This window comes from Cydia splendana, chromosome 5 (genome assembly GCF_910591565.1).
Source record: "Cydia splendana chromosome 5, ilCydSple1.2, whole genome shotgun sequence".
In the NCBI taxonomy this organism is placed as follows: Eukaryota; Metazoa; Arthropoda; class Insecta; order Lepidoptera; family Tortricidae; genus Cydia; species Cydia splendana.
In genome coordinates this window covers 13,005,123-13,293,480 of record NC_085964.1, presented here as the reverse complement: position 1 = coordinate 13,293,480, position 288,358 = coordinate 13,005,123, and the positions used below count along the sequence as shown (strand labels likewise).

General features: G+C 37.4%; 19 protein-coding genes across 24 annotated transcripts; 12 read left to right on the top strand and 7 right to left on the bottom strand.

The window, feature by feature from the left end:
• Positions 1 to 43,233: 43,233 nt before the first annotated feature.
• On the top strand, positions 43,234 to 54,724 carry LOC134790805 (protein big brother-like). The gene is made up of 3 exons (XM_063761762.1): positions 43,234 to 43,557; positions 47,118 to 47,297; positions 53,422 to 54,724. The coding sequence occupies exons 1-3, from the start codon at positions 43,384 to 43,386 to the stop codon at positions 53,773 to 53,775; spliced, it is 708 nt and encodes a 235-aa protein (XP_063617832.1). The 5' UTR covers positions 43,234 to 43,383; the 3' UTR covers positions 53,776 to 54,724.
• A 25,397-nt stretch (positions 54,725 to 80,121) lies between these two features.
• On the top strand, positions 80,122 to 81,679 carry LOC134790738 (AKT-interacting protein). Its single transcript, XM_063761654.1, has 5 exons — positions 80,122 to 80,295; positions 80,445 to 80,509; positions 80,597 to 80,697; positions 80,784 to 80,971; positions 81,058 to 81,679. The coding sequence occupies exons 1-5, from the start codon at positions 80,210 to 80,212 to the stop codon at positions 81,308 to 81,310; spliced, it is 693 nt and encodes a 230-aa protein (XP_063617724.1). The 5' UTR covers positions 80,122 to 80,209; the 3' UTR covers positions 81,311 to 81,679.
• LOC134790739 (UPF0598 protein CG30010) lies at positions 81,447 to 82,449 on the bottom strand. Its single transcript, XM_063761655.1, has 2 exons — positions 82,272 to 82,449; positions 81,447 to 82,184 (listed from the first exon to the last, which is right to left on the bottom strand). Exons 1-2 carry the CDS (start codon positions 82,425 to 82,427, stop codon positions 81,672 to 81,674), a joined length of 669 nt encoding a protein of 222 aa, XP_063617725.1. The 5' UTR covers positions 82,428 to 82,449; the 3' UTR covers positions 81,447 to 81,671.
• Positions 82,450 to 82,823: 374 nt separating this feature from the next.
• On the top strand, positions 82,824 to 90,099 carry LOC134791120 (uncharacterized). 2 transcript variants are annotated; one of them, XM_063762147.1, is made up of 6 exons: positions 82,824 to 83,344; positions 83,777 to 83,860; positions 84,777 to 84,848; positions 84,956 to 85,105; positions 86,086 to 86,229; positions 89,546 to 90,099. In XM_063762147.1, exons 1-6 carry the CDS (start codon positions 83,062 to 83,064, stop codon positions 90,025 to 90,027), a joined length of 1,215 nt encoding a protein of 404 aa, XP_063618217.1. In that variant the 5' UTR covers positions 82,824 to 83,061; the 3' UTR covers positions 90,028 to 90,099. The 2 variants fall into 2 exon arrangements, with proteins under 2 accessions (XP_063618217.1, XP_063618216.1); XM_063762146.1 differs by having other exon boundaries at positions 86,083 to 86,229.
• Positions 90,100 to 92,282: 2,183 nt separating this feature from the next.
• LOC134791119 (uncharacterized) lies at positions 92,283 to 95,144 on the top strand. Its single transcript, XM_063762145.1, has 3 exons — positions 92,283 to 92,494; positions 93,187 to 93,253; positions 93,944 to 95,144. The coding sequence occupies exons 1-3, from the start codon at positions 92,294 to 92,296 to the stop codon at positions 95,074 to 95,076; spliced, it is 1,401 nt and encodes a 466-aa protein (XP_063618215.1). The 5' UTR covers positions 92,283 to 92,293; the 3' UTR covers positions 95,077 to 95,144.
• A 1,218-nt stretch (positions 95,145 to 96,362) lies between these two features.
• LOC134790737 (katanin p80 WD40 repeat-containing subunit B1) lies at positions 96,363 to 107,819 on the top strand. Its single transcript, XM_063761653.1, has 16 exons — positions 96,363 to 96,597; positions 96,679 to 96,809; positions 96,888 to 97,221; positions 97,680 to 97,878; positions 98,148 to 98,298; positions 98,750 to 98,924; positions 99,601 to 99,732; positions 99,879 to 99,935; positions 100,624 to 100,791; positions 101,671 to 101,817; positions 102,400 to 102,505; positions 102,596 to 102,722; positions 103,259 to 103,387; positions 103,851 to 103,963; positions 104,049 to 104,123; positions 104,522 to 107,819. Exons 1-16 carry the CDS (start codon positions 96,567 to 96,569, stop codon positions 104,775 to 104,777), a joined length of 2,331 nt encoding a protein of 776 aa, XP_063617723.1. The 5' UTR covers positions 96,363 to 96,566; the 3' UTR covers positions 104,778 to 107,819.
• Positions 107,820 to 108,134: 315 nt separating this feature from the next.
• Positions 108,135 to 108,641, bottom strand: LOC134790391 (M-phase phosphoprotein 6). Its single transcript, XM_063761159.1, has one exon. It carries the CDS (start codon positions 108,639 to 108,641, stop codon positions 108,135 to 108,137), a length of 507 nt encoding a protein of 168 aa, XP_063617229.1.
• A 2,948-nt stretch (positions 108,642 to 111,589) lies between these two features.
• On the top strand, positions 111,590 to 118,225 carry LOC134790736 (nucleolar protein 10). 2 transcript variants are annotated; one of them, XM_063761652.1, is made up of 10 exons: positions 111,590 to 111,718; positions 111,822 to 112,082; positions 112,341 to 112,481; positions 113,261 to 113,469; positions 113,737 to 113,965; positions 114,554 to 114,680; positions 115,226 to 115,394; positions 115,588 to 115,822; positions 116,168 to 116,296; positions 117,771 to 118,225. In XM_063761652.1, exons 1-10 carry the CDS (start codon positions 111,653 to 111,655, stop codon positions 118,188 to 118,190), a joined length of 1,986 nt encoding a protein of 661 aa, XP_063617722.1. In that variant the 5' UTR covers positions 111,590 to 111,652; the 3' UTR covers positions 118,191 to 118,225. The 2 variants fall into 2 exon arrangements, with proteins under 2 accessions (XP_063617722.1, XP_063617721.1); XM_063761651.1 differs by having other exon boundaries at positions 117,768 to 118,225.
• Positions 118,226 to 118,821: 596 nt separating this feature from the next.
• LOC134790726 (uncharacterized) lies at positions 118,822 to 128,885 on the top strand. 2 transcript variants are annotated; one of them, XM_063761638.1, is made up of 9 exons: positions 118,822 to 118,984; positions 119,162 to 119,262; positions 119,586 to 119,660; positions 119,884 to 120,047; positions 121,362 to 121,563; positions 122,129 to 122,304; positions 122,856 to 123,036; positions 125,575 to 125,790; positions 127,492 to 128,885. In XM_063761638.1, exons 1-9 carry the CDS (start codon positions 118,921 to 118,923, stop codon positions 127,729 to 127,731), a joined length of 1,419 nt encoding a protein of 472 aa, XP_063617708.1. In that variant the 5' UTR covers positions 118,822 to 118,920; the 3' UTR covers positions 127,732 to 128,885. The 2 variants fall into 2 exon arrangements, with proteins under 2 accessions (XP_063617708.1, XP_063617709.1); XM_063761639.1 differs by lacking the exons at positions 118,822 to 118,984; positions 119,162 to 119,262 and adding an exon at positions 119,345 to 119,448.
• Positions 128,886 to 129,069: 184 nt separating this feature from the next.
• On the bottom strand, positions 129,070 to 148,144 carry LOC134790719 (sodium leak channel NALCN). 2 transcript variants are annotated; one of them, XM_063761628.1, is made up of 35 exons: positions 147,825 to 148,144; positions 147,528 to 147,713; positions 146,435 to 146,658; positions 145,605 to 145,733; positions 144,988 to 145,133; positions 144,611 to 144,719; positions 144,081 to 144,280; positions 143,617 to 143,777; positions 143,335 to 143,502; positions 142,801 to 142,992; positions 142,525 to 142,662; positions 142,019 to 142,225; positions 141,216 to 141,451; positions 140,815 to 140,937; positions 140,436 to 140,624; positions 140,102 to 140,281; positions 139,641 to 139,761; positions 139,431 to 139,562; positions 138,764 to 138,931; positions 138,244 to 138,311; positions 138,016 to 138,156; positions 137,691 to 137,811; positions 137,185 to 137,318; positions 136,769 to 136,934; positions 136,348 to 136,542; positions 135,236 to 135,453; positions 134,271 to 134,494; positions 133,690 to 133,826; positions 133,442 to 133,578; positions 132,334 to 132,493; positions 131,919 to 132,020; positions 131,503 to 131,563; positions 131,338 to 131,431; positions 131,103 to 131,185; positions 129,070 to 129,339 (listed from the first exon to the last, which is right to left on the bottom strand). In XM_063761628.1, the coding sequence occupies exons 1-35, from the start codon at positions 147,924 to 147,926 to the stop codon at positions 129,200 to 129,202; spliced, it is 5,292 nt and encodes a 1,763-aa protein (XP_063617698.1). In that variant the 5' UTR covers positions 147,927 to 148,144; the 3' UTR covers positions 129,070 to 129,199. The 2 variants fall into 2 exon arrangements, with proteins under 2 accessions (XP_063617698.1, XP_063617697.1); XM_063761627.1 differs by having other exon boundaries at positions 129,071 to 129,339; positions 131,503 to 131,566.
• Positions 148,145 to 157,629: 9,485 nt separating this feature from the next.
• On the top strand, positions 157,630 to 175,228 carry LOC134790722 (WD repeat-containing protein 35). Its single transcript, XM_063761631.1, has 22 exons — positions 157,630 to 157,947; positions 158,481 to 158,592; positions 158,842 to 158,981; positions 159,365 to 159,467; positions 159,584 to 159,744; positions 160,321 to 160,468; positions 160,915 to 161,045; positions 161,411 to 161,614; positions 161,985 to 162,099; positions 162,233 to 162,346; positions 162,791 to 163,013; positions 163,400 to 163,625; positions 164,370 to 164,539; positions 165,041 to 165,256; positions 166,250 to 166,393; positions 167,241 to 167,364; positions 167,648 to 167,773; positions 167,857 to 167,950; positions 169,323 to 169,498; positions 172,141 to 172,227; positions 172,743 to 172,852; positions 173,286 to 175,228. Exons 1-22 carry the CDS (start codon positions 157,924 to 157,926, stop codon positions 173,452 to 173,454), a joined length of 3,117 nt encoding a protein of 1,038 aa, XP_063617701.1. The 5' UTR covers positions 157,630 to 157,923; the 3' UTR covers positions 173,455 to 175,228.
• LOC134790732 (thioredoxin reductase-like selenoprotein T homolog CG3887) lies at positions 175,043 to 178,094 on the bottom strand. Its single transcript, XM_063761646.1, has 3 exons — positions 177,791 to 178,094; positions 177,579 to 177,708; positions 175,043 to 176,260 (listed from the first exon to the last, which is right to left on the bottom strand). Exons 1-3 carry the CDS (start codon positions 177,949 to 177,951, stop codon positions 175,943 to 175,945), a joined length of 609 nt encoding a protein of 202 aa, XP_063617716.1. The 5' UTR covers positions 177,952 to 178,094; the 3' UTR covers positions 175,043 to 175,942.
• Positions 178,095 to 179,684: 1,590 nt separating this feature from the next.
• LOC134790731 (PITH domain-containing protein GA19395) lies at positions 179,685 to 192,269 on the top strand. The gene is made up of 4 exons (XM_063761645.1): positions 179,685 to 179,963; positions 180,333 to 180,454; positions 183,062 to 183,166; positions 191,771 to 192,269. Exons 1-4 carry the CDS (start codon positions 179,778 to 179,780, stop codon positions 191,979 to 191,981), a joined length of 624 nt encoding a protein of 207 aa, XP_063617715.1. The 5' UTR covers positions 179,685 to 179,777; the 3' UTR covers positions 191,982 to 192,269.
• A 24-nt stretch (positions 192,270 to 192,293) lies between these two features.
• Positions 192,294 to 228,140, bottom strand: LOC134790721 (collagen alpha-1(IV) chain-like). Its single transcript, XM_063761630.1, has 15 exons — positions 227,965 to 228,140; positions 205,033 to 205,224; positions 204,763 to 204,807; positions 204,337 to 204,621; positions 203,853 to 204,107; positions 200,902 to 201,685; positions 199,355 to 199,615; positions 199,007 to 199,232; positions 198,745 to 198,860; positions 197,842 to 198,242; positions 195,111 to 197,181; positions 194,854 to 195,031; positions 194,276 to 194,390; positions 193,804 to 194,024; positions 192,294 to 193,379 (listed from the first exon to the last, which is right to left on the bottom strand). The coding sequence occupies exons 1-15, from the start codon at positions 228,049 to 228,051 to the stop codon at positions 193,181 to 193,183; spliced, it is 5,436 nt and encodes a 1,811-aa protein (XP_063617700.1). The 5' UTR covers positions 228,052 to 228,140; the 3' UTR covers positions 192,294 to 193,180.
• Positions 228,141 to 228,148: 8 nt separating this feature from the next.
• On the top strand, positions 228,149 to 246,371 carry LOC134790720 (collagen alpha-1(IV) chain). The gene is made up of 12 exons (XM_063761629.1): positions 228,149 to 228,261; positions 228,437 to 228,473; positions 233,953 to 234,324; positions 235,109 to 235,351; positions 236,006 to 236,227; positions 236,433 to 236,738; positions 236,925 to 237,395; positions 238,587 to 238,970; positions 239,901 to 240,357; positions 241,175 to 242,692; positions 243,069 to 244,300; positions 244,646 to 246,371. Exons 1-12 carry the CDS (start codon positions 228,242 to 228,244, stop codon positions 244,907 to 244,909), a joined length of 5,526 nt encoding a protein of 1,841 aa, XP_063617699.1. The 5' UTR covers positions 228,149 to 228,241; the 3' UTR covers positions 244,910 to 246,371.
• Positions 246,372 to 249,122: 2,751 nt separating this feature from the next.
• On the top strand, positions 249,123 to 253,805 carry LOC134790730 (transmembrane protein 164). The gene is made up of 6 exons (XM_063761644.1): positions 249,123 to 249,430; positions 249,794 to 249,976; positions 250,896 to 251,012; positions 251,202 to 251,280; positions 251,416 to 251,516; positions 251,927 to 253,805. Exons 1-6 carry the CDS (start codon positions 249,296 to 249,298, stop codon positions 252,158 to 252,160), a joined length of 849 nt encoding a protein of 282 aa, XP_063617714.1. The 5' UTR covers positions 249,123 to 249,295; the 3' UTR covers positions 252,161 to 253,805.
• Positions 253,806 to 260,271: 6,466 nt separating this feature from the next.
• On the bottom strand, positions 260,272 to 262,704 carry LOC134791118 (F-box/SPRY domain-containing protein 1). The gene is made up of 4 exons (XM_063762144.1): positions 262,244 to 262,704; positions 261,665 to 261,938; positions 261,410 to 261,500; positions 260,272 to 261,180 (listed from the first exon to the last, which is right to left on the bottom strand). Exons 1-4 carry the CDS (start codon positions 262,591 to 262,593, stop codon positions 261,086 to 261,088), a joined length of 810 nt encoding a protein of 269 aa, XP_063618214.1. The 5' UTR covers positions 262,594 to 262,704; the 3' UTR covers positions 260,272 to 261,085.
• An 859-nt stretch (positions 262,705 to 263,563) lies between these two features.
• LOC134790718 (integrator complex subunit 10) lies at positions 263,564 to 265,459 on the top strand. The gene has a single exon (XM_063761626.1). It carries the CDS (start codon positions 263,612 to 263,614, stop codon positions 265,367 to 265,369), a length of 1,758 nt encoding a protein of 585 aa, XP_063617696.1. The 5' UTR covers positions 263,564 to 263,611; the 3' UTR covers positions 265,370 to 265,459.
• On the bottom strand, positions 265,081 to 272,923 carry LOC134790717 (transcription initiation factor TFIID subunit 5). 2 transcript variants are annotated; one of them, XM_063761622.1, is made up of 12 exons: positions 272,775 to 272,923; positions 272,510 to 272,695; positions 271,463 to 271,665; positions 270,946 to 271,145; positions 270,437 to 270,638; positions 269,952 to 270,141; positions 269,734 to 269,809; positions 268,904 to 269,041; positions 268,431 to 268,624; positions 267,293 to 267,406; positions 266,440 to 266,638; positions 265,081 to 265,678 (listed from the first exon to the last, which is right to left on the bottom strand). In XM_063761622.1, exons 1-12 carry the CDS (start codon positions 272,835 to 272,837, stop codon positions 265,470 to 265,472), a joined length of 1,974 nt encoding a protein of 657 aa, XP_063617692.1. In that variant the 5' UTR covers positions 272,838 to 272,923; the 3' UTR covers positions 265,081 to 265,469. The 2 variants fall into 2 exon arrangements, with proteins under 2 accessions (XP_063617692.1, XP_063617693.1); XM_063761623.1 differs by lacking the exon at positions 266,440 to 266,638 and having other exon boundaries at positions 265,481 to 265,678.
• Between the last annotated feature and the right edge of the window lie 15,435 nt (positions 272,924 to 288,358).

The following is a 288,358-nucleotide window of genomic DNA, read 5'->3' as shown; positions in this document are numbered from 1 at the left end:
TAGTTATAGGTAAACCAGAACTTTGGGAGTATTGTCAAGAGGGCGCTCGTTTTGAATTTTATATAGCAACAATTTGTATAGTGGGGACAATGGAAATTGGCAGATGATTTTTGTTTTATTCCGACAACTTTAATAAGTGCGAAGTTTGATGTTTGGATATTTCTTCGGTTTTTACGCTATAAAATTCGTGAATTTTACGACGTATGACACATAAATCAAAATCATCCAAATCTATTTTCATTTTTTGTTTTCTTTTTTTTAGGTTTGGTCGTTTAATTTCGCCCTTACGCCCTTCGCTAGCAATCCGTGATGCCGATGCATGCGATACACCTAATACACAAATCAAATTATCACAAGACATCAACCAAATCGTGACGACCTGACTATAGTGACATTTGTCCATAAGTTTGAAACTTACCCGTCAATTCAGGTGCTAATTTCGTTATGTTTTCTAATGGAAGAAATTTCTCTCCCGCACGTTTTTTCCTAATAAATAACTATATACACTATTTACAACTTTTTTCTCTGTAAAATCTAAAACTTTCGGCATGATTATTGCAGTCTAATAATAATTCACACGAAACTAGACAAAGCAATGTTTACATTGTCAATATTGACAACTATCATAGAGGGTAGATGTTGTCTATTATTAAAATTGTTGCCATTGCTAGAAATTAGTACCAACAAATTTCCGTAACATGGCGCACCCTCAATAGATCCTGGTTCACCTATACCACCAACTCGGTTTGGTGGTACCTACTGGGAATTTTTATTCCCAGTAGTTACCACTGGTAAAAGGTTGGAATTTCTTTTCTACAAACCGAGCTTCGAAGGAGAAATGCTACAGTTGATGGAAAAAAGGCTGATTTGATGCAAAGATAATCACTTAATATATGTGAGGTTATCTTGTGTATTTTACCGTTTATTAAAATGTTGGAAGGCTCACGTGCAGTTTTTCCTCTTATATTACAAGTTTTCGATTGAAAACTAAGCTTTGGTGTATACCTGGATCACCTGCATGTACAAGAAGGTGTTTCATATACGCCCGCCCATCAGATAGGTACACAAAGTCATGATGCGTATGGAATACAGCATGTGTGGCCAAGCCATTATGCCCTAAATTATGTACTACTTCGTTAAAACTTAGCTTACCTGTGTATTTACTCTTTCCAAAATATTTATCTTCCTTAAAATGCAGCCTACACAAACGGTCTTTGTCATTTGCCTTAGTTTTTGGTACTCAAAGCTTTTTCTCACCGATTTATGCATATCGGGTCCTTGGGAAAAAAGGGAGATCCTATAGGTATATTTCCACAATTTGTCGCACACTATTGCAGTATTGTGAAGAAAAAAAAACATACAACCGAATTGATAACCTCCTCCTTTGGGATTTGGAAGTCGGTTAAAAAAGGAGAATGTTTACAATTTATTGGAAACAATGTATGTGATTTGACAGTGACAGCAACTCCACTATGGAGGCGCCACCTGGCGTGATAAAATGTCAGTTATGCCTCCTCATTCTATCTGTAGTGGAAAAGTAGGATATACGATTCAAAACTTGTCAAAAATCAATGAAAACCTTTTTATTTTTGACATCTGTGAGACATCATCTCAACGTAAGTGTTACTCTGAAACCACGTCAGTAGTTAGAAAACGTTATTTAGATATTAGATAGATTTATGAATAAAATTTGAACTGAATGTTTTCTTTTTTTTTAAAGCCCTCTAAGACCTCCATGGACTCATTTACTTATGACTTTTTTCAGTTAGCATTATTAAGTTAAGTTCAAGCTGCGAAGAAACCATATTTTCAATATAGAAATTATTATTCTTTATAAATGTGGTCGGACTGCAAAAACTGCCTGGCTAAGGTGAGGCCGACCAAGACATACGTCAACAGGCTTATTTTAGCTATTATAATCCGTTTGTTTCATTCTATTTTTCGATGAGGTAAATTGTAGCTCTCACGTGGTACCACAAAATTGGTCGGACACAGGAACCTGCCAACACAGGATTTGGCCAACCACTTTTTTTTTACTGTCCTCAAAGGCAGCTATTGTACCATACAAGTTTCATACGATTTTTCGATAAAAAAATTTTGATGATTTTTGTATAAATTTGGTCGGACTGCAAAAACTGCCAGGTTAAGGTGAGGCCGACCAAGACATACGTCAACAGGCTTATTTTAGCTATTATAATCCGTTTGTTTCATTCTATTTTTCGATGAGGTAAATTGTAGCTCTCACGTGGTACCACAAAATTGGTCGGACACAGGAACCTGCCAACACAGGATTTGGCCAACCACTTTTTTTTTACTGTCCTCAAAAGCAGCTATCGTACCATACAAGTTTCATACGATTTTTCGATAAAAATTTTTTGATGTTTTTTTTTTATAAATTTGGTCGGACTGCAAAAACTGCCAGGTTAAGGTGAAGCCGACCAAGACATACGTCAACAGGCTTATTTTAGCTATTATAATCCGTTTGTTTCATTCTATTTTTCGATGAGGTAAAATTGTAGCTCTCACGTGGTACCACAAAATTGGTAGGACACAGGAACCTGCCAACACAGGATTTGGCCGACCACTTTTTTTTTACTGTCCTCAAAGGCAGCCATCGTACCATACCAGTTTCATACGATTTTTCGATAAAAAATTTTTGATGATTTTTTTATAAATTTGGTCGGACTGCAAAAACTGCCAGGTTAAGGTGAGGCCGACCAAGACATACGTCAATAGGCTTATTTTAGCTATTATAATCCGTTTGTTTCATTCTATTTTTCGATGAGGTAAATTGTAGCTCTCACGTGACCCAATAAATCTGGTCGGACTGCAAAAACTGCCAGGCTAAGGTGAGGCCGACCACTTTTTTTTTACTGTCCTCAAGGTCAGGTATACTACCATACAAGTTTCATTCTATTTTTCGATGAGGTTTTTTTTGATGAATTTTTGTCCAACGTTTTTGCCATTTGTACAAAATCTGCCAGGTTAAGCCTAGGCCGACCAAGTGCGTTGGAAGCTACTAAATGTCAGGTACCTCTACAGGGTAGGTATATTCTATTTTTTGATGAGGTTTGTTTCATGCAGCCGGCCACCGGACTATATTATAAGGAAAATAACGTTAATATTTACACGCTCTTGATAAAAGTTAATTAGGACGAGCTACATCGCCTACGTTGTTCGGAACTTCAACTAATAACAACATTAGATATAATAAGTTACTCGAAAATGCCACGAATCGGCTTTACCTACTGAGAATGACAATAATGAGATCTGTAATTTCAGCATTTATTGATTTGAGCGTGACGGTTACTATTATTACCTACCTAATACTAACGGTAACCGGCGATAAATATTGCAAATTGGTCTTTGAAAAGATACTATCGGCTGTTTATTTACGACGATATTTGAACACCGGCGACCGTTCACCAATTAACATATTTATGAAGTGTAGTTCCATATCAAATTATTAAGTACTGCACTTTATAAGTTTACATTAAATATAACATCTTATGAGTCTGATGACAAACGTCACATCACATATCACATACACATATTAGGTAGTGTGCGACAAAGCTCTACGCTCTACTTACTAAGCTGAAGTTAGCCGAGTATCTTTTCAAAGACCAATTAATTCAATATTTTGGTACTGTATTTTATATATACCTATTATATTATTAGGCAAATATGAACCCCAAATAACATATTGTTTTTGTATTTTCTTTTCGGAAATTTGTAGAACTATGACATGGCAAGGAGGCTTGAATCCGCTAAAACGGTTAAAACTCAAAATCATTAATAATGAGCGCATATTACCATCTATCATCAATATCATCATTAGGTACTGACATAGAGATCTAAGCTCTTGAGCCTTATTATACTGATTATGTGCTTATTTTGACGCTTAAAGAACTTCAAATGTTTACGAATTGCCTAAAAAATCTTTAGTACCAACTGGTCCGAGATCTGATACGCTGTGTAGTGTAGTTATTTAGTTGGATAGTTTGCGGTTTCCCGTTGCGGCCGCGGCTGCATCGACCTCCATTCCGGACGCTCGGACGTGCAGGCTTTATGTCTTTAAATAAATGCTTTTATGTACTTACCTACCTACGCTACGCATCTTGCGAACATGGGTTCAGTAACTTTAGTAGAAAATTTTACTTTATATAAAAAAATTGATACAACTAATAAATACTTAAATGTCTGTAATGAAGGATTAATTGCCTATGGTTGAACTGTTGTGTCGACACACCACTATCTTGTAGGTAAGTACTTAGGTACTACACTGATCTAAAGATGCCTTAGTTGGAGACTCAGACTACACACTGACATAATTTTGCTTATTCCCAGGTCTTATGTTTTCTACAAAATTACAAATTTAATTTTAAGTAAGTAATCGATTAATTGAGGTGGAAAATTAAGATTACAGTCAGACATTATAGTTCAGTGTTCCTTAACCCTTTACCAGGCCCCTAAGAACTAGCGTGTCTTCATACGTACTGTATATACTGTTACAACCGTATTGAACGCCTTGTAAAAAATGTATTTACGAAAGTCGGAGATGTTCCTTTAAACCAGAAATAAAAATGTGGGTTGCGATTATCCCATGGCCTGTCTAAGTAATTAACTATCATACTCGATTTTGTCTTATTATATTCTTGATCAGGCGAAGGGATATATTCTTCCCACATCTTATATCGGTTATCATACTCAAGGTTTAACTCCAAATCTACTACGAAACATTATATCAATCACTGAATCGCTCTAGGTTGAACACAAAAACAATTTTATTACTTACGTGAGTTTTTATGACATGACAAGACAATTTACCGGGCCATGGGAAGAATAGCTCCCGCACAGTTAAACTCTAATAAGGCCATGGGATAATGTCAACCCACATCCTAATTCTGGTCATACACAATAATGCATGAATATTTAGCAATGTTTACGATTACATTACCTTTCAACACTCAAAATCTACAAAATACCAAAAAATTGTTCGACTTATGTACTTCTGTTTCATAGAAATTAAGGAAAGTGTTCGAATTTCTCCGTAGTTTACTCAAATTACAGTTCAAGTGAATTTAATCGGCTGCCAAAGATATATTACGCGATTTAGAAGCGTGTTGTGAATGAAGATCATAAAATACTATTTTCAGGGATTGACAAAATATTTTGTAGGAGGTTTGGAGTTAAAACCTGACTACGGTAACCGATATAAGATGTGGGAGGAATATATCCCTTTGCCTGGTAAAGGGTTAAAAGTGTTAATTTAATGTCGATGCCACGTAAGGTACCTACACAACACACAACACTGAATACTTAATACCTACTTACCTGCCTACACCTACCTTATTCAATACATAACGATACAACGGCCAAGCGCGAGTCTGACTCGCGTTCCAAGGGTTCCGTACATTACCCAATTTTTAACAACGTATTTTTTATAAGTATACTTGGTCAAGCAGATCTTGTCAGTGGAAAAGGGCGGCAAATTTGAATGGTCAGTTTTTATAACTAAAATATATATATATTTGAGATTCTCGAAATGAGCTCTTTCATTTGATATGTAATGTAACACGATATACCTACTTACCTAGTTTAAAAACCATTATTTTTTAATTTTCTCATTAACCCCCCAAAAGTGGCCTCCATGTTTAAGATTCATTTGTTTACGTAAGATGTCCGTCTTTGGATTTACATATGTGTACCAAATTTCAATTTATTTGGTCCAGTATTTTTGGAGAAAATGGGCTGTGACAGACGGACAGGCAGACAGACAGACGCACGAGTGATCCTATAAGGGTTCCGTTTTTTCCTTTTGAAAATTGAAAAACTCAAACGAAGGGGCATAGCTATGGTCAATATACCTACAATAAATTGTGTAGAAATATTTTCCATATAGTAATACCTATCCAGAAACGAATATGGGGATTACGTCTGTATGGAGAAACGGTCGTGCACTATCCTCTTAAGCGTTTCTAATAGTTTTTCTTAAAACACAAAATGAACACAGCATCGCATCAATGATCGGCCTGTAACCCGAGCGGCTAGGCTCCCGGTGTCACATGCGTAGAGCGACATGACGTGGATGGATGCGTCGGACGAGCCGGACCACACGGTGTGCGACGCTGCGTTGGCGCTTAGACAACCACCGACTAGTTCTATTAGTTCCACATTAGTAAAAATCGTGTACAACTTTATGGGACGCAGCACGGACCGGGCGGCAGAAATCGTAGATACATAACGCAGAAATTAGAACGTTTACGTTTCATATATGGCCCGATTCAACTTGAAACTGCACAGAGAAAACCATAATGTTGATCGATTGTTTAATATTTGCTATGCCTAATATGGAGTATATCCACAACGATATCGACATGGCTAATAACATACCCATGTCTTGGCCATGACATGCCACAACGCTGTCATGATTCTCGTTACGAAAATGTTACTTATTTCGATACATATATCTGCTGTGTTCATAGTTTATCGTCATATCGAAAAGAAATAATGAGAAGATATCACAAATATGGCCATGGTCACCGTTTCATTACTCGTACTTACCGCTTAATCTTTTTTCCCGTCATTGAGGTCGAGATTCTAATGAGTTTTTTGATTTACAGCTGAATGGGTCCGCGAAGGAAATGTCCGCGTGTCGGAGCCTAACCGCGAAATTACGACGCGCGACCGATCGCCGACGACGGCTACAAAACCACAACATTTTCTTCGTTGCGGTGCCCGCATAATAAGAAATTTGAATGCATCGTGCTTAGGTATGTACCCGTAACCTAAGCATTTTTTTTAAAGCTAAACGATCAATCAATTATTGTGGTAGCCAAACGAGAAGACGCTCTTGAAATAATTGTTTTCAACGGTGGAGAGAAAAAATTAAGCGATTTTTTAGACCGGGCCGTGCCCAGACAACGAAGCGCCGGGAGCGCCGGCCCGGCCCCGGCTAGGTCTAGCGTGAGTCATCCTGTAAATACCCGTTTAGATCAAAAATTTCCTGCAGAAATGGAACTTGCTCTTATCATCTGCGATCCCTAACGCCGACATGATGACTATCTTAGCCTAGAGACTATCGTCGTGTGCTAAAGCCTATAATATCTTTCCTTTAGTTTACACGATACTAAGATAAATTAAATAGGTATTTATGCAAATTATTGTCAGTTCGTATAATATAAAATTGAATGAACTCCGTAAAATTCCGTAATTCATGTACCTAACATATTCAGTCAGGTCAGTAGGACGCTGGAATGGTCGCTGTGATAACACATTTTCCAAATTTTCGTCCTATGAGTACTACCCAAACTTGTTTTTAAATTAATAGCTAGGTACTACCTATATGAACATATTTAAAAAAAACTCATAAACATATATTTTTATAAATTTGTAGCTACGATGTGATGGGGCTTAAAAGTTGAAGGGATATTTGTATTGACAGCGACAATGGCCCGTCACGACGTGTCACCCTGCTTTGTATGGATATTATTTAAATGACAAGCAACGCGACACTCGCAACTCGACGTGAAAGGCATATTTTCGACAATTCAATGGACGACTCTTCAAATCTCAACATGTAGCATCTCATTACCGCTGGGGTCGCAAAAATTAAATTAAAAAGTTTCCAAACCCATTTGTTTGCACTTGAAAATACTTATTGAAGTCGGGGGGTGAGATCATATTGTTGGCAGGGGTCTTAATATCAATTAACTAATATATAGGAATGGCGGAATTAAAATTTAAAATCATCATCGCTAAAAAAGTAGATACACCACTTATTGACCCTTTAAAATGAAAGATGCACTTAGGTACCTATCTATATAAACGATGCCTCAATAAAAGATAAAATGTACTACATACATATTTTTATCTTCTTTGTAAAATATCTAATAATGTGTTTAATACTCGCTTTTGTAGGTACATTAACGAATTTAAATTTTAAACAAACAATAATATTCAATTGGTACGCAACGCATCTTTGATCGTTTAAATGGAGAGCTGAGCGGCATTAGGCCGAGGCGCGTGCCGAGACATAATCAGGAGATCTCATAAATAAATTGTGAGCTTTATGTAGAAAAACAAAAGGGGGTTAAGTTATTAGGACGGAGCAGGGCGCGCGTGCCTGCGCGGGTGGCGCGCCCTGACACTTAATAAATTGCTTTCGGAGACAGATGATGCTCTGAAAGAATGTTGTTTTAAAATCTTCACATTTTGCTACCAATGTGAAATCATCTGTCACATTTGGGACCTAACAGCTTAATTGCTTTCGAAAGGAAACATTATAAAAAAACGAATTTCTGATGTATCCATAATTTCATAATTATTAACACATTTAGTGCACACTTATTAACATGTGGTAAAATATAGGTATACAAAAAGTATATTTGCAAGTGTATATGTAAGTAGTAGTAGAACACGATGCCATTAAAAATTATCCGCACAACGACGAAACACGAAACAGCTTAGACATGTCAGATAATTTGATATGATTGTAATATCATAATTACCTACTACTTATAGGTATTTCAAATAGATGTTGTGAAAACTGAGTAGGTAGGTATATGAGGTACCTATGTTTCAAATTAGCTAGCTACGAATTTATTGCTAATTGGGTGTCTCTCTCGCGTTATTCAGCTTTAACCGATCCCCATCAAGCAGAGCAGTCGTACTTTTATAAGTGGCTATTTAAAACACAATGATATATTATAATAGCGACGACAAGAGCCAACTGCTCCAGTTGTTCCCGGAATTTACGAGCGCCCGAACACGGCAAATACATTTGTTAATAGACACATTAGGCGGCAGTTAACTCTGCGCCGGCGCAGCTCCGTTTAATTGCCGACATTATTTCACCGTTCTTACCCAAAAAGCACATGTGTAGTATGTTATCCGACGAACTTACAACTTTCTATGTTATGAGGGCAGTTGGGTCGAGGCTGTCGCTTGATTGTTACGCGGTGCTCTCGATATCAGCTTTAGGCAATTGATTGTTGTACCTAATTGCCGTGCTAATAAAGGTATTTGGTACCTAATTAAGTAAAAAAATCAGTTTACTCGAAAACTGAAAATAAAATTTACGAAATTCATGAGTAGGTAATTAATCTGTTGTAGGTTGCTTTATTGGCTTTATTCCCAATAAATACCAATTCATCGTTGTCATAAAGGAGGAATCAATATCCTCGTTGCCAAATATGGCAATGTTGGACAACTCATACATCCTTAGACAAGGATAATACTCTTGTGATTTGCATACAAACGGCGTGATGAGTAAGATTGACGAGTCATTAAATGAAACCGCGTCCTTTAACCCCGATTCTTGAGCAGGAACAATGGCAGTGGCAGCCACGAGTGTCAACAAACAGCAGTCTCGTCCCGATTAATTTGCTAACTTTCTATTGGCAAACTTTTGAAAAGAGTAAATGGTATGAAAAGTAATACAAACAATGGTTGTGCAATTAGCATAATGGCAACGTGGGCTGGTATTGTTTTAGCGCATTGTGCGATGCGTATGCGCTAACGAGCATCAAGTGGCGCGTGCGCCGGGACGCCCCTTTGTTTCCGGATCTCCGCTCCATGTCACCATTATTTTGTCCAACATAATGCGTAGTCACGATATTATCTTAATAATTCATTAGTGCATTTAGGACTCAGTTTTATACCCTATTAAAAAAGGGAAATAGAATCCGGTTCCACAGAGAATGAAAATCCCTTCAAATCATTCAATGACTTTTCCATCTATACTATAATTAATTATCATAATGGAAATGTTTTCGTCTCAATTAGTTAAATTGACAAAGAAGGTACCTATGTAATTTAGTTAACTAGGTAGGTAACAACACAAGCCTTCTTGAGCTTACTGTGGGACTTAGTCAATCTGTGTAAGAATGTCCTATAATATTTTATTTTTTATTTTTTTAATAACATACATCTAATTGGCCTTAGCTTATATAACACACCTATCGTAAATGTATGAGTTAACTATTTTTGTCGATTTTTCTTCAAAATTAAATGTATTGAAATATCTTCATTATACTAAGCTTATTCAGGAATGTTGTCTCATTGTGTTGATTTCAAGTAGCTCAATAAAACTGATCAACCGTCAAAAAGGCTAATACGCTTGTAGCTTGCGATTGTCGACGTCGCAATGTCTGCTGAGCTCAATAAGTGCAGCCACGGTAGATTGCACTCGATTGAGAGCGAGATAACAATGTTGCAATGAATTTTGTCCATTCAGTCTTCAGTTTTACAAAGGGAGGTTTAACTGGATGAGAATGGTGTAGGGTATTGGAGAGGCAAGCGCCTGGGACCACCGGCGGAGGCGGTGCTTTGCCGCGCGGCGGAGCGTGCGGGCGCGCTGCCAGTTCGCTGCCTCTCAAACATTCTCACTGGATAGCGCCTTCTGTGCCAATCTTACAACGAGAGCTGTTGCAATAAAAACAGGCCAGTTATAACAAATCGTTGTCTACTTGTTAGTTTTAGATCTGTAAACGCTGGCCTAGGTTTGGTACATGTACTGTGTTAAGACTTCTAATTTCTCAAATTTGTGTTTGTAGGAATATGATTATTAACGTGCTTGTTTTATATGATTAACAGTCTATTCGTAACATATTTTTTTATATTCGCTGGAAGTATCTTATTGCCTTATTGGGTTATAGGGTTAGCTTGACTTATAGAATTTCAATAGTTTCACGCATGATATTAACAATTAAACCAGATCTGCTAGCGTATTAGAACGTTACAATGATTATAATGCTACAAGCAAAGGTAGCAAGGCAGCCGTATTGTCAAGCGCCCATTCATGCCACTGCTATTGAATACCAATCAATACTCGTCTGAGCATCTCTTATTCACGCATACTTTAACATGCAACAAACAGCACTGCAACTCGCGCATCGCACCTCGCTGGACCACTAACATTTACCTTTAAAAATAAACCTTAACTATTGAGACATAAGATTTAAATTCTGTTCAAAATGCAAGCAGTTCAGAGGCGGCATATCATAACACACTTATCTAATGTTATTCTTACTTAATCTTTTGTACACGTTAAATTTTTTTTGTTACTTTTATTGTAATGTTTGTGTGTCTATGTTTAGTAATTCGATAAAAGAAAATCCATCTCCGAATACAGTCACAAAGAGCTCTTTCAGAGTGTAATCGAGATTCAGCTAGAAAAAATGTTTCCTTTATTTACCTTAATCTTATTTCTTTGCTGTTTTGTTACATTTATAGTATCCTTAATTTAAAAAGTAGGTTTAGATTACTTTTTTATTCATGTTATTCACGTTTTACATAAGTACATAAAATAAACAATTAACTTGGTATGTATGTAGGTATGAACAGAATAATCTCTAGGTATTATAATACGTAGAGTTAAAAGCAGAGCTAACTACTGAGCCCGTGCAAAGAAACAATACCATCACATCTTGTTTTTGGAAAAGGGAACTTAATTAATAAACAAACATTAATCATGTTTAACTTAATGAATCGAGGACAACAAAATAATCCTAACCGTTACTTCTTCTTCTTATATGAAATCTTAAAAAACCGGTCAAGTGCGAGTCGGACTCGCGTTCCAAGGGTTCCGTACATTATTAAATTTTTAGCAATGTATTTTTTGATGTGGAACGTGAATGAAATGTCTTTAAAAACCCGGGTCTGATCAAAAACTAAATAATTAAGTCCGACTCACGCTTGACTGCACATTTCTAATAGGTTTTCCTGTCATCTATAGGTAAAGAACTATTTTCTGTATTTTTTTCAAAATTTTAGACCCAGTAGTTCCGGAGATAAAGGGGGGGAATGGTCGGACAGACAGACAGACAGACGTACGAGTGAACCTATAAGGGTTCCGTTTTTTCCTTTTGAGGTACGGAACCCTAAAAACTAGTCCTCACTTACATTACGATGCTACTAACTTTTATTTCATACAAAAATACTATTTACATTTGTGGGCAATATAAAACGTGACGATCCGCGCGGGGGCTTCTTCGCCGCGGCGGCGCCGCCTCCTCACGTCCGCGGGAGATGGACCAGCTTCTGTTATTTGCCAGCAGACCCACCAAATTACCCCTAATAACAATCCACGGTAAATTACTCCGCTGACTACTTTTGTTTCTCAATCAACCATTTATTATTGCTTGAACCACGCTTGAACTTATTGTTGTATATCGAGCCGAGTTACGGACTGTTGTCTTTATCGCTTTGTTGAATCGAAGGCGAACTAAAATAAGTATGATCTCTATCGACCCATAGTTTATATTATACTAATAATAAAACAGTCAAAACACGACAACGGGAATAACAGTTCTGGATTTATACAGCGTGGAAAGATAAGTCGGGCCCTGGAGGGAAACTACCTTAAATCCTTAAGTTGGCTCATTTTACTTAAAGGAGACATTCCTTTATTTTTAAAAAGAAACAAAACTGCATTTAAAGATTTTTCTTTTTTATAAATAGCTATTTATGAATGATGACATTCGTTACGATAGGTCTGTCGGCTTGCCTTATTGCAATTAAAGAAATGGATCGTTAGTTATACCGGAAATATATTTTTAACCGTGTTTTTGTTATGAACACATGACGTAAACGAGTTGAAGGGATAATTAAAGATCGCTTAACCCTGCCCGTGCGCGGGCCGTCCGTCCGGGGCGCAGCATATTGTGTGCGAACACCCGCGCAGAGCCTTGATGCAATGTTGCCAGGTGGTGTGGAAGAAACGTGAAAACAGCATATTAAAACATAAATTTCAAAATATAAAATATTATATTTTAAAACAACCAATTATAAATAACTATAATAAACTATAATAATTATAATAAACTTCCAAACCATATTACTGAATTATCTATTAATAAATTTAAGAATTATGTAAAGCGTAAACTTATTTCTAAAGCTTATTATACCACACAAGACTACATGAATGATATTACAACGTGGGATTAATTGTTATTCGAAATGATTATTTATTTATTAGGTATATTTGATTATTGATGAGGAAATGGATATTCCGATGTAATACTATCTGCTTCTTTTGTTACTTATGCTTTTTTTGACATTTAGATTTTATTCTAGAAATTCTAGACTAGTATTTTTTTATACAATCTTTTTAATGTTTGACGATCCTTTTGTGAAATTCTTAGTGTTAAATTTGATATGTATAATAATCCAATTTTATTATGGAATAATATTAACATCAATAAATTGCTCTGATAATTAGATTAAGATTAATTACGATTCATAAGAGCTTGTTGCTAGGCCTACATGAATAAAGTATATTTTTGATTTTGATTTTTGATTGATTTTGAATTTAAATTACCTATCTCTGAAAACACCAAATTAAATGCTTTACAAATATTAGCTGCAATAATAATAAAGCACCTTTGAATGTGCCCGCTTTGCTCCCCACTGTGCTCCAACAATTTTTATACATACATATATGAAAACTATATCACAACCTCATTTAAGTGTTATACAACATGATAATAGTGATGGTCTACTTTAAATCGGCAGACAGACAAAAGGATTACTTCCGTATTTATACTTAGTATTAGTAGGGATAGATATTTTTTGTCCTTATATTAAATTAGACAAGCGCCGCAGACCAAATTCACATTCAAGCGCATGCTGCGCAAGCATTTCCTTCACAAACTTTCTTCTTCGTCAACTTAATGATTCACACTAGGTGTATAAATGTGTACTTATAGTATATATGTAGGTCTATTTGTATTAAGTATATGTGTAAGTTTATCAAGATAGTTTATATTCATATATAGTCTTGTTTACAAATTCAGTTACTTTAAAGACACTGCACCTACTTAATCTTTCTGGTTTGACCCATTGGTTGACTGGTAGAGAATGCCTTAAGGTATTAAGTCCGCCATTTGTACCTTCATGTATTGTCAATAAAGATTAAAATAAATAATAAATAAATAAAAAAAATCCTCTTTATAAATACTAAGTTAATTGTTTTTTTTTAATCACAAATCAAATAACATTTGTTATTTGTTTTATTGATTCAAAAAGTGGACCGCACGGGTCGGTCTGAAATCGGCGAATGCATCTATTAGTAAAATCACAGACTACATGTATAATTTTCGGAGTAAAATGCGGAAAGGTGTTACTCGTAGCTAGCAACACAAGAGCTCCTGATGTGTGCGTGGGCTCCTCATACACTTGCCGCGCACTATATCATCGCATCGGTCACGCGCGCCTCGCTCCAATTTTATCCCTCCATAAATGGTGCAACGACAGGAAGGGTTGGATTTTAATTACGATATTTTTCTATTATTTCCTTCGCTGTCTTAGTTTCGGAGCAAGGGTCGTGAGATGAAATAAATTCCGTTTTTTATGAGGTCACGGTTAACCCTCTTGATAACGTTTATCGCACATCTGGTGGAAATGAGACTATTGTTGTTTATGCTTTAATAGGTATTTTTTTTCATTGATTAGATCGATTATAAGTCATAGAACGGAGTCATGCTGGTAGTCGATAGATTCTGTCTAAATTTAGATAAAACACAGAGTACGTTGCATATAAGTGGTCAATGATTTTTAATATTGCTTGTTCTTTATTTTTATTGATATGCACTGCACTAAAAAAGAGTACGTAAACGAACGTACCTAAGCTGTATGCAGCTGCAAATTTTAAAGGGAAATGATAAAGTTTTCGGAATAATTTAGCATCTGCATGCGATTGGTATTTAAACTTCTATGGCGGCCTTAAATCTTAGCCGATGGATTTTTGTATTTACTAAAATAGAGGTGTTTTTCAAGGGTCTACAGTAGGCGATTCTAAGCGGTTCTTCAAAAAAGGAGCGTAGTTTTTTAAAGAGTCAGCAACGAGCATGTAACCTTCTGGATTGGCAAGCGGCTACGGTAACCGCCTACCATCAAGCGAGCTGTATGATTGCTACCGACTTAATACATATAAAAAAAAACTAATGAAATAGAACTGTCTATTGTAGGTATCAGTCACCAACTATTTCACGGCGCTGACGATGTGACATGATGGATGCCACCCAAGTACACGACACGGTGTCGTGCTCTGTCGTGCGCGAAACACGCATGCGCGCCCGATTGCGCTCGAACACCGCGAACATCACTATATATATCGATCACCTCTGACAATCTACGCACCATAAAAAATACATTGAAAGGGTTAAATTGTAACTGTCATAAAGTTTTGTTATTTTAATTGAAGCTTTTATACAAGTCAACTAAAGGAGGTGCTAAATTAGTTTCAGTATTTGTACTCAACGAACTGGAATGTTAACGGTTTTATTTTTATTTTTGGTACTTTTTTCAAAAGTTCACAAATTCATTTAAATGCACGTTTTCTTATTTATCGACAATTTAAAAACAGCTTATAATGAAATGTCCAGGCTATTTTGTTAAAATTTAATATGCAACGGCTGAAAAATTTGCAAATTGGAGCATTCACAATTTTATACATATATCCACGGTCTATGGCAGGTAGGTACAATTATTTAACTTGAGTAGATTGGTATTCTTATTTTCACTCTGATTTAAAATATAGATCTACTCAGTGTTGGAATTGGCACAAGTGAGTAGTAAAAATAGTTTTCTCCCTTTTATATCAAAGTTTTTTACTTACTTGATTCCTGTTGAATTTATAACTTTAAACTAAAATTAAATATGTTGTTAAAATTGAAAACACATGGTTTTATGTGAGTTTTGGATTCAGTATAAATTGCTCGAGCATTATGCAAACACTGCTCGATGGATCGAAAGGATTGTCGCCGTCGCGTATGAATAATCATAATTCGTTTGTCGCGGATTTGTGTACTTAAGCGATTAAAGTTATTTGAATACGGCTTTAAGCGTATAGGTGCAGGAGTGGGAGCTCTGTACGCAAATACAGATGTTCACACTTAGGGATCACGCACAAATCACGCATATTGATCGCGATATTAAAATAAAGGGCGCGATTGAGCTCAAGAGTTGAGATTTGAAATTTTTCTGTACCGTTAGGTTCACGACGGTTATTATAATAGGTATGTGACCCTAAATACAGCGCTAGCTTGATAATTGATATCGATATCATGTCACCATTATGGCCCGTGATCAATCACGCGCCACGTGTTGTTAGTCGGACGTTTTTTATCCAAAAAATGCTTTTTTGCACAAAAAAGCTTCAAGTTTTAACAAAAGGCCATCGCGATAAAAATAGGTACACAGTAGATAAACAAATATTGGAGCGGGGGCGTAGCGGAGCGTGAAACTGGAGGACAAAGGCATTAGCCAGGATTAGGACGGGCATTAATGTTATTTGATTACTTAGACACATATCCGAGATGGGAATGTATGGATCTCACAAAGAAGAGATCCTTTTCAGCTAAGAGGATTTGAGTGTGCGAGAGAGCGCTACTTGTAAATAAACATGTAGATAAAAAGTCTCTAATAACTTCGTTTTTTTTCTCAATTTACCTTAGCTATAAGCTCGTTACTTGTACGTATAACAACAACAGTAAATAAATTTAGTTATTTACATATATTATACCGAGTGTCGTTGCCGTTGGGTAAATGCTGACAACGAACAGCAGATTTTAAAAATCCCTTCAGTCGAAATAAAACTTTATTTACAAAATTTATTTAAATAAAGCATTTTCACATACTACAAGCTTTGAATTTATTTGATTAAAATGATTAATTATGTAATGTAAAGAATGACATACAGGCCTATTCGGATTTCGAGATAATCACAAGATCTTGAGACGATTTAGAGATCAACCAGATCTACATTAGATATCGACTAGATGTGACTTGGATATCTAAGTCATAACTTGTCGAAATCGTTCAAGAGAACCTCCAGAATCGCGGAAACGTCAAATTTGACATATCTATCTTACAAATATCTTTTCACATCAGCAGCTCGAACAAGGGTACTTTGCTTCTTAAAAACAGTGAGCAAAATGCGATTTTGCTCACTGAGTCATTTTGTCTCACTCAGTGAGCAAAATGCGATTTTGCTCACTGAGTGAGACAAAATGACATTCAAGTGACCTTTATAGTCAAATGTCATTTCAACATGCGGGGTCTAATACAAGTTCGATATACTTGGGTTCTATTATCTCTGTCCCTCTAGGTATGTTCTCACTGCTTAGGGTGAAAATTTTTGTGTACTACACGAGATCAAAGTTATTTACATCTCGTGCGCTTTAGAATCCCTTACTACGCTCAAGATTCTAAATTAGATCTATTATAGAATCTTTCGCTTGCACGGGACTCAAAATAAGCACTCGAAGAAATATCAAACTTTGATCTCTTGTTGTACAAATAACTATTAAATTATCCGTATCGTAACTTGTTGAAGTCTAGTAGAAATCTAATTCATTTTCCGAATCGAGCCGATACTCGTAAGTTCCTTATACATATACGCTACGCGCCACGCTACGGCCCTTCTGTAGGCAGCTCTACGGCACGCCTGCGCGGGACGCGTGCCAAGCCGATCGATATCGCCCGTCTACGCCACCTAACTAGACTGCGACTATATAATATGCGAGTACCTATAAGAAGGTACATAACACATACATGCATACATATCATCACATCTATTTATTTCCCGGAGGATAGATAGAAAATAACGGAATTCCACTTGCTGCGCTTCTGGCATACCCACGTGTTTCACTTTCTTCAATTTCATATTACATACCTACTTAATCCGTCCTTTCCTTATACTTGCTCGTCGGATACTCTTGAGCTGGTTTTTCTTTATAATTTCCCTGATTGAACGAACCCGAACGGAGAAATTTCATCAACGACAGACGTTAATTATTGTAGAATCACTGGATATTTTTCTACTAAAATATTTAAATTAGTGGCTCTGTGAGCTGTAGATCTGATGAGGATATCTTTAAACCGAATAAATGTATGGCTCAACCATTTTGAAAAATATCCAATCACTAAATCGACAAAAAAATCTATCTAATCACCGAACCTGCCCACAAGTACTTCTAAAACAAAAGAAGATGTAGCTGTGATCACAATGCTTCACAGTACTAAGTTGGCAAGTAACCGCAGCTTACATTTCGGATTAAGTTGTATTCACACGTACCGTACAACAATAAAAAGGATATTCAACTAAATCGGTGAAATATGGAGCGATAAGGCTCTGACATTAATCATCAAACGCGCGTGAAATCAAATTACCGTTTACCAGTCCCAGCGCAGGGAAAGGGTTGCCTCTAGGCGAGACCAATGCAACCCTTGCAATGGCTATATCTTTCTCTTTTCCTCAAATACGGCAATTGAATTGTTAAAACAGGACAGCGACTTCCGATTTCATGAACGTTCACCGCAAATCAAGAATTGTGCAAATCGAAAATGCAAACAAATTGAGTCACGGAATTGGTTTTGTGTAGGCGATAAAACAAGTTATTATTTCTAATGAAAATGTCACGCCGATATTCCCCCGGTTTCGAAAATCAATATGATCGTGATTTTCCCAGGGGATCAGAAATATATATTACTACTATTACCCGTAAATAAAAAGTAAAGTAAATGATCTAATTATTTATTTTTAAACCGATATCAAAAAGAAGGAGATTCACGATTCGTCGGATGCCTTGTATTTTGTAGGCATTTTCCCCGATTTCTCTAAGGTGAGGTGACTGGACCGATTAGAACTTTCTTTATTTGATTGAAAAGATTCAGAGTTGGTTCCATTGTCGTCAGGTCAGGATCTGAAAATGGGAACCTGGAGAACTTAGGCATCTAAAAGGGAGGGCGATTTGGGTAACTTCTGTATTTGCTCCCGGATAGCAGCATTTTCTAAAGATAATAACCTGATGATGAAAGCCATAATTGACTTTAAGTATTTTGTGACGTCGGTTCGTTTATTTTTTGAAGATTATAACTATAACTTGACATACTTCTAAACGAACTTCTTGTAAAGAATTTTAGATTAAATTACGCATTTAGGAAATGAGATTCCTCGGGGCCATTCAAAATATTTAATCTCTTATGGATTGACGGCGTAATAGCGTACGCTTTGAGAGCACAAAAGTATTCCGAAAACGGTGCATTCCCGTCAAACATTAATCCCGCGATTGACTTTTGTAAAGGGCTCGGTTTTTAATTAGGGCGAATGGGCCTGCAGTTTAGTGGAGGCGGACGTGCTCGGACAATGCTCGTGATTGACACAAATTACCTCTAATCGACAACTCCGCACACACGCACAAATCTGTAAATTCTATTCCATTGTTGACGCCTTTGTGCAATTTACGGCGCTTAATATACACTCGGGAGAAACAGTATGCTTTTTGTATAAAAAATTCCAAGCAATGTGACCCGACGTCTTTGCTCCCGTCCTCTTTGAGTTTGACCCGTCCTCTAGTCATTATCTTACATTTTTAAGTCAGTTCGAAAACTGTTTGTACTTTTAACAGCTTGATGATTGGCCCTGCAAAGACGGGCGTGAAAGGGCTAACAGTTGAAATTTTGTGCTCGATTTAAAATTTAATTTAATTGTATTTTAATCCCAACGATAAACGTCAATCAAGACTCTACGATACATGTATCAGTAGAGCTGAAAGCCCGTTGCGCCCCCGACGCCATTCAAAACGGATTTGTAGCAAGGGGTGAAATTAAAATGTCAAAATAGTAGCGACGCAGCGCGAGGTATTTGTCTCCGGCATTATCAGAGGGCATTGTGCGTCGCTGCCTCTATTCTATTACGAAAAACGATACCGTTTAAGCCGTTCTTTCAACTTTTTGAACATTTAAAAAACGGCTACTTACCTGCATGTTTATATTGTATTTTATTTGATTTTTAACAATGAGATATTGCCCTTGTAATGTCCGTAATAAGGAACTTCCTGTCGATAGTTAAAATCTTCTCACATGCTGAAATCAGCTTCACATTTTTTCTGTTTTATAGAAAATTATGGCGTAGGAAAGATGTGTTCTTAATTTATTATAACTGGTAGCGGTTACAACGGTGGCACCTACAGCTCAGTCTCAATCGCAAACATGTACCTATATTACTTTTTGGTATTTGATAACTAGCAGAAGAGTGCACCGAACATTCCTTGAATTTCATTCTATTATTGTATTCTCTTTGAATTCATTTATTTGTATGGCTATTGAAATCGGGGCTGCGAGGGTTCGGAGGGCAAATAAATAATTACACGCATTCTGCAGATACTTGCCCTCTGGCGGGGCGCAGGCGTTCACCCCGACATTGTACCTACACTAATAGTAGCTATTCCCCATTAATAACTAAACGCCAATTAGCTATTTTTTCACTTACATATTTGTATGCTTATTTTATTATACACACTTGTTAACGTAAAATGCTACTTAGTGAACATCAGACAAAATGTCCCAAATATGATCTAAATTTGTCAAGCAGCCTAAGTACTTATTTATATGCGCACAGGTTTCATAATGCCATGTTTTTAAATATATTTACTGGCTCTAATAACTAACCCACTAAGCTTTCTATTTAGGATATAGAACTCTGCAACTTTGGGAACAAATAAAATTATATTATCATATATTTCGATTTGTATTTGTGTCAGTTTATAATATAGAACTCTTTTGACTTTTCCTTCTAGATATGTTGTGTTCCCAAAACATCTTACATCTCCCAATCTTTGTCAAAGGTGTCCAGGACTACCTCAATGTTTTTAGAACCACCAAGTGGCATGCGTCAGACGGATAAGCCCACTTCGTTTGATATACTTATAGTAACACCAAATATGGTAGATTGGTAGCCAAATAATTACTCGTATATTTCTTACGTTACGTACTTAGGTATATTTTCGCGGCTTTTGATATTCATTCATAGGTACATTCATTCAAACCTGTAGGTAAATTATTCATACACTCATATTAGTGTTTCTAGACAAATAAGTAAGGTAGACACAAAATTATTCCAACAAAAAAAATTTTTCTGCGAAAAATCATAGAGCATAGGATAATAAACGCTTTTGTGCTTCGTGACGTTTTTTAGTGTGTCAATTAGAGTTATGTATGCTGACGGCCCAGCGTGAGCTGACGGCGCGCAGCGGGGGCGCAGCCCCGGCCGCCGGGGGCCCGCGGGTCGGCCCGCGACGACAAATCGCACGTGTTAGGTGAATAACGACGGATCACCCTGCAGAACCCTCGTCACATGTGACTGTCCTATAAAATGTTCAAAATTGCATTTTTATACCAAAAATAGAAATAACGAGAATGCTAATATATGTGCTCCTATTTTAGTGATCGATTTGACATACTTACTTGTTAAAAAGCACATTTTATTTTATGACTTAGGTACTACGGGTTACGACAAAAAATGTAGTTTATTTGAATTCCAGGAATCATTGGTGAATGTTTCGCCTGTCTTATCTGTATTGTTATCCTTTGTGAGTATACCTCAGGTCCAATCTACTGCACTAGTAGGTAATGCCATTTTCACCGGGTAAATACAGTTTAAATGAGAACTCCTTAAAATCCATCACTGTTTTGTGTTCCATTTCGTTTGTTTTTCAAACTCTTTTATTTAATTATTATGTAGCAATAATAATTATTTCTAAGCAATTTTTATTACACTTTAACAAAGGTGTACCTACCTATAGAATAGTTTTTGCGTACAGTCTTCTATGGGCTAAAAAGCAATTATGATTTCGCAGTGGCTACTATGGCGCAGAGCGACCTGCTGAGCTGCCCTATAATTACGGCGCGAACGACATTTCCAAACCCATTGAAAACGATAACACGGAAGCTGCGTCGAAAACTTAAAAAACTAAGTAAGCATTGTTACAGTAATGCATTTGGGAGTAAATATTGAGTGTGCACAATACGGGCCGCGACAACCCTTGAATGAGGTCCGCGGGGTGCCATTAGGCTGGGCCAAAGAGTTGCCGATGCCGGGACCCGCGCTGCGAGCGGACTTTGTAAATCTAATTAAAATATCAATATGGTCACCGTAGTTCGCGTCGACAATATGATTTCACGCCTCACGCCCTTCGAATATTGTTGCATGTTAATTTTTTATAAATTATGACTGTTGGGTGACAAAATACTTTTTTCGATAGTTATGTTTTTCGTTAGTCTTATAATGCTTTTCTAAAACCGATTTTTTTTAAGTTAAGCCACAAAACAGTGATTTCTTAATCTTGTTTAACTACTTTATAATCTACCAAGTGGTGTTAAACGCAGTAACCTATGTCAAATATTTCATAGGAAATTACATAGATAAACGGCAAAACGTGAGGTTGGTAGTACGACTGGCCCTTAGTAGGTATGTTATCCTAGTAGATTTTGGCCAATTACAAAATACAATTAAAACATACAATAAAAATTCAACGACAAACGTATCATGTTAATAAATAAAATTCTGTGGAAGTGGAACTCGACCAGCTAGTACCTACTTAATTATTTTCATTTTGAGTAAAACTAGTTACACATAGAATTAAGTAATACCTTAGTACCGTAGTCATCGATTATCATTTATTATTGAGTGAATATAACTATTGAAAAAGCGTGGTTTCTCCGAAAGAGCATCGATTATTCGCCCTTCACGACATATCCAGAAGCACAATAAAGTCAACGAGTCATAGATCTGTCACATTCCGGCGAGTGGCGTGAAAGGCTCGATCTGTCGACGATCTGTGCAATAGTAGCTACCCTTATTTTTTCTCACTTGGCATAAAGGACCCAGGTAGCAATACAAACAGTAATAAAAACGTGACATATCAATCGATTTTTTGCCAATGTCGCAAATTCGCACAAATCAAACATTGAAGTGTTATAAATGTTGGATAACAATGATTTCGAAGTCGCGCGGCGGGGAGCGGCGCAGACGCATTGTGATTCGGGATCATTAGTTAGCGAATGTCAGTCGAGATGTATAGATTCTTTTCGACTTTTCGCCTAACCTATTCGTTACAAGAAGGTAGCTACGTAAACATCTTATGCTGTGATTTATAGTTCCTTTTAACACTCATCGCTGTTTGTATTTCACCTGCATCTGTTTGCTTTAGTTCACAGAAATATTTAGGGGTAAATGGGCTTATTATGATATGTTTTATTTTTTAAGCAAAATGTACCCATATCAGTCGTACCTATAATTTTTTTTAATTAAGAGAATAATATTACTAATATTAAAAACGACTAACTATTTATCATACGTGCTAAAGGACAACTGTTACTATGCACGGCTGGCGCAATATTTCATCGCAGCATTCTCGCAAAAAGGGTTCCCTTTTTTGTTTTCTATGACAATTGTCACCCTTTTACTTGTCATTCAATTAAATAATGTCTGGTCATTTGGGGCGGGCGGGAACCTAGAGCAAGTTGCATGGGGCGCGTGAGCCGGTCTCGGGTCGTATTTAGGGTTCCGTACCCAAAGGGTAAAAACGGGACCCTATTACTAAGACTCAACTGTGCGTCTGTCTGTCCGTCCGTCTGTCTGTGGCCAGGCTGTAACTCATGAACCGTGTTAGCTAGGCAGTTGAAGTTTTCACAGATGATGTATTTCTGTTGCCGCTATAACAACAAATATTAAAAACATAACAAAATAAATATCTAAGTGGGGCTCCCATACAACAAACGTGATTTTTTGTCGTTTTTTGCGTAATGGTACGGAACCCTTCATGCGCGAGTTCGACTCGCACTTGGCCGGTTTTTTACGACGCTCACTTACTCGGCGTATTATAAGAGAACCAGTGTAAGTTGCAGCATTGATATGCAGTTGTTACGATTGTCGAGATCAAATTATATTAGGAACAAGCACGCGGACGGGACGGGTGAAAAGTGTTTTACGAATATGTAAATTGGTCCGTTGCAATCATCATGCCTACGCCATCGCTGTTCGTAGTGAAAGACTAGAAGCTGCATTCAGATTGTACAAATTGTTACTAGTGGCTCTGTGAGTGGTAGACCTCGCGAGCATAGCTTATTGGGACCGTGCACGATGACAGCGCCACATAGCGGTTTGATCAATCAACAATACGAAGTTTAAGTGAAAAAAAAAATACAAAAGTTATGTCTTACTGGGGATCGAACCCAGACTTTCTGTGTGCAAACAAAAAAAGAGAATGTTTGCAAAATACGCCATGATAGTTCTTAGCTAAGCTGACGAAATTCGGCTACTCATTCTCGAGTAATAAGTAAATATCTAAATACCGTCTAAACCAGCAATACAATTTTTCTGCATTTTATGTAAATAAGTCTCAAAAAGAAAATACTCTTATGATATCGATACGACTATTTGCTTAAGCGCGAGGTATCACGACTCCTCCATTTTTGAAAATTTCTAAAAACGGGATCGACAAAAATTCTTTATTTACTCATAGAATCTGGTCACAAAATTTCACGAGAATCAGTTGAGAATTGTGTCCTGTAGAGGAGAACATCCGGACATACAAAAGCAAAATGCCCGAGTCAAAACGTAGACCTTCGCTACGCTTCGGTCAATTAATTTGATATTTATATGATATTACTTATATAAGTCTCTACCAATAAAAAGCGTAGGTAAGCGTTAGACTCATATCAACAATTGGCGAGAGGTCGCAGAGGACCGAGAAAAGTGGCGCTGTCTTGTGTCGGAGGCCAAGTCTCATTTTGGGTCGCTGAGCCAACGGAGTACCTAAGTGAGTGAGTAATTTAGACTCATGTTAGACCAGAGAATATTTAATATCAATATCAAATCAAAAACCGTTTTTTTTTTAAATCTGAATGCTGCTCTAGTTCCACAGTGGAACATGTAACTGGGTAAGCAAAGGAATTCTAAACTAGAGGAACTAAAACTAGAGGACTACCTAGTAAAGTCACTTTACTAGGTAGTCCTCTAGTTTCATTTGACGTGGCATATAAATAAAGAATTCCTTTGCTTACCCAGTTACATGTTTTCGGATTTGTCAAATATTTCCTATAGTAGGTAATGATTTAATATTTAACTAATGCCAGCGTAGTATAGAAGAGTCAGACCAAGATAACTCTGCAACGATTTCTATAGCACAGAAGTGCAACTGTTATTTTAAACTTAAAAATTAATAACTTAACTAGCAAAAAGCAGAGCTTTGTAAGGGCTCGCGGAGTTTCTCTACCTAAACGTACCGGACCGCGACTTTGATCCAATCCAAGGCTTGTTTCATGTTCGATCGAGTGGGTACGTAATAAGTCCGTTAGGAACGCAACTATAAGTGAGAGCAAGAAAGAAATATACTAAACGGACCCCGGTTGCTGTCCGGTACGCCTGTCTGTTACAGCTTTTACTTTGTCCATTAAAAACGTGTCCAGACGACACAATCAAATTGCCAATATCATACACACGTAATATACAATTCCATACTTTTATTCACGCTTTTATTTACTTCACACACACAAACACACACACACAGTTCCACTAGGTACAGCCAGGGTTCAGCATCAGCTCTATCTTGGGTACTGCTCTTCTAAGTGCTAATTAAGACGTGTAAGATGACCAAAACAGCGTGTGCCTATGTTGCACCAAACCTGAGTTCCACTAGGTACAGCTAGGGTTCAGCATCAGCTCTATCTTGGGTACTAATCTCCTAAGTGCTCATCAAGACGAATCAGATGACCAAAACAGCGTGTGCCTATGTTGCACCAAACCTGAGTTCCATTAGGTACAGCCAGGGTTCAGCATCAGCTCTATCTTGGGTACTAATCTCCTAAGTGCTCATCAAGACGAATCAGATGACCAAAACAGCGTGTGCCTATGTTGCACCAAACCTGAGTTCCAACAAGCACAGCCAGGGTTCAGCATCAGCTTTATCTTGGGTACTACTCTCCTAAGTGCTCATCGAGACGAGTCGGATGACCAAAACAGCGTGTGCCTATGTTGCAATAAACCTAAGTTCCACTAGGTACTGCCAGGGTTCAGCATCAGCTCTATCTTGGGTACTGCTCTCCCAAGTGCTCATCATGACGAGTCGGATGTCCAACACAGCGTGTGTCTATGTTGCATCAAACCTGAGTTCCACTAGGTACCGCCAAGGTTCAGCATTAGCTCTAACTTGGGTACTGCTCTTCCAAGTGCTCAGAAAGACGTGTCGATTGACTAAGACAGCGTGTGCCTGTGTTGCACCAAACCTGAGTTCCACTAGGTACAGCCAAGGTTCAGCATCAGCTCTATCTTGGTTACTACTTTCCTAAGTACTCATCAAGACTGGCATGACCAAAACAGCGTGTGCTGTTGTATAAAATCCGAGCTCCACTAGGTACTGTCAGGGTTCAGCATCAGCTATCTTGGGTACTGGTCTACCCAGTGAGCACATGACGAGTCGGATATCCGAAACAGCGTGTGCCTATATATGTTGCACCAAACCCGAGCTCCACTAGGTACTGCCAGGTTTCAGTATCAGCTCTATCTTGGGTACTATTCTCCTAAGTGCTCATCAAGATGAGTCGGATGACCAATGTGCCTTTGTTGCACCAAACCTGAGTTCCACTAGGAACTGCCAGGGTTCTGGGTCATTTTGTTGAACTGCACACCGACGTTGCAATTGGCGTGCAGTCGGCGTGCAGTTCCCATACAAGTTGCAGTCGTGTATCGGCCCTAAGTCACTGAACTGAAGTTTGTATTAATATGATCTTTATTTATAATTTTAACAGTTCCAAGCAATAGTAACACTAAAGGCGCCATTCATTAAGTAGGTACGTAAAACAATTTTTGCCAGATATGACCCCCTCCCACCCCTATGTAAGAAATAATAAGAATATGCTGACCTCTTCCCCCTCCCGTCCCCTATATTACCATATATTACGTAAGAATCTAAAGGAAAAAATGAGTAGGTACACGATTGGTTTGTGTTAGTGTTTATTTTTCAAAAAAATATTTTTTTAATACAGTTGCTCACAAAGTGCTACTTTACGTAGCTGTTTAGCGTGCGGAAAGTTGGTTATGTCGAACTAGTGCTTTTTACTTTTCCAATTTTTTTAAATTTATACTTGTTCCAATTCACGACTACTTATTGATGAGTGTTAATATTAGTTTCCTTTAAACGTCGTAATCAGCATAAAAACCTACTGTTAATGTAAGAATATGAAAAATATACATATTTCATATTTTAATACTTACCTCTTCATCATTATAACACGTTTATTTTTTAATATTGAATATTGAAAATTCCGTTCTTAATAAGGTGTCTGAATGGAACGGAATAGCTGCCAAACGCCCATAGATATAATATACTTAAAGACGACGTCTAAGCGAGCTGTCACTGTTACCACTTTTGTTTAGTGTACGATTAACAATGTTTTACTTATTTTTTCGCAACTGTATTAAAAAACGTCGTTCGATACACGTGCGGAAATGTCATTCTTCACTCGTCCCGAGTCTTCCCACTCGCCTGCGGCTCGTGGCAAGATATCTCGGTACTCGTGAAGTAATGACATACCTTCCGCACTAGCATCGAAATGTACTATTATTAATGTTTATTTGTACATACGTTTGTACAGGGCAAAGGTACTTGAGCTCGTTTAAATTAACTCTGCACCGTGTTTGATAGCATAGAGTGTGGAAGTATTATTATTATTTTAAACGTCATAATTTCATAGAAATTAAAAAAAATCGCATATTTATGATCTTACTTACGTAAGATCTATGAAAACCCCCTCCCTCTCCCTAGTAAGAAAAAATGGAAAAAATAAGATATGTTCGATCCGATTGATTGTTCTAGTAAGTATTCACAGAAACTTAATTACTAAATTGGGAATCAAACCAAGCGAAGCCAGGTAGGTCTGAATCCAAAATTTTAACCCACTTTTGTATTCATCGTTGTTAATGGCGTAAGCGCCATCGACATTATTGAAATTGAAAACACCACATAGGTATCGTTGTCTGAGTATTACCCACAACATAAGCCTTCTTGAGCTTTTCTGGGGCTTAGTCAATTTGTATAACAATGTCCAATATTTATTTATTTACTACTAACGCCATCGGTTAGAGCAGTTAGAGCAATAAATAATTGACATTAGCACGAATGTTAATTCATTATTTTGCCAACAGATGGCGCTAGTAGTAATACAAAGTGTTATTACATTATTTTATTTTTTTTAATTCATAAAATGATATTTTTATGTTTGATAACACATCTAGACATGAATTTAAATTACTATGTTAAATCTCAAACCTAACACTGCAGTAGTTTTTCCGTAAAGTGTACCACAAGAATGCATAGTTTGTCGAATAGTGATAGGGCTCGCTTCGCTCGCCCTAATAAAAAATCGCTGCAGAGTTATCTTGGCTTGACTCTATTACGCTGTCGAGATCGAGATCGTCAAGCCATAAAATTTGTACGGAGCAGACGTTCTGCACTGTATTTTGCACCCTATACGCTGTGTCGTGTTCGCGCCTCCCTCGGCCCTCGGCGCAAAGTGCGCGTCAGCCTGCGCACATTAATCATCGCCATTATTAAACTTGTTAATGTGTTTATTTGAAGATAACGCTTTATAAACGGTGCCGTCCGCTCCTAACAAAATAAGCTTTCTGTAATGACGTGTAAGCGACACAGCGAGCTGGAGAGTGCATTGTAAAAAGCATTGATTAATGGTTGTTCTTTTTATTATCGATTAAAACGGCTTAAAGTTTGTAAAAATTGTGCTTCTCTCTTAAACTTGATTAATGATTTTTATAGTTTGTACATTTCTGTATAGATTATAGATGTACGAGACCTAATTACCTAGAAAACAATTTTCTTTTTCGAAATCGGTTGCATTTTCAGATGGTTCTCAAATCCACTATAACTTATGTCAGCTAAATACAAATTACATTTACAATATATGTACCTACATTAAAAAAATATATATAAAGAAATTTTTGGGCCTTCAAATTACATAATGGCAAATATAGATTTAAAAAAATAAAAAAAACTATTTAAATATTTCTGAATATCGATTATTGTTGCTACTGGAGTTGTTTGTCGTTTGGCTCTACTCGTCCGACTGCATTAAAACTACCGGCCGCTCTGTGTTCTTGCTCTCCCCTTGGCGAACGAAGGTAGCTTCATTGAACCGTATTTATGTAGTTATTATTCAATTAATAAGCAAAACAAATTTTGGCACCTAATCCAAACCTTTGGTAACCATTTTCTAAGAGCCAGAGAGGATAATCTAGCTAACCTTCTAATTCAGGAATATTGTTATATTTTATAAAGATACATAAATAAATATATTGTCCCGCTCTAAAAAGCTCTACTTTATACGATCGATTTAAATTATAAGGCCACCCGTCCGTAATCTCCGTATCGTCAGAGATGACGTAACGCATTCGGTGACCGGCGGCGCCGGAGCCTTGCACATCTCAAATTTATAAGGTAGCAAGTTGCTAGTTGCTACTAGCAACGATATTTTACTCACATACATTTGCGCCCTTTTTCAATTAGACCATAGCGCGGTGACGGTGACTATCGAGGTATTTCCGATGTAGCGCAATCATGACCTATACAGTAAAGTGATACAACCTACGCACGCTCTATGGCTTTGCCAGACAGTTTAGACAACCGGAGAGCGTCCGTGTTTGCGACCCAACTGCCTACTTCTGGGAATCACGCGTAAAAACCGTTGCGTAGATTGCGACCATAGTTTTCCTTGTTTGATAATATTTGTATTTGTACATTTGGTTTTGGTTTGTGTCATTGCTTGAATTTAAGTAAGGATACAAGCAGTGTTGGTACGGTTGCAAGTTACGTAAAAAAATGTGTGCGAATAAAACCAAGCTAGAAATAAACTAATTGTAAGTAATTGCATGGCATAGGTATAACAGGATTCGCATAGCTATTCAACGATATTTTCGTATTTGTTATATTATAATATCATCTTTATTAGTGCCCTGGAGCCAGCCAGAGACAAAAATCGAAGTACAGGCACTCTAGAAATAAAACTTTCAAATACCGATCTTCTCGGTATGTTCTCTGGCGGGTCTCTAACTCTCTATTGTTTCCCGAATAGTTTTAAGTCATAATGTATTGTTTGTCCGGATTTTCGTTAGTCATAATTGGTTTTTCTCAGAAACGCGTAACTTTTCAGGATTGCCATAAAACACTAACCCAACCTAACCTAACCTATCTATAGAATAACCTTACGAAAATCCTGAAAAGTTGACAGTTTCAGTTTTATGACTAACGATAATATGACAAACAATACATTATGACTTAAAACTTTATGACAACAATTATGAAACAATAATGAAAAAAACAAAAACAAACAACTTTATGAAACAAAGGGACCCCTTCTCTCTGGCCCATGGCCCATCTTGACTACGGCCGATTCGAACTTTAAGATACGTCAATAATTTGCTAAAGATACGATATGCATCGGATATGTCAGTGTCGTTTCTTCAAACAAAAACGTTACTTTTGACACTTACATATCCGATCCATGTCGTCGTATGTTTAGCTATTTTTTACGTACTTATCTTAAAGTTGGAATCAGGCCGTATAAGATAACAATTTGGTTCGTAGGTATAAAAACACAGTTCCATTGAACATGACTTTGACCTTCATAAGCTGAGAAATTCCAAGTGTATTTCCCCGATATTGTATTAGACAGGTAATTCCGTGCGCCGGGACTATGACTATGATCACGATGTATGTCTAGGTGGTAATTGTGTTTTTCACATCGATGTTTACTTACATCTTGTTGCGAATTTTTATGCGTGCCAATCAATTCTTATTAAGTGAAGTCGATTACTGGGCACAGTCCACTATCGATGACTAAGTTGTGTTAAAATGTAAATACCGAATTTTAAATCTACAACCTACCTGTGTAGTTCAAATTTTAAATATCTACTCATTACGGAATATTGACATTGAAAATTCGATTTTTAAACATGCAGATACGTCTGCGAGCGATATTCCAAATTTTATATTAAAGGAAAAAAAGGAAAAAATTACGCTTCCGGCAGGACATTGTTACTGGTGAATTCTCAATGCAACTTGAGACTCCGGTGCCGTTAAAAGATGTAATCGTCTTTCGGTAGATATCGCTATACGCCACCCCAAAAAGGCGTGTATACATAAGGGAAGGAATGGAAAGATTCGCAAGGTTCTGGTAGGCTTCCGTAGCTCAATTGGCAGAGCTAAAGGGGCCCACTGATTAACAGTCCGCCGGACGGTATCGGCCTGTCAGTTGTTCGGAACTGTCAAAATTTTGTTCTAACTGACAGGCCGATACCGTCCGGCGGACTGTTAATCAGTGGGCCCCTTAACGCACGGATTGCGGAGGTTGCGGGTCCTGCCGAAAGCTTTATTTTTTCCATTTTTTCCTTTAGTATAAAATTGAAAATTCGGTTTAAATTTGTATTTATATACTATTATGCGAGAATACGGTAAATATCCAATAAGGTTTGATTTTAACATATGGTAGTTATGTATGGTGGGACAGAACACAAATCTACCAATTTACTATAGAAGCGTCCTGAAATATGCAAAAATAAAATAAAAACTGACAAAGAAGCCTTAGGATCTGCAACCTGCCCTTTATCTTTAAATTTACGAGAACCGGCGTGTCCACTTGAACACGAGTAGGTAGATATACTTATGTAGTACCTACATACCTATACATTATACAGTATAAATAATTAAAAAAACATATTTTTTCCTAATAGCCTGATGTTTTCCATTGTTATACAAATTATTGACTTAAGCATTAGCGAAGGGCTCCGTTTTAACTCGGGTATTTTGCTTTCGTATGTCCGGATGCATGTTCTCCTCTACAGGTCGCAATTCTTAACTTATTCTCGTGAAATTGACCAGATTCTATCTGCCCGATTCGAACTTTAAGATACGGTCATCAATTAATAGATCTTGAAACTATATGGATTAGATGTGTCAGTGTCAAAAGTGACGTTTTTGTTTGTAGAACGTCATGGCTCCTTTACACGATGGGCCAACGCCGGCCACTCCGAGGGACGCAGCCATGCGGTAGAATGAGATAGCAATATCACTTGCTCCCTCTAACGCATAAATGCGGACGTTGGCCCATCGTGTAGAGGTGCCATCACATTTGACACTGACCTATCTAATCCATATCGTTTCTAGATCTATTAATTGACGCATCTTAAAGTTCGAATCGGGCCGTATGATTAAATATAATTTTTTGTCGATTCTGTTTTTTTTTTCATAATACGGAAATTGGCATAAAGGACTTAAGCGCCAATAGCGTCTATGGCTCTTCAGACCATTGGGAGTTTGCTGTGATAGGTAACGACTTAACGAACTAAGTATTTTTCACTTTAACATTTTCTGAGCATAACGCGAGGTCTACAGCTCACAGAGCCACTAGTAATATTAATGTACTATGGCATCCTGCATTGGTTTTCCGCGTGGTTGTCTGTGCGTCATGCGCGTGCATTGTAAACTTGATGACGCGAATTTACGCAGTCTTAATAAGGCACAATGGAAACCGGTCCTAAGGCAGCTCCCATATCCATCAAGGAATCATCTGTGATGGTCTGCGTCACTATAGTCAGTTTCGGTTTCGAACTGGTTTTGATACGACCTTCACGTCGTTATCCGTATTATATCGTCTTGGTGATTGGCGCGCATCTCAAGCACGACATTCACTTAATTTCGCATGCCCCAATCAGCATGTGCACAGCGCGTAAGCATTGCAATTCAGCGAGGTAATGCTGCCAGCGTCTACGGCACCTTGCCGAGGGGCGATTTTTAGGGTTCCGTACCCAAAGGGTAAAACGGGACCCTGTTACTAAGACTCCGCTGTCCGTCCGTCCGTCCGTCCGTCTGTCCGTCCGTCCGTCCGTCTGTCACCAGGCTGTATCTCACGAACCGTGATAGCTAGACAGTTTAAATTTTCACAGATGATGTATTTCTGTTGCCGCTATAACAACAAATACTAAAAACAGAATAAAATAAAGATTTAAGTGGGGCTCCCATACAACAAACGTGATTTTTGACCGAAGTTAAGCAACTTCGGGCGGGGTCAGTACTTGGATGGGTGACCGTTTTTTTTTTGCCGTTTTTTGCATTATGGTACGGAACCCTTCGTGCGCGATTCCGACTCGCACTTGCCCGGTTTTTATACAACATTTATATTTATTTAATGAATAAAGGGGTCTTTTAAAAATAGAATTACATAAGGTTAAAAAAAAAATCAGCGTGTGCGACCTTGATCGAGGTCGTATCAAAATAAGATCAAAACCATAACAAGTTGTTAAATCTGAATTGGGCTCTAATACGCGTCTTTGGCGGATGATCATGAAATTAAATGTTAATACTTACACGTAATTGGTTTAGAACTTTCAGGAGGCAAATAATTTTTATTATTTACAAGCGACCCGTCCCGGCTTCGCACCGATTAACAAATTACACACTTAAACCTTCCTCAAGAATCACTCTACTGATAGGTGAAAACCGCATGAAAATCCGTTCAGTAGTTTTTGTGTTTATCGCGAACAAACATACAAACACACAAATAGACAGACGCGGCGGGGGACTTTGTTTTATAACGTATAGTGATGATTACCTACAGTATTTATAAAAATTAATGTCGATCAAGTTAATTTTATTTATTGTATGATTATATTGATTATACGTTGGTCCGAGAGTTTTCCAAATTAAGGGCTCAGTTTGACGAAGCGAGAACTCGCATGCGAGTTTCGTTACATTGCGGTTTTTGATCGGTCGGTTGAATTGGACGTACCTAATAGTAATTAAATTAACCAACAGTCCGCAATGTAACTAAAATCGCATGCGAGTTCGCGCGCCGTCTAAATCAGCCCTTAGTGACTATAAGACGAAATAATATATATCGCCGCGAAAATATTTTATTCTGCTTGAGGTAATAGGTACTTAATAGCACTTTCAGCTATAGAGTGTGTAAATTCACTACAGGTGAATATTTAATCGGTGCTTAGCATAGGACCTAAGAAGAATATTGAGATACATTTTGCTTAGAAATAGAAAGAAAGCTTTTAAAATTAATTGTAAACGCTTGTTGACAGCTACTATAAAAAGCTCGTATCTTGTAATATCATGTCATGTTACGTCTCGTAATGTTTGCAGTACATTGCTGCTCGGACAATTTAAAAAAAATAACTAGGGGTCATAATTAAGAGTAACGTAAATATGCATGCAAGTTCTTGCTAGTATACGCCTCGCTTAAGAAGTTTATTTAGTATAAAGTGGTAGGGAGTCCTAATAGAACTCCATTCCCATCGGCTTGCCTTGAGTTTCGCACTTTATTAACTAGCTCTTGAAGAAAAAAATACATAGCCTGAAGTAGAATACAAATATTTATATACAAATTAGCTCCAGCTTGAAACACTGGCGATGTCGCCTTTTTAATAATATTTAAATAGATAGCTAAGAGCCACTTGTACAGTCAACAACAGAGCTATGAATACAGGCAAAGTGACAAAAATATGTATACACGACCTTAATGTACAGGCAATAAAGTACTGTATACATATTTTTGACACTTTGCCTGTATTCATAGCTCTGTTGTTGACTGTACCATTCCACTAACCCGGGGTTAACCGGTTAAACCTGGAGTTACCATGGTTACCAGTACAATTTGACACTGGGTTAACAGTTTAACCGCTTAACCCTGGGTTAGTGGCATGGTGCAAGTCGGCCTAAAAATTATTTAGTCAGTAGGTACTATTTATCTGTTTTTATTGGGTATGTTTTGACCTGCATTTTAAACTTTTCTTTTCTTAACGATAACTTGTTCTCTTATACAAAAGAGTAGCACAAAAACACAATGGTTTAATTACAGTAGAACTGGCCTAATGGTCCGTTATTGCAGTTAGAATGTTTACAGTTTCTCCAAATTTTAACAAAGCTAATTTTGTTGCATTTTATTGCCTCGGAATGGGATCAGCAACCATTAGTGTTGTTTTTGCTACGCCTTTTATGAGGGTGTCGCTGGAAGGCCACGCGGGCGTGGGCCGGCGAAGACAAAGGGGCCGGAATCACTCGCATAAACAATGTTTGACGGCTTCTTTGCCGGTTTATGATTACGACCCGGCGGATCTCTTTGGCATCTGCCGGTGCATTAGAAAACTTACCAACGAACGAAATACGAATTAGATTATGTCACAGAAAAATTTAAATGTCTCTGCTTACCGTAGGTACGAAGAAGTTGTTATGTTATGGTCAGCTATGGACTGGGTGAAGGCTTGGCCACATGAAACCGATTTGTAAATATACTAATAGTTTTAGTCACAAATCTCAGCTATTTTCAACTAGAAAATCGCTGCTTTGTCTTTTTAAATATTAATCCTAGCGGAAAATTTTCTACGTGTTTCTTGTAGAAAATTTTATGTTTATTATTTATGTATAAGATTTTTTTTGCTATGAGTCATACTTTTCAAATTATTAACGAATAAATAAAAACAAGGAAACTAAGAATTTATTATAATTAACTTTCCCTCTTTATTATCTTTTTAAATATTGATCCCTGCGAAAACTGTACTGAATCTTTATGGTACAAAATTTTGTGTAAATTATTATCGTTTAACAACATTTTTTGATATTGGCCACCGTTCATGAGTTATTTACGAAAAACTAAGAAACGGACCTTAGAAGTGATTATAATTAAATTTCTGCGTTAATATCTCTTTGAATATTGATCCTAGCGAAAAATTGTACTGAATCTTTCTTGTAAGCAATTGTATGCAGATTACGTATGTGATAGATAGAACATTTTTTGCTATGCGCCACCGTTTAAGAGTGATTTAAGAAAAACTAAAAAAAGGGACCTTTGATGTCAAATATCTCACTTCCGGTCAAGGTTTCGATCGAGTAACCGGCAAATTCGGATTCAGCGGGGTTTAATTAGGTTAAAAAACCCGGTTGCCAAAAAGTAATATTATTATGCTTTGCCAGTCGAAATCGATTGTATGAAAAATATGACCAGTCTACTCAGCTATAAGTAATATTGGAGAAAATCGATAAAGCATTAATTAAACGGTGATTTACTGCTGCCCATTTTTATACAGTTCGTTTGGTCTATCTATTACCCAATCTAAATTTTGTCTTTGGGATATAAAAAAACACAATTTAGATGGATATTATTGCCATTATTAGTGTGATGTCATGAATACACTGACCTAATACAGCAATTTGTGTGCTAATAATATTAGTTTAAGACCTAATAAGACCCTTTGTGAAATGGGCCTGCCATGGGAAAACAATTTTTATTTTATGGAGTGTTTGAAAATAGGTACCTACTTATACTAACTAGCATTCGTTTATTATGGAAAGACTAATAAAAAATTTAAAGTAAATAATTTAACAATATCTGTAGAACACAGTTCCGGCACTATAAAAACTAATTGTTAAAAGGGTGACAGAAAAATAAAAGAACTTAACAAATGACTGGACTGCCCATGCCCAAACCGTGCCTCACATTAAAATACATGTTAATACAAACACGTTGTAACCCTTTCTCGGTGAATGGTTTTTTATTGTCTTTATATGTAGGGGTCAATGCATAGTTTTTGCTTTGCAACGAACAACTATGAAAAGGTTTATTAATCAATTAATTAAATGTGTTTCGGTCATTGTCATAGAGCAAATATGGAAATGAACCGGTACGTAACAATGTTTTGATTTATTGGCCGACATAAAAGGGTTTGCTCAAGGTGAGAACTTGGACTACATTTGTTCTTCTTTTTTTACATTGGAACAAAGCAAATGGCGTTCTTGATTCAAGAACAATGAATCTTCTTTTACGAACGGCAAAAGGGCTAATAAGGAAGACTAGGCACTGTTACAATTATAAGTCAGTACTTACTACTTTTACATAATGTAACATGTCTTAAAAAATGGTACCTATATTTTTTAGTCTAGCTAGGTAATAGGACGATCTAAAAGCGTTTATAAAAGCAAATAAAAAAAATTGTTATGAGTTACCTCGGATTCATAATGAATGATATAAACCTACCGTAATAAACTGAAAATATCTGATATTACCATTACATTTACGAGTAATTAGTAGGTACTTATCTTATCATATTGGGCTCGTGTAGGAAGTGGTTAGTACACTTATCATTGACTGTTTTGATTTTGCGTGAGAAACATATTTAATTAGTGTGCCTTAAATTTCAAGCCCTAGTTTTTTACGATAGTTATCACTTTTTATATTACGCTAATTAAAGCTACTAATACTCTAAGGCTAGTAGATTACGGTTTAAAATGGAAATAACTGAGGAGACGATGACGTGGAACGGCATTTTTTTCTACAGAATAAATTACACTATAACACTATTTTAAGGTTATTTATCCCCAAAATAATACCTAACAGTACCTAAGTATTCTTTTCTCATTACTTATCACAATTTTTATCAGTTTCGCCAGTGGTGGGCGTGTGAGCAGATTCTGTGGGAAAATCAGAGCTGTTATTATCTATGGGAACAAAAATATTGTATAAAATTATCTACATACTTAAATAACTTCCTTCTTTGTTATTAATAAGAGTGATTAGGTCCCATCTTTAAAGTTATGTGCGCGTGTTTGTATGTTTTTAAGATCCCTCTTAAAGCTTTAAAAGGAGGCTAAAAATTGAAAATTTTATATTGAATTGTTACACGTGTACTTACCTATACAGAGGTAAATGCTAAGGGTAAGTGTAAACTCTAACCAAAAACTTTAAAAGCAAGCTCGATAGAAAAAAAACAAAAACTGCTGTAATGTTTATTTATTTTCAATTGTATAATTGTATAAACCTGCACACCACAGCAATATAGTTTTTTCACGCCACTGTTCGGAAATGTGGCAATAGATGGTCTAAAACCAAGCTGCAAAGTAGGCAATAGCTGTAGCACCTGAACCACCACTACTACAATGTTTCATTGTTATCATCATCTGTCATTGGTGACGGTTCGCTACAGCAATGAGTATCATTTAAAACATAAAAATCCATAAAAGGTCTTTTTTGGCGCAACTTTTTCCTTAAAAATAAAATAAGGTTATTTATAGGACCAATTTCTTGTATGAAAAAAAAAGACATGTCAAAACCATTCAGTTCATTTTTTTTAACAATTATCCATTCAGTTCACGCTTAAGGCGTTTTTTACTTTTGTAGCTGTTTGTGGTTTTTTTAGCAAAAACGCTTCTAAGTTTAGAGTCGGTTTGAAGCAAATAAAAGAAAAACGCCTCTTAAAAGTGATAAAAAAAGTAAAAAAGGCGGGATTTGAAAATACTTACTGAATTGGATAGTGTAAATTGTGTTTGACTAAAAAATACAAGAAACGCGTATATCTACGCTCGCTATAAAAATGAGTTCTTCTAGTGAAGAAAATGATATTCTTACACTGACGCCTACCGAAATTCAAGAGACAGCACAGGCAGTGGCTAGTAATTTGCTACCTGAGAAATCGCGGGCAAGTACTTATAGTTATGCAAATGTTTTCTTATTTCCTCGCAGTAGTCGTGAAAAGCACAATGTAATGCCTCGGCCGGAAACGCTAAAGATGGACTCGTATTATTTGAGGGCCTCCACTAACGTGTCGGCCCTCAAACGACTCGTCCATCTTTTAGCGGTTTTCCATCCTCTCCTACAATGTACTATAATATAAAATAGGTAGTGATAGGAAAGGAAAGAATTCTAAAGAGAAGAGAGTGCTTTCATAGTTATTAAGGTAAACTGTTAAAAAAGAACTTGAATTTTTACAGCGAAAAAAAAGATTTATGAAGTAAAATGTACAAAATACGAGTATACCGTTAATCCCTAATCACCAAACTTTACAAACGAAAGATACGGAACCTAAATATGACAGGAAATCATATCCTAATATTTAGTTTGTTTTTTTAGCAAGACGCATTTCTGAATTTAGTTTGCTATTTAACCACCTTTTTGTGAGTTGATCAATACTTGAAAATATCGAAATCGGTTCACATGATAAATAATTATCCCTGAAACCTACTTTAGGTCGCACAAACTAAATAGTTAGCAGATTTTCCAATTGCAATTGCCTATAAATGTCGCTGTAGGTACACAATATAAGTAAGTACATATATATATACTTGGACAAAAAATTTTCGTGTTTTGTAAGTTTAGATATTTGTATGTTTGTTCGCAACTCTCAGTGCGGGTGCGGTTAAACGAACTCGTACTTGACCGGGTTTTTCATCACATGATATTTTTACTAAATATTTAAAAATAAAATTATTTCGTATACCTAATTTTACCTTGCTACAGAAAATATATTTTTTGTATGAGATCTTATAAATAAAAGCTTATTTAATAGAAAATAAGAAAACAAATTAAAATGCAAACCACAACTTTACTGAAATTGAGACCAGCTGAATATGGGAACCTACTAATGTCTCAGAATAATTATTTCTTATTTCGAAGTTCGTGATTTTGAAACAATTGTAGCACTTATGAGCCAAGCCCCGAGATGCGACGCGTGGCGCGCCGTTGGCGGTAAAACCCTCACTCATTGCGCCAGGAATGTCGAGATCAAACACCATACAGCTCGGACACGTGCACGCTGCAAAGAGGAGTGTCGAAAGAATTTCAATATCAAACTAAATATTAGACTGGTTATTAAATAGCTAAAGTGAATATAATAGTTAGGCATATCGCTTAAAAAACGATATTTACTATGTATGCCTTTAAAAACTCAAGTCGTTGTTAATCTTTTCTTTTGAATTTCATTTCAAAGTCAGAAGCTGATTCTGCTACTGGCTGTAGGTATGGTAGGTAGGTACTACTGGGGCGGGATTCGTATTTTTTTTTATCTTTAAGTGTGTTTTTATTGGTGCCGTTTTATTATAATTATGTAAGTATAACGTAATAAATGTACTTTCTTTGGCACTGTCACAACATTTGCCACCATAAAACCCTAATTTCTTACAATAGAGGTGATGATGAAAGATGATGATACATAAGGAGTCAACTATTAGACAACCTGGCAAGTACCTACTAGAACGTTTGCTTTAATGTCTAAATTACCTACATATATTGCAGAAACAAACAACTACGTCGTTTGTCGTTATTATGAAAACACGCGGTATATACATACTTATCCTAAAATGTTCCATTCTTTTTGTAACTGACGTAAGCGTTTAATAGCTTCCTTAAGTATAAAATGTAACAACAATGCCAACACTTTAAGTTAACGTTATCTTGATCACCATGAGCCATGATACTTTAGCAACACTCGATACGTTTAAGAGCCCTCTCTTTTGTTAAAAAGACGAAGGATGTGTCGGGCCCTGTGATTATCCAAACGTTCAGCTTCTATCTAAATGTTTAAAACGATATTATCTGCTTGGTGATTGATGTTGCCAGAGGCAATATTGTCCGCTTTACCCATTTACGATTATGTAGAACATTTTACCATACAATCTTAAATTTTAAAACACTGTTTTTGACAAATTTTCTGACAGATGTAGGTACCACATAATAAAATTTGACTATCAATACACACTAAGCACCTAAAAATATTTTTAATCGGAGTTCCATGTAATTCAAATAGCATAAAAGTGGGTTCTTGTAAAGTTTTGCGATTACCCCTAAGTTTATTATTAAACTTGATAGAAAACGCCATCACCCTATTAATTATATAAGTCAAATTAGTTCATATAATTAGTCAAATCGGGATAGATTATATGTAAAGTATTACTAAATAATCCAATTATATGGCATTCATTATATTATTAATTAAGGGCACTAAACAGTCTTGATACTAAGATAAGAAGAGAATAAGATGATGATTTTCTTAAAACAAGGAATTTGTACTAATGAATCCCATATGCGGAATCCTCTATTGTGAAAACGCGTTTTCAGTAAGTATTTAAAATTAGTTTTCCGAAACACCTCGGTGCAAACTACATTAGTACATTACTACAGAGGCCGGGACGAAAGGGGTTGCCGGCCGAAGACATATAGACGGCCGAGCGAAGCGAGGCCGAATAGGTCTGAGCGCGGGCAACCCCATTTCCCGCAGAGGTATGTATAGTGGTTTTCTCAAACATGCAATGAAATAAATAAAATAAAAAATCCACGAAACCCAAGTTTTATTTATAGAAAAAACTAAAAGTAAACTACAGCCAAAATATAACCAACACGTACCTATATCATTATCACGCGTATGTTTTACACGAGTCGTGTATTTTTACTACCCGTATATTTTCATGTATCTTTGATTTTTTCGCCTTGTATCCGTCTGACTGTCGTTTTCGTCACATAGTTTACATAGTCTTTCATGTTGATATCATGTTTCACATACATCGTTGCTTTATGCATGGAGTAAATAAGTATAATTTCCACAGTGTTGACGAATTTGTAGTTACATTCATTTAAAATATGCCACAAAACTGTTTCTAATAAACTGTAAGCCATTTTTCTTAGTTTCTCAAATAATAAAATTGCCATAAGCAACCATATACAATACTTCGTCTTTGGATTGGCGGTAGAGGCAGCAAGTTATTAAAATCAATTCTGCTTACGCTGCCAATTCCAACACCTACGATTACAATTAATATTAATTTCATTATTTCGTCGAAACTCATATTAAAGTCAAAAAATCAACAACGCACCATAAATCCAATAAAACAGAATGAATATTTTTCAACTTTACCTCCATAACAATTTAAAAAATATAACTACGCGTGTTTGAGTAGACCTTTTTACCGCTAACGTTTAGATGAAATATTTTAAATGTTTTTATTTGTGTAGTTAAATTTATAATTTAAAATTATAGAATGTATTATTTATTAAGTTCATGTTGATTTTATACAAATAAAACTGCAAATTATAGCAAACATTGTTTTTTGTTTTTTTTTATAGGCGTAGTGGCAGAGTGTCATTACGAACCATAAAGCAAATACTGCCTCTAGTTTTTTTTAATGGATGAATGCCACGATGCTGTGTCACAAATATATGTGTGAAATGAAAATTAAAAAAGAGGACTTTGCCGGCCTAGGCCTGCAAGATGTGTATGAAATTCCATTAACGACCTTTTGTCCTAGCCGCACCTGAAACGTCATACTTCGCAGCCTATTATAAGGAACATAACATCAATATGTCATTGCATGTTTGAGAAAATTCGAGTTATGAACTCTTATAGAAATAATTGTTCCAAATTCAAAGCGCAGAATTGGCTTGGGTCTTACGAGGCTATAACATAACAGGGATTTTAATCAAAACAATTTTTAAGGACCCTAGTTGAAACTAGTTTTTACTGCTTATAGTTCGTTTTTTTTAGCATCAGAAAGAACTTGCAAGAAGGTAAGCGATCTTGACATGTCTTTTAATTGAAAAACGCTTTTTAAAAATCAAAAACTATTACTTATGAAAGCAAAAGAATATAAATTATCGTATTAGATTCATAATTGTTACATATTTGCCGTAACTTATTTTTAAAATGTGTTTTTCAATTAAAAGACACACCAAGATTGTTTACCTTATTTCTAATGCTAAAAAAAACGAACTATAGTCGAGCAAAATATGTATGTATGTATTCTAAATGTGAAAGCTTGAGCGTTGCAAGGATTTCTAGGCTCGTGAGGCAAACAAAGCTGTCGAGTGCTCACCACAGCACAGCGAGGAAAATACCAGTAGGTAAAATAAAACACATGTATTTCAAATCGAACTGAAATTAATGCTATTAAATATTAACATTCAAAATTACCACTTAAAAATCCAACCTGAAGGCCGGTAAAATTAATATTTGAAAACTTCTTTTACCTACCTATTTAATTCGACATTTTCGAACTTTACCAACGAGTAGTTCGATTTCGGTTGATAAAATTTTATAATAATAATTCCAGTGTCATGGTCGTTCAGTTCGAAGTCGGGCCCCATGTGCAAATCCACGTAGCTCATATGTGCGTCCCTTTATGCGTTACAGTTGGTTACAGTGTACGAGTACCTATACCTACAATTAGGCATTCAACGAATACAACTGTCGAGTTTAGCGATACGATAATATCACATTTCATACGTGCTATCGGATCCTGAGATCCAGCTCCCCTTTCATAAAACTCGTACATAACAACATTTATTTTGTTACAAAGGAACAAAAGCTATGATATAAATACATAAAACACTCGAAACGTCGAAAGAGGATAATACCATCATTATACATTCATGTGCCTTGTCGTTTACAGTATTTATTTTGAAACATGTCGAGGGGGGAAAACCCTCTTTTCGCTCGAAAGCTCCCGAAAGCGCGCGTAGAGGCGTCGGGCGGCGCTTCTGGGCCTGCTCATTGGGCCCCGGCCTCCCCTCCAGGCGGCGACTCCGCCCTGGTGCGGGCCGAGCAATGCGCGCAACGAGCGTTCATTCATTCCACAGTCACGCGCTGAACCGCCGACTCGTACTACATTTTGACGTTTCTTAGTATAACTTGAATCATCGTTTGTTGAGTCAGTGCAGTGTAGCAGGAAAGTGATGGTAGGCTGGGTGCCCGTGTGATCGATTGGTGTTATGCACGCCATGAGCGACCCTTCGGCCCTGGCTGGCATGTTACCCTTTGACTCTATTGGACTTTACGAACAGCCGAAACCCAGATTCATCTTCAAGATGCCGCGAGTGGTTCCCGATCAGAAGGCGAAATTCGAATCCGATGATCTCTTTAAAAGGCTGAGCAGAGAGACCGAGGTATCTATGTTATTTAATATTCAGATGTGTATTTAAAATTTTGACCATTAAAAAAACTGCGAGTAGGTACTCACACATGTTCGATATTTACTTATAGAATGAATAATTTATTACCAGTTAATTTGGTACCATTAATATAATTCGTTGTAGACAGGCTTATTATAATTTGTAATCAAATATCCTCTATCCCTTGTGATATCATTATTTGTATGACTGGCGCATGGTATTCTACAACTACCTTCGTTTCTATAAAATTATAATTACCTATATCATAGAAAATCTGGTGACTGTAATTAAATCTTGCAAATTTTATCCACTATCCGGTTTCCAAGTGCGCTGAAACTTTGCATATGTCGATGTACTTACGTACCTACCCATATATAACTTATAATGCAATATAAAGCTGGCTGGTTGTAATGATGGACAGCGGGTGGAAGGCGACCGAGCTCTGCGATCATTGTCATTTGACCTTATAAAGTTTAGGAGTCGTCGTTAGAATCGGCTTCATGCAAAATGGGTTACTTGTTCAGCAAACTATGTTTTTTTTTGGTCGAAACCAAAATCTCTAGTTAGTGTCTACCTAGTACCTACCTGGTTTGTAACTTAATAAAATCTTACATCTTAATGACGTCTATTCGCGAAGTCTCCACTTGCGCGAGACACGCAACTATTAAAATACAATTAATGATCTATTAGTTAGCAACTTAGCATACTAATTTGAAATTATATTAAGAACCACGTTTATTTGTCTATTAAATCCGGGTTCAATCATTTCAACACTACCACTACTTAGACTCGAAATAGCATAACATATTAAACTAACGGATCTTAGAAATCACTTTTTTATTGATTTATTTTGATTGATTAGTTGTTGTTTCCGTGTTTAGTACCCACGTATGTTATTTGCATAAGTAAGTAAACCCATCCGATCGAACATAGATATAATTTTCACTGGATAAAATAATGGGGGTAGCTCTTCGAGCAACTCCGGCTTCCGACACGTCGGAAGGGAGGGGCCCAAGCGATATCTTACCGTACAAATCTTTCTGCCATTTTTTGCGGGGGGAAAGGTGCACACAGTCGCACTTCTCACACACTTACATACAAAATCCAATCTGTAAGGCGGGGGACACACTTATCCCACGTACGCAACGTATGCAATGCATTATGACATCTGAACCCTGAAATTTGTACGCTTAGAAACATACTTGTCATACGCAACGCAACGCATGACAAGTATGTTTCTAAGCATAAATATTTCAGGGTTCAGATGTCATAATGCATTGCATAACGTTGCGTACGTGGGATAAGTGTGTCCCTGCCTTAATGACGACACAAATACATAGAAAATGACACACGTCAAAGACAAATCTTGCAAACCTCAATCTCTTTTTGTGTACGGACGAGTCACAAGTGTCACAACACGCCCACTAACACATTTTCGTCGAAGTATTTTATTGTATTCTGAGAGATGAGAAGTCGGATTTGACGCTCGACCGATCCGCAATTTGTACTGGGCGAGCAAAATCGATACATACAACAATTACACGAGACTAAAATATAATAATTGTGTTTAAATGTAATTAAACGTATGATATGTAAAAAAAATATTACATGTGAAATGTAACACCTTCTTTTTGTAACTTTGATGTCCCCGACCTCTTTTTATAACAAAAAACCGAGCAATAAGGCATTTTTCTGCTGCTGTGTTCACGCGAGCGCCTCGACTCAGTCTAGTTGAAAATCCGAGTGCAACTAGTTTTATTACCCGCGCTAGATCAGTTGATCTTGTACCTAGGCAGAGGGGAAATATGTAGTGCGAATGCCGGGATAGGTACCTACCTAATAGGTACTTAGGTAGTACCTAACAATATTGCGAAGTAAGACCAAAGCGAATATAAGTATACTCGTACTTACACTTAGCCAATTCACATTGTTGTTCATTTTTCCTCCATTTGTTTAATGTATAATTAAATTAATTAAACACACTGTACTCACCGGATTTTATTATTTTAGTAGGATGTTTAGTCATTCAATTTGTTTACCGGTTAGGAATAGTAAGTAATGATTGACTTCTATTCGTGACTGGGCGGAATCGTTTGGCCTGAAGGTTAATGCTAAGAAGTCGCAGGCAATTATGGTTGGTAGCGCTTATTTCATCTCCAAGCTGGCTGGCCAGATAATGCCTATAATTTTTTTGATGGAACTCACATTCCTCTACTGTCAAGAATTTAGGCAGTATCATGGATCAGACTCTTTCCTGGTCAGCTCACGTTACCGAGGTCAGCAAAAGACTTTTCGCTTCACTGCACTCTCTGCGGCGCCTACAAAATTTTCTCCCACTTCGTACGAAGGTCATCCTTGCCCGCTCTCTTTTGCTTCCTCTTCTGGGCTATGGGGACGTCGCGACCCTGGACCTTATTCACTTCAATCAATTAGCACTTACAGATAAACCTTACGTGCTAATTGGCATTACATTACTTAATATCTATCATGCATTAACTGCAATAAATACAATAAAATAAAATTGGACTAAATCAAAACTAAAATTATATGTACAATGCCGAATGATTATGGAATTAGAAACGTCAATATTTGTCAATGTCACAATTTTCTAAATAAAATCCTAATAAAATTTAAATGAAATCGATTTCTACAGACTAAATTTTAGAATATAAGAGTATTTGTATAAAATGATGAAGTGATCTAGTGCGGATCTTTCGCTCGCTATTCCTCCCCACAAACACCGGTCTTACACAATAAGTCATTCACGATACACTCTGTGAAGCTATGGAACGCGTTGCCATCCCCGCTAAGGCAGTGTCAGTCTGTATATGCAGCCTCGCTGAAGGCAAAATTAAAGAGGTTATGGCAATAACATTAATGTCAATTGAAGGACACATAGGTAGGATTGTGCGGTTATATATATTAATATATTTGTATGTATTTATATTATATATATATTTATTTATAAGTATGTATTAATATTTTTATGGACATGTAATTGTTTCGTATATCTATATATGTATATGCCTTTGCACCTAATTCATCGCATCGTATTTAGTTATATTTCTAGGGTTAGCTACTTCTTTTACGTCTCGCCGTCATGTACATTTTATCTTAGTTTGACTACCATTTCATATGTATCTCTCAGTTACTTAAAGGTTAGCTGGAAGAGATGCCTTAACGGGATAAGTTCGCCTTTGTACACATTTACTGTATTCTCTCTGTGTTATGTACTTGTTTTGTGCAATAAAGTGTTTACTACTACTACTAATGATTTTAACGCTTGAGCCCTCTGTAAGCTACCGTTGTTTGTGAGATTTGATAATTAGCAAGGGATCCAAGAGGAATCGACGTGACTCTTAAATGAATATACTCGTATTTTTCCAAAATTAAATCATGGTGGTCTTTTCAGATAGTAATTTCAGGTTGAAGAAATGTCTGTTGACGCTTGATGACAAATCATAGGTATCCAACTATCCATAACCGTTTCATGACACTTAATTACTTTCTAGGCCTCCAGTCCATAAGCTACTAACAACTTACTTTTGTTTCAGGTACGATACACGGGCTACCGCGACAGGCCGCCAGAAGAGCGCCAAATGCGGTTCACCAGCGGGTGTCGCGAGGGCCACACCGAGATCGCCTTCACCGCCACCGGCACCAACCTGCAGCTGGTATTCGACCACTCACCTTACAACAACAGAGGCTGCGACTTTCAGAAGGAGAACGGCAAGGTGAGGACTCGATTTAATACATTGTCAAAAATTACTACTAGCCTAAAGCAGGCGTGGCTCACTCCGCGATTTCGTCGCTTTGCTACAGGTAGCTAAAAGTACATCCGTTCGGCCCCAATTTTGGGGTTTGCCATAAGCCGCGCGTGGCGCTGTCGCCACCTAGCGGCCATATCTGTGCTGATCGTCACAGACGCGTTTTGTTAGAGAGTGAGTCTTCTGTACCTAGTACTATTATTTATTCTGTGCCTAAAGGCTGATTATGTTCCAGAGATGTGCGAGGCTAAAGCTAAACTACGAAAACCGATTCTAAATAGCTAAAGTTGTACCTAGCTATGAAAATTTATCATTCTAATTAGTGGTAACATGCACGTGCGTAGGGTCCTAACTAAATTGGTTGTTCAATACTTACGCTATAGAATTTCCAATTATCAAGAACCCTAAATGGCATAACAATCCCGTGTGGTGACGGGATACGGGATAAACATTTATTAACACTCTAGTTTTATTTTTTTACCTTATTAAATAACTTATAAATATGTAAGTATATGTGATCTCATACTTTGCCATAAAATCAATAGAATATATGCTGTGCTGTAATCTATCTTACTATGTATTAATGACTTAGGTATTAGAAGGTAAATGTTAAGCACGTGTTAAGTGTTTAAGTAGTAGTAGTAGTAGTAGGCAGGGTTGGGCAAAATACTGGCTTCCACGTATTTCCAATACAAATTACAAAATACATTTTTAAAAGTATTTGAAATACCAAATACAAACTACTTTGGTGACTGGTATTTGAAATACAAAATAAAAATTACAGTGTTTAAAATAATGTATTTCAAATACAAAATACAAAATACTTTTCATTTTTTTTGTTTAAACATTTAGTTTTTTTAACGAATATCCTTTCCCAAAAACTTATAGGGTCATTGCGCTTGTTTTCGTTCAGCTCTAGTTTTCGTCCACTTGACGAAATTTGAATATAAACCTACATTGCTGCAAATAGTAAATTAAAAATGAAATATATTATTTGCTAATCTGTCAAGTGGTCGAAAACTAGAGCATGGACGGAAACTACTGCAATGACTCTATCCCCTGGCTGTTGACGAAAAAACCGCGCAGAATAGCTCGCGCATTGTACCTATTTGCCCTCGTACAAGTCGTACATTATATTAAAAAAAACGTTCGATTTTAGGATCATAGAATTTAATAAAATGTACTTTGTAGAAATGTATTTTTAAGCTTGAAGTATTTGAAATACAAAATACAAAATACATGTGAGTGCAGTATTTGAAATACCAAATACAAAATACGTTTCCAGGTAGTATTTGAAATACAAATACAAAATACTAAAATGTATATCAAATACGTATTTCAAATACATGTAATTGAAATACTGCCCAACCCTGGTAGTAGGTAATAAATAAACTGACTGAAAATTCTGTTTCGGTTTCGGCCAAAAAACAGCCGAAGCTTTCGGCCGGGCCGAAACTCACGAAATGGTACTGCGTAATACTATGAAACTAAACTATGTGACAAAGACCAAAAGTTGTGAAACTAGTTGGACAACAATATTAATATACTTTATTATATATATTTATTTATGTATACAGAAATTAATTGGTTTATTAGAAAACACAATTCCCCTAATGGTAATACAGAAACTTTATACATTTAGAGTTTGCGTCAAATCCGGTAAGAGTTCTGATTTTTTGCAGACTTCAAGCGAACAATTTTTGAGAGACACATTAAATATCAACTTGCAATAGTTGTGATAGTACCTTGTTAAGGATCATCAGGTAGATCACATAAAATAATATTTCATATTTCAATATGATTTATGGTTTTATAAAATATAATGAAATTCAAATGGTTTATCAGGTGAAAACAAAAATAAGACCACGCCTTAGTAGGTACTTGCATTTTTTTAGTTGGTACTTGCATTATATATTAACACATTCAACACCAAGAACCCGACTGTCGGGTACACTGTTCGTAGCGACTACGCGCTACATACGACGAAACCGTGGCTACGCGCTACGAGCGTAACCCGTAGCACTTAGTGGTATTGAATGTGTTAAGAAATTAGTCACTGAAGCTTTATTTTATATTCATTTTTATTTAAATCGCAGAGCGTGTATCTTGATCTACGTCATTAACGTTAGTACCGTAACGTTACAAAAAAGAGAAAAAATAATTTGTAGGTAGTGATAAAATAACTTTGGTGACAAGGTTACTTATACTAGATATTTATTTAATAATCGTCTACAAACCCAAAATTAGGTAAGTAAATTAACATCAATCATAAAAAAATAATATAACGTAATCCTTATTCTGATTCATATTCCTGATTTAGGTAATCAAGTGAGAATCACGTTTTATAGTGATTCATCCTATAGCGGGCTGTATTAAACTAATGGCATCATTTTTCACCGGTCCAGCATCAGTGGCTCTTCCGGCCTGCATTTTCATAAACCAAATTAAGACATAAATTCCTTTCAAACTCCTAATGAAAGAAATAAAGCCGTAACACCGCAGATAACGTGTTGGTCACGCTCAGAGTTCATCTGGTACAATTAAGGTCGACTACTCGAAAGTCGTCCACTATGTAAGTCGTCCACTATGTGGCGATTAGTCTGATGTGCTGTGAATAATGTTGACGCATACATTTCGCGTATCAACATAATTATAGAGCCATAGTCCTATAAGATATACGCCGGAGTTACGAAGAAAAAAAATTACTTTTTTGTTAATTAAATATTGTTCAAGAGCATCAAAAAAAGCTACGAATTTGTAAAGGGTTTTTGATAACGGTTAGGTTACCTAAACATAGAACTAAATTTTTAAATACAACTTCTTTTTTAATCCACACAATTAGAGTAACGCTGACAATGGCTTTGTGATACTAGCTAGACTTGGCGTAGGCGAACTCCTTTTTTTAACAACTTAGCTAACTGACTTATCTCCCTGATTGTAAACAGCTTAGCACGTCTCTAAACCTTAAAAAATTACACTTTAAAAATGTATAGGCGGATAAATAGGTATGTTGCCTGCTAATTTTATAAAATGCTTATCCATCCAACCTATTGTGTTTTCTTCAAATTGCATTAGTTAAATTCTGTTTAAAATCTGAAAGACCTACCTACTTAAATACCTATGAGGAAACTATTCATGGCACTCGTATCGTCCTGTCGGTCCAATTAGTTTTGAAGTCGACACACGGGTATTTAGACACTGTACTGTAGTATTGTACGTGTACTGTATATTGTATTTCTACGTTAAATATTTTAATAACGATAAGGAAAATTGTTGAATATACAACGAGTCTTTCCTCTTGCTGTGCGAGCCAAATAGTTAAATAAGCGAGAATATCAACGGATTATTAATAAATACAGTCAAGCGGATAAATATCCAGTCCGTGTTTGAAATATGTACGTTAGTAATTGTAGCTACGTACTGTATATTACACTATATCTCAATTTTAGCCGGCAGCGATCCATATGGTGCCTCCTTTATTGAATTTAGCCCCTTCGGCGCTCTCGTCGCGCCAGACACCCGCTGTGCTTTTGTATGAATACTTAACTTACGTATATTTATTTACATTTGGTTCATTTAACTGCGCGCTTCGATGCGCACATGAGCCCGTATTATAAAACGATATTTTATTAATGGCCATCCATGTGCTTAGAATTGATCTAAGTAGGTAAGTACATAATAAACATACCTACTCGACATGGTTGCCATTAATGTTATTAATACCTTTTGGAATAAATCCCGGTTTGAGATACTTAACTATTATCTTGATGGAAAATAAATTAAATTTAAAAAAGTATTTGCACATAATACCGTCCCACTAACCCGTTTAACACCGGTTACAAGTCTGGGTACATCTAAACTAATTGAATAAGTAAATTATACTAATATGCCTCGCAGTACCAAGGGAAAAACCTGAACTTACGGCGCCTTAATTACGACAGCAATGCAGCAATAACTGCAGCCCAATTTGTCAAGAAAGTTGATAGTGACATACCCAGTCATTTCCCGCTGCTGCAGTCGCGTCGCAATCGGAAAGAATTCGTAACCTTAATAATTTAAATGAAAAACGCAAATTAACGGAATTTTGTTATTTACTGCGTCTTTCTAATAAATAATTATATCCTGTAAGCAGGCCTTAGAGGCTTATATTTCTACAGTTTCTAGAATTCTGAATCGAAAGAAAGAAAATGTGTAGTCTTTTTTTTTACAAAACATCTACGAACGAATAATTATTTTTTGTTATGAAAACTGCAACAGTCTAACCTAACTGTAAGAAATACAGCGAGTCAGCAACAATATCCTTGAAAAGGAATGAAAATGTAACCGGGGACTGCTGAATATCTCGAATATTCCCTCGAGGCAGGAGGGAAAATAATTCACCTAAAATCGATAAAGGGAAAACATTAGTTGCCATTGGAGAGCGTCGCGGCGGCGCGCGCCGCTCCGCCCGTTCCAACATGGCTGCCTGCACTCCCACTTTTCTTCCTACCCTCTTTGTACAAGCTAATTTAATTATGATGCAAAGTGAATAGGTAATACTGGTTGCAATAAAATACTACATACTTGTTTTTTTATTTTTATTTAGGTACGTGATCTGACATAGTGAGTATCTTTCACATCACATTTTATTATTACATGCCATACTTAAATTAAATAAGTAGGTAGGTTACAAAACATTTAAATAAAATGAAATATAACTAATTAAACTCTATTGATTACACTAATAAAATACATATGTAGTTTGAAAAAAAAATTGGCTTCTGTTACTGCCAAATTTAGGAACCTTTTATTTGAATGAAAGCCTAGTAAAGCAAGTACATTAATGTCTGGATAAAGGCAAATTGCATGTTTTTCTTTTCAAAATTTATAGGTGCATATAAAGAGCACGTATAGCGTTATTGTATTTTCATTCGTTTTCCTAAAAAATGAATAGGTACCTATTCAGTACGTATGTATGACGGCAGTTAGTTTCTACCTAACTATTTTTTTAAATAAAAAAATACTAGTACTAAATATATGTAATAAAGATTCTAAATAAAATAAAAATGTTTATTTGGCAACCACATCAGTATACATATTTGGACGTCTGATGGACCCTAAACTAGGCTGAGCCTGTATCTTGGGGCCGTGCAGTGCAAAAAAAACTAATAATCATAAATAAAATATGATACAAGCAGGTATAAGTTTTAAGTACATATTTACATTAGTCTAAAGCATTTTTCCTGAAAATATAAATACACAAATACTTATTACAATGATAAAAACGACGAAAATCTGTATTTCAATGATCCCTACTGTTACCACCACATAAATACATGCACGGCAGTATTCCGAAGTTATTGGAATCCAAACAATAATGCGTTGTATGTTCAGCAACATACGTTTGAGTAAAAATGGCCAAACAACAGAAGGCAAGCGAAGGATCCGATCGCGTGCTCTTTGTTCCGCATCCGGTGCCAACAAACCTTCAATTTGAAACTGTTATTGTGGCAGATACTCGCCAAGGATGCAATTTCGATAATTATGCTCATTCTTTTAATTTTTAAACCATTCTTGTTTGACAAAGCATAGTTTGTCGCTTGCCGTATGGCTTTTAAAGTTTTTAACATATTAACTCCTTTTTTACGTAAGTAGGTTTAAACGTTACTTTGTCTCGGGTCGGGTATAATCGGGTATTCTGTACTCATTTAAAAATCTATTATTAAAAATCAATAAGTTAATATTAATACGTAACTAATACTTATTCAGATGAATTTTGTAAGAAACGATATATACGTATAAGTATTATAGCCGTGTATATCTATGCATATATGAAAAAATTATTATAGGTACCTAAGTACACTTAAATATTTACATGTTTAATAAAGATTAAATTGATAAAACAAAATATTCTAGCCGGAACACAATAATAACTAATCAAAAATTAGTCATTTTTCTACTCATAGAAATCGGTGACACATGATGTGACTTATAAAAACTTTCCTTCTCTCGGCAGTTCTGCTACGCCACCAACAGCGTCCATTTTTTGCGCAATCCAATTTTTTTGTTTCGGAGTTTAAGGCAGTAATTTATTATGTTTTTTTGTCGACAGGCCCACATAGTGTCCAAGTTCATAATGAATGGCGTGTGCGTAAGATGGCGAGGTTGGATTGACTTAGAGCGGCTAGACGGGGTCGGGTGCCTGGAGTTGGACGAAGAGCGAGCGGCCATTGAGGATGCAGCGCTGCGCGACCAGATCGAGCGGTACAACCAGCGGCTGCGGGACTTCGAGGATAAGCAGCGCGTATACCGCGAGCACGGTGACGACCTGCGCGCGCACTCGCACGCGCACGCGCAGCGATGCCATCAGGCGCGCGCGCCGCCGCACGCAGCGCACGTCGCGCACCCCCACCCGCACCCCTCGCACCCTATTCACATGAAGTCTCAGGGAGCTCTCATCTCGTAAACCAAAAAGCCGAGAATATACATACCGTACAATTTTGTTGTATGTATGTAGCTTTTGAACGTTGGACATATACTAGTAGCGAAAACTATCAAGATCACCAAATTGCGTCCTCTCTTCTTAACATTAATGATGAAACTATAAAATAATCTGCTTGCTAAAATAATATTCTCGTTTTTGTAAACGTAGCACCAAAAGTCTGACTGTGAGTCACGTAATAAGAGTATTACATTTAATTATTTAAGAATTAACAAATGCCGTACGATAACACCTAGCTCAAGTACTCAAATTGAATTAGATTACTTACTAATAGCGATCTACGTATTCGTTTCAGTCACCAATACACTTTCATTTGTTGTGTTGACCTATTGATAAGGAATTTAGTTTAATTTTCGTAAGGAAATATAGTACCGAGTATAATACAGCAACGCAAATGACGGCAAAAAAAAACAAATATGTACCTTTTATGTATAGATTCCGCTCCAAATAGTAACTTGGATATAGAAGAAATGAATTATGACATTTCGTGGGTCAAGCTTAGTTTCAAATCTGCAATGTTAGATTATAAGTTAATACGACAGTAGAAAACAAATGTTTGTGATGTCAATAGTATGAAAATTCCACCATAGTTACTTACTGCAGAAAACTATACGGTAACTATAAATATAGTACGTCTTGAACATCTTCAAATCATTAAGTAAATACATTATAGCTACCTACTCATTATTTTTAAATTGATATAATAACATGTATGTACTTTGGTTAAACTAAATATTGTCTACTATTGTATACTTTTGCTACTTACTTAATTAAATCAAAGTATCTGTTCTTGTTTACTTTGTGTTATATTATGTTATTTATTTTTAAGGGAATTGTATTACCTAATACAAAGAAAAACTTTAATACAATTTTTGTGATAGTAATGTAAATAAAACCTAATGATATTTTAAAATTGTATTTTTATTCGACATTGATTAACCGTAGGTACTTTTTGCAAACTGTTATTTATAAAGCATCCGACGTGTCGAAAAGTGGAGTCATGAGCGTTGCGAGGGCGTCAAGGAATGAGGGTTAAACAAACTTTGCTACCCAGTACTAGACAAAAATTTTACTACAGCAACGCGAGTGATATCTGTAAAATATTAAAAATCTAATTCAAATGAATGGTATTAAATATTTAACATTCAAAATCATCACTTAAAAGCCATTTCTACCAGCCAGCATGAGGAAACAACTCAAAAAGAAATTACTTTGCCACTCTAGTGGATAAAATGCAACTTTCTCATCGGTATTTGAAGAAAGAGAGCCTTTACGAGTAGTTGTGGTAAAAATATATGTGACCAAGTCCAGCGCTTCGTCGCTACCATCACGCACAACAGCTCTCCAGTTCAAGCCGGATTGATTGTTTGGGAAGACAGCATTAAATTTCTATCTATGAGAAAATTTAATCCTCTTGACAGTGAGCTTGCTCCCAAGATCAACATTTCTGCCATGACTCATAGCCTAAGCAAATTAGAAAAATCTGCGGAAATAATTCGTGTAGTTTTGAAAATTGGTACAGGTATACCTTGTGGTGTCCAGATAAACATACTAAAAGTCCTCGAGGGTAGGGGGTGTGCTGAGGGTGTACGGGGGGGGGGGTTGAAGGTACCTTTTTTCATATTTTTGCTCATATATCGAATATCTGTACGAATAGCACTATAATTACTTCGGATAAAAGTTTTAACATAAAATTTACTACAAATTTGGTTACGTTTATTTTTACTCTACAATCAATACTTTAGGAGCTGTAGGCTGTTAAAGTTAAATAAGAGATAAAAAATAGACGATTTAAGAAAACGTCGTCTTTTTGTAATTATTCATCATAAATAAAAAATTTAGTTTAGAATAAGCAAGCTAAGCGACCTGCTGATAAAATATAAAAAAACAGGCCATGAGCATGTCGGGCCATGCTCAGTGTAGGGTTCCGTAGTTACCCGTCTGTCAAAATTGACTATTTGCCAAAACTCAAAAACAGCTATACCGATTAGGATCGCTATATTTTTCCTTGAAAGTCTTTACTAAGCTATGTTTTCACCCTTATTCGTTTTAAAAGACCTATCCAACGACACCCCACACTATAGGGTGGAAGCGAAAAAAAATTTCATCCCCACTTTAATGTAGGGCAGCCACCATAAAAAAATATTTTTTCTAGTTTTTATGATTAAATTTGACACGAATATATAAATCAGTTGGCTGACAAAGTCGTAAAATATAAACTAGAAAAAATATTTTTTTAGGGTGGCTCCCCTACATTAAAGTGGGGATGAAATTTTTTTTCGCGTCAACCCTATAGTGTGGGGTGTCGTTGGATAGGTCTTTTAAAATGAATAAGGGTCTTTAAGGACCATTTTTTGATAAACTTAATATTTTCAAAAATAATCGATCTGAAAGAAAAAAAGTTGTGTTTTCCACTTTAGTTCCCCTAACACTTGAACCATGGGTCCAAAAAATATGAAAAAAATCGTAAAAGTAAAGCTTAGTAAAGACTTTCAAGGAAAAATATAGCGAACCTAATCGGTGTAGCAGTTTTTGAGTTTTTGCAAATAGTCTATTTTGACAAGCGGGTAACTACGAAACCCTACACTGAGCATGGCCCGACATGCTCTTGGCCGGTTTTTTTATATTTTATCAGCAGGTCGCTTAGCTTGCTTATTCTAAACTAATTTTTTTATTTATGATGAACAATTACGAAAAAACAACGTTTTCTTAAACCGTCTATTTTTTATCTCTTATTTAACTTTAATAGCCTGTAGCTCCTAAAGTATTGATCGCAAAGTAAAAATAAACATAACTAAATTTGTAGCAAATTTAATGTTAAAACTTTTGTCCGAAGTAATTATAATGCTATTCGTACAGATATTCGAGATATGAGCAAAAATATGAAAAAAGGTACCTTCAACCCCCCCTACACCCTCAGCACACCCCCTACCCTCGAGGACTTTTAGTATGTTTATCTGGACACCACAAGGTATACCTGTACCAATTTTCAAAACTACACGAATTATTTCCGCAGATTGCCCAAATTCGACTTAATTTGACGTGGCTATCACGTTGTAATCGATATCAAGTTACTAATTAATGTTTATCAAAGTCGCGAGGTCCTCTAGCTGAGTCTGAATAGAACCTCACAGGCGTTTGATGCTTGACGGCGGCCGTTAATTTTACAACAGCATTTAGTGCAAGCAATCAACTATGAGGTTCAACGAGCATGAATGTGAACATTTCCGTGGCGGCTAAATTGCGTATAATGAGCGAGGGCGGAGCGGGTCGGCGGCACAGGTGCGGCGCGTGCGACCAACCCGACACACAAAACTATCACGTCTGTGTTATTATTACAAATATTTGAATCCCGGTTAAGTGGAACTGCGATAAATTTAAAATAATTCAAAAACTGAGCTTATTTTGCCCTATGCGACTAAAAAAAGTAGCATATCAGATTAAGCGTCAAAAATACCTATCTAACATCTCTCTATCATTTTCAACTACTTAGCATAATAAAAATGTCTGTAGAACAATAAGATTGTGTTGTGGCAGATACTTTTGAATGCGAACTGTAAAAGTAGGTATTCGTGAAAGGTAGATACTTTTAGTGCGATGTTTCATTCTCAACTTTTGATGCTGACTTTACTTGGTATACAGGGTGGCTAAAAAATAACTGCATTCCCATTGCCAGGGTGGTTTTGGCATTATACTGAGCAACTTTTACTATGGGACCAACCCCGAAATCGTATATCAACTACATCAGCTGTTTAATATTTTTCGACTTTTTAGGTATTTATTTTAAGAGTTAGGATCATTTAAAAATTAGTATGAAATCTGCTTTTCGCTTCTAATTTTTACACAAATAAAAAAGTAAAATTTATACAAACTGTATCAAAATATTTTTAATAATGTTAAAACTACGTTAGTATGGAGAAGCGGCCGTGGCCTATCCTCTTAAATAACGGAAAATGTTTAGAATACTTTTCAGTGAACCCATTCAACGCTCAGAAAGTACAATATGTTTTGAATAATTTAATATTTAGGACGCTGGCAAATGAAAGTTGTGGATTCTATTATTTTAAAGATTCCATTTATCCAGGTTTGTAAAAGCTCTGGTAACAGATAACAGACACATGCAATGGTCCGACAATTACTTTTACTTTATTGGATCGTATTTGGCGACCCCTGCGCCGGCGCAGTCAGGACATGCGATGCCTAATTGCATTTAATTTGACTAGCGCGCGCAACACGAAAGGGATCACCACCCCTAACTTTTTTGCTCTAATGCACAAAGCCTCGTTGAGCATGATACCTGTGATCAGAATTAACTGAAACTAATGGTAATTTGTAGGGCTTTACCTTGCTAATTATACTTACATACATGTTGCGTGGTATATAGGTACTTTTTTATTTATATAATAATAATATGTTTGCTTTCATATTGGTGTTCATACAGATGTTCTTAACTAATAATGTTTCACAATATGACACCCTATAAGGGTATTGTAATTTTATCTAAAACTAAGTTTACCGTATTTGTTACATCTTTCTAGACCAATGGGTACCTAATACCTACTTAGGTCATACTGAAAATTCCTGGACTGGCCACTTGGAAAAAATAAGTCGTCTACATATATCAGAATCCAGAAACTTGTATACTTGTAAACAGTATGGCCCACGTTAATCTGTGTCTGGTTAAAAGCATACGAAACGAATAATTCTCAGGTTACCGTATGTCACAGTCTTGCTTTTGTCATAGGCACTTGTTTTGTAGTTGGTCCTTCGAACCGAACAAAACAAAACTTACAGTGTTTTAAGATCAACTATTGTAGGGCTAAGAATTTACTGTGCTTTCTTAATTGTATAATTTAAAAAAATACTGACAAAAACTTTGAATGAAATATCACTCAATCCAAAAAAGATCCTTTACTATCGTTCCATCTTTTGCAGATTATTTGACACTTTATGCGGAAGTAGCTGAGTTGTCTCATTCGCATGAGATACTATCGCAGGTTATATTGTGACCGACGGCACCTTGACCGTCAAAATTGAGCAGGTAGCCGACATGATCTTTGACGATCGACCGCAAAAAACTCGGGACGTGTACAAGAGAAATCAGAAACGAACGCTATCCAGATCCCGTGCACAATGAACCCGTGATTTATCAGGCCATTCTTTTTGCGCAAAAAGCGCAGGTCAGTGTCGGAGCGAAGCACCAAAAGGGCATTTCGTGTAATCCGCGTACAGAGCGTGGGAAAGGCGATCGCGCTGGGTCCTACATGTACCGGGTAACAAAGTATTCAAGTAAGTTCATTTGGTAAATCTTAACATATACGTACCTACTAAAATAAAGTCGGTTAATAAAAATATTACAAAATTTAATTCTCTAAATTCCATTATAGGAAAATGATTTCCATTTGCGTATTGCGCATAGGCCTACAATTACCTCTAGTGAGTATGTGCAAGTGTTATTTTAAACGTCAAACTTCTATGAAATTATGAGGTATAAATAACACTTGCACTGCATGGGCAATCAAAATGTCTGCAGACTTTTCTTGGTCCAACTCTAATGAAGTTTATTAGTTACTAGCGACCCGCCTTGGTCTAACTCTAACTTCATATCTAAGATTTATTTGATATTTAATGCCATTCAGCAAGCGCAGTTTTCGGTTTAAAACAAAACGTTTGTAAGGCTTGTAAATACATAATGTTTTGGCAAACTGTGGGTAAAAATATAGGCAAGCTCCCCTTAAAACAAATTAAATAAAAGAGTAAATAAAAATATTCTAAAACTGTATTTTACCAAGAAACGATTCACATTTCGTTGTATTTATCTCAATGTCCAACCAGGTACCTAAGTTACAACTTCATTCGCAGCCTCCAAACGGTGATAAATCTTTCACCAGTGCATTGCCACTGTATTGTGGGACTGATAGATGGCACTCGCGATAACTTAGAAAACGGCGTTAAATGCACTTGCTGACAATAACTTGTTATGAATCTTGCTGTTGAAATCCTTACAAAAATGTCGGTATTATGTGACTTCCTGGCAGTATCAGGTGGAAGTTATAGTAGATAATAAGTATTGTATGCACAATACCACGAATATGTATAGATTCCGTCTAAGCTAACTCTGCACCGACTTTGATGTTACAAAGTTTAGAGGTATATTAGACGTGTACGGCCCGGTTCGAATTTTAAGATACGTCAATTAATAGATCTAGAAACGATATGGATTAGATGTGTCAGTGTCAAAAGTGACGTTTTTGTTTGAAAAGACTTATATAATCCATATCCTTTCTAGATCTATTAATTGACGGATCTTAAAGTTCGAATCGGGCAGTTCTCATAGGAATTTGACGAGGTGACTCATCCATGCTCTGTCTCTGCAGAGGTAGCTGGTAAGCAGCATGGTCATGGTCGGCCTCATAAAAAATAATCTACAGAATGGCTGACCGGGTATTAATTGTATTTAAATCAGACAAGTTTACTATAATGTAAATATTGAAAGCGACTGTTAGGGTAGGGTAGGTTTCATATTCATCATCATCATCATATCAGCCCTTTATCGCCCACTGCTGAGCATAGGCCTCTCTTCTAGTACGCCACTTGTCCCGGTCCTGAGCTAATCTCATCCAGAAGTGACCCGCAATTTTCCGGGAAGGTTTCATATTACTAAGTCAAAACGTTTGTTCAATAATTACGGGTGTATGAAAACGTTCAGCGACAGGCTTAAGTTGGGCCGAAGTAGAAAGTTGTTTATACTCAACACCATATAGATGTTATTCGCAACATACACCGATAACGTTTTCACAAAATGACCAATTTAAGTCAGACCTCCGAATAAGGATAGATATTACGAATCTCCGAGTGAAGTATTGCCGGAGACTAACGCTTAACCGAGACATTATTTTGTGAATGAAGTGGCAGGAGGATAGGAGTCATACGGCTTCCCGAAGACACGCAAACCGGCTCGTCTCACACGTGAGTGCCCATGAGGTGGGCATGAGGCTTCTTGCGGTTTTCGTATCGTCCCTTATTACACTGAATGCTAGTATAAAATTGATACGATATCAAATCACAAGATCATAACATTTCTTGTAAGAAAGCATAAAATAGAATACATAATAGTAGCTAGTAAACCAACATTTATTTTTACAGAAGCAAATTTTATTAAATAGTTAATCAACGTTTCCAATTGGCTTTTATATATAGGTACTCGTAATAATTATTACCTACCTACAATGGGTAGGTGCAGGCATAGTGTACACTTGACTAAATTAAGATTCGTTTTTTTTTTAATTGATACAATTCATGTAACTTATTACTTATTTGATCCTTTAAAATGTGTAGGTACAATCCGAATAAATTTGTACAACATTTTAGAGTTCTTAGATTAATATGTGTGTATTAGATTATTGCGCAAATAAAGGCGCATTATTCGGTTCGAAGGACCAAAAAATATGTGGATTATGTCTGTCTTTCAACCAGCGTATGCAAATCGCATTACAAGTAGGTTAAGTACAAGTATCAGGTAAAAAATCATACCTAATGTTATTTAAAATTAAAAGTATACACTCTCCAGGCGCGTATTGTATAGCACGCACCGGCTCTCTCGGTACTAAACTTAGTGACATGTCCATACTCCGGTTGCAACATAGATAGCTGATAGCCCAGCAGTTCGTAGACCTACTTATAAGTTTCGCTTAGGATAAGATGCAGATTGCAGCCCTGTTTTGGCCATTCAGTGATGCAGAAAGTGTTCACATATTCACATATTCACTCCTCGGACCTTACAAAATCCTATATCAAATAAATATACTACATACCTATACTTACTCGTAAATAAAACATTCTGAAACATCAAACCATCAAGCGATACTCGTTCCAAATAAATAATTATCTACATTTTAATTATGCCAAGTTAGAAGTTAAATAAAGCTGTTTGTTTATCCAGGCAGTCCTAAATTACACGCTGCAGAGCGCACATCAAATGCTGAGTTTATAGCCCAAACGCGCCTGCGGCACTTTGAAACGAGTAGCACCATCTCACGCATATGTTTCCTCGAATTAACGTCTGTTTTCTGTGAAGAAAACGACAGTCGTTAAACACGTATAGATTACTGTATAAAACAATATAAACAGTTTGTTTATAATAAAAAGAAAAGAGCTAAGACATCCGGTGACGGGGTTATGTTGTGAGTCATAACTTGGGGCATAAAATCTTGATCAGTTAATTCTGTAGTTAGGATAAGGCATAGTCGCACATTTAACAAATTGACAAATAATGGAGGCAGAAGCATATTTTTACCACGATCACTTCTGAGTACCTACCTACTCAGAAGTGATCGTGTATTAACATGTTAAAATTGAACGGTCAGTTAATCGTATTTGATGCTACTTCAGTACTTTTTGTACTTGAACTGACTGAAATAGCAAGACGCGTTGTACGTTTCCGTGAAAATACGAAGGATAACAATTATGCACTACATCTGTACTTACCTATTGCAAATACTTTGAAAATGCAATGTTCATCACAAGCGTCAATGCGAATAAATACCGAATGAGTCCGGAGAGGATTAGCCGTGCGATTCCACAGCTTCAGCAAATACTAGCTGCCCCCGTGCTCATTCGATGCTCTATTTGTGTTAAGATTATCACGCGACACAATATTATTTCACGATTAAGCAAGTATTTTTGCTTGTTCAAAGCAAGTGACAGGTTTTTTTTATTATTTGCAGTATTTAGTAAAAAAACGTATCGTCCCAATCTTACACAAATCGACCTAGACCAAGTTCAATACCATTTTTTAAGGATTGTGTTGTCGGTATTAGCTAGACGGTAGTAACTTATAGTTAAATCATTTTTATTTTATAGTTCATTAGTAGAATACCAATAATTAAATTAAACAAAATATCCTTAATTCGGAAACAAATATTCGTGCTTATCACAGAAAATAAATACCGGGTTAGAACCCGTTTTGTGGACTTTGGTCACGTAGTCACTACACTCACTACCGACTCGGCTACGGAGACCGTTTATTACCATTGAATTAAAATACTTAAATTAAGTATTTTATGTCGCATGAATTATAAATCGCATTAATATAGTCTATTATGAAAACGACTGGGTAGTATAGGGAAATGGGGCGTAAATTGGTTTTAAAAATAAAGTGTCAGGTACCTTGTCCAAAAAGCTGAAGAAAATAAATATGTGACAGTTGTAACTAGCACTTACCTGAATCGTAACGGCACTCCTTACAGTAAGTATTGTACATAAGTAAATGATTAACACATTAGGTACTAGTCACATTTAGAGTGGTATACATACAAATATTAATCACAATAAAGTTCGTTGGCAAGTAGGAACAATAAAATACCTACCCAAGTAACAATTTGTGGTACTATAGTAGTCGATAGAACGTTTCCTAAATACCACCTAAGGTCCTATAAAAGACCTAAGAAGATTGTATAAAGCCGAAATGGCGCATCTTATGTGCCATTCAGTGATATAGTAGACCTGTAGCAGTGTCAGTCGTGACGTTTTAGGTCTATAAAAGTGATGTAATGCATGACTCTTGTGCTAATTTGTTGTCAGTAACGCCATTATAGTGTTAATTTATACTATAGTCGCATTTGAGATTCCATTATAGTGCTTGTTTTATACTATAGTAGTATTTGAAATTCTATTATAGTGCTTTTTTTATACTATAGTAGAATTCATAGTTCTTTTACTACGCAATTTGCTATCAAGTTTTCCATCAACTGTTGTGAGTGGTTTTGTTGTGTGTTTACTTCACAAAAACGGTACTAAGTAAAATGGTGATAAATAAAGACTTTATATTAATATGCGTCATTTAGATGTCGAATAATTCGGTCCTTAGTGCAAAAAGTATATGGGACGGAAGTTTTAACGTTAAAATAGTATTAGGTTAATGAGGATTTTTAAATGCCCCCTCTATTTATTTATGTTTAAAAAAATAATAATACAATATTATGATATTCACCATAGTTACTACTATACAGCCAAGAAGTAAATCCGACGCTTTATAGGCTAACTATAGAACTTACGACGAAATGTTCACCGCCATCATGATTAAAATTAGGGTTCCAAAAGAATTTTGCTGTGACCCAGTTGCACATACAAACTCTTTAGAAAAACATAGGATTTTTTTAAATTTGGATGTAGTCATTACTGTTGTTTTCTTTTTCAGTGTGATTGGTAAAAAAATGTGCTAATAATGGATGTCGATAAATATCTAAACCATCACGATTTTATGCTTGTATTAAATAATTGATGATAAATCTGAACTACAATCACTAATATCACTGGGGTCTTTTTTATCAATTCATTAATATAAAAATATTTTGTACGGAACCACATTATGTGGCTTAGGCCTGAACTTATATAAGCAAGATATAAGTAGCCATTACAGATCAAATTTAACATTTACAAGTAGTCGTTTTCTACCTTTATGTATCTAACTCGGTTTATAAAAGACATAAAAACTCAACTTTAACGCTGTTGTCTTTTAAAAGAAAAAACAAAACCACTATACAACAGTTTTATAATATAAAAGAGTCATTGTGACGTTTACAGCTATGAGATATAATAGAGATTTAAAAACTACTAAAGCGCTTATTAAATCTATAAATATATGTCCCAAAAACGCTACTATAGAGAAAAACAGTTCTATAATAGTGTTCATATGACTACTAAAGTATTATGTACTATAGCAGTGATCTCTAAGGCTACTATATCCTAAAATTGTTGTATAGTTGGGTTTTTGTCACTGTTAAAACACAAACCTATAGCGGCTTGCAGGGAACCTTAATAGCGCAAACTACTAAAGTATTATATACTATAGCAGTGATCTCTAAAGCCACTATATCCTAAAATCGTTGTAAAGTTGGGTTTTTGTCACTGTTAAAACACAAAACTATAGCGGCTTGCAGGGAACCTTAATAGCGCAAACTACTAAAGTAATATGTTCTATAGCAGTGATCTCTAAAGCCACTATATCCTAAAATCGTTGTATAGTTGGGTTTTTGTCACTGTTAAAACACAAAACTACAGCGGCTTGCAGGGAACCTTAATAGCGCAAACTACTAAAGTATTATGTACTATAGCAGTGATCTCTAAGGCTACTATATCCTAAAATTGTTGTATAGTTGGGTTTTTGTCACTGTTAAAACACAAAACTATAGCGGCTTGCAGGGAACCTTAATAGCGCAAACTACTAAAGTATTATGTACTATAGCAGTGATCTTTAAAGCCACTATATCCTAAAATCTTTGTATAGTTGGGTTTTTTGTCACTGTTAAAACACAAAACTATAGTGGCTTGCAGGGAACCTTAATAGCGCTAATTAGTTGCATAAAAGTGATTCCAAATACTATTATACAGTAATATTGCTCTATAGTGGTTATATTTGAACCTGTTATAGTACACGCCTATAACGGCCCTATAAAATGATGAAGTAAACCTTTACATCAATTGCTTATAGAATATATTAGCTGTATAAGCCTATAGAGCAAAAAGGTGTTGCCAAACGCTTTTATACGACAGGTGGTCACCTCTGAAACCTTAGTACGACGTCTATACAAGCTTTTAGCGATAAAAACTAAAATTATAGGACTAAAATGTTACTTGGGTACCTATAAATAAAATTTAAATAACACTTAGAGTGCAAAATTGAAACTATAGAAAGGAAATTTGTGGAATAAAAAACAAAACGCGATCAAAAAAATCAGAATGTTTCTACGGTATATTTATCGCCAACCAGCACACCTTATTACACCAAGCAGGTGCGTCCACAAAATGTACGTGTTCAAATTTTTCTCAAAATTGTTACGATTACAATACAATTGTTTTCAAGAGAACAATTACACCTATATATAGTAAAATTTCCGATATTATTAATCAGTGACAGAGCAGTGTAAGAGGAGAGGGTAGGTATTAAAACGGTATTAAATCGCAGGTACTGCTCGCACATGAAGGGCACGCAATAAATGATAATCCCGCACGTGTGGGATAATCTCAGCTAATTGAAGCGGCTCATCCCGCACGTTGATCCCTCCCTCGCGATAAGAAACGGAGAAATTAAATTAAATTCATTTTCTATAGGTACTTATCCAAGATATGTAGTAAAAATGTATGATTTTAGTCAAATCGACTAGCATTTATGTCATATAGCTCAGTACATAGTCACGACATAGCTCTTATGTCAGCGAATTAAGAATTATGTTACGGGACATATTTTTGAGTAAGTTGTATGACACCCATATTTTTACACTGTAGGTGCATACTATGTCTAGAAGCTAGGAACTAGAGTAGATGACACAATCTAAATTCAAATATTTTTTTAACCCTTAAATGCATAGTGTAGCCGTGGTGTAGCCAGTGTAGGATGCAGCCCAATGCAGCCTACCCATAACACCAAATTTTATGCATAATTAGATTAATCAGACAAATTCTATTTGTTCCTGTATATTATTTCAAAACTAATCCATTTTCCGAATTTTTACTTTTTACGCAGTATTTTAATTTATAAAAATTACATTTGTTTTAAGACGAAATGTCGGAAAACTTGGAAAAACCCGGAAGTTGATGATTTTTAGTACAGTCATCTGCATAAATATGTTACTCTTCGGAGGCCGCAAAAATATGTGACACGCTCTTATGGCGCTACACATAAGATCTTGTCAGATATCTTTGCTGCCTTCGTTGTGTAACATATTACTGCAGGTTTCGGGGTTTGTAATTATTTTATATTTAAGTAAGAACTTTATCATAGGAATATCACAAATATTGAGTGTACCTTTCTGATGGCAGTAAGATTTTTCCTAAGTATATCTGTTACTAATAATTATTTATTTTATCTTTATTGCACAAAAGAAAAACCTTATAGTACAAAAGGCGGACTTAATGCCATAAGGCATTCTCTACCAGTCAACCTTAAGGCTAAGCAGAGAGATTGTGAGCGGTGCTACAATTACAACAGCAAAACCAATCAATAAATTATAAAATAACTAAAGCTGGTTTGATAAAAATATATATAATAGAGTATAAAAATGCGGATATTATATGAAAATATGGTAGGTGTCACTAACTCATATGTAGCAAAAAAAAATTAATAGTCAGGAAGTTAATTTTTTTTATATGTATGTATCCCTAATATATAGATGGTCAAGCAAATCTTGTCAGTAGAAAAAGGCGCGAAATTCAAATTTTCTGAGACGATAATATCCCTTCGCGACTACATTTTTCAAATTTGCCGCCTTTTTTTACTGACAAGATCTGGTTGACCATCTATATCTATAAAATATCCAAAGAACAAGTCAATCGGATACGTGGTTTTAAAGAAAAAGAATAAAAACTAAATTTCTTTTTTTTTTAATTTTTTCGCAAACGGCAAATCATTTAAGCCTTTAAGGCATAATATTCACCAAAAGTATATGTAATAATAAAACGAATAATCGTGCATAACAATATATAGATGGTCAAGCAAATCTTGTCAGTAGAAAAAGGCGCAAAATGCAAATTTTCTATGGGACGATATCCTTTCGCGCCTACATTTTTCAAATTTGCCGCCTTTTTCTACTGACAAGATCTGCTTGACCCAGTATATATCTCAAATTCAGCCAGGGGTGATTTTGCTATGGCGGTCCGGCCAGACCCTTTATAAAATGTAGGCGCGAAGGGATATCATGTCATAGAAAATTTGAATTTCGCGCCTTTTTCTACTGACAAGATTTGCTTGACCATCGATATATACCTATTTACATAAATATGAATTAGCCTATGTGTGACGATTACACAATAAACAGTACGACGCAACTACCCGCTAGCTTCACTCCGTGGAGAAGTGTCATGGCGAGTGGGTGGCTGGCGGAGTGCACGAGTGATAACAGTTGTTTCATTTGATCACCCAGTACACAACGGAGCCTGGACGTCACAGATGGCGACGAGGGTAAAATATTACAAAAAATTACGGAAAGGAAAGGTAACGGTGGCGGAAAAAAAAAACAAATCTAAGGTATGGAAATCCTAACCTAATAGCTACCGTATTTGTCCATTTCCTCCCGAGCTGCCGATTGTATTCAGGTAATACAAAATTTTGGGTGAGGTGATATTCTGTGTAACGAGTGACGTACGGTTGTACATAATACGAAAATATTAAAACTGCAACGATTTTGTTAGGCGGTACTTACGTAAGTAGGTTATGAAATTCCAAACTCACGTAAGAGGAGTATTAAAGAAACTAATGCAGAATTTAAATATTACTGTAAAAAACGTAGATCTAGTACCTATACCTAATTTTATAGTTTTGTTTACAATCAATGTTAATAAAAACAATTATGTATATGCACAGTTGATTTTGTCGACTGTTTACATAAGAACAGTGGTTAACTTTACAACTATTATTGAGTAAATAATTGATGGTACGTAGCTCGGGAGGAATGTTTACTAAGCAAAGAAGAAATATACGCGTGCTTATTACACTAACTCTTTGACAATGGCTACTGTGCGTGAGCCTGGTTACCAAATGTAAATCCAAAAGTGTAATCAATGCAAGATAGATCAATAATTGGGGTCACTACAAAAAATAATGTACTCATGTTACATTATTCCTATGATGTGGCACCGACGTATTAGCCATGAATTTTTCCATGAAATGACAGAAACGAATATGCTGATGGTTTGCGTGTTACAAATACAGATGGTACATGGTTTATTTTCTGACTCAAAATCGTATATTAGAATTCATATGATATAAAGGGTAAATAATCAAACTACCTTCGCGGAAATCATGATTATTATGAGTTGTGTATTTACCGTTCATACTTAAAATATACCGACCTACTTAGTCGTGTAATTAAATACTAAGATATTTTTACATGAGGGAACGTATAGAGAAACCTGCATATCAAGTCGGTATAGTTGTATACATTTTATGGACCTTATGTCCTAAAAGAAATATTGTTCGGTTAAAATAACCAGTTATAATCAATTGAAATGCTATTTATAGCACGATATGGGTATGAATCGATGTTAACTTGGTGTCGATTTAACATGTATTTATATATACATAGGTATGTGCTGTTTATGATAATAAACAATGCTAGCAAGTAACGGACCAGTTAAATTATCAAGGACCGTTACGATGTCAAGTGAGTCAAGAACTATAGATAGCGTACTTAGACTGATGAATGCCGAGGGCTTTGTTATTGTTTTACTGTAGGAGTAGACACGTAAACTCAGCATCAAATGAATTGAGTAGTAAGTCGGAGTCGGACTAACAAGAAAAATAAATTGCAAGAAGTAAACTGTACATCACATCTATGCTGCAGTTGGTATAAGTAATAATTAGTAGGTTGAAACGTTTCAACTGGTACTAGCAAAACAAATAGTAGTAGGTTAAAACTTTCAACCGGTACTAGCAAAACAAATAATTAGTAGGTTGAAACTTTCAACCGGTACTATCAAAACAAATAATTAGTAGGTTGAAACTTTCAACCGGTACTAGCAAAACAAATAATTAGTAAGTTGAAACTTTCAACAGGTACTAGCAAAACAAATAATTAGTAAGTTGAAACTTTCAACCGGTACTAGCAAAACAAATAATTAGTAGGTTGAAACTTTCAACCGGTACTAGCAAAACAAATAATTAGTAGGTTGAAATGTTCAACTGGTACTAGCAAAACAAATAATTAGTAGGTTGAAATTTTCAACTGGTACTAGCAAAACAAATAGTTAGTAGGTTGGAACTTTCAACCGGTACTAGCAAAACAAATAATTAGTAGGTTGATTGTTCAACTGGTACTAGCAAAACAAATAATTAGTAGGTTGATTGTTCAACTGTTGCTAGAAAAACAAATAATTAGTAGGTTGGAACTTTCAACTGGTACTAGCAAAACAAATAATTAGTGGGTTGGAACTTTCAACTGGTACTAGCAAAACAAATAATTAGTAGGTTGGAACTTTCAACTGATACTAGCAAAATAAATAAGTAGTGGGTTGAATGTTCAACTAGTACTAGCAAAACAAAAGAAATGATAAGCGAAATCATAACACTTACCTACGATACAAACAGAGAATAATTAGTTAGTTGAATGTTCAACTGGTACTAACAAACCAAAAGAGTCAAATGTACCTAGTAACTAGTCTAGTAGACGCGATAGTGGTGGTTGGTACTAACGATAGGACCTTTTGTTATAGGTCGTCCAAATTAGTACAACATAGTACTTAAAAGTAAACTGACGCGATATAGTGTTGGTTGGTACTAACGATAGTATCTTGTTTAGGTCATCCAAAATGTTCTAGATACCACCATTAGACGGATTCTTTAGCCCACCAAAACTTAATAGGGAGGCAAAATAGTCATAAACTGACATTATGTTAGTATAGAGTGACCTCCTATTATGTAATGTATTTACTGAATTCGAAATTATATAATAAGCAGTTTAGTGCCTCTGCCTACTGTTCCAGTTAACTTAAGGCGTAGGTATAGATGGATGGCCTCGGGAATAGGCATATCTACTAATGTAGATTCAAAGTAGATTTCAATTATAAAAAAAAAAAAAAATACGCCAGTTGGAAACATTTTCTGTAAAGTATTACAATTTAACCTTCTTCTAACCTATACCCGTATCATAAATTAACTGCATTTTGCAGATGTTCGTATGGGTAAGAACCGAATGTATCAGCTTAAATAAAAACGAACAAAGTATATATAAAAATATATTATACGACGACTTAGACGGTATTCCGGTTAAAGATTGTTGTAGCAATCCTGTTGGAACAGTTAGAAGACAGGTTAAATTATAGTTTAAGAGAAACAAGCAGGTGACCAGGATAAGAGTAATAATGCATCCTGCGTAAGTAGCCGTGTAAATTGTGGAACACAGAGGCATGCCTAAACTGCCCAAATAATACCTATAAATAGATGAGGATATACAATTCTTCAAAATCGTATATGACCCAGATTTCATATAATAAATCCCAATTCCAATCTATTTTAGAGCCGGAATACATGATTCTATAGAATAATAATCAGGGCAAAGCTCAATTACAAACCCAAGTACAACAGGTACGTAAATAGACGCTGGGCCTACATCATGTCATGTAGTACCTAAAGTCAATGCTGTAAAAACTGAAGTGGCGATGCGGGGAGCCTTACACGGTGAGGAAGCCCTGCTTACTTAACTAAACTACGAAACTATATGTGACGTCCAGGCTCCGTTGTGTACTGGGTGATCAAATGAAACAACTGTTATCACTCGTGCACTCCGCCAGCCACCCGTACGCTATGACACTTCTCCACGGAGTGAAGCTAGCGGGTAGTTGCGTCGTACTGTTTATTGTGTAATCGTCACATCTCTCCCTTTTTATAATGATTTATTTATTTTACTTTATATATTTATCATGCAACAATAGTTCAGTTTATCGTATTATCTTATACTCGCTAGGTTAATTTATTTTTCCAATCTAGGTATACTACCACCGGTTCGGAAAGGTTAACCTCAGACCCGAGAAGAACCGGCGTAAGAAACTCGGCGAGGTGTGGATGTATTCATTTTACAACAGTTAAATAATAAATATTTTCCAACACTAGCAAGCCTTTAAATCTGTAAAACTATTATTTTACTTTTACAATTTCTTTTTAGGTGTCAGTCCCTCTCCTTCTCCTATTTGCAGTTTTGAGTTTTTTATTCAATTGCTTATAACTCAAAGATTTACTTTAAACGCCTTAATTACTACATTTTCCTTTTGATGCTTACACATTTCCAGGTATTTTCATTAGTATACAATATAATATTTGCCTAATTAATACCTATTTCATGATTTAGGTACAATAACGTTGTAAGCTTGCCAAGCGTCTTGGACATTAGTTACTTATTGGCAATAACTGATTGACTCAGTTTTACTTGTCTTGTATGATGTTAATATATATATAATGCAATTTAAAATACTTGTAGATAATCCAAGGTCAAATAAACTAGGAATGTTACATTCGTTGTAGAGGTACCACGTCAAGTATGATTAGTTTTACTTGTGAATAGGTTAAGCAAACAATAATCTATACAAATAGATTTATATATTATTAATTTGTTAGGTACCTACTAAGATTTACCTGCCTATTTGACCATTATTATTATTGATTGCATTGCATACATATGTAATTATCGTTCTTTAATTATAATACTTGATATAATCTTGACATCAATTATTCCAAATATTTATTTTATTCATTTTATTGCTCAAAAAGTAACACAGCAAATATAATATCGAATGTAAAATTATTCTAGCAACTTACTTATGCGAAGAATCATAATTACAATTTATGTTATGAAAATAACGTAACACCTTACTAATTGAAAGCTGATTTTTCAATTGAATTGTGACCAGTAAGTATTGTATTATTATTTCCACAATAATTACTGTCAGACTGTCACATAAATATTATTATTTGTACTTATACACTTCTTCTTCGGTTTATTTCAATTACTTGCAACATATTTTATAAACCTGAAACATAGGTATACACCTTGTATGTCTGCTTCCTATATCCTGCCATTGGTAAGTATGTCATTTAACTTCAATAAACATCTTCCAACGAACTAATGGAATTCCATTATTCTAACCATGATCCCATGAAATACTGAGTACACCAGAGTACAGTTCGAATGTTTAGGTACCATTTTATCGTTACGTTTAACGTTTCTAAATGATAAGACCTAGGTTTTTGGTCTTTTCAGTCTTAGTGCTCAATTAGTACAATAAATGTGTACTCTTGGGTAGATCAATGAAGTGGTTCAAGCTACAACTTTGATCTACTAGTTTTACTTAATTAGTTAGCCTCAACAAATTAAACATCAGGCAAACTGTCATTGAGAGCGATCAAAATCACGGTTAATTCGAATACTTATTGTTTTTATTTTATAATGTGTAGGTACCTACACACAGTATTTAGTTATTTGTTTCTGTTTTGATTTAATGTATCGGTTCTGAGACTATGTATAATTTCTAATGTATATATTGTCTCAACCGCATACCTAAGAGTTTTGACATCCTTAATTATTGTAAGTTTATGCATGTGACTGAAATAAGGAAATATATTTTCCGGTAAAGTGCCTTTTTAATTACACTTAATTATAATTAGTCATCACATCACATACATCACTCATCTTCATCTGAGTAGGTGTATCTACTACCTAGGTAGTTAAAAAGGGACTTCGTCATCTACAGTATCTACACTGTTAACCGACAAAAGTCGTATGTCTATTTACAAGACATTAGGTTAACTGCTGGTCACTAGAGTTTTTTTTTTTTTTTGTTAGTACCTTAGTCATGGTTGCCTTGGGTATAGTTTCGTAGTTTAGTTAAGTAAGCAGTGCTTCCTCACCGTGTAAGGCTCCCCGCATCGCCACTTCAGTTTTTACAGCATTGACTTTAGGTACTACATGACATGATGTAGGCCCAGCGTCTATTTACGTACCTGTTGTACTTGGGTTTGTAATTGAGCTTTGCCCTGATTATTATTCTATAGGATCATGTATTCCGGCTCTAAAATAGATTGGAATTGGGATTTATTATATGAAATCTGGATCATATACGATTTTGAAGAATTATATATCCTCATCTATTTATAGGTTTTATTTGGGAAGTTTAGGCATGCCTCTGTGTTCCACAATTTCCACGGCTACTTACGCAGTATGCATTATTACTCTTATCCTGGTACCCTGCTTGTTTCTCTTAAACTATAATTTAACCTGTCTTCTAACTGTTCCAACAGGATTGCTACAACAATCTTTAACCGGAATACCGTCTAAGTCGGCGTATAATATATTTTTATATATACTTTGTTCGTTTTTTATTTCAGCTGATACATTGAGTTCTTACCCATACGAACATCTGCAAAATGCAGTAAATTTATGATACGGGTATAGGTTAGAAGAAGGTTAAATTGTAATACTTGACAGGAAATGTTTTCCAACTGGCGTATTTTTTTTTTTGTATAATTGAAATCTACTCTGAATCTACATTAGTAGATATGCCTATTCCCGAGGCCATCCATCTATACCTACGCCTTAAATTAACTGGAACAGTAGGCAGAGGCACTAAACTGCTTATTATATTATGTCGAATTCAATAAATACATTACATAATAGGAGGTAACTCTATACTAACATAATGTCAGTTTATGACTATTTTGCCTCCCTATTAAGTTTTGGTGGGCTAAAGAATCCGTCTAATGGTGGTATCTAGGACATTTTGGATGACCTACAACAAGATACTATCGTTAGTACCAACCAACACTATATCGCGTCAGTTTACTTTTAAGTACTATGTTGTACTAATTTGGACGACCTATAACAAAAGGTCCTATCGTTAGTACCAACCACCACTATCACGTCTACTAGACTAGTTACTAGGTACATTTGACTCTTTTGGTTTGTTAGTACCAGTTGAACATTCAACTTACTAATTATTCTCTGTTTGTATCGTAGGTAAGTGTTATGATTTCGCTTATCATTTCTTTTGTTTTGCTAGTACTAGTTGAACATTCAACCTACTACTTATTTATTTTGCTAGTACCAGTTGAAAGTTCCAACCTACTAATTATTTGTTTTGCTAGTACCAGTTGAAAGTTCCAACCTACTAATTATTTGTTTTGCTGGTACCAGTTGAAAGTTCCAACCTACTAATTATTTGTTTTGCTAGCAACAGTTGAATAATCAACCTACTAATGATTTGTTTTGCTAGTACCAGTTGAACATTTCAACCTACTAATTATTTGTTTTGCTAGTACCGGTTGAACATTTCAACCTACTAATTATTTGTTTTGCTAGTACCGGTTGAAAGTTTCAACCTACTAATTATTTGTTTTGCTAGTACCGGTTGAAAGTTTCAACCTACTAACTATTTGTTTTTCTAGTACCAGTTGAATGTTTCAACCTACTAATTATTTGTTTTGCTAGTACCTGTTGAACATTTCAACCTACTAATTATTTGTTTTGCTAGTACCGGTTGAAAGTTTCAACCTACTAATTATTTGTTTTGCTAGTACCGGTTGAAAGTTTCAACCTACTAATTATTTGTTTAGCTAGTACCAGTTGAAAGTTTCAACCTACTAATTATTTGTTTTGCTAGTACCAGTTGAACGTTTCAACGTACTAATTATTTGTTTAGCTAGTACCAGTTGAACGTTTCAACCTACTAATTATTTGTTTTGCTAGTACCGGTTGAAAGTTTCAACCTACTAATTATTTGTTTTGCTAGTACCGGTTGAAAGTTTCAACCTACTAACTATTTGTTTTTCTAGTACCAGTTGAATGTTTCAACCTACTAATTATTTGTTTTGCTAGTACCAGTTGAACATTTCAACCTACTAATTATTTGTTTTGCTAGTACCGGTTGAAAGTTTCAACCTACTAATTATTTGTTTTGCTAGTACCGGTTGAAAGTTTCAACCTACTAATTATTTGTTTAGCTAGTACCAGTTGAAAGTTTCAACCTACTAATTATTTGTTTTGCTGTACAGTTTACTTCTTGCAATTTATTTTTCTTGTTAGTCTGACTCCGACTTACTACTCAATTCATTTGATGCTGAGTTTACGTGTCTACTCCTACAGTAAAACAATAACAAAGCCCTCGCCATTTATCAATCTAAGTACGCTATCTATAGTTCTTGACTCACTTGACATCGTAACGGTCCTTGATTATTTAACTGGTCCGTTACCTGCTAGCATTGTTTATTATCATAAACAGCACATACCTATGTATATATAAATACATGTTAAGTCGACACCAAGTTAACATCGATTCATACCCATATCGTGCTATAAATAGCATTTCAATTGATTATAACTGGTTATTTTAACCGAACAATATTTCTTTTAGGACATAAGGTCCATAAAATGTATACAACTATACCGACTTAATATGCAGGTTTCTCTATACGTTCCCTCATTTAAAAATATCTTAGTATTTAATTACACGACTAAGTAGGTCGGTATATTTTAAGTATGAACGGTAGATACACAACTCATAATAATCATGATTTCCGCGAAGGTAGTTTGATTATTTACCCTTTATATCATATGAATTCTAATATACGATTTTGAGTCAGAAAATAAACCATGTACCATCTGTATTTGTAACACGCAAACCATCAGCATATTCGTTTCTGTCTTTTCATGGAAAAATTCATGGCTAATACGTCGGTGCCACATCATAGAAATAATGTAACCTGAGTACATTATTTTTTGTAGTGACCCCAATTATTGATCTATCTTGCATTGATTACACTTTTGGATTTACATTTGGTAACCAGGCTCACGCACAGTAGCCATTGTCAAAGAGTTAGTGTAATAAGCACGCGTATATTTCTTCTTTGCTTAGTAAACATTCCTCCCGAGCTGCGTACCATCAATTATTTACTCAATAATAGTTGTAAAGTTAACCACTGTTCTTATGTAAACAGTCGACAAATTCAACTGCGCATATACATAATTGTTTTTATTAACATTGATTGTAAACAAAACTATACAATTAGGTATAGGTACTAGATCTACGTTTTTACAGTAATATTTAAATTCTGCATTAGTTCCTTTAATACTCCTCTTACGTGAGTTTGGAATTTCATAACCTACTTACGTAAGTACCGCCTAACAAAATCATTGCAGTTTTAATATTTTCGTATTATGTACAACCGTACGTCACTCGTTACACAGAATATCACCTCGCCCAAAATTTTGTATTACCTGAATACAATCGGCAGCTCGGGAGGAAATGGACAAATACGGTAGCTATTAGGTTAGGATTTCCATACCTTAGATTTGTTTTTTTTTCCGCCACCGTTACCTTCCCTTTCCGTATTTTTTTTTGTAATATTTTACCCTCGTCGCCATCTGTGACGTCCAGGCTCCGTTGTGTACTGGGTGATCAAATGAAACAACTGTTATCACTCGTGCACTCCGCCAGCCACCCGTACGCTATGACACTTCTCCACGGAGTGAAGCTAGCGGGTAGTTGCGTCGTACTGTTTATTGTGTAATCGTCACACTATACCCAAGGCAATCATGACTAAGGTACTAACAGAAAAAACTCTAGTGACCAGCAGTTAACCTAATGTCTTGTAAATAGACATACGACTTTTGTCGGTTAACAGTGTAGATACTGAAGTCCCTTTTTAACTACCTAGGTAGTAGGTACACCTACTCAGATGAAGATGAGTGATGTGTGTGATGTGATGACTAATTATAATTAAGTGTAATTAAAAAGGCACTTTACCGGAAAATATATTTCCTTATTTCAGTCACATGCATAAACTTACAATAATTAAGGATGCCAAAACTCTTAGGTATGCGGTTGAGACAATACATACATTAGAAATTATACATTGTCTCAGAACCGATACATTAAATCAAAACAGAAACAAATAACTAAATACTGTTTGTAGGTACCTACACATTATAAAATAAAAACAATAAGTATTCGAATTAACCGTGATTTTGATCGCTCTCAATGACAGTTTGCCTGATGTTTAATTTGTTGAGGCTAACTAATTAAGTAAAACTAGTAGATTAAAGTTGTAGCTTGAACCACTTTATTGATCTACCCAAGAGTACACATTTATTGTACTAATTGAGCACTAAGACTCAAAAGACCAAAAGCCTAGGTCTTATCATTTAGAAACGTTAAACGTAACGATAAAATGGTAAAGTACCTAAACATTCGAACTGTACTCTGGTGTACTCAGTATTTCATGGGATCATGGTTAGAATAATGTAATTCCATTGGTTCGTTGGAAGATGTTTATTGAAGTTAAATGACATACTTACCAATGGCAGGATAGGAAGCAGACATACAAGGTGTATACCTATGTTTCAGGTTTATAAAATATGTTGCAAGTAATTGAAATAAACCGAAGAAAAAGTGTATAAGTACAAATAATAATATTTATGTGACCGTCTGACAGTAATTATTGTGGAAATAATAATACAATACTTACTGGTCACAATTCAATTGAAAAATCAGCTTTCAATTAGTAAGGTGTTACGTTATTTTCATAACATAAATTGTAATTATGATTCTTCGCATAAGTAAGTTGCTAGAATAATATTACATTCGATATTATATTTGCTGTGTTACTTTTTGAGCAATAAAATGTTTGAAATACCTAAATATTTGGATTAATTGATGTCAAGATTATATTATTCAAGTATTATAATTAAAGAACGATAATTAGATATGTATGCAATGCAATTAATAATAATAATGGTCAAATAGGCAGGTAAATCTTAGTAGGTACCTAACAAATTAATAATATATAAATCTATTTATATAGATTATTGTTTGCTTAACCTATTCACAAGTAAAATCATACTTGACGTGGTACCTCTACAACGAATGTAACATTCCTACTTTATTTGACCTTGGATTATCTACAAGTATTTTAAATTGTATTATATATATTAACATCATACAAGACAAGTAAAACTGAGTCAATCAGTTATTGCCAATAAGTAACTAATGTCCAAGACGCTTGGCAAGCTTACAATGTTATTGTACCTAAATCATGAAATAGGTATTAATTAGTAAAATATTATATTGTATGCTAATGAAATACCTGGAAATGTGTAAGCATCAAAAGGAAAATGTAGTAATTAACCGTTTAAAATAAATCTTTGAGTTATAAGCAATTGAATAAAAAACTCAAAACTGCAAATAGGAGAAGGAGAGGGACTGACACCTAAGAAGAAATTGTAAAAGTAAAATAATAGTTTTACAGATTTAAAGGCTTGCTAGTGTAGGAAAATATTTATTATTTAACTGTTGTAAAATGAATACATCCACACCTCGCCGAGTTTCTTACGCCGGTTCTTCTCGGGTCTGAGGTTAACCTTTCCGAACCGGTGGTAGTATACCTAGATTGGAAAAATAAATTAACCTAGCGAGTATAAGATAATACGATAAACTGAACTATTGTTGTATGATAAATATATAAAGTAAAATAAATAAATCGTTATAAAAAGGGAGAGATGTGAAGATTACACAATAAACAGTACGACGCAACTACCCGCTAGCTTCACTCCGTGGAGAAGTGTCATGGAGAGTGGGTGGCTGGCGGAGTGCACGAGTGATAACAGTTGTTTCATTTGATCACCCAGTACACAACGGAGCCTGGACGTCACACTATGCAACTTCTAACACTGATTAAGCAGTGAAAATCTATGTTACATTTTTTTAACTATTTTTCCTCGAATCAGCAAACAATTATACTTATTAGTTAATTAGTTTCGAGCAAAAAGAAAAAAATATGCATTTAAGGGTTAAGTATATATTAGCCCAGCCTGTAGGTACTCTTCCGGCATCTCTCCTGCCCATCTGACGCTGTTGACCTGATGTCCGTACCAGTGGTTCAAAATGTTAAAATAACTAGTTCCTGATGCAAATTAATGCTCTCAAGCTTTTTCCATAAAAGCTCGTAGGACACCATGTCAAAAACTTGGGATAAATCCAAAAAACATTTATTAATCTATACCTGAGCAATTCTCAAAAAGTTTGTACATTTCGATCACATCTTAAATTTCAATAAAAAAGGTATGCTGGTAATTAAAGTAGGTATACATGAAGCTGAACTACTTTCACCATATTTCCCAAAATGTCCCAGAAAGTTTCTAAGTAACATTCCTTTTTTGTTACCAGATTACCTTACACATTTGGTAACAAAAAAGGAATGTTTCTTAGAAACCTTCTGGGACATTTTGGGAAATGTGGTGGAAGTTGTTCAGCTTCATGTACTTTACCAGCATACCAATTTTTATAGAAATCTAAGATGTGATCGAAATGTACAAACTTTTAGAGATTTGATCACCTACCATTTATATACCTACAATGAATAAAGGTTAAACCACGAAATGTATAAGGTTAGGCTAGTTTGTAACCTTCCTACCGTTCTATTATAATTTAACTAGCGATATTGTAAATTGACGATTGTTTACAATTTTTACGGTGACAATACACTTCGTATAATAAAAAGGGATGTCTATTAACAATGGCTACATGCTAGTGACATCTATTTTTAAAGATTGGATTTAGCTTGATAATTGTTCCCAACAGATGGCGGCACAATAGCACTTTTATTGTCAATATTGTAATGTTGCATACTTGATATTCGTTTCATCAAAGTTACAGCCCTCGTGCTCTTTGTTCCTCATTCTATACAATATTTTTACTCTTATCTGTGGAACAGTGTCAAACAAAAAAAAAAGTCACACACCTACACACTCAGCTGCTCTAAGTTTTGATTTTAGAATTAATTACTTTGTGTTATTGTTTATGTTTTGGGGGCGTATACTGTAATCTAATAATCAAAGCTGTTGTTAAATCATAATCATAAAAAATGGGCGAAGAAACAAATAGTAACGTTAAAGAAATTAGAGAACTATACTCCATGTTCCATCAGGAATACATAATTATGGCAGAATAGTAAGTAAAACTACGATATATTAGCTCATACACAACACATGTTAACATGAGGGTAAGGCGCATGAATGACCCAATCAGTTATAGCTTTTATTGATACTTGACAATGTTAACAGCCCCTAATTAATTTAATTATGTTCTTAACTTTTCAGTCGTATGCTGCAGACTGAAAATTTGGAAGGGATTTATGTTATACCGTCATATGAAAACTCATTTCGTAAGTTTTACTTATCCATACATGTACCTAATATACTTATAGCATTAAGTGTGACTTTTGTAATTCATGTCTATAATGTTGTTTCAGAGTGGTTTGGTGTAGTTTTTGTGAGAGCAGGGTTTTATGAAGGTGGAGTGTTTAGATTCACCCTTACATTACCTGATAAATTTCCCAATGAAGAAGTCCCTGTAAGTACATAAAATATTAAAAACATGTACCAATATTCTTCACAATGGTTAATTCATTACTAAAATCAATTGCTAATTATTTTCAGGTTTTAGCATTTACTTCACATTTATACCATCCTGCAGTTGATGCTAACACAGGCATTCTTAATCTGAGCCAAGTTTTCCCTGAATGGGACAGAAAAAGGAACCATATATGGCACATCTTGAAATATCTACACCTAATATTTCATAATTTGAACATGAAAACACCCACTAATGTAGAAGCTTCAGTAGCGTAAGTTAATCTTATATAGAGTTTACCCTCATAGGTAATTAAGCACATGGACTATTGCAGTAAAAATAAAAATAAATCTTTTTCAGGTATAAAACAAACAGAAAGATTTTCACTGAAAAAGTAAAAGAGTGTGTAGTTGCCAGCATTGACCATGTTTATGATGAACCACCAACTGAAGACAAGCACTACATAACATTTAAACCCTACGACTCAAAAATCCATGACTCTGCAAGACATCAAATGCTGAAACCATCCACACCTGATGAAGGCATGAATCAGGGCATGTCATGGGTGCAACCAGGATCTTACCAGCCATTCTCCAAGGAGGAAACCACATAAGCTATTATAATCAGTCATATTAATGCAGATTATTATACAGCCATATCGACCACCTGTGATAAAGAAGCAATTACATATTAATAGCCACCAATTGATATCAAATATTTCTCCAGAGGTAATAATTAAAACAAATGTGTTACAAGTATTATCAAAGTTTATCCAGATATCACAGGGACACAGCAGCAAGCAAGACTAATAAAACATCACTAAAGACCATTGTGTGTTTGATAAAGTTTATTAGCACAGGAGCTGTGACTATTTTACAGTATTTAATAATATTTGTTATGATTCTTAAGTTTAAGAGAACTAGTTAACATTTTGTACAAGTAATTCTAATATCAATAACAATATATTTATTTAGCTAATCGGGATCAGTCTTTATTTTTATTCCATGTTCATCTACTTTTTCTTGGAACCAATTTTGATCTAGTTCATATTTCTCATTTTTCCATGTAAAGTGAGTTGGTGGGTGTCCATCACCACTGTGAAACTCAAAATGTTTACTTAGTTCTATAGAAAGTTTGGATCGTACCAGGCCAATTCCTCCATACTTGTCATCAGCAGGATGATATACTCTGCCAGTCAGGGGTAACATGTAGATTTTTTGAGGTATGAATGGTGTGAGTAGTAGTTCACCTGCATACCCAAATGTTACAAAGTCTTTCTTATCTTTAGTTATAATATGTGTGTAGACAATTGGAACATCATCACATCTTATATAATTTCTTTCTCTACCACATAAGGATATAAAAGGAAATTCTTCAGTGTATCTTCCAGTTTTGTTCAGTCGAATCCTTTTAAAAAAGAAGTCTAAAAATTTTTTCTCTTTAAAGCATGATGTAAAGTTTTTCATTTTAGAATCATCCAAAAACAACTGTAACAAAATATTACATATTAATTTGTGATTGTTATGATCAACTGTAATGTAACATAAAAAAATCTCCCAAAAATAGATACGCACCATCCCTTGATGATCTATGTAGTAAAAGTATTCTCTGATTTTAGGCTCTGGTTCTTGACCTTGCACATAGTGCAGCATACACTTTTGAGCTATTGTCTGATTCCGCAAACTACCCAAGTATCGAGGCATTTGCATCAACGGCGAAAGTGCCTTCATAATTAAGAAATGTATTAAAAATAATATTATTCCACTGAAATATGATAGGTCTATGTATTATTCGTATAATATAGGTCTATGTATTATTCGTAAGACTCCTAATGTACTATGTTTTGAACTTTGATAGAAATTTGGGGCTGCCAGTGCAATGAAAGGTAATAAACTTATGGGTGTAATGAGGGCTTTAAATCCAGCTCGACCCGTTATTATTTAGTAACTTTTTTCTCATTCTAACTATACTTTCATCCCACTCTGTTGTATTGATAAATCTGAGGATAATAATAGCCATAACACACTACCGCACCGCGAGCTTGGTAAGGTGCGGTAGTGTAGAGTGGTCTAATTATATAGCCCCCAGACCACGGCTGTTAATCTACGTACAACGGAATGTGTACGATAGCGCCATGTTGCTTTTAGATGATACTGACAACTTGCCGCGCTCTGATTGGCCGATCGTCGCCTAAACGTCAGTTGTCAGTGGTTGTCGCCCATGTTTGTTGAAAACTTTGAACAGTTTAAATTATTTTCAATTGCAATAAAGTGTTGATCGAGTGAAGTTCTTGTACTTATCCTCTCCGCTTTATTTGTGATTCATCCATCACCCAGTTCTGCAAGCATTTATGCATTGTGCAAAATGTATTATCAGTGCTGTGTGTGTAAAACTCTGCGAAAGGACGCTTTTACTTTGTACCGTTTTCCTAGTACTGAGAAAAGACTCATTATGTGGTTGAAGTGTTTGGAAACAAATGGTTTTGGAAATATGTCGCCGGAGCAAGTTCGAAAAGCTTTTATTTGTGAGAAACACTTCGAACAGCGGTTTGTTTCGGCATCGACACGGCGTCTCAACGCGAAGGCTTATCCTTCGTTATTCAGTCAAGATGAGATTAACAGTGGGATCCCATCTCATGAAAATGCCGGTAAGTGTAGAAAATGATAAGAAGTGATATAATAAATCAGTCTAATCTAATTCGTATCATTTACGACCATAAAAGATAATGTCATAAACTTCTATGCAATTGATGACTCATGAATCACGGCATGGTGATTTTATTATGTGTAGGTAATACAAAGTGTTTGTTTATTCCTGTAATAAGAGCATATGTTTCTAGTAAGATAATTATTTCATGCGATCGATATTAATATCTTAACACTTGTGTGTTAATTTTAGCTTAGCATTTTTGTACTTCTTTGGGTAAAGATATCATTGGCAAGTGTTGCAGTCTTTTATTAATTATTTTATTTATATAGAAATTTCCCAATCCTAAAAAAACACCATGCAGAATTTGTAGATAAATAATACCACATTTCACTTTAGTTATTTAAAAATAATATTTTGTTATCAATTTTAGAAAACATGGATCCGCTGAAAGAACATGCATATGTTCGTAAATCACATGACGACCACACATACTGTCAACAAGTGCCTCAAAAAGGTTTGTTTAATTTTTCTGAAATGCATGATAGCCATGATAGATACTCAATTACATTTTAGGTGCAAATTAATGCCTTCTTATCAAAGACATTATTAATATTATTATGCACATATATATTTCATTAATGGTACTTAGATCTGCAAGCAATGTAAAGAATCAATTTCTTGTATTAAGGTCAGGCATGGCTAGTGTTTCCATGGGCAATATTTTTTTTTATAAAATATCACCACAAAAGTAAAAAAAAGTCAAAAGTATTTATTTGTCAAACATAAGTACAGGTCCCATATACATCACTGTATCACTATGTTGTGCCGTAAGGCATACAATTTTTCATTTATGGACTGTGACTGCATGCTGTGCGCAGTTACCATTAATTATCAAAATCATCTAACAAAAATTCACATACACTATAATTATATGTTATTAAATATTTATCATCCAAAATTATCATTTAAAAGTTAATTAAAATCTATTTATACATAATATGCTTTGTTATCTAAAAATTTAAATAACTTACTTTTGAAACTAATCATGTCATCTGTATTTCTTAGTTCAATAGGAATTTTATTAAAAAATTTGGCGCCATTTCAAATATACTTTTTCTAAATAACTCCGTTTTGGAAGGCAATGAATTTATTTTACCACTCTACCCTACCACAGTAATATTTCCAATAAGGAAACAAAACTGTCAGAGGAAGGACCTACATGCCTTACCAATATACGTACATTTTAATTACGCATGTATATAAGAAAAGCCAAAGTTATCCCATAGAAGTATTTCCGTAACTACCCATAACAAATTTGTAGCAATGTGCACTGTGTAGGTCCTTTGGAAGATATTTTATAATAATTATAAGCCCTTATTAACAATAATTTTCAACGGTTTTAATGTGTTTATTATGTATTTCTGTTTTAGCGTCTCCTGCCATTCCATCCACATCGGGGGTTAAATCAACCGCAGTGGGCCATACACCAAAACAGACTATGGGTAAGCTAAATAAATGAATATGACACTATTTCCTATGTATTTTAATATTATCACAAGTTATTAGTAAATCTTATAAAAAAAAATTAAAGTGCTATTTTATGTTACAGCCGTTTCTATAGCCACAGAACCTGTCCCGACAACTTCAGACATTGAAAAGGAGACCATGCCCGAACTATGCAGCAGCTTTATTACAGAACTTGTTGTAGCTGAGAAGGTTACAGCTTGTATTTCACCTAGTGTACAGTCACACAATGAAGGTTAGTGAATTCTTATCATTTTTACAAGCTTTTATTTACTTTCACCTGACCGTTGTCTGTGTGTAATCAAATCTTGCAAGTTAAATTTGATCCACTTACCGGTTTCCGATTGAGCTGAAATTTTACATACATATGTAAGTCGGGTGACAATGCAATATTATGGTGTCATCGAGGTGATCTGATGATGGAGACCGGAGGTGGCCATAGGAACTCCGTGATAAAACAACGAAACCTAATTGTGTTTGGGGTTCTTAGAATTGTCTCGATGAGTATTCGTTGCTTGTGGAAAAAAAAGTACAGTCGGCGATAAAAGCTTGTACCAAAAATGAAATTTTGGCCAAAAACTTATTTTGTGTTATTGTATGGCAGTGACAGTACATATAATAGTACTTAATCATTTTTAAAGCAATGGCAATATTTTATGTTATTGTATGGCAATGACAGTGTTTACATAAAATAGTACTTAAACTTAATCATTTTTAAAGCAAAGGCAATATACCTATTCCCCACTATCATTTGAAACTTTATTACAATGTGATAGAGTTCAATTTTACATAATTTCTAACACTCTTATGCCCATTATAGGGTTATCTCACTCTGTCTTTCGCGTTATGAATATGATGATAGTCACTGAGTAATGAAAAATCAAATCAAATAAATGTGTCATTCTATTTTAAGTGCTCAGAATCACGAAGTCTCTCTGTTCTAATAGGAGAAAAAAAGCCCCAAGGTTTATATTCCTATTTCGTTACCATTTTCCATACTAAGTGAATGGAAATTTAATAATTTCAGAAGTCAATTTGTGTAACTAGTAATTTTAATGAAACTAAGTTTTACCTGTTCAGGTCTCGAAATTCTTGAATAACGATCATCATGTGTAAGTCTAACTAGAGTATGCCCCGTGCGAGCCTGCTAGAACTGAGGCATGATCCATATGTGTGAGACTGATTGTTTCATAATTGTTATTTCTGTTTCAGCAGTCTTTGTAACAACTGCTGAAGCTGCAATCAAACAATCAAATGCTGAAGAGCAGCAGATTTTGCCAGAAGCAAATATTCCAGAATGTGTTGCGGTTGAGGAGGTTACCTCTACCAATTCACCAAGGGAACAGTCTCAAGTTCAAAGTTAGTATTTACCTTGACAATATTTATATTTGATATTTTAGCCGCAATTTGTACATTGTAGTACAATTAAGTATAAAGTACCTGGGAGATTGAGTTTTGCTCGGAAAACATATAAAAACGCTTTACACACTAATTCAATCGTCCTAACTGGCATCCTAACTAAACAAATGGTTCTAGTTAGTGCAGTCAGAGTCTTACTAAACGCAGTTACAAAGAACCGTGTCCCGATTTGGGCCATGGTGCGTCCATTAATGAATCGCATACTAACGGATAGGGGTTTACGAGTACATTCACGGAAAAATAGTTTCATTGTTAATCAAAGTGGGCATATGATTATAGGCAACCCAACACTGGTGGCTTATAATTGCCGTTTATGTCTGAAGATTCTTCAAGGATATTGTCAAATCTTATAAAATATGTCTCCCATTTCTGTTCATAGACGTTTTATTATTGTGTTAGATGCCTTGCATACTCTTATTACCAAATAATGGGCTAATTTGGTTAATTTTTTTTAATGAGTTTTTCGGAACTTATGTACGAAATATCATTTGATATTTGCCAGTCGCTTTTCGGTGAAGGAAAAACATCGTGAGGAAACCGGACTAATCCCAATAAGGCCTAGTTTCCCCTCTGGGTTGGAAGGTCAGATGGCAGTCGCTTTCGTAAAAACTAGTGCCTACGTCAAATCATGGGATTAGTTGTCAAGCGGACCCCAGGCTCCCATGAGCCGTGGCAAAATGCCGGGATAACGCGAGGAAGAAGGAGAATGCGCTAATTTGGCCCGGTAGCAACGAAATCATACCGTATACCCAAAAGAAGGGGAGAGGGGAAATAGTCGGCTCCCCAGGTCTAATCTATGCTATATTTCTTCATTTTATTAGCAATAAGGGCAAGTTATATATCATTTTTGTATAATTTAGAGACGAGGAATTCATTTTTGAAATAATCGTTATACCTTTTCATACAAATAAACTGAATTTTGCACAAAAAATGAATATTATATGTATTTTAGGACAATTTTGGCCTTTACAATCACAGTGTGGTGATTTATACTAAATAAAATATTGGACAATTTAGCTCATTTATTCCTCATTCTAAAAAGTATCACTTTATAATAGGCACTCATATATTTTTTGTGAATAATAATTTGTAGCGCGCGGCGGTAACGATTTCCATTTAAATTGAATTATGGCCAAAGTCAAACATTTTAAAATGTTAAAAAAAACTGAATCTGTCATTTGAAAAGTATGAATACAATGTTTCAATATTTTACAGATAAATTACATAGGCCAAGCAATAAGAAGGTATAGAGGGAAATGCTAGGAACACAATTTTTGACTCCGTAACTTTGTTTGGACTAGTTAGGAGGTGAACATATCAAAAGTCCCCGGCCGTAGCCCCGGTGCTGGGGGTAGAGGGGGAAAAGAAGGTCTCATTTTTCGGTTTTTCACTTATATCTTGGAAACTTTGCGTCTTAGCGACATGACTACTAAGACAAACTAAAAGCTGATAATTCTTTTTACAAGTTTTATTAAGTCAAGTTTTTCGATATCTTAAATAGTTTTTGAGATATCCGCTCTTGAAAGTTTATTTTAGGGCTTTCAATTTTATCTTGATATCTACATTAGTGAAGCTGATAGGCCGTGTTTGGTATCATTTGTTTGGGGGGGGATGTCGCTAAGACGCAAAGTTTCCAAGATATCAGTGAAAAACCGAAAAATTAGACCTGCTTACCCCCCTCTACCCCCCAGCACCGGGGCTACAGCCGGGGACTTTTGATATGTTCACCTCCCAACTAGTCTAAACAAAGTTACGGAGCCAAAAATTGTGTTCCTAGCATTTCGATATAGGCTATGCACTATATCTAATGATATATAAGTTACTTCGGGACGCGACATGGCCCAGAACCCATACTATCCGGAATACGGTTCTTTACGATTTAGGAAGGATTTTGGATTAAGTAAGTGTTAGTGTCCGACCGAAACATGTTTTTTTGCCGAAACCGAAACCGAAACCGAATGTTCGGCTTTGGCTCTAGTTTCGGCCGAAACCGAAACCGAAACCGAACCTTTTGTAGACTTGTTAAAATCGTTAAAAAAATGTCATAAAACCGCTTTTACACACATATTATGGAGCTGTCAACACCCAATGTCCTTGAAATTGACGTTACTTTAGCAGTTTTTTAAGAAAATTACTAGAGTTAGACCAAGATGATTCTGCAACGATTTTGACAACACACGCAGTGCAAGTGTTATTATAAACGTCAAAACTTCTATGAAATTATTACGTATAAATAACATTTGCACTAGTTGCACTGCGTATGCTATCAAAATAATTGCAGAATTTTCTTAGTCTAACTCTATTCATTCACCAGTCAAGTAAACATGTAGATACAGGGTCAACCAAAACAAAAACGCGAGCGCAGCGAGCGCGAAATTTTTTGTTAAAATATCGCAAGGCCGGGTACCGATCTTCACCTGGGCCTAAAAGTCCGAAGTACCCCAGTGAGGCGAACTTTCATGCGAAGTCAAAGCCGTGCTTCAGGCTTCAGGATAAGTAGTTGAGCACAAACTCCAACCAACGTCCATTGTATTAAAAAGCGAGATATTTCCTTGAGCGCTGGTGGCCTAGCGGTAAGAGCGTGCGACTTTCAATCCGAAGGTCGCAGGTATAAACCCCGGCTCGTACCAATGAGTTTTTCGGAACTTATAGGTATACGAAATATCATTTGATATTTACTATTTGCTTTTCGGTGAAGGAAAAACATCGTGAGGAAGCCGGACTAGTAGTAGTAGTAGTACTAGTAGTAGTAGTAAACTCTTACGTACTACTACTAGTCCCGATAAGGCCTAGTTTACTCTCTGGGTTCGAAGGTCAGTCTGATGGCAGTCGCTTTCGTAAAAACTAGTGCCTACGCCAATTCTTGGGATTAGTTGTCAATTGGACCCCAGGCTCCCATGAGCCGTGGCAAAAATTCCGGGATTACGCGAGGAAGATGATGAGTTTTCTTATTATTCCTTTGTTGTACCTATACATGAATCAGTATATTATGTAGGTACATATTAATATTGTTGTCCTACTTATTCCCCAACTTTTGGTCTTTGTCACATAGTTTAGTTTCATAGTACGAAGTACCATTTCGTAAGTTTCGGCCCGGCCGAAAGGTTCGGCCGTTTTTTGGCCGAAACCGAAACTACAGCCGAAACATGATTTTTTGGCCGAAACTGGCCGAAACCGAAACCGAACCTTCGGTCGGACACTAGTAAGTGTCCACATAAAAATTTCCTAAATTAAATTAAATGCTTATATTTTTCAGGTGTTGTTGAAGTTAAAGTTCAAAGTGCGAAAAGGCCACAGAAGCAGAGGAAACGATTGATTGGGAAATTAATGAACCTGACACCAACGGGCCGAATGATATACGACGAATATAAAAAATCTAAACGTCAGGCAGATTTTTACCACAGGGCTAAGAGGGCCTTGAAATTCAACAAAGAGAAATCCTTTCAAGAATTGACAAAAGACATGAATCCGTATGCGAAAACTATTTTGAAAATGCAAATCAACCTTTGCAATAAAAATAAGAAAGGGCGTCGATTTTCATTGGAAGAAAAACTAATAGCACTGTCGATAATGAAACAAAGCCCTAAGTGCTATAGGTTCCTGCACAAAATTTTTATCCTGCCGTCGCGATCGACTCTAAATAAAATGGTTGCAGGACTTAAGATCGAGTCTGGGATTTGTCCTCAAGTATTTGAAGTAATAAGAAGAGAGGTATGTATCTACGTCATAAAATCTTAGGATCTACATTAAGTAATTGATAACTGAGTTAAACAATATCATGAAATCATAATTTTTAATAAAAAATACATTGCGAAGATTGTAAAAAAAAAACTAAAGCAAAAAAGGCATATTAAATTTGAACTTTCGTATTTTGATCACATATTAAAACAGTTAAGACCTGGTCTTACGCGAATTTATTGTGTAACCTTAATTTCCGACGTTTCGACACAGGTTTCAGTGGTCGTGGTCGCAGCTAACTGATGTCCTAGTAAAAAAAAATCGCGTTGGACCCGGTTTTAAATATATTTTAATAAAAGGAATATTGTTTTCATTTTGTTGAAAATTATAGAGTTTCATTGTTGACCGAAGCGAAGCGAAGGTCTACGTTTTGACTCGGGCATTTTGCTTTCGTATGTCCGGATGTTCTCCTCTACAGGTCGCAATTCTTAACCGATTCTCGTGAAATTTTGTGACCGAATTTTATGACTAAATACATTTTTTTTGTCAATCCGGTTTTTAGAAATTTTTAAAAATGGCGGAGTCGTGATACCTGGCGCCTAAACAAATAGTCGTATCGATATCATAAGACTTTTTTCTTTTTGAAACATGTTTACAGAGTTAATAGCAAAAAATGCAGAAAAAAATTATCGCTGGTTTAGGCGGTATTTAGATATTTAATTTTAACTAATTTTAATTTGAGAAGGAGTAGCTAAATTTCGTCAACCCATCTAAGAACTATTTGGCTCAGTTTGTAAACGTTCGCTTTTTCTGTTTGTACAGAGGGTCTGGGTTCGATCCCCAGTAATTGTATGCTGGGATATTATAACTTTTTGTATTTTTTTACATATAAATTTCGTATTGTTTTTCTTTAATTTACTATACACCGTGTTTTTATTGAATTCCGTTAACTTCGGGGTATAGTTAAGTACGTTTATAAGAACTAAATGGCATAGTTAATTTTCAAAAAAAAAAAATTTTTTTTGTTTTCTTTTTTGTTTTTTTTTTGTTTAAAAAGTAATTAAATGTAGCATATAGCGTTGTTGTAACACGGGCATTACATTTAACTCAACCAAACAATTGAAATCTGTGACATATCAATGTCATTTCGTACATCAATCGACCGAGATTGTACTTAAGTTTAGTAGCAAATGTATGAACTCATTCTAAATACTAATCAATATGTAAGCCGGCCCTAAGGCAAGTGTACACGCTTGTAGAGGCCTTATAGTAAAAAAATAAATTATGGATTATCTCCGAAATGGACTTAATTAGAACATCGGTGTCTTTGAGAAAGTTACTTGATTTAAGCTCAGGAATGCACCCTTGAAATTAACGGAAATAAAAAAAAACACGGTGTATTTAAAGCTCTTAGCACCATGTTATTTCAAGCTCTGCTCGCGAGGTCTACAGCTCACAGAGCCACTAGTAATAATTGTAATTTAAAAGGGACCTTGACCCGCGCTGTGAGTCATTCTTGGCTGTCCATCGAAATTGAACGCAGCAAGTGTGATAGGTACCTTTTCACTGGCGGTTTATTTAGTAGTTTCATATTGTGTTGAATTTTAGATTTATTAAGGGATCTTAGATATAATTTAGTTTTATTTATATATATACATTTAGTTAAATGTTTTTAACGCTTATCTATGTATTTAAATTTCAGACCGAAAAATGGAGCTACAAAAAAAAACTGTGTTCAGTCATATTTGACGAAATGTCTTTAGAGGCTGGCTTGTCTTATGACAAAAACAAAGATAAAATTAATGGGTTAGTAGAGCTTGGCGAGAGAAAAAATGATTTCGCTGATCATGCCCTCGTGTTTATGTTGAGAGGAGCTGTCCACAAGTGGCAGCAGCCAATAGCCTTTTATTTTTGCCAAGGCGCTACTAAAGGCACAGAATTAAAAAGTATACTCGTGGATATTATCACAGCGGTTGTAGGATGCGGGTTAAAGCCGATATCCCTTATTTGCGACCAAGGGTCAGCTTTCCAAGCGGCTCTAAATTGCCTGAAGGCTGACACAGCGCGTGACCAATTACTGACAAATCAGGAACCAGGTTAGTAGTACTTATAGGTTTAATAACACTTTGAATTGATGTATGTTAAATAATTCTTCAAGGCTTAATTTTTTTTACCATAGCGCGGGGCAGATCATTGCAAAGCCATCGTAAAACAGTTGTAACTCGAAAATAGAATAAGATATTTCAAAGGTGTGATATTTGAAGTGTTTTTTTAATTTTCTGTGTTTTTTTTAGATGGCATAGTAACAATAAACGAAGTCAAACTGATGGTTATATTCGACCCTCCTCATCTTATTAAAGGATTGAGAAATAATTTTTTGAATAAAGACATTTCCTTTGAAGGAAAATTATCCACATGGAGAGACATCGTGGATGTATACGAAACGGACTGCAATAATATGGAAACAAGAATGCTGCATAAGTTAAATGACCAGCATGTGATACCTGAAAAAATTAAAAAGATGAAGGTTGGTGCCGATTTTTACTAAGACTGCGCAGAGCGTCAAGTGACGCCCTCATTAGGGGGTTTGTGTTTTCTAATAAACCAATTAATTTCTGTATAAATAAGTATATATTAGTGTTGTCCTACTTATCCCACAATAATTAATCTGTGATATAGTTTTATATGTTACTTACTTTTGACTTCATCACTTGAACGGAAAAAAGTGGCCACCATTTGCCATTTAGATGATGTAGCAAAATAAAGCTATGAGACAATAATGATTATAATGAACAAAAGTTGGTGAAATCAATAGGGCTACAATTTTAATATATATACTTACACTTACTGGATTATAGACAAATGGATTGGTTTATTAGAAAACACAATAATGAGGGCGTCACTGACTCACTTGACAGTCGATACCCTCTCAATGTGTGAAATCTAGTATAACTAAAGATTTTCTTATACAATCAACTAGCATATGCTTTACCTATGTACTGTAGTAAATGGTTCCGTCCTTATAATCAGCCTATAGATGCATTGAGAATGTTATGACCAGTTGGAATATTTTAATGATTTTATATCCTAATACTCAAGTAATTTATACTACATTCACATTGCTGCATTTTATCCGCTAAAATATAGTTTGGTTATTGGTATTTTAATATATTAACGATATATTACATATTGAGTACTGAAATATATATTTCTTTTCAGGTCAAGAACTGTGTAAAAGTATTTAGTTACACACTGTCTTCGGCTCTATCTTACACAGCCAACTTCTGTAAGTAATTATTTTTTCTCCTTTTCACTAACATAAATAGTTAGGTACCCATTTGTAGAATGCAAGAGTAAAAATATAGTTATACTGGGTGTGGCCTGTAACATGAGCAAATAATTAAAACATAGACTCTACTCCTTAAACGGTGACACTTTTGTTCAACAACTTTTAAAAATTATGAAGTATTTTGACTCCCTATTTTTCATACAAAATAAATATTATCTTCAATGGACGCCATCGCCGCGCCATATCATTGTGATAGACGTTGCTTGTCACGCCTTAAACATAACAAAATTCGCAATACATTGCGTCTTAGAATAAACTTTAAAGTGTATTAGAAATCAAACCACAAGTTATTTTTTAAAGTCGCTGAACAAATGTTGGTCAGTATGAGGAGTACAGCCTACAGTTTAATTTTTTGCTCATATTACAGGCCACACCCGGTATATAGGTACATATCTAGATTAATATCCGGTAGACCGAGAAGACTCAGAACACGAATCCCTACTTATATTATATGCGAAAATATTTGTCTGTCTGTTGCTATAAAGTGCTGCAGGGAATGAAATGAAATTTATGAAGATAGAACAATAGGTATAGATAGTGAATACTATTGATGATAAAGTACCTACTTGAACTTCACAAATCTATTATGCATAAAATAAACAAATATGGTCATTTTCTTGTTTTTAGCTCACTATGCGGACGGCAGACCTGTGAGTGAAACATTAAGAAACACTGCTGAAACAGTTTTGTTCTTTGATAAATTGTTTGATAGCATCAACGGATCAGCAACCTATTCACAAAAGAAAGGAAAAGAGCTACGCTGTGCAGTGACAGAAAAATCTAAGCACCATGAATTTTGGCCGGAGAGCATCGAGAAACTGGAAAAAATTAAATATGTAGATTCCAAGGGAAATCCGAAATCCGTGCCTTCCTTAAAAAACTTTATTGCCACGGTAAAAACATTCATGAAGCTGTGGCAGTTTTTTAAGAGCAAAAATATGACAATAATGCGCCCAAGGTTCTTCAATTCAGATCCAATTGAAAACTTCTTTGGCCAAGTCAGGGCCTATAATTATAGGAACAACGACCCCAACTGCCACAGTTTCAAGAACACCTTTAAATCATTATTGATTACTAGAATGATAAAGTTTCATGGTGACGCTTATAATTGTGAGGATGACTCGGCAGACCAAATAATTAATTTAAAATCATTATTTGAAGATAGTGAAACTGCTAGGGTCGAGCCGGGTCATCCCAAAGTAGGAGATGTAGAAGATACTGTAGAAGAGGCCCAACGGGAGCAACTAAATGTTCTCCATTCGCGAGCGTACACTGCTGGATGGGTGGTAACAAAAACAATGCAGAAATATAATAATCAATGTGACAGTTGCAGAAAAAGCCTTACTACTAAAGAAGGCGCAATCCACAAATGGATTCATCAAAGAGAGTATGATGCCGCCACGAAACGCCTTACTTACCCATCCAGAGGTGCTGTTCGGTGTTTCGGTACAATTATTAAAGAAACAAACGGATTCTTGGAACACCGAGCCCATGAATTAAATCTGACGGCCAAAATTATGGAAAAAATTTTGTTCAACAATCCATTTAGTTTCTTTAAATGTACCACACACCGTGAAATTTTGTCATATTTTATTTCCGTGACAGTAAAGTTCTCGATTACAAATTGGTGCAATAACATTAATAAAATATTAAAAGGAACGGATATTGTGCGGATAAAAAACCGCACTTTGCCTGCGATGCAGCAGAAAGCTTTTTTAAAATATAAGAAAAGACTGAGGAATAAATCGTTTAATAAATAAAATTGTGTTTTATTTAAATTATTGCGACAAGTGTAGTTCCCGGCATTTAAATTGAACACTGACTCAATTTTACTGTATAAGTCGGTGTTCAATTTAAATGCCGGGAACTATATCAATTATAAGTATTAATTTCCTAAGGAGGAGGGGTGGGGGGGGGGGGCTGGTCACGCAAGGTTGGCTGTATACGTTACGTCCTTTGCTACGCATCAATTCAAAATTTAAAAAAAAGAAACGTCATACATGACTAGGAGTACAGATAAAATATACTTGTCTAACGTACATAGTCTTTGTTCCCGAGTTGGCGGTCTGATCTCTTTGTAGTCTGTGGTCTACCCTTCGTAGATTTTATGAACATAGACAAAGACAAACTGAAATATAATAGATAATAATATACATATATCAAAAAATAAATAATAATTTACATATGACTACTTCATAAAATACAAATCAAAATATATTTGATAAAATAATTTGATTTGTTCCTAGAAATCGTATAGACAAAGCCAGTTCTAGCAATGTTGCTGTAGTAAAATATTTTGATGTTAATTACTGGCAATCTCGTCTGGGAACGGACAACACATATACAATTTTGAAGGGTCACATCGTTTCAAGGAAGTCAATAGGCCTTGGTATTTATTCACACGACAGCGGTGGCGCTTTTTAGGCGGCTGTAGCCCCCATTCGCTCGGGAGCTTTTTCAACGCGCGTTAAAAAAGCGTTTGAATGACAAATGGATAACCATGTATGTATTCACACGACAGCGGTGGCGCTTTTTATCAAGCATTGTTGGATTTTCGACTTTAAGCCTTGGTCATTAAGTCGATTTTAGAGTGTGGACAAGCGCTTTTTTAACGCGCGTTGAAAAAGCTGTCGTTCGAATGGGGGCGTAGAGTATTTAAACTTAAGGCGTATCCAGACTAGTCAAATTTTCGCCAATCTGATTAAATTGCCCGATCGAATCAGGACGTGCGGACGCAAACGCCAATTTGGGTCGCCGAATTCAACCGCCGATAATGACTGATATTACCGAGAAAATGAGGTGCGGACGCAACAATACCAATTTGTGACGCCAGTATTTTCGTTCTGGGGCTTTTTTTCAATTTAGAGGGCTCTAATATCACCATTAAACTAAAATTGGTGATTAAATTGGAGATTGACGCCAATTCCATTTCTGATTAAATCGGTCGATTTCATCATCTCGTCTGGATATCGCTTTATCCGTAATTTTATACGTCAAATTAAATGTGCGTATCTGTGGTACTTGCTAATGTCAAAATCCATCCATCCAATCCATTTTCATTTACTCTAAATAAAAACAACTGTTTAGCAAATACCTCAACCAAGATTTCAAGTGTTTTTCTCTTAATGCATAGGTTCTACAAATAACTAATTTCGTCGTGCCCATTTAATACATTTTGGCTTTCCTTCGCACAATTCGCAAGGTTAACTTCTCCGTAAATGGAATGGAACTTTAAAAACTACAATTAATCATGGATTTAATCAGAAGATCATGGAAACTACGTATGTATGCATGCATTTCAAAACAATACGTTATCATAATATATAAACAAGATAAAAGTTAAGCATGATACTATGTTACAGAGGAATTCGTCGCCCACAAGGCGAATGTCAACTGTTTGGCCATGGGACACAAATCCAATCAAGTGCTAGCCACTGGAGGCGATGACAAAAAAGTTAATCTGTGGGCCATTGGCAGGCAAAGCTGTTTGATGGTGAGTAAACAAAACCGATTGTAGTTGCTCTTGTATTTATAATACGAAAAACAGTATTAATCCAATCAAAATTTTTAGAGTTTGAGCGGGCACACAACGCCAGTAGAATGTGTGTGTTTTGGCCACTCTGAAGATTTAGTCTGTGCTGGCTCGCAGACTGGAGCTCTGAAAATATGGGACTTGGAGGCAGCAAAACTACTCAGAACATTTACTGGACACAAAGGAGCTATCAAGTGTATGGATTTCCATCCATACGGGGATTATTTAACCACCGGCTCTTGTGACAATAATATCAAACTGTGGGACACAAGGAAAAGAGGCTGTATTGTGACATATTCCAGTCACAGACTTGCTGTAAACAGTTTGCAGTTTAGCCCTGATGGACAATGGATTGCCTCAGCATGTGAAGATGGTAACTCTTTATTTTTATGAAGTGTAGTTTGCAGATAATTTTCTGCTACAGATTAATTCACTAAAAATAAAATAAACCAGATCTGAAATTGGTTGATTTGCATCACTTGTGGTGTACTTTTAGTACTTATAGCACAATATTGAAAACAGAATGACATTGTTATTAAGCCTGATTATTTTAAACTAACATCAAATTTCAAATTCAATATAAAATAAGTCACATAACTTCTAACTCGGGTAAATCCATCTGTCAGATTATGCGATTTTAGTATTAAGAAAAGGTAATAGGGTATATATTTGCTGAGAGGGCTGAATGGATTTACCCGAGTTTGAAGTTAAGCAACACAAATATGGTATAGGATTACACTGACATGCTAAAGTTGCACAGTTACCCTGTAACAGAATCATTCAAATGTGTTGGTCCAAGTGTATGAGTTATGATTTGTTTGTTTTTGTCAGGTATTGTCAAAGTGTGGGATGTTCGAGTGGGCAAGGTTCTGCAGGAGTTCAGAGAGCATGCAGCAGCAGTGACTTGTGTAAAGTTCCACCCCCACGAGTTCCTCCTGGCTAGCTGCGGTATAGACAGGACTGTCAACTTCTGGGACATGGAGAAATTTCAATTGGTATCTAAGTTTGAAAAGGAGAACACTTCTATTAGGTAATGGCCATATACTAAGTACTTAACTGCTTTAATACACTTCACTGTAAAGTATTGGAATTCAAAGAGTTGTCAATTTTATATCTTCACAAGTTCATATTCATTGACATAGTATTCAAAAGTGAAAAGTGAGGAAGCCACAACTTTTGAACTTTCTTTGCTTTCATGCTTTTGCATAGTACTCAATTCTTTCTCATTTTGACACAGTTTTTCTCATACCTTTACCGGAATTATTTTGTTCTATACATAGTCTTCAATTCCTGTTTTAGGTCTATGGTATTTAGCGAGGATGGCACAACTCTTCTGGGGTGTGGTAATGACGGTCTCCATGTGATTGGCTGGGAGCCCGCTCGAGTATTTGACACTGTACATGGGCACTGGGGCCAAATACATGACATCACAGTTGCCCATACACAACTTGTAAGTACTACAATAGTTATTTGTTATATGTAGGTCATTGATTAATCTTGTAGACTTCCTCATTCTAATCAAAGCTGTAAGTTATGGACCTAATGTCTAATTAAAATACCTACATGATACATTTTGAATTGCTATACCTATTTGTCTACAAAATGGGGGAGTCAGTCTGGGCTCCTATACTGAGTGATTGCATACTATAACCCATTGCAAATGGTCTTGAGACTTGTTTGGGAGATTTTATAAAATAATTTGATTTCTGTAAGAACTAGAATCATTTTTTTAAATATTACATATTACCATTTGTAAAATACATTGTCCTACTATCCTATGACATGAAGGAGAGTCAACAGCAGATCTATCAATCAATTTATCAATTAGAACAAAAAAATATTATATTCTTTATGTATAGAACAAAGGTATGTACTATGTTATGTATATTTTGTAATTACAGATTGCTGGGTCATTCCATTCAACATATGTGTGTTTGTCAGTGGTTGATCTCAGTAAGGTACATCCATTTGGAGGGCCGCCGCCAGTGACACCACCTATGGTACGAGATTTGTCGCCCTTCCAAAAAGGACAGTCTGTCAGGAAAAGTTTCTCGAAGGAAAAACCATCTAAAGAAGGTAATATAAAAATAGTACTAACACAATAAAATTATTTAGTTCCGTTATTTATTAAAAAGGTAGATAAGTGCAAGCACACCTAGAGCCAACGCCAATGCCTGTTAATTATTAAGGAAAGGTGATCCATAGTTAAATTCACTTTGACCTATCAATTTTTAGTTCATAAAGTTATAGTCCACTCATTAATGAACTTGGAAGTCGTGTAAGTTACGCATTGTAGTTGGTACGTTAGAAAGTCACTATGAGAAATAAGTAAGTAAATAAATATTTTTTGTCAAATTTATTTCATTGTCATCAATTATTGAAAATATTTTAAATTCAGAGACGATCGTCCGCGAAGTGCGCTTCGACCGTGTGGTGGTCGGGGTGTAACCCTTTAGCCTAAGATTTTGGGGAAAATCTTACCCAGGTCTACCTCGCCCAAACCATAAGGAAATATAGTAAGACAAGAGTGCTCACTCCATACATCAGTTTTGGTACCAAAAAGACTAATATTTTCATAGTCGACATCTAGCATCGAGTAGCGTGATTATCAGTACTGCTACTTGACAATAGGTAGCAATCTATGTATTTTTTTCTCTATGCTCAAACTAAGAAAAGCCGTATTTATACAAGCTGTTTTCAAGTGGGTTCCCTCGGGCATACTATATCTCATTTCGACTTTTCACATTTGAAGTGATCCATAAGTCAACGCCCCTGGATGAGAAGACCGCGGAGGAGTCGACGTCCGGCACCGAGGCGGACGAGGATGGCGCGGTCATATCCAACATCCATGACTACACAGAAATCTTTCGGCCTTCCAGGGCATGTGAGTATACTCTCACCTGCTTCCTGTTCGAAATACATTATTTAGCTTTTAACTAATTATAATTTTGAAAAAAATCAAACATTTTGATGAAAGAGACCCAAACAAACCTGTTATTATAGGTACTAATTAATTTATTTATTCTTTAGTGAATCGTACGCCACCACCAGCAACTAGTTTATCATCTGAAGACTACTCATTGCCAGGTAAGAAGCAACTCATTGTAATAATACAAAAAAGTCATAACCCATGACTTGATGTGATTCTAAATGATAAAGTAGGTATTTATAAATGTTTATAAAAATCAGTTATCATCATCATTAATCATCATAACATCAGCATGAGGACTCATATAAATTATTATTTGTTTTTTTTTTACCCTTTAATGAACATGCACATAGAATGGTCATCCGCCTTGTTACGTAAATCGAAAACTTAAAGGGGCCCACTGATTACCCGTCCGCCGGACGATATCGGCCGGTCAGTTGTTCGGAGCTGTCAAATTTTTGTTCTAACTGACAGGCCGATATCGTCCGGCGGCCTGTTAGTCAGTGGTCGGCTTAACACTTATCATTGACATTTTATACTAAGCAGATGTTGACTCCTAAAACTCACGTGCTTCTTGCCACTTAAACACACACACACTTTGACACTTACTTGGCTTCAATAAACAGGAGGTTCCGGAGCTGCTTCTTACAGTTCAATCGAAATCTAAAAACTTGCCGCGTTTTTCTACTGACAAAACGGGCTTGTCAGACTACTTAAGGGTCGGTTGCACCAAACCGTCTGTCACCATTAAAGCGTTCGCAAAATTATTTATTATTGTATGGAAATTTTCATCAGTCTTTCAAGTGAGGTTGGTGCAACTGGCTCCAAGTTGAGTATAACTTGCAGCCGAGGAGGGCATGGGCAAGGCCAGTGCGGGGCTGGGCACGTCCCTGCGCGACCTGCTGCTGGACGAGCCGCCGCGCCCCGCGCCGCAGCCGTCGCCGCCGCAGCGCCACCGCGCCGACTACTCGCGCATACCCACCTCCACTACCGGCAAAGCGGAGCCCTACTCTAGTAAGATATTGCAACTGTGCTATAGGTGCCACATTAACCTAACTGATGACCAGGGTCATGTGAGTCTCCGTCTCTCTCAATCTGCTGATACTGCACTTGACGGGCGAATTCTCTCGCCTGAATTAAATTTTAAATCAATGAATAAATCTCGCTTCTGAGCACACCATTACGAGACCCGATGATCTCTCTGGCGCTACCGCAGCGGCACCACGCCGACTACCCACCTCTACTACCGTCAAAACGGAGTCCTTTTCAAGTAAGATATCTGCAGATTTGATAAATATGGGTATTCCTTTGCCATACATTTTTCCTGATGTCGTGTCGTTCCGATGATCGCAACCGCCGCGTCATTGCAACGACTGCTTGCGCGTACCCACCTCCACTGCCGTCAAAGCAGAGCATTTTTCTAGTAAAATATCTGCAGCTTTGCTAAATAATGTTAGCCATGTATAAGTAGGCCGATATTAGACCAATCACTAGTCACGCCGCACCGATTACTCATGGTCCTCATGGATTGCAAACCTACCTCATCTGCTGTCATGGCGGAACTCTTCACTTCTTTTGCGCTAACTATTTAAAAACTAATTTGCTTATTGGCTTTAGGTACGTCTTACAAAGTTTTGTGATTTTTACGGTAAGCATAGTACACGTCATCACGTCACATATGATGAATGGATAATACCGCTATTATTACTTTAATAAATATACCAAAATTAGATTTTAACGTCATAATCGTCCCAATAATAAAATAACTACAAATCTAAACTTCAACAACATAACAACATTAATAACTCATAATAGAGTAACAAGACTCTATAGCCAATTTTAACATAATATCATAATTAATATGTGTAATTTTTCATGCGCTCATTTAACCAGGGCCGGTGGAAAACAACGCTAAAGAGGATAACACATTCACAGCGCCGCCAAAGCCTGCTTGCCGGGACTATGTCATGCCTCAGCCTCACGCCGCCAACTCACTTAACCGACATAACTCATGTAAAGAATCTAAATCTACCGACATGAGTAAGTTTCATTATCGTCTGGACTGTAGATGATTTGAAATTTTGTATGATAACTCCAGAAAAAGATACACAATTTTGAGAGTAATAGTTTGAGCAACTGCTATATTGACATCCACTGATGAACAACTGCCAGGCACATGGATCTAGTAATAAGGATAGTAGAGTAAACTAGCTAAAGGGATTTCCTTGCATTCGAAATTGTGTATCTTTTTCCAGAGCTAGTTCTTTGTCTATGAGATATCTGTCTGTGTGTGTGTGTTATTTTGTATATAATGAATGTGTCGCAAATGTCGCAGTCGCAATAAAGTCATAGAGTTTGGTCTAATATTCCATAGCATCAAGTAGTAACACCAAGAAATTGAGATGAGATTGTGACTATCTCGCGTCGCGAGTGAGTGCTGCAGATAACTAGCTTACTTGGTATAGCAAGAGCTGGGAATTTCCGGTCCCGCTACTGTTTTTGTATAGAAAACAAAAAAAACGAAAACATCTAAATATCGAGACCCACAAACTATATCTCTTATATTTAGTAATCTAATTATAACACTAGGTGTATTAAGAATAATTTCTTGTTCATTTTCAGCAGCAGGGAACCTATTAAGATCCAGCAATAGTGAGATGTCATTAGTTCAACCGTCACTAGGACCACGGTCTCTTTCATTTACCAGGACGTCTTCAGAAACAACAAGGTACTATCTGTTCTAGTTCTAACAACCAATAATAGGTATAGGTCATGTTCTTCAAGCATTTACTATATAATTTGGTTTATTTATTTTCAGGCGACGAGTAGATAATATAGTGAGGGAGAGTGTGGTCGTGTCTCGGCCTACAGATACGGATGAGCCGGAGTTCGTGCCCTGCGCCACAGACAGGCCCGTCGGATTGGACCTCGACGAATTTTTACCAGTACGTAAACACTTTACTTATTTTTTTTATTTAACTTGCAATGTACGTATACTTTTACGAAACTTTATATAAAAACACTGTCTAATTTTTTCCTCTTCTTTATAATGCTTGGAAAAAATTTGGTCAAATATAATAAAATCATCCTATGTTCAGTGCACGAGCACCGAACACGTGACAGCCGCCCGCGACCTAGTTTAGTTTGGCGATGCGGCCGTTTGTCCAAGTCAATGCATTTTATGGCATCGTCCCGATCGAATGCATTCTAACATTTTAACATCCTAGAGTCAAACCAAGACAAGTCAAACTTCTATGAAATTAAAACATAAATAACAATTGCACTGCGTGTGATATCAAAATCAATGCAGACGTCTGACTCTAGTAATTTTAACATTTTAGAATTAACAGTAACATTGTGATACATTAGAATGAATGTTAAAAAGATAGTTGTTGTAACTATCTTGCAGTCGCGACGCTCAGTTAGGGGACCCCAGGACTAATCTATTGGACTTAACATAATATGTAATATATTTGTGTAGAGGGTGGGCGGCGCGCGGCGCGGCGTGCGCGGCGGGCCCGAGCCCAGCGAGCAGGAGGTGCTGGGCGTCATGATGCGCGGACACGACTCCATGATGGCCGTGCTCAGCGCCAGGCAGCGGGCGCTACAGGTACCGACATACTCTATCTAGGATACGACACGATCAGGGCTCTGCTGCGGACTCCAAATTAGAAACTGCAATAGATGTCATAAATGTCATCATTAAAGAAAAAGTGACCAACCAAACCCTGCAATGCCAAAAACACAAATCAAAATATTTCGATAAAAAAAAACAAAAAAAATAATTGGATTTGTACTCTAAATTGTATTCTAAATTATAGTCTGGCTAACACAACTTGTCAATCAGTAAGAACCAGGAAAATTATACTACAAGATGAGAAATGTAAACGGAGCCTCTCCTAAACAATCTCCTGCCTGGATGTCAAATGTGGCATTATGGCCGTGAATATTTCCGATGTTAATAATCGGAGGCGAGTTCGTCAGATTATGAGTATTATGACGTACCTTATATATTTATTTTTCTCTACCTGTATTCAAGTGAAATTACTTGAGTGTTTTGTTTTCTATTTCAGATATTCCATTCAGTTCGAGTCAATAAAAATTTGAAAATTGCCTTAGAATCAGTAATTGCTCTGGAGGATACATCAGTAATTTTAGACATTTTGAACGTCATGGCGCATAAACCGTAAGTTATTCTTTGAAAATGTCATACACTTTTGCAAACTATTTGAATGAGAACCGTTTTATTTTAATTTGTTGTATTGTTTCAGGTCACTCTGGAATTTAGACATTTGCCTTTTAATGCTTCCTAAAATATACGAATTATTGCAGAGCAAATATGAATCGTAAGTATACTTTAATATCATCATCAAATTAATTATACATTATACCTAAAACACACTACACATACCTATTGTAAGCATTGGCATTTCTAGTTGACGATTTTTTACCGATTGTATAGAAAAGGTGGTCATGCGGCGTTACATTCTATAATAAACTAACTAGCGCAGGTTTTTGACTTAAGACGGGCGTGGCTCAGTCCGCGATTTCGTCGCTTTGCTACAGGTACAAGTGCATCCGTTCCACACCGATTTTGGTGGCTAGCCATAAGCCGCGCGTGGCGCTGTCGCCACCTAGCGGCCATATCTGTCCTGATCGTAACAGATGCGTTTTGTTAGAGAGTGAGTCTTCTGTACCTAGTACTATTATTTATTCTGTGCTTAAGACTGTTACATCGTATCAGGTACATGCAATGCGGCTGCAACGCCCTCCGGCTGATCGTGCGCAACTTCTCGTCCGTGGTGCGCGCCAACGTGTCGGCGCCGGTGCGCACGCTGGGCGTGGACATCCCGCGCGAGGAGCGCTACGCCAAGTGCGCGCAGATCCACCGCCTGCTGCTCGACGTGCGCGCCTTCCTGCTCAAGCGGCAGACGCTGCAGGGCCGGCTCGGCGCCGCCTTCCGAGATCTCCACACGCTCATGCAGCAGGGGCTCGACTGACCGTCGCAATCGCGGCTTGGTTATATTACATACCATAGACGAGAGCTATAGTACACGTATACAGGCCTGTCGAGACGGCGACAATTTTTCGCCAATCTGATTTAATTGTCCGATCAAATCAGGTGGTGCGGACGCAAACGCCAATTTGGCTCGCCGAATTCGAGCGCTGATTATGATCGATATTAAGGCCGTAACACACTATCTTTCTCGCTCTTACTTATCGGTGCGTCGCACAATGACCTTGGTGCGGAGCGATAGTCTGTTACCACTATTACCGATAAAATGGAGGTGCGGACGCAAGAATACCAATTTGTGACGCTAATATTCGCGTTTGGGGGCCTTTTATTATTTTAGAGCGCTCAAATATCACCATAAATCTAAAATTGGTAAATGTGGCCAAATTGATCGGACAATTTAAACAGATTGGCGAAAAATTGTTCCCGTCTGGACAGGCACTACCGTTGAATATAAAGGCCCCTGTATACAATGGGCCAGCGTGGACCAGTCTGGGGGACGCATTTATTTGTTAGAGGGAGCAAGTGATATTGCTATCTCATTCTACCGCATGGCTGCGTCCCTTGGACTGGCCGGCGCTGGCCCATTGTGTACAGGGGCCTTAATAGTGTTTACAAACGGCCCCCGCGCACCGAGACCGTTAGGCCCCATTCGCACGACAGCTTAAAAAGCGTTGCGTTAAAACCCGACGTTGGCGCTTTTTTACCGTTTCCAATATTTGTGTTCATATGAACGCTTAAAAATCACTTGTGAGTCGTACTGCCACGTACGCATCTCAGCAAAGCCATACTTTATTTGCTATTACGACGTATTATTTGAATATAGCTTGAATATTTCAGGAATTTGTAAGCATATGTTGACATTTTTAAGGTGAAACCATGGTGAAACTAATAATAATCTTGACGATTGACACCAAAAATTGACACTTGACAGCCAACTGACAGCAGCGCCGGCGCTTTTTTAACGCTTGTGAGAACAGATACACGGAGTTCCGTATGGTCTATTCAATTTGACGCCAACGCTCAACGCCGAAAATCGAACAGTGCTCGATAAAAAAGCGCCGCGCTTAAAAACCGCCTTCGTGTGAATACATACATGGTTATCCATTTGTGTCATTCAAACGCTTTTTTAACGCGCGTTGAAAAAGCTGCCGTGCGAACGGGGCCTTAAGGACGCAGTTATAAGTGAGAGCGAAAAAGAGATATTTTGACAGCACCAAGGTCGAGGTCCGGTACGCCCGTCTGTAATGGCTTTAACACGGAACCTAACTTTACTCTACTTCTTATGTCTATACATACCATGCATTTTTAAGTGGCATTTTAATTAAGTATTAAATTGCTGTGTTTTGTGAGTCCTTCCAAGCGACATTTTTTACGGTACTGCCTTTTTGGTTTCCTGACTGGCAAAGAGACTTAAATATGTAAGATTTTAGTTTTTATCTAAGAAACCTACGAATATGTATAATTTTATAGAGAGTATTCCTCATACCCGCATTGAAATGAAAAAGTATTAAATTTGTCATCAAAGGAATTTAAATTTAAACGGGAATAATTCCATGTTAATCATTACTGTCATTAGTTTTAATCTAACTCCAATTGTTTCTTAAATTCCGTCCTTCTTTAGTTACAACGCCCCATTAGTAATAAGTAGGTATTTAGTATGATTTTATAAATTAACAAATTGAACTATCTATGTCATGAGACTCATTATATTTTATAAAATAACTATACTCAATAGCGCAATCGTTTTCAACACTGGTTAGTATTAGTCCCCCTATCACTTATTATTATTTAGTGGAATGTTTTCAAAACCAACTCCATTATGATTATAACATGTAACACATTAACTTAACTATGGTCATGGTCATGACAAAAAAAAACTCCTAAATTTGGGGTATCCAGTATCTTTAGGTATTTAAATAAAAGCAAAAGAACAATTTGTACGTTTCTGGGTAGTTATAACATTTTTGGGTTAACCAACCAAATACAAAACCTCCTGGATCTGTCACTGAACGACCTGACTTTAACCTACATTATTTGATCATGGAATGTGGCTCCTTAAGCCAGTTGAGGGTAGATTTTGTTTACTTTTATTCACATAGTAAAGATACAGAGTATAGATCCAGACACATTTTACAAAATTTTATAGGTAAGTAAGTACATACTTTTCAGGCCAAACACATTGAATTGTGTTAGGTTAGGTACCTTTATTATAATGGCGACTGATAGATTTATTTCGGTTTACATCAGTGATTTTGATGCATCCTCATCTGATGCAAATGCAACCATATCAGGTTTGAGCTCATTAGGAATATCTAAAGCAGCGTTTCCCAGACTATGGGTAGCGAGCGAATATTGAGTGGGCCCTGAAACTACTAGGGAATGCACTAATATTTATTTTATGCCCCCTTTTTAAGACAGCCAGGTGGGTCCCGAATTTGGCAGATTTTGTTATGTGGGTCGGAGCTCAGTCCACTTTCGGAACCACTGGTTTAAAAGATTAATCAATAGATTTCCAAAAGAAAGTAAGCCACCTTTTGGACCAAAAATAATTGTCAGAGTTTGATATGAGTGACATAATAATATACGCTGGATATTTTTCTGGACTGGTTAGGTAAACATCAGTGCGAAGTTTACATTAAAGCCCAGCACCAACTCGGGGTTGCATGGGTCTAGAGATGAAGGGAGAGGAAAATGGATATGTGTATTGCTTTAAGGCTTTTATGGTTTGTGTTGATTCTAGGCATCTAGGTCCTTTGCTGACATGAAAAAAAGATACAGTCAACTGGCATGACAGAATGTTTGTTGAATAAAACTTTTACATCCATGTCCAATTTGGTAGATGCAATAGTTTTATCATCTATGTATGTAGAGTAGTTGTACAGAGAATTACACACGCATGTTTTAATTTAAGTAATTAGACAACAAATTATAATTGAATAGACTGAATAATCATGTAAAAACTTAACAAAATAATTATTTAACTTCCAAGAATAAATCAACTGAAATAAATACCATTTTCAATATCTGTTATATAAATTTATTTCTTCCTGATAATAAACATGGTGAAACAATTCAATTTTTATGTACTCAAGTTTATTAACACTAATTTGGACATAGGTACTAATAATTAGTACCATCACACACAGTTAACTATACATAGGACCTTATGACTTTTGTAATAAGGTCCACCAATGTACAGTTAAGAGTGTTGCTGTTTGTACATCCAGAGTACACTCCAATATTTCATTTTACTAGTCTACTGTTAAATACAGACCAGGAAACATTGAGTGATCCATTTTATATTTTTATATAGAATGGACAATATTTAAAAATCTACTCTTTATTCAGGGTCTACAACTGTAGTCCATGATACTGTTTTGGAGGCCAATTTTGATGTATCTGAATTCAGATTTTTGCCCATTTTCTTGGGCTGTTCATGTAATCTCTTCTTCTTATTCCTAGGTCCTTGTGGTTTTTTATCACTGGATTGTCTTTTTCTTTTATGAAATGCTTCCATTTTCTTGGCTAGAATCTCATCAGAGATATCTTTCTGCATCTCCCCATCATCACAATCTTCATTTTGGTCACGCATAAGACGTTCAATCTCTGGATTCATCCCTTTAAAAGAGAGCCTTCCTTCCAACAAGTCTTCGCAGAATATAAAACTCGACTCTGATACATAGTTGCCAGACGCAGTACGCATTTCATCCGTGATAATATTGGAGTATAAATTTTCATGGCCTTGAGTGTTTTCTAATTCTTTTTCTATCCTTTCTTTAGTTTTTCTCATAAATTTCATATCCAACACAGATTTTGGTAGTTGCAATTTCTTTTTTGATCTATCCATGATTCTAACAAGAGATACTTTCTTACGTAAACTGTTTGTCAATTTTGTCTTTCTACTGATGTCTTATGGATGAGATACAAGATATAACCGTTTAAAGCAAAAATAATAAAAAAATTATAATCACTTCAAACTCTGATAACCATGCTGTATTTATTTTATTGACATATGTGAATTATGTGACAGTCTGACATAATAGCGTAATTTTGACAATCAAATTTTTTTTTTAATAGTTTACAAACGACTGCGACTGGTGTGGTCTGACTGTGGTCTCATATATATTAAGCCCCCTCCAGACTATGCGCGTGAATCGCGGGTGAGGCCGCGAACGCGAGTGTGTCGTCGATTTCGCAGATTGTTCACGCCTTCGCGCCTTGTTCTCCGTTTTTTGTCGATATTTCGGCCCGCGTCAAAGGAGACGCGAAGCGCGAACTTGCAAGACTCCACATTACACAATATTTTGGCTCCTCTGTGGCAAGATAAATATTAATTATATTATGATTATATTATATAGCCCCCTCCAGACTATGCGCGTGAATCGCGGGCGTAGCCGCGAACGCGAGTGTGGAGTCGTTTTCGCTGTCTGCGAAAATCGACTCCACACTCGCGTTCGCAGCTTCGCGCCGCGATTCGCGCACGAGTGTGGAGGAGGCTTATTAACCCATTCATGGCCACGAACCGCCGAGCGTACACAATACGCCAGGCCACCATACAAACCGTTTTTAGCTAAAACGTATGACTCAGCTTATGGGTCTCGAGCCTGGCGCGAACGGTAAATAAATCGCCGCTTATGAAGCCGGCCAGTTGGACAGCATTATGCAACATTTTTACTAACCACCGATTTTCTGTGCCTATCAAAAAAGAAACTAATTATTGCAGTTTGTAGGAGTGAATATTTTTACTTTCTACAAGCTTTTAATGTCTGACCAAGCTAAGTTGGCAGCAATTTTTATAGCTCAGCCTGTGCAAGTGTTAAGTTAAACGTCATAATTTCATATAAGTTTGACATTTAAATTACACTTAGGTACTCAGCCTGTGCTATCAAAATCGCTGCCAACTTAGCTTGGTCTGATTCTATTTAACTTGCCGTGTTTCTTGTTGTTGTTTTTTGGGTCAAATCTTGAAAGTTAAATTAGACCCGTTTCCCGATATCCCGATCCAGTTCATAGCACGCACAGTCGGTCAGGTTAGGCGGGTTCAAATTCCGGTAATCCATAACCATGGTCACAAAATACGAAATCACTAAACAGCAATAAATCGTGACTAAATAATATTTTCCATGTTACTCCAAAATACATCTCTAATGGGGGATGGGATGAATCACATCTTGAACTCTTGTGACAAATACCACATGAAAGATAATACCGCCGCCGCCGCTCGGATGCATTCCTTGTTTATTGTCCAAGTGTGTCCGATAAGCTTACACCTGGTCGGTCATGTATCTTTGTTTTGGTAAACGCCATTATATTAGTAACAATAGACAACTTAAAATTTATTATAGTACTTACTTTCTAATCTGCCGTAGAAACCACGATGTTTGAAAAAACTTGTAAATATTTGTCACAAACTATTTGTAATACAATACATATTAGTTAGTGGTGACTGTTTCAACCGCCTTGTTCTATATTGAAACGAAAAAAAATTAACCTTAACATCATTGTTAGTAGGTAATTGCCTAAGATACAATACAACGATCACCAAATATTATGACATAAAAGTACAGTGGGAGAAAATCCTCGTTGCCTTACCCCTCATACAAAACAAAATATTATTATACTACGGCTTGGTTCCTACAAATTGTTGCTTACCATCATCCAAACAGTAATCAGTTGTAAAATGGTACAATATCAAACAGCTTCAACATGAAATAAGCTTTAAAACCAGCCAATAAAGTTTATTTTAGCCTGCTACGGAAACATTAGTAGTTTTTACAAGTAGCGCCAGGCCACGGTGACCCATACCTTGAGCCATGTCAATAACTTCTGAAATATATATATTTTTTGTATTTTTTAAATATAGATCTTTCTGTTTTCTTGCATCGCATTATGTATCTAGAATTTCAGTATATTTACTATATTGCACTGATAGTAAATCAAACTTGAATATTCGAGACCCTGTTTTCATTAAAAAAAACGTGTTTATAATTTTTTATCCTAATATGCCTTATAGAAATGGTTGTTAGCTTATATGATACTTACGTTATTACATCAAATTACGTTTCGTTTAAGTTTAAATCAGAATTTATTCAGGACTCACATGTGAGTCACTGGCCCTGCAGAACTGTTTGAGCATGACCCATACGCTGAGTCGCTGGCCCTGAATGGGTTAAGCAGCTATATTTTACGGTTTTACAATAAAACAAAATGGAAAAACAGCTAAATCACGTATGATGCCATAGATAACTAACAGTTAAACTCGATCAGCTGTTGCTTTTCCGCCATATTGCCGCTAACCAAACTGCGAAATCACCGTGAAGTGTGCGAGTGTGGAGTTATAGGTCAACTTCGCGATATGTTCGCTCGCGACGTCACGCCGCGATTCACGCACATAGTCTGGAGGGGGCTTTATACTACTCTTTGGGTCCGACGCACATTCGATCGTGTCCTGTGTAAGCATCTATAAGTGAGAGCGAGAAAGAAACATTTTGACCGCACCAACGTCGCAGTCCGGTGCGGTCGTCTGTAGACACTATAAAGCCCCCATCCACTCGTGCGCGAATCACTTCGCGAAGCCACGATTCGCGCACGAGTGTGAAGGGGGCTTAATGCTTAGTGTTGCTGGCAAGATGAACATGCTTAAGCCATTTCTTAAACAGCCCCTTCGCTGTTTATCTTTCAAATAGTGTTTACATTTTTTTTATTCGTCCTTTCTGGACAGGCTAAGACCAAAGGCCATACTGCCTAATAGTGTTTACAGAATTTATCTATCTGTATTTATGACAGTGACAGATAAAGTATAAACATGGCATGCCGTGATAACCTAAAGTAATGAAAATATTATAATACTAGTAAAAAATGCAAGTGCTCGAAATAGATAATGTTAAGATTTTCAACCTTAGCGCTGGCAAATCTTTACCAGATGTAAGTTTACTGAAGTTGTTGTTAACTTGATTGAAAACAAGCCCATGCAAAACATGTTACATGGAATTTAATTTTACTTGTGCACATTTTGTTTTTCTTTCAGTGGTTAACTGAACGAAAGAAACGTGCATTACTGAAAAAAAATGTAGACCTTCGGAGAAGAATCGAACTGATCCAAGAGTTCGATATGCCAGGAGTCAGTACCAACATAAGGGCATCTAAAGATGGACAATACATAATGGCAACAGGCATTTACAAACCAAGAATAAAATGTTTTGATGTCAATAACTTATCTCTGAAGTTTGAGCGCTGTCTTGATTCTGAAGTGGTTACATTTGAAATATTGAGTGATGACTATACAAAGGTATGTTTCTGTATCCTGTTGGCTTTGTTTTATATTCTTAAAAACGGTAGAAGTACTAGTGCTCGACGCTGCACTAGTATTCGACATGGGCACTTTATGTCAAAGTGACAAGGATTAAATTTGAATATAGAAAAATCTGCGCCGTTCAAATTTAACCTATATTACTTTGACATAAAGTGCCCATGTCGAATACTAGTGCAGCGTTGAGCACTAGTACTGCTACCTTATATGAATATTAATTACTTATTTGTATTTCAGATTGTCTTCTTACAATGTGACAGATATGTAGAATTTCATGTTGGGCATGGTCGCCATTACAGATTGAGGGTTCCCAAATTTGGTAGAGACATTGCTTATCATCGACCCTCATGTGATCTCTTTGTTGTTGGAGCATCATCTGTAAGTGAACTATTCCATTTGTTACTCATGCATAAATGCTTACCTAAAAGTGTATGTCATACTTTAGCTGGATCAATAAATGGTATTATTTTTGTTGTATGTTTGTGAATAACTAGGTATTAATTTTATGTTCAGGGGCATTTCAGAAAAGTGTCAGGTACATGACACAATTTTTTTAACACTTATACTGGGTGTGGCCTGTAATATGAGCAAAAAATTAAACTGTAGGCTGTACTCCTCATACCGACCAACATTTGTTCAGCGACTTTTTAAAATAACTTGTGGTTTCATTTTTAATGCACTTTAAAGTTTATTCTAAGATGCAATGTATTGCGAATTTTGTTATGTTTAACGCGTGACAAGCAACATCAATCACAATGATATGGCGTGGCGATGGCGTCCATTGAAGATAATATTTATTTTGTATGAAAAATAGGGAGTGTAAATACTTTATAATTTTTAAAAGTTGTTGAACAAAAGTGTCACCGTTTGAGGAGTACAATCTATGTTTTAATTATTTGCTCGTGTTACAGGCCACACCCGGTATAATATTTGGTATGATAGCTTTAAATTCAACAGTATATAAATCAGATTTGTGCAGATTATTAACACATTTACTGCCACACCTGCTGGGTGGGATCATTTTGAATTGGAAATGGGGAGCTTGGCACTAAAAGTGTTGAGGTGGCTGCCAAAGTAGACCTTTATGTATGGTATAATGGCCCTAACCATCAGGTATAACATTTCAGGTTTTATCAGTTCTAATTTTTTTATTTTAGGAAATTTACAGATTAAACTTAGAAGTAGGCCAGTTCATGGCACCATATGTTACAAAAGCCCATGAAATAAATTGCTCAGCAGTTAGTGAGGATCATGGCTTGCTTGTGGTGGGCACAGAGAGTGGGCATGTGGAGGCTTGGGATCCACGGACAAAGTCCAGGCAAGGCATACTGGACTGTGCTTTACATTGCACAGACTCTGAATACAGGTATAACCACTACAGAGTTATTTACATAGCAAATAGAATCCCTATAAATAACAAGATATAATCTTTCCCTAAAAGTAATGAGATGCACATAAGAGTGTTATTATATTTATTATATATACAGTTGAACTTTCATCGTTACACAGTTGACTTTTCATCTGAACTACTGTGAAAAAATTGCTTCCAGAATTTCAACTTACAAATAAATTTAAATCAAGATGATTTAGTCTTATACCTAGATAGTTAACTTGGGTGTTATTTTGTTTTCAGAAATGAAAGTTTACCTGTGATTACATCCATAAGATTTGATGGACCACTGAGAATGGGTGTTGGGACAAGTACTGGCCATGTCCTTCTGTACGACATCAGATCCAGTAAGCCTCTTTTAGTCAAGGATCACATGAATGGGCTGCCAATCAAAAATGTACAGTTCCATGAAACTAAGGAATATGTGTATTCAATGGATTCTACTGTTGTTAAAATATGGGATAAGAACACTGTAAGTTGCTGAATATTTAAATCATTTAATATACAACTTTGAATTTTTGTATATAAATACAAATGTTAAAGAAATTAACACACAAAAAATATGAAAAATAAGTATAAGAATATGTTTCTAATTTTTTATTGTCAAATGGCTTAGAATACTTAATACAGTTTATAACAGAATAAAGTTAATATTTCTCTGTCACCGCCAAAGGCGTCAACTGACGTGCGCGACTACAGTCAACTATCATTCCGACAAGTTTTACGATGACGCGCCGCACACGATAGGGGATAAGACACCCTTCCCAATACTATTAAATGCGTCTGCTAGCTGACGCATGTCCCATTGTAGGTGAAATCCGTCGCACGCGTCCGCGCCAGTCAGCAACGCTCATACTATTTTTCGTTGACCCATTCACCCGCTCCGTGCAACCGCGCCAAATAGCTGACGCCCTTCGAGTTAGAAAATCAAAAATATAAAAAAAACATCCATAAATTAGACTAGACAAACCAAGGTGTAATTTATTGAATCTAGATTTTAAAATTTTAGAAATACCTATGCAATGTTGACTACCTAATGATTAGTAAATTTTTGTTCAAGGGCAAGCAATATACAAGCATTGAATCATCAGCTGACTTTAATGACCTTTGCATCATTCCCAATACCGGACTAAGTATGATGGCAGTGGAAGATCAGAAGATGCAAGTTTACTATATTCCATCACTAGGTAAATTAAACTTCGAATTATCACATAATACTTGTATGCATAGAATGTTGAGAATGTTATATTCTGAGTTATGATGTTGACTCAACAGAGTTTTATTTGATGATTGATGGGCTTCTAATTCTGTCAATTTTTTTAACGTTTACTACCGCGCCGGTGCGGCGATGGCAGTATAGCCGGTTGTGTTGCCTAAGACAATAATACATATACAATTAAGAGTTTGTAGATGACTGAACTTTATCCACTAGAGTATAAAAAGATTAAAGCATATTATACACGACATAAAAATTTAGATACTTGTACTTTACAAACATTCAATTCAACAACTTTTTTACTTCTCGTGCTAGTAGGTACTTTAAGATCATATCTTTATGGATAAAGTTTAAAAACTCAGTTAAGGCCCTATTGACTTAGCAATAGAGCTCAAAGTCGAGACCCGCATACAGCCGCCGGTCGCACCGCCCGCACCTTTGCTTCAGCTCAAGATAAAAAAAAAACCCTTATTTAATATGTTTTAAATATTCTGACATTTAATTCTTTTAATATAGGCCCTGCTCCAAGATGGTGTGCATTCCTAGATAACTTGACAGACGAATTAGAGGGACAAGGAAAACAGACTGTATATGATGATTACAAATTCGTGACCAAACAAGAACTGGAGTCTCTGGGATTGGACCATCTTCTTGGCACAAATCTTTTGAGGGCATACATGCATGGGTAAGTTTTGTATAGATTACTTTAACAGGGACTGGTGGGAGACTTCCGAGGATAGGGATACGTGGAAGAATAAGAGGGAGGCCTTTGCCCAACAGTGGGACAATACGGGCTCATAATAATAATAATGATTTGAAATAAACTGTATAAAATACATACTATGGAAGATTTCTATTAAACTTTGAAAACATTTTAGATACTTTGTGGATGTGCGACTTTACAAGAGAGCCAAGTCAATAGCAGATCCATTTGCGTTTGAAGAATACAAGAAACGTAAAATTAGAGAGAAAATCGAACAGGACAGGCCATCAAGAATTAAAATTGAAGACAACTTGCCTAAAGTCAATAGAGAGTTGGCGTCCAGACTTATGGAGGATGAAGGTAGAAAGAAGAAAAATCCATCTAAACTTCTTAAAGATAACCGATTCAAGGTAAGTTTTATTACACAATTCCATAGTAATTTTAAATTATTTGAAAAAAAGGGAAATACCTTTACGTCAAAAAAAATTATAATAGCACACTGACAAAATTAATTCAAACGAGCTCAGTTTGTTATGAGTGTGTTACTTTAAGTACAAACAGCACCACTCCTAAACTGTACATTGGTGGACCTTATTACAAAAGGCACCAATGTACAGTTAACAGTGGGTGATGGTACCTACATATTTAATTAACACTAGGTATTTGTTACCCATAGAACAAGACATTAATAAGTACAGGTACGGTCCTCATAACTTCATGGAACCATAATATAATACTAATTGTTTGATTTCCAGGCTATGTTTGAAAATCCTGACTTTGAAGTGAACAAGTCGGCTGAAGAGTACAGATTACTGAATCCGGTGCTATCCAGGCTGGATAAAGATAAAACGAAACCTAAAACAGCAGAAGTTGAACCTATGGAGGTGTGTATACCTACATATTATATTCGTAACGCCCACCATACAAAGTGTTTGCTAGGGAAATTTGAATCTAGTCGTATAGTTAATAAGGTGGAATTTAATTTATTAGAAATTTTAACATAACAAAGGAGATCAATATATAGGTACTGTAATAATCAATTTTTTTTTAATTCTATAAATGATTTAAAAAAATAGAATGGAAGCCAGTCGAGATTCATAGGTATGAAATTTTAATCCACCTGATTATCCACATGCATACAATAATCAACGAGTCTTTATTACAAAATTTTTGACGGTAGGTTGATAATAATGTCTGGTAGGGTGATTCACCAGTAACTGGCCACCCCAAACCAAAAATGAATTCTATTCACCTATAAATAGAATTCATTTTAGTATAAGGTGGGCAGTTAATGAAAGCTGGCCAATTATTGAAACCTTGTGTTTTATTTCAACTTTTGTTGTGAAAAAATATTTACAAGCTTTTATGTAGTTTCTGTACCTGTCCTGTTGTCTGTCTGTAATCAAATCTTGCAAGTTAAATTTGACCCATTTCCCGGTTTCCCGTAAGTTGGGTGACAATGCAATATTATGGTACCGTAGACCGGGGTGACTTTGGAATATTTGGGGTTACTTTGATAGATTTAAAACGGCCATAGAATTACCATTATTCATTATTTACTGAAAATGTTCCTGTAACTAGTTAGATTACTATATATTCATATTCACCTAGGGGCTATTCATAAATTACGTCATTTCAAATTAGGGGGGGGGGGGGTCTGGACATCGGATGACGGTAGCATGAAGTAGGAGGAAATGGGGTCATTTGATGCATGATTTTTGGATGATTATAGGGGGGGGGGTCCAAAATCGTCAAAAATCGATGACGTAATTTATGGACAGCCCCCTACTGTAAAAAATCTCGCATAAATATATATTATGGCTTAAAAACTAGAATTTTAAAGTCGCCCCTTCATTTGAAAGTCACCCCGGTCAATGGTACCATAGATCTGAACTGATGATAGAGACAGGAGGCGGCCATTAGAACTCTGTGATAAAACAACTCAATTGTGTTTGGGGGTTGTTAGTCTTGTCTCGATGAGTATTAGTTGCCTGCAGAAAGAAAATAACAGTCAATAAACCCAATTGTGAGTCGGACTCGCGCACGAAGGGTTCCGTATCATTACGCAAAAAATGGCAAAAAAAATCACGTTTCTTGTATGGGAGCCCCACTCAAATATTTATTTTGTTTTTAGTATTTGATGTTATAGCGGCAACAGAAATACATCATCTGTGAAATTTTCAACTATCTAACTATCACGGTTTATGAGTTACAGCCTGGTGACAGACAGACAGACGGACGGACAGCGGTGTCTTAGTAATAGGGTCCCGTTTTTACCCTATAAATGATATTTTCGGCAAAATACTTATCTTTAGTATACTGTGTTAATGTATAATAAAATCATGTTTTATTTAGGAGGATGAACCTGAGGACAAAGACTCAGATAAGGAGCTTTATCAGTCTAGCGAGGAAAGTTCGGACGACGACCGCGCATGGGTGAAAGAAGTCAAGAAGCAACACAAAATAATCAGAAAGAAACACGAACATGACCGAACAGAAGACAAGGAAAAGGTCTACGAATTCAGTGAAACACCGAAAACAACTAATATCAAAGCAATCACAAAAGTAAACAAGGCCAGTTTAGGAGATCGGTTAGCAAGGGAGAACTTTACAGCAACAGTCACCGGTACTGGAGGGAACAGAGAGATGAAGTTCACAATGAGAGGCAAGAAATCAGAAACGGAAGCGCAAAAGAAAATTAAGAAACACTATCAAGAAAGAAAACAGATTGTCAGGAAAACAGGATATTTAATGAAAAAGAGACTACCTAAAATGTAGAATAGGTATCATGTTGCAAGGACGACTTTAATAAATTTAATGTTAAACTTGAGTCTTTTTTTTTAATGTAGCAACTAGTTTAAGAATAAATTATTTTTAGTGAATTTAAAGTGCAAATAATTAAAATCATAACAAAGACATCTATGGTACCGTCTGAGAGTATGGGCGTTTCATAAAAACAGATTGCTTTCTTTCTCCATATTTATCTCTTTAAGGTTATCTGAGTTCAACCTTGATACAAAACCTTTGGTTTTATGTCTGTGCATAGGTTCTTTTTATAAGTCTTTAGTAGACTTGAATGCTTAGTAGTGAATTGTTGGCATTTCGTTGGGCATATTAGGTAAGTACCTATTGCTAAATCAAACTTAGTACGTCCAAAAAAGTCTGTGTTAATCAGTTTTTTCCTCGGATCACATGTCATTTATTTTAAAATATGAATCAGCCCATGTGAGTTCAAGTCCAAACCGCAAATTCAGCTTAAAACAATTACACTTAAAATCTTATCACTCTCGATTTGATTCTGATCTCTGACCTTCAGCTGATATTTTACATTTATGTAAATGTAACAAAAAGGTTGCGCACTGCTGCATTTAAGTGCATTATTTTGTTGCTATAAACAATTAACAAGTGCTTCGTTTGTTGTGATCAATGTTAAACGAATTGCATCCTTTTTTAATATTCGATATTTTCTCAGTGAGAAAGAGACAATGTTACATAATAAATAAATGTAATGACTGACTTAATAGCTCATAAGTACCGTATGATGGACAATAATAATGGATCATATGGCAGCGGTAAGTTACAATTACCTTCTTTTAATTAAATATTGAAGATTGTTTGTCGCCGCAATGAGTGACTACCCTGTTATTATAATGTTTAAGTTATCTTTTCGCATAATATGCACAATGTCAATTAAAGTGTAGATATGGGCAATAAACTGAATAATGTGAAATATTCAAATGATTACGTAGCGAGTGATCTATTGGACAGCCATGTGCTGGGGCGAGACAAGCTGGAGGAGCCCGCCATGGAGAGGTCCACGAGGTCCAGTCTGGACGCCAATAGTGTTGACGTGAGTACCTACTACATACCTACTATGTGTATCTACCATACCATATAATTACGCTGTTTAATGGCACTTTTTTTTCTTTGCAGTTAACGCTTTATCGAGTTTTAATATCTTCCTGGTTCAAGTTCATTTTAAGTTCAGTTTTTTTTAGTTGAGCCTGAGTGCGTAGCTCCAATGAAAATGCAAGATGTAAGCAGCTATTCTTGAGAATGTTGATAACTAATTTATTGAATATAGTATACCTTTAGGGCAGTCTTTAGGGGCGTTCCCATTAATTAGTACCTGTTGTATGTTAAATATTTTTTACACGATATAATATATTTCAGATCGGTGAAATAACTGAATCTCCAGATACGGAGTATATGAGTACGTCTGCTATTCTACACTATTGTAAATCTAAGGTACGTAGTATTACTATTCCTAATTTCTTACCTGTGGACTTGATACCTAGTCGTTGTTGTTATTTATAGACACTTGATAATAACGTAAGTCACACACCGTTTTGACATATTTCATAGGGAGAGATTTGATTTGTAAGGAAGCTAGCTAAGTCTAAGTACCTATAACCAATTTTAATAAGTATTCGTAGAATCCTTATTTAACTTAATATTGTTTTGATTTCAGATATTGCTTCCTTATCTTAAACTTTTAACAATAATGGGATTACGTCCAGTCGTCGATTCTTCGAATTCCTCAAGATTCTCTATATGTTTGTCACACTTACATTCTGCGCAAGTTGCAGTATTTATGTGTTTAGGATACATACTTCAGTACATGGCATGTTTCAGGTGAGACCTTTTCTAAATCACTGTAATTCAAATAGGTAACACACAAATAAATGCCCTTACCAGTATTCTAACCCGGGACCTCCTGCTTCGTAGGTAGGGTGACTACCGATTAGGCTAGGAGGCCGTCAAAGTTTACGAATATATTCGTCAAAGTTTACAACGTGTCCATCGTCGTGATTAAAAACCGGCCAAGTGCGAGATGGACTCGCGCACGAAGGGTTCCGTACCATTACGCAAAAAACGGCAAAAAAATCACGTTGTATGGGGAGCCCCACTTAAATATTTATTATATTCGGTTTTTAGTACAGTGAAACCTGGATAAGTGAGACTTCAAGGGGCGAGCAGATTTGTCTCACTTAAAGAGGTATTCCACTTACCCAGGCTCTCAGTTAGCCAGGTACAAATAAATTTCTGCCTCATTTACAGAGGGTCCCATTAATAGAGGTGAGAATAGAGGATATATCTCAGTTATAGAGGTGGTTAATTAGGTATTTTGTAATTATTTTTTAATGTTTAGGTAAAATAATCCTTGTCCCTAAATATTTTTTAAATTTGTTTAAATATTTCTTTGAATTTATTTTGAATTATTTTCCAAAGGATAGATTTTTTCAATTAAATTTAATACGGACTTCATTGCGTGTTAGAAATTTATTAAATGAAAATTTGTTTATTCTTGTTACTTATCAAGATTTCAGCTTTCGTTTCGATAGTTTTAACCACATAAAGTAACTAAATGAAACTTGAAGTCGTTTAGACACAATTAAGTAAATGCGGAATTTGTGGATAGACTAAGAGTTAGTAAGAATACGGAAATAGATCAATAAAGTCCAAGTTAAAGAGGTCATAGATTGACGTTATCTCAGATACAGAGGTAATTCGTATAAAATTCTAAAAAAAACAATTAGGAAAATGTAATCTTATAAATATAGTCTTAGTAAAAGAGGTAAAATACACTCTCTGTCTCAATTATAGAGGTAAATGTGACTGTAAAATCACAACAACTAATCCCAGTTATAGAGGTTCGTTTTATCTCACTAACAGAGGTAATTCAGTGCTAAAGTGTCGGGACCGCACCATGAGTCCCAGCTATAGAGGTTTCTCACTTATCCAGGTCCCACTTAACCAGGTTTCACTGTATTTGTTGTTATAGCAGCAACAGAAATACATCATCTGTCAAAATTTCAACTGGTGACCGACAGACGGACGGACAGCGGAGTCTTAGTAATAGGGTCCCGTTTTTACCCTTTGGGTACGGAACCCAAAAAAGTATACAATTTCTTTAATAATTACAATGTCGCCTGTACCTAATTCCAGACGAGACCGAGGTTTCTGCTACAAGCTGGTGCCACTGGCGCTGGAGTCGTCACTCGAGTACGAGACGTACAAGCAAGTGTGCTACGGGAACGTGACGCTGACGTACATCGGGCCCAGCATACTGCACTTTCTGGGCTTCCTCTACGCCCTCTATTTGTTTAGAATATCCGATAATGAGCAGCTCCAGAATCTTATGGAAAGGGTAAGATTCATTGACATTTACAAATACTCGAGGAAAATTGGCGGAGAAATGCACAACGACATATAAAAGTTGCATTTGCTTGCCTCGTGCTGTTTGATTACAGATTTATCCAATGTTATTATACTAAGGAAAGGCTCTTATACTTTGAAAGTAAATTCCATTCAAATTATGAGTAATTTTTAGCTTTTAAGCTACGTAGTTTGCTTGTAGGATGGACTATACCTACTATAATGTAATGTTTATCACTCGACACACTGGACATTAAAGTTTGTTCACCGCTCGTACCTTGAATATCTCGCAACTCGCATAATATATTAAGAACACTCACTCACTTTTAAGTCGAAAAACGCTAGACATGTTTCACTCCGTACCGAGATACGTGAATACGTGAGAATACGTGAGTGACCCGTTAATAAGATACATATTTAATATGTCTGTGTCTCACGGAGTTTTGTTTTTTTATAGTTACCTCAGTTTTGAAGCAGTCCGTCGTACATCGAAATAAAGTAGGGCTACGTACTACGTCATATCTTAGTATTTTCCTAAGAACGAATATATTTTCCAGGTATTTTTGCTATCGTCGTACACACAGCAGGGCATGGCCTCTGCCAACCCGAAGCGGCTCTTACGTTTGCTGTGGACGTTCATCATCCTGAGCGTGTTGTGGATGTGCCTGTCGCTCTGCTCGGTCAATCTGATGATGGCCGAGGGTACCATTATGTTCCGGTGGATGGAACAAAGGTAATTTGTACATTGAGCTACATTTTTTGGTACCTAATTAAAATGTAAGTTATTTATCACCATGAGTCACGTAATACCTGTAAGACCTGTCCAACCTGCGTTTATCAGGTTAATCACAACGCACGGTTCTCACGACCCTGCCCGGTGGTTGTATGGCAGGTTTTGGACTTATTGGTCTTATTAGAAGCTTTTACATTATGCACTAGATGACTAGAGTATAAAAAAATAGTTTATGCAACCTACACACGACATAAAGACGAACTTTACGAGCATGAAAGTAAAAATAGCTTCTGTTTCCCGCTCAATTATCGCTATAGTATTCTACCTTTTTACTCTCAGCTCTGGAACCGGTTCTATTGTCCATTGCATCGGTTCGTATGTCTACAAGTCGAATAACACAAAACAATTCTTATTAATCCATTTTATAACTAATTCATGATACACTTCGAGACGTAGTGAATATATACGTGGCTAACGTGGCTTTAACTTTAATTTAGGTTGACTTCAAGAAGAAACAATTTCTCAATTAAGAAACAGTTTTGTGTTTACAGTTCAAAACAAACCCTATTAATCCTGAAGATCCTGCTGGTCGCCTGCACGCTGGTGCACGACATGGTGCAGGCGACCATCATCACCAGCTACTGCCTGCAGGCGCAGCTGCTGCAGGCGCACCTCATGTACCTCAAGGAGCGCCTGCTCAACAGATCCACCACACCACTGAACTGGATGCGAGTGAGTATTTAACGTTATTAGACATTAAAAAAATATAAATAAACAAAAAGAAAACCAAAATAAAATAACTTAATATAATTTCTTTTTTAAAAAAAGGGAACCGCCTTCAAAAAAGCAACCCACTGAAAAGCACAAAATAATTTTTATATGGCACCCTTAAACGTGTCCTGTCCCTATCCCATCGTAAAGCAAATTTCTGCCAAAAAGTAATTAATACCTAATAATAAGAAAATTAATAATCATCTGGGTAATTACTTCGTTTTTGAAGTCAGTGCGAAACCAACATTTTAGAGAACCGATATTTTAGACAACAAAGAACGCTGCACTTACTTGCATTATAAAGACATAGGTACTTAGTTTACTCATTAATTTAGTTCTTGTAATTTAGTACTACATATTCGTATTTTTTGCTGATTGGCAGCAAAGAATATTTTTGTCGGTTTGGCACCGCCTTCAAAAACGCTTTTTTTTTACCGGTTCCCTTTTTTTTAAAAGAAATTATATTAAGTTATTTTATTTTGGTTTTCTTTTTGTTTATTTATATTTTTTTATTATTTTTTATTTTATTTTTATTATTTATTTTATTTTTTACTTTTTAGTGATAGGTACTTCATTTATTTTAGGTTTTGGGCTAAAATACTAGTTTGTTATCTTCTCCATTTAGATTTAGGCTAGTAACTACCTACTAATGTTGGTGATGGTCTAACTCAATGATAATCGCGACAAAACATAATATGACGTTTCGGTGCTAAACGATTTGTATGTAAATTGCTCCCACTCCCACTTCCAGTCCCAGTCCGAGTCCGACTCCCACTCCCACTATTTTATCTAAATCGGTTTCAGCAACTTAAATTTGTTGGTAGGTATACCGATTGCATCGCCACCTACCGGGTCCAATTGGTTTTTCAAACCATCCATACACTAAAAACCTTCTCCAGAATGTAACACTTTTCTGAAAACCGCATCAAAATCTTCTTCTTATTCTTATTCATACAAACATACGGATCAAACTGAGAACCTCCTTTTTTTAAAGGCGGTTAGAAAAAAGTTGATTAACCCACCTCGTGGAACACTGCAACATAGGCACACGACGAGAAGTCGGTTAACCAAAACAAAGTGTGCCTATGTTGCACAAAACCTGAGTTCCACTAGGTACAGCCAGGGTTCAGCATTAGCTCTATCTTGGGTACTGCTCTCCCAAGTGCTCATCAAGATGTGACGGATGACCAAAATAGCGTGGGCCTATGTTGCACCAAACCTGAGTTCCACTAGGTACAGCCAGGGTTCAGCATCAGCTCTAACTTGGGTACTGTTCTCCCAAGTGCTCATCAAGATGTGGCGGATGACCAAAATAGCGTGGGCCTATGTTGCACCAAACCTGAGTTCAACTAAGTACAGCCAGGGTTCAGCATCAGCTCTATCTTGGGTACTGCTCTCCCAAGTGCTCATCAAGATGAAACGGATGACCAAAATAGCGTGGGCCTATGTTGCACCAAACCTGAGTTCCACTAGGTACAGCAAGGGTTCAGCATCAATTCTATCTTGAGTACTGCTCTCCCAAGTGCTCATCAAGATGTGACGGATGACCAAAATAGCGTGGGCCTATGTTGCACCAAAACTGAGTTCCACTAGGTACAGCCAGGGTTCAGCATCAGCTCTATCTTTGGTACTGCTCTCCCAAGTGCTCATCAAGATGTGACGGATGACCAAAATAGAGTTGGCCTATGTTGCACCAAACCTGAGTTCCACTAGGTTCAGCCAGGGTTCAGCATCAGCTCTATCTTGGGTACTGCTCTCCCAAGTGCTCATCAAGATGTGACGGATGACCAAAATAGCGTGGGCCTATGTTGCACCAAACCTGAGTTCCACTAGGTACACCCAGAGTTCAGCATAAACTCCATCTTGGGTACTACTCTCTCAAGTGCTCATCAAGGCGTGTCGGATGACCAAAACAGCGTGTGCCTATGTTACACCAAATCTGAGTTCCACTAGGTACAGCCAGGGTTCAGCATCAGCTCAGATCTATGTATACTAAAACCTTCTCCAGAATATAACAAACACTTTTCTGAAAACCGGATCAAAATCGGTTCAGCCAAACGCGAGATAATCGCGAACAAACATACATACATACATACATACATACGGGTCAAACTGAGAACCTCCTTTTTTTTTGAAGGCGTTTAAAAAAAGTATCAGTGTCTCTTGGGTCACGGGGTTTTTTTACAACAACGGCGCCACTAAACTGTATGTGCGTGAGTGGTAATAGGTACTCAATATATTAGCAATACCACATTTTTAATTGTATCAATATTATCTCCTGGGTGACGGTAGTTTGTTCCTTTTTCTATGAGATTTGGCGTAAAGGGCTGGCATGCAGGGCATAAAATTCCATTAAAAAACAAAAATTTGATACAATTCTAGGGATTGACAGGGCAAGCTATGCTGGCGCCATCTGCTAAATACTTTGACCAGCCAACCCCATTGGCCGAAGACGCTCCTGTTCATATAGTGCGGTAATGAGACACGTTATTATTACAGGAGATCGCCGAGTTCCAGAAGCTCCTCAAGTACCTGAACGACGACCTGGCGCCGGCGGTGTGCCTGTTCACGATCGTGAACATCTCGTGGGTGGCGTCCGGCGTCATGTGGATGTACAGCCTGGACAAAGTCGACACGCAGACGGAGCCCATCGTCGGGATCAGTTTGCTCAACTTGCTGCTGTGGATCTCGGCGGCTATCGTGCCCTTTATACAGGTGCTTAATTGGTCAAATTTAACTAAACCTCTGAAGCCACAATACTTATAGCGCAATCTGCTTCAGCTGTCAAGTCTGCTGCTACGATGCTTTCCATTACTTTAAGTTTCTTTTAACCGAGCGTTAGCGAAGGTATGCGTTTCAGCTTGGGCAAAAATGCTTTCGTATGTCCGGATGTTCACCTCTACTGGTCGCAATTCTCAACCGATTCTCATGAAATTTTTTGAGCAGGTTCTATAATTAAATAGAGTTTTTTGTAGATTGAGTTTTTGGGATTTTTTCAAAATGGCGGAGCCTTACAATATATACCTGGCGAGGTCTACAACTCACAGCCACTAGTATTAGTACTTGGCCCCTTACTGTTTTTGATTGCAATTAACGATTTTCCGAATTGTATTAGCCAAGACTGTATTATATTTGCCGATGACACTACCCTGGTAATAACAGGAGACGACAAGAACACTTTTGAGGCCAATGTTAATAAAACCTTATCAGACGCTATTACTTGGTTCAAGAGAAATAAGTTGCAAATTAATATAAACAAGACGAAAGCGATGACATTTTGTAATTATAATGATAACACACTACCTTTAGATATAAATTATGATAACGCCAAAGTAGACTTAGTTGACATGTGCACATTTTTAGGATTTAATATTGATAAAAATTTAAATTGGAAACTCCACATAGATCAAGTTTGTAAAAAGTTAAATAAATTTATATTTGCTCTGAAGCGACTGAGACGAACGGTCTCAACACAAGCTGCGCTCATAGCGTATCATGGATACGTGTCTTCAGTGTTATGCTATGGACTAGTGCTGTGGGGAAACTCTGTAGACGTAGAACGAGTTTTTATTGTTCAAAAGAAATGTATCCGGGCTATAGAAAACACTTGGTTTTTAGAAAGCTGTAAACCATTGTTTAAAAAACTTAACATACTACCACTCCCGTGCCAATACATTAAAGATGTATGCTTACTTGTCAAAGATAACCCAAACTTCTTTACATCTCGTAGTGAGACGAGTACAAGACACACAAGGGCACAATACAAAAATTTGCTGCACCAACCTCCTTGCCACTCATATATTTATAAAAAGAACTGTTACAATATGTGTATAACCTTGTTTAATAAATTACCTGACGAAATTAAATTAGAAAATAGAGAGGCATTTAAAATTAGGTTGACCCAATGGCTCCAAGAAAAATGTTTTTACAGTGTTAAGGAGTATTTGACATAAATAATAATTTTAATAAATAGGATAATAATGATATTTGTAAATAAGTATAGAATTCTAGATTTTAAGTAGGTAAAAATAAGTGATGCTTAGCAACACATTGCATGTTAATTTGCACACCTGCTTGCAGGTTGAATACGTAGAACTTTTATATTTTTAAGACCTTTTATTGTAACCGTGTTCTTGCAAATAAAAATTTTTATCTTTAAAAAAAAAATTATCTTTTATCTTTACTTGTTTATAGCTAACTAAATATCAAGTTTGTAACCTGTTAAGCCCAGCCCATACAAGAAAAATGTAAAACTTGCTACTGAAATTTTGAAGCAAATACAAAACTGTGTTCAAATTGAAAACGTTTTAAAACTTCTCAAATATTTGATTAGGTACTACAAGTAGGACAGTGGGCCTAAAAACTATTTAAATTATAATGATATGCTTCATAACTAAAGCTACTCACATCTTTCAGGCGGCGCGCCTTACAAAAGAGTGCCGGCGGACAGAGAGCGTGGGCCACGAGCTCTGCGTCCGCCCGTTCCTGCACCAAGACACGCCGCACGAGGACGTCGCCGCCGTGCTCATGTATTCCACGACGCTGAAACTACGTGCTAAGTTGTTCCACCATCCAGTCGCTGGCCGGTATCTCTGGCTTGTGCTTACTATAACGCTCATAGGGCTGTTCTCGCTGGGCATGTGCCATTATATATAACGACACGGCCATCCTGATATAGGTCACGTCCTAGTGGTATCCAGAATTAAAGACTTTTTAAAATTAAGATTACCGCGTTACGGTAGCTCCGGCTACTGCTCATGATAAAACAATTTTCTCTCTAGAAAGTTAGCAGCAGAAGTGAAGATGGGCCGTGTTCTAACACTCACTCTTATTCTGTAAATAAACAGCTATGTCCGATGCTGCTGGATATGTGACTTTCAGAACTTCTGCCTAAAGCTAGGCGCTTTCGGTTTATATCAATCACTTCATAAATTCATAATAAATATTACAAACCTTATGGAGTCTGTCAGGGTTGTATTCCACCTATCCAATGTGTCTTGCGTCTAACATTTTGCTTGATGAGAGAGTGAGACGCACAGACATTAGACCAAGATATTTGGACAGATTGAATACCACCCTAACCGAAATACTTTTCGTTACTGATTTCAGCTGTTAGAAATATTTCTATAAACAGAAATGGCAATACTCTACACTGGCTTGAGTTCGGACTTTTTTTATAAAGTTAGAAATGTAGTATAATTTACTGTGTAGTGTGGGTTTTCCTGCTGGATTCTATTATTAATAATTTTAAAGGGTGAATGATTTTTTTAAATTACCATAAGGTTTTGGTTTACATTAAATGTAACTAATGTTTTGTTACATGTCAATGGAATAATAAAATGCATTTGATTAATACACATAAAACAACATTGTTTATATTTGGCACTACCTATTAAACTAGAAGTAAACTTAACGATACGGAATGCTATTTAGGCTATGCGCATGTAAAATTACACATAAATATCTAACCACAAAATAACACTGTTTTTAAAAATCTATTATATAAAATAAACTACAATGTTTAAATGTTCATGCTAGTGGCACATAATATAACGAGACTAGAATGACTAGATAGATGTATATCCGTACTAATTTTTTTTTATCAAATAAAATAGAACTTTACATAATACAATAATACTTACACAGGTGCATCCTCAACTTGTTATGACATTAAATGTAATTAATAAATCATAAAAAATCTTAAATTTCTTTAAGTCTTGTAACCGCCCTTCTCAAAATAATAATATATCATAAATTACGGGGCGTATTTGTTGAACTATATTTTACTAGGCAGTTGTTTCACCGCCAGCTAGGTAATAGGCGACGGAATAGGCTAGTTTTACAAAATTCCAATAATAATTGTATTTTCTTTGCTTTACTTGCTCATTAGTCTTGCTCATAAAAGTGATAGTAGTTGACAGTTAAGACTACCCGCATGATTTTTCTCAAATAACTATTAATTAAAATTAAATAATCGAAATTTGGCCAGCGGTGGCACATTCCGCCTTACTAGCGCGCATGTACTATCATCGACTCGGCTAAATAAATCTAACCATACATGAACCTTTCTGCAACGAGATAAGGCCTACCAATGTGTACATGACTAGTCGACAAATGTGAATAACTAGTCTAGGTCTTGCAGCGCGTGCCTCGCGAGCTGCGCGCCCCACCAGGAGTGCACGTCGCTGAGCGCCGGCTGCTCGGCGCGCGCCGCCAGGGGGCTGTTGTGCGCCTGCGCCGGCCGCGTGTTGCTCTTCACCAAGGCTGACGGAGAAACATACTGATTACTGACACATTTGATTTACTTCAAAATATAGCACAGTTAACTGTAAAAATATGGGTGTACAAATCATCTCAAAAATATGTCCCATAACTCTTAAGTCAGCTGAATTAAGAACTATGGGACATATTTTTGAGTAAGTTGTCTACACCCATATTTTTACAGTTGACTGTATATTACGATACAAGTGTACTATATTTTGTACGACACGAGTTGCGAATTACCTTTTCACACGTGTATTGTACAACGTTTTACAGGACATATGGACCCTTAAATTTTTAACATAGGCACGTATTGTCCTTAATCCGGCCCTAGGGTGGTAAAATAGCACCATATGTACTGTAAAATATCATAGGTATCGCGCAATCATTACACGATTGGAACCAATCAAATCCGTGATTCGAGGCCTGTGGAAGCAAGGATGTGCGCTGCGGTCTGGGCCCAGTTTTATAAAGTTACAAGTTACAGGTTACAAGAGTACAGGCTACATGCACCTGTAATGCACTGTGAACGGCTACAGGTGTTTTATAAATACACATAGATAATTACAGTTGTAAAGAACCACGGTCAATCTCGATTACATGTGAAATCTACAGGTGTGAAGGACATCACTATTTAAAAAAAAACGTCTGTCAATAGATACTCTGTGCTCTACTAAATGCTGTGTTATTGTTTGCTGTAAAATATGAATTATTGGAAAAATGCCCAGAAATGAAGGAAAAATCGAGTGGTTGAGAGCGGTGTTCGATGCCAAGGATATACTTTTCGGGCCGTTTTCAGATTCAGATTAAGTTAGATTTCATGAAATATTTACCTAATAAGTAAATAAATACTGTTTCACATTACATTATAAAATGTATCGTTTCGGTAGCGGCTCAAAGATAAGTACGCTGTGTATCGAAAATTATGAATAGTACACTTTACCATAATGTGAATGCACTATACTTAAATAAAGAGACGAATGCTAATAAATCAACGACAAATATCGGCACCAAACCTTTCCGTTTCCTAGTAGATAAAATAAAACGATATCATCAATAAAATCAATATCAAACATATTGTCACTTTATTTCCTATTTACTATATACTTCAGATACATTAACAAAAACTGATAAGGTCAGTGCATGGAAAAGTATGCATGCCCTGGCAAAATCGTTGGCGTTGGTGCCTAACAATAAAGAGTAAAGTTTAAAATCGCTCAAAAAACGAATAATTTTAATTAAAAATTAAGAATTACAGGACTCAAGACGTATGTCAGTTTTTGTTACAAGTGTACCAATCTACACTTGTAATTTACAATATTTTTATAAAACGCTTGTTCGATTATGAGTTTAAAACTATTAAACTCCCATATTTTCGTCTATGGTTGAGCTACAGGCACTTGTACCTGTAACCTGTAAAATTGTAACACAGTACTTTTATAAAACGCAAATTGTAAAAAACGGAGCAAGTGTTGCCAGTAAACGCCTGTAAACTTGTAACTTGTAACTTTATAAAACTGGGCCCTGGTGGTGTGGTTAGTGGTGGTGTCTGGCGTAGGTGAATTTTGCTTTTTTCTTTGTTTTCGTGTTCGACTGTATACCTACATACGGACGCACCTGTCAACCAGCTTGCCTTACTTTCAATAATGAGTGTATGAATAGCATAGTGGCATTAATATAGCATAATTTCGTGAGTTATAAACGAATCCTCATGTTTATTGCAATCAGTATTTAAAGCCTAATCTAATAAAGTTGCTTGGGCTTACGTGGAGATTTTTTATTGAGAGCCGGATGGGGATCGCTCAAAGTGGGTTGCAAATATCTCTTTTTGCTTTCCGGACTTTCAGGCCTGCGAAAGACAGATAATCATATTAGAAAACTTAATATGACATCCACAGGTATAATATTAACAGTATTGTTTAAAAAACATCGTGAAGTTAAAGTAAATATATTAATAAAGGAAATATAGCCAAGTACTTTAAATAGGTAATGTGTTTGTACCTCGGTAAAATCGCGATGGATGGTAAGCCGGGTCTTTTGAAGGGCTGCTTCGTGGATGATCTCTTAGGTTGCGAATCAAAGGACGATGTTATGTCTGAAATATAAACTTCATTGAAATACTTTGATGCAGTAACTAAATAATTTGCTTAAAGTTTAATTTCTTACTCGATATAGCTGGTTGAGATGTGGACTCTGTGATTTCCGTACGACCGGCGTTGGCGCTGGCCTGCTGCAAATACAGACAATAATAGGTAAAAATAACTGCACAACTACATACAAAAGTGTTTCCTGTTTTTAAACAATCTGTAAGAGGGAAAACCAGACACTGCAGTGATTAATTAAAAAAATAGAGCGCAGATCTGCTGCAGGAATAAATTCATGATTAGCTCGTTACTTTTGATGCATGAAAGTATTGCGGAGAAATGAAATATTGGGCTGGAAAGCACTGTTGAGATTTTGGTTACTGTGTATAGTTTAGTGTGTATTACTGTGTATGACAGTCAATATGAGATTAGAAAATATAAATTTGTATTGTTTTCTGTATTAAGGTGTGAAATGAGGAGTATTTGTATTGTATTTACCTGGGCTTCTGCTTCCTGTTTCTCTTTCTCCAGTTTTTCAGCCATATCGACCACCTGCTCATTAGTCTTTCTTAAACCGGCTATTAAACTCGTTTGCTGTTTCTGTAATCAAAGAGAAGTCATTAATAATATATATATACAATGTATTTAGTTGATGAAATCCTTACATCTGAAAGAATAGAATAAAATGAAGCGCTAAAATTTTTATATGATTTTCTTTGTCTGGTTGTCAACTTATTTATGACATCTCTCCTGGGTCACTTTTGCAAAGTCTGTTTTAAAGGCTACTCAAAAATATTTAATTTGAGAACATCGTCATTGTATGCTTTTTTGTATATCAAGCCAATTACTGTGTTTTGTTTAACACTGCTACACGAAAGACAACAACACAAATCATAAATAAAGTAATACTAACGCTACTGTTAGCGCGTATCTTCTTCAAGCAGCCCTCGAGCCAGGTGCGGATAGTCTGCTTCGCAACCTCCTCCTCTATGAGGAACTCGAACTCCTCTCTGGCGAGTAACTCTTCCATTTGCAACGATTTGCGAATGTCCACCGTGCGGTATGAGAGCATACTGTAAGCATTTACATAATTATTTACAGATGTAGTGCATAATTGTTTTCCTTCTTATTTTCTCGGAAACGTTCGTATTTGTCATGCTACTTCAGTCAACCTCAGTACTTTTTGTACTTAGATTGACTGAAATAGCAAGACACGTTCGTACGTTTCCGTGAAAATACGGAGGAAAACAATTATGTAAAACAACTTTGCATTGAAGAACATACGGTATTATAGTGTAATTCGGTTGAGGAGTTGTAATAATTTATGACATAACGACTTACGATGGAATCATCTAAAAAACTTACTGGGAACCATCAACGATCTGTAGTATATTATACTATCATTTGTTTTAAACTGCTATGAGTAAGTTCCATACTTCCATAGCAACAGAAATTTAAACTCTCATAGCGGGAATAGTTCCCGCTGAGGTCAAGATTATTTTAAAAGAGTTAAATCTGCCGATGGTCCTGGGTTCGAATCCCAGTAAGGGCATTTATTTGTGTGTTGACATAGATATTTGTTCCTGAGTCATGGTTGTTTTCTATGTATTTAAGTATTTATATATTACATATATCGTTGTCTGAGTACCCACAACACAAGCCTTCTTGAGCTTACTGTGGAACTTAGTCAATCTGTGTAAGAATGTCCTATAATATTTATTTATTATACAACAAACTTAATACAAGTACCTTATAAAATAAATTAACTAAAACTAAACCTAACAAAAAAATAAAAATCCCTAAAACCTACCTTCTAAGCCTAGGCCCCTCGGCAAGGTGCCCATCGCGCAGGCAGCATTCCCGCGCTGTATAGCGATGGCAATCCTTTATTTATTTAAATCTCGCGACTTTTTAAGATAATTGGAGTGTCTGTAGTGAGGGAACTTTCTAGTTAACCTACCTAATAACACCACGTACGATTATTCTTAAACTAACAACTTTTAGTCAACAAACCAACTTACTTTATTACATCATGGAAAGTGACATCTTCGCCATTATGAAGTCGTTCTAGTTCGTAACACATGTACTTGAATAACAAACGTTCTTTGTGCGTATCGCATTCCAATCGACCCTTCAATAGGCGCAGAATGAACTTGACCTGGAATAAAACAGGTTAAATATTAATTATAACATTCGCATGGTGCAGTACCTATAGGTAAAGTCGGCGAAAGAGCTATAGACAACATATTGCATTATTATGTAAGCCTACCTTTCTAACAGGTATGACGCCCTTTTGATGCACGTCGACAATATTCCAGGTGTTCTGGAAATTCCTGATGTCGGCGTATGACAACAGAGCATCCTCTTCGTTCGAATAAAATAATGAAAAGTTCTCCATGATAATAGCTGGAAGAATAAATTGTACTGTACTTATAACGTATATACTATTTGAACATACAGCAGTAGGTAGTCCAAAAAAACTTATTCAAATTTAAACTTTAATCCCTTGAGTCTAAAGGACGCCATATATCGCGTCCGCAGTGACAAACAAAATTCAATTCTAAATTTAAATCCTAAAGGTCCGTTTTAGGCGGGCAAATTTAAATACCTGGGATCCAGAGTTAAATAAAAATGACATTGTAACTCCTAATTGTCCACAACTGCATTTTTAGTAATTGCTCTAACTCAAACAATCTCTCTCTCTCTTTAATCGGTCCCTCTTTGCTGAGGATCGTGACTCCGTTTGATTCCGTCAACTAGTTGTCTCCATCGGTCCCGTTCTGTAGCCTGGTGGAGTGCATCGAACAATATTTCATGCTAAATATGTAGAAGTGCAGTACCCATACATACCCACAAGTAGATTCAGCACGATATACGTGATGATGACGTAGAAGGTGCAGAAATAAGCCAGCGACGCAGTGAAGTTCCCGCAGTCGGTCTCCCAGTAGTTGTCGGCGGGCGTGCAGTACGGCGGCGCCACCATGCAGTCGTGCATTATCTTGTTCCAGTCCTCGCCCGTCACTATGCGGAACAACATTGCTACGCTGTGGATCGGTGAGTTGAAATTTGCGCGTCTGTAAGAAACGAGCAAGTTCACTAACATATACTAAAGACCAAAGATTTACTGTATAAACCTAAAGTTTAATGTGTAAAGTGTAAGCCAAATTCTCGCTTCGAATTTGATAGTTGACATAGATGGCGCAGTACAACTCCGTACATTTCGCGGTAACCCTGTGAAGTCAGTTTGTCAATCCAGTGACCAAAAAAAAGAAGGCACAGTACTGCGCCATCTATTTCAGCAGTCAAAAACAATCACTTACATTGTACGAGTAGGCCATTAGCCACTATAACCGGGCAATTATCGCAGGATATTGTCAATGAATCTTATTTATTTTCATCATCTGCGGTTGTAAACTACGCGTAGGTAATATAGTCTGTGCGGAAAGAGAATAGTCGTGAAATGTAGGGGAGTACGACTCTTCTCTTTCAAACTTCTTCAAACTTCAACATTTATTCAGCAAATAGGCCACAAGGGCACTTTTACACGTCAACATTGAATTTACATACAAGCAAAAATAATAACAATACATCAACAATTTTATAAAATACAACTAACAATTCAAACTAACGTATTTCTTTACGCACAGACCCTACAATAATATAATAACTGTTATACAGTTTGGCGGAGGTTGTACCTAAAAGAAAATATGCTGTTTCCATGAATAAATGTTTTATTTATTTATGTAACGCATTTCAATGTAGGTATTATCGCGTCGCAAATTTATGAGCATACGAGATACTTTATTGATACTGACCTCCCAATCCCCTCGCCATATTTAACGTTCCCGAAGACGATGGTCCCGGCCAGCGCGTAGAAGAACACCAGCAGGAACATGCCGAAGATGATGAAGAAGCTCTTGCAGACGCTCACGCCGACCGTCAGCATCAGCATCTTGAGCGTCGTGTGCTTGCCCGTGATCGTGAAGAAACGGAGGATCACCACCATGAACCCCACGAAGTACGATAGGTCATTCTGGAAAGTTCATATAATGAAGATATATATTTTTTTTTATCTGGAAAGTATATAAAAAAATATATATCTTCATTTCAAAACATTAAATTCTATAAAACATTGTTGGTTAGTAAACGAGGCACAGTTCGCTATTGCTACATGTTAGTACATTGAAATCTTTTCAAAACATATTAAATAATTGACAATCATATTTTTATATACTTAGGTAAATCAAAATGTATAGTACAGTTAAAATTAATTATTCAAAAACGCATTACAAGCCTAAATTAGCTATGAATCGTTTCTCTTTATCTGTAATTTTGACTTACATATTTGTAAGAAAGGGATAAAACATAATTTAGCTAAATCTGGCTCGTCAAGTTTTATGAATAAGGGGGGTTACTATTTAGTGCTTATTATACAGGCGTTTATGAATTAGACTACAGTTCACTAATCTTTAATTTATATTTGTACTTCATTATTTAGTTATATTATAGCCCGTTCCCGTTACCCAGGAGACAATTTAGTTCTACTTACTTTAATGTATAATATTCGATGGTAATGATACTTGTAACAAAATATTAAAGGAATTTGCAGCTTTAATCCCTGGAATCCCAAGGGCCTAAATTAGACTATCAATAAACTACCTTGAGGTTTAAAATTTAAAGTGGAATTTTGATTGTCTTTTCGGACGTGCCAACGTCACGGTCTTCAACAGCACCTCCACTAACACTAGTGTTAGCAGCGCCGATACTAACGAACTGGCCCCGCAGACAACATGCCAATCGCTTACGCTCTGTAGCGAACGAAACGCAACTGTCACTGTCACACTAATATGGAAGAGTGATAGAGAGACACAAAGCGATTCGATGGCGCACCTTGGCTAGGCCGCCTGATCTACTGTAGAGTACCTACCTTGAGCGTGAAATGCATGAACACCCAGATGCAGCCGGCCACGGTGACGAGCAAGTCGTAGCGGTTGCGGCGGCTCTGCCAGTAGCCGCGCGGCGTGAACGCCACGGTCTTCAGCAGCACCTCCGTCACGAACACTAGCGTCAGCAGCGCCGATACTAACGCCAGCTGCTCTGTTAACGAAGAGTCGCGAGACCACTGAAAGTTGAACAGTGCAATTTATTTTTAAATAACCCAAATTACAAATTAAATTAGCTCTCGGTTCTTTCTTGACTTGACATAATACCATGGCTACATTTTAACATATGATAAACCCTTCTAAATAAAACAGGACTATTTATAAGGCCATCGTAATTGATCGTAAGAAATCATTTTGGTTCGTTTCATCTAACAGTCATCTGAAAGGGAAATTATCCGTACTTACAGTGACAACTAGCAATCCACTGTTAATAAGCACGACTATTGCTATGAACCTCTTGAAAATTATATGCTGCGTGACGTCGTAAGCGAAGGCACGCACTTTCCTCCCGTCCGGTCGCGGTGGCAAATGCAGCGGCTGGGCAATTTTCAATCTCTTTTTTAAGTCACACCTGTGCACACAAAAAATACAGTTACCAAAGGATTGTAATTTAAAAACCCTTGCGCCCCAGGACAGCCATCTACATTAGCTGTCAAATTCTAAGCACGAAAACTTTACAATCATATCTTATACAATGTATATATTTGCCACATATCAATAGGTTATTATTTTTTTATGTAGTTTTACATTTTATTTTTATATGCATAATGTAAAAAACCTAAACTAAGAGTTGATATGAATAAAGAATAGTATGAGCATACCATCTCCTTTGATCCACAGTAAGCAGGGCGGTGCCTTTGTTTTCGGAATAGTTGGCAATCACGACGCCGACGAACAGGGTTAACCCAATCATGCACCCGAGGAAAATGTACACGTGTATGTAGATGGCGTGCATCTGCAAATTCATCAATTAAATTAACATAGGTATAAGGTACATTAAGGTGTAATTAAGTGACGAAAAATAAACCACAAGGTGTGTCATAAGATGAGTAACTATGTATCGTACAGAATCATTAGGCTGATCAAAATTTTGTTGCTTTAATTCTATCTAAGTACGTGAGAAGATGATAAATGTTCAGGTATGGCGTTGTTAGAAAGACTGTTCTTTATACATTCTTTTCTTATTTTAATTTGCCAAGTCTTAATCCACATTGCCACAAAAACTTCGTTTTTGAAAGTGACTCAAGAGACTTAATTACGACGTTATTGTAAAAAAATTATAACAGTTCTTTAAAAAAATCTCGTGTTAAGTAATTTATATACTTACAGGGCCAAGTGCTTTTATCAAGACATCACGGACGTCTAGCCACCCCTTAAATGAAAGAACTTCAAATAACGTCAACAATGCGTCGCCAATGTTATCAAAGTTGAACCGCTTCGGGTTTGCCCTGTAATACGTAACAAACAGATAGATTTGACTTATAAAAATCACTACCATTCAAAGCTGTTAATGCTGTCACAGTCAGTCGCTGCCAAGATAGTCGGTAAAAGGTTAGCTCAGATGGACTCAAAAACTAAACTATTTCTAAATGTAAAAAAATAGTCTAAATCTAAATAGTAAAAATTTTAAATCTATTAATACATATTCTTACCACACTCTAGGCACCAGCATAGATGGAAACGTCTCATTCGGCCCAGGTCTGATCTTCATCTTAGTAACGAACACTCGTCTCATAAAAACTCCCACACAGTTTTCTCGTTCTAAAATCGTGGGGTCGTTGCATCGCGCCAACCTATCGCAATGGAAAATAATTATGACTTATTTTATTAGGAACTTTAAGTTCACTTATTATAAAATTATTAAACAGTAATAATTTTACCTTCCTCCGTATAGTTGAACGCCGTAACTAGCAAACACAAACATCAGTAGTATAAGAAGCGTTGATACCTGTAAAACATCGAAACATACATTTTAGGCTTTATTTAAAAACTATTCAAATAAAATACGAACTAAACAATTTAAATAAAAAATAATAAAAAAGTGACCCAAGAGACATCACAAAAAATATCAACAGGCAGTGCAGTCTTCAGCAATTTTTACTTGGGGAGAGATCAAACTTTGTACCTCCGCTAGCGACAGCCACCCAACCCTCAAAACTGGGTCCCTATTTCGGTTGATTTCAGCGCCCCATGACGGTTCACATCCACCAAGGCCCGCCCTTGGCAGCAAGTAACAAAGTCCCTAACCCTACTAATATTTTAAATGCAAAAGTAACTCTGTCTGCCAGTGGCATGGAGATAGATTAAACATTACATAGGATAGTTTTTATCACGGATTCATCATTCTAAGTCGACGAAGTCGCGGCCAGAGGTTAGTTATAAATATTGATCCAAACGTACCAGGAGAATCTCCTTGAAGCCGCGACACAGCTCGTAGACAACTTTGCGCATGTGTGGCACGAGCGTGAAGATACGGAGGGGACGCACGCAGCGCAGGATCATCAGCATCTGGGCCGCCGAACCCGGCGGCACGCGACGCGGCATCCAGCACAGGAACGTCAGCGATACCTGGAACATCCAGACTGTTAATTAACAGTTTTTAATCCTTCTTGCAACAGACATAAGGTCCACTGATGATGAGGTTTTTTTTTTAATCTCACTAGCCCTCCTCCTTTTTATTTCTCTAAAAGTCTAAAGTGGCGAAGTAATCATATAAGTATATCTTGAAAAGAAGTTCGGACACCTAGATAAATCTACTTAAGTTGTGTTTTTATATCCCAGATATCCTAAAACAATTCGATTGGCCAATTTACTACCGAATCAACCTACTTATTACTGTAGAATAAATCGGGGAAATGGATCTATTATGGCTCCTCTTCACGTTGGGCCAACGCCAACGCCAACGAGGGACGCATTTATGCGTTAGAGGGAGCAAGTGATATTGCTATCTCATTCTACCGCATGGCTGCGTCCCTCGTTGGCGTTGGGGTTGGCCCAACGTGAAGAGGAGCCATCATATTAGCACCTGGGATATAACAATACAAGGATTAATCTAACAGTTACTTACAATGTAAATGAAAACATCCAGAACTGCTGCCGCGTCTTTGAGATACGCTTTCGGAGTAAAGAATAAACCGTCGGCTAAGATTTTTAGTGCCAACTCGAAACTCATGAATATTACAAATCCGTATTCTGCAATCTGAAAATAAAAATATTCATGACAAAAACGACTAACGTACTTGTATAAGCGGTTGGTTAATTTTTTTTTAACCCTTACCTGTAGAACGAAATTTTCCATAACCCTGTAGGTGGGTGTCTCAAACATCATAGAAAAGCATGACAGAGTAGTGACCATGATCATTACCCAGTCCAGATAAGTCACTAATCCCAGGAAATTACTGAAACATAATATTAATTAATTTTTATGTATTTAAACAATAATTAAGATATAACAGTAATGTCAAATGTATATGACATCTAATTCAGTTTATATTTATATATCTATTTTTCAAGAGTGACCCAGGAGAAACGGAGTAACAAAGGAAATTCACAATGAACAATGATGTGAATCTTATACAGTCAATATTTATACTTTAACTGCTAGTTATGGGGTCAGCCGCGAATGCAAATGAACGCCGATTTGAATTCAGCCTCGGGCATTGGACGACTTGGTCACACATGGCTTTAGAATACGACATCTGTTTCAGTAATATAAAAAATTGCTGAAAATTGACTTACTGAAAACTCTTGTAGTGCACCTTCCTCTCATTCCCAGTGACGGGATCTCGCAAGCGAGCATCGTACCGCGCGTCCACAATGGCTCGGCAGATTTTTCTGAAGCTCGACTCTCTCGGCACTATTAACAGCGGCGTGTCAAACAAGGGATGGTTTTCGCGGAGATCTTCTTCTCGCTGATTCCTGAGCATACAAGCATGTTTCGTAAGAATAAGAGTATTTAACATATTTATTTATTTAATAAGGCTTCTGCCTTTCTACTTGCAATCTTATCCAATCAATTAATTTTTGCTTTACACTAATGGTCCTTTAAAAAAAATGGAAGAAGAAAGCTTACCTTCTCATCTCTGCCTGCTGTCGCTTGGCCTGCAGCAGACGAATGTCGAGGTATGGAGGGCGCGCGCGCGATGAGGGCACGACGCGGGACGCGGCGCCTATGTCACCGTTCTCGAGCAAGTGCTCGTACGTCTGCTTTAGCTTGATGGAGCCACTGCGCACAGACCGCCTTATGGATCGCGACCCAAACCTAGAAATTGATTGATAAGATATCAAGGAATTTTCTTAATTTCGTTATACTTATAAGGGGTCCTCGGGTCGAGCCATTGAAGCTCGAACTACTCGTAATTGTGAAACAAACAATAGTGTTTTTGGCGTATATTATTGAATTAGTTAAAAAAACATCCAGCATAGCATATTAATCTCTGCTAGAGACTTACTTCTTTTGATCCACCCGCAACTGTTTCGCACTAGAAATGGTTCCTTGTGACTTTAGTCCCGCTTTGCCTCCCGTCGCCAACATAGCGGAATCTCCTAGAACCATGCGATGATTGTTCGAATCTCTGCAATGAAAAAGGGCAGAATTAATATAAATTACTCATTTGGCATCACAGCCAAATAAATAAATAAATAAAAACCTTTACTACGACGTGGATACGAACAAAAACAATAGGTATCTGAAAATAAATAAATTATAAATGAACATAAATTTATAAAATAAACGAAAATATGCTATAATAAATTGACGGTGAAGAAAAAAAAATGATGCCATGGCTTCTTCCTACAATTCTTCGCACACGGATTGACGCAAAATATCAACACTAACGCATTCTGCACTTACTCTATAATAGAAGCGACAACATGCCGCCTCAGAGCCGAGCTGGGTCGCTGCGAAGGAGGAGCTACCACAAGCGTCTTAACCAGACATCGCTTGCGGTACGGGAAGGAGATCTTGTCGGCGCCGACGTACGCGCGGCGCGACTCGTCGCCGTTCGGCGCACGTGGCTTCAGCGGCGCTCCCGTGGCTTCTTCCTCGAGCTCTTCGCATACGAACTGGCGCATAAACGACTCGCGAACCTGATAAAACCGGTTTAAAAAAAGTATTGGATTTTCTATGCCAAAAATATAAGCACAAACTATTAATTTACTTACTTCGATTTACGACCTAATAAATATCGAGTAAAGTATCACATCATATTTAGTTACAATGTATTTAAAAACGTTCCTATTTAAACCGGATAAAAAAAAATCAGTTAGCCAACGCGTCATTAACATTAAAATGGATTGGTCCATTTTATAGAGATTTTATACGCGATTCTAATCACAGTAGTAATGTCACAGACAAGACATCCTCCAGACTTCGCATAGTAGCTCTACCCCCTCTGCCACGCATACGGTAGTTTTACTCCATTTTCGAGTCGAAAGTGTCTTTGTGTGACGTCCGTGTCTTTGAACGGACCAATCACGGCACGGGACCTCGCTCACCTCGTCCCCCGCACCCCCGTATTTTTGGCAGCATCGGTTTCTTGAAATAATTGCTCTAAACTCCGTCTAGAGGATTCCTAGTCTATGAGTAATGTTCATTTGGTTTTACAGCGCTATAACTAGAAAACAATGACAGTTGAGTGGAAATTATAAAATTACCTTTGGCAAATTGAAGTCTCCAGGTACTTTATGCAGCTTTGTCATTTGCGGGCTGTCAGGAAATTTCTCAAAGATTCTTAGACGAAATGGCAAGGTCTCTTTTATCTCTGCACTCTGTTGACGATATCTCAGCTGTTTCAATTTCTTTATATCCTCGTCTAACTCCAAGTTGTCCAAGATTACTGCTACGAAAAGCGAAAGCACGATCTGGAATACAAATTAGGTTCATTAGGTATTTTTTCGAGCATATTGTAAAAGGGTCAATAATTATTTTTCTTGTCACTCGTTGCCATGGTTACGTTCTTTTAGGTCACTCTTAAAACTTAGGTTATATGGTATTTCAATAAACAAAACATAATCTTTGTGGTACTTGCTTTATGGACACTTCCATGATGGGCCTAAGCATGTTAGTAGAACGTAGTACAACATTTCTAACAAATTGTGCTTCTTTTGTCCCCTGGCTGATGGGACGAGTTTACGCGTAGGTATATTAAAATAATTCTTACCAATGTGACAAAAAGATGGTATAAAATGAAGTAAATAGCCACCAAAGGAGTCAATGTCTGACTTGTCCGAACCATGGTTTCATCCATTACTTCTACCCACGCTTCTTGGGTCAATATTTGGAACATAGACATAAAAGCCTGAAACATAAAAAGTTTAATGCTGCATTCATTTAAAAAAATAGGTCAAGAAAGAGATGTAGATGCTATGCAGGGAGCCGTGCTTTCTGTCTGTATTATGTGGCCTTTAATTCAGTTATCAACTAGACTAGAGCTTACCTCGGGAAAAGCCTCAAACTTTGTAAATTCGCACAAGAAACAGAATAACTGCATTGAGATTGAAGAACTAATAATTAGCAAACACATTGTGAAAATTATGAGACTTCCTAATTTTTTTCCAGGTCCAAATATCTTGTAGACAAATCCTTCCAATAACGGCGACGCTTTAATTAATCTTACAATTCGTAGAACCTGAAAATAAAGTACACAAGTAAATTAAAATTTTTGTTGTTTTTTTTTGTGCCATCATTCAATAAAAACTGTATTATCGTCTCTAAAAATGTTTTTCGTAATTACTCGTATGCTCGCTAAAATTGTATTCCATTCTGCTAAGTTGAATTACATAATCCCTATCATTAACCCTAATTTTAACAACTTAATACATTTCAAGAGTGACCCAGGGGACAACACCAAGAAATAAACAAAAGACTACAGGCAAACGTATTGTCCCAAATTTAACAAGATTAATTTAATTATATTGCAGTAAGTAAGCATTGCAAAAAAAAAAACAGATTAAGTATCTACTTTTTTTACCTGAAAGTACGTAAAGCCTGACATGTAGAGCTGGGGTATTATGTGAATTGTCGTTCCTGTAGCCAATAGAAGTTCAAATTTGTGGACAGAATGTTTAAAGTAGCCTTTCCAACCCAGGCACCATATTTTAATCAGTGCCTCTAAATCCAAGAATATAGTAAACGCAATCTGTAATACATAAAAAATGCATTAGCACATTACTTTTAACAATGAAAAAAGGAATGTTAAAAAATATTAATATTGTAAAGAATGGAATGGAATGGATAAGTTTTATTACTTTACCTCAATATAGTAGTATTTCTCATAGAAAAATTCTCTTGGATTGCCATCGTGTTTGAAATTCATAGTAGCCGTTATAATGCCATTAGCTAGCACCACGCCCATAACTAGCAGTCGAAAATACGCTGATCTTAACATTTTGTGAAAAATTTCTGGAGCCGTGCCTAAAATTTACATGACACAATTTACAGAAATTACTATGATAAGATGTAAGGTTAACTAATTACAGTGTTGGAAGTTTTACGAATAATGATAAAAATCGTGTAATTTTTCTTATTTATTTGTTCTGTAAATTCCAGGGTTGGTTTAAAACAAAAGGCATAAAATTACCATTATATGACACAATTGTCACATTTCTATTTATTACGGTATTTAATAATTATTAAAATCACACTTTTCAAAAGTGACCCAGGGGACATCACCAAACGAATAAGCAAGAAAATGTTGGTAGTAAAGTATAAAATTACCTGAATGTTTATTTTCATCAATAGTGACCAGTTTCCAGCAGTTATCATCCCCAGTGAAGAACTGTGTGGTGCTTCCCTTCGTTATCGGGTTCCTCACCCCCCACATTTGCTGGAACTGAACTCGTATCTCGTTGAAAGTTTCAGTAATCACGGCTATGAAGACGTTCTTCACTAACCAGGCTAAGAAGAAGATCATGGTGCTGGAAAATAACGTTTATGAAGTATGCAGTAATGCAGATTAACGATTTCAACGCCACGCGTATCGTGTGCGGCGCGTCATCCTAAACCTTGTCTGAATACAAGAAGGTTGATATTGGGCTGTAGTCGCGCGCGTCTACTGACGTTTTTGGCGGTCAAAGGGATAAATAATACACTGGAGTAGATCTCCAGCTCCACACCCAACTCTCACGCAACTATTTAGGAAAATAATTACTCTGCCAATATGTCCCTTGCAAGGACTTATTACTTTTTAGTACGGCTACTAACACTCCAGTGAATAAGATCTTTAGTGATGACAAATGTGTCCTTACCTAAAATAAAGAGCAGACCTCCATGTTGGCAACGAGTCAATGGCTCGGTACATAATAAAGACCCATCCCTCCTGAGAAGATGCCTGGTACACCGTAAACAAACTTGTCACTGTAACAAAAAAAAATATTATGAACAAAGTTATACAAATAATTTGTAGCCATTAGGCGGATCCACACAACGGTTACCTTGCGAGGAAATGCACGGCGCAGTTCGGTTTATCTTAACGCTTACAAAATAAAATCCACATTAATAACACACTTCACGATAGAATAAGACAACTTGGAATACAGACTTTATGATTACAGCAATAATGTTAAAAATCAAATAAAAACTATCTGTCGATCAAAATAACCAGATATACAATTTACATGCTCACCAAATTCCTCAAATCCTTGGAATCCCTGGATGTATTTGGACAAGTTAAGTTTCATACACTTCATTCCTTTAGGACACTGGTAGCCAGAATCAGGATCAGGTGAACAAAATGTATCCGGAATGGCTAGAGAGTTTATTGTTATATGACTGAAAGTTAAGATACATATTTATTAATATTTTTGAAATGCTGCATGAATGAATGTTACATGCTGTATGAATGTTGCAAATGAAATAATAAATATGTTTTCTATTTATTCATAGAATAACTACAATGCTTAATTATGGTTTAGTAAGTATACATTTAATATTCTACTATAAAAAAATCAACATACATCAATACATCATACAGGTGGTGGAGTGTTTTAAAAATTGACTATATTTTGCTAGAGTTAAGGTAAAACATTTAATGGATTAAAACCATCTCTCAAGGACAAAGTCACTTTGATATACCTGTATGAATCTTATAAAAAAATATGCTGCATGGCATTCTACACATAATAATTAATATAGAGTTGATAAAGTGGAAATCCTGTCAAAAAATGGGGATCAAGCTCAATCAAATATACATCTAAAATATTTCAAAGTGCTTGAATAATAATGTGGTTAATAATATCTTACTTAGGACTAGTTGTGTTTCTGACACAGTGATGGGTGAGTTCTCCAAAAAATTGCACCCCCAGCAAACTGTACAGTGACATGAAGAAGAGGAAGAACAATGTCACATTATAAATCTGCTGGCTTGATCTCCTGCAAGACAAAAAACACAGAGTTATATTAGTGTCCTATATTGTCAGGTGACAAGTAAAACTCACTAATTACTACTTACTACCACTAAGTTCAGAGCCATTATGAACCATATTAGTACCAAAACAAGGTTGATATTTGTTTATTTTTTTGTAATTAGTGAGTTTTGGTTGTCACCTGACAATATTTTGATTAGAGAGCCTGTTTTGTATCTCTATAGTTCTTTTGAATGTAAATTAATTTTTAATATAAAATATATAGTTTCAATTACAGGTTACGAAAAAACTCCACAAAACTACTATTTAGCTTGACATTAGTGACAGGTAATTGGAGGGAATAAAAGAAATACAGAAGCATCAAAGCACATAGGCTCACTCATATATTTGATAGGTATATAATCTCTCATAATTTACGGGTAATACTAGAAGATTATATAGGTGTTAGATGTTTGCATCCTCACTTCTAATATTACCCAGCCAGTGTTGGTTAAACCTAGATGTATATGGGTAAATGCCAAAAACAATTTTTATTAAAATTGATTTCGGACTTTACCCAAAAGGTTTGGGTAATACTAGATATACTCCGGTAAACCGAAGTTTACTTAACCTTCTAGCATTACCCATGACATATACATATACAATTACAAGGGCAAAGATTTTACTTAAGTATTTAATTTTATTGATAAATCATGAAGGATTACTTACTTAAATATCTGATTAATTCTTGATTTTGGCATAGAAAATTTCAAGAATACTCTCAGAAATCTTATCATGATTAATGGCCTGGGTGCCCTCAAAATGCTGAGGTAGCTGTATCTTGGCACAATCAATGTCAACTCAAACATTTGCAGTAAAACAGATACCCACAAGAAAAACACCATTGTTGCATCAAACTGGCACCAGTGATCTTTCAAATAGGCTACATCTCCCTGGAAATTACAAAAAACAACAAGTTATCAATCTGTTTTTTACCTTTTCACACTCATATCTAAAAACCTTGCTCTCTAATTTGATACTTTTTAGGGTTTCGTACCCAAAGGGTAAAACAGGACCCTATTACTAAGACTCCGCTGTCCGTCCATCCGTCCGTCTGTCACCAGGCTGTATCTCGTGATCTGTGATAGCTAGACAGCTGAAATTTTCACAGATACAGAATAAAGATTTAAGTGGGACTCCGAAACAACAAATGACAACAAAAAAAAGTTATTTTTGACCAAAGTTAAGCAATGTCTGACGGGGTCAGTACTTGGATGGGTGACCGTTTTTATAGATAATGGTATGGAACCCTTCGTGTGTGTGCGAGTCCGACTCGCACTTGGCCAGTTTTTAAAACAGAAGGCCTACTGTGAACCACGTTCAACATGTTACATCTCTGCCACACTACTAAATTAGTAAGTAAATGTGACAAAGAGGGAGGCAACACGTCGAACATGGTTCACAGTCGGCCCTCAGAATTGACACCATAAAGCCCATCATACCAAACATAATAACCATGTTTCATTCATGTACCACAATATAAAATGTCTCAATCTAACAGAAATAATAACACAATAAAATAGGAAGTAGAAATAAAAATATGTAGTGTGTATTGGGGAAGCTCCAAATCAGTTCTAGACATCAAGTGATTCTGAAAATGATAGATAGAATAAAATTATGAGTTATATTTGGAAATAACCCATGTTCGGAAGTGTTTTGTAGCTAACTGAATACACCTTAGTGTAATTAAAATAAATTACAGACAGAAGGAGATAATGTTATGTATAATAAGGACTAACAAATTTAATCAAACTAATTTTACCTTAAGTATTCCTCTTATGTGCATTTTGGCAATCATTTCTGCAGTGAAAAATAGAGTCACACAGCAGTCTACAGCAAAAGTAATTGTTTGAAGTGAAGGATATTTTTCAAATGATTTGGGAGTATTCAGTGATACAGATACTAGACTCGTTAGAGCACAAAGTCTTAAAATTCTTCTCACCCATAGCTATAAACAAAAACATTAGCGGTTTAGTAAAAAATGGTCCTTGCGATGCAAGAGAAAGTGCAGTGTTGATAGAAGACTTGCAAATTCATACAACAATTTACACTTGCTTACCTTATTTACCCATTCTATGTCAGCGCTTTCATTAAGGGACTCTTCGGGACCGTAGTCCGCGAGGACTGGTTCCCCTTTAAGACTTTGTTTTCTGCCTAGCATCTTATCCCCTGTAGTAGCACTACTATGGTAATATTTTATATACAATTCTGGAATCTTAAACTTAGTAATTTTGAAATATCAACTGAATCCGCTAGCTTTACCCATAGTTGTAACATTTTAAGCTAACCAAATCAACAGACTTGCTGAAAACTTTCATTTTCAGTATCTGAAGTAAATTATCGATTTGAATTTGTGGTGTGGAATGTTTATTAGTGACTGACAGTTCTCACTTCAAGTTTCCTTTAGCAATATAACTAACGTATAATGGACTGTATAGCAACATAAATAATCGTTTTTAAATGTAAAACATGAATAAAAAATACGAAAAGTATATATTTATTTGTAAATATAATCTCGGAAATTGTTTTTCGACATTATATACCACAATATAACAAAAATCAAATACCTTCTTCCTGGCTTAGGTCATACATGAAACGGAATGTTTTCAGCCGATCTCACATTACCGGATCGTCTAGCGTCCGAGTGAGTCTAGTGCACGACATTCTTTGTTTCATGTGGACATACCATTATCAGATGCCAGTGTTGCCAACTTGGCATAAATGATGCCAGATCTGGCATAATTTCACTCACCCTGGCACCAAAATTTTCCATTTAGCATCTGGCATATTTTTTAGCATAATTTAGCCTAAGCCAAGTTTGCACCAACTTGGCAGCAACAATATGCGCCATCGCCTTATGTGGTTCATATTTTCATATGAATTTTGACTTTTGTGGGCGGATGGACGTCGACGGACTATATATTATTTTATTTTTCATGGATTGACATATTTGAGTTCCGTTTTGCAGATTTGATCAGAAAATTTAATCCGGTTGGGCGAAAATTGTCCCATCTGGACTGGCCTTCACTGATCTTGTAGGTATTTACCTACATACATTTACACTATTTACAGAGGGCCTCCCACGAACGTCGATAATGTAAATTTCGAGCAACTACCTCCTTTACTCCAATTAAGGCGTAATTAGATTGACAGAGATAGTTTTTTTTTATATTTTCGATGTTCGTGGTTATATGCCTGAAACGGAGAAGCTTTGCTCGCATTTTGAGCTCACTTGGTCAATAATAAGGCTGGCCACAGACGCACAGAATTTTCTGTACGGAATGACAGGTGCAAACGAGACATGTATAGTTATGTGTATAGCGACGTCCCGTTCACACCTGGCCGTCCGGAAACCGAATGAAAATTCCGTGCGTCTGTGGCTAGCCTATATTGCCAAACAACAGCAGACTCGTAACCGTCGTAACTCAAGCCATTTCCGTTAGTAAACAAAAACGACAAATTTAAAAAAAAGTAGGCGCGAAGGATTATCCTCCCATAGAAAATTTGAATTTCGGGCCTTTTTCTACTGACAAAGTAAGGTGTTTTTTAGTGAATATTTTTAGACACCATATTATTTTAAGTGTCTATTTTTAAGTGAAATTTTTTATTGTTATTTTTTTTTCTGGCTTACTCCCTGTAATTTTGCACAGGGTGGATTTGCCAATGTCGGTGTTGACTTTCACACGTGAGGATTTTTTTTTAGCATATTTCAAAAAACTTTGGCATAATTTTGGCATAATCTAGACATTAGTCTAGCATTTTATCAAAATCCGAGTTGGCAACACTGTCAGATGCTGTCATTTTAGCCCCCATTCACACGACAGCTTTTTCAACGCGCGTTAAAAAAGCGTTTGAATGACACAAATGGATACGTGTGTATTTATTCCATGGACCTATATAATAGGGACAAGACATATTGTTCTATACGTACAATTGCTTATAGAAATAGCACCCATTTTGACGGCACACACATAAATATATATCTGTCTCGTTTTTACTCAGCACTGTAACCCATAACAAAAAAAGATGACAGTATTTCAGTACGTACATAAAGTGTTCCATGAAAATACGTAAATACCTAATGCGGCCGAAAATCCGCCATGTTTAGTTCTGCAAATGTCATTGTCTGTCAGTTCAGCCGGCCGGTACTTGTCCTGTCAAAAAGTCGTGGTGAAAATTAAAATTATTAATTATCTTTCAATATTTTGCTTGTGATTGAAAATAATTGAAGCCAAATGTGAATAATTACGTCGCGAATATGCCAGTGTGTAGTGTATTAGGGTGCGGCATAAGAAAACCACCAAATCAGCCATCTTTAACCATACACAGGTACGCTATAATTTACATGAAAAATATTGGTTATTGTTAATGTTCCTGGGAAATGTAAGGATGTTTCACATTATAAATAGCAAGGTTCTTCTGTGCAGTTATAGATCATGAAGTGATTGGATTTATTTAACTATATTTTTACGCTTAAATAATGTAAACATTTTAGCTAGGGTTGTACTTTATTTATCGACTTTGATATCGATATATTATGATTGCCTATTAATATTTTCTTATTTTATCATGCTACCCCGCTTCAAACCAACTAAATTATCTTAATTTAATAATTAAATCATTTTTTATAGGTTACCAAGAAATGAACATAAAAAGAAAGTGTCTGGAGATGGAGATCCTGACCGACTCTCGGGAGCACTAGGGTAACTCGGGGCCGTGGGGTCGTTACTCCACAAGCTGCCCTGCGGGCTTTTTTATATCATTATTATATTTTTTTTATATAATTCGACATTAAGAGACCATATACTTACATATAGTTGTAATTTATAAAATGGTTAATGTATTGTTATTATTTTTGCTTGTATGTAAATTCAATGTTGACGTATAAAAATGCCCTTGTGGCCTATTTGCTGAATAAATGTTGAAGAAGTTGAAGAGCGGAAGTCATTCCTTATTATTGTAATAAAAAAATGTTCTGAAGGTGTTTTGTTTTTTTTTCACCCGTCGCTTAATAAGCTTGAATTTTGTATCGCTCTCACTTATAGATACGGCGCACCAAGGTCGAGGTGCAGTGCGGTAGTGTGTTACAGACTTTAGGGTTAGCAACACAACAAAATTGATTGTAATGGAGAGGTAAAGTCCAAGAAAAACACGTACACTTATTCTGACATCCAAAACAGATGGCGCTGTACTGCGCCATGTGTTTTGCGGTCACTAAGTTGTCAAACGTCAACTTTTGAAAATCAGAGTTACCGCAAAAATCGCAATATGTATTGAGTAGTACAGCGTCATCTCGTTTACCTGTCAAATTTGAAGCACGAAATTGTCCTAGACTCCACACATCTTACTCAATCAAAGTATCTTTTCGCATAACAATATACTAATAAAGAATTTTTATTTATTTACTTACTTCCTATTAAAACATAAACTCCACAAATAATACATACTTAGTATTTTAAATAAAATGAGCCGAGAACGTTAAAAAGTTATCGATGTATCGATAAAACCTAGTAACAGTAAAAATCTTCTGGGCAGCACTAAAACCGCCATGTTTAGTTCTAAGATGACGTCACAGTGGCACGCATTATTCGTTGACGTTTCACTTCCATAGGTTTCATATTTCAGTGATTTATTCACACGACAGCGGTGGCGCTTTTTATCAAGCGTTGTTGGATTTTCGACTTTAAGCCTTGGACGTTAAGTCGAAATTAGAGTGCGGACAGATTCAAACGCTTTTTTAACGCGCGTTGAAAAAGCTGTCGAGAAAAAAGGGCGGGAAACTTCGTGCGCGGCGGACGCGGTTTTCGTAACTAAAGTTTTGAAATTGTATTTTTAAAGGATTGGAGTCTGTATTTAGTGTATATATTTGTAGATTTAGCTTTAGTTTTTAATTTTATTAAGTAGTTAGGTGTACATATAGGGGTAAGTGCTAATTATATGTAATTTATATGGGGGATGGCCAGACCCCCGACCCTGGGGGAACGATTCCCTCAGGGTCGAAAACACCAATAGATATTTTAATTTCCGCGATAGAGTCATCGATGGATACTGATGTGTCAGTATCAAATACTACGGACGTAACTTTAAAGAGAAAAATTCTTTCACGGATGTGTACCAATTGTAATAAAAGAAAACGCAAATCTAGGTCAAGCAAGAATAAAAATACAGATTGTGTTTGCGTTGCTGAAGCAAAATTAAAAGAGAATGCTACCAATCATCCACAGCCAACAGTAAATCCGAATCCCATTGTAACCTCGAATTCTGAAACTACAAATACTCTTAATAATAACTCCCCACCTACTCATGTGCCTGTTGGTCGTGACCGCTACCAACAGTCTGACATTGCACCTTTTGTTGTACATGTTCAAAAAGAAGCTACCAGTGATGGCACAACTCTCCATCCTATCACTTTTGGTCGTTTTATGCGACAAAATAACATTCAAGGTGTTGTGAACGGCAGTCTAAAGAGAATAGGCAGAAATAGAGTCAGCATTGCATTTGCTACACACACTGATGCTAACAATTTTTTAAGTAATGACAGCTTAGGAAATAACAAATACAATGCTTTCATCCCAACTTCCAATGTCACACGAATGGGAGTGATCAAAGGCGTACCACTTGACTTGACTGATGATGAAGTACAGACTTCTATTAACCTGCCAATTGGCTGTGGGCCAATTATAAAAATTAGAAGAATAAAAAGGAAAATTGTTGTCAATAACACTACTCAATTTGTGAATACTGGTACCATTATACTTACTTTTGATGGGCAAGTATTACCAACCCGGGTGTACATGTGCTACATGGCCTTGCCAGTAGAACTATATATATATCCAACGGTTCAATGTTTCCTTTGTTGCCGCTATGGGCATGTTAAAAATCAGTGCCGCTCAAATCCAAGATGTTTCAAGTGTGGACAAGGTCACTCTGGTGAATCTTGTGATGTAGAGGAGGATGACTATCAGTGTTGCTTGTGTAAAGGTTCACATCAAGCCACTAGCAAAAAATGTTTAGAATTTAACAGACAAAGAGCTATTAAAGAAACTATGAGCAAAAGTTGCATCTCTTACATGGAAGCTTCCAAAATTCACCCGCCTGTGTCTAAGGTCTCATATGCTGAGGCTTTGCTTGCAACACCAGTGTCATCTTCTTCACAAACACAGCATGATTCACAGAGTTATCAGGATAAAATACCAGAGTTGAATAACCAATCTTATAAAAAAACTGTTTTTCTTAAACCCAGGGCTCCTGTAAAGTTAGGCAAAGGGTATGATAGGTATGCTCATTCAGAAATAGTAAGACAACCAGTTATTCATAGGGAAAAACCTGTTTTTAGTAGTGGTAACTGTAGTAGTAACAAAGAAGAAACGCCTAGTATTGATGCTATAGTAAAAGCTCTTATGAATTTAATGTCCCAATCTAACACAGTATCACCGTCCAACGTTGCAGCAGTTATTAATGCTTTATACCAACTCAGAAACAACAATAATGGATCAGAGAGCCTTAGTGGTTCAGTGGAATGTTCGCAGTCTAATCAATAGAAAACAAGATTTAATACATGTTATTAATAAACATGATCCCTTTCTAATCTGTCTTCAAGAGACATGGTTGAGAAAGGATTCAGTGTTTAAAATACCAGAATATGTCTGTCTGAGAGAAGACAGACCTGATGGGTATGGTGGAGTGGCCATACTTGTCAAAAACTCTTTAACATATAATTATATCACTCTACCTGTACATAGTGATGAATTATCTGTTATAGCAGTGGTTGTAAATAGTATTTGTTATGTATCATTATATTATAATAAACCTAATAATAATATTTTTAAAGAAATTGAAGAACTTTTTAAGTTCCTGCCTAAACCATTTGTATGCTTAGGGGATTTTAATGCTCACCATGAGTTCTGGGGCTGTGCTCAAACTTTATACTATGGAGAAAAACTGTTGGAACTAATTAGCTCATGTAATTTATGCATATTAAGGGGTCATCCATTAATTACGTCACACGAATTTCTAGGTTTTTTGACCCCTCCCCCCCCTTGTCACATTTGGTCACATTTGGCAAACCCCTCCCCCCTAATGTGACTACACATTTTTTCTACGAAATCGCCAAATCGAATTAAGTAAGTACCTAAGTATTATTAATATTTTATCAAAATATTTTTGACGATATAAATATTAGTAATTTTATAACCCAAAACTGCTTAGGAAAGAAAATTAAAAGAATAAAAACGATTATCGTTTTAAAAACTTGTTATTTAAATGTACAGCGAATAAAATAATTTAAAAAAAAATTTCGGTTACTGATGAAGTTAAAGTGACGTCACAAAGTTTGTGTCTCCCCCCTCCCCCATGTCACAATATGTCACATTTTCTTGACCCCCTCCCTCCCCCTAAACGTGTGACGTAATTAATGGATGACCCCTAAACACTGGATCTCCAACAAGGCTCGCTCGAAATCCAAGTGCAATAGATCTGTCCATTTGTACTCCAAATCTTGCTTCATCTATATCTTGGTCAACTGCAGTCTCCACTTGTGGTAGTGACCATTTTCCTATTCTCATTACCTTTCCTTACTTTAAGAAGCCTCAAAAGCATGTCAGACAGCCCCGTATTAAACACAAGTTAATAGACGATAATTGGGATCAGTATAGAGAGGCTGTAGAACAAAAAATTAATAATTTGCCAGAAATAAGCCATTTGAATATATTAGACAGTTCACAAGCATTTGCCACAGCTTTGGTTGAGGCTGCTAATGAAACCTTTCCATTGAAAAGTAGTGGTCCAGAATTCATTCCATCCCCACCTTGGTGGGATTCAGACTGCACCCTTGCAGTTAAACAAAGAAAGGAGGCAGAGAAAAAGTATTGTCAAGAAATGACTGATAATAACTTTGATAACTACTTAGAAGTTGCTAAATCCACTAAAGAATTACTTAGAACAAAAAAGTTTGAAGGGTGGCATAGGTTTTGTAAATCATTAAGTCCTAATGTTTCACCATCTATAGTTTGGCAAAACATTAGAAGATTTAGATCAGCATTTAAAGACACACAGAGTAAAATATCTGCAGTTTTAGCAGAACAAGTCATGGATCGTTTGGGCCCACCTTACGTCCCAGAGCATCCTATGATTTTAAGGCCACTCATGTTATCTAATAATAATTCTGAAGATGTTTTAAATTCCCCTTTTTCACTTTTTGAACTGAAAGGAGTACTTTCATCAACTAAAGACTCCGCACCCGGTGAAGACGGGATTCCTTACTCTTTCTTGTCAAAACTTGACGATAACAGTCTTTGTTACTTCCTTTCTTTGATTAACAATGTTATGATAACAGGCTCTGTTCCTAAAGAGTGGAGGACTCAAACATTGATTTTAATACAGAAGCCGAATAAACCCAATTCAGATCCCACATCTTATAGACCGATAGCTTTATCAACTGTACTAGCTAAAGTTGCCGAGCACTTAGTAAAAATTCGATTGGAATGGTTTCTAGAACATAATAAACTTTTATCTTGTAATCAATTTGGTTTTAGGAAAGGTAAATGTACTCTTGACAGTTTAAGCATTTTTACCACAGATATCAGAATAAGTTTCTCTAGAAATGACTTTTTAGTTGCTGCCTTTCTAGATATAAATGCTGCGTACGACAACGTCAACATTTCAATCTTAAAAAATAAATTAATTCAACTAGATGTTCCCAACTTTTTGATTAATTTTATAATAAATATGTTGCATGAAAGGTATATAAAGTATTCATTGGATCAGTCAGGAAATGAAGTCATTAAAAGAACAGTTTGGAAGGGCCTGCCACAAGGATCTGTCTTGAGTCCTTTACTATACAACATTTATACTTATGATTTGGAACTTTCTGTTGAAGGGCAGGTAAATGTTCTTCAATATGCCGACGATTTGCTCTTATATGTTTCTGGGCGATCTTTAGAAAACATTAGTAAAGTATTATCATCATCTTTGGGTGCCTTAAATAATTGGTTGAATAATAATGGATTAGATCTTTCGCCGTCTAAAAGTTCTGTTGTAGTTTTTTCACGAAAGCAAACTATTCCACCTATTAACATAAATTGCAATGGTATTCCATTAGTAATTAAAGATAATGTAAAATTTTTGGGAGTTATACTGGACCGTAAACTTACTGGAATTCCTCATTTTGAATATATTGCATTAAGATGTGAACGAAATCTGAACATTTTAAGATGTCTGACAGGAGTCTGGTGGGGGGCTCACCCTTTTACTATGAGATTGCTATACAACGCTTTGATTAGAAGTGTTTTAGATTATGGCACTTTTCTTCTACACCCTGGAAATGTTAAAGCTATCAAAAAAATTGATACTATTCAGTCTAAGGCTTTAAGATTGGTTATAGGTGCAATGAAATCGAGTCCAATAAGTTGCTTACAAGTAGAATGCTGTGATCCACCTCTTACGTTTAGAAGACAGTTTCTCTGTGATAAATTCTTTTTCCGTACTCTGCAACTGGATTCTCATCCATTGCTTTTAAAATTAAAGCAATTAGCTGATCTGGTCGGAACCTGTAATTATTGGTCCCATAAGGATTCTCCTTGCCTTGTTAAGAGTTTTAAAAAATATCAAGCTTTAGAAGCACCCACTTACAGAAACGCGACTCTGCCTTTATATCAACATGATTACAACAGTCTCATTACAGATCCAGATATTAGATTTAACATAGGGTTATCTAAAAATGATATTAATCCAAAAATGGAATTTATGAATTTTCTTAATATTGAATGGGCTGATTGGCACTGTTTATACACAGACGCCTCCAAACATGGCGATAGGAGTTGCGTTGGTGTTGGAATTTTCCATTCACAATACAAAGGATTACAACTTATCAAACTGCCACCTGAAACTTCCGTCTACACTGGTGAATGTTATGGTTTACTTAAAGCTATAGAATATATACTTATGCTGAAGATACCAAAAACCATAATTTTTTCAGACTCTCGCAGTGCTTTAGAAGCCATAACGAGGTTCCCATTTAAGTCTCATAAACAGTCTCCAGTTGTTTTTAATATTAGAAATCTTTTATATAAATGTTCACAGAAGAGTTGTGCTGTCGTGTTGGCTTGGGTACCAAGCCATGTGGGCATTCCTGGGAATGAAAGAGCTGACCAATTGGCAAATGAGGCTATTCACGTGGGAGACATTGTGCCATACCATAATTATTGTCATGACTTAATAAATTTATCAAAAGTTTATTTGTATGAGGATTGGAATGGGATTTGGAATAAGGAAACCTCAAAAGGTAAACATTATAGGCATATTCAGCCGTCAATTCCAAGGAAACCATGGTTTAACAAAATGTTTTTTTCGAAAACTGTAACTTCTGTTTTGTGTAGAATGCGCCTGGGGCATGTTTGTTCCCCGGAGCATTTACACAGAATAAATAAAAAGCCGGATCCTCATTGTCCTTGTGGTGACTACGGGGATCTGAACCATATTTTCTTTGCATGCTCTCTTCATGATCGGTCTGATTTCCTTTCCAGCCTTGAATCATTACGCATCCCATTTCCTACATCCATAATTTGTTTGTTATTTAGCAACTCGTATGATATTTATAAAATCATATCAGTATTTTTAGAAAAGAATGATATAAAAATATAGTTTATAATATTATAATTATATATATTACAGTAAATCCAATCCTTTCCTTTCCAAATTTTCGTCTTATCCGTATTTCCTAATTCCTTGTTTCCCTAACTTTTAATACCTTCACAACTTGACATTGGCTAACGTTCCAAAAGCCATAATAGAAAAAAAAAAAAAAAAAAAGCTGTCGTGCGAATGGGGGCTAACTCATTACTGTCAAAGGTGTCAAAACAAAAACATACCGAACAAACATTGTTGTTGTTTGAGTTATTTCAGTGTTTTTAGTTATTTAAAGTAAAAGTTTTCAATTAAAATGTGAAATATAAACAACCAATTCGACATACACTTAAAACCTACTTCACAGGAATTCTTCTGTATCTCAGTTTTTATTATATGATGCGAACTTTGTCGATGTATGAACACTTTGAAAAGTTATCGAATGTTTACTTCAGTTACTACAACTAGTGTAGTAAATGTTAATTCATTGAAATAAATAAGTTTATTACCCGTTTGTGCGTAAAACAGTCTACAACATGTTCATTTATATGAGTAAAAAGGTACGTCTTTTTTTGTTATTCTATAGGTTACTATGGTGATGAGACTTCAGCAATTCGTATTCAACGTAAATCATGGTTCAATAGAATTAGGGAAAGTGTAAACAGTTTTATTTACCTCTATGCACATTTACACAGTTTAATAAACATTGTCTCATGAGCAATGTAAACACTTAAGCCTGCCTGCTAATATTATAAATGCGAAAGTAACTCTGTTTGTCACCTCTTCATGCCGGTGCTATGCCGGTGAACCAATTTAGATGAAGTTTTGTATGGAGATACTTTGAGACCTGAGGATGGACATGGATAGTTTTTATCTAGCTAGTTATAAATAAAATACTTTAACCTGCCTTCACTTTAAGATTACCCTTTTTTAGATTTCAGTTAAAATACTGAATAATAAATGCCACTACAATTATATATTTATGTTTAAGAATTATGAAGTGATGAGGTGATTTACTGTTAGACGAAGGTTGCTCATACACAGCAACATAGGTAAAAAAAATGTACATACTTATTGGTAATTATATTTTCAGATTGCCATTCCCAAGCAGTCAAATGTTACTTGTATATCATGGAATCATTCCTCAGGCTATATTGCAGTGGGTGGGGAAGAAGGAATGTTAAAAGTTTTAAAATTGGAGTCTGGTAATTATTTTTCATTATGTTGTTCTAGAATAAGCATCCAGCAACATATATGGTTATATAAAAATAATTGTTAAAACCTACAAATCTTGGAATTGCATCTTCATCAAAAATATTTAGATTATTCCAATGAGTTCAGACATTAATATAATTCTTTTGTGTACTTTATGGTTGACTAAAGTTAGAATCTAAATTACCAAACTTGCCATAAATACTTTCTAGATACTACTATTGTTATGTGAAATTTCACAGGTGGTGGAGGAAATCTGTCTATGAACTTGAGTCTGGAAGGGCACACGGGTCAATTGCGAGTGGCTATTTGGAATGAGGTGTACCAGAAACTGACCACAAGTGATGAACATGGAGTCATCATTGTCTGGATGTTGTATAAGGTAGATATCACAATGTGCACAGCGTTATGTCAAGATTAATGTTTATGGGAACAAGTTTTACTTAATTAGTACTAACAGCAGCCCCCTAAGGCCCATGTTACAATGTATACTCTGTTTTAATCTAATTAGAACCTTTCATATACCAAATAAAGTAGCATGTATTTTTATTAATTACTTTTTCAAGCAAACAAAATTCAGCCCAATTTACTATACAACAAGGTTCAAATTAAAAATGTTAGTATGGTGGACCTTACAAGGATAAGGTCGGTTAACAGTACCTTTAAGGCTTAGCCAAGCTCTATTCACACCATTAATCATGATGATATGAAAATAATAATAAGTTTTTTCCTGATTCTGTATATAATCCTTTCTCGTTCTTAAAGGGTTCCTGGTATGAAGAAATGATAAACAATAGAAATAAATCTACTGTCTCAAGTATGGCTTGGGGCTCAGATGGGCAGAAGATATGCATTGCCTATGAGGATGGTATGTTGCTCAAAATATACATTTATTAATGAAATAAACCAGATACAAGTAAAGGTTTAAGAGCTTGATATTTGTTGTCTCATTTGCTTAAGCCAATCAATTCTCTCTTTCTCGAGGTGCTGTCATTGTTGGATCTGTGGATGGGTCCAGGGTATGGGGTAAAGACATAAAAGGGCCCGGGCTTACTGCTGTGCAATGGTCTCCAGACAACACTCAGTTGCTGTTTGCTCTAGTTGGTGGAGAGCTGCAGTTGTATGACGACCAAGGAAATTTAACAGTATGACAACGTCCAGGCCTGTGCACACTGGGTGCGTGTGCGTAGACGTGTCCCAGCGCGTTGTAATATACAGATCTTTATGAGAGACGGCACTCCGCTTTCATGACGTGTGCGAGCGCGGTTTAAACATTTTAGCGAACGCGCACGTGCACACCTACGCACATGCAGCCGATGTGCACAGGCCTTAACTATTAACATAATTTCAGAATATTTTACATACAATATCCTCCTAAGGCCCAAGGTCCTACCTATAGTACTTATTCAGTTCAATGAAATTTAAATCATATTCAATTGGAACAGAGTCGCATTTGTTTTGTTTCGTTCAATTTTCAAACAAAACCGAAATCAACTCTATTCCCTGCACGAAAGGTTCAAATTTCAGTGGAAAATTCTGGATTTTTCATTTGTATGGCTGGGCCTTAGGAGGATATAATAATAGGAGGGTTGATATTTAAATATTCACATTTTATGTGAATATTTAAATATCAACCCTCTGCACTAGCTATCAACCATCTTACTGCCAAAGACCTGACGCATGCCAAGTTGAAAAATACCATCAGTATTAATTTTTTGTAGATGCCAGTTGCCATAAATGGTGTGACAGCATCAATGGAGGTGGTCGCGATGGATTGGTACGCCGGCAAGGCGCCGCCCAACCGGCCAGTGTTGATGATATGTTACAAAACTGGAATTATATTGCTGATGAAAAATTGCGTGGAAGAAGGTATCTAATACAATTTGTCTCAGCTTCGGATTTTTCTAAAACAGTATAGTGGTTGAATGATCGTTGAGACATTGTCCCAGATGTATTTGACTTTAATTAAGATTTCCGATCTGTTTTACTCTGTAAGGTTCTAATATCAAGTAATATGGAACTAAATTTCAAATTAGATGAACTTAAAATTAGCTCCGACGTTTCAAGCACCGCATCACACTGGAAAGCTTGCTAAAGTAAACTTCAATATCTTCTAGCTGCATGAGATCCTTGAACTACCCACGTTTGGTCTTTTTTATCAAGTGAAACGTCTTGAACACTAGTTTTGTCATTTATCGGCACATCTTTCAGCGTTGTTCAATGTTTGACTAAATACTTCTTCTTCTCTCGTGTCGAGGTTCCTCTAAACTCTAAACAGTGGATGCCCAGACTAAATATAAAAATATATTTCACAGATAGCATAGTAGTTGAAACCAACATGATGGCCATTGACTGCCATTGGAACCACAATGGAACTGTGTTAGCGGCCGCCGGGTGCACATCAGACCAGACGAATGTGGTACAATTCTTCAGTGCCTATGGGGAGGTAAGTACTCCTTTTACTTATCTTGGTGATTAGCTACCTATTAAATGTTCTATTTTGAAAATAAGAACAATGTAAAAGTTCACTGCGTCAGACGAGATTCGAAGTGGCTTTGAGGCACCAGCCCAACGGAGCCAAGATTTCCATTATGTCCTACATTGTTTTATTCGCCTTAGTACTACCTGGTACTACCGTGGTACTAAGTACGTAGTACTAGACTTCATCATCAGAAACAATTAAAAATAACTCACCGTCTTGGGCGTATTTCGAACTCGCGGTTTTGAGTCACTCCAATCCAGCGATTTGAACCGCGAGCTCGAATCGAAATTAGTCCCCAGGATTTTCTATTCCAGTATTGACTGTTGCAGCACATTCGAACATTACGAGTCCCCGGCGGAGCGATGCGCTCGCTATCCTGGGAGAAGCGGTCCCTGCGTCTCGCCATCGCCATCGACTCGTTCATCTACTTCGCCAACGTGAAGCCCGACCACAAGTACGCGTTCTACGGGAACACGCTGGCGTACGTGTCAGGCACGGAAACGGTTACATTCTGGGATACAGTTACGTTACAGGTAGGTATTTATTTATACATTACGAGTCCCCGGCGGGGCGATGCGCTCCCTATCCTGGGAGAAGCGGTCCCTGCGTCTCGCTATCATCTATTACCACCTTCCTAAATACTAATGGAAACCATAAAGGTAAACTAATGGAAGGATTTTAATGGTCATTGATATCAAGATGCCTAAATGTCTACCAATACGTTAGAGATTTAGAGGCCTACATTGGCGTTCGTAAAGACGGGCGTTACGGGCACTACGAAGTGGGCCAGGTCGTTGGTGCACAAATCGTGTTTGCACATATTCGTTGGTGCACCCATGTTCGCTCGGAATTATATGAACGGGCCTTGAAATATTTACTTACACGGGTGTTTTATTGTTTCAGTCATGGGTGAACCATATTCCGGACGTAATAGACATGTGTGGCACGGATGAGTATTGTGTTATTGCCACACTCAATATGCTAATTATCTCCAATCAGCAAGGTATCCAATGTGATGGTTAGTATTTTGCTTAATTAATTTAAAATAAAATCTTATCCAATCAGCCTGAAACGTATAACACAAATTATTGTTTAAGTTTTTCATTTGTGTTATACTTTTCTTTGCTCATTTAAAAATGTTTCTTTTTTAGCTAAGGTTGTAAGTATACCCATGGTGTACGTGGCTATCAACAGTAAAGCGACGGTAGTTGCTGCGTCGAAAGAATCATTTCTGGTCTGGAAGTTCTCTACGCCGTCCAGACCAAGTAAGTTTCACCATATCACTTATTTATTTATAATTTATAAAAAAATTAACAGCTAGTATTATTCAGCACTTATCACAATGTAGAGAGATGAGATATCAAATATGTGTCCACGGTAACATTGCCCCTTTAAGGGCTCACTTGCAAAACTCAAATATAACGCAACGCGTTATGGCGTGATGAGTTGATGACTGTATTTTTGCAGTTACAGTTAAAGCCATTAACCAAATAGTCATTTGGTCAAGTGTGCTAAAAGCGAAACGGGCCCCTTCAAGGCTTTGCGAAGGCCGAAGCCGAGCTCCGTTTATAGCCAAAGGTCCGAAGGCTCTAAAGTATGCGACGCGATTTCGTGCGCCTGCAAAACGACCGAGCTCGGACGAGGCTTGCATTCGCGTAACCACCGAAGTTGCCATGTTAAGTTTATTGGCTTATCGCATATGTTTACAGGAAGCACAGAACATTTATTTCGCGCCGACGGGACGCCGGTTACAACAGGAGACGTCAGTTACCAAGACGATACCATTTGCTGTATAACTTGCTCAGATAGCCATCTGCTGGTCGGTAGAGATTCTGGCACGATTCTGTTCTTCTCACTTGTGAATTTCAAGAAGATTACTTCGATAAATATGAACTCCAGACCGTACAAATTGGGACTTAATTCTAATTCCAGGTACGTTTACTAAATCTAAGCTAAAATCGATCCTATTAAACAGCGTTTTACTTGAATCGAGGGAATTTGAACCTTCTATACAGAATTTACATTCCATATTTGAATGACGGCGCTTATGGACTCGACCAGTAGCCTAACCTTTTAGCATGAAGGAAAAAGGAATTTATCCAAAGTCACGGTCGTCTAAATGAGCATAGTGTATAATATCCGGTTGACCAAAGGACGACTAAAACTTGCTAACCAATAAACGACCTTGAAATCTTATAATATAATTATAATTTAATTTAGATTATCGTTGATGACCCGATATCCTGTCAGCGAAATACGAAAGGTTAAAACTCCCATCTGATAAACTTGACCTATTTTGAAACGTTCTCAATTTTCAGCAAATTCTACGTAATCGACCAGCCGGGTTCATTATACCTCCTCGACACTGACATGGCCAACAACATCAGCGTGGGGCAGGCGCTACGCAAGGACGTGTGGAGCGCGCTGTGGGCGAGTGACAACCCACAGATGCTGGCCGTGGCTGAAAAGGCGCGCCTTTATGTCATGCGCGACACGGAGCCCGAGGAGCCGCTCGCGATGCAGGGCTATCTGTGCACATTCAAGGTAACCTCCTTAAGGCCCAGCCATACAAATGAAAAACCCATAATTTGCCACAGAAATATGAACCTTTGGTGCAGGGAATAGAGTTGATTTTGGTTTTGTTTGAAAATTGAACGAAGCAAAACAAATGCGACTCTGTTCCAATTGAGTATGAGTTTAAAATTTATCGAACTGAATAAGGACTTTAGGTAGGACCTTGGGCCTTAGGAGGGTAATAGTTAGGTTTTAGACAACGCAACACTGACCCACCTGTCCCTATCTCTGTTGCACGCCCATAAGTATATTGTTGACTTTGTTGTCCCGCTCACACAGTGTCATTAGCCGCCGGCATCATGGGCACAACACTGAAGACATTAAAGTAAAGAACAAACAGTATGGCGACAATCAGACGCCATATTGTGAAAAAAAAACATCATACTATGTCGAGAAGGGTATCATTGTGTAGAGATTTGAAAATCGTGTTATGTTTTCATTGTATATTTATAATTTTGAATATTTTGATAGACGATTCAGAATAAAGTTTAGCTACCGCTGTCGAGTTTATTTTATTTTATAATTTTACTTGTTCTTTTTTGCGAATGCATCTTAAGGTGGTATTCTACTTGTCCAATGTCAGTGCGTCTCACTCTCTCATTAAAGCAAAATGTGAGACGCAACACACATTGGACAAAGAAATTGGATAGGTGGAATACCACCCTTCGCTGCTGTTATTACTATTTTACTTACCTAATTAATTTATCTTTTAAGGAGCTGGAGATCACAACAGCGCTACTAGACGGGATCACGGACAAGTGCACGCCGCAGCACATCGTGCGAGTGGAAGTCAAGTCTCTTAGGGACACTCGGCAGCTCATTGAGAAAGTCGGCTTGAAGGAGGCAGAGAACTTCATTAAGGACAACCCACACCCACAGTTATGGTATATACTCATATATTAGAGTTAAGTCGGAACTTCCGATTGGTATTACACATCCGCTTCGGTTCCGGTTCCGTTACTTTTGAATCGGAAGTTATATCGGATGTCAAAACTTAGCGCGGCACGGGACATGAGCGGCGTACATCAAAAATAAATTGGTTAATTTATACCTGTTTATACCCTACGTACGCTCATCTTCCCACTTGCCACGTGCTGACGTGCTGCACTAATTAGTATGTGTTGTGTTGTGTAATGTGTACCTACTGACAGTACTGACTCAGGCTCCGGTTCTGGTTCCGATTCCATTTCTAGTTCCGATTAAGTAATTTTAAAACATCCGGTTCCGCTTTCCGTTCCGATAAAATCGCATCCGTTACATCCCTGCTTCATACCTTCCAAAAAGGTTTACTATTGTGTGTTGTAGGTATATGAAAGATGTGGTTGTTAAAAATACAATTATAATCGAGATCGAAAAGTACATAATAACTCACTCATTTCTTGCAGGTTGCTATTAGCTGAAGCAGCATTAAAAAATTTAGAAACTGAGTCAGCTTTGGAGACGGCGGAGGCGGCCTTCGTACGGCGTAACGACTACGCGGGAATTAGATTCGTCTCGCGACTAAACGCGCTGCATTCGAACGCGCTGAAGAAGGCAGAAATACTTGCCTACTTTAAAGACTTCGATGCAGCTGAAAAGATATACCATGATGAAGATAGACGGTAAGTTTTATATCTCGAAAGTTTTATTTCGTATCGTGAAAATAGCTTTGGTAGATGGCGCCGAGACTTCGCTTTTTGTACATGTTTAGGGTAAGTTTAGTTGTATGTGGAGGTGGACAGAGGTACGATCTTGAGGTATTGATATGAATAGTCTCAACTTTTGATTATTGAGCATCTAATCTAGACAAGCGGTAGCGTGTTCAGCCAAGTTCAAAGAAAAAGTAACTGGCGACGCAGCAACCGTGTGTAATATTACATTGAAGTTACCTAGAGCTACTACTTTGTTGACTACCTAATTATGTTGATATATGGACAACTGCTCAAGTTTAACCAGAGGGCCAGGGAACGTACGCTCCGACACTGCACGATTGACGCCGACGCCGATCGCTATACATTTAGCAGTAGTAGTAAAACACTTTATTGTACAAAAACCAAAAAACAAAGCAGGAAAAATAATATTGTCATTAGTACAAAGGCGAACTTTTTCCTTTAAGGGATCTCTTCCAGTACACATTTATATGATGTTGGCGTCAGTCTCAGGCGTGCACCCTCGAAGCGTGAATATTGCATGTTTTATAACTATTTTCGTTATAAGTAATGTTGGTTACTGAATATTCCACTAACCAAATAGTTCTTTAATTGAATTACACAGTCTAATCTTAGTCAGACGTCAGACTATAGATACCTTATACATATTTCTTTAACCTTTTGAACACCAAACGGCGCATCCATTTGCCGTGCCACTGACGCCACGGGGGTAAAATTTAGTTTTGTGAATAAATAATGCTAACCTAAAAGTGAGGGGTTTTTCAGTAGATTTTCATCAAAAAACGATCGACGTCAAATGCCGTCTTTGGCGTCGTTGTCACGATTTTGCGTTGACGTCAATTGCCGTCTGTGGCGTTCAAAGGGTTAAAAAAGTCCATCCTGAAGTTACAGAAAATTAGATTCAAACACTCATACGGCTCTTATGCATATTTAATTTGCCCCCAGGGACTTGGCCATAGCGCTCCGGAAACGCCTCGGGCACTGGTTCCGCGTGGTGGAGCTGCTCAAGCAATCCGCGAGCACCACGGACGCGCAAGTCAAGCAGGCCTACAGCAACATCGGCGACTACTATATAGACCGACAGAATTGGTAAGTCTTCTTCTTCCTCGCGTCATCCCGGCACGTTTGCCACGGCTCATGGGAGCCTGGGGTCCGCTTGACAACTAATCCCAAGAATTGACGTACGCACTAGTTTTTACGAAATCGACTGCCATCTGACCTTCCTACCCAGAGGGGAAACTAGGCCTTATTGGGATTAGTCCGGTTTCCTCACGATGTTTTCCTTCACCGAAAAGCAACTGGTATATATCTAATGATATTTAGTACATAAGTTCCGAAAAACTCATTGGTACGAGCCGGGGTTTGAACCTGCGAACTCAGGCTTGAAAATCGCACGCTCTTACCGCTAGGCCACCAGCGCTTCCAAGAATTGATAAGTACCGACAGAGTTATTAATTGTAGAAGAGTTGTAAATCGAAAAAAATGTGCTTTTAATCTGAAATTATGTGACAACTCTGGTGTCATTGCATGTGAAAACCGTCGAGAGTGTCGAGCCTCAGTAGAGCTCAATTGAGGCGAAATTTTGGGCTCAGGCCGTAATCTGGAGTCATTGAAATCTTGAGGTAGGTGTGACTACTGTGGGCGGCTTCCAGAAGAAAAAAAGGCTCACTGAAAGGAAACTGCCGCTTAAAAATAGACCTTATCGCTTTATTTGTAGGTACAGCCGTCGTCAAAGATATGTTTATAATTTTGCACCGTACTCCTCTGTAATAAGGCGAAAAATGTAAACATATCTTTGACGTCGACTGTTCGTATATTTGTACCGCTGAAACAGTTAAGAGGTAATAACTGTCTCAAAACTGTAATCCTTCGATCATCTTCGAATCATCACTTGGTGTAATTCTAATTGTTTCTCTAACTAAATGATTACCAACAGGGCCGGAGCTCTCGAGTATTACACGATGTCCAATAACACGGAGGGGTTGAAGAAGTGTCACATGGCGCTCGAGGACAACGAAGCCCTGTCGAAGCTGTTCACTGGCTCGCCTAGGCAACCTAAGGTTTGGAACACATTTTTGTTTTTAGTTCACCTTATAGACATCTACACATCGAGACGATTTTGTAGAACCCATCTCATATATCTCAGTTATAAAAAGGGTAGTGATCGTGAGGTTTAAACTCCATAGGAAGCGTCCGTGAACTGGACGGCTCAGCATACTTTCATGTATGGTGTCGGAATATGCAGTAGTATCATATCACAAAAGTTCAAAGGCTTTATGAATTGGTTTTTAGAGTACATATTAGTTTCATACGAGATGTTTTAGAGATTGTTTTTGTTTTCAGGATGCACCCATGAAAACGAACATTGACGAGATGAGTGACATCATCAATGAAACACCTTCCATTCAAGGAATTATGCAGCTAAAGGAGACGGGTCGTATGTTACAAGCTGCGACCATGGCATTTCAGGTATTAACCATTACCACCAGCTTCTAAAACAATAAGCATGTATTTCTTTAGTTATTATGAAACAATATTTATTTATGTTCTAGCTTGCTAACATTGAGGCATCAAAGTGCGTGTCTCCATCGCGCATAAAGAAATTATACATCCTAGCCGGACACCTGTACACTCAGAACTCTGTGGGTAAGTAAATAATAACTCCAAAGTCTTGACAATGGTCCAATTACTCTATTGACAATGGTACAATTACTGTAATATGGATCTTGCTAGATCTATGTATCAGGCAAGGCCAGTGGTTGCACACAACCAGTTGTTAACGACATCGGTATCGTTAAAATTTGCTCGTATGATAACTTTCAAAGTTCTCTATAGGTATTTAATGTTTATCAATTTGTCGATGCGTGGTGCCCATAGTATTATCTCTGGTATTTTGCTAAAAGGGGTCAATACAATACGATAATTCAACGAGTACACGTGTACTCGTTCTATTAATTGACGTGACCAAGCGTTAGCGAAGGTCTCCGTTTTAACTCTGGCATTTTGCTTTCGTATGTCCGGATGTTCTCTACAGGTCGCAATAGGGAATATTAGGCAAAGCTCTGCGTAGGTAGCACCACTAGCACATACAGTAAACAACTCTCATTGCCTTCATCAATGACACATCATGCGTCACTAGGTCAATCACATGGCCTACCGTGAAACACGACAATCGAAAGTTCGGTTTCTGCCTCTCTATCTCTCTTGCATATTCGATCGATAGAGGCAGATAAAGAAATTTCGATTTTCGTGTTTCGCGGTAGGCCACATGTAAACAAACCGCCTTGGTGCATCAATGTCATAGTGAAAACTTGTCAAAAAACTGTTTAAGGCCTAGTATGTATAAGTTACTCTATGATGGCTTACTAAACAAATTAGTGTTGCACTCTGGCGGCAGAACATTGCAGTAATATTCCCTATTCTTAACCGATTCTCGTGAGATTTTATGTCCAGATTCTATGATTAAATATATATTTTTTGTCGATCCAGTTTTTGGAAATATTTCAAAATGCGGAAAGTGGCATAAAAGACTAAAGCGCCAATAGCGTCTATGGCGCTTAAGACGATTGTGTGTTCACTGTGATAACTAATTTAAGTATTTTTACATTTTCTAAGCTTAACGCGAGGTCTACAGCTCACAGAAGCACTAGTTTCTCTTTCGATCCGTCTAATTCATAGTAGTAAAAAAACCGGCCAAGCCAAGTGCGAGTTGGACTCGCGCACGAAGGGTTCCGTACCATTACGCAAAAAACTGGCAAAAAAAATCACGTTTGTTGTATGGGAGCCCCACTTTAATATTTTTTTTACTATTTTTTGTTATAGCGGCAACAGAAATACATCATCTGTGAAAATTTCAACTGTTGCTCATGCTCGTGATAGCTAGATCACGGTTCATGACTTACAGCTTGGTGACAGACAGACGGACGGACAGCAGAGTCTTAATAATAGGGTCCCGTTTTTAACCTTTGTGTGCGGAACCCTAAAATCACGTGCTAAATACTGGTGTACGTTAAATCAGACGGAGCTATGGGGCGGGAGGCCACACGCAGCTTCCGGCTGGGCGCCGCGCAGCACTGGCTGGCGATGGCGGCGGAGCGCGCGCTCGCCCGCCCGCCGCGCGCCGACGCCGCGTTGCGCGCGGCCGGCCGCGTGTGCGCCGTCGTCGACGACTTGCATCCCAAGCAGCACCTACAGGTATGATGGCATTGTGCCTGGGCGCAACGGAGCGCGACCTGCGCCCCGATGTCGCGTTACGCGCCGTTTGCACGCCGTCGTCGACGACTTGCATCCCAAGCAGCACCTACAGGTATGATGGCATTGTGCCTGGGCGCAACGGAGCGCGACCTGCGCCCCGATGTCGCGTTACGCGCCGTTTGCACGCCGTCGTCGACGACTTGCATCCCAAGCAGCACCTACAGGTATGATGGCATTGTGCCTGGCCGCAACGGAGCGCGACCTGCGCCCCGATGTCGCGTTACGCGCCGTTTGCACGCCGTCGTCGACGACTTGCATCCCAAGCAGCACCTACAGGTATGATGGCATTGTGCCTGGGCGCAACGGAGCGCGACCTGCGCCCCGATGTCGCGTTACGCGCCGTTTGCACGCCGTCGTCGACGACTTGCATCCCAAGCAGCACCTACAGGTATGATGGCATTGTGCCTGGGCGCAACGGAGCGCGACCTGCGCCCCGATGTCGCGTTACGCGCCGTTTGCACGCCGTCGTCGACGACTTGCATCCCAAGCAGCACCTACAGGTATGATGGCATTGTGCCTGGGCGCAACGGAGCGCGACCTGCGCCCCGATGTCGCGTTACGCGCCGTTTGCACGCCGTCGTCGACGACTTGCATCCCAAGCAGCACCTACAGGTATGATGGCATTGTGCCTGGGCGCAACGGAGCGCGACCTGCGCCCCGATGTCGCGTTACGCGCCGTTTGCACGCCGTCGTCGACGACTTGCATCCCAAGCAGCACCTACAGGTATGATGGCATTGTGCCTGGGCGCAACGGAGCGCGACCTGCGCCCCGATGTCGCGTTACGCGCCGTTTGCACGCCGTCGTCGACGACTTGCATCCCAAGCAGCACCTACAGGTATGATGGCATTGTGCCTGGGCGCAACGGAGCGCGACCTGCGCCCCGATGTCGCGTTACGCGCCGTTTGCACGCCGTCGTCGACGACTTGCATCCCAAGCAGCACCTACAGGTATGATGGCATTGTGCCTGGGCGCAACGGAGCGCGACCTGCGCCCCGATGTCGCGTTACGCGCCGTTTGCACGCCGTCGTCGACGACTTGCATCCCAAGCAGCACCTACAGGTATGATGGCATTGTGCCTGGGCGCAACGGAGCGCGACCTGCGCCCCGATGTCGCGTTACGCGCCGTTTGCACGCCGTCGTCGACGACTTGCATCCCAAGCAGCACCTACAGGTATGATGGCATTGTGCCTGGGCGCAACGGAGCGCGACCTGCGCCCCGATGTCGCGTTACGCGCCGTTTGCACGCCGTCATCGACGACTTGCACCTCGCGCAGCATCTACAGGTATCTGATGTGAAATGTAACAAGTCAGGAGCCTAGGCACAACATTGGTCCGAGATGGCAGAGAATAAAGCAGGGGCAAAATTTGCTAAGAGGGGGAGATGTTCTAAATTATCTGAACACAATTTTATTGCTAAAGAAATAACGGCGTGTGTATTAGATAATTTTGACCACCTTTGTTATTAGTCTTCTTTGTACAGTAAAATCCGCTTATAATGACATCGAAGGGAAGTGACAAACACGTCATACTAAGCAGATGTCATATGAAACATAGTTGTACAATTTCTTATGTTTGTTATGTTTTCCAAATTAATCTCAAATTCCTTTGTGAGAAATTAGTTTTATTAAAGTTGTAACAAATATCAACTTGTCACTGAGAATCAAAAGTAAAATACCTTACATCATGCCAGGTACGCACCAAACGTCCTCACAGGGAAAGACGTGGTGACGGCCACGAAAACCAGCGAATGTGTCAGTATAACTAGACATTATTTCATGGAAATAGGATTTTTAGGTCATAGTAAGCGATTTGTCACTATAAGCGAAGTCATCTTATCCGAATTTGTCACAAATAATTTTATATGAAAACCAAACTTCCCACAGTAATTACGTGATAGTAAGCGGTTGGTCAGTATAAGCGGAGTCATAATAAACGGATTCTACTGTAGGTACTTTATATATCCACTACCCGGAATTGCTACAACTGGGCAAGCTAATTTAAATAAATAAAAATCATTTTATTTCGGATATAAATCCATAATTCTGCCCCGCTTATCGCATGTGCACTGTGCAGTACTTGCACGAAAAACATCGTTTAAATTAAGAACTTATTCAAAGAGAACAAGATAAACAATTGAATGTCTTTCCAACTGCGATTACTGCAAATGTTGTTAGCACGGCAGAATTTAAGTCAATAAAATTATAAGTAGACAGTACATACTTACCTAAATCACGTCAAGTCAACAAAAGGCCAAGGACCAGGAAGCCATACACGCGTTCGCGCGACCAGTGTAAGTAGAACCACCTGAGCTCATAATAGTTACGTAGTCAAATTCGAGTCGATAAGATAAAGCAGCTACTTGAATGTAGGTAGGTATAGATCGTGTCATCCATGAAGACGCGTGCCTTGACTCGTATTATCATGTTATTAAAGGTTAAATTTGACAAATCCGCGCCCCATCGTGGATGACTTGAACTATATATATATTTGTTTGCAGATTCTAGGTATGTAGCTAATTGGTTAGGAACGAATTAATTTGCAAGTAGGTAATTTATATGTCCTATGATTTTGTTGTCTTCAGGTATGGTGCACAATAGCATCGATAGCTGTGGAAGCGAGAGCGTTTGAATTATGTTCGAAGGCATTCATTAAACTCGAAGCTATCGATGTGAGTACCTTTGTTTTTGTTTGTTCAATAGGTATTTAAATTCTAACAAAATTCTTTTTGACCCTGAGATAGTTCCACACAATCAATTTACATTTATGGCAAATAATGTCAGTACCGGTCATGTCAACGTCTAATTTAAAAAGTACCTACCGCTGAAAATCCGCAACATGGCGAAGGCCAAATAAAATCTTGTCAGGGTATAAAGTAGTGAGAATCGAAATAGGGTATTTTCCAACTAGTCAAATCAGTTACTTTTTTAGAACTGTCAAAACGATTTGCTAATATGAAATTTATATGAAACTTTACATCGTGACGTCACGGTCAACTCACCTACTTTTTATATTTCTATCCGATTTATTAAATAGAACTTGTGTTTAAAAATAACTCCTATCATTGTTTTTCTAATAATTATCAGGTGCTTTATTTCATGCATGGTGTAAAATAATTTATTTTAAATACAGTATAATACCCTATTAGCAGGTATCTAACGTTTAATAAATAATCCTTTTTTACAGCCCGACAACTTTGAAAAGTTGGCAATTGAAATTTTTACCAGATGTAAACCTAAGGATGTAAAGGGAAATAAAATCGACTGTCCAAATTGTAACGCCGCCATACCCGAATGGTAAGTCATCAATCTAATAACTATGGTTTTACTTACTTTAAAGTTTGTTGTTGTATATGTATAAAAAAACTTGTTGGTGCAAATAGCCGGCTAGCACGAATGACCATGCGATTTGAGGCGCACACGAGATAACCTACGCAACTCATTTCGCTCTACTCACACTATTTGCTCCTTGATAGGCAGTCGTGCCAACCATCCTGTCATGTGTCATGTCACCTTGCTGCACAGACAAGACATCCTCCAGACTGAGCATAGTAGCTCTACCCCCTCTGCCACAAATACGGTAGTTTTACTCCATTTTCGAGTCGAAAGTGTCTTTGTGTGACGTCCGTGTCCCCCACCCCCGTATTTTTGGCAGCATCGGTTTCATGAAATAATTGCTCTAAACTCCGTCTAGAGGATTCCTAGTCTATGCCTTGCTGTATGTTATCAGGAAAGCAGTTTGCCCCAGCTGCGACACCGTGTTCCCGGGCTGCGCGGTGTCGGGGCGCGCGCTGGCGGCGCCGCGCGCCGTGTGGACGTGCGCCGCGTGCGCCGCGCGCGCGCAGCAGCACGACCTCGTGCTGCGGCACTCCTGCCCCATGTGCCACGCACCGCTTTAAGGCCAAACGAACGAATGACGTACGCAAGGACAAGTTTCCAGAAAAGTAGTGTTCTGGTTGTTCCCGGGCTCGTGCTGCGGCACTCCTGCCCCATTTGTGCCATCACGCACCGCATAAGGCCAAGCGAACGTGTGACGCACAAAAGCATGTTTCCAGGAAAGTTGTGTGCCCCAGGTGCGACATCGAGTTCCCGGGCTGCGCGTTGTCGGGACACGCACTATAGGCGCCACTCCTGCCCCATGTACCATACGCCGCTGTAAGGCAGTCTTCAGTTTGGGACATCGCTATAGGAACCGTGGGCGTTGGAGGGTCGGCCATCTTGCGACCTGAATCTGAAACATAAACACTTCATGCTAAAGCGAGTGCTGCCCTCTACAGTTCACGTACTTTTTCTGTTCTGCCATCTTGTGGGCTACATTGGAAGCTTAAACTTGGCATTTACCTGATCTAAACTGCAAAACGTAATTCAAGACCAAAAAAAGTAAGACAATGTTGGCACTGCAATAATTTGTTTGTAAAATAGTAAATTCCTTTTCATAAATAATCACGCTAAGATAATTTATTTATAAGTAATTTTACTCCTACGATTTAAAAAAGTACTTTTATTTACTTATTTTTACATAACAAGACGCGCTAGTAAAAAGTGGCAACATTTTCTTACTTTTTTTGGTCTTGAATTACGTTTTATCACTGTGATAATTTGATATAAGAGATGTAGTAACCGACTATCCACGCTGAGTGATTGACGATTCACACTGGAGGCTAATAATAGTAGCTTATTTTTTAACAGAAAACATTTATCCGTGTAGAAAAAATCTCCTTATTGCTACTCTCTAATCGCCGCTGGTCGAGCATCTGTATGAAACAAAAATTACTTCAAGCTACTTATAAGCTAGAACAAAGAATGGATCACCCGCAATCCAGGATGGCGGCTCACTTTATTTTTTTTAGAATAACATCACTTCACAAACCTTTTACGCACATTGGAATACAATACATAGCTGTTTTTCAGTAATTACTGATTTTATTACTTAGATACCTAGGTATGTCTGTGTTGAAGAGGTTTTATCACGCACGCAATTAGCACGCAAGGTTTAGCTGTTAGTGCTGATTGAAAGGAAAAGATAAAATGAATTAAAATTAAAACATAATACTGGGTTAATTTATGCCGTCCATATAAACACTTTTGTGATGATTAATCCGTCCTTAGTATACAATTAGGCAGATAGGGTAGGTACGAAGGATTCGTTGTGTATACATTAAGATAAGTATTTAAGTATATAGGTAGGTAGGTAGGCTTATTTGTTATTGGGGTTCGAATCCCTGAAATACTCGAGTTTTTAGGGTGGAATCACATCTCTCAGCATCGAGCCGCATTTTATATACCTTCATGAGAAATCGCCCGTTAGTATGAAGACGCGTACCTACGCATCGGAAACCTGGAAGCATGCGACTGCATTTTCATACTTTAAGAGCGATTTCGCATATACTATAAAATGCGGCTCTGTGCTGACAGATGTGATTCCACCCTTAGTCTCCTAAAATCCGCAATTTGTCCGAATAAAAAGTAATTTAAAATGAAATAATATTTCCTTGTTTTAAATCACTTTATTGATGGTTTTCAAAAGATGTGTTTGACATTGTGTTATTGTGGGTACAGTAACTAGTTGAATATGATGTGACTAGAAAATTACTGTTGTCTTAGTCTTATAAATAACTGTTCTCTAAATGCAATGTTTTTAAATAATAAAGGTGTTTAAACTGTATGTGAATACTTGAAACGTTTTTTAAATATAATTCCATAAAAAATAACAGATTTCCATTCCTAATATCCATCCCTAAATAAAACAATCCTGATTTATCATTTGGCTTCATTTGCAAAAACCAAATATGGTTTTTCGCTGTTCTCACGAATCTACATCACATTATTCTAGTACTTTAACAAAATTACTATAAATAATACCACATCTTTGTACAAAAATATAACCAGAAATGCATTAAAACAAAAATATTATACCTAATATTAGGTATCAAATAAACCCAATTAGATCGTTTTGCAAATACTTTTTAAGCAGTAATTTTCATTTTATTACCCACATAGTGAAGCAAAACGACCTATCTAAAACCCAAAAGTAGCTAAATGGTATGCCACATTGACAATAAAAGAAGAATACTTCTTATGCTCCATACTACAGTATTAAGTAGAGATGACTGATTAGTGATTACCTCTCTGTTTATTGTTCAGGTTTACTCCACAATCGGGTGGTGTTTATTACTTCTGCATAAAAGTATTTATTCTATAAGCATGGCTAAATACTATGAAATATAACTGACGTCAGTTACATTAGCCTAAATATTCCACTAAATACTTTAGTATGGGTTGAAACAAGTTACATTAATTTGATCATAGTTCTGCAAGTAATAAAGTTAGGAAGAAGAAAATAATTAAAAGAATAAGATGTCCTAATTACCATTGAAACCCTAAACCCTATTGCGCAAAGTTCTTTGGCATATCCATTTTAGAGAATTGTAACGTATTATCAATTATCTGAAACAATTCTGGCGGTTGAGGAATTCTTCCAGTTTCTAGCTTAGACCATAGTGGAATGTTATCTAGAGATATTTCAAATGCTCCAGATGAGACAAGTTGGCCCTCAAGCATGTTGGCAAGGAAGAACATCATCATGCAGGCATACAGCTTGTTCTCCAGGCACCAACTCCACCAGGCAGGCTGCGGCTTGTTGAGCCACGCAAATATGTTCACTCCACTCAGTATGCACATGATGAGCAACATTTTTGCAAAACCCTGGAACAAAAGAACATTTACAGCTTGTTATTTTAACACAATTATGTTAGTAAGTTTTAGTAATAAAGTAGGATTAGTAATGGTAGACAGTTTTCAGTCAGTATGATATTTATGTACACCATGGACACTGTACACCAATTGTAAACCTTGCTGCAACAAGATAAATTCTACGACGATATAGGTACTGTAGTTATAACTACACTTACTTACGTAAGTGTGTAATCCTATGGTACCTGATTGCAATTGCAAATAAGCTTAACACTGGTTTTGTGTAAATACTAAATGCCTTCATTTAGTTATAAACTGCTTGAAGAATCTAAATTAGTAAAAGACTAATTTATTTAGTAATAACATGTCTATCTCTAGAGTCAATAAATAAATAGAGATAAGAAGAAAATTGTGTGTTCACATCAACAGCAAGTTATGTTCACAATACCTACAAATATGTAGAAGATAAGAATAATGATAAGATTCCTCTACTCTCTTCATGCGAGGTTCCAAAGAGACTATAATGGTTATATTAAAGATAGCATGTATATTGAATAATTTTACGGTTTAGACTCACTTGTATTAAGTCGCTCACGCAACATGTTTCAGAGAGCCTAGGTCTCCTTTCTCAAGCACTAACAGCGCGAGCAGCGTTCACAACCTAAAAGGACCAGAAAGGAGACCTAGGCTCTCTGAAACATGTCGCGTGAGTGACTTAATACAAGTGAGTCTAAACAGTAAAATTATTCAATTTTAGTATGTCTCCAACAGTTTAAATTCGATTATAGCATGTATACTCTAAATACAACTAACATAATTGAGGAGTGTCTTTTTGCTTATTTTTGTATGGTGTCCAATTGTCCATAGAGCCCTTTTGAAAAGACTCCTCAATTGTTTCCTAACACTAATCAGGACTTAAATCACTTCTACAAATTAATCACTCCATTAAGGGTATCTGGGTTCATTGATGTCATCAATTTGCACATTACTCACAAACATATTTGGCCTGGGAAAAACATTTTCATAATTCATACCATACTTGTCACAAAAATCAAGATTCATAGACATACATTAACAGCAGCATAAGGAAAATAAAAAAACCGAGTGCGAGGACTCGCCCACCGAGGGTTCCGTACTTTTTGTATTTGTTGTTATAGCGGCAACAGAAATACATCTGTGAAAATTTCAACTGTCTAGCTATCACGGTTCAAGGGATACAGCCTGGTGCCAGACAGACAGTGGAGTCTTAGTAATAGGGTCCCATTTTACCCTTTGGGTACAGAACCCTAAAAAGAACTAAGAATAATAATTATGAATTGGCATTGCTTACTATCATCCTTGACAGGTACATGTTCATGCCAGGAGGGTCATAGTTGGCGCCAATAACAGAGATGTCTGGATATTTTTGGGAAATGATTCCAGCATAGTCTTCAAACACTTTCCTGTATCCGCACGAGTAGCTGCAATTAAAATGTCGCAATTAAATACACTTGACAATAACAGGAACTAAAATCGGGAGAATAGTAATTCAAAGATCCTCACCAGTAGTAGATGTTCATGATATGCCCAACTCCTCGGCCAATTTTTGAGGCACTGACTGCTTCATTTTCATTAGCTTCCACATAATTATTAGCCAGCAATAGCATACAACTAAATATGGCAATCACACTAATGGAAACCCGAGAGTGGTTGAGTAAGGACATGTTGAAGTAGATAACAACAGCGAGTAAAATATAATAAACCCCGATTATTCAGTATTTTAGGTAAAATCACGAGCACTTATTCTGCTTCATCCAATCGCAGCCAAAGCATCAAAATTTCGACATTCGTCATTCCTTGACAGTGACGTAACTGGGTTGCCAGGATAAAAAAGAACAGCCAAGAGCGAGTTAAAGGCCGTAACACACTATCGCACCGCACCAAGGCCACGGTGCGGTGCGATAGTGTGTTATCACTTTAAATTATTTTTCGCTTCAATCCGCGCAACAGATGCAAATACGCACTCGCAAGATAAAAAAGAACAGCCAAGTGCGAGTTAAATTATTTTTCGCTTCAATCCGCGCAACAGTTGCAAATACGCACTCGAATCGAATAATGCAGGCCGCAAGGCCTACGTCTACAGCAAGTCTACAGCCTACAGCGCATATCTAATGTAGTTGTCTGTATCTATTTCGTTCAAATTGTGCAAGTTTGATAGAGAGGGAGCAAACGAAATTTAGGTATTTGCCGTAGAAGTAGATTCTCTATCCACGCACATCTCAACAAAACGTAAGGCGTATCCAGACTAGTTAATTTTTCACCAATCTGATTAAATTGCCCGATCAAATCAGGACGTGCGGACGCAAACGCCAATTTGACTCGCAGAATTCAACCGCCGATAATGACCAATATTACCGATAAAATGAGGTGCGGATGCAAGAATATAGTCAGACCGTAAAAAGTCTGCAGCGATTTTGATAGCCCACGCAGTGCAAGTGTTATTTTAAACGTCAAACTTCTATGAAATTATGACGTACAAATAACACTTACACTGCGTGGGCTATCAAATCCGCTGCAGACTTTTCTTGGTGCGACTATACCAATTTGTGACACCAGTATTTTCGTTCTGGGGCATTTTTTCAATTTAGAGGGCTCTGATATTACCATAAATCTAAAATTGGTGATTAAATTGGAGATTGACACCAACTTCATTTCTGATCAAATCGGTCGATTTGATCATCCCGTCGGATACCGCAGTAATGATTATATAGTTGGCCTCAACATGAACGGAATGCTCAAGAAAGCGGTTTATGACCTTTGAATCAGAAATTCTGATTATCCCTATATAATCTATATATACCGGGTGTGGCCTGTATCACTAGCAAATAATTAAAACATAGATTGTACTCCTCAAACGGTGACACTTTTGTTCAACAACTTTAAAAAATTATGAAGTATTTAGACACCCTATTTTTCATACAAAATAAATGTCTTCAATGGACGCCACCGCCACGCCATATCATTGTGATTGACGTTGCTTGTCACGCCTTAAACATAACAAAATTCGCAATACAATGCGTCTTAAGCCCCCTCCAGACTATGCGCGTGAATCGCGGGCGAAGCCGCGAACGTGAGTGTGGAGTCGATTTCGCTGTCTGCGAAAATCGACGCCACACTCGCGTTCGCGGCTTCGCGCCGCGATTCGCGCACGAGTGAGGAGGGGGCTTTAGAATAAACTTTAAAGTGTATTAAAAATCAAACCACAAGTTATTTTTAAAAGTCGCTGAACAAATGTTGGTCAGTATGAGGAGTACAGCCTACAGTTTAATTTTTTGCTCATGTTACAGGCCACACCCGGTATAAATTTGATAATAATCCTAAATAAATCTAAAGTTATCTAGGACATCTAGGACATCTAGAGCTTCAAATGTCAAAATAAAAATGACGTTAATGACGTTATGGTTTTTAATTTGATCGACCGTGACTAACTATATTTACCTGCAAATTGCTATTATAATAAAATAAAAACAAATAGATAATAAATATTAAAATGTCTCATAACCATTGTCACAATGGATGCCACGATCACGACCACTCAAGTTCAGAGGAATTGGGTATTCAATATAACCTTTATGAAAAAATAGATAAGGAGAATTTACAGTGTTTGAATGAGATGGTGGAAGGATCAGGTAAAACAGTATTTAAGCCATGGGAAAGGCGGCATGATACAACTCATGTGAGTATTGAGTCACTTAACCATTTTGCCCGTACTATTTTCGGCTTCTATGTTATCTAAATGTAATATTACTATTGGAACTAATTATTAAGATACAGTTTTTTTCCAATACCTCTGCCTCAATAGTATTACAGTGGTTACCACGAAAAATTTTATTTTAAAATATCATTATGAGGCAGTAGTTTAAAACTTATTGCCATAAAACAGATTAGTCTATAATACCAGGTACTTTAACTTGACAATTGTCATCTCTCACTAATAATGCAAGAAACTGTTTTGTGATGCAGTATGAGGGTAATTTATGGTATTCAGATTACCAATTGATGCATATGAACAACAATAAGACTGATGTACCTAATCGATTTTCAGTTTGTGGAGAGTGACGCAGATGAGGAACTCCTTTTCAACATCCCATTCACTGGCAATGTTAAACTTAAAGGCATAAAGGTAGCATCAGAAAATTCAGATGCACACCCATCCAAGTTGAGACTGTAAGTATCTGAAATAATTTATCTGTTTAATTAAAGACTGTATTGTTAAGTATAGGGACAAATTAAATGTGGTCTAACTGTTGGCATGTGTATTATTTTGTATTAATATGTTCTAAGAGTTTGAACTGAGGGTATTTTTAAGCTATATCTGATTTAAGAAGGTTTGAAATTTTTTTCATTTTAGGGACTTTATGATGCTTTTAATACGGTATAGCAAATACAGTTTGGACAAGCCTATCAAGCTGAATTTGAGGCTATTTCACCGACTCATTGGTACGATTTAATGTAACAACAGGTTGGTTTAGGCTGCAAAACATGTTATCTAAGTGGCCTCTTAATGACTGTTCAATTGAGCAGCTGCGGAATAAATGTGGTGAATTTTTATTTTTACATAAAAACGATTTTTCACCCCACGTTTTGGAATCCCTTTAATTTCTGATGCAAGCGTAATGACAGAGACAGCTAGAAGAATAAGCTTAAAACCAAAGCCTAACGAACATTCATGGCGTTGATCCATCGCTAGAGCGGGTCGATAGAAACACTCCATGATAGTTATATCAGATGTCAAAGTCATAGTTGTCGTAAGTAGCATGCCATATTCTCTAAAAGGCCACCATGCACAGATCCTAAACTTTTTTTTAATGAAAAGAAATGCTTAGACTATGTCCAGATGTTTCGCTATACGAATCATGTGTAATTGCTGTTTACATAGTACGATTTTTTTTTGTATGATATTGTCTCGTTCGCAAACCGCAAATTTTCTTGTAGTATTTGTCAGCAGTCGTAATTGTTACTCAAGAGGATTGGGTAAATTTTGTACAAACCATATGCTTTACGTCGAGGTCCCAGGACGAAATGTGTTCCTTATTAAAGCACTAATTAAACACATGTGTAATTTTGAAATATAAATATAATACCAAAAAAAAAACGGCTAAGTTGTCCCTCTAATTGGCCTGATGACAGTAACAAAGAATCATGGAAATAATGGTTTCAAAGAAACATATATGATTCTAAAAAATGGCCCAATCTCAGTATAAACATTAGGATTATTAATATATTCAATAAAATTAATATATTCAATAAAATAAAAGTACAAAATTCTCCAATCGGCCATTTTGACTGAAACGCTAATCAGAAGCGAGCTAAGGATTGACGTCATCAATCCATGACATATTTCTTAGAGCAACATAGACAACCTCATTGACTGTAATCCATTACGTCCTCACCAAAGAGTTTGGAGGTTCAAAATAAATATTATTTCGCCACTAAACATTTATTACGTCCAAAAAATATTATTACACGATATAAATTAAATATTTATTTGATATTATATAAATAAAATGCTAAATGATACGATATTTCACCAAAAACCTTTTTTAATTATTTGGCTGAATGAAACTATCATTGCCATGTTGGCTGTCGTAACTAGAAAAAAATAAAAATTAAAAAGTAAAACCGGCGCTCGGTGATTTTCTCTCAAAATTTACAAGTATCTAAATAATTCATATTAAATTGCAACCGTGTGAGAGTTCTTGTAGAAAATGAGTAATTGTGAAAATTTTTTGTAATGTATTTATCATTCCTAATCGTAATGTATGGTGCTGAATTAACAATATCATTCGGATTCAAGGGAAATTCGTAACTGTAAGTATGTAAACAATGTCTACCACCCTACCACCAACTAATTTATGACGTCACAAATGGCGTGCGAGGCGTTTTCGCGCGAGGTTTAAACTAGCTATAATAAAATGTAATTATTTATGTTAAATCTTATGAGTATAGCTGAAATATTGTCTTTTTCGGAACCAATACAAGTGTACCGACAATATTAAAAGGGATTTAAAAATTTGTCATCAGGCCAATTAACGATACGGTCTTTAACAATTTTTAAAGAAAACTTAAATTTAAAAGTTTTAAAGAAAACTTGATAAATACGTCTAATATGCAACCCCAAACAAAAAGGCTGCTAAAGTGTAGTACTCTGTAAGACTTTAGTTTAATTCAATCACAATGTTTTTTTTTTAAGTGAAAACTTCTTTAGTGGCGCTGTGCACTTTTTGAGGTGGGGAGAAAATGATAAACTCGAGACAGCGTAAGGCGCCTGCTGTTTCAATTAGGCGGCGCAGGGTGCTTGCGTGACGTTATGTGTGACGGACAAAGTCATTATTTTTTTATTTAAATGCCATCTAGTGAGTTTCCCTCAAACTGGTATTAATATAACTGTAGTACCAGTAGTACTCACAGTGATGTGCTTAGGGGTTTCAAGTAATGCGAGGATACAACGCTAGATGGCGTTAACCTCAATTATACATAGTGCTGCAGACATTCTGCACTATATGGCGCTATTATTAATATTTTGAGTTACAATGTCGTTGAGTTTTCACTTCTGTCGGCACTCCCGGAGTGCAACCCGTTGTTTTTTTTTTTACTTAATGATTGTAATTGTATGATTTTATACTTTTATTATTTAGTGTCTTTGCTTTTTATCTGTTACTAATGCCATTTTATTAAATGGAGTTTAAAAAGGTTTTTTTTTCACTTTGTTGTATGCTGTTGATGGTTCTAGGTTATTCATCTAATATTTAAAGATTATTTTTGTTGTTGCAGGTATAAAAACAAACCTAACATGACATTTGATGACGTCACCATGGAACCAGATCAGGTGTTTGAACTACACAGAGACAGTGAAGGTGTATTAGAATATGCTCCCAAGTAAGTGATATTTTTTTAACATTGATTGTATTTATATGCCTAATCCTACAGTACAAAGTATTTTGCCGCCTGTGGCGAAATAACTGAGCGGTTGTTTTGGGCATAACAACCGCACAAAATGGAGAGAGAAGAAGAAGGCGAAATAACTGATTACTTGACACGGTATATTTCTCGAGGTATTTTTGTATGTACTACTAATTGTAAAACTAATACTTTATCTAATAGTTTATGATTACACACTGATTTAGGTTCCTATTATTTGAAACAAAAAAGCATGCTATAAATATAGGGCTAAAAGTTCTGTAATCCTCAATGTGTAAAACGGACTTGGACTTTCCTGGTTTCATTTACTTAAAATTAAAAAATATATATGTACCTACAGACCTACACTTTTAACTTGAGTCCACCCTGTGAATGGATCTATGAAGAAATTATTTCAAGTCGGTAAGTACCACTTGTCTAAGATTTGAAAAGTACTGGACATGTCCTTACATACATTGCCAAGGTTTTTAGCTAAAAACACGGTCCCATCGGAAAGAAATCATGAATCTTGGCATACCATGTGCTTATAGGTATGTATTCTGTAGGGTAAATCGTCAGTAACTGGCCACCCTAAACTAAAAATGAATTCTATTCACCTATAAACAGAATTCATTTTAGTATAAGGTGGCTAGTTATTGAAGGCTGGCCAGTTATTGAAACCTTATATGTGACGTCCCACGGTCAAAGGTACCTTATGGCGGGTATGGAGTTATGCATACCCCAGTAATCTACAATAAATAAGCTATCGATAACACAAAAGATCAACCTTCTAGGTTGCGTAGTTACAGAGATATGATTTTTTGGAAATAATGTTGTGAAATGAGCAACTTTACTATAGAGAAGTTTTAAGTTTAGCCGCCTAAAAAACTATGTTCCTGAACTAAGTTACATAGTTGACTACAAATAATAATACCTTATATGTCTGAGATTAAAAAAATATTGCGACTTGTTCTGTAATGCAAATAGAAACTTTTGATATCGACTGATTTATGTGTATACTAACCAATCTCTTGAAAATAAAGTTTTATTTCATTTTCACGATTGATTGCAATGAGCTCTCAAGATTTACATTTTATCTGTAGCCACCCTTATGACGGGTACTAACCTCTCTTAGGTAGGCAAGAATAAGTCCGTTTTCAATGCACTAACAGTTTATTCAGAAGGCACAGTATTTCAACAATCAGCGATAGAAAGCACAAGCAGTAAATAAGAAGAAGCGACAGAATTTGCGAGTGTAAGCGAGCGATGAGTCTTATTATTTGTGAGCAAAGCAACGTGCATTCAGTGTATCGTCTCGCGGTCGACTGGCGGGGGCAGGCGGCCGTCGCAAGCGCTGCGCTAACGGTGCTTGCAATTGAGACATTTGTACTCGGCGATTTCTTGCGACGACTACCTTACGACCCGGCAACGACTTACGGGAATAAGTTGCAATAGTAACTATCTATGCTATAGGTACAATATTAATATAGTTAATTAAATGTAGTAAACGATATTGTATACTCGTACTTAGTGTAGTGGTACACTATACCACTCCCCCCCAGAGACCGTCAAGGGCGATAATAATCGGGGGTCTTGACTATACGTCCTGATCGAGTTTTTCGATCGCTTGAGTCCACAGGCGGCTGAACGTAGTCATTGCTGGTTTGGCAAGCACCCTCGTCTGCGAGTACGTAAGCCGGCTTCAATCTGTCCACTGTCACTGTTGTTGGCTTCCCGTTAATGAGTATTGTGTAAACTTTTTCATTCCTTTTCAATACTTCATAGGGACCTTTGTAAGCAGGTTGCAGAGGTCCTCTTACAGCGTCGTCTCTTACGTACACATGGGAAGCAGAAATTAGATCTTTGAAAATAAACGTGGTTCTCTGGCCATGTCGTGAAGCAGGCTGGGGGTGTAGTTTTTGAGCAATTAGCCGCAGTCGCGTCATAAAATCTGTTACATCGATATTTGTATTTGCGGATGGCTGAAGTAGCTCGCCGGGTAGTCGGAGAGTTTCACCGTACAAAAGCTCCGCTGCCGATCCCTGTACATCTTCTTTATAGGCGCTTCGGATACCTAGTAGGACCAGTGGTAATGCTTCCATCCAGTTGGATTGAGTGTGACAAATGATAGCTGCCTTGAGCTGCCTGTGAAGTCGCTCCACCATTCCATTACAGGCAGGGTGATAAGCTGTTGTACGCTTATGCTGGAAGCCGATCATTTCTGCTAGATGTTTAAATAGTGACGACTCGAATTGTCTACCTCTGTCAGTCAGTATGTCTGTGGGACAACCGAAGCGGGCTATCCATCCAGACATCAAGGCTTTGGCGACGGTTTCTGCTGATATATCTTGAATCGGTATGACCTCTGGCCACCTAGTGAACCGATCTATGGCAGTCAAACAATATCGGTAGCCCTCGGAAACTGGTAGAGGACCTATGAGGTCAATATGAATAAGCATAAACCTAGCTTGTGGAAGTTTAAATGAGCTTAATGGTGCGGTCACGTGACGCGTTATCTTTGATTTCTGACACGGGTGGCAACACCTTACCCACTCTCGGCAATCCCTATTCATGCCAGGCCAAATGTAACGCTGTGCAACTAATTTTACGGATGCGTTTGCGCCAGGGTGGCTGAGCGAGTGCAGGCTTTCAAAAGTTTGCTGCCTAAGTGACTTTGGCACGTAGGGTCTAAGGTTTTGTTTACTGCTATCACAATATAGTAGCAGACTGCTGCCTGGAAGAGCTACTTTCTGCAGACGTAAGGATGTGTCGCTATCGAGTAGGTGTTTCAGTTCAGTGTCGATCTTTTGGGCTTCGGCTATAACTTCAAGCGGTAATGGTGAAGCTACCTCTTCAACGCGAGATAGCGTATCAGCCACCACGTTGTCTTTCCCCGATATATGGCGAATATCTGTTGTGAATTGGCTTATGTAATCTAAATGGCGATACTGGCGCGGTGAGCAATTGTCTTTGCGTGTACTGTACGCATAACAGATCGGTTTATGATCTGTGTACACAATGAAATGTCTTGCTTCCAACATATGCCTAAAATATCTTATGCTCTCGTATATTGCCAGGAGCTCTCGGTCGTAGGGCGAATATTTCTGTTGCGCAGCATTCAATTTGCGGCTAAAGAAAGCAAGCGGCTGCCAAGCATTATTCTTGTATTGCTGAAGTGCAGCGCCAATCGCCGTATCTGACGCATCTGTGATCAGCGCGATCTTTGCATTTAAGTCTGGATGAGCGAGGAGTGCTGCACTGCATAAGCTTTCCTTGCAGCTTTCGAAAGCTATCCGCGACTCTCCGTCGATGTGCACGGGGTGAGACCCCTTTACAGAGTCGGTCAGTAGCGCATGCAATGGAGCCTGGATTTTTGCTGCATTGGGAATAAATTTTCGGTAGAAATTTATCATTCCTAGAAATCGCCTTAGTTCCTTCACTGTTTTAGGCAGCGGGAATTCTCTAACGGCTTCTACCTTCGAGCTTAAGGGTTTGATTCCGTCAGATGAGACGCTATAGCCCAAAAATTTAACAGATGGTGCTCCAAAAACGCATTTGGATGTGTTTATTACCATGCCATAATCTTTAAGTTTCTGAAACACTTGACGGAGATGGTCTTCATGAGCTTGTTCGTTGCTTGAGAAAATCAAAAAGTCGTCCAAGTAAGCGTAACAGAAATCGAGGCCTCGTGTAATCTCATCCACAAATCTTTGGAACGTTTGTCCCGCATTACGTAAGCCGAATGTCATAAATGGGAACTCATACAAGCCGAACGGTGTCGTTATAGCTGTTTTTGGTATGTCTCCTTCATTAACGGGTATCTGATTATAAGCCTTTACTAAATCGATGGTCGAAAAAACTTTGCAGCCAGATATATTGTGTGTGAAGTCTTGAATATGGCGGATTGGGTAGCGGTCGGGAATCGTACGAGCATTTAGCATACGATAATCCCCGCATGGACGCCATCCGTTATCTTTTTTTGGGGCTAGGTGTAGAGGGGATGCCCATGCGCTTTCGGACGGCCTTGCCGTTCCACTTTTTAGCATGTCCTCGAACTCAGCCTTTGCGATTCTTAACTTGTCCGGAGCAAGACGCCGAGGCGCGCCACTAACAGGGGGGCCCGCCGTTGTCCTGATATGGTGGACGGTCCCGTGAGCTGTCTGCGAGCGAGCGACATGCGGCCGCGTTATCTCGGTGTAGTTTCGAAGTAGATTGTGATATTTGGAGTCGCCATTTATAATTTTAATTGATGAAATATTATTTGACCTGGAGACTGGCGTTGCTATAGCTGTTTCTGCCGTTGTGATATCTATAAGGCGCTTGTTTTTACAGTCGACGACTAGACTATAGAAGGACAAGAAGTCGACGCCTATGATGGCCTTCGTGACATCTGCAACGGTAAATTGCCATGTATATTCACGCCGCAAGCCTAGGTTAAGACTGAGAAAGATGAATCCATAGGTGTTTATGCAAGACCCATTTGCGGCATAAAGCTGGTAACCTGTTCTGGTCCGGCGTTCCTGGACCGCAGATCGAGGGAAGACGCATAGATCGCTGCCTGTATCAACTAAAAACTGCATCTTGCTGCTCTGATCCGTCACAAACAGGCGACCAGGTGAAAATTGACAGTCGCTGGTCGCCATTATCGACTGCCTTGGAAGTTTCCCGATTTGAAATCACAGGGCTTAACACATCTTGTTGCCTTGCTTCCATATTTATGGTGAAACCAGCAAAAGGGAAATCTTCTGTGGTTCGACTGGGACCTGTTGGTATCTCGTTCTCCGTTGGATCTCCTAGACCTGCGGTTACGCGTCGAAAGTGCCTCCACTTGATTGGTAAGTGCCTCCAAGTGCTTAGCCATCGTTTCAAGTACAGGCGTAGCCATTGATGAGGTGCTAGCGGCTGCCACTTGAGGAGTTGTGGGGGCTACGTCAAACACCCTGTCCGCTAGATCTGCCAGCGCTTCCAAGTTTGTATCTGCATGAGATGCTATGGCAGTTTGTATATTAGCTGGGAGGCGATTTGTCCAAATTGTAAGCAAAAATTCTTCAGGTATTTTTGGTCCAGCTAGGTACTGCAGGTGACGTAGGAATTGTGATGGTCGACGATCTCCAAGCTCTTCGTGAAGCAACAATTGTTTGATTTCTTTTTGCCTTGACAATGACAATCGTTTAATTAGCTCGCTCTTTATTTTTTCGTACTTGCCTTTAGATGGCGGGTTCATGATGATGTCCTTCACTTCGGCGGCGTATCTATGCTCCAAAGTAGATTGCACGTAGTAATATTTCGTGTCGTCATCTTTAATGCCCGCTAGATTGAAGTTGCCTTCTAGTTGAGCGAACCATACCGCCGGTTCCGCGGGCCAAAACGGTGGTGGTCGGACGCCGATACGACAAATGTCGTGAGGTGTAAATAGGCTCGTTGAAGTGGTACCGGGGGTGGCGGGCGGCGCTTGCTTGTTCTTTGTTGTGTTATCCTCTTCGTCAGACATTTTTATTTGATTTGATCGCTTACTGTTGTTATCCGTTGATGTTCTCGGGGTCGGGGTATGGAGTTATGCATACCCCAGTAATCTACAATAAATAAGCTATCGATAACACAAAAGATCAACCTTCTAGGTTGCGTAGTTACAGAGATATGATTTTTTGGAAATAATGTTGTGAAATGAGCAACTTTACTATAGAGAAGTTTTAAGTTTAGCCGCCTAAAAAACTATGTTCCTGAACTAAGTTACATAGTTGACTACAAATAATAATACCTTATATGTCTGAGATTAAAAAAATATTGCGACTTGTTCTGTAATGCAAATAGGAACTTTTGATATCGACTGATTTATGTGTATACTAACCAATCTCTTGAAAATAAAGTTTTATTTCATTTTCACGATTGATTGCAATGAGCTCTCAAGATTTACATTTTATCTGTAGCCACCCTTATGACGGGTACTAACCTCTCTTAGGTAGGCAAGAATAAGTCCGTTTTCAATGCACTAACAGTTTATTCAGAAGGCACAGTATTTCAACAATCAGCGATAGAAAGCACAAGCAGTAAATAAGAAGAAGCGACAGAATTTGCGAGTGTAAGCGAGCGATGAGTCTTATTATTTGTGAGCAAAGCAACGTGCATTCAGTGTATCGTCTCGCGGTCGACTGGCGGGGGCAGGCGGCCGTCGCAAGCGCTGCGCTAACGGTGCTTGCAATTGAGACATTTGTACTCGGCGATTTCTTGCGACGACTACCTTACGACCCGGCAACGACTTACGGGAATAAGTTGCAATAGTAACTATCTATGCTATAGGTACAATATTAATATAGTTAATTAAATGTAGTAAACGATATTGTATACTCGTACTTAGTGTAGTGGTACACTATATATCTATTAGAAAACGACACTGACAGACAGTTTAAGCAAAAAACAATACCGATTTAGAGGTGAAAATGTATTTTCTGACTTTTTCATATAAAATCACAAAATTGAATATTTTTACTTTTAATGTGACACACAATAATTTTTTCTGATCACATATGAAAGAAATTCTGTCATTCAAATGAAATAAATCCTAAAACCCCAACTAAATACTATATTTAACCCCTTATGCCACTTTAAACTTATATAACAATAACAGTATTTGCTCCATACATTTACGAAAAGGTACCTTATGGAAATAAATCTAATAATACATCACTACAAAATATCAATCATATTACAGTTTATCTTTTATGAATAGAAAATATTAATTTACATTAAACTGCCCCCAATTTAATTAGTTCTTCGTCATAATAATCTTAAAAAAGACCAATAATTTGTATGTAATGAAAAGGTACCTTGTGGTCAAGTTACATGATGAGGCATGATGATGATGGAACAGTTAGGATAAACTAATAATATTTTGGGGTTAAGATGGTATAAATCGTCTATTTCTTATCAATAATATATTTCGGTTGCTATTGAAGATAAGCGGCATTGAGGTTCAATGACCTCAGATATTCCATAAGGTAATGCGTCGGGTATTGGCATTTTTCAGCAAACCAATGGCTGATTTACTGCATGCGACCAAACCAAATGAAGATTATTCTAGTTAAGAAAGACTTGACGAGAGTAACTTTGGTATAATAGCAGTCTACTTGGATTTGTGATGTCGGTCTATGTACGGTTATAATATTTGCGAGGCGCCCCAACCAGAACTGAAATTATCAAATTAGTTTTGCAGAATGCTAATACAGTTCTCTACCAAACTTCTTTTCCAGTATTGACTAGCTTTTTTGGGAATTTTCAATCTTTTTTCCATAAGGTACCTTTTCTACTAAACTCTGAGACGACATTACTAGGCTTATAACTAACTTATAACAAAAATAAAAACAGGTAAACAAACGTTACGCATTAAGGTTTCAGATCACACAATAAAAAAAAATTGAGAATTTTTTCACCTCTTTACAAAACATTTAATATCTCCGAAACTAGAAACCCTCATAAGGTACCTTTTCCCGTGGAACGTCACATATTCAAATGAATTCTCTTTATAGGTGAAAATAATTCATTTTTAGTTTAGGGTGGCCAGTTATTGGCCGGTGGCCAGTTACTGGCGAATTACCCTATAGGTACAAAAAATAATAATAGAAACAAGTCAAATTGTTAGCACCAACGGAACAGCAGCTGACGATCGCTAGGCTTCATGATACATCTACCGTAACCACTTTACGAGTTCTTGCTCAGGAAAAAATTGGCCATTAAAATCTATTGCTGGCTGACGGTGGCTGAGATTGGGTGAAGTTTCAAGCTCGGGACACACTTATCCCACGTACGCTTAGAAACATACTTGTCATACGCAACGCAACGCATGACAAGTATGTTTCTAAGCATACAAATTTCAGGGTTCAGAGGGGCTACCGCGAAAACCGAAGTTCGCAAATTGCGGGGATCTTTCTCTTTTACTTCAATGAAGGCGTAATTAGAGTGACAGAGAGAAAAATGCCCGCAATTTGCGAACTTCGATTTTCGCGGTTATAGCCCTGATGTCATAATGCATTGCATAAACGTGGCGTACGTGGAATAAGTGTGTCCCTGCCTGAATTTGAAAACTACCAGACAAGAGTAGAAAACATAGTAAATAGTAGATTATATGGTTTATTTAGAGGTTTGATTTGATGTAAGAAGGTACATACCTATTTTGAATACTTTTGGAAAAAAAATTGAAAAACTGCAAATTGGGTTACAAAAGTTGAGGAAACCACCGCATGACTACTTGTTACCATTTCTAATTATTCTTGTAAATTAGATTATATTCATGCTTTCTTTCAGATGAAACTGGAATTTGACAAAAATTAGTTTTGCACTTCCGTCGTACAGAAGTAAGTGGCTAAATATACCTATCGTCACACACCTTAATAGAAATAAGGATGTCTTCCGATATATTTAGCCACTTTGGTCGTCACTATCTATTTATTGCTGACTGTACATCCTACACAACACTTTCATTTTGCAAATATATAGTATAAGTACCTACTAAAAAAAATAATTTCACAAGTGAGTTTCATTCCAAGAGAGAGTACTTTCTAATTTCTATATACTTTATTATTGTTACAGAATCGTCACGTTTTCTTCTGTAACCCATTTGACTATGCACTTTCCGAGCAACTTCGGTGCTGAAAACACGAAAATTTATTATATCGGCTTAAAGGGGGAGTGGGCGCCGGCACACAAGCACGGTGTCACCATTTGTACATATGAAGCTAGGCCCAATCTCGACGATCATAAATTAAAACATTTAGATTCTGTATCCAAGCATATAGATTAGGCAATTTAATATCAATATCACACTTTTCATATTCGCTCGGACTTACTAAAGTTGAACCAATCTAATTCAATTACACAGAAAAATATATGTCACATAAATACAGATATACTACCAATACGAGTAGTAGCGCCGTTAATTGACTTTAATAGGTTCAGCTAGTATCAGCCAGATTGCAACCTAATTTATAACACCATCTGTTTATACCTAAACATCGCAAGCTTTTGTTATTTATGTATGAAAGGGATATGTGTACTACTTACATTATTTTAAAATAAAATATTTTTATTATTACTTTGTTTTATTGTATTATAACATTTTATTTTCAATAATTATATTATATTTACAGAAAATATATCTTAGAAAATTTAAGTTTCATTTGCAGAGGGGTAACTAAGTAGGATTGACTTAACGAAACTATTGTATTTATTTCAGGTTACTATATGTATCTATGTAATAAATACTATGTAGGTATGAAACATTTTCTAGTATTATATATATTTTTTATGTATTTGTATGCAGCAGTAACAAAAATCTTGCGCCTAGTAACTATAGTAATTAATGTAACTAGGCTCTAGTTACATGAATTATTATACAGTGGAAGACCTTGTTTTTAATATTTACATGAGAAAAAACCATAAACCTAGGTATTGTTCGGGTCGTATTACAAATTACAATAGTTAGGTATAAGTACTTATTATCACAATTTACCCCAAATCTACTCAGTTACAAATTCAAATAATCAAGATAATCGGTACATGTTAATTTTCTATCGATTGATCCTATACCAATATATATTACCTTGCATTTCCAGCACATTGAACATCTATTAGGAAAGTAATTACTTAAATTAAATTATTGCTCTAAAGAAGGCAGTGATACTTTATTTAAGTTAATTGTTACTTAAAATTAAACTCTAATTACTACTAGATTAGATACCTATTAGGTATAGGTAAGTTCATCGGCAGCACAGTATCACACTATCGTGTCGCGAAGCGACAGTATTTCATACTATCAATCTTGCGGAAACATAAAAATATTCGGAAAAAATTACTAAGTATCTTTGGTATGTAATAACGTTGACTTTCAAATCTCGCTCACCTATCGCTAGGTACCACTGTTTTTCCGAATGAAATGATTAACGGTAAGTGCTTAGAAAAATGACACGAGTTCTATATTACATTTCTACGAAAATCGTTCGATTATGAGCCCGGCTGTTCCTGGCGACGTCGGTTCCGCCAGCCGGCGACGCGCCTTCGGGTTCCTTGGTAGGGGTAGCCGGGCCGGCGGCCGTACGGCGGGTACCGCGGGTTCTGCCTCACGACCGCGTTGGGCACGGCTCGTAAGTCGCCTTGCTGTTGGCTAGAGGCGGCGGGCCAGCGCCTCATACAGACAGAACATCTGGAATGACAGAATGATCAATAAGTTTTTGTAAATGAATAACATTTTCGATACAAGTTTTAAACCCCTACTTCTAAAGACGATTATAACGAGCCCAAATTTAATTCGTTTCGTTAATTTTTGACCACCCGCGAAAGGTTTGATCTGAACTCACAGGTAGGTAGTAGTTTTCCAAACGTTTAATATACAATTTTGTAAGTAGGTTACCTAATTTACACAGACTGTGATAAATCCATAATTTAGAATATGTGACTATGTTTGTCTTAATAGCGTCGGCTCTGGTGCCAAACAGCCGCGATCTGAGACATTCCTTAGAAACTACCGCCCTTTTGTAACTGTGTACCTAAAGTAAACATTAAACTACACCTTATTACTGTAGCCGGTAAAACAATAAATACGTGATAAATACCATCTTATTACATACCTGCTAACTTTCCTGATATGGTCAGATTTAAGCGTCTCTTGGTCTGGTTTTGCGAACATCTTATTGTCTTCAATAGTAGAAAGCCAGAAGCCAATTCCCATCGCGAAGTAGTTGCACCGACCCAAGCCGTTGCACTCTATGGAGGGGCGGATACGGAACTCTCGCATACAAGACCCAGGAGAGACCAAATTTTGGCCAGCTGCATCGGTGCCCGCTGTGTGCTGAGGGATGAAAAATAATGATGTTAAATCTCTCATATTTATAATATTCCTATGCATCTCACAATCGAGGACTTTTTGATGTGCTTGACTTCCTATGCGTACAATATCTGTATAATAATGAAGTTATAGAGAGTTTAATCTCTCTGTGCTACATAGAATGATATGATTTTGCGCGAGTCACTATATCGATTTTCAAGTGTACCGGGTTTGTGTTTTCTAATCACCCGTGTTTACTGAATAGTTATATTTACCATCAAGAAACTGTATCCCTGCCACAGTTCTTCCCAGCCGTTTGGACAGGACGGCGCTATTGTAGTTTGGCTGTGTAGTGCAATAGCCCTCGTTGGTGCTTCACACACTTGGCACCTGGAGCAACGATAAAATAGGTTTTAGGTGCTAATAATATATTATCCTCCACATGGCATCCTTATAATAGTAGGTTTGTGACATAAACAATTAAAGAAATCCCGACACATTATAATTAATGTAGTAATCCTCATCACACCATCTCGACCTCGATCTAGACATTCTCCACAAATATCTACCATCCTATTTAAAAACCCGCACTCCATTACGCTTGGTTTTTATGATGCCACAGGGACACATACAGAGTCATTCACATGTTAAACTTATGTACCTGTGTCAGTCTAACTTGAGCTTGCTTTCAAGCCCTATAGCTTCAACACACAAAAAATCTCTATAAGTATGCGTGGTGTGTACGTCGTACGAGTGCCTAAGTACCTTAAAAGAGTTTTTACCATATTGATATGTGACATTTTGTAACGTGATAGCTATATGTCAGCTAAATTAAATATTTCAGAGAGTGTACCTTGATATGTAAGGTCCGATGGAGTTTCCTCGAATCGGAGTCATGTCCATTGGCATGGCTTCATTAGTCGACAGCCAGTAACTGTAGTCCTCTCGTTCGGCAAAGTTGCACACACTGTTCAGGTTGCAGAACATATAGGGCATCGTAGTGAATCTGCGCAAGCAGCTACCCGGTGCACCTGATAAATAACTTGTTGATTAATTATTTAAAATAATCTAGTAAACGAGCAATGTTTCTTAGAAAAACAAAATACATACCAAGATCCTGTCCATTTGCTTTGCCGTTAGCAACAATGTGCATTAGTGAGAAGCCGTCCCACAGAGGATTAGATCCAGGCGGACACTGCGGAATCATACTACTTTGTGAATGAATTGCGAAATAATAGCCTCTTGATTTCGGGACCGGTGGCGGAGGGCCAGGTATACCAGGTATTCCTGGGCGCCCGCTGGTACCATCCTCGCCTCTGAAACCACGGATGCCTTTTTGTCCTTGAAGTCCCGGTGGTCCCGGCAGACCAGAGAATCCTTGGAAACCAATGTCTCCCTTTTCTCCTTTTATGCCATGGTATCCGCTTCTTCCTGGTGCTCCTGGTCTACCCGGTTCTCCCTTATAACCATCAATTCCTGGGAAGCCAATGTCACCTTTGGGACCTGGTATAATTTGGGAGGCTGCAACAACATCACCCCTCTCACCCTTTATGCCTTTTAGTCCTAGACTTCCAATTTCACCCGGAAGTCCCATGTCTCCCTCGAATCCTTTTAAACCAGGAGCGCCTCGCCTACCAATATAACCATTTCTGCCATCATTGCCCCTCTCGCCTTTTCTTCCTGTAAGTCCTTCAGTACCTGGCCAACCTACATCGCCTGACATACCTTTTGGGTTTATTATATATCCGACTTCACCTTTATCTCCCTTTTCTCCACTGAGACCTGTAGGTCCTGGTAATCCTACTTCTCCGGGTGCTCCTGAGAATCCTCGCCTGCCTAGTGCACCTTGATCCCCCTTTATTCCTTTGGGACCATGAAAGACGAGGCCTGGAACTCCTGGCTTGCCTCGAGGGCCATCAAGGCCATATTCTCCTGGAGCCCCCTTTTGTCCCATCGCTCCATACCATCCATCCAGGCCATCAATACCAGGTGTACCGGGTTCACCTCTTTCAGCATTTAAACCACGCAAACCTGGCATACCTGGAGGCCCCTGGCTGCCAGTCTCACCTTTTCGACCAGGCAGACCTTGATCACCTTCCTGACCTCGATAACCAATTTCACCACGTTGACCTTTAATACCTTTTAGTCCAGGATATCCGGGTGCACCTATTTCTCCGGGGTTTCCCGGGATACCGTCTAATCCTAAGTCTCCTATGTCTCCTTTGGTACCATGCCCATAACTGATCAATCCCGGCTCGCCTCTTTCTCCCGGCGATCCCGGTAGTCCTCTGTCGCCTGGTAAACCTTGTAAACCGGGTAAGCCGTCTAAACCAGCATTTCCAGGTCTTCCTGGTCGCCCACGGAAGCCCTTTTCGCCTTTGCCACCAGAAAATCCAGAGAATCCAATTGAACCTTTCACTCCTTTCAGACCATCTAACCCGTTTCTTCCTGGTTTGCCAGGATGTCCAGGGAAACCTTTATCTCCTATTTCGCCACGCTGTCCTGTGAGTCCAATTTCTCCCGATTTTCCTTTACGGCCACGTTCTCCAGGTGGTCCATATTGTCCATTGTTACCTTTTTCACCTTTAGGACCAGGACCTCCATTATAAACCAAACCGTCATCTCCAGCGTCACCTTTTGGACCTATTAACCCATCTAAGCCTGGCTCACCGGGGAAACCCATCGCTCCTTGTTCTCCCATATCACCTTTCAGTCCGCTAAAACTCCTTTCACCAGGTTCTCCTTTCGGTCCCGTAAAGCCATAATCTCCTCTGTCTCCTTTAATTCCAGCTGGACCCGGTAATCCCATGCGACCCATATATCCAAAATCACCTCTTTCTCCTTTAATACCATTTGGACCTTGCATGCCCGGTCTGCCTGGTGTACCAACTTCTCCGGGTAGACCAACGTCGCCATAATCTCCATTTTCTCCTGGGAGTCCCCGTTTACCTTTTAAGCCTGGAAAGCCAAAAGCTCCGCCTTTACCGGGTAAACCTGTTAGACCACGGAAACCTTTTCTTCCAGCCTCTCCTTTTATCCCATCTGGACCATCAATACCAGGCAGACCAGGTTCGCCTGGAAGGCCTGGGGTTCCTGCAAAGCCAGGCAGTCCTTTTGGGCCGTTACGCCCCGGAATGCCTGGTGCACCCCTGACGACGACCCCTTCCATGCCCTTACGTCCCTGTTAAAATAAATTGATATTTAATAGATAGTTCATGAGTTGTGGTGTGATCGTTGTGGCATTATAAGGTTACGAAAGCTACTTAATCCATATCCAAATGAAAATATATATAGGTAGTGCGGAAGGTATATAATATTAGTTATATGTGAAACATTCGTGTCCGTCATGGGCTTTAGCTTTTCACACCATTATCAGCTGTCAACTATTTCTAGCATTATGTACGTAAAAATCTAACTAATATTTAACTATAGAAAAACAGGCCAAGTGTGTATCGGGCCGCGCATAATGAAGCGCGTTTTCGCCATTTACGTCCTTTTAATATGATTATGGTCTAAGATCCGGTATAAGAAATACCAGTCCACGGTTACCTAGCCTAGATTAACCGATTTAAAAATTTATATCTGAAACGATTACTGTTTTCTTGACATTTTGATCAATACATACAATTAAATTAAGTCATCAGTTTTAAGGGGAAAACAATTATGTACGAACATTACTCTCTCAAAACTCGCTGAAAAACCCATCAGAATAACCCTAATTGGAATAACTTCAATACAGCTTAGGTATTAACAGTGCATCAAGTAACACAATATAACTAAAGTGCAAAATAGTGCTCTTAAATACGATAATTCTAATGATAACTACCATAGGTGAACTTACTTGGAATCCCATTGGTCCTCTTGGACCTGGCTCTCCAGGTCCTCCCTGTTCTCCTTTCGACCCCATTTGACCAGGACGACCAGGAATTCCCATATAACCGGGTTCTCCTTGGTCACCCATGATGCCTCGGTTGCCGGGAAGTCCTGGCTCCCCAGGTATGATTGGAGCACCTGCGTCACCGCGGAATCCTTTTAGTCCAGGGATTCCGGCGAATCCTTCATCTCCTCTCTGTCCTGGAAGCCCGGGTTCTCCGTAAAGGCCCCAGTCGCCCTTCTCTCCTGCTATTCCTTTTATGCCCTTTTCACCGCGTTGGCTAATTCCAGTAAAACCTTGGTCGCCTTTTTCGCCAGGATACCCGTCAAAACCTGTAGTCCCTCGTTCTCCTTTTCGCCCAGGTTCTCCTAAACACCAGCATAAATATAAATATTATCATTTGCCACCAGAATATAGGCTGAAGAAACGCGAACCTACCAAACCTCGACGATATATTTTTTTAATTCTTCTGTATCACTTTCAGTACGGATCGAGGATAGAGGTAGAGGATTTTAAAAACTTCCAATATCGAGCCAAATTTCGCTGATTTATCCGAAACCATGAATATACGCTGAACATACATGGGAGTTCAATCGGTACTGAACGGGACAATCTGCATTTTAGTCGAAGTAAAATAACTTAAAAATTTACCTGGCATGATTAGTAATTTATCCATATTCTTACTTTATTACCGATCACCCTGCAGGTATATCTAATATTTTTTTTATTTCTCGCATATACATATAAGTGTTGAGATACAACGATACAAACTAAAATAAAAGCTAATATAAAATGTTAACTACCTGCTTACCTAAAGCATACTAAACAAAAAAGTATGTCAGTAAAATGTTCATTGCGTAATTTGCGTACCTTGAAATCCTGGTGGTCCCGTGAAACCTTTCTCCCCTTTGACATTAAATTCGTTCCCAATGGCTTCTCCTGTTTCTCCTACAGGGCCGTCGTCACCTGGTAAACCGGGTAGACCTCTGAAACAGTCAAAGTAGACGTTGTATGTACATTGACTTTCCATCTTCTATATTCTCCACCAAAACAGATGATACAAAACAATTGACTCCGTACGGTACTACATTAATGGAAAGCGAAATAATTAAAGATACATAATATGAATTACTTGAGGCCTGGTTCTCCCTTTTGTCCCTGAAGAAAATGAATGTAGTATGCGTTTGCATCCATGCCACGCCGCCCAGGCAAGCCGTCACTGCCATTCAGACCGTCTCGCCCACGCAGGCCTTGCCGTCCCATATCACCAGATTGGCCCTTCATGCCTATTGGTCCCGATAGACCGGGGAAGCCAGGCATGCCTTGATCGCCAGGAATGCCAGGTTCGCCGATGAAGCCTACAAAATTACACTTTTTTAAACGTTTCAACTTACACATTGGTGTTCCGCCGGATGTAAACAACGATCATGAGAAATATGGGTTTCGCAAAAAAGAGAATAGTAGGTTTGCAGTATCGTACCTGTGTCACCCGGGGGACCGACGTCGGCCATAGTGAGAGCAAAAGATTCCCTCTGTAGTACACCAGGCGCTCCAGCAAAACCTTTCCGTCCTCGGGCACCAGACGGCCCGTCAGTTCCTTTGCTGCCCTTCAGTCCGGGCATTCCGTCTGTTCCTTTTTCGCCCATTGTTCCTCGGGGTCCGGGTAAACCTTCGGGGCCCCGTAGACCATCCGGGCCACGGTTGCCTGGCTCTCCTATGGCTCCTCGCGGACCAGGTGCCCCTACAAACAAAATGATCATTCCAATAGGTACCTATGATGATTTATGACACATGTTGAATTTTATAACAAAATCTAGTTAAACACAAAACAAACTACGAAGACACTTCAAGGTCTTCAAGGCTCAGTTTCAAGAATTCAATATTTACTTTCTTTAATTTCCTAAACGAAATAAAAATGGTACCATTCGATTCCGTACATATTACCAACACAATAGATTGTATGGCAACTATATACATAAACATGACATAAACGCAATATTTCACCGTCAAAATCGCAATTTTCTTGTTGTCCTTCGATCATCGATCGTGACATCACGGTCAAGTACAGTCGCCATCAGATATATCGGAGCGGCCAAGGTGCTCCCAAATATCTGAACAATCCTCTATTGTCAAGGCGTTAGAGTGGATGTACAGATATTTTTGAGTAAGTACCCTGGCCGCTCCGATATATCTGATGGCGACACCGTTTAGTAAATGGAATTTTGCGCGTAGATTACGATTGTCAGTCTTTGACTGATATTTCTGACTTTTGTATTGCTTTAATGTAATGGGTCCCATATAGACATATGATCGTCAAAACAAAACTGGGGCCCGATTTTTGCATTTCGACCGCTCGTTTTTGTGTATTTCGTTCAATAATATCTCCACTACTAGGCATTTAAATTCTACTAATAGAATTGAAAACGAGTGGTCAATACCACTCGATTCCCAATTTCTATCGCTCGTATTTCAAAAAATAGCATTTCTCCGTTTTTCTCCGATTTTCGAGTGCTGAAATCGAGCGATCGGAATTCAAAAATCGGCCCCCAGACCTGAGATCTGAATACTGAGTTGACACCTGTCAGGCAGGGTTGACTTCTTATCGGACTTCTCTCTAGATTTTTATCACTTTTAACACTAGTCGCATTTTACCTAGACCTTGAAAACCTAATTTAATTTAAAAGGATGAAACGAGCAATATTATAGAACGCGAGCAATGTTTGTGTATTTGAAATACGGTTTAAAAAAGGACAGGAACAAAACGAATAATTTAGCCCAAAATCGATAGGTCGGATTATTTAATATCACCTTTCAATCCGTTAAAATTCCTACAACTGTTACGAATGTGCAGGTTCATGTGATTGCGGTTTGCGTCTGTGTTAATATTTAATGCATCCATATCCAGATTACACTAGCTTGGTAAAGTTTATTGCTATTCAGTATTAAGTATACTTGTAATACCTAGTAACAGCAGTTGAATAAATTACTAAAGCTTTTTGTATCCATTACGATATCAAATAACCTTACCTGATTGGCAAAAAGGACAGTCATCACCACGTTGTCCTTTAGATCCGTAATATCCTGGTAAGCCAGGATCACCAGTGTCACCCACTTCTCCGGGCCGGCCAGGCCTTCCGTCTTCTCCAGGTGGCCCGGCTCCGTAAACTCCTGTTCCAGGATAACCTGGCGGCCCTCTAAATCCAGTATCACCAATATCTCCTCGAAGGCCAGGCAAGCCATCTAAACCCGACATGCCAGCGTCACCGGGTTCACCCTTCACTGTATTGCCTGCGAAACCCTTAGGTCCGGCGGATCCTTGTCGGCCAGGGTTGCCAGGTAAGCCTCGAGGTCCTTGCGAGCCAGGGAAGCCACTACTGCCTGTTTCACCTTTAGGCGATATTCCGGGATTACCGTCGCGACCCGGGAATCCTGGAGGTCCCGGTGGCCCAGTTGGTCCCACTATACCAGGAGAACCAGGTTCGCCGTCTAAACCAGGGTATCCCATAAAGCCGGTTTCACCAACAGGACCCTGGGGACCCGGTGCACCCCTTTTTAATGGTTCGCTAAAAGATTCATCGAACACTCCTTTAGGTCCTTGGAATCCCTGTTCTCCCGGGGTTCCCGGTCTTCCGTCTTCTCCTAGCTCGCCAGGTAGCCCATCATTTCCATCTTGCCCTGCATATCCGGGAGCACCTTTGTCTCCTTTTAGGCCGTCTGGGCCTGGTGCACCACGATGACCAGGTTTTCCTCTAGGGCCTTCTTCACCTTCTTCGCCTTTGTAGCCTTGCGGACCGCGAGTACCAAAAGGTCCCTATATAAAAAAATAAATAAATTAATAGTTTAAAAACACTAGAAAAACACGCTTTGACATTCAATATTTACAAGTCAATATATAATAGGTTTGTTATAACCTTGAAACCTGATCGTGTTCAAAACCCATTACGTGACCTTTCTCACAAGTGCAAACACGACTATGATACGATATTCCATCATGGAATGCCAGTGCCTATCTTCCGGCTTCATCATCAGACCTTGAAACCTAATCGTGGCCAAAGTTCATTACAAGAATTTTCTAACAAATCCAAACACAGCTATGATACGATGTTCCATCATGAAGTTCCAGTTCATATCTTCCGGCTCCATCATCAGATCAGTTCGACAGTACCATATTATTGTATTGTCATCAGAACTACATACAGCTGCCAATTTTCATGACGCTACGATCCTTGGAAAATGGTTAAATTAGTTACCTTAGATTCCATTACATAGTTAGTTACATACAGGTCGACCTAATAAAAGCGTGTTAAATAAGTTTTGGCAAAAATTTCATTTTTGGTACAAGCTTTTATCGCTGACTGTACTTTTCTTACGACAGACAACTAATACTCATCGAGACAATTCTAAAAACCCCTAACACAATTAGGTTGCGTTGTTTCATCACAGAGCTATGGCCACCTCCTGTCTCCATCATCAGATCAGTTCGACAGTACCATATTATTGTATTGTCATCAGAACTACATACAGCTGCCAATTTTCATGACGCTACGATCCTTGGAAGATGGTTAAATTAGTTACCTTAGATTCCATTACATAGTTACATACAGGTCGAGAGTTCCTATGGCCACCTCCTGTCTCCATCATCAGATCAGTTCGACAGTACCATATTATTGTATTGTCATCAGAACTACATACAGCTGCCAATTTTCATGACGCTACGATCCTTGGAAGATGGTTAAATTAGTTACCTTAGATTCCATTACATAGTTACATACAGGTCGACCTAATAAAAGCTTGTTAAAAACAAGTGCACGCGTGTCGTACTCATCTGCAATATTGCTCCGATGTTTTGGTTATTTTAATTAACAAGCTTTTATTAGGTCGACCTGTATGTAACTATGTAATGGAATCTAAGGTAACTAATTTAACCATCTTCCAAGGATCGTAGCGTCATGAAAATTGGCAGCTGTATGTGGTTCTGATGACAATACAATAATATGGTACTGTCGAACTCATCTTATGATGGAGACAGGAGGTGGCCATAGGAACTCTCGACCTGTAACTATGTAACTAACTATGTAATGGGTGGCTCAAAACCCTTTATTACGAGGATATTGAGAGCTTACTGAGTGTAACTCAATAAAAACACATAACTCTTACACACACAAACACACATATATATATATTACACCAACACACACACGCATACACACATTTACATATACCCTGCATGGACATTCACTTCGCTTTCCTTGTATTATAATTAGTGTTAGATTGTTAAATAAGTGTTTTATTAATTGTATTTTTGTATTCTTATTTTTAGCTTCAATTTTTAGTCTTATTCTGTTCTATCGTTTATGTAACCTTTTAGGCTAATTTATATTTTCGCGCATTATGTGTATTTTTTTCTCTTGTATTGGTTACCTACGACACAGGCAAGCCCTAGTGTAGGAACCAGCTCTGTATGATAAATTGATAATGTGGAATATGTTGTGTAAATTAATAATAAATAATAATAAATGGAATCTAAGGTAACTAATTTAACCATCTTCCAAGGATCTTAGCGTCATGAAAATTGGCAGCTGTATGTAGTTCTGATGACAATACAATAATATGGTACTGTCGAACTGATCTGATGATGGAGACAGGTGGCCATAGGAACTCTGTGATGAAACAGCACAGCCTAATTGTGTTAGGAGTTTTTAGAATTGTCTCGATGAGTATTAGTTGTCGGTCGTAAGAAAAGTACAGTCAGCGATAAAAGCTTGTACCAAAAATGAAATGTTTGCCAAAAACTTATTTTAAATTTACAAGGAAGAAACTTATCGTGCAAATGGCGGACTTAATGCAAAGCATTCTCTAGCCGGTCAACCTTCGCCTTTGGGCAAAGCAGATAAATCATGGGCGATACAAGAACAACTTTCATGTTATGGGGAGTATAGTTTCGAGAGTAAATTAATAGTAAGAATAGATATACTTACGTTTAGTCCTCTTGCTCCAAGTTCCCCCCGTCCACCTTTATCTCCTCTATCTCCTCTTTCTCCCCTGTAACCTTTAAATCCCTTGGATATGATGGTAACGTTTTGTCGAGCTTCGTCGATGCCAACGTATATAACGGTACCCTTTGATCCAGGCTCGCCATCGAGACCAATATCGCCTCTGTCACCTTTAGGTCCTACCGTATCTTCGCCGGGTGCTCCCCAGCTACCTGGGTTTCCTCGAGGTCCCGGTGGGCCCTAGATGTAGGAACTAGATTTAGAGACGTACTTATGTAAATTAAATCTACTGTTATTTAAATCAATATTCGGATCCGGACGAAAACGTAATATTGGTTACGTCTTGATACCGCATAGGTAAGTAAGTAACCGTTATATTTTTTACAATTACATTTAGTGCAAAGTTATACCATAAATAGCGGACTTATTGAACAATAGTGCTAAATTATAGGTATATTGAGTTTGGTACCTGTTCACCATCTTCACCGGCTGAGCCAGCTTCGCCAGCATAGCCTCTAGGTCCTTGTAACCCGAATGAACCAGGAAATCCCTTCTCGCCCCTGTCTCCTTTCGTGCCTCTCGAGTTGGCTCCTCCGTCTCCTGCCATACCTCGTGGGCCTTTATCTCCTGGAAGCCCAGGTTGACCTCTCTCTCCAGGGAATCCAATAGGGCCCGGTGGCCCTGAAGTACCGTCAAAACCGCTGCAACCATCCAAACCCGGGAGGCCTTGAACACCAATTGGTCCTTGTGATCCCTAAACGAAAATAAATACGAAATATTAATGTGTAAATATAAATATACTTAATTAAAGTTTTACATAGTTATTCATTGCTTCCTTATTCATTATTCCGATAAGTAGGCCATTAACAACAGTACTATCTAACAATTTACTTACATCATTTCCAGGGAATCCCATTCGTCCGTATGGTCCATCTGAACCCTGAAATAAAAATAAACAATAACAAAATATTTCTTGCCGTGGTAGAATCTGTGATCTGTAATTCTGTACCTCAATCATAAAATAAAGTAGCAGTATTTCATACGTTATTTGGAAAACTATTCCCGTTTCAATTATTTGAAGTTACACGTAGCTAAGGTATGTATTTGTAGGTATCTATTTTATTTTAATTTATAATTGTGTCGATGTCAGAGTGTAAATACGAACCCGCTCTCCTTTGTCTCCTATATCTCCCGGTTCTCCTCTGTCACCAATTTCTCCGAGGGGCCCTTGGCGGCCCTCGGGGCCGTCCTCACCGTAGTTTCCCTGGGACCCTGGAGGGCCCGGGGGGCCCGGGTCTCCTAGTTCGCCTTTGATCCCGGAGCAGTCGATCGGGCAAGCTGTCTGATTGCATACTGCCTGAAAAGTAAAAAAAAGTACAAATAGTTTACTACCTATTTCCAATCAGTTGAAACAAGATTAAAGTGTAACATTTCAATTAGTTCCATCAAGACAATATTGTTTGGCCTTAGGTGCAGTTTGGCTTTAGTCAATAAAAGCGTCATATATCATTTAAAGTTGCTACGTAATTACTTACGTAATTTAGTTAGCTTGTTTTTGAGTTCAATTGCTTTACCATTCTAAATGCGTTGGCTTGAGATGGGTTTTACAGCAAGGACACTGAATGATGTCATGAATAAGCTAGCTTTTGTCATTTAACATTAATAAATCATTTCAATGTACCGGCCTTAAGGGGCCGGTATATGACGTTTTCGATTTAGACCTCACTTTGTAACCATAATTTGTTCAATAAATGTTTAATAATTGCATTAAATTACACGTAAATTTGTTCACGAAGAAACCGTGTACCGACTCTTCATGCCATTGTATTTTTAATTTGCTGTTATTCTCTACAAATCGACACTAAAAGTATCAAAAAATCAAAATATGGAGTTCCGTTTGAGACGGAAGCAAAACAATTTTGTCTTTGACAGTAATTGAATTATTGTATGATTCTGAAAGCTAGATAATCCAGCTACCAATTTATTATCGATTTATATTTTTACTCACAAAGACAACACAGAAATTCAATCTCAAATGTAAACTTTCGAACAATTTCCATACATTGACGACATCACTCAAAATTCTTCTTCAAGTCAGATGCCCGTTGGGGCTACACCGGAGCACACGTGTACTTCTTCAAATGAAAATGACAGCTTGATTTTCTTGCTTTTGACAATTATATTGACATTAAATCATATACGCACACGAGAAAGTATACCAGTAGATAAATTGTATTTCAAAAAATAGGGTACATTAATATCAGCTCGCGTCTCATTTAAATTTGATTTGCTGTTATAATGGTTGAAAACCGCAGTAAACTATCTTAAAACAATACGATTACAGTCGAATTTAAGTATTATGTTCCTTCAAAACTCGCTTAAAATGAAAAAAAGTTTAAAGACTCATCTTTACTGATTGGGATCAATTTTTATTATGCTGGTATCATTTTGCGTCAGTTTAAAAACGTATTTGACTTCTGTACGTCAATGAATTTTGATGACATATGTAATCTTGTATTATATTATAGAACTTTTATCTTAAAATAATGCCTATTAACAGGAAGAGTTATGTAATTCGTATAAGTAATACCTGAAAGTCTTGTACCTAGATCTGTAATACCATGGATTGCGACGAATAAATGATAATGATTATGCGGTTCGTTCCGTCTATATGTATAATGCGTGTACGTGCTGTTCTCTGAAAATCTTCAAGAAAAAATAACGGCTAGACCAGCACTAAGTACTAGCGAGTTCTTGCGGCTTTGGAGACCGAGATGAAGCTTACAGGCCAATAGCGCTCTAGTTATTGTTATGTATACCTATGTATCGAATGTTTTATAAATTACCTATAAAAAGCAATGTTTTATTTCGATTAGGTCTACATTTTGTGCATATTGCATATCTGAAGTATTTTCGTACTAAACTTGAAACTTTCGTTGAAACTAAATAAAATAATTATTCCAAATGTACAGTCGCCTGCAATTTATGTTACACAACGAAGGCCGCAAAAACATCTGACACGATCTTATTTGTAGAACCATAAGACCATGTCACATATTTTTGCGGCCTTCAAAGAGTAGGTACCGTCATTATCACCAACTTTGCCCGCTTATTTTTTAAAACGAATTTCTCAAAAAACATCACATCATATGACTTTTTTTGCTCAGCACGTCCATTGTGATCAAACGCATCAGTTTATTTGAAAAAAAAAAAATAGTTTTATCGTATTTTTACCCATTTTTTGCGTTTTAGAGGGCGGGCAAAGATATCCGGGGTTTTTGCCAACATTGCCCACGTCAATTTGATATTCAAATACAGCTCGTATGATGATGATGTCTAAGGATCACTTAAAGGTTTTGGGCAATCCTACCATTCCCTGTTAATAACTTAGCGATAAGTGTAAAAACTTTAAAATAAATTTGCTGGGCAATGTTGCCTACCCGTTTTTGCCCATTTCCAAATAAGGCTCGCCTAAGCATTTTACAAAGGCTAGGATTGTCACTTTTGAGAAAATCTGTTACAATAGTTTAATGGCCAAAAATATGATTTTTGTTGTGTTTTTCATTCGTTAACGGGATAAAACATCTAAATAAAGGATAATAAGACAAATTAAATACAGTATATATTTATAAATTTATTTTAGTGTACAAACATAACCTTCTTTTACTTGCGAAGTTGGGTAAATTAGATGAAAGTGACAACCCTAATCCGTTTTTGGTGGTGGGCAATGTTGGTATAGATGCCAAATTACCGGATTACTTTGCCCACCGCTAAAACTTTTGTGTATTTAGGCCTTTTTAGTTTAAATCTCAATAGACATAATCTATGCTTCATGTGTTATAACTCACACCCGGAAATATTTGTCAAAGGGTTCTCAATTTTTTCTACTTGCATTCATTATTTATCAATTTTTTGGCCGCCGAAATATACCCTATATTAGACAACTCGCTCAAACTCTAAATTCCCAAGTCAAGTTATGCACAAGTTTGGTATATAGTTTTGTCAGAAATATAACCTATTTTCTACTAAAAATAGCAGGGTGGCCTTAACTATTATATTTTTTTCTACATTAACGAATTTGTTTAAAATTGTCGTTTTGGGCAAAGTTTCCCTGGAGGCAAAGTTGGCGCTAATGACGTAACATATTATTGCAAGTGACTGTACATAAATGTTTCGGTGGTTTTGAGATTATTTTTCAGGTTAGTTTACTAACAATCAAGTTATGCAGATACCGATTTCGTGAACGTATAAGTAGTAAGGTACCGCTATTGTTTAGCGATACCGATTATTTTTGAAGGCAAAACTATACCGTTGAAATATAAAGATATTAAAATTACAGCAGGGACAACCATTTTTTATAGGTGTACCTAAACCATCATTGGCCGAGCGTTAGCAAAGGTCTCCGTTTCAGCTTGGGCAAAAATGCTTTTGTATGTTCTCCTTTGCAGATCACATTTCTCAACTGATTCTCGTGAAAATTTGTAAGCAGGTTCGATAGAACTATTCTGTTTCGCTTTATCCGCCAAAATGGAATTGCCACCCTGCTGAAACTTTATTTATTTAAATTCCTATTGAATGGATTTTGCACCTTATGAAAAACCGTATAGAGTAGTAAATAACATTTTACATCTGACTTAATGACATCTTGTTTTATTCGCTTTAATTGTACAAAACGCGTATCTCGACAATGCAATATTAGGTAGTAAAACAGTCAACAATCAAATTAATTAAATAGGTAAGTACGTCACGTGTGACATGAACAGACAAGGAAAGCAAGATTAAATGCATTGTTTCTCTTTCATCTTTCAATGGAACGCTTTTACCCTCAAAGGAGGCTAGTGGTCAATACTAAACTAAAAGTCCAATCTTAAAAAAAACATGATGGGTCACTGACCTGTCCCAGTAAAGTGAGGTAGTGTGCGTGAAGTGCGCTTGTGTGTGAAATGGGGTAAATTGACAGAATCTGAAATTTTACCCACCGCTACCGTCGCCTTAAGTCTAGTCAGTAGGTAAGGTAGTTGAGACATTTATCGTCGCCTAGTAACCATAGTTACTTTTGCTTTACGCTACTTAAACGAGGCTGTAGAGTGATCGAACCATGGTTAGGGAACATGCAACCCTGGGGAAAATCTAGGATCCGCGACTAGACTTGATTACTACACACTCTCTACACTGGAATACCTATTGTAACCACTTTTAATGCAAATGTCTGGGAACGTAGCTTTCTCATTATTTTTGTATCCCTTGTATGTAGATGTACACAGCGGCACAGTAAGTGTCGCTGGTCCAATATTACAGGGTTCTATATTTTCAAGATAGTTGAAATTCGACTTAATGTCACTATGATAATGTTCAAACAGTTCGATAAAAGTGAAACATAGAACCCTGTAATATTGGACCAGCGGTGTATTGCAATTTTAGCTTGTATTTTAATAAAATTGCGCTTGTAACACCATAAACGTGATATAACTACTCCATATCTTTCTATAATATTATCATGATCTAATCTTGCGGTACCTTGAATGACGCACGCACCTTATGTGTAAATTCCGATCCTTGTTCACAGTCGAGTCGAGTCGAGTTGCTTACAGTCGAGTTCATTAATATGTAAACATTTTTTCACCTTATTGCATTGGATTAAGGTGATCAAATGTATACATATTTATGAACCCAGCTATACAAAGAATATCAGATCATCACCAATATGTAGAATGACATTTAAGACATCACAACCTATTAAAGCGTTATAACTTATAACAATATCAATTTGCTTTTGTCATCAAACACTTGCGTTTAAATTTGCATGACGCAATACAATTCTTAGTACTTACATAGTTTTATGCACTTTTGATTAGTGATTGCAACCACTGACATAGTTTCAGACATTTCTCTTATGTAACATATCGTTTAGCTACTGTCCATCGTGGGCATCCAGGTATTTTAATTTAAGTTTTATTTTAGACCCGGTCCTCAAAATACTTATCATTAAGCAATTTGTAAATGATAACGAAAACCTTTAGTAACGCAAAAATAAATTCTACAAACCTATACCCAAATGCGTGTTGGGCCACGTATAATGGAAGGCTCCGTACCTTTCATACAAAACAAAAAGCTATACAAGTAAATGAGCGCATCTTCGCGGCACTTACGTCGTTTTAATTAGAAGATTTTGGCTCTATCATATTCAAAATAATTTTCGTGGAAAGTATTTTTTAACTTTATGCAATTGCAAAATTCGTAAATGATACTGAAAAACTTTAGTAACGCAAAAATAAATTCTACAAACCTATACCCAATTGCGTGTCGGGCCACGCATAATGGAGGGCTCCGTACCTTCATACAAAACAAAAAGCTATACAAGCAAATGAGCGCATCTTTGCGGCACTTACGTCGTTTTAATAAGAAGATTTTGACTCTATCATATTCAAAATAATTTTCGTGGAAAGTATTTTTTAACCTTTTGTTCTTATTTTTAGGGTTCCGTACCTCAAAAGGAAAAAACGGAACCCTTATCAGGACCACTTTGTTGTTCGTCCATCTGTCTGTCAAGACCCTTTTATCTCGGGAACGCGTGGAGGTATCGAGTTCAATTTAAAACCATAAACTTAGGTGTACAGTCCCTTGAAACTGTGAAAAAACTAAACTTCTAAGTTAACGTAGGTAAATAAAAGATACGGTCGTGTATGCCGCAAAAAATGTAAATTTCGACACTCAAGGGAATCAAAATTTATAGGGTAAGTACTCCCGGTTGACATACAACTATGAAATTTGGCAAGTAAATTCGTCCTACACTACAAATACTAAGAAAAAACTGAAAACTGTAAATTTGTAAACAAAGAAACAGTTAAATTTATACGGAACCCTCGGAGGGCGCGAGTCCGACTCGCACTTGTTCGGATTTTTTTATAAATATCTTAATTTTTGCATGCACGGTTCAAAAGTTAGAGCCGTTTGAGGGACCAACTGAAGTTACTTAAACAAATATCAGGAATGAATATAGGTACAGTCAGACCAAGCTAAGTCGGCAGCGATTTAAATAGCACAGATTGTGCGAGTGTTATTTATACGTCATTATTTCATAGATGTTTGACGTTTAAATTAACACTTTCACAGTTTCACAGTGACTCTACCTACCAACATATATAGGTACTGAAAAAAATATGTATAAAAGAGCGACGTTATGCAATTGCAAAACGTGAAATAATTGATATCAGCTTAATGGTGGTGGACGGTTATGGAACGAATGAGTCATTAGTTGCAATTCAAGGAACGGGCTGGATAAACAATCATTGCTGTGTCCCAGAAGATAACGGCCATTCGCACATCCCGCGAGCCCTCCCCGCCCCGCGGCCCGCGCCCCTCACCTCATCTCGTTGCCACGAGCCAACACACTCGCAAAACTTACAAGTTTCGGGTGGTTTAAAAAAATCCAAAATCCATGTGTGAAGGTTGGTACGAGAGATAATAAGAATGAAGATAATTAGAAGACCGAGCTGAAGATTAAGGGTATTGATAACTCTTGGTTTTTAATATTTTTTAACAAAATACGCTATTAAAAGTGGAGTGGAAATGCTCATGAAAACCAGAAGGATGCTTCTCACGTTTTAGGTGAACTAATTTCAAATACCTACAGTATTTATAATAGAAAAATATTTTAGAGAGTAAACGTGCTAACAAGTAGATGTTACTCCCTTGAATAGCTTGTTGGGGTATCTTTGACTACGTCATGCATGTGCTTAAAAAGATATCAAGCGAAACATATCAATGGGCCAGTAATTTAACTATGTATCTCTATTTAATAAGACTATACATAAATTACAACATTTACAACCACAAAAATGTTTCTTTCTTAGAAGCCAACCATAGGTACATATATTACTTGTTGTTTTGTAATTGTCCTTTACAGGATACGTTAAGCTCGGTTCCCGAAATATCCTCTTACGCATTTACACTATCTGAAGACAACCTTGTTTTTATGAAGTCATGACATGAAACTTCCTAAAAAAGATTATTTTTGACAAAAGTTATGTTCCTAGCGAATTCCAAGTATGTAATGTTTTAAAATATAGTAAATTACTCTTAAAAATAAAAGTTGTTGCTTCTGTACCCGTTAAGTATGTATACAGGGCCCTCTGTTTGTGATTTATATCAGACAAAACGATCGTCGAACCGACGTAGTTTTGTAGTTTATCAAAATTGTGAGCATTTGTTTAACCAATATTCTTAACTTGCAGGAACTGAAAAGACAATTTAAAATCTAATCTGTGTGTGACCCACCCATGAGGTCGTGAAGTTGAAGTAGACATGTGACCAATTTGTGATATCACAGCCGTTTTGGTACGTCGGGGCCAGTCAAAAATCAATGCGCCCAGTGTACTAAACATATACACAGAACATCCTTTGTCGTGTCCTAAGAAAATCAGTCATAGTCTATTCTTAAAGATACTGTAACTGTGTCAAAAATGGAGCGGTCGGTTGGGATTTACGAGCTGTTTGCCGGAACCCGGCGATGGTGACCCCGCTGCGCCCGCGCCGGGTCGTAAACCTGCTCCCAATACCCGCTTCATCGTTGTTAATAAATGAAATACAGGAGTTAATTACATTCGGGTGCGCTCGCGTTAGATTTAGTGTGTTTAGCAATTTTCAGAGTTCCTTATCAAAGACGTAGGCACCTAGTCCTTGTAGTTGCTATGTCTGTTCTTAATGAATGAAATACAGGAGTTAACATTTGGTGACATGTGCAGGCGATTTAGTTTGTTATTCCTATTTATTTTTAAAGTTCCGAATCGCAGAAGGTCCTGAAATAACACGCTAAATACCCTTTTAACAATTAAAGATAAGTTATAATTACACACATTGAGGTTAGACATTGTGTTTATCGGTTTTCAGAGACTATAGTTATTTACGCTTCTAAAAATGTAGGATCCGAGTTCCGACCAAGGTGCAAAAGTCGGGAGGATATTGATTTGGGGTTTTATTATCTGTCTTTTTTTCCTTTGTTATACTTATTCTCATTTTTCCACGGTAGTCAGGTTAATAATTATAGGTTGTTAGTTTGTGCACAAGTTTGTTGCCATTTGTTTACTTTAAGTGTTATAGGATTCTTACAGTACAGTTACAATTGCATATGATGCAGCGGCGTTCTATTACTTCTATTATTTCATACCTCGAGACGTGCTGACGATGAGGCTTTTAGTAAAAAATGGCCCTGTCACCAGATAACTTAACTTTTATTACTCGGAATATAATATGATTTCAATTACTTTGAAACACCTGAATCTAAAGGCAAACTGAGCTGTCAGTATTAATGAAAGTCGATTAACGCTTGCTATTGCTAGCCGGAAGTTTACATAGCTATTAATGAAGTAAGTGCATATCGGCAGGCACAGTTCGTAGATCCTTCAGGAGAGTAACGCAATCGCAAGTTAATGGTGCCGGTCATTGCCTTGCGTTGCTCCACGAACGCCGAGTTTATCGATTATGTTCATTTATTATTTTTATGAGCTTTTTTTACAAATCTACCAGTAATTTACCCTTGTTTCACATGATTCGAAATGATGACAAGGCGAAAGGTTTTATTTATTTGCTGTGGTTTCATAAAATATCACAACTAAGCAGTGTATATTTTTCAATCTCTTCCTGGGGCGTCTGATTTAGTTCAAATTTGATAAGTAGGTACGTCACCAATCACCGATCTCTTGGACAAGTCTGCGATAGAGACGTAGGGTTTAGACAATAAAACGATACAACGTTCTTAGAAAATTTGCTTTAGTTAAGACAGTCAATCGTGAGAAGTACATAAAATTTGAGCAAATGAACGAAACATAGACCTTCGTTTCACTTAGTTAGTAATCAGATTTATCGCAAATGATTACCTATTTTTCTTTTGTAGTTCATTTCGATCTAATATAAGGCAGACTTCATGCCCTTACAACTTTGCTACCAGTCAACCATTTGCAATCAACCGCAGTAAGTTAAATTGAAGGCAATACTGGATTACCTAATTAACTATTAAAAGTTGAAAAAAGGAGGCTAAAATTATCATGCTATTTCTTTTTTATTCCAATTGAATACATTGCAGGATTTTCAGTGAGGATATCCAGTGCATCATTTTCTGTCAGCGACTCACGCCAAATTTAGACCAGGAATATGGACGCACGTCCGACTGGCTTTTGTTACTGCGCGCTGAAACTATTGACCTATTTCACTTTACTGGAAGTAAGCAATAACTTTCAGTGCAATGCTCGCGCCGTAAAATCGGCGGCGCACCGCGTAACCAGCAAAGGCCGCAAGTGTACTGCAACTGCACCTGCACCTAGCGTTCCGTAATACGTGCTGTCCTATTACTGAAATAAGTGTAGGTATTGATTGGGTTTCCTTAATTTTGGTATGTTTTATTGGCACGAGGATTTTCTCATCAATGTTAGATATTCTTATGACTTATGACCAACTTACAGCTAGATTTTCATATGATATGAGGAACTAAAAGTGGTTGTATAGTTACTAAGTTGTATTACTAGATTTTGCTGTAGAAATGTGGAATCTTTAGCCTGATGCCGTAATGTCACTATCTATTATACTTTTAGAGGAAAGACAGAGCTATAGCTGCTTTAAATCCTAAAGACATTCACTGTTGATCACTTAAGACGAGGTCAATATTTTTTAATAGCCAAGGTACAAGTTCCGTTACTTTATCAAATGAATCTGGCCAATAAGTAAATTCAGTTGGTAACATATTGTGCCACTAAATGCCAACACGACTGAGAGCGGAATGGCCGGTGGTGTGTCACATCGGCGAACGATATCGGTGCATTGTAAAATTTCAGGAACATCGTTTACTTCCTCTTGAGTTCAATGTTCTGTTTACGTCACAGTGATAATAGAGCATTAGTCGATGAGTAGTGGCGTGCATTGACAAGGCGAGTCACCCCGGAGCAACCGGCGGTCTCCTGCACGTCACAACAAAATGGTATATTTATGTAACGTAAGCAACTGCCCTCACTGTTGATAATAAAACAGATACATGCCTTCATTGTTATTTCAAGCAATTTGTACTAATAAAATAACACATTTTTTATACGTCTTCCAAAGGACGGGGAACCATGTTATCACGTTCATTTAATATCGTCAATTATCTATTATCGTAGGTAGGTAAATAAGCTCACTGCAATAATTTGCTCCTAGAATATTTATAAATTAGGTACAATATTGAGTCCAAGTATTCAATTGGTGATCAGAATTCATTCGAAGAGTTGAGATTTAATATATTGATAAAATATATTAAGTGATCAATTTTAGGTAGGTAGTAATAGTGCTTTAGTTCGCAAAGTAACGAAAGACGAGCTAACGATTACCCCCTGACGAAAAGCTATAATCATAAAATCACTTCGTCGACATATATTATTTCACAATGATAAAAATCGTGGGAGTTAAAATAATTTCGGCAATAATTAATTGCAAAAATTGTGTTAAATAAAATACCTAACGACAAGTTGATAGCAGGCTTCCTGTCGGTCGATAATAGGATGTACTGGTGTGTCGCGACCTCAATACAGAGCTTTGTCAGTGGAAGCTGATTTTGACCTACTTGTGACTGATACTTTATAATTTATGTAGATCAAATCCGTACCGAATTAGCCATATAGGGTTCGGAGCGTTAGAGGCTTCATGTGGCCCAGCGGGCGAGTTCCGGTCTAATAGTCCAAAAATTTAAGATTGTGTTCCTAATAACATACAAAAATGGATACAGACTAGAGTGCCAAGGTTGTCTTTATAGATTATTATAGGGTAAAGGGTTACGACTTTTCATTAACTTAATCTTGGAACTAAAACTTTTTGTCTTAAGATCTGCTACGGAGAGAAATAGAGAAATAAATACTCTTGATTATTAATTTCTTAGAAATAAATTAATTTTACGGCCTTACATATTTACTCATGACAAACTGCCGTATTCGAACTTCAAGATATTCACAAGAGACAACACGTACTAGATCCATTCTAGATACGTTATAGTTTACATATCAACTAGTTCTCTTTTGCAGTGCAATTCGAGCAACCATGTCACTGTTACGTTAGATAGAGTAATGATATTTATTAAATGTGAATTGGATCTCTAGCGCCACTTGCACCATTCAACCAAACCGGGGTTAACCGGTTAAAACTGGAGTTACCATGGTTACCAGTACAACTTGACACTGAGTTAACAGTTTAACTGCTTAACCTCAGGTTAGTGGGATGGTGCAAGTGGGCCTAAGTCATATCCTGTGGAAATCGTTCAAGATTATCTCCAGAATCGCGCAAATGTCAAATTTGACAGGTTAGATCTTAAACATAGTGTTATCGTATCTTGGTGATGTCTAAAAGATGTCTAATAGATGTCTATTTCTAAATCCGAATCGGGCCCAAAACCTGCTTAATTATAAGAGGTATGATACAATCTATTTTATGTTACATAATTCTGATAAATACTTACCTTTATTTAGGCACATACACTATTTTATTTTTATTCGGTATTAATGGTATTATAGGCTGAAAGATATGGAACACCGAATAACTTTATGTACGTAAGCGATATTTTACTTATATGTATACATATAACATAGTACTTATTTCAAATTAATAAGTGTTAACATTATATTTCGCAAACCCCCATCACGTGGCAGAGCGTGTGTAAATGTGTATGCATTATCATTATTATCAGTAGGTACTTCGTTGTCAACGAGAAAAATGTTCAATTAAAGTTTTTGTATAGTCGACGTCTAAAATATGTTTAGGGTAACTTGTTGATCAATAAAACACTAAAAGTTCAAGCCTTTCTATCTCTGGTGTTTTTAAAGTTATGAGTGTGACATTTCGTATGAAGATAAACAATTTCGTTGGCTATCATATGGCATTCTTGGTTTCTACTTATCTGTAACAGTTCCTGTGTTATAAGCCTTTTTTTGAAAAATGAGTTTTGTTTCATTGTGTACTTGTGCATGTTTTCAATGAAACACTCTGATTTTTACAGTGAAACAAATGTAATAATTATAGTCTACCATGAAACATCGTTAATAAACATTGAAACGGTGTAATAAATAAGTGACATTAATACATATATGCTTTCACTCAATTAATGAGAAAGGAAAGGAGAAAATAGTGGTAGGCTGAAATTAGTTATTTAAAAGGTTTCCGACATATGGAATCATATAAGATTGCTGAAATATCTAAAAGCGAAAGACTTGTTTCATTGTACACACACCTGAGTTTCATTGTGAATCGAAAATCTGGTCGGCAGGTACGGCATGCTGCGAAAAAGGCGCCTTTTATGTCCACGGAGCATGATTGCCAACTAGGTAGACGCGGGAGGGTTTTGAGCATCTCCATGCTTGATTTCATACACTTTCTTGCAACATAGTGTTTATACACGACTGTTTCATTGTAAGACATGTGTCCTTAACCTTGCCATCAATGAAACATTCAACATATAAGCCATCCTATATCAGCCATTCCTAAAGTTAAGTATCTTATATTTTGTCATATGATAGACAAATTATTACCAATTTTCATGGTATTTTAGTTTCACAAATTTAGCACATAGGTTTTAATTATTTAAAAAAATAATGAGTTTGTTTCATTGTGTGCTGGTACTGGTGTTCAGTGAACATCATGTTTCATTGTATACTACATAAAAATGTTTCATTGTGAGACTAGGGGGTGTTTTTTTAATCAATTAATAAAAACTGCACCAAAGAGTGAAAGAAATTTAAAATATTTAGCTCCAAATAAACTTTAATACACATAGAACATAACAAAAACTTAAAAAACGCCAAACTCGAGTCTATATCTTGGTCAAAAATTGCGAAACTTAAATGAAAAAAATTACTTTTGTTGCACGAATTCACAATAATGCTCGTAGCAGCGTGCTCCTTCTCCGAGGCGCGCTCGTGTTTTGGGGAGGTGCTGGGGGTCCCTGAGCCTGCCCTTGCTTGACAGACGGCACTAGCTGGTAACACCTAGTTTCCGAGATATCGCAAAGTTACACTGTGTCCGATTGTTTCAATGTAGAACAACTGACCCTACACTTTTGCACCTTATTTCTTTGCAATAAGGCGAAAAATGTAAACATATCTTTGACGTCGACTGTACCTACCTACTAAGTAGCAAAAATATGATTACCTATAAAATGTTTGAAACATCCTTAACACTATTTTCAATCCTGACTTTATGTCGAATAGGGATTTACATTATTACATTATATGATTTTTGTAGTAATTAATATGTATTTTAATGTATGCGTCTATTAAATATATTAAATAATTAACAATTCATTATACCTATTACGTACTTTTTAGGGTTCCGTACCTCAAAAGAAAAAAACGGTACCCTTATACGATCACTCGTGCGTCTGTCTGTCTGTCCGACCATTCCCCTTTGTCTCCGAAACTACAGGGTCGAAAATTTTGAAAAAAATACACTAAATAGTTCTTTACCTCTAAATGACAGGAAAACCTATTGGAAATGTGCAGTCAAGCGTGAGTCGGACTTAATTACTTAGTTTTTGATTCGACCCCTACGGGTTTTTTAAAGACATTTCATTCACGTTCCACATAAAAAAATACATTGTTAAAAATTGAGTAATGTACGGAACTCTTGGAACGCGAGCCCGACTCTCACTACAGCTTTTTTTCTTTTAAACATTTTGAACGCCACAGACGGCAATTGACGTCAACGTAAAATCGTTACAACGACGGCAAAGACGGCATTTGACGTCGATCGTTTTTTGATGAAAATCTACTGAAAATCACCCCACTTTTAGGAATTATTTATTCATAAAACTAAATTTTACCCCCGTGGCGTCAGTGGCACGGCAAATGGATGCGCCGTTTGGCGTTCAAAAGGTTAAAACTCCAATAAGGTTTTAAGTTTTCGGGGATAACTACCTTTAGCCTTACCACGAGTTTGACACTGACATATTCGCTAGCGTGTGCGAAACTTACTTTTCACCAACTGGTAAAGGCTTTATTGATTAAGCTAAAAAATAAAAGTGGAAAAATTACTGTCTTGGGTGAGACTTGAACTCACGGCCTCTGGCTCTATTGATTGTTCAAAAACAGACAAGTGCGAGTCGGACTCGCCCACCGAGGGTTCCGTACTTTTTAGTATTTATTGTTATAGCGGCAACAGAAATACATCATCTGTGAAAATTTCAACTCTCTAGCTATCACGGTTCGTGAGATACAGCCTGGTGACAGACGGACGGACGGACAGCGGAGTCTTAGTAATAGGGTCCCGTTTTACCCTTTGGGCACGGAACCCTAAAAACTGATAAGAGAGTTGCATTTAATCCACATGTGAGGTTTGCCTCATCTTTCATTGCACACAAATGCAAATTAGTTAACATTTGAAATGTCTAAAATTTTGAGAAAAATCACGTTTTAAAAAATGCGTGAGAGGATCTCGCTACGCGACCGTTCTGAAGGGTTAAAAAACAATGTTACGTATAGTTAAAATTTTTTGAACTGATCTTGTTCACTTACCTGTACTAACAATGGCATTGTTCTATTACAATCCTATTATCTGCTTTTGTTCTTGTAGGCGCCAACCAATTTACTTACAAAATAAGTTAGAAGTACAATGCATGTATATTGAATTCTAAACCTTATTTCTTGTTGAATGGGGTTAAAATGGTCTAAAAAGATAATATCATATTCAATCTTTTGGAAAGTCACATGCACCTTAGCCACGACAGGGACGTATTCGGTGTTAAATAAAATACGTAGAAAGATAAAAATGTTTATTTATTATACATATTAGTTAACAAAAATAATCACATTTAATCAAAATCAACAAGTTCTTATACAAATATATATCAATCTTCAATCTGCAAAATATTTTACATACTACTAGAGCCAAAAAAAGATACATAAGTGTATATATAAAAAAATAATCCCATGTATCCAAAACCAACAGATTCTTATATAAAAACATGCCTATAATCTTAAAACTATAAAATATTTTACATACGTGATATACATATTAAATAAAATATGCAGAAAGATAAAAAAAGTATAATTATTATACATATTAGTTAACAAAAATAATCAAATATAAGCAAAATCAACAAATTCTTATACAAATATATGTAAATCTACAATCTGCAAAATGTTTTACATACTACTATAGCCAAAAAAAGTTACATAAGTGTATATATAAAAAATAATCTCATGTATCCAAAATCAACAGATTCTTATACAAAAATATGCCTATAATCTTAATAAGTACTTATAACGCGTAGTTCAAACCCCCCTCTCCCGCCCCTGTAACGTTGCGTCGCTGTTTCCTATGTTGGCTGGTAGAATTGACTTTTATATGTATGATGATTTTGAATGATAAATATTTAAAAACATTCATTTTGAATTGATTTGCTTTCATTTTGTTTGATATTTTACAGTTAGTATTTTCCTTGTGTTAGTGTGGTGAAAATTTTTGTTTTTCACTCGGTGGCAAAATTTGTTTAACCCTAGCGCCTTAAAACCCTCGCAAATCTCAAGATTCCATTTTTCGAATCACTCGCTACGCTCGTGGTACAATTTCTCCTTCTCCAAATATTAAATTAAATTTATCTTTCGCTTTGTTCGGGTATCAATATTAGCACAAGAAAGGCTTAATTATTAGTGCGAGCGAGATGTATAGTACCTAGGTAAGTTAGACAGACGTTAGCGGATAATGTCAGTGTCAAACTCGTGGTAAGGCTACTTATATTTACTTACACAGGAAGTCCGTATTTTAATTAGATAAACTAAGGTTTTGTTTTACATCTAAGTATACATATAAGTAGGATAGCGAATTAGCGAATCATTGTGACCTTTGACATGTTTATCTTAGCTATGACCGTTTTTATGAATTGAAGCCAATTCCGTAAATTCAGTAGGTAACATACAAATTGTTGTGCCAGTTTTTATGAATCGACCTAAATATTTTGATTCGGAGGCATACAATTACCCACTATCAAGTAACATAACGTACTTATGAGGCTATGACATAATTATCTTTTTCTTCCGCATAAAAAAATCTCTGATAGCAAAATTATCGACGAACCTACTTAGTTGGGCTAAACTACCTACCTATATATTCAGCAAAAGTCTTTAGGCAGCCTATTAAGTATTTTAGTAGTTATTAAAATTACAATCGTATGAAACAAGTACAGTCAGCGTCATATAGTAGGTAGCATCCAAAGTAGGTATTCAAATAGTTCGGTACACCATATTATTTGTATGGCGTACCGAACTATTTGAATACTTTGGATGCTACCTACTGTACGACGCTGACTGTACCTAGGTATCCGAATGAGCTAAAACACATTCAGGTGCTCCAGGTATCATATGATGATGATTGATTACTCCTAATGTTCTCCTAATCCTCCTGTTCGGTGTGAATACAATGTTACGAAGCCTTAGAGCCACTAGCGAGTTCTCTCAATGGTTATTTTATTGGGTGACTTAAAGAGCCGCAATTGTACGTTAAAACAGCCGCGTTTTGCCGACCCCTGGATCTATCGCAATGAGGGTTTTCTCTGTAATTGTTTTGTGTACAGTCAGCTGCAAATTGCAGCTTTCAATAAAATCCTATAAAACAACGCAACAAAAATATCTGTCACACTATGATATAGTTCTACTAAACGGAGTAAATTCACCACTTCAGCTCGAAAAGCCTCTTTATATACTTACTTCAAAAACTGATGAGAAAGTTGCGTAGAATTTTCATGCAAATTTAAAGTACCTAAGTAGTTTCCTCACATTGACTGGTAGGATATCCTTTTAGATGATGATATTATTGAATAATGAATTCTCAATAGCATTCATTTGGATTCAATTTGAAATGTTTTAAAGATGGTTTAACCCTCATGCTTAGAAACCGTCGCTTGAAGGTCGGCCGTGGTTCAGCTTTAGAATATATTTTTTTTACTCGGATATCATTAAGTATTAGCACGAGGAGTTAAACAACAACTTTGCCCCCTTAAGAAACAAATAATTATTTGTAAAGCTTAATCATATTTTTTTACTCGTGGTGTGTTCTGATATTAACTATTTGTTTACTGTATGTTATTTCTATGTCTTTTTTTTTTCTTCTTGTCTGTTACCTTCCGTGATTCTTCTCACTTGATGGTCTCATCGGAAGATCAGCGCTGGAAGCCACCAGCAACATGCTGAGATGGGGCCATTTCGTGGCACTTTAATCTTATTTTGTGTTGTCTTTTATATTATGTATTGCCTCGTTTGTTTGTGGTTGCGAATAAATCTATTCTATTCTATTCTATTATTGCAGCTGACTGTACCTATAATGACTGAAGTTTTATGGATATCATTATGCTCATTTCATTCATAATGCCTATATCAGGTTGTTTTATTACCAATGACGTTTTGAGTTGATTCTTTTATTAATAAAATCTTTTTTAGGTCACGCGGCCATGGAGTGATAAGGGCATGTTGTTGCCAGTAGATGAGTTTATACCAAATAAAAATGATAAATGATAATAGTGCAAAGGTTACCGTAACACTTGATATAAGACCAACGAATTACTTTACAAAGAAACGTGTATTGAGCAATGCGGTTAGTTACTTGTAACACTGTTTAAAAATAGGCTATAGGTATACTTACTAGGGTTATCTGCGGCTAGCAATCAAAGAAAGCTTTATACAGTTTTGTACTGAAAACTTACATAGGTACTGATAGTTTAAGTACCTAAATAACGTTGAATGGCTGTGTGGGTAAGTAAAGATTACATAAATTATATAACCGATTATAGGAATGTAGCTAGAAAGTTTAATCGCTGGGAATAGACATAATATACTTAGGTACTTTTTTTTTGTTCTACCACCTGATATATATTTTGTTTTAGTCATTCTAACAGAAAACGATTTATTTAGATCTATGTTGGTTACTTATACTTATACTTATATGTTGAAAATCACTTGAAAATGTAAGAAATGCAATTGTCGGAGCAATTTAACTCTATCTATAAATTATGCACCGTGAAACCGACTTCATGGCAAATACCTATATGTATTGTATATTAACGGCGGGCTTAACAAAATGGTCAGATAGAATGGCTGAACCTTCTTATGTTGTCTGGACTTCATATTAGCCTCGATTTAGTAAAAAGTACCTACTCAGTTGAATGTATATAGGGGTCATCCATTAATTACGTCACACGAATTTCAAGGTTTTTTGACTGATTATGAAAAAAAATTAACTAATAAAAACGATTATCGTTCCAAAAACTTGTTTTTGAACTGTACAGTAAATAACATGATTAAAATAAAATTTTGGTTACTGATGAAGTTAAAGTGACGTCACAAAGTTTGTGACTCCCCTCTCCCCTTGTCACAACATGTGACATTTTCTTGACCCCCCCCCCCCCCTAAACGTGTGATGTAATTAATGGATGACCCCTTAGGTACACCCTTTATGTACTTGTAGTTACCTACACCCCCACTTCAATTAAGGACTAAAGCCGCTATTGTGTGACTCATCATATGGCCACTATAGAAAAAGTGGCCATCATTTTACTAACTTGACCAACTGTCAAAAATTGCTGCTTATTCTTTTATTTTAAGTACTTTTTTTTATTATTATTTATTATTTAACAGGTCCTTTATACAATTGTACATATCGGCCCTATAAAGCCGCTTCTTATATCTTCAGAAATTATGCCAATTACATTCATATAAGTGGACATTTAAAATAAAAATAATTAGAATTAATTTGTTAAGCATATCTTCAGCCAATCTATATAGGGTGTGCAGTAATTAATGGACAACCTTCTAACCACCGACAGGGCACCTTAGACTGGTCCAGAAAATGCACTTATAGGTCTAGTAAAAGTTTCGTGGTTTTCGAGATAAACGCACTTTTCTAATTTTGGTTTCTTTGCATTGCATTTCAGTGCATTTTCTGGACCAGCCTAAGGTGCCCTGTCGGTGGTTAGAAGGTTGTCCATTAATTACTGGACACCCGGTATACCATTTGTGCCGTGTCCGATATTGGGTTACTAAGAATGTGTATGAAGGCACCGATGTCATATGTACTTAATTGAAGTCATAGAAGGCTAAGCTGAGTTGGAGGCTATATAATAAGATTTGCCAGCGAAATCAATGTTGAATTGCGCTTCAACTTGATCGAAATTCGGTCGTGGCCGCAAAAATGTGTATATTTTAAGCACTGAGGCAAGTTTTTGATAGCCTCTATCTTTGACATTGCATAATCAGTATAATCACAGTCGTTGTATATATTTATGTTATCGTTATTAAAGTATTAATGAGCCAGTATCAATGAAATGTTAATTGTGATGGCAACTTCGACTATAATTATGATAAGGTTTTGCCTTTGACTCTGATCCGCTAACAAAACTTTGCAAAATTGTACGTAACTTACATGCTCACATAGTCGGCTTATCATATTTGGGCCTTGGGCCTAAATCTCGCTTGGTAAAATAAGTTAATCATATATGAAAGGATGTCGGAGAAAACTTGGGTAGGTTTTTTTTATATAACGCACTATTTTTACGAAAGTGTGAGGAAAACTAATAAATGTCTTTGTAAAATTTTATTACAGGTTTATTGTAAGTAAGACTTGTTTAGTTTTCGTTACAGCTGTTAATTGGTATTAATTAATTCAATAATTTCAAGACGGTTCCGATGGGCTAGAGCAGGGATGTTGCGGATGCAGATTTTTTGACATCCGCGGATGCGGATATTTAAAGCCTCACATCCGCGGATGCGGATGCGGATGTCAAGATTTGGTACTTAAAAAACGTCAAATATAACTTTTTTAGCATGTTTTAATAAAAAAAAACGAAACGTTTAGTAGTTGAGCAAGAATATCGGTGCGTTTATTTAATAAACAGTAACTTGGCCGACTTTTCGGGATCTAGACGATTTCGTTATATATAATGACGAAATTACCTAGCACGTACGCCGCCGGCGCCGCCGCTAATACGTTCCTGTTACTTAGTCTTAGTCGACATCCGCATCATGCGGATGCTCCGCATCATGCGGATGCTCCGCATCATGCGGATGCTCCGCATCAATTTTATGCGGATGCGGATGTTCCGCGGATGCGAATATACGCAACATCCCTGGGCTAGAGTAGCTGCCGTAGCGTTATTTTGTTAAAGATATCCTGTGGTCACCTTCCATTCCCAATTCCTATTATCATAGAGCTGATTATGATACCATGGCCACTCAATCGGCCGCCAGATAACATTGATTATATTATTTATATGTATTCTTGTATTTATATGTATTCTTGTACTTTGATGATCATAATATGGTATTCTTGTAAATTGACGTATCTGTAATTTATAATGCAATATGTATTATGAAATAAATGAATCTGAATCTGATAGGATTTAAAAACCAATTTTACAAATTTTGACCGAAAAAATATCGAAATATTTATTCATATGAAATAGTTTCAATTTAAGAGTAGATTTAGGTATTAACTGATGTTCAAGTAATGTAAGGATATGATCAATTATTACAGCGCGAATCTCTAATATTTTTGAATATTGTATTGAAACATGCTTAATTAAAGTTTTCAATCGAATAGTCAAGTTTGTCTAATTATTGACAATAATACGAGTAATGATGTAATCATTAGAAGCAGTTGTCTTGGCGACTTCGGGGTCGTCATCGAAAACGATAACACGAGATAAATAATATAATAGAAAAACTAAAACTTTGTATCCTATTACTTTACATCTAGCCATAGTAAGTATACTTACTTTATACACCGTGGTTTTTTAGGGTTCCGTACCCAAAGGGTAAAAACGGGACCCTATTACTAAGACTCCGCTGTCCGTCTGTCACCAGGCTGTATCTCAAGAACCGTGATAGCTAGGCAGTTGAAATTTTCACAGATGATGTATTTCTGTTGCCGCTATAACAACAAATACTAAAAAGTACGGAACCCTCGGTGGGCGAGTCCGACTCGCACTTGTCCGGTTTTTTGAACTCCGTTAATTTTAAAGGTGCATTCTTGGGTTTAAAGAATTTGACTTTGCGGGAAGACAGCACTGATATTTTAAATATGTACCTCCATTTTGAAGAACCAACTAACTGATAATTTAATTTTATATAATAAGGCCCTTAAGAGCGTGGACAGTTGCCCAAGGGCCGGGTTACATATTAGTGTTTAATACGAGTTCATATATTTGCTAATAAAAGCAAATACTATCTCGGAGTATCGATGTTCGAAACGACATGACCCCATCAAATTTTGTTTAAAAAAAGTCACCCTGAAAAATGAGACAGACGGAGCAAAAGCGTATAAGTACAGTCAGCGGCAGAAGTTGCTAAGCGGGTCAGGTGTTCAAAATTATCTTGACGCGATTTTATTGTTAAGAGAATAAGAGCGTGTCAAGGTAATTTTGAACACCTCGCCTGCTTAGCAACTTCTTCTGCTGACTGTACGTGTCGTTGACGTCATTAATTTCCTTCAAGCTTTTGGTTTGAGTGTGCGGTGTATACCGAGCTTTATGCTCTTGCCTACTTACTCACTTATACCTCGATAGCACGAATCTCAATCTCATAACTTCGACATATAGAGGTGGATAAAACAATAGGTATGTCTATTTTTTTGAGTTATGGAGGTGATAGATAAGTTACGGACAGACTTTAGCATCTCCTGTATAATTGGCTCGTAAGTGCTATATCTGACTCCATTAAAAGGTAAAGTTGCAATACCGTTCGTGGCTTGTTCATTAAAGTCCGTAATTTTTTTATACAGCGTGTATTTTTGATACGACTATAAATTCAAAAAATAACTACAAAATCGTTTCATAGCACTAATTTCATTTACCGGTTGTACCTATTAAAAAACACTATAGGTACTAGTCAGTATCGCACCTAGAATCAGAATAAAATGGGAAGAACAACTCTCAAAATAACAGCACGGGAAAAATAGCATATTTTGGCGGCAAAATATGTACATACATCCATGAAAGTTTGTTTATAATATGACCTTTATTGGCACTAGAAATGAGGACATGCTTCACGATGGACGGTAATTTATATACCTACAGAGAAAAATAATATTTCCTCCCACTAAGTGCTACACCTGCATATAAATGTGAGTCCTCCTATCCACTTGTGTACAGGAGGGCGAAGGGTTGATGGAGGGAGGAGGGGGGGGGGGGGGCTGTGGTTGGGGCATGTACTTAACTAATTCTCAGGGTTAATTAAATGTGTCTAGACTCAGGGATACAGTGTCTTTAGTTACATACCTACAGAAAGCACTATTTACCTACGTATAATATAATATTGCATGATTACTGAACACTGAACTTAAATTAATCGCATACAACGTTTAGTTATAATTACAATTCAAATGAACAAACTTAAAGCGAACTGTACGGACTGTACCTAAATATAAAATAAACGCTTCTTTTTCAAGGGTGGTTTTGTTAAGAAAATCGAAGTAGGTATTTTTTTTTACTGGTCGAAAAGAAAATTATCAGGATCATGAAAGCGGTTCAAGGACGAGGAAACATTCGCTTCAAGTAAAAAGTTGTATGTTGTGTATGGAATCAGTTAGGTCCTTAACGGCGGGATAAAAAGTAGATCCGCAGGTCCCGGCGATATAGGCGAGTAATATCTCTACGATTCCGTTTCAAATAGGAAGTCCTTACTGTACGGTATTTATGGTATGATGCGAATACCCTGGTAGGCCATACATACACATAAATTAAGTTTGTCATAATTTAAATTCATAACAAACTAATAAATATTACATAACAACTATAAATACCATCTGAAAAAATATTCTTGCAACGAAGAAGTTATTAGGTACCTACACAAAAATATATATTTTCCTGATAAATTTGCTTTAGCCTGTTATTCATTTACATAGACGTAATTTTTTTAAACCGGTTGTATTTTTGCGCAGCTTGACGACAAGTTAATGTTATCATCCGCTGAAACTTAACGATAAGTTCACCTCTTATTCGCGCGTTGATGTCTTTTTAGCCGATAGAGGTTATATCGCGAACACCTGAAGCGAGCAAACTCTACCTAGCCACATGAACCCTAACACACGTTAAGAAAAGGGTACTTACTGCGGAGGATGGGGTGCAGGTGATGATGAGGAGCACGCAGGGCGCGAGCAGCAGCAAGAAGGGGCGCGCACGCGCCGGGCCCGACATGGCTGCGCCGCACTACTGGCCCCGGGCGCTGTGGAGAGTCGCGGGCGAGCGCCCCGGCCGCGACGGGGCGGGGCCCCGGGGGCGCAGCCCGCGCGCCGGCCGCGGCCGCCCGAGCCGAGCGCTCCTTAGTATCCCGTCCCGGCACTAACTGCGCGCGCGCACGGGACTCAGGCGCTGCGCGCTCCGGGACATGGCGGTCCACTTGCTATGGTGAGCGTACAAATATAAACTACTTGGAATCGCGAAATTCTAAACATACAATCGCGACACTATTTTTTTTTTTTCAGAATTAAACTATGCAATTTTATTTTTAAAAGTTTTAAATTTCATAGTTTAAATAAGTTAAAACAAATACTGGTAAGTAAATTTTTATTTTATTTTGCAGTTTGGTGGCCGCGTTGCCCCTAATTGGAGTCAACACGGTAAGTTTTTTTTTGTTTCAAATTATAAGTTGTCTTATTAGAATTTGGTGAAAGTGATTAAAATCGCATAAAAAGCAGCGGGAATGCGGCGGGCGCGGGCCTGGAGCCGCGGAGACCGCCGGCCGGCTTTACTCCTCTTTTTGCAATTTCTGCCAAATGCGAACATTTGGTCAAAGTCAAACTTCAAACGGTTCAGAGAAAAAGATTACCATACAATGTGCGTCTTTCAACTTACAAAATAAAATTCAATATTTTTTTATAAAATAGTAAATGCACTTGTAGACTATACAACTTATAAAGAAGATTGAATTTAATTATTAAATAGATCAAACCCGAGACCGACAAACTTTATCAATTCTCGGATGTAATGCGCCGGTATTGCGCAAACCTATATAACACTTCCAGTTTTACAAAGCGCGTGTAAAATACATACTTATAAAAGTTAAGTAACATTTTATTTTTGTTTAGTAGGTATTTTAATACTTAATTATTTTCCAGTCAAACAGTTATGAGGTTATGACCTAAACTTAACATCAATTTTTTAAATATTTTTTTACATCATTTAAAGTACCTATGTGTATCTATGTGTGTATTAAAATAGAATGCGATGAGGACCTCTATTAATTACATTTGGTATTGAATTATGGTCCTCATTTACCTACCTCCCCCCCTGGAGAACCTGCTAATTCATTGTCCAACAAATCTCGGATAGGAAAATACTTCTAAAAATCAAATTGGAAATAGCTAGGTACGAAATTAAAACTGTAATATGCTTGCATATTGTATGAAAACATAATATACAGAGAGGTTTTAAATACCTACTTCAAATTAAATTTAAACCTTGTACAGGTTTCTGATTAAGTATAACCATGCGTTCGTTGTTAACAGAACATTTATCTGATGATAACATCCGTTAAGTTTTTTTTAATGTAATTAGGTATACGATATAAAGTGGAGGTCAAATATATAAATATCTCCAGAAACTGATTACGCATGTGCGGGCTGCGGGCACGGGCTGGCGGCTCGCGCACTGCCCGACTGATAACCGCCACAATTCTCGATGGACATACTTTATATTATACAGGGTGGATTGTTAAGTGTAACTATGTATTTATTCTGTAAATATTACAAATGAATCAAACTTTAAACTGACATTGATCCCTATAAGACAGATTTACCTTGTATAGGGCACAGGACACTATTCCTAGGCTGTCTAACAATAAAATACTTACTCCTAAAAATGTAATAACCTTCTACTATGTAATAAGCTGCATTTTTGATACCTAAATAAATCATTTTTCATTTTCATTGAAAGTAACTTGCAACAAAATTTTCATATAAATATTGGTGACCAAAATTTAAGTGATTAACGTTCAAATCCATTTAGTATGACGTTCGTAGAGTGGCTTTAGTTAAAAAAACCTAGTACCGTAACGTAGCTGAAATACCTTTCTTTTAATTTCGCCGCAAATTTTAAAAACAATTTAAGATAGACAGACAGACACAGAGGACCTACCGCCAACATCGAAAAATCGGACTTGATGATTCCCTCTCTACCGTTCTTGCAAATTCGAGCGATAGAGAGATAAGTAGATATTAGATAACAATTTTAGATTTTTCGTTGTTGGCAATTCTCCCTCAGGTGACTTCACAATGAATTCCTACTTTGTGAGTAAGTATTAGTTTACTGTTAATTAATTAAAAATGCAAAAACATGTTTAAAATGGTTATATTTATATGTTAATTTCTGTAAATTTTCGTGTCACCTGTGAAACATTTTAATGTATGTACTTGTACCTAGTTAAGTATAGGAAACAATTATATTATTCAAATCCGTCTATCTGTCTTCAAATAAACATACAACATATATAAGAAAAAACTTTTTAAAAGGCTGTCATAAATCGGTCTCTTCGAGTTTGAGCTTTATAAAAAGTGCATTTCGGTTCTCCTGAAGAACCCGAATGATATCCGATGAATTTTGATATATATTGATGATATATTGTTTATAAATTTTCAACGTACCACGTAATTAAGCTTTATTATATAAAATGCGATTTTGCTCACTGTTTTTAAGTAGCTAAGTACCATTGAACGAGCTGCTGAAAATACCTAATATTCATAAATACCTCTTAAGTTAATACGAACACTATTATTTTTTAATGAAAGGGGGTACAGTTTTTAGGGTTCTGTAGTCACCTAGAAACCCTTATGGTTTCGCCATGTCTATCTGTCCGAGGCTTTGCTCCGTGATCGTCAGTGCTAGAAAGCTGCAGTTTGGTATGGATACATAAATCATGCATTGCGATTTGCGACAGAACGTTAATTAAAATAAAAAGCGGCCAAGTGCGAGTCGGACTCGCCCATGAAGGGTTCCGTAGCAGCAAGTAACAATAATATTGCGGTTTACGATTTATGACGTATTAAAAAAAACTACTTACTAGATCTCGTTCAAACCAATTTTCGGTGGAAGTTTGCATGGTAATGTACATCATATATTTTTTTTAGTTTTATCATTCTCTTATTTTAGAAGTTACTGGGGGGGGGGCACACACATTTTACCACAAGTGTCTCTCGCGCAAACTATTCAGTTTAGAAAAAAAAAATGATATTAGAAACCTCAATATCATTTTTGAAGACTTATCCATAGATACCACACATGTATGGGTTTGATGAAAAAAAAAAATTGAGTTTCAGTTCTACTTCTAAGTATGGGGAACCCCCAAAATTTATTGTTTTTTTTTTCTATTTTTGTATGAAAATCTTAATGCGGTTTACAGAATACATCTACCTACTTACCAAGTTTCAACAGTATAGTTCTTATAGTTTCGGAAAAAATTACTTAACCGATAACTACATTTTTTGCTGCAATCATTAAATCATCTTTTATCCATTCAGTTCGTCTTTTTTCATTCATCATTTTCGTACAAAGTTGTAAATGCGGGTAATAGTGGCTCTATCTTAGCCGAACATTTTATACGGGTTAAAACTAGTTCCACAGTTGACCAACTGCAAATTGCTGTTTTGTGGTGTATTCAATTATTCAACATTGAGTGAATAATGGATTCGTTTTTCGCTGATTTGTCGGATAATCATTTAACAAATAGTCAGATACTATGATTTTAGTCGTTTTTAATATAAATGTATTTTTGTAAAACAATTGTGGATAACATTTTAATAGTAATACCTAACGAATAAAAAAATAATTTTCAAGTTTGTTTGTTCAAGAAATTATTGGATCTTTATTAATATTTAACCATAACTAGCGACCCGCCCCGGCTTCGCACGGGTTAACAAATTATACACCTAAACCTTCCTCAAGAAGCACGTTATTGATAGGTTAAACCGCATGAAAATCCGTTCTGTCGTTTTTGAGTTTATCACGAACATACAAACACACAAGCAAGACGCGGCAGGGGACTTTGATTTATATAAGGTTAAGGGATATGATTACCATCGAATACTAAACATATTTTTATTGTAGGTACCTAATATTATACAGCCTTTATTTTAATGACTAACCCTCTTATTCATAAAACTTTACGGGCCTGATTTATCCCAATAGTGTCGGATATCGTTGGACAGGTCTTTCAAAACGAATAAGGGTCCCCATAAACCATTTTTGACATAGTTAATATTTTCGGAAATTATCGCTCAGAAAGAAAAAAAATAATGCCCTAACTTTTGAACCATGGGTCCATAGTCTAATAAAACATGGTCTTCCATTCCCAGAGTGACACGGGCCTACGTCACAACAACATGGCCGCTATATATAGCGCTATCGCATTAATCGCATATTATCATATAGCGCTGTCGCATGATGACGTAGGCCCGTGTCAGTTAGGTGACCTAGAAAAGACGGGAATGGAGTACCAGGCGGAGTATATTATTATACCATGCATGGGTCCAAAAAATATGAAAAAAAAAAGTGAAACAAAAGCTTAATAAACACTTACAAAAAACTATAGCGAACATAATCGGTCCAGTCGTTTTTGAGTTTTTGTAAAAAATCTTCTTTTCTTATTAAAAAGACGTAAGTACCTACTTCCTTACGATACTTACTAATAGCCCCAGTTTGGCCTATTTTGACAGAATGGTAACTACGAAACCCTACACTGAGTATGGCCCGACATGCTCTTGGCCGATTATTTTAACGTTTTTAAAGAAGGTGAATCGATTTGGATTTGTTTACCTATTTGGGTAATATTAAGTATTTTAATTCGAGGATTTTTATGACGCCCGACTTTCAATCCGGAGGTCGCGGGTTCAAATCCTGGCTCGTACCAACGAGTTTTTCGGAACTTATGTACAAAATATAATTTGATATTTACCACTAGCTTTTCGGTGAAGGAAAACATCGTCAAACCTGCATACATCTGCGAAGAAATTCAAAGGTGTATGTGAAGTCCCCAATCCGCATTGGGCTAGCGTGGGGACTATAGCCCGAGCCCTCTCGCGTATGAGAGGAGGCCTGTGCCCAGCAGTGGGACGTATATAGGCTGAATTATTATTATTTTTTAATTCGAGCATTTGCATTTGAAAAGCATCATTGTGTGAATCATCAAAAGATAATTATATTGTAAGATAATAATATTTAAATACCTAATTTTAAACTGTTCTGTGAAGTCGTTTCTTCTTTTCTTAAGATTATTAATACAGGTGTTAGGTATAGATATTCTCTACACGAGTCAACCACCTCCTAATATTGCTTATTGCACAATCAGTAATCACTACCAATATGTACTATCTGTACCTATACGGAAACTAGTGTTCGTTTACAAAAGAAAGCACACGCAGCTAAATATCAAGTTGCATATTCAGAATGCAAAACGTATGTACTAGCTAACATGCACCGTGCTATTAGAAACTCACTGGCATACTGGCAAACTTCTATACTTATGCTTATATACTGCAGCACTAGTTAAAATATATGTTTAATCCTGATTTACTTAAAACATTATTTGAAAACGTGGTCAAAAGAAATGAAGACATCTACAGATGTAACAGTTAGGTATATCGATAGGTTTTTTTTTATTCACTAACAATTAATAGGTATACATTGTGTTTGAATGTCATTCTATATAACTATCTTAATTAACATTAATATAACAATAATATTTACAGTACAAAAATATTACACTTTCATAAGACAGAACTAATATGAATATGTCGTAGAAATTTAGGTATTATTAATAGTTATTACATTAATGAGATCATTTAAGTTATCTATCATACGAGAATAGAAATATAAAATAGGTTAGGTTAGGTATAGGAGTATCGTTTTGTCGTCGAATTTCAGTACTTTCGTAAATTTTCTATTCAATCGGGAATACTTACTAATTGATTTACATTGTGAGCTACTTCACGACAGTTAAGAGTTAAAGATATCCCTAGAGCGTTTAATTCTATCCATTTATTTAACTAAACAACTTTAAAAGAAAGAGAATTGTAAATTGACCTGACTACGTGTATTATTTTTCAGCAAGATGATTCGTGGTTCGCTCAGAGAAACGAAATAAATTCTAACCCAGGATACTATCCCACGGGAAGTTATCCAACCAGGAACACATACCCTCAGTATCCTGACGCATCCAGAGACACATACCCCCAGTACCCAGATGCGTCTAGGAACTCATACCCTCAATACCCGGATGCATCTAGGAACTCGTATTCGGACCCGAGGTACAACTACGGGGCGTCGCCGTCTCAGCAGCCAGAGCCGCAGCCGCCGGCCGCGCGCGAGCCCTATGGCGCCCACTACGACCCTATCACCAAGCAACGCGTTACGCCGCACCCGAACTGCACGACGCGCGCCTCTTGTCAACCATTGTGTCTTGCGCAGAAGGGCGCTAAGGTATGAATTTACTTGCAACTATTACTCAATACCCAAATTAATTTAATCGGGTCAGACGGTACTATTAGACTAGTGGCCGTAATGACAAATATTTTAGATGCAGCAAGTATATAATAGCGGCATTTTTTATGTGTAACCCATACCAAACTCTAACTGTACCTATAGAAGGTTATGACTTTATGATCGGTATTTTCACCCTTTAAGTTTAGTGCATGTCTTGGTTTTTATAGTAGATTGTACAACAAGGGCATAAAGTGACCCATTTTTACCCGAGGCAATTTTTTGGTCTCAGCGCAGCGAAAACCAAAATGTAGACAAGGGTAAAAATGGACATTTATGCCCTTGTTGTACACTCTGCTTTTCACTTCGATTGCGAGGAAAATATACAAAAATCAAATATTTTAGGTTATTTTAACGTATTTATTCAAGACTAAAGAAAATTGTTCTTGGGCCGAATGGGCCGGTCGGAGGTGCGGGGCACGCCGATCGGGAGAGCGCCGGTCGGGGGCGCGCCGGCAGGGCTGGCAGTTTGTATGGCAGAATTTGGACTTTATTGCTAAGTCAATAAGGGTCGTAATAGATGATTTTACTTTATGCTCTAGAGCATAAAATGCGATTTTATGTCGTCTACGCACGACATAAAGGTGCACTTTTTGAGCATGAGAAGTGAAAAATATGTTATATCATATCTAATAGCAATTACTACCTACCTACCTAAGTTATTTCTTACTGATTGATGAGATTTAAATGTTTATGTCTTTATAATTATGATTTATTTTTCCAGGGAAAACAAGGTTCTTTCGGGCCGCCTGGACCTACAGGATTACCTGGGCACGAGGGACCTGAAGGACCATCGGGTCCAAAAGGTCAAAAAGGAGAAATTGGTTCAGTAGGTCCTCGAGGGCCGAAAGGTGACAGAGGAAAACCTGGTCAGCAGGGATTCCAAGGTTTTGCGGGACGTCCTGGACTACAAGGTGACCCGGGCAGGCCCGGCGACCGGGGCAGAGATGGTTGCAATGGTACAGACGTAAGTAATACCTATTCTGTGATTAAACTCATTATTTGTTCTAAGTACTTTAATTGACGACCGGTCTGGCCTAGTGGGCAGTGACCCTGCCTATGAAGCCGATGGTCCCGGGTTCGAATCCTGGTGAGGGCGTTTATTTGTATGATGATACAGATATTTGTTCCTGAGTCATGGTTGTTTTCTATGTATTTAAGTATTTATATATTATATATATATCGTTGTCTGAGTACCCACAACACAAGCCTTCTTGAGCTTACCGTGGGGCTTAGTCAATTTGTGTAAAAATGTCCTAAAATATTTATTTATTTATTTATTTGACAATTTCTGTACAACGGCTTGGCTCTTGGTTGCATCCTGAAGGATCCCAGGGACCTCTTTGGCGATCTAATCTAATAGAGCGAATGATATTTCGTATCCAAGTTCTAAGAAATTCATGGGACGAGCTGGAGTAGGACCGTAACATAAGCATTTTTGATGTACATATGTAGTTATATATTTATTTTTGTTAGCTAAATATAAGATTTTTTTTTACAAATAAAATAATATTAAACAATTTAAAAAAGTTTCTGCTCGATAGCACAACGAAACATATTCCTTTTAGTATAAGTTTTAATACAAGCGGCTTCTGCGTTTTAATCATCAAGATTTGTTTAGGGTGATGCGGGTCCTCAAGGCGAGAGGGGGTATCCAGGACCTCGCGGTTTTCCGGGTACTCCGGGATTCAAAGGGGACAAGGGAGAATCCGCAGCCGTCGGAAGATATCCAAAGGGTGACAAGGGAGAGCCTGGGTCTGCCGGAGATCAGGGTCCCGTCGGTCCCATCGGACCCACAGGGGAGCCCGGCCCGCAAGGAGTACGAGGTCGCTCAGGATACTCGGTAACTAATAAAATAACTATAATATACATTCAGTCCTTTGTGCAAGATTCCTAAAGTATTTATGACGGCTTTACTATTATAAGTGGGTAGATGCTGCCTGTAATGCTTTAAATCTACTGGTATTGCTGCCACACTTATAATTATTTATGTTACCGAGTTTGTGTTAAATAACGTTTATCCACTATATCAATATTTAAAATTGCAGGGATCACCAGGTCAACCAGGTGAAAAAGGTGCTAAGGGTCCAAAAGGTTTATCGATAAAAGGTGACAAAGGTGACAGAGGAGACCAAGGCAAGAAGGGTCAAGCTTGTTCGGAAAAACCTTTACATGTGGAAGTAGAAAAAGGAGCCATCCTGGGAACTCAAGGTGACAAAGGAGATAAAGGTACAAAGGGCGAACCAGGGATGCAGGGTGAAAAGGGATACACGGGAGAAACTGGCGAACAAGGATTACCCGGTCTGGTAGGACCAAAAGGAGAGAAGGGTATTCGTGGAAACACTGGTGAGCGAGTAAGTACAATGATAATGGATATTTATTGTAAGAAAACGCTCCCTTCTAATTCTATTTTAATATTTTTGCAATGTAGGTACTTATTAATTTCACTGGACATTAAAAACATTTTCCCTTTATTAATTTCAAATATTAAATGAACTTTTACTTACTAAAGTTCCTACAAGTATTTGTCACAATTACAGGGTCGAGTCGGTCAGTTTGGTGCAAGTGGACAGAGAGGACAAAAGGGTGACAGAGGTAACGAAGGCCTGAGAGGTCGTGATGGCAGACCCGGATCAAAGGGAGAGCCGGGCAAAGACGGAGTCCCAGGCTTGAGAGGTCTTACCGGTGTGCCCGGGCCACCCGGTGGCAGCACAGGGTCAGTTGTTGGCCCGCCCGGTCCGATCGGACCTCGAGGTAATCCTGGCGGACCGGGTGCAAGAGGCACGGACGGAAATCCCGGAGAACCGGGTCGGCCCGGCCCGATGGGCCCACCAGGAGGACAGGGAGTCCCCGGCACACCAGGGCGAGAAGGGCCACCTGGAATGAAAGGCGACAAAGGAGATACTGGACCCGAAGGGAAACCTGGACCTGCTGGACTTCAGGGGTACAATGGACAGGACGGATACCCAGGCGAGAGAGGACAAAAGGGCGATAGTGGCATTTCGATTCCGGTAAGTTTACAGTGATATTATAAGTATTTCTTGGTTCACCGAGAAGTTATTATTTTCCTATATACCTACTAATACATAACATTCAGATTTTTGGAAATGGCTGTTAGAAATAATAATAAATAAAATTAAAAGTACTAGCTTATAATGGAGATATTATCTCTCCTGTGTCCTACCTACTGCTTGGTAAATGCCTTTCCTCTTGATCTCCACGAATACCGATATTATTTTATTACCTACCGGCCAGTTGTTGAAATAGGCTACCTACATTTATATTGTATATAACGTAGTTATATACATTTACCTGGAACTCGAACTCTATTACTTGCTATTATAACTCTGTACAACATTTAAAAAAGTCAGCAAGGAACATGGAATGAGAACGGGAACTGATTAAATACAGTTCTTATTATAAATGTAAAATAAAAATATATACAAGTAGGGGAGAGCTGCTGCTGATGTTAATAAATGATAAGGTTTATGATAAATATATGTATGTGCATAATTTTATTCGCGAATTTTTGTTCTGAAGCTGAGATAATAACTAGTGTGGCACAAGGCAAGGGTCTTTTTAGGGTTCCGTACCCAAAGGGTAAAACGGGACCCTATTACTAAGACTTCGCTGTCCGTCCGTCCGTCCGTCCGTCCGTCCGTCCGTCCGTCCGTCCGTCCGTCCGTCCGTCTGTCACCAGGCTGTATCTCACGAACCGTGATAGCTAGACAGTTGAAATTTTCACAGATGATGTATTTCTGTTGCCGCTATAACAACAAATACTAAAAACAGAATAAAATAAAGATTTAAATGGGGCTCCCATACAACAAACGTGATTTTTGACCAAAGTTAAGCAACGTCGGGAGTGGTCAGTACTTGGATGGGTGACCGTTTTTTTTTTGCTTTTTTTTTTCGTTTTTTTTTTGCATTATGGTACGGAACCCTTCGTGCGCGAGTCCGACTCGCACTTGCCCGGTTTTTTTAATTTATTTTAATGATAGCAAAGTTACTGCAAACAATCAACTGTGATCAACGATCCACTGTACCCCACTTGAGGACTCTACAGTGGATCGTGGGTCACAGTTGTACCCCACTCTCCCCTTCCTTCCAGTATAATAAATAACATCATACTATGAGATTAGACCTAAGTATGCAAAAGTTACTTTTATTCTAAAAGTGACTGTAACTATCCTCTGTTTTAGGGTGATCGAGGACAAAGTGGAGAACCAGGATTACCTGGAGTGAAAGGTCAAAAAGGAGACCGAGGTTACCAAGGGTTGAGAGGCTCTCCTGGTAATTCAACGTTAGGAACCCCGGGTATGCCTGGGGATGTCGGACCACGCGGAAGAAAAGGAGACAAAGGAAACCCAGGTCAACCAGGATATCCGGGTGAGCCGGGAACTAAGGGAGACAGAGGCGGTGTCTGCAACGACTGTAGACCAGGAACGCCCGGACAGAAAGGTGACCGAGGATTCGATGGCTTGCCCGGGACGCCGGGAGAGCGAGGCCCGCAGGGGCCCCCTGGCGTGCCCGGCCAACGCGGTCCCGACGGCCTTCATGGATTACCGGGAACACCAGGAGAACCGGTAAGTTCTTATGTGATATATACACTTTTGATTGCTTTGCTTCTAGTTAGCACTACCCTCGTCACCGTAGCACTACCCTGCATACCAATATACAGGGTGGCCAAATAACAGGTATACACTTTACTTTTTGTAATTTTATTCTATGAAATATAAAAATTATTAAGTATTTCTTCTTAAATATAGTATTTAGGGCCGGCAATTAAATATGGAAAATAATGTCAGACAAATGTCTACCTCTATTAGCTGCTACATCCAGGGTTCACGTCTGCCATGCTACTAGAGTCTAGCAGCATGGCAGATGTGGACCCTTTTCATCGCGTTTTTCATCACATTTTCACAAATTTCCTGCGTTATCTCAGTGACTGTGTCTCGAATATTTTGTTTTAATTGCTGAAGGTTCATTGGCCTGTTAGCATAGACACGTCCCTTTAGATAGCCCCACAGAAAAAAGTCAGGAGCTGTAAAATCAGGCGATCTTGGGGGCCAATCAATGTCACCGTTTCTCGAAATTAATCGACCGGGAAACGTTCTTTTTAATGTGTCTATTGTGGCTCGTGCCGCGTGACACGTGGCACCGTCTTGTAAACGCTAACTAACAAATTTGCCGTATCTACGTCACAAAGTAATTTTCGTGCAACAACTGTCATATTTGCCGCCAAAACAAAATGGTGGCATAAAAAGGTTGTATACCTCCAAGTTGGCCATCCTGTATATATACGAAAGGGTGCTAAGCTAATAGTTTTGCTGACTGTTCATGATCCATTTTATCTAACTACCGCAAATGAAAGGACAATGTGTTTTGATTCGTTTAATAATAATATTAAGTCAATTAAGTTTGTCTGACTATGTTTTAGCTCGTTATGTCGGTAGTCTAATCGCCTAGATAAATTTTAACACGTCTACATATTATAATATGAATATTTGGTACAGGGTAAACAAGGTGACGATGGTCCAATGGGCCCTCCTGGAAGCCCTGGTCTGCCTGCAATGATACCGTCAAATCTAGTAAAGGGACCACCTGGAGAAAAGGGTGAAAGAGGTCTTCCGGGTCTCAGAGGGCCAAAAGGAGACAAAGGACTTGCTGGCCCTCCCGGCAGTAAAGGCACAATAGGCATGCCAGGGTACAAGGGTGACCAAGGTTTGTCCGGCGCCCCTGGAATCGATGGAACCCCAGGAAGACACGGTCGACCAGGTACCCCTGGTGCAAAGGGCCTTTCAATAAAGGGCGAGAAAGGTACCCCTGGAGAGCCTGGGTTGTCAGGAGATAAAGGGTTCCCGGGTAGAGTGGGTTTGAAGGGCGAACCTGGCCAGTGTCCTGCGAATTTAAGGGAACTTACAAAAGGTGACAGAGGGGCGCCTGGCGCACAAGGACCGCCGGGACCAGCTGGTGAGTACTTAACTGGCTGTTTATATATTATTACTAGCGACCCGCCCCGGCTTCGCATGGGTTAACAAATTATACACCTAAACCTTCCTCAAGAATCACTCTATTGATAGGTGAAAACCGCATGAAAATCCGTTAAGTAGTTTTTGAGTTTATCGCGAACATACAAACACACAAACAGACAGACGCGGAGGCGGGGGACTTCGTGTTATAAGGTGTAGTGATCTATATATTTGTTTTTGGAATAAATCGCAAAGAACAGTTAAGAGGGGGGAGGGAAGGTGAAATATTAAACATACTATAGAAGTGTTTACTATTTGCCGACATGTTTTATTTGGGTGTGATCACAGGCCGGTGATGGTTATGTAATGAGCCTCAAAACCTTTTGAATAACAAAACTTCTTGAGACACAAACATATTAAATATTTTAAATAGAACGGGTCACTCTCGTATTTTAAGTCCAAAATTGTTCAACATGTTTCGCTCCATAATGAGGAGCTTGATCGGGAGCACACGTTGGCGGACCGACGAGGCAGATTCAAGAGTTCTTCGACTTAAAATACGTGAGCGACCCGTTTTAAATTTAATAATCTAAAACCTCTTTTGTATGTGCGTGCGATCACAACGACTGGCCGTTATACTTTAAACGTGTTATAAGTAGTTTAAGTATAAAGGCCAGTACACACTGGATCATATGCGCTGTAGCCCTACTGCATGTGAAGCCGGGCTTTAATATTTCTTATCAATTATATGTAAAATTGTTTGTTACCTAGAAGTTATTTTCCTACCGCTGATATCTGTGACTAACATCTGTTTACAGGCATACCTGGAGAAAAGGGAGACCAAGGCTTCACAGGTCTAAAAGGAGATAAGGGTGAACTGGGTGCTCAAGGAAAAGAGGGACCAGTTGGCCCACGTGGTCTTCCAGGAGCTCGAGGCGAAAAAGGAGGCATGGGAATTATGGGCTCCCCAGGATCGCCCGGGGAAAAGGGCTTGAGAGGTTTCCCTGGTCTTCCAGGTACGAGAGGCCCTAAAGGAGACACTGGCCTGTCTATGCCTGGCCCGCCTGGACCTTCGGGTAATGACGGACTAAAAGGTGACAGAGGTTTGAGAGGTGAACCTGGAAAGAATGGAAACGATGGACCACCCGGTTGGAATGGGCTTCCAGGCGAAAAGGGAGATAGTGGTCGACCAGGAATTGCTGGGCCGCCTGGCCTACAAGGTCTTAAAGGAGAACCTGGACCTGCAGGTCCCCCTGGAATGAGTGGTATTCCGGGAACCCCTGGACCTGTCGGCGACAAAGGGCAAGCTGGCTACCCTGGAATGCCCGGACAACCCGGAGTCATTGGCCTTCCTGGAAAGACAGGTGAACCGGGAATTCAGGGACCTGATGGGCCTCGAGGGTTCCCTGGAAGACGAGGACCAGCTGGACTTCCTGGTACTCCCGGTCAAGATGGTGAACCAGGACTGAAGGGAGATAGGGGACCTCCTGGTTTCACTGGTGAACCAGGCTCGCCTGGCATGGACGGCATCCCTGGTCTAGTGGGTGCTCCTGGTGAAAAAGGTGATCAAGGCTTTGAAGGGCCACCGGGACCGACTGGCCCAATGGGACCAAAAGGTGACAAAGGAGATAGAGGTTTCACGGGAGCCCAAGGCCCTAGAGGAGAACCCGCCTTACCTTCAGAAAAAGGACAGAAAGGAGAGCAAGGTTTAACTGGACTACGCGGTTTTGCTGGAACTCCAGGTAGAAATGGAACAAAAGGAGACAAGGGTAATGCAGGGTTCCCTGGATTTGGCAGACCTGGGCCCGCTGGAGAAAAAGGTGACGAAGGCACGCCAGGTCCACGAGGGTTTACTGGAGAACAAGGGTTATCGGGCGATCGTGGATTTACTGGTGCCAGAGGCGAAAAGGGTGACATTGGTTTACCTGGTAACGATGGGTGGCCGGGAATAGACGGAAAGGATGGGTTACCGGGAAAGCCTGGCGACAGAGGTCTAACGGGTGCACCTGGTGGACCAGGCGAGAGAGGAGATACTGGAGAACCTGGAATGGACGGCATTAATGGAATAAATGGAAAAGATGGCCCTATCGGCCCTCCAGGAGTTCCAGGACCTGTAGGATATCCTGGCCTTAAAGGCGAAAGAGGTTTGCCTGGTGTCGCGATAGACGTGAAAGGGGAAAAAGGAAACCAAGGTTTGCCTGGTGCTCCAGGCTACCCCGGGCAAAAGGGTGAGAGAGGTTTCACCGGAGAAGCTGGTATTGCCGGCGACAAAGGGGAGATTGGTTACCAAGGAGAGAAGGGTTCAACTGGACAGTATGGATTCCCAGGAGATAAGGGTAAGTTGCTACCTTACTATTTTTTTACAATTCTTGTTTGTCTTCGCTATTAATGGTAATGGTTTAATCGATTGGCCTAGCAGATATGTAAAATTTATCTTTGCTTTTAGGTCCAATATAGGCACCCATGAAGGGTAAAACTTATTTACCTCGGTTCCAGGAAAGGTCGTTTTCGTATATGAGTCTTAGAATATTTTATTTTGATACCCGGGTGTTAAGGACTATGTTTTATGAATTAACTCTAGTTTCTTTATACCCGTAAACAAATACGCATTATTTTTACAAAAAAAATATCTCGCTCGAATATACATACCTATTTATTATTGTGTCAGTATAATTGAACCGTTTAAATTCATAAACAACATTTAATTGACAGGTGACACTGGACCTGCTGGACCTGCTGGCTTGCCTGGATTGACAATTAAAGGAGAAAAGGGTCTTCACGGTATTCCTGGTAAACACGGACGTCCTGGGCCACAGGGCGCCCCCGGAGAGAAGGGTGACCGAGGCTTAACAGGTCTTCCGGGATCTTCAGGTTTCCCCGGGACTCCGGGCAGACCGGGAGATCGCGGCGAGAAAGGTGACCACGGCATGGAAGGCGTTGCCGGCCCGCCCGGCTTCGACGGACCACCAGGTCAACCTGGCCCTCGCGGTTTTACTGGCATCAAAGGTGAAAGGGGTGAAAAGGGCGAGACCGTAATAGGATATCCAGGTGAAAAAGGAAACCAAGGCCCCCCAGGTGAGCCAGGAATGCCAGGATTACCCGGGGAGAAGGGTGACAGCGGAATCGACGGGCGTGATGGACCGCCAGGAGAGCCAGGTGTACCAGGTGAAAAGGGCGATCGAGGATTCAACGGTTTCCCTGGGCAGCCGGGTATGCAGGGCATTAAGGGTGACAAAGGAGAGTCAGGACAGGTCATACTCGGACCTAAAGGAGATCGGGGACCATCTGGTTTCCCTGGATTAAACGGCCAACCTGGTGAAAACGGTATGCCCGGCCCGCCTGGCATGGACGGTATCAACGGAGAAAAGGGCGACCGAGGCATGACGGGACCGCAGGGCCCGTCCGGTCCACCTGGCGAAACTGGAGCTCCGGGATACCAAGGTGACCGTGGCGAAATCGGTTTAGCGGGACAACCTGGCCCACCTGGAATTCCTGGACAACCATGTACCAATACAGACTTTATGACCGGAATACTTGTGGTGAAGCACAGTCAAAGTGATATTATTCCTCAATGTGAACCTGGCCATATCAAATTATGGGAAGGCTATTCGCTATTATACATAGATGGTAATGAAAAGTCCCATAATCAAGATTTAGGTTACGCTGGATCTTGCGTAAGAAAATTCAGTACAATGCCATTCATGTTCTGTGATGTGACTGGAACGTGCAACTACGCCAGTAGAAACGACCGCAGTTACTGGCTGGCGACTGGAAGGCCGACGTTGATGATGCCCGTCGAGGGAGATGCCATTCAGGAGTACATTTCAAGATGCGTTGTATGCGAAGCACCGACAAATGTAATTGCTGTACACAGCCAAAGTGACATCGAACCTCCCTGTCCAGGAGGCTGGAGCTTGTTATGGGCGGGATACAGTTTTGTTATGGTAAGTAGATAATGTATTCCAAACATTTAAAATAAATCGAATCAAACCGATAATCATTACAAGAGGTAAAAATCAGATATCCCTGACATATCCCGTAGACTTCGCCGGTTAGTGTGCTCAATTTTTATGCTGCTGTAAAGCCTGCCTGTGATCTTGGGGCTTTAACAGATAGGGTACTGACTAAAAATTTTACAAAAAAATCTAATTAAATTCAGCCAAAGTTTTGGGATCGTGAGCCTCGGTCACAATAAATACACACCCTTTCTAGAATATACACACCATATGGCCATATAAATATGACTCGGTGTTCTGTACACTATATTGATTGGATCACTTTTTCAACAGCACACTGGCGCCGGCGCGCAGGGCGGCGGTCAGGCGCTGGCGAGTCCTGGCTCGTGCCTGCAGGACTTCCGCGCCACGCCGCTCATCGAGTGCAACGGCGAGGCCGGCACGTGCCACCACTTCGCCAACCTGCTCAGCTTCTGGCTCACGATCATCGACGAGAGCGCGGCCTTCGGCGCGCCGCCGCGGCGAGCCACGCACAAAGGAGACTTCAACTCGCGTTCTCAAGTGTCTCGATGCGCAGTGTGCATCAAAAACTCATAATTCTATACATATGTTTTCACTCGTGGACAGTATACTTAAGGCGACCCTATGTGTATGCAGCTTAAAACATAATACCAAAAAACTACACGGGGCAAACTAGGTACTTTAATCAGTTCAATATTTCTGTGGTGTAATTTTAACTAGAACCGGTCATTGGCATCATATACTTCTTAATGCGGATTACGTTTTAAACACGTTGCCTGTGACAAAATCCCGCAGGTAGGTATCTAATCTTGTGGAGAGAACACTTTAATATATATTAAATAATTTATAAATATGATGAATGAGTACCTACATACCATTGCATTTTATTAAAACGATGTTTAGTTACTTAGATGGCTTGCCTGTTATGAATAAAATAGCTTCTTTGGCTTTCTAAGGTATCTCGTTTATAAATATGCTTATTCGGGCCTAATTTAAGTAACCAGTGTGAGCCCTGAGGGTCTACCGCGAACCACTTTCGACATGTTGCCGTGACGAAACTATAAATGGCTCGGCAAGGCGTTGATGACCAAAACAGCTATCCCAAGCGTAGGCATGTACGAGTATAAATAATTCTCAGCACCATTAGGCAACTCAGATGGTATTAATTTTATCACGAAACGAAGATCACCCAAAAACTTGGAGTTTAGACTAGTCTATTTGGTTAATACGAACTGGTTTGTAGGCGTAATTTATTTTTAAAATTTCATGTCAGATATGTTGGCCTACTGAGGCATATCGAAAACCTCACCCCTCGAAACCCTAAACTGTAATAATTACTTGAGATATATGTTTCAATAGGTACCCATTTTATTTTTCCGCAAGCTTCAATTGAGATCTCAATTGTGAGTTTCCATGTTATGTTATAAGTTAACAGTGTTCCTGTTTTGAATAGGGTAAATAAAGCCAAAAACACCAAAGTTTGTTTAATAGTTAGGATGAATGATATCGTAAGTAGAATTAATGTAAATGTCTTTATAGATTATTTTTATTTATATGGAGTTAATTCAACTTGATCCTGATATTTGGGTTTCTCCTTTAATTTGGAAAAAGAAAGTGTTTCGATTTCCGAATGCGATCAGTCCAAAGGGCATAGTAACAGTTACTAAACTTCTTAACCCAGTTTGAACGATATAGGTCAAGTTGTAAGGAAATATCTATAAGAAGATAGTTGTAACCACATTACTTATGATAGATAATACGCTTGTGATAATTTAAATGTGCCTTAATCTGTATATAATACACAACCAATACCGCTTCACTTTCAAATTCACTGTTATGTAATGTTAAACTACTTGAACACAATGTATAGGTATACTCTTATATATCTTGTATCTAATATAATGGTAATTAGGTATTTCATATTCTTGAGAAATATGTGTAGTGAAGATAAATGTTGATACAAGCACTGCCATTGTAGATAATGTTTTATTTTATAATTTATACGTGCTTAAGCCTAAATACATAATAAATAACAAAATTGTATTATTTTGTATTAAGTACTCATATTCTCTACCCAACCCATCCAGTCATCTAGCCAAAAAGCTGGCAGAGTTACCTCTTCAAAAAAAAATTCAAAAAAATTCAAAAATTCTTTATTACATAAGACACACTTTGTTTATAATGTAAAGTGATGGAGCCACCCGGTAAGCAAAAATGCCTGTGTTGGGTGGCGCCGCTCTTCCTTTAGACATAACTATCATATAACATATGCTAAGCTAATTAACTCTAATTTACTGGCTCAAATTCTAGTTTATAGTTACTATTTACCTCTTTGGATAGCATTTGATCTCTTGGAATGGCTTATTCCCTGGCCGACGTAGCTGTTAGTCGTCTAGTCTAGAACCACTTTGAAAAACCCTTTATGAGCCCTTTCCCCACTGTCCTTGGGTTACCAAATGACAAAACGTAGGTCGCCTGTAGGCGGGACGGCGCAAGCGTGTCGACACAGGTGAATTTCATACAAGCGACCTCCCACAGCTTCCACAGCATGAGTATCATTCATGGTTCTTGTAACCAGTCCAATTAGGGACAAAGACGGTACCGATCAAGCCTGTTTCCCGCTTTTGGCTCTGCTACTGCTAGCTAGCCCATGGGCGGCGGCGGACGGTGCTAATCCAGGGTCTCATTCTACTTAAAGGAAATCGGAAACGACTGTCGAGGTGTATGTTGAGGATGAATGAGAGGGTTGTCTTGAAAGTGAGTTCTAGGGGCCCATTATACATACTATTTTTTACTAAGGGCGCTGGGGATGTTTCCAGACGGGGTGAACAGACAACACCTTATGAGGATGCTATGTGAGCTAGGACAAGCTGGTGTATTCAAGTACTAGAACTACGAGATAATATTAATATTCATATAAGCCACGCTAGCAATTGTGTGCACCCTGTGCAATTACAAATTATTATACTTCCAACTTGTCAGTAGAAAAAAGCGCGAAATTAAAATGTTCTATGGGAGTTCAACCCTGGCCTCCATGCCTACATTTTTTTTAATTTACCGCCTTTTTCTACCGACAATCTCGTGGTGCCAGAGTATATTCAGACTTGGTCTAAATAAATATGCTTGGCAAAAAAGAGTAGAAATTAAAAAGTGGCAACACTGTAGTGTCGTCCCTTTCAAACCAATATATAGAAAACGGGACGACACTACAATGCTGCCACTTTTTAATTTCTGCTCTTTTTTGCCAAGCATGTTTTTTAGGGTTCCGTACCCAAAGGGTAAAACGGGACCAAGGCCTGTTCACTTCCTAAGAAAGTTATGTCCCCAAATAATTGCGCATGTGTGCGCCTTAATCTTCTATGTGTGCGTTGGCCTCCGGGAAAAAGTTGCGAGTAATAAAAATAAAAACATTTTTCTACAGCAACATTGCTCCCAACTCTGATTTAAATTATCACGAATTTTATACAATATTAATCATAAAACGGGACTTAAAACGCTTAAAACTTAATTACATGCGATTAAGTTTTATAATGAATATTTGCTTCCAATTGTCTTTATCAATGTTCATAAAATATATGGAGGGTAGGTACGTCTACCCACCATAATAAAAAATATATTTGTCAATGACTCTGTCCAACTGCTGTGGTTAAAGTTCATAACGAAAATTTTATTTATTAACTCTTTAAATAATACATACAACGTGTACCGCTACGTACCACTTAAGACTGTAAGTCTGTACCTACATGGATTACAGCAATGCACGTAGAAAATGTGCTAAATGCGGAGCAACGGCTGTTGAAGCAGCCAGAGTGAAATTTACAACTTTAGTGGGTTCAGAAGGAACCGAGTCATAACGCATCTGGAAAGCGTATTAATTAACCGTGAAGAAATGTATGAATACAAGTTGGAAATCTGTGTAAAATGCCGTATGTAAAGTGTAGTGTATCTGTGTGTAAAGTGTAATAGGTAGGCATGCCTAATGTTATTTGTATAAAAGGTACTGAAAACTTTGTGAATGCGCTTTATTAATGTCTATTTTTTTATTAAGTTGCCAGTTGCCAGTTTTCAGTGTATATTTTTATATGTAAAACATTTTTTAATAAATAATATATATAATGTTATAAACATAAACATGCCTTTTATTTAAATCAATTGATAATACCACAAACAAGGGGTAATATTTGCATCTTGCATATATTTCGTGATATGAAGATAACAAATATGTTTATCAACAGAATTACTACCTACCAATACCCGCCAGGCTAAACCGGTTGTCAACTTTAGTTCCATTGGTACACAAAGACGGCGCCACTAGTATAAACGTATAAACGGTTGGGGATATTTTTTTGTATGGAGTTACCGTTCTTCTCCTAGTGAGTATTATATTCTTTGAACGGGACCCTATTACTAAGACTTCGCTGTCCGTCCGTCCGTCCGTCCGTCCGACCGTCCGTCCGTCCGTCCGTCTGTCTGTCACCAGGCTGTATCTCACGAACCGTGATAGCTAGACAGTTGAAATTTTCACAGATGATGTATTTCTGTTGCCGCTATAACAACAAATACTAAAAACAGAATAAAATAAAGATTTAAATGGGGCTCCCATACAACAAACGTGATTTTTGACCAAAGTTAAGCAACGTCGGAAGTGGTCAGTACTTGGATGGGTGACCGTTTTTTTTTTTGCTTTTTTTTCGTTTTTTTTTTTGCATTATGGTACGGAACCCTTCGTGCGCGAGTCCGACTCGCACTTGCCCGGTTTTTTTTATTTAATGGCAACTCTCACAAAACCTTGTGTCAGCTGTCATCGCGGGAATTGATTGAATCGTTGAATTATTTACAGACAGACTATCATATTTTATTGAAACACACTAATTTTGTTACAGGAAATGTGTAAAAAAAATTGAACATTGTATTTGTTAATTTTTATTTAAAAACAGTATTAATAAATTGTAATATTTAACGATGTTTGAGTGGGCCTATAGTGGTGCTAACAGAGCCGTTCCCCGAAATGTGGGGCCCGAGTGCGCATATTTTTTATCGTATAATAGGCAAATAATTGAAACAATTATAGTTACTGCATTGTGCTCATACATTTTAGTAAGTATATTCAATAACCTAAACTTGTAACTTAATTAAGCTACGAGTGTTTTATCTCTTTTAATTTAATTAAAATTAGTACCATTCATTATAAATCTAACGAATGAAACTAATACCTCTGTAAGTTAATAAACTTATTGTATCTATAGATATTGTTGAAATTTTGTAAGGGCGTAAAAAAATGTTACTTTATAAAATTGCTTTTTTTAATCCATCATATCCTAGATTGCTAAAACACTATTAAATTGTTTTCTATATTAAAAAAGTATAAATGTTTGAACTAAGATGTTGACTCCCCAACTTTGGTTTTACACATTAGTTATATTAATTTTGAATGACAAATAACACGTTTAAATATTTCAGGTAAAAACTTATCCAAAACTGGTTTTACCACATGATGAAACATATATTAAAAGTGACCGGGGCGGCAAGAGATTGCTCGTCATACTTTTGGCCTTACTATGGGGAATGGAGATTGGATTTAAATTTGCATCTCGCACTGTAATATATTTGTTGAATCCATGTCATGTTACAACATTAATGCAAGTAAGTAGGCAATCAGCCATCACCAATTCCACTCATGTATGTGATTTTGTAATTCCCACAATTCAAATATGAAAATTGCCACCTGAAATTGCCTGTATTTTTAAATAACACACTAAACATTGACTAAATAATTAGAAGAACTTAGTTACAGTGTTACAACATACATTAAGTAAGAGTAAGAAGAAAGCAATCATACTAAAAACTCTTAGATTTCCTTAAAATTATTTACATACTAAGGATCATTCTGTTACATTTCTGGACTCTGTCATTCAGTTGAATGTTAGAATGTGCTGCCATAAGCAATAAGTTAGACTGTTTACATAGTAATGTTGTAATTTACATTTCAAATTTAATTAGATGAGTTCTAATTCGGCTTCGGCTAGTTCGGTTAGTTCGGCTTAAATACATGAATACAATGCATGTTTTCCTCGTTCCAAACATTTAAGGAATGTGATATGGGTATCTACGGGTCAGGTTTCCATTTAGGTTAAAATGCTTGTTTTGCATACAAAGCTATTACTCTGTAAGTACCTATTCACAACATTGGGGCTTGTATGGCTTGAATACAATATGATTATATTTGATAAGCACAGATTTGTCACAATAGAATGATTACACTGCTTAGATCTAAAATGAAACAGGAAATTGGGAATATTAATAATAGTTATGAAACTCTTATAAACAGAGCTCAACATTTCGTTGCAAAAACATCCAAAACAAATATAACACCGAAATAAAACAAGATATGTATATTAAATTTTAAAGTGGAAAAATTACTGCCTTGGGTGAGACTTGAACCAGAGGCAGTGATTTCTACTCTCACCCAAGGCAGTAATTTTTCCACTTATTTCTGAACTACTACATTAAAAAGTATTGTGTTAAATTTTTTATTGATAATAAAATAAGATTTTTTTTACAGATATACTTGTTGGCTGCACCACCCAGCAGGACAGTGACTGCAGTGTTTCGCATACACTTAAACTTGTTAAATGGGCCTCTGTTAGCTTTTTTATTTCCTGAAACAGCATCCCGACAGGTAAATATGTGTAACTACTCAAGAATAATTTATTAAAAACCTATTCATTTCAATTATATTCGGCACTTGCGTTTAGTGTTGTTCTTAGTCTTTGCCAACAAATAATATCTGGGGGGCAGTGGCTAATAGCCCCTGCCCCGCTTATCCTACCAAATTTATAAAATTAATAATGAATGTGTATCATCATAGATCCCCGCTGAGGCTGCCCTGTACTGGATACAACATGGCATGATGTGTGTAATACCATACTATCTATTAAGAATTGGAGGTACGTATTTTGTTTTTCGCGTTTTCCATTATTAATTTTAATTATAAAAATCTTATTAAATATCATTGCGTCAATGATAGATTAATTAAATTAATTTTCAGGTTCCAATGATAAATTAATTAAATTAATTTTCAGGTGTGTACAATGTAGAGCCACTTGGTGATTTCAATTGGGCAATTGTTAGTTACTGCCTTAATATGTTGTATCACTTCATAATTCTACAAGCTATAGCAATAGTAAGTATATTACGCCACGACTACTTTTATGACACGCAATAGTAAACTTTATTAGAATGTATTAAAGTCTATACCGTAACCTTTGCCTGTGTGTGTGTGTGTTCTATAAAGTGTACCTATTTATATTGATTTCTAGATAATATTGATGATGTCCTGTCATCCCTCAACAGGCACTGAGAGTTCTCAGAAGGGATTTCCATTGGTCACGTCTCCTTCCACCCGAGACAGGTTGATGTCGATAATTTCAATTTTCAAATATCATATCATAAGACAGACCGATCACTGGAGACATCGCTACTTTCACAGAGTAGCAATACGGTGCCGTGTTGCGTTGTTATTAAAATAGAGTCTTATTACCCATTTTAGTCTTTGTTTTGGGAATGTTGAAGTGACAATTGAATTATTTGCAGCCGGCTCAAGTGAACCTGAACCACATGATCTGCCCGGCGCTGTTGGACCCGTTCGACGGGCCGTGGTACCGCGTGGCCGCCGTGCTCCACCAAGCCGCGCTCTGCCCCCTCCTCTGCAAGGCCTACTGCCTCGTCGCTGACTTCTGTCTCACCAAGTTCCCGCCCACGAAGGTCAAACAACAACTCAATGAATTACTCCAGGACAAAAAGACAGACGACAAAAAAGACTTGTAGGTGCGTGTCAAATTCTTTTTGTGGCGTTCTTAAGGTAAAGGTACCACGTAGTCGGTTTTCGGTGAAGACGATTTCTAACCACTGCGATCATGTCATAACTCTTTATTAGTAAAAATGCGCGAAACAATTTACAATTGTAATTTTTAAGTGAAAATTCACACAATGACATAACATGACTGTTAGAGGCGAATCGTCTTATTTGCACCTTTTATTAGTCTTGCAACGCTTTAATAACATCCGTCCGTGGTACCTCTTTGCCTAAAAACGACACTTTTATGGCTGTAACCCCTTTCAGGGTAGCTAGAATCTCTGTGAAGTTGCCTAATGTAGTACCTAAAGAACAATATTTCATCGCGTCCATTTCGTTTGGGTGATTATTGTTGATAATAAGCTAAATAATTAATAAATCATGATCTCTTATAATAAATAGGGAGGCCAAAGAGTGGGACTGAATGCAAACGACAAGCTATGTCGTTGTTCTTGGTGTGGTATAATTCGTAATCAACAAAATAGACGTCGTCATTTTACAAAGCAATACTTTTCTCATCAAGACCTACTTGTACATTGTGCTATAAAAGCGACATAAACAAAATTGTTAATTAAACGAGGGAGGAAGGTAGGTAGAAATCCAATGCCTAAAGAGCAAAAGTTGTTTAGACTCTAGTTTAGGGGGCAGTCCTCAGATATTTTAACTTGGAAACAATCGAATGCTTGTCGTTGTATCTCCGATTCAGACTGTAAAAACCGAGATTGTGCTAGTTTCTTCAACTTGGCCTCTAGTTTTTTAATGAAGACAATTCACGGACTATAAATCTAGCTTGTTTAGGTAGGTATTATTTTGTTACGTGTTAAAGTTTGAACTATCAGGTAATGTAAGTCAAATTATACTTAGTAATGTTTTGAACTTATGAGCTCGGACGAAACTAATTGAGTGAATAGTTATATTATATCTGGAGTGATTGCATTAATGTACATGCAGCCATCTTCAATAATATCTGACTCTGTCGGTATAAATCCATAAACGTATATAGGTATTATATTTTTATTTAAAAGTCACTTCATCGGATGCAGATGAAAAACACAACAGAGTTACTAGTACCTAAATAGTGTAACAGTATTAAATTAGGTACCTAATAAAATAAGTCTCATTATTAGGTAAGTATCTTGATGGCGTTCTCATAGCTCCCGGTCAATCCATACAAAATCGTGTCAAACGGGCGCAATGAAGAACTCTATTTATATAATTTACTCTACCTACCTATTATTTACTTACCTATGAAGAAAGAGTTGAACAAGTGAAAGAGTTTGTGTATCTGGGAACCTTGTTCACTAGGGACGGTAAGCATGATAAAGACATTGAAAGGAGAGTGAATGCTGGAAATCGTGTGAATGGGGCACTTAACGCTTTTATGAGCAGCCAGAAGGTGTCGCAAAAAGCACGGTTGGCTGTTCATAGAGGGGTGTTGGTGCCTACACTTATGTATGGTATTAGCGAAAGTTGGGTATGGCAGAAGAGGCATCAGAGCCAAGTGAATGCAGTGGAAATGAGAGCGCTGAGAAGTGTGTGTGGTGCGAGATTGCAAGATAGAATTAGGAACAGTGTGATAAGGGAAAAGTGTGGACTGAATGTAGATGTAGTGACAAAAATTGAGAAAGGTATGTTGAAATGGTTTGGACATGTGGAAAGAATGAGTGAAAGAAGGCTAACAAAGAGAGTGTATAAGGGAGAAGTGGAAGTGGGAGTTGGAAGGGGTAGACCTCGGCGGACTTTCTCTGATCAGATCGGGGAAATCCTGAAGAAAGACCCTGGCCTTGACCTGTCAAGAACACCCTAAACCGGCGAGCGTGTATGAGGAATGTTATGAAAGTGAAGGAAGCGAAAGAGGTATGTCAGGATCGTAGCAAGTGGAAATCCGTGGTCTCTGCCTACCCCTCCGGGAAATAGGCGTGATTAAATGTATGTACCTATTATTTCGATGTCACAATTTTTCTGCACTCACCTAAACTTTAATAATTTTGATCAAAACCTAAATCAAGGATCGGGGCCAGATACTCATGAAATGTTTAGACATGGCTGGGACATTATTGTGGTTGACTGTACACCCAAGTTCCTTTACACCGGAACAAATATCTGGACCCTACCTTGTACAGTCCGAGGTTGAAGGAAATTTGTAGAGTCTGGCTAAAGAAAGTTGAACCCACGAGTTAACATTATCGCTGCGAGTTAAATGAGTCGCTGAGTCTTCCGACCCAATGTCGCATCGATCTTGTTAAATTATGCGGTAGTACGAGTTGGCAGTAAACGAGTAGATATATAAACCTATTACTCATGGTGTAGTCGTAGGTAAAGTGGTGCTGGCTGTGTTATTCATGGGTACTGGGAAAATGGCGTCGCTGCGCAGTTGCGCCAACGTTGCGTCGACCAGCAGCCATAGAGTTGGCTAGACGTCGACGCTCGGGAGACGCTAGTGTTTGGTGGCTCTTAGTCTGACTTGGTCCAATACAAAGGAACTCAATGTAGAAATTTATTTCATAAAATGATACGTAAGCTACGGTTCCGTAATTGTAGATATGGTTATAGAGTTAGTAGGAGGGACTCTAGGAAGATAATGATTTGATGTTGAAACATTTAATATATTTAGTTATACTCACAACTACGGAACCCTTACCCTTACATAAACCTATTTAAAATGCACTTGGTTACATAGTTTTTGAACACTGACTTGACTTCACAAAAAATACTCGCTAAGTACATAAATTTATTTCAAACAGTAGCTTTCCTTATAATACCTAAGCCTCGAATATACTGTACCAATAAGTACCTAAACCTATAAAAAAATATTCAAACGCCTAAAATAACTAGTTAAAGTGATCAAAAGTATTTGATATTATGCTTTTCGCATATAAAACTTAGGGTAGAAAATTGCGGTGTGACAGCCAGTGTTGGCTGATCGGTTGTATAGTAATCTCACTTCTATTAGGCTTAGGATGCCGTTAATATAAGCAGAGGTCATAACGTTATACAAGTCTTCTATGGTACTGAAACTGCGCTAAAGTTGGCAGTTAGTGTAGAATTAGCAGTCCTTATTATGTATACGTCTGATATAACGTTTGGCCAACACCGCCGATTATTATCAGTATCAATTTTAAATGAAACTGTATTTCTACGCAGCAAACATGTCAACTAACTAATATAATATCCTATCTAGTCATAGCGATTCTGAGAACAATTATCAATATTATGATACCTTATGCATTTTTTTAAATATAGTTTGACTTAGACGGAAAATATGACAGATTTTAGATTTATTTACTTATATGTATAAATGAGTTGAGTACCTATTATATATACATTGCGGGTAATATAGTTATAAGTCGCCATCCAGGCTAGCTATAGCCAGCCGATCATCCCAGCCATGTCGAATTGGTGTAGCGGTCCTCAACAATGGGAAATAGTCGATTTTTTAATACTTTTTAGGGCAAAGGTAATGGTTACGCTATAAAATGCTACATAGATCCAGGTCGAGACAAATATATGTGAAGTTAGGGTAGGACAAGTCGTGCATTTCTTGCTCTAGAAAGGATCAAAGAGAAATAAGTATCGATGAGAAGAATTAGTCAATTATTGACATTATTGCACCTTTCATTGGATAATAGTGCGTTATCAAAATCCAGAAATTAGTCGGAACGGTCATTCACCGTTAAGCTACGATGGCAGCGCCACGGCGTCGCCTATATGCTGGTACCTATCGAGAATGCTTCGTAGGACAAACATTGAGTTATTATTACTATAGAGAAGCTATACTAAACCATGAAATTGTCACAATCGCAACCTGTACCACGCGACGAAAACGTCGTAAGGGCCGTAAAATTCGTGGCGCTTACGCGTTTAGATCGCGAGATTCACGCTCGGTTTGTTGTCAAAACGACAGCAACTTATGGCGCAAAATACTGGTTCTCTGTGCCGCTTCTATACGTTTGTAATAATAGTTCGATGAGGGCACAACGACAAAGTGTCGTGATTAGCCTTTGATTAGCACTGAATGAGTTATAGCGGTCACATTAGATGAGCCCGTCGCGGGACATGCGTTATATACCTACGTTCATAGCGGTCTCGCTCACACACCGGAGCTACGTGCGGATCCGCATATTAGTGACATCCGCATAAGTAAAGGAGTTTCTGAATTGTCAATCGAAACCATTCTTTACCACAATAAGATCCCGACTTGTATAAATTTGTAACTTTGAATGCTGATCCCAAAAAAGAATTATACCCTTTTCGAACTGTCGTGGTCTATAAATATTTTCCACTGCGTTGCTGATTTTACGGTAATACATTTTAGGTAATCTACCTGTTTTACCAAAGATTCCTATTAAATATTTATTTTAACCATCAAAAAGTAGAATCAACAGGAGAGATACATAAATAGGTAATTAGTACCTAGTGATACAAACATAAGGTATGGAAATTTGCTAAAAAATTCGTCAGTTTGTTGCTTTTTGTTGTCTGTAACATAAGAATCGCAGACGTTACCAAATAATGTAGGTACCTTATTTGCTACATGTAAGTACATAGTTTATATTTCCATAATGGATTTTTATATCCAATGGAACATACGAGTAAAACCACTGAAGCGTAAAGATATTAAACTGCAACCTTCAAAGCATTTCATACAATAATGTACTCTGTAAACTACGATTATGGTCCGTTTTCTGTAAAAAAAAGTTCAGCCAATGGCATACTTACGTACTTAATAAAATAATTATATCCATGTGACTTCACTCACCTGGCCCCCTGGCCCACTTACAGCTACTTGCCATTATTCTACCATAATTTCAAACGCTTGAGTTATCTCTACATAGGTATATCAACCGTACCACTATAACCACTTTGCATTCAATGTGTTTAAAAACGTATTCATTCCACCAACTTAATTTTAAATAGGTATGTTATAGTTATATTACGATACAAGTGCGATTTTCCTTTTCGCACGTGTATTGTACAACGTTTTACAGTACATATGGCCCTTTAAATTTTTGATATAGGCACGTATTGTCCTTAATCCCGCCCTAGGGCGGTAAAGTAGCACCATATGTAATGTAAATACATTGACTACAGTCATAAGAAGTCAGAGCGATTTCGCGTTTTTGAACCTCGAACCTTCTTGTAGGTAATTCCATATCCATAAGGGTTAAAGATTTGATTTGGATTTGTACATGTTGTAGGTACTTGTACCTATAGGTAGGTAGGTACCTACTTACGAACCTATGCCGTTATCCCCTTGCTCAGGGAGAATTACAATTTGTACCTAATTAAAAAGAAACTTAAATGAGAATAGATTAAAATGATTAAATGATCGCTTTATTATTCTTTAGTGGTATTCGGAATGATTATGTTTTCAGGTAATTTTTCGTAAAAAAATATATTTCGTAATAATGAATTCTGAAGAAAAGGAAATTCATAAAAATTGTGTGTTAGATGTGCACCACACAGAGCTCAATTAGGTATTATTCAGCACCGAAATTTCTGTGGTCACGGAATAAATTCAGATATATAATATATAATTTTATCAAAAATTTTCATTTTTGATACAAGCTTTTATCTTTGGCTGTAGATACCTACTTTTCTTTCAACAGGCAACTAATACTCATCGAGACAATTCTGATCTAACAAACCCAAACACAACTAAGTTGCGTTGTTTTATCGCAGTTCCTATGACAACCTCCTGTGTCCATTGTCAGTTCAGCTCGATGGTACCATAATATTGTATTGTCAATTTGTCACCCAACTTACATATGTACAGTCACCTGCAATAATATATTACTCTTCGAAGGCCGTAAAAATATCTGACACGATCTTATTTGTAGAGCCATAAGAGCGTGTCACTTATTTTTGCGGTCTTCGAAGTGTAACATATTATTGCAGGTGACTGTACCTATGTCATATTTTAGCTCAATCGAATAAAGTAGGTCTAATTCAGCTTGCAAAACTTGACCCAAACAAACATATTACAAACATTGCAAGTTAAAAGCTTGTAAAATCTGAAATTCTTTGAATATTACTTTGTGTTTTATTTTATTGAATTTCCATAGTGTTGTGAATATGTATACCTAAATATTAATCGTTTACCTAATACCTTACTAAATAGTGTCGAAGAAAAAAAATAGCAAAGTACCTACCTTGTCGCTAAACAATTTTAACACTGATTTAAACGGCAGAATAGAAAATAAATCGGATCTAGATCTGGTTGTGTAGAAAATTAGGGCAAACACCTAGTGTAAAGATATGGTTGCGGAAAATTATGAAAAAAGTTGTTTTTGAATTTAGTAGGTATATTTCTAGGTTTAAAGTGATAATGCGGCCATAACGTGGGCGCAGCAAACGCAGCACGTCGTGTACCTAAATTAAATCTCGAGTAGCAATACTATTTTAATTTCATACATTCCATGTAAGAAACACATTTTGTTTTGCATTTGCGAGGTTGGTCTCACAGTAAAAATTGTTCAGTAGGTATTCAAGACCTACTTACGTTCACCTAGCAGAAATGTGGAAAAGAGTCAAAAAAGCACCGTCTGCATTTATAAAAAAAATGGCTCCATTAAACTCGGGTTACTATCCGGCAAAGAGAATTAGATAGTATAGAGGGGTCCTGTCATAGTAAATTTTGTAGTCACAGTAAATTTACTGCCATCTATCGACACACGACCAAAACTCAAAATGAAAACGTATAAAACTATCAAAAAATTAATATATATGGATAAATGATTTCATTATTTTTATATCATTTTGACCCATGTTCATTCACTGATACCTATGTGTTAAAATTGTTAAATAGGAAACGGTGTCGTCACCGCCATCTAGCCGAGGATAGGCCAAAGGTGTATGCGCCATCTGTCCGAGAATGACTTTTTCTTGACTTCCCAGGCACGTTTTTTCCTTAGACTTTATTCATCTTATACGGAGTTACATATATATGTCTTTGCTATCAGGTAACACAAAAGTGTAGGTATATTTTGGTGTTAATTCCATATTTCTTTAAAATGGTTTCATATTCATAAACTTGATACAATAAAACTCAATGACGTGTCAACTAGCAGGCACATCAGATTGTAAACAGGTACTTAGTTGTATTTAGAGGGTTATTATTTACATTTTTTCAGGACATTTTCTGCTGAGAGGACACAACAGAGAAAAGTTTCCCTGTCCCTCTTGGCAGTAAGATAGCAAAGCAGAAAGTGTCTGGGTACCTTTTGAGTACTCGTTGTTTGGGACACCATGTAAAAAGAAGTAGGTACTTAGGTTACGTACTTCCGGAAAACCCGTTTTTATGGCGTCGCATTAGCGAGGTATTTGTCCCAAGTATGGCGTGGCGCTTTGACTTCCTCTAATAACGCTTTTTAATTAGACTCGGTTAATCTGGGGGCACGGCCGTGCCCCCGCCAAGACGAGCCGTAAGTGCAAAACAGGCAGTGCATATCTTTTCTCGGTTTATTATTGAGGCGATCGAAGCGTCATACAAACGGTACAAAGAGTTAAGGTGATGCCATTTACAACAAATTGTTATTTCGGTGAAACGCCGCCTTGTATTTGGATTAGCAGTATTGTTTTTATATTATAGTTTACTTGTCTCTGCTTATGGCCAGCTAAAATATCTAATAATGCCACTAAACACGACCACATTTGGCCGCCGCGTAATTCTTGTGAGCCTGTGATTAAACGAAATAAAATAATCTACCTAGTTATCATAAGAATTCACTGGTTTGTTAAATAAAGTATTGACTAAAAAGTGCATTTTTATTGTAATAAACCCCATTAAGCACGACCGTATTAAATAACATCAGTAACTTGAGAACGGTTATAACAATACAACAAACGTACACGTTTTATTTTTTATTACCATTGGGAGGAGGGGTAAAATCAGGTTCCCTAGTTAGTCATAGAAGTGACCGGACTGAAAAGGTTAGGAACCACTGCTCTAGTCTCTACCTACTGAACATAACTACCCTACACTACACATGTGCAAATTGTAGAAAGATTCCATAAAATTAATCCTATAAAAAGGACAGCATAACGAACCTAAAAACTAATCTTGGATAAAAAAACTGCCATGTTCTTTACGTGGATGGTCATTTTATTGCACAAAATCATTAGGTACTTATCGTAAAACCACCATGTAATATTCTCAATAAGTCAACTTTAGGGCAATGCAACAAAAATATAATGTGCATCATACATTATTATTATTAACCAAAAGAAAATAAATAATAACTTAAATCTATCATCAAATATATACAAATTTTTTACATAATACTATGGTATCTCAAATAAATGCTAACAATTTTTTGGATAATATTCACACTCATGTAAAGTAATAGGATTATAAATTAAAATAAGTAGAAGCATTATATACAAAAGAAAAACCACCACTATATTGACGTGACGAACCATACGGGTCTACCTTAGGGACACTTGCGCCAACCAGGGGGGCGATTTTAGAATTTCGTTTTCAATAGGGTTTTGACTACTAGTCAAATCAGTTTCTTTTTTCGATATGTCGAAACGATTTTGCTACTATGGAATTTATATGAAACACTAGCACTGCATGTGAAGTCACATTCAATTTACCTACTCTTTATAGTTTTATATGGGTTTTCAAATAGAAATTGTGTCTAAAAATAACTGCTGTATATGTTTCTCTATTAATCTTCTGGTGCTTTATTTCATGCAAGGTGCAAAATAATTTATTTTAAATACAGTCAAATACCCTATTCTATTAGTAGAATTTAAATGCCTAGTAGTTGCAATAGTATTGAACGAAATACACGAAATCGAACAGTAGAAATTAAAAAATCGGCCCCCTGGTGCGTTTTTGCCCCTGCAAAACTGGGTTATGATCATGATTATCTAGTTATTGAAGGCCGCCATCAGCCGTCTAATGGTGGACCGAGGTAAACCATAGACACTTCAGTATTTCCATACACAGCTGACACAGTTGGATACAGTCGCTTGTTGGGAAGACCTGAAATAACATGGGAATTAATTAGTGTTCATTAAGACAAGACAATGAAGAAGAATTCTAAAATCCCAAAACAATAATGTATTAAACTAAATAAAAAGAAATCTTTTATAGTGTTGGGACCTTAACATGACTTAATCCAGCAAAGCTCAAATTCATGTTCATCAAAATCAAGTGCATAATTTAAATATATGATTTATAAGTACATCCAATAACTCCATAACTTATTTACCTTTAAATGCAACTCCTAGGAATTCATAATTTCTTTCAAATGACAAAGTGTTATCCTCACAGTCTAATATCACACGTATGCGCTCACCAACCTGCAAAAAGAAAAAAAATCTTCATTGTTAGATGCATTTTACCTTTTTAGACCTAATTTTTTTTTTGTTTTTAAGTGCGCAGCTTCAGGGTAGTTACTAAGACTACTCAGATATGCTATTCTAAATAAATTGCTTTTTTAAATGAATAAATTTTTAAGACTTACTTGATATTTTGGACAATTGTTAAGCAGCGGATAGTGTCCTTGCGTGTCACCATTGTGCAGTAAGTGATTGTCCACAAGATTCCATCCCCAACTCTGTTCATCAGCCCCTAACAACCCCACATAGCCTTGGCATTGTAAAGGTGCTTCTTTGGTTGAGATGCCCACCACAGCTACGGTCCCTAATGGACCCTCCCATATCACTTCCCAGGCATGTCGGCCATAATTGAAACCCACTTTGCCTCTGCAAGCATCTGTGCTTTGTGCTACTGGATTCCTGTAATATTCAAATGAGATTCAATTGAAGTGGAGTCATTTTATAGATAACATAACATAAAATTTACACACATTACATTACATTGCCTTTACCCAGCAGTGGGACACCTTAGGCTAGCAAAAAAATAAAAATTACATCCTTGGGATTGAAGGGGTTATTGTTTCTCTTATCAGTCTTGACAATGATAAATTAAAATATGGTATATTTTTGTGAGAACCACAAACAGTACAGATGCCTTCTATACTAGAGCAAATATCATTGAGGTTAAAAATAATACAAATAACTTATTTAGCTGTAGATAATACCTGTGTAAAGTGAATCCATTGGGTTTGACATAAATGTTTCTGGAACAGTCATGCGGATTCCAAGCATGAAAGAAAGCCTTAAGTTTTGCCTTATAAGTTGTTAATGTGGAAAGCAAGTCGGACTTCATGACTTCTTCTGCCAATCTTTTAAAACAATGTATTCTCCATACGTCGTTGTTTTCATCACTGAGGATTCTGTACCAGCTCTTACAAACCAAGGAACAATTTCGAAGATCTTTCACAGATAGGTATGAAAATATGTTTTCCAATACAAGATCCGGAACTAATTCCGCAATAGAATAACCATCGCACAAATGCACGTCGTTTAATGAGTAATTTAATCTTTCCATTACTTTAGATGATTTATTTGCAGAAAGCGATTTGTTATCATCTTATCGTTTTCATTTTGTTTTATAAAAATGTGACAAAACCCCGACTTCAAGAAATTTAATCACATCAAATGTCACTTCAATAGAAGAGTTTGGTGATCTATGACTTAAAGCCACAACAGACAACCGCACCGCACCGGGACTTGGCGCGGTCAAAATATCTCTTTCTCGCTCTCACTTATGGGTGCGGCGCACCTTGAGGCCTTGAGCTTGGTGCGGTGCAGTAGTCTGTTACGGCTTTAAAAGTTCTATCTAAAGCGCCCTCCACACTCATTTATTTATTTATTGATGCGCGATTCACGGCGCGAAGCCGCGAACACGAGTGTGGCGTCGATTTCGCAGATTGTTCACGTCTTCGCGCCTTGTTCTCCGTTTTTTGTCGGTATTTCGGCCCGCGTCAAAGGAAACGCGAAGCGCGAACTTGCAAGACTCCACATTACACAATATTTTGGCTTCCCTGTGGCAAGATGAATATTAATTATATTATGATTATATTATATTAAGCAGCTATATTTTACGGTTCTACAACAAAACAAAATGGAATAACAGCTAAATCACGTATGATGCCATAGATAATTAACAGTTAAACTCGATCAGCTGATGCTTTTCCGCCATCTTGCCGCAAACCAAACTGCGAAATCGCCGTGAAATGTGCGAGTGTGGAGTCATACGTCAACTTCGCGATTGTTCGCTCCGCGACGTCGCGCCGCGATTCACGCACATAGTCTGGAGGGGGCTTAACAAGACGGACGTACCAGACAGCGACCTTAGTACGCCTGTCTCTTAGCACTATTACGATTGTTATTTTAGATTTCAAAATTCGGCAGAATGTAGTTACTATTGCCGAAAAAAAAAGATTATCTGTCACTGTCATGTTTGAGTGGAGTGAAGCCGACCGAACTTATCATTTTGTATTTGTACTGTTTGCTTATTCAATCAATTTCAATCAACAATATAATCATTGGAAATCAGGATTTTCATGCACAATTTGCATGCAACCATGCCTGGAATTGAAGCTGCTTCAAGTGATGAAGATTATATTATTACTAAAGCCAAAGAAGCTCAGAAGAATAACATACATTCTGCAAAAGCATGGATGCTTACAGCAAAAACACTATTTCCCACAAATTTCAAGATACAGTTTGAGGCTTATCTGATGGAAAAACAATCTGGTAACTTACAGGAAGCAGCAGAGTGTTTCACTTCTCTGATGTTGTCACGTCAAAATCTTCCAGAACTTTTACCAGAAATATCGGCCATCGCTAACGCTCTTAAAACGGCAGAATCTAGTTTTTTGAGTCAAATGTTTGACAAAATATGTCCCGATATACAACTAACAATATTGAAGACTAGTGTAGAGAACAGTGATGACACCATGGAGCACTGTCGGTTGTTGGTTTTATTATTGAAAAAGTTTCCCCAACTTGGAGTTGACAGTCTGGTCAAAACATTAATCAATGCAGATAAATTCTTCAGTGACAATAGGTATGCCAGGCTCCTGGTTGTGGAAACTCTGCCCCTTCTTAGCTCTTTAGAATCCCCCAGATTGTTACAGCGGTTACTGGTCAAAGCTATTGATTTTTACAACTCTTATGTCTATGATGAAACAGAACATGATATATCAGACCCATGGCTAAGACTCTATGGTGTTTTAGATTTACTTGGAAGGCAACTTGGCTGGGATCCTTATCTGATTAATTACAATAATAGCTTAAATAAGGAAGCATATTTTCAAAAGCTACTGACATTAAGAAATTGCGATGATTGTCGTCAATTGCTGTATTGTGGAACCACTTTCTTCTTGAGATCACTTTATGAACAAAAGTCACAAAAAGGAAATCATATTCTTATAGAAGCCCTTGCAGATCCAGACATAACACCGTTGAAGCGAAGAAAATCAGAAATAGAAGTTACTGGAGTTTCATCAAATCAGTTTCAAGCTGCAGCTAATTGTTGGGAGCTGCTGCACAGTAATGAGGTGATCTCTCGGGAATTCATGAAGTTAGCTAATCAGTTGCAAGTCAAACCTTGGTCTGATGGATTTTCTGAAGAATTGGCACTTTATCAAGGAAGATTTGATGAAACAGTTCAGACAGTTCAAGGCAACAATCTTGCTGCTAACATAATGAGAGTTTCTTTTAATTTCTTCCACAAAAAGTATGCAGCATGTGTGGAAAGCATACTGGCAGCCCTGCCACAGCTGCCATCAGTCGAGGGTGCCTTAGAGACAGAGTTGATCGTTGGTGGCACTCACAGACATCTACACTTTTTGCCGCTGACTAAAGTAGCAATAATGCATTACTTCTGCACCTTGCTTATAAGAATTCTGCTCAGCACAGGGAACAGTTCAGATTTAACCTATGGCCACATATTAGTATTGATGCAATTTGGATGGCCCCAGGAAGAAGCGATTTTTATGAACATTTTGGATATTATAAAACGAAAGGGTGTATTTCACTATCATTTATTCTCAGCATATATTATACATATAGACATACTGGAGGAGCTGAGTTTTATGTGGAATGATCAGAATAACAGTGTAGCATTGGATATTTTACCAAATTCCCAACAGCATCTAGGACAGAGAAGGATCGGCACCAGGGGCGCAGACAAGGGAGTAAAGGAAGATTTTAAACAGGCCATGAAAGCCCAAGTTGCTAGAAGTAATGAGTCTATTTTAAACTTGATGATACAGTTTATAACATCAGAACGGTCCTACCTACTTCAAATTTTATGATTTCCCTTTATGTAAAAAAAAAAGTTATTTATTGTAAAAAAGTGTGCTTTTATTATATTTATATAAGTAATTAAAAAGATTGAATTCTAACACGTTATTGTTATGTACTTCCTTCATACGTGCCTACAGCCAGCAAAAGATTACGCCTTGTAAAATGCAAGCTTGTTATTGGTGAATTTTTCGTAGCAAACGAACGCAACAAAAATTTATCTTCCTTTTTCTCCACTGGGTTATTAGGTGCATCTTCTACCGGCACTTCGTCAGTTATAGCAGCAACATCCCAAAGTTTGATTGTGCAGTCCAAAGACCCTAGAAACAAAAAAAATATTGTTAGAGGAGCTTTTAGTCATTTTAATTCTAAACATTAAGTCACAAGAACCTATCTATCTATCTAGCCCCTTTGTTCTGAGTTAGAGTATATCTCTAAGCTCAGTGTGCCGCTTGGCAAAGGCCTCCTCTAGCTCTTTCCATTGAGGTCTGTCGTGGGCCACTCTTCTCCATGAAGAGACTACACCTATTTTTTTTTTTTTAAACAATTATGGCCTGGATGCGAGTCCTTTAAGCCAAGTCTTTATTTTACTTTTGTTCGAACACTTCATTTAAAGAGTTAAATGGCAGAGAATGCACTAGTAATTTTATTAAAACACACTTCACTTTAAATCTTCAACACTGTATTTTTGATATACTTGTACAATGGAACGTAACTGTCAACGTTTTTAAGAATATCAGTGAGGCGGCGGGGGACATTATTATCAAACACTTCACTTAATTCACTTGCAAGGATGAGTCTTTCAAACGCAAACACTTGGCATTTAAATATAAGGTGTTCAACATCTGCAACGCTACCATTCTGGCAGTGAGGACATGTACCATCGGCTATAATCGAAAATCTGGCTAAGTGCGCTGGTGCACAGTTGTGACCAAACCTCAATCTATTGATGGAGACTACACCTACATAGACAAGAACCTACCGCCGCCAAAAAACCGCTCTCATTTTAAAACGACATGAAATTCGCGAAGGTCGCGGTCCGGTGCGGCCGTCTGTAACGGCTTTTATATTGAAAACTTGCCTGAGGCTAAAATAGTTCCGTCTCGACTAAAAGCGAGCGCGTGCAGGGGCGCGGTGTGCACGGGCGGCAGCGCGGCGGCCGGCGCGCCCGTCGACACGTCCCACACGATCAGCTCCCCGCCGCCGCCGCCGCCGCCGCCGCCGCCGCCCGACGCCAGCCAGCGTCCGCAGATGGAGAACTGCAGCGTGAATACTGCGCACTACAAAAATACACGTTTAATAATAAATATAAATAAATAAATATTGGGGACATCTTACACAGATCAAACCTAGCCCCAAACTAAGCAAGGCTTGTACTATGGGTACTAGGCGACGATATACATACTTGTATAGATAAATACATACTTATATACATAGAAAACAACCATGACTCAGGAACAAATATTAGTGTTCATCACACAAATAAATGCCCTTACTGGGATTCGAACCCAGGACCATCGGCTTAGCAGACAGGGTCACTATCCACTAGACCAGACCGGTCGTCACACTTTGTTTCACTGCCAATACATTGACGAGATTATGTTTGCCATGTTTGCACACGGTGCAAGCAGCTGGAGCAATTAAAAGGCGCGCCTACCTTAATACGCATACTGTACGCTGTCTTGTTACACCATTTACTTTCGGTTGCTTCAAACGATGCAAGTAACTGAAGTACGTGTAGGCGACGGCTACTAGCGCAACAAGAGGGCCTACTGGGAAAATTGAATATCTCGTTATCTGCCTTTCTCTCGCTTTTTCATATTCGAACGATACTTGTGGTAGTACCTCTCTTTACTTAGTTTAGCTAGCAAAAAATTACACATGGTAGGAAAAGCTAAGACTCGGCCTGAATGTTGGGGCCGTACTGAACTTACCTTATGGCCCGTCATGATTCTCACTTGAGTTCCCGTCAAACAGTCCCACACGCGAACTGTTCGGTCACTGGAGCCTGTGGCTATGTAATTTGAGTTTGGATGGAATTGCACGCACTGAAAGTGAAAAAAAGGTGCAACTTGAAATTAAAGGTGATTCGAATACCTAATGATTGTTTGCCTGTCTTGTTAATATGGTTGCCATTTTCGGGTTATTCCCACTAGTACCTAGTGGGAATTTTTATTCCCAGTAGTTACCACTGGTAAAAGGTGGGATTTTTTTTTCCCAGTGGTAACTACCAACATTTTGTTAAATTACAATACTAAGAAAAACAGAATAAATAGTATAGTGTAAATATAGAGTGCTTTAATAAATACCACACCGAGTTGGTGGTAACTACTGGGAATTATTTTTCCCAGTAGTTACCAGTGGCAAAAGGTGGGAAAAAAAATCCCAGTAGTTACCACTGGTAAGAACTTGGTGGTAACTAGTGGGAATAACCCCCATTTTCTTACTGGATTTTATTGAATCTTTAGGTCTTTTACGAATGTTTTCCAACTATATCTACAACCCAATTGTAGTAGCAGGTCAATTAGTCATCATCATCTCATCACCTAGCGTTGTCCTGCCATTTTACAAGGCTCACGGAGGGAACATTCAAAATTATAGGGGAGGTATTGGGTTGAGATTAGTCCGGTTTCCTTACGACGTTTTCCTTTACCGAAAAGCGACTAAAATATCCTAAGACTTGTGGCTTTGAAGTTGCAAGTCTTACCACAAGGCTACCAATGATTCTAGCATGCACTGAGGGCCTGTTTACACATTGATTGTTAACCTTTTGAACGCCACACGCGGCAATTGACGTCAACGCAAAATCGCGACAACAACGCCAAAGACGGCATTTGACGTCGATCGTTTTTTGATGAAAATCTACTGAAAAACACCCCACTTTTAGGTTTGCATTATTTATCCACAAAACTAAATTTGACCCCTGTGGCGTCAGTCGCACGGCAACTGGATGCACCGTTTGGCGTTCAAAAGGGTGCGAGTTTATACCTATACATTTTCTACTTGCGTTTAGGAACTTGCACTAAACACTAATCAATGTGTAACAAGACCCTTATTAAAAGAAATCTTTACATCAACGTCCGTGAGATGGCCAGAGAAGATCCTCAGCGGTTGATGGTGGTCCGTGGCCCAGAGACGAGCCGTGCGGTCGTGGCCGCACGACGCGAAGTAGTGCCCGTGCGGGGACCATCTCACGTCCCATACCGGCCACACGTGGCCTCTGTATGCCACTAGGCATGTCCAACATTGAAGGGACCATAGTCTCACTAAAAAAATATACAAATAAGTAGGTACCTATTGAAAAAGTAATTTGACTACATCATAAATTTAAAAATATTTTAGGACTCAGGAGATACGCCACACACGTAAATACAAAAAAAACACGTTCCTTATTCATGTTCAATTAATATTGTATTGTAGTAATTTATAAGTTTTGCATCTAGTGTAATGATCTTTTGGTTGTAATTGACGAACTGGTAGAACAATAATGATTAAAGTTTAATATAAGATTGATGAAAAAGCCTGTTTTGTATGAAATAAAGTACCTGTTGCATCTTCTGAGCAGGATAACAGCAAATTCTTAAATGGATCAAATGAAACTTTGTAGACTGGTCCTGAATGCCCGAATAGCGTACGACAAGCATCTCTATCTCTTTCCTCCATCATTCGTACAAGAACATCTCCTGTTGAAAATACGAAAAAAAGAATAACTCATTTTACTAATGTACCAATAGGGAAAGACTGATTGTAGCTACAAGGTGGTAAAGCGGGCAAAATGCCACGGGCTACTGGCCTGAGAGGGTCCCAAATTTGACCTAGAGGCCGTGAGCACAGGCCTCAGTTGGTACAGTTACGCTACTGATCGATGGACATATTGGAATGGAAGTTTATAACTTTTTTACCCAAAATAATAAAAGGATAAGCCTTCTCGGCACGCTGCCAATAGACGGCGATTTGGGACAAATTTTCTATTTATAGTTTATTTTTAAGCTTAATTTTTAATTTTAGTTTGTATTTTCTATTTTAAGGCTTTTTATCGTTTGTTGCATACATGTAATGTACCTTATATAATAAAATGATAGAAAATTTACATATAATCAAATTAATAAAGACAGTTCATAATGTAACCTGGAATAAATATATACTTATATAGATTTTTCTCCATTCCAGATTTCATCTAAGAAGATTTTTTTCTATAAGGAGGTGATGTGAGAGTTGGAAGATTGTGATTCTCATACAATATAATATATAATTATACATTATATCTCATATGTGATAACTATTTCTACGCGGACGAAACTTTTATTAGTAGTTTACTATTATTATGTTAAGGTAGAAAATTGAATGACTACCACAGGAAAGAATTGCACTGTACCTGCTTCTCTATCAATGTCTTGCAATTTTTCAGCAGATTTCATTCCACGTAATCTTACAGGTGTCAAAGTCCATACCTGTTAAATAAAAGTATTGGATATTGTAGTCATTTTTAAAATATGAGTAGTGAAATCATAATGGCTATACGATGCTCTTTAATGCAATTTAATGTCCAATGTTCTCAGAATTTGATTATCGTACTTGTATAGAAATACTAACTTTGATTGTAGAGTTGTTAAAGCCGACAGCCAACAGAGTAGAATCGTCACAGATATCTGCACAGATAGCCGTGTGGCCGCTGTTCAGCAGAGTATAGAAGCAGATGGAGGGAAGACTTTCCGGTCCCAATTGCACACGTTTTGCTGCCTCTCTAAGAGCTTTTCCTTTTTCAATTTTATCCATTTCTTTTCTGTAAATAATCAAAAGATTGAAAGTTAGCGACCTCCTATCCTAGTTGGTAGTGACCCTGCCTACGAAGCTACCTGAGTTATGGATAATTTCTATTTGATCTTACTGTGTTAGTAACTTCATCTCTGTAAGATTGTCTAATATTTATTTATTTATTTATTTTCGACAATCAAGACTAATCTAATTAGAGATGCATTCAATAAATAAATATTTCTTAACTTAACATGCCTTTGTCAATTAACATGGATTAACTGTTTGTATGAAACAGAATATGACATGTTCAATATCCAACTTACAACTCTGGCAGAGGGATTCTGTCATTTGGAGGTGCATTAGGATCAGATTTAGGTTTCTTCATGAAAATGTTGTCTTTTTTAGCTTTTTTCTTCTTTGGCTTATCTGGAGTTTCCTCAGTTTCCTCTTCATCTTCAGTGGGTACGGGAAACAGTTGTATATCTGGCTCCTTCAATAGTCCATAATACACTTTTGTGCGATTCTCTGCAATTATAACAAAATATGTATAATGTATACACATATAAGTTTATATTAAGATTGATTTTGATCACACCAGGGGCCCGTTTCTCAAAAGCTTGTAACTTGTAATACAAGGGGATGTCACTTTATGACAGCTTTTGTTAGAAAGGGACTTCCACTTGTATTACAAGTTACAAGCTTTTGAGTAACGGGACCCTGCTCTCAAATATGTATGAATTTTGATAGATTGGATTAGGGGGCGGAATGGAGGTTCAATACAGAATTATTAATGGGGAGAGGTGCTAAGACTTGTAATAAATAAAAGTCAAACCACTTCTCGGTGCTTCTCCAAGTATGCTCCCAATGCTAGTCCGGACCTGAGCCAGAGTCCGGCCTGGGCCGTCGTGGATGTCGATGTGGATGTGGTTATTGATGATGTTTATTATGACTGTACAACTCTTTTGTTCATGCAGATAACGCTTGAGTTGTGATGATGCATCTCTTGACATTTGCACTACAAATTTGTTGGTGCTAAAATAAAATATTATATTAAGAACTTAAACTCAAATTTCATCAAACAAAATCATATGGACCAGTCTTGGTATTAGAAATTGGAGTTATTATTTCAAGAAGGGTCTTGTTGAGGGCAACAAGGAGGACCAATGATTTAGTTAAGATCACAGAACCATTGGATAAAGGCTACGTAAACCAGTCCATGAAGGCGGTATATGTCTAGACCTAACAATGGATGTCTTTTGTCTATAATGACATACAAAAAGTTAACTGTTTGTCTTACTACCACAACTACTGTTTTAGTTAAGAAGATATTTCAAATGGGTGAACATTACCTATAGATCTCTGCCAGTTCATTTCCCTTTATTTGTTCCTTGCTTTTAACAATTGATATTTTCTTCAAATCTTCTTGATAGTAGTCTTCCTGTTCTGGGCCAAATTTCTCCATGAAGTTCATGGCATGTTCATTATGGTCATACAATATGAGCACCATGTACATGTGCACAAACACTGGGTACAGAAGTGTAGAGAGCTCATGCTGTAATGCAATGTACATCAGGGTATAATATAAATAAATGTTAAGTGAAGAAAATTAACCCATTAGCACCTATTGTATGCGTTTGGGTACACTTGAGTTTGAGTATTGAGTAGAATTTAACTCAATACTCAAAGTTAAGTGTACTGTAACTTGAGAGTATCAAAAAAATTAGATATTTCCAAAAGTTGGTGTAGGAGCTAATGTGTTAAGAATAGAAGCCATGTAAGTATTTTTAGTAACAAAAAAATTGTTAAATAAAGATATTTTGGGCCAACAAATTTGTTTAACTTATTATAATACCACAAATATACCACTCATAAAATACTTTGAATTGTGTTATTTAAAAGTGCAACATGTCATATAATATTAGAAAAAAAAATAAAGGTGGTCAGGTATGAAATCAGTATGGTCCGAAATAAATGAATCTAGGTGATCACAGTGTATAAATTTGTCACTACAATCATGTATCAAATGGTAAATCTAATAAGATTTATAATCATTCAATATAGTCACCTAGGAGTCCCATTTAGACAATTGTAGGGGATAAAATGAGTATTAACAAATAAGTATATAATACTTATTTATTATTATAGCTTTATTTGCTCAGTGCTTTACATTATTTTATGTTAGGTTGGTTGCAATGATCCCTGCTGGGTGAAAGCCTCCTCTTTACCCTTTCATTTCTCTCTGTTTTTTGCTATTTCCAACCAGTTCTTTCCAGCTAGTTGTATGATGTCGTCTGCCCATCGTTTTTGAGGTTTTCCTCGACCTCTTTATATACTTACCTATATAAATATATATGCAATAATAAGTTCCTATTAAACATGTTACGAGTGCACCTTACCTTGTAAACATCTAAAGAAGTTTCGACAAACTTTTTCAAGCTGTCGTAGGCGAATTCATAACTGTATGGATCACTCTCTGTATGATGTGAAGTCAAAATGTTAGCAAGTTCTACTTCAGGTAAATCCAAGTTTTCTATTACGGCATCTCCCAAACTTGCTTCTTTCCTAAGTATTTCTTCAGTACCCTGTAAAACAATACATTACAAATTAGAAGTACAAAATGCATACCGCAATAAAAACAACAGGTATTTTTGTGAAGTTTACCTTAAGGTTATATTTTCTCAGCAGTTGCAATACCGCCAGAAGTGGCGTAGATTTCTCCCCCATTCTTCGCACCTTAATTTACAATTAGTATACTATACTAAATTTTACCATTTAATTAAAAAAGGAATAATACAAGTAGGACACATTAAAGTGTCAGGCAATTGCAAACGCCAAAGAGCATATAATCACTACGTTCTAAGAGAAGGAACTCCATAGTACGTTTTTGTCAAACGGTTGGTTTTGACAGGACTTGACTGATGTATGACTGATGAGCATCTATTCATACCAACATAAAGAAAATTGTTTATAGCACAGATAAAGAAATATATTATCTATATATTTATCTATGGTTTATAGAAAGCAGTGCTGTGAAAAATCGATAATAGTGAGTTCTCGAAACGATAATAACCGACATGATAGAAAGTAGTGCTGTGAAAAATCGATAATAGTGACTTCCTAAACCGATAAAAACCGTCCTAAACTCATTCAATTTTTTATCTTAGAAAATAAAACACCTGTGAGTTTATTACAAACTTTATTAATTTCTTAAATTGATACTTGGTATATACAAAAACTCATTTATTATAAATAATAAGTGTTCTAAAATGAATATAAAACTAAAATTAACTACAATTAAGATAACTGAAGCTAAAAATTTTGCGCCCTTGGTAGGGTACCCATCACGCAGGCAGCGTTCCCGCGCTGGATTGCTATGGCCAATCTTTGCGCGAGAAAGCTGCCTGCGCGAGGATGACCTGTGGCCTCCCTTAGGAATTTACTGAGCACCTTGTGGAGTCCCCGAGCCCCCCTACCCCATGGACCTAGTGTCTCGACGCCAAAGGCTACATATTCGTAGTATGCGCCGAGACAACTATATTTATTCGCCTTGAAGAGTTCTCGGACGTCAGCCGCCGCCCCGGCCTGTTTGCTGGTGGCTAAAATGTAGGACACCGCCAGCGTATCTGCGCAGGTGGCGTCGTACACCAGCGCCTGGCCCATCCGCCAGGGGATCAACGACATCCCGTCGGGGCGTTTGCCGTCGTCCCTTGCGATCTGGGGCTCCAGAGCCGCAGGGACGTCGGCGCTGACGAGCGCTCTCCTCAGGATGTCGTTGAGCGCGGCATGACGGGAGAGGCGGCCGGCGCCCGAGGAGCAGGCGAGTCCGTGGTGGCCAAGGCGATCAACAGGGGCCCCACTAGAGGCACAGCTGTGGTCCACACATACATCGGCCCCGACCCGGAGTCCGATAGCAATTCTGAGTGTTTGGCTCGATGAAAGTGCCGTTGTTGGGTGATGGATAGGCGTGCAGCCATAAAATTAGTAAAATAAAATAATGTATTTACCAATAAACTATGGTATACATATTTACCAGGGGCCCCCGCACTAGGTGAGACCTGGGCTATAACCGCGAAAATCGAAGTTCGCAAATTGCGGGCATTTTTCTCTGTCACTCTAATTACACCTTTAATGGAGTAAAAGAGAAAAATCCCCGCAATTTGCGAATTACGGTTTTCGCGGTAGCCCCTCTGTATCGCGGGGAACCATTTAAGGCAGGGGCCTTAAATGGCCTAAGGGGCCCAGAATAACCCACGCTGGCCCATTGTGTATAGTTGAATTATCGAGAAGATGGAATTGCATTTGTAGTGGTTGTATGCTGATAGTACAAGAAAATAGAAAATTCAAATATAGAATGCCTGTAAACAAACAATACTACTACATATGCAATTCCACGCTCTCGATGATTCAACTATACAGGGGTACACAATGGGCCAGCGTGGGCCATTCTGGGGGCCGCATTTATGCGTTAAAGGGAGCAAGTGATATTGCTATCTCATTCTACCGCATGGCTGCGTCCCTTGGACTGGCCGGCGCTGGCCCATTGCGTACAGGGGCCTTTAGATTTGTACATGCAGTATCTGAATTTAGTTACTTAATAGGTATAGCATGCAAGTTACAAAATTACTAAAAATGACACTTAAATATTTGCGTACATTATAAAATATTACTTAGTATAGCTTCTAGCTGTTTCCACGTAGTTAAGTGATTGAAGAAGAGTGTAGGTAAGCTTTTTGGCCTCAATAACTGATCTGTCTTTGATTTGAGATAACAATGCTTTAGCATGGCACTGTAGGTTGAAGCCTTAAGGTGGTCCCCAAATCGTTTACCGAAGGCGGAGAAGACTTCTGGAACAGGTAGGTTAAAGATTCGGTTTTTGAGAAGCGAGACGTAACAAGTCATGAGTGTAGACGATTTGTGTGTAAGCAAAACGATACTGTGCAAAAATAACTGCCGAACAGTCAGGCCCATAGCTTCAGCGTAGAGTTCAGAAGTTGGAAATCGAAAGGGTCATTGTCCAGACTCTGGTCACAGCTAGGAGCCTTGCGTGGTCCCTTCCCGACGAAGTGTCAATTGGGGATTTTAGAACGGCAGTGGGGGCTAAGTTGTCCCAGGCCCTTATTGCCTCTCGGGTCTAGGTGGCACATCTGGCAGTTTAGCTAGCCAGGCTTTCATGGCCTCATCCAAGCACGCGACCTCGCAGTTTGTTATTTTAAGGATTTTACCTGCGAGATCAGACGTGCTATGGATTGAGGACAAGAATGCCGGCAGAGCAATACTCGATATTTTGCGTGTTCCTAAACCGCCAAACCTAATGGGCAAAGAATCTTGGGTCCAAGCCGATTCATTAAAATGGACATTCAAAATCGATTCCAGTTGTGACTTAAGGAGACTATCGATAGGTTGGACTAAACTAGCGACTTTCCAGATAGCGCAGCAACGGAGCAAGTACGTAAATTTGGGAACCAACAACAACATTTTAAAATAAATAAGGCCGAATGGCTACTAATTTTGACTAAACGTTCTGAATCTGATCTAAACTCGAAAAACTTTGAAGTACCTGGGCTGCTAAAGAGGGTTCTACGTTTTCGGAAATGTACAATTCACATTTGTCGAAGTCAAGTTTCAGGTCAATGGCGCTAAATTTCTGTATAACTAGGGATAAGTCACGTCGCTCTCCGGATAGCCTGGAAAGAGTAATAATAAGGCTGCTATTTAACTGATCACCAGATTTAGTAAAATTTAATACCAAAAAAATCTATTTTACCACCCTAAAATCATGAATGATCACCAAAATTATAACACCATTTTAATGTGAAATGATTACCAATTTTATTACATTTTACTATCCTTTTAAAGGAAATGACACCAAAATAATCATTATTAACCCAAAAATAGTCAATGATTACCAAATTTCAATCCCCATTTTAATGTGAAATGATAACCAAATTTTTACATCTTGCTATCCTATTAAAGAAAATGACACCAAAATAATCATTGTAAACCCAAAAATAGTAAATGACCACCAAAATTAGAACTCCATTTTAATGTAAAATGATAACCAAATTTTTAAATCTTGCTATCCTATTAAAGCAAATGGCTCCAAAATAATCATTGTAAACGCAAAAATAGTAAATGATCACAAAATTGTAACCACATTTTAATTAAAAATGTGCAATCATTTAATATATCGTTATCCTATTAAATTAATTAATCCACTTCGTTACCTTTTTCTAGTAGCATTTTATTTCTGTAACAGTCGCAGTTCTAACCTAACCTAACCCACTTTTCTAGTAGCATTTTGTTTCTGTAAGGGTCGTAGTTCAAACCTAACCTAACCCACTTTTCTAGTAGCATTTCTTTTCTGCAAGGGTCGCAGTTCAAACCTAACCTAACCCACTTTTCTAGTAGCATTTCGTTTCTGTATGGGTCGCAGTTCAAACCTAACCTAACCCACTTTTCTAGTAGCATTTCTTTTCTGTAAGGGTCGCAGTTCAAACCTAACCTAACCCACTTTTCTAGTAGCGTTTCGTATCTGTATGGGTAGCAGTTGAAACTTAACCTAACCTACTTTTCTAGTACCATTTCGTTTCTGTAATAAGGGTCGCAGTGCTAACCTAACCTAACCCACTTAACTGATAGCAGTTTAACTTACTTTTCTAGTAGCATAACGAAATCCTACTATAAAAGTAGATTAGGTTAGGTAGGTATGCGGTGCGGGCTACGGGGGGTTGAGCGGGAGGGGCTAGTAATTTTGGCATCAGTTTACTTTATTTGGTAATATGTATAAATTTTTTGGTAATCATAGTGGTTTATTTAGGTGAAAATATCGCATTAATTTGGTCTTCAAGATTTGGTGATCATTAATGATTTTTGGTGATCATTCAATATATTTGGTATTTGAATACAATTTGAAGTGCAGTCGTAATTAAAGTGGTGGTACTTTTGTATTTTTAGGCCTTATTTTTTTGGTGTTCAGTAATTTTTTTTGGTAAGCATGATTTTTTTATATAGGGTACCAAAGTATTTTTTGGTGGTCATTCTATTTGTAGCCTAATAATAACGGGAAAAGTTGAAGGCACGACACCTCAGGGCCCTCCTCCTACTAGATGGTGTGCTCAAATTACGGCACCTATGCTATATAAACTGCACGAGGCCATGCGCTTGGCGGAGAACAGAACCCTATGGAGGAGCCTGCCAACAGAAGGATATGATGTCACGATCCTCAGTATTGAGGGACCGACTGAAGAAGAGGGATAAGTCTGCCAGAACCGTATTATATGTGAGTCTCCGCTGATGGTGCCGTCGTCCAGGTACCAAACATGCAGTATGAACGTGAGACTATGAATAGCTGAATTAATAGCCAGACTTAATATATGGTATATATATATATGTATATATATATATACATATTTGTTCTTATTGCACAATTTGAATACTGAATGTACAAATATGCTGTACCTTTGTTTTTAAACACTGAACTGTACAAAATATATTCTGGTAGAATTTACAAACGGATACACTGTACTCGTTACAAAATCTAACATGTTTGTCTAAAGATTTTTCAAAAACTAATCTTAGAATTAATATATTTAAATAGGATAAGGTAAACACAAATATAACTGTAAAAAGGAAGTAGGAACTAACTGAATTACCGTCACACACTCAACTCAACAGTCGAAATTATATATACCTAGGTCTATTATATACTTTAAGCCGTATCAGCTGTGGGCTGTGTGTGATAGTGTGTGTGTTAATTATTACGCTATGAGCTGATCCTCATTAACCCCTGACGCAGAATGGCTACAGAATCACAATCTCCAAGTTAATACGCATAAAATAAAACTCATTCAGTTAAGACCCTACCAAAACGAACCCATAGATCTAACTTTAACCAAAATAATAAGTTTATGGCAAAAAAAATATTTTTGGTACAAGCTTTTATCGCTGACTGACGCTACTTTTATTCCACGGGCAACTAATACGAGTACTCATCGAGACAATTCTATAAACCCCAAACACAATTAGGTTTCGTTGTTTTATCACAGAGTTCCTATGGCCACCTCCTGTCTCGCGTCTCGCCTTACTTATGTATACAAATTTCCAGCTTCATTGGAAGTCGGGAAGTGGGTCAAATTTAACTTGCAAGATTTGACCCGTACAAACATAGTTACATATAGTCTGTACTAAATATGGTGTGCATTGATACCATCAATGAAAATAGAGTGTATAGAGGCGGATTGTCAAAGTAAATTATGTAGCCACTGTAAATTTACTGCCAATATCTTTCGACAGAAAATTAAAACTGTTAGGCCCCATTCGCACGACAGCTTAAAAAGCGTTGCGTTAAAACCCGACGTTGGCGCTTTTTTACCGTTTCCAATATTTGTGTTCATATGAACGCTTAAAAATCACTTGTGAGTCGTAATGCCACGTACGCATCTCAGCAAAGCCATACTTTATTTGCTATTACGACGTATTATTTGAATATAGCTTGAATATTTCAGGAATTTGTAAGCATAAGTTGACATTTTTAAGGTGAAACTAATAATAATCTTGACGATTGACACCAAAAATTGACACTTGACAGCCAACTGACAGCAGCGCCGGCGCTTTTTTAACGCTTGTGAGAACAGATACACGGAGTTCCGTATGCTCTATTCAATTTGACGCCAACGCTCAACGCCGAAAATGGAACAGTGCTCGATAAAAAAGCGCCGCGCTTAAAAACCGCCTTCGTGTGAATACATACATGGTTATCCATTGGTGTCATTCAAACGCTTTTTTAACGCGCGTTGAAAAAGCTGCCGTGCGAACGGGGCCTTAGAACGCCATTTGACTTTGATCCATAAGGCTGATTAAGACGGCGCGCGAAGCGTATATGCGATTTTAGCTACATTGCGGACTGTTGGTTAAGTCCAATTCAACCGCCCGATCGAAAACCGCAATGTAATGGAACTGGCATGCGAGTTGTCGCATCGACTAAATGAGCCCTTTTATTATTTCACTGATATGTGTAAATTTGTTAAATATTGAAATTAACGCCATCTACTCGACTGTAGGCCAAAGGTTATGGCGCCATCGCTCGAAAAGATTACACCATACCTTTGGCCTACTCTCGAGTAGATGGTGTTAATATTAATATTTAACAAGTTTACACATATCAAATACTATTACTTATTCTGTGATATCAGTGAAAGAATAATGATCAAAGTCAAATGGCGTTCTAACAGGTTTAATCTTCTGTCGAAAGATGGCAGTAAATGTAGGTACTGTAGCTACATAATTTACCATGACAGTAACTCTCTATTTAAAATTCTCTTTGATACCATGTTTCAAAGATGGATTTAAAAACAATTTATCTGGTTAAAGTCCTAAGCTACCTATTAGGCAGACTCTTAATAAAGTAAACTCGATTTCACTTTCATGAGCTTCTTCAGCAATTCTTTCTTCGTTGTATTGTAATCTGTAACAAGTAAAATTAATTTAAATGAAACTCCGTAGAAATCTTTGGTCTCTTAAATGCATTCGTACAATGCAAACATAAAGTACATCCGCGGAAAAATTAAAAGATGTATGAGAACCTTTTACCAAGTGGATGAAATTAGGCTTGTTTTAAGCAATGGTATGTATGCAGGCAGAGATTCAAAAGTATTATTTGGTACTATTCCGCCGTATACATCCTTTAAAACGAAGATGAGATAATAATATACTGTGCGTAAATATTAACCAATAACTTTGGAATGAATGTTTCAAACTGCTGAGAGATAAACAATTTTTTTTAATACGAGTAACAATACCATATTCACTTACCTAGTCTTTTGATTTGCTCGCTGCGTTTTTCGATTATCAGAAGCAAGAACTAGAGCAGCGGTCGGCAACCTTTTAGCAGCCAAGGGCCACATAGTAGTTAAGGAAGTTGACGCGGGCCGCACTTTTGTTAATATGTGTGACTTTAATCAGACATTGTTGTTTGACAATATTACATACAAAATAGCCAGGGGGCTCGCGGGCCGCGAGTGAGAGGGCCGCTTGTTGCCGACCGCTGAACTAGAGTATCCCTATAGATCCGCCAGGTTGTTTGTCAGCAAAGCGGGGGCGTTTAGCTGGTATTGCCGCTGAAATCAAATAATCCGCATTAATTATAGAGGTACTAGCTGCTCACCTCTTTATTAGTAGTATTAGTACCTACCTACTTAAAAATGGAGACCTATAAGCTCTAAAAACCACGGACCGGAAGACGCAGCGTGGGAAGGCCCTCTACAAGATGGAGTTGTATGGGGTCGGCGCGTGACCGGCCGCTGTGGAGATCGTTGAGGGAGTTCTTAGGCCATCAGTGGACGTCTTTCGGCTGATATGATGGTTATGATGATGATGAAGCTTTCGGAAACCCGTCGCGCGAGTGACTAAAAATACGTAAATGCTCTACCCATCCATGCAGTATCATACCATGACCGTGCTGTCGTGAACGTATCAAGCATGGAATGTAAGTTAGTAATAAATAAGAGCTCGTCAACATAGGTAGAGTTTTTTTGATACTCCTACAGTCAGCAGCAGATGTTGCTAAGCGGACGAGGTGTTCAAAATTACCTTGATACCATCTTGATACGCACTTATTCTCTTAACAATAAAAGTCGCGTTAAGATCATTTTGAACACCTGGCCCTTATAGTAAATAACCTTATAATCGGTCAAGTCCTATAAATTAAATACCTTTGTACTTAAATTACATACTTCACTGCAGGCTTCACTTATACGGACTCTACTTGTCTGGTCTAATGTATGGTTTTGAACCATAACCATTTCTTATTCGGTGGACAAGTCGCATGCTCAATAGGCAATAGCATTAATTGAGCCAATAACATTTTTTTTTTCTCAATTCTACGCTTACCTTTATCCAGTCGAATGCTTATTCCAGATTTCAGACAAGCTTGGCCTGTACTCGTAGATGCAGTAGCTGAAGTTTGTGCTGGAACATTTCACACGTTAAAATTTTAAAAATAAATTACAAACATAGGTACCAACATAAAACATTAATAGTTAGTACCTTCACTTATTTTTATTTGTCAGTCGTAGTTAGCTGTTAACCAAGCAGGTAAGACTTAGACCGTTTAAATACCTTACTTTGAACTTCTTATCTGTTTTATACCGATCTATGTTTTACCTAGTAATAGCTGATACTAATGACCTGCTTGAAGACATGCATATCGGCGTCCGCGTGAGAGCAAATCTCGCATACTACCGAATACCTAGTAGGTAAAGAATCCTCAAGTAAACTATTAAAGAGCATGCGAAGACCATCTCCGTATAAATCCTTAAGCGGACGCACACATTTAACCGGTTTCGATGAAACTTGCATGGGGTATGAACTTTAAGATGTTTTGCCCCGTTTCCAATGATACCACACTCGTAGTTCGTACCTATCAATAAGCGAGATTATCATACTAATACGTACACGTACATTAGAACGTTATTGATAAACCGGTTTTGATAAAACTTCCACTGAATAACCTACTAAGTTGAGATAAATGTACCTATGCCAAAAATATTTAATAGAAAAAACCGACTTGTCAAAACAGTCTGAAATGCCATAAATGAATGACGACTGGTCTGGCCTAGTGGGTAGTGACCCTGCATATGAAGCCGATGGTCCCGGGTTCGAATCCTGGTAAGGGCATTTATTTGTATGATGATACAGATATTTGTTCCTGAGTCATGGTTGTTTTCTATGTATTTAAGTATTTATATATTATTTATATCGTTGTCTGAGTACCCACAATTAACACAAGCTTTCTTGAGCTTACCGTGGGGCTTATTCAATTTGTGTAAAAATGTCCTATATTTTTTTTTTATATATGTAATTTATTGGCTGGCATTTAACTGATCACAGTGATCACCATATATAGTAATCCACTTCGTCACCTTTACCTAGTAGCATTTCGTTTCTGTAAGGGTCGCAGTTCTTACCTAACCTAATATTAACCTTACCCACTTTTATACTCGTAGTAGCATTTCGTTTCTCTAAGAAGCGCTAGTGGCCTAGCGGTAAGAGCGTGCGACTTGCAATCCGAAGGTTCGCGGGTTCAAACTCGGCTCGTACCTACCAATGAGTTTTTCGGAAGTTATGTACGAAATATCATTTGATGTTTACCAGTCGCTTTTAGGTGAAGGAAAAAATCGTGAGGAATCCGAACTAATCCCAATAAGGTCTCGTTTATCCTCTGAGTTGGAAGATCAAATGGCAGTCGCTTTCGTAAAAACTAGTGCCTACGCCAATTCTTGGGATTCGTTGCCAAGCGGACCCCAGGCTCCCATGAGCCGTGGCAAAATTCCGGGACAACGCGAGGAAGATGATGATGATGATAATGATGATTTCGTTTCTCTAAGGGTCACAGTTTTATCCTACCTAACCTAACCCACAAAATCGAAATCGCCAAATGTGTACTATGCGTCGTTCAAGAGTTCTGTTCTGATAATCATCAGCAGTTCCACTTCATCAAATGTGACAGTTTTTAATGTAAATGCTTGATTTTCTGATTAAAATACATAAATCTCTGTACGTATGCCTTTAAAATTTGAGGAGTTCTCTCGATTCCTCATGGATCCCATGTTCAGAACTCGTGAATGTGGCTTAAAAACGTGAGCTATGCGTCGTTGAAGAGTTCCGTTCTTGGCCATCATCAGTTCTACTTCATCAATTGTCACTTTTTTCAATGTAAATGCTTGATTTGTTGTATGTCTTTAATTAAAGATTTGAGGAGTTCCCTCGATTCCTCATGGATCCCATCATCAGTAGGTACCTACTCGAGCTTAACAAAAATGTGGCTTAAAACCTTAACTTGCTTAATAGTAATTTCGAAGACCTATCGAATGATGTGCTTATGTTGATATTTCTCAAAAAAAAAACAATTTTAGTTTCATACGACGACGACCGGTCTGGCCTAGTAAGTATAGTGACCCTGCCTGTGAAACCGATCGGATCCCGGTAAGGGCATTGTATGATGAACACAAATATTTGTTCCTGAGTCATGGGTGTTTTCTATGTATATAAGTATGTATTTATCTGTATAAGTATGTAATGTATATCGTCGCCTAGCACCCATAGTACAAGCTTTGCTTAGTTTTGGGCTAGGTTGATCTGTGTAAGATGTCCCCTAATATTTATTATTTATTTATTTACCTACCCATGGAGTGTATTTTAAACTACGTACCGAAGCGTAAAGTAAGTACATCAACACCACTTAATTAACGTCCATTAAGAGAAACGTGGACAAACTACTTGAGATCTGTGTGAAAACTAAAATACTTTTACCTAAAAGCAAAACTAGCATAATTACCATTTTCACTGTTTGATGTTGACAGAGGTACTCTGGCATGTGAAGATCTGATCTGAATCTGGTTTGCAGCTGAAATTTAAATTATTGTAAAAGAAATAAGGTAGAAGTACTAGTGCTTGACGCTGCACTAGTATTCGACATGGGCACTTTATGTCAAAGTAATATAGGTTAAATTTGAACAGCGAAGATTTTTCTGTATTCAAATTTAATCCTTGTCACTTTGACATAAAGTGCCCATGTCGAATACTAGTGCAGCGTCGAGCACTAGTACTTCTACCTTAATTTAACATTTTTAGATTAAGTACTATTAGGTATAACTCCATACGCCGTGCACCGCAATAACGCGGTTGGGAGCGGCAATTTATCCAGAAAAAAAAAAGATCTTCATGGACTTTCCATGTGCGACGGTAATCGCTTATTTACAGGTGATTCGTGTCCTCGTTTGCCTCCTATATAACTTATATAGAAAAGCCTATGTTTATTTTAATATCCTTATATCTTATAGTTCTTGAGTAAAATGGCTGTGATCTACGGACGGACGGACGGGCGGACTGACCGACGGACATGACGAAACTATAACGGTTTCATTTTTGCCATTTTGGCTACGGACGGAACCCTGAAAACGATCACAATTCGGACTAACCAATTCGAAGAGAAACGTGGGTAAACTGAGGGCCTCTCGCGAAACACGTTCGCCGTGTTACTTCTCTGTCGCACATACGTACGAATTTACAAGTGCGACAGAGAGGCAACACGTCGAACGTGGTTCGCGGTAGGCCCTCTGAAGTCTGTGTGAAAATACTTTTAAAGATAACTAGCATAATTACCATTTACCTACACTGTTCGATGTCGATGGTCTGGCATGTAAAGGTTTGCACCTGAAATTTAAAATTCTGGTGAAAAATTATTTTAATATTTTTAACATTAGGACATGATGTCACGATCCTCAGCATTGAGGGAACGACTGATGATGATGAGATGATCTATTTTTTATGGGTAATCAAATATACCTACTGTTACTGTCTGTCTTTCGGGGCTCCCTGAGGATGGGGGCCCTGGGCACGAGCCCCGTGTGCCCCTATGGGAAAGACGTACTGACTTATATATTAAACCACTTATTCATAAAACTTAGCATCTACCTTTGTTAAATTTGTCCCTTTCTAACAAACACAAATGACAAAATGACAAAAGCGTTTATGAATAATGTCATAAGAATACTGTTGTTGAAATTGAAATAAGTACCTTCAATTCAATCTCTCATAGCATAGCATACTTAGTACCTATTGATTGAAGTTTCTTGTTAGATGGACATTGTTTCCATCAAAAAACCGGCCAAGTGCGAGTCGGACTCGCGTTCCAAGGGTTCCGTATATTACACAATTTTTAACAATCAGTGCCGGATTAAGATATGTTGATGCCCTAAGGATTTCTAGGTGCCCCCTCTCCCTCGGGTCATCAAGATTACATTGATTTTTTGGTAAATTGAGAGAAGTTCATTGCCGCGTTACAGCTGAGAATGGAAATCAGTCACATCATTTTATCACGAAAATTGACAGTGCCGCAGCAGTCATGTTGCAACAGAGTACCTAATGCTGTTGCAGTCGCCACCCGAATGTCCCCTTTATCATAGCTTAGAAAGTAATAAAAACGCAATATGATAGACAGTTGTAAATTTTTACTTTTAGTATGGAAATCAGTCACATCATTTTATCACGGAAGTTGACAGTACTGCAGCAGTAACGTTGCAACAGAGTATATAATGTTGCTGCAGTCGCCACCCGAATGTCACCTTTATTATACCTTATAAAGTTATTGAAAACGCGAGCGAAGCGAGCGCGAAAATTTTTCGATATACAAACGCAATTTTACTTTTAGTTCCAACCAGGCGCGAATCCAGGATTTCATACAGAGAAGGGATGGGACAGTTTTCTATCAGCCTAGCTTCGCAGAGGGCTCGATATTTCTTAGGCTTCGATATTCGAGGTTGTTTTCATGCATAAAATATGCAAGAAAGCAGAGCTTGGAATTGAATTGGCGAAGTGTGAGAAAGGCAGTAGGCCTAGCTGCGAAAGAGGAAAGCTTGGATTTGGATCCACGCCCAAGTGTAATTAAGGCAGAAGGCCTCGCATAAGACCTAACGCCGAACCGCAAAAGAGTGGGTTGAAATCGAATCTATGCATGTAATCACGACTCTTCTACTGCTACCGATTGTTTCCCAAAGAATTACGCGCCATTATTTTTGCAAATTAGCTTTTGGACAGCTAAAAAAAATCGTGTGGTAAAAACGATGTGTCTGTCCCTAATTTTAAAATTTGTTCACCTTTTTCAACCTGGCATTTTGGTGCCCCTCCTGAACGTGGTGCCCTAAGCACGTGCTTGTTTTGCTTATTGGTTACAAAGTCTTTATTAATTCAACCATTAAAGTCGACGAGTACAAAAAACTTTAAGCTAGCTCTCAATTTAACATTTTTTTTAAACATTATTTTTAATTTGACCTTACAATTACTCGTAAGTAGGTAAGACCGTTAAATATTTAAAATGATTATCTTATCAGAAAATTATCACCAATTACTCTAAGAAAACTACTACTCTAAGTAATCCGGCACTGTTAACAATGTATTTTTTATGTGAAACGTGAGTGAAATCTCTTTAAAAACTCCGTAGGGGTCGGATTAAAAACTGTAATTAAGTCCGACTCACGCTTGACTGTACATTTCTAATAGGTTTTCCTGTCATCTATAGGTATAGACCTATTTTATGTATTTTTTTTCAAAATTTTAGACCTAGTAGTTTCGGAGATAAGGGGGGGGGAATGGTCATTTTTTGCCTATTTTCTTGAATAACTTCTAAACTGTTGATTCGAAAATTATAAAAAAAAAATATTTGGATTCCTTACAATAAGCTCTTTCATTTGATATGTAACAGTATGTAGTTTGAAAATTTTTTTTTTCACTTTTTCATTTACCCCCCAAAAGTGGCCCCCATGTTTAAAATTCATTTGTTTACGTTACATGTCCGTATTCGGGTCACAAACTTACATATGTGTACCAAATTTCAACTTGATTGGTCCAGTAGTTCCGGAGAAAATCGGCTGTGACAGACGGACAGACAGACAGACAGACAGACAGACAGACAGACAGACAGACAGACGCACGAGTGATCCTATAAGGGTTCCGTTTTTTCCTTTTGAGGTACGGAACCCTAAAAATAGGTAGGTAATACTAATAAGTAATGAAAAATAATGAAATAGCTGTAAGTACCTACTCTGGACTGGAATAACCGTGATGTGCACAAAAACAGGCCAATTCGAACATACACTGAAATCAGAATAATAATTTATTTTAATCATCATCATGCATTCATTGTTAAATTTAGTCATCGTGCGTCTTGCCCGCACCAATACATGTACGGAAAAGTACGATATTTGAATGACATTAGTTAGATGTCATTATGATCCAACCTCACAAACACCCAATTATATGACAAATTGTTTACAGTACCTATATTAGGTACTCAGTAAAATTCCTCCTCCTTAGAAGGTAGGTAGTGTATGCCGTTTATACATGTTTTAGGGTTCCGTACCCAAAGGTTAAAAGCGGGACCCTAATATTACTAAGACTCCGCTGTCCGTCCGTCTGTCTGTCTGTCTATCACCAGGCTGTAACTCATGAACCGTGATAGCTAGACAGTTGAAATTTTCAAAGATGATGTATTTCTGTTGCCGCTATAACAAGGAATACTAAAAACAAAATAAAATAAATATTTAGTGGGGCTCTCATATAACAAACGTGATTTTTTTGCCGTTTTTTGCATATGGGCACGGAACCCTTCGTGCGCGAGTCCGACTTGCACTTGGCCGGTTTTTTAAATTATAATATTAGGTCTTGGTACAAAGTTTGTTTGGGGTTAGCTGGATGAAGGGATAACTTCATCTTTATAATTTAAAATGTATCTGTTGCTGTGCTGGACTGTTTTAAACTTACCTACGATAAAATGTTTATTACTTACCTAATCACTTAGTGCTACTTGCACCATACCACTAACCCGGGGTTAACCGGTTAAACCATTAACCTAGTGTCAAATTGTACTGGTAACCATGGTTACTCTAGGTTGAATCAGTTAACCCCGGGTTAGTGAATGGTGCAAGTGGCCCTGTGGGCTACAACTAAGGCTAATTACTAATTATGGCTAATAGAAAGTTACCTCGTCTACTTGCAGCATGTTGAGGAAATTCTCATAATAATTGGTATTCCGACAGTGGAGGTGCGGAAAGATTTAACTTTGGATAGGCTCTTTTTAGGGTTTTGTAGTCACCTAGAAACCCTTATAGTTTCGCCATGTCTGTCTGTCCGAGGCTTTGCTCCGTGATCGTTAGTGTTAGAAAGCTGCAATTTGGCATGGGTACATATATCATGCATTGCGGCAGCGATAAATTAAAAACTATAAAAAAATTTTTTGTTCCAATAGCGTGGGGTACCGTTGGATAGGTCTTTCAAAACGAATAAGGAGACCCTTTTTTGATATAGTAAATTTTTCGGAAATAATCGCTCCAAAAGAAAAAAAATATGTGCCACCCCTGTAACTTTTGAACCATGGGTCCAAAAAGTATGACAAAAATCGTGAAACAAAAGCTTAATAAATAATTTCAATGAAAACTACTTATAGCAAACATGATCGGTCCAGTCGTTTTTGAGTTATTGCTAAAAATCTCCTTTTTCTTAGTAAAAAGACGTACAAAGCGCTGCAAATAGGTACTCCCTGTAATTTATAATGTACCTACATGATACTTACGAATATCCCCCGTTTGGCCTATTTTGACAGAATCGTAACTACGAAACTCTACACTGAGCAATTGAGCATGGCTCGACATGTAGCTTATTTTCTGTCTTGCCAAAGTCTCTCCGTTCAAAAT

Bases quoted from the DNA above. Each gene is read 5' to 3' on its own strand.
- LOC134790805 (XM_063761762.1), top strand. From the start codon at position 43,384: ATGCACGCCATGAGCGACCCTTCGGCCCTGGCTGGCATGTTACCCTTT. The intron at 43,558-47,117 runs GTATCTATGTTA...CTTTTGTTTCAG, and splicing joins GGCTGAGCAGAGAGACCGAG to GTACGATACACGGGCTACCG. The intron at 47,298-53,421 runs GTGAGGACTCGA...TTTTGTCGACAG, and splicing joins TTCAGAAGGAGAACGGCAAG to GCCCACATAGTGTCCAAGTT.
- LOC134790738 (XM_063761654.1), top strand. From the start codon at position 80,210: ATGGGCGAAGAAACAAATAGTAACGTTAAAGAAATTAGAGAACTATAC. The intron at 80,510-80,596 runs GTAAGTTTTACT...ATGTTGTTTCAG, and splicing joins GTCATATGAAAACTCATTTC to AGTGGTTTGGTGTAGTTTTT. The intron at 80,972-81,057 runs GTAAGTTAATCT...AATCTTTTTCAG, and splicing joins AATGTAGAAGCTTCAGTAGC to GTATAAAACAAACAGAAAGA.
- LOC134790739 (XM_063761655.1), bottom strand. From the start codon at position 82,427: ATGAAGGCACTTTCGCCGTTGATGCAAATGCCTCGATACTTGGGTAGT. The intron at 82,185-82,271 runs GTGCGTATCTAT...ATTTTGTTACAG, and splicing joins ACATAGATCATCAAGGGATG to TTGTTTTTGGATGATTCTAA.
- LOC134791120 (XM_063762146.1), top strand. From the start codon at position 83,062: ATGTATTATCAGTGCTGTGTGTGTAAAACTCTGCGAAAGGACGCTTTT. The intron at 83,861-84,776 runs GTTTGTTTAATT...TTTCTGTTTTAG, and splicing joins TCAACAAGTGCCTCAAAAAG to CGTCTCCTGCCATTCCATCC. The intron at 84,849-84,955 runs GTAAGCTAAATA...TTTATGTTACAG, and splicing joins TACACCAAAACAGACTATGG to CCGTTTCTATAGCCACAGAA.
- LOC134791119 (XM_063762145.1), top strand. From the start codon at position 92,294: ATGGTTATATTCGACCCTCCTCATCTTATTAAAGGATTGAGAAATAAT. The intron at 92,495-93,186 runs GTTGGTGCCGAT...ATTTCTTTTCAG, and splicing joins AAAAAATTAAAAAGATGAAG to GTCAAGAACTGTGTAAAAGT. The intron at 93,254-93,943 runs GTAAGTAATTAT...TCTTGTTTTTAG, and splicing joins ATCTTACACAGCCAACTTCT to CTCACTATGCGGACGGCAGA.
- LOC134790737 (XM_063761653.1), top strand. From the start codon at position 96,567: ATGGATTTAATCAGAAGATCATGGAAACTAC. The intron at 97,879-98,147 runs GTAATGGCCATA...TTCCTGTTTTAG, and splicing joins AAGGAGAACACTTCTATTAG to GTCTATGGTATTTAGCGAGG. The intron at 103,388-103,850 runs GTACCGACATAC...TTTCTATTTCAG, and splicing joins CCAGGCAGCGGGCGCTACAG to ATATTCCATTCAGTTCGAGT.
- LOC134790391 (XM_063761159.1), bottom strand. From the start codon at position 108,641: ATGGATAGATCAAAAAAGAAATTGCAACTACCAAAATCTGTGTTGGAT.
- LOC134790736 (XM_063761651.1), top strand. From the start codon at position 111,653: ATGCAAGTGCTCGAAATAGATAATGTTAAGATTTTCAACCTTAGCGCT. The intron at 113,966-114,553 runs GTAAGTTGCTGA...TTTTTGTTCAAG, and splicing joins AAATATGGGATAAGAACACT to GGCAAGCAATATACAAGCAT. The intron at 116,297-117,767 runs GTGTGTATACCT...TGTTTTATTTAG, and splicing joins CAGAAGTTGAACCTATGGAG to GAGGATGAACCTGAGGACAA.
- LOC134790726 (XM_063761638.1), top strand. From the start codon at position 118,921: ATGACTGACTTAATAGCTCATAAGTACCGTATGATGGACAATAATAAT. The intron at 120,048-121,361 runs GTGAGACCTTTT...ACCTAATTCCAG, and splicing joins CAGTACATGGCATGTTTCAG to ACGAGACCGAGGTTTCTGCT. The intron at 122,305-122,855 runs GTAATTTGTACA...TTGTGTTTACAG, and splicing joins TTCCGGTGGATGGAACAAAG to TTCAAAACAAACCCTATTAA.
- LOC134790719 (XM_063761627.1), bottom strand. From the start codon at position 147,926: ATGCTAGGCAGAAAACAAAGTCTTAAAGGGGAACCAGTCCTCGCGGAC. The intron at 142,993-143,334 runs GTAAAAAAAGTA...CTTTATTTTCAG, and splicing joins CAGGCTTTACGTACTTTCAG to GTTCTACGAATTGTAAGATT. The intron at 142,226-142,524 runs GTAAGAATTATT...TTTGTATTCCAG, and splicing joins ACCATCTTTTTGTCACATTG to ATCGTGCTTTCGCTTTTCGT.
- LOC134790722 (XM_063761631.1), top strand. From the start codon at position 157,924: ATGTTCATTTATATGAGTAAAAAG. The intron at 162,347-162,790 runs GTAAGTTTCACC...ATATGTTTACAG, and splicing joins CTCTACGCCGTCCAGACCAA to GAAGCACAGAACATTTATTT. The intron at 167,774-167,856 runs GTATTAACCATT...TTTATGTTCTAG, and splicing joins CTGCGACCATGGCATTTCAG to CTTGCTAACATTGAGGCATC.
- LOC134790732 (XM_063761646.1), bottom strand. From the start codon at position 177,951: ATGTCCTTACTCAACCACTCTCGGGTTTCCATTAGTGTGATTGCCATA. The intron at 177,709-177,790 runs GTGAGGATCTTT...TTTTAATTGCAG, and splicing joins ATCATGAACATCTACTACTG to CTACTCGTGCGGATACAGGA. The intron at 176,261-177,578 runs GTAAGCAATGCC...CTTTTGTTCCAG, and splicing joins TGTACCTGTCAAGGATGATA to GGTTTTGCAAAAATGTTGCT.
- LOC134790731 (XM_063761645.1), top strand. From the start codon at position 179,778: ATGTCTCATAACCATTGTCACAATGGATGCCACGATCACGACCACTCA. The intron at 179,964-180,332 runs GTGAGTATTGAG...ATCGATTTTCAG, and splicing joins GGCGGCATGATACAACTCAT to TTTGTGGAGAGTGACGCAGA. The intron at 183,167-191,770 runs GTAAGTGATATT...TTATTGTTACAG, and splicing joins GTATTAGAATATGCTCCCAA to AATCGTCACGTTTTCTTCTG.
- LOC134790721 (XM_063761630.1), bottom strand. From the start codon at position 228,051: ATGTCGGGCCCGGCGCGTGCGCGCCCCTTCTTGCTGCTGCTCGCGCCC. The intron at 204,808-205,032 runs GTTCGTATTTAC...TTTTTATTTCAG, and splicing joins TAGGAGACAAAGGAGAGCGG to GGTTCAGATGGACCATACGG. The intron at 204,622-204,762 runs GTAAGTAAATTG...ATTTTCGTTTAG, and splicing joins TGGGATTCCCTGGAAATGAT to GGATCACAAGGACCAATTGG.
- LOC134790720 (XM_063761629.1), top strand. From the start codon at position 228,242: ATGGCGGTCCACTTGCTATG. The intron at 228,262-228,436 runs GTGAGCGTACAA...TTTATTTTGCAG, and splicing joins ATGGCGGTCCACTTGCTATG to TTTGGTGGCCGCGTTGCCCC. The intron at 237,396-238,586 runs GTAAGTTTACAG...CCTCTGTTTTAG, and splicing joins ATAGTGGCATTTCGATTCCG to GGTGATCGAGGACAAAGTGG.
- LOC134790730 (XM_063761644.1), top strand. From the start codon at position 249,296: ATGTTTGAGTGGGCCTATAGTGGTGCTAACAGAGCCGTTCCCCGAAAT. The intron at 249,431-249,793 runs GTAAGTATATTC...TAAATATTTCAG, and splicing joins CATTGTGCTCATACATTTTA to GTAAAAACTTATCCAAAACT. The intron at 249,977-250,895 runs GTAAGTAGGCAA...TTTTTTTTACAG, and splicing joins ATGTTACAACATTAATGCAA to ATATACTTGTTGGCTGCACC.
- LOC134791118 (XM_063762144.1), bottom strand. From the start codon at position 262,593: ATGGAAAGATTAAATTACTCATTAAACGACGTGCATTTGTGCGATGGT. The intron at 261,939-262,243 runs GTATTATCTACA...TGAATATTACAG, and splicing joins AATGGATTCACTTTACACAG to GAATCCAGTAGCACAAAGCA. The intron at 261,181-261,409 runs GTAAATAAGTTA...ATGTTATTTCAG, and splicing joins CCTAGGAGTTGCATTTAAAG to GTCTTCCCAACAAGCGACTG.
- LOC134790718 (XM_063761626.1), top strand. From the start codon at position 263,612: ATGCACAATTTGCATGCAACCATGCCTGGAATTGAAGCTGCTTCAAGT.
- LOC134790717 (XM_063761622.1), bottom strand. From the start codon at position 272,837: ATGGGGGAGAAATCTACGCCACTTCTGGCGGTATTGCAACTGCTGAGA. The intron at 269,810-269,951 runs GTTAGTATTTCT...TTTATTTAACAG, and splicing joins TTAACAACTCTACAATCAAA to GTATGGACTTTGACACCTGT. The intron at 266,639-267,292 runs GTAAGTTCAGTA...GTATTTTTGTAG, and splicing joins GAATCATGACGGGCCATAAG to TGCGCAGTATTCACGCTGCA.